At 43.4% G+C, this 227,278-nt stretch overlaps 5 protein-coding genes and 3 pseudogenes across 9 annotated transcripts; 3 read left to right on the top strand and 5 right to left on the bottom strand.

Moving 5' to 3' along the window:
* Positions 1–7,260: 7,260 nt before the first annotated feature.
* arid3c (AT rich interactive domain 3C (BRIGHT-like)) lies at positions 7,261–92,271 on the bottom strand. The gene is made up of 8 exons (XM_085293059.1): positions 92,142–92,271; positions 91,359–91,943; positions 42,117–42,189; positions 18,710–18,893; positions 17,874–18,118; positions 11,809–12,057; positions 9,964–10,053; positions 7,261–7,427 (listed from the first exon to the last, which is right to left on the bottom strand). Exons 1-8 carry the CDS (start codon positions 92,178–92,180, stop codon positions 7,261–7,263), a joined length of 1,632 nt encoding a protein of 543 aa, XP_085149185.1. The 5' UTR covers positions 92,181–92,271.
* On the bottom strand, positions 54,310–56,389 carry LOC146561845 (uncharacterized; annotated as a pseudogene).
* LOC146561846 (coiled-coil domain-containing protein 106-like) lies at positions 59,998–77,936 on the top strand (annotated as a pseudogene).
* Positions 92,272–94,628: 2,357 nt separating the features above from the next.
* LOC146561847 (uncharacterized) lies at positions 94,629–98,106 on the bottom strand (annotated as a pseudogene).
* Positions 98,107–104,109: 6,003 nt separating this feature from the next.
* ptar1 (protein prenyltransferase alpha subunit repeat containing 1) lies at positions 104,110–117,998 on the top strand. The gene is made up of 7 exons (XM_085293259.1): positions 104,110–104,229; positions 109,696–109,865; positions 110,079–110,145; positions 111,559–111,663; positions 112,072–112,315; positions 113,740–114,095; positions 114,409–117,998. Exons 1-7 carry the CDS (start codon positions 104,144–104,146, stop codon positions 114,785–114,787), a joined length of 1,407 nt encoding a protein of 468 aa, XP_085149385.1. The 5' UTR covers positions 104,110–104,143; the 3' UTR covers positions 114,788–117,998.
* A 4,911-nt stretch (positions 117,999–122,909) lies between these two features.
* apba1a (amyloid beta (A4) precursor protein-binding, family A, member 1a) lies at positions 122,910–185,092 on the top strand. Of its 4 annotated transcripts, XR_014894571.1 has the most exons (14): positions 122,910–122,993; positions 126,516–128,132; positions 136,337–136,435; positions 136,517–136,556; positions 140,215–140,360; positions 145,820–145,852; positions 158,564–158,650; positions 159,086–159,271; positions 159,345–159,524; positions 159,769–159,981; positions 166,150–166,269; positions 166,372–166,512; positions 176,005–176,149; positions 182,548–185,092. XR_014894571.1 is itself a non-coding variant. In XM_085293251.1 (13 exons), the coding sequence occupies exons 2-13, from the start codon at positions 126,594–126,596 to the stop codon at positions 176,074–176,076; spliced, it is 2,856 nt and encodes a 951-aa protein (XP_085149377.1). In that variant the 5' UTR covers positions 122,910–122,993; positions 126,516–126,593; the 3' UTR covers positions 176,077–182,442. The 4 variants fall into 4 exon arrangements, 3 of the variants coding, with proteins under 3 accessions (XP_085149377.1, XP_085149379.1, XP_085149378.1); XM_085293251.1 differs by lacking the exon at positions 182,548–185,092 and having other exon boundaries at positions 176,005–182,442; XM_085293252.1 differs by lacking the exons at positions 122,910–122,993; positions 182,548–185,092 and adding an exon at positions 123,216–123,354 and having other exon boundaries at positions 176,005–182,442.
* Positions 185,093–185,493: 401 nt separating this feature from the next.
* Positions 185,494–195,312, bottom strand: fxn (frataxin). Of its 2 annotated transcripts, XM_085293254.1 has the most exons (6): positions 195,148–195,312; positions 194,986–195,066; positions 193,500–193,591; positions 193,285–193,405; positions 191,467–191,564; positions 185,494–185,881 (listed from the first exon to the last, which is right to left on the bottom strand). In XM_085293254.1, exons 1-6 carry the CDS (start codon positions 195,238–195,240, stop codon positions 185,743–185,745), a joined length of 624 nt encoding a protein of 207 aa, XP_085149380.1. In that variant the 5' UTR covers positions 195,241–195,312; the 3' UTR covers positions 185,494–185,742. The 2 variants fall into 2 exon arrangements, with proteins under 2 accessions (XP_085149380.1, XP_085149381.1); XM_085293255.1 differs by lacking the exon at positions 194,986–195,066.
* Positions 195,313–201,141: 5,829 nt separating this feature from the next.
* hmgcra (3-hydroxy-3-methylglutaryl-CoA reductase a) lies at positions 201,142–213,440 on the bottom strand. Its single transcript, XM_085293257.1, has 20 exons — positions 213,300–213,440; positions 212,828–213,001; positions 212,638–212,749; positions 212,471–212,558; positions 212,303–212,387; positions 212,116–212,221; positions 211,484–211,590; positions 210,671–210,787; positions 210,431–210,591; positions 209,905–210,158; positions 209,670–209,830; positions 208,162–208,356; positions 207,099–207,257; positions 206,793–206,950; positions 205,944–206,049; positions 204,627–204,797; positions 203,384–203,524; positions 203,047–203,205; positions 201,972–202,126; positions 201,142–201,433 (listed from the first exon to the last, which is right to left on the bottom strand). Exons 2-20 carry the CDS (start codon positions 212,987–212,989, stop codon positions 201,382–201,384), a joined length of 2,649 nt encoding a protein of 882 aa, XP_085149383.1. The 5' UTR covers positions 212,990–213,001; positions 213,300–213,440; the 3' UTR covers positions 201,142–201,381.
* Between the last annotated feature and the right edge of the window lie 13,838 nt (positions 213,441–227,278).

Genomic DNA, 227,278 nt, shown 5'->3' on the forward strand with positions numbered 1-227,278 from the left:
TGATGGCATCAGCTGACCCCCACACAGCCTCATTCACGAATTTAATTCAATTCAATTTTATTTATACAGCACCAAATCACAACAAGTTGCCTCAAGGTGCTTTATATTGTAAGGTAGACCCTACAATAATACATGCAGAGAAAAACCCAACAATCATATGACCCCCTATGAGCAGCACTTTGGCGACAGTGGGAAGGAAAAACTCCCTTTTAACAGGAAGAAACCTCCAGCAGAACCAGGCTCAGGGAGGGGCGGGGCCATCTGCTGTCATTGGTTGGAGTGAGAGAAGGAAGACAGGATAAAGACATGCTGTGGAAGAGAGACAGAGATTAATAACAGGTAGGATTCAATGCAGAGAGGTCTGTTAATACATAGTGAGTGTCAGGGGTTGCAGTGTGGATGAGGGAAGGAGGACCCAAACGTTGGACTCACGGGTAGGTGAAGGTTGGTGTTTAATGCAGACGGAGTGAACAAAAAGAACAGAAGCAGGAAATGGCTGAACGACTGACTGACGGAACTGAACATAGGACAACCTAACAGCGACAATGACTCAACCCTGGACTGTTGTAACTGAGGGACACAGGCTTGAATGATGAATGATGAGCGATTAGAGACAGGTGAGTGAACAGCTGATCATAATGAACTAATGATAAATGGGAAGAGAACTAGAACATAATGCACACAGAGTAAGGCTAACACAATAAAACAGGAAGTGGAACATACAGAAGATAAACAGTGAACATGACCCAGTGAGTGAGAAAGGTGACTGGAAAGGAAAAACTCAATGCATCATGGGAATCCCCGGCAGCCTACGTCTATTGCAGCATAACTAAGGGAGGATTCAGGGTCACCTGGTCCAGCCCTAACTATATGCTTTAGCAAAAAGGAAAGTTTGAAGCCTAATCTTGAAAGTAGAGATAGTGTCTGTCTCCTGAATCCAAACTGGAAGCTGGTTCCACAGAAGAGGGGCCTGAAAACTGAAGGCTCTGCCTCCCATTCTACTTTTAAATACTCTAGGAACAACAAGTAGGCCTGCAGAGCGAGAGCGAAGTGCTCTAATAGGGTGATATGGTACTACAAGGTCATTAAGATAAGATGGGGCCTGATTATTTAAGACCTTGTATGTGAGCAGCAGGATTTTGAATTCTGGATTTAACAGGAAGCCAAAACAGGAGAAATCTGCTCTCTCTTTCTAGTCCCTGTCAGGACTCTTGCTGCAGCATTTTGGATCAGCTGAAGGCTTTTCAGGGAGTTTTTAGGACTTCCTGATAATAATGAATTACAGTCGTCCAGCCTGGAAGTAATAAATGCATAAACTAGTTTTTCAGCGTCACTCTGAGACAGGATATTTCTAACTTTAGAGATGTTGCACAAATGGAAGAAAGCAGTCTTACATATTTGTTTAATATGTGCATTGAAGGACATGTCCTGGTCAAAAATGACTCCAAGGTTCCTCACAGTGTTACTGGAGGCCAAGGTAATGCCATCCAGAGTAAGAATCTGGTTAGATACCATATTTCTAAGCTTTTCAGGGCTGAGTACAATAACCTCAGTTTGATCTGAATTAAGAAGCAGAAAGTTAGCGGCCATCCAGGTCTTTATGTCTTTAAGACATTCCTGCAGTTTAACTAATTGGTGTGTGTTATCTGGCTTCATGGACAGATAGAGCTGGGTGTCATCTGCATAGCAGTGTAAATGTATGCTATGTCTTCTAATGATGCTGCCTAAGGGAAGCATGTATAATGTAAACAGAATTGGTCCTAGCACTGAACCCTGTGGAACTCCATAATTAACCTCAGTGTGTGAAGAGGACTCTCCATTTACATGCACAAACTGGAGTCTATTAGATAGATATGATACAAACCACTGCAGTGCAGTACCTGTAATACCTACAGCATGTTCTAATCGCTCTAATAGGATATTATGGTCGACAGTATCGAATGCTGCACTGAGGTCTAGCAGGACAAGCACAGAGATGAGTCCACTGTCAGAGGCCATAAGAAGATCATTTGTAACCTTCACTAAAGCTGTTTCTGTGCTGTGATGAGCTCTGAAACCTGACTGAAACTCTTCAAATAAGCCTCTGCAGATGATCTGTTAGCTGTTTGACAACTACTCTTTCAAGGATGTTTGATATAAAGGAAGGTTGGAGATTGGCCAATAATTAGCTAAGACTGCTGGGTCTAGAGATGCTTTTTGAGTAAAGGTTTAACTACAGCCAGCTTGAAGGCCTGTGGTACATAGCTGATTATTAGAGATAGGTTGATCATAGTGCTTTACAACTTGAACATTACGGCTAACGGGTGGACTTTCCTGTTTCAGGGCAGCTAGCCAAACGATGAGCCAGTTACTACTAAAGAGAAAGAATGAAATCCTTGCTCTGTTTACTTATTGTTGCTGCCGGGGTAGAACAAAAGTGACCCCTAAACTGGTTTCTATTCCGCTGAGTTTTGGGTTCTTTTATTAATTAGCTTTCACTAGCTGGGCCCACATCATCTTAGGATTGACAGTGTTTTGGTAGGTAAAGGTTTTGGTAGGTAAAGGTGAATGGCTTTGACATGAAGTGAGCTGCGGTTTGGGGAAGGCCTCAAAGGGGGCTGGGGGCTCCCGGGCCTGGCAGATCCCCGTGTACTAAATAGAAAGGAAGAAGTTAAAGAATTGAAAACGAGGAGGGAGGGTGGGGCACCTAAACGAAAATGCCCAGCTTCCAGAACTGGGGGAACCTCTACAGATGACAACTGGAAGGAGCGTATTTGGAGACGTGGTCCCGCTCCTGAAATTGCGATACATAATCTCCAACACATAAACTGATGTTGACCACCAGTAATCAGCCAACCCAGTGGTGTAAGGTTCCTGACTGACTGAATATGGTGCTAAACATGTTCCAAAAGCACTGATTTCTAAAATCCAGCTCTTGAGAGCAGGGCTCCATGATGTAAATCGGCCTTAATACATGTAGTGGTTCATGCTAACTTTAAAGACCTTATAGTACCGTATGACCCCAATAGAGCTCTTAACTCTTAGACTGCGTCTATAGTTCAAAGTTTATAGTTAGGGCGTGATCAGGTGACCCTGAATCCTCCCTTAGTTACCCTACAACATGCTTGTCTCACCCCTTGACCATGTGCTTACACACCACTCTGTATTTACTCATTAGTTAAGCCGAGTTCTTGCTCGTAGGGAGTCATTTGATTGAGTCTGTATGACTGTAGGGTTTTTACCTTACAATATACTGTACTATAGAAACATGTAGAAATGGAGATGAAACTGCAAGCTCGAGCACTCATCACTACATTTGTTACTCCTGAAGATCAGAAGAGGATTTAATAGGTCTACCTTTGTGTTAGCATGTTGTCTTTACAGATGTTACAAAGAGTGCATGGCAGCAGTTTTTTGTGCACTTTATTCACATGCTCGTCCTTCAGTAGCAGAGGCGAGCTCTTTCCTGCTGTGTAACACTGTGCACAGGAGGAACGCCGAAAATACTGCCAGAATGGTTTTTCTGCTCATGGATCCATCCAGCACCTTCAGCTCAGAGTGATGCTTCACCTTATTTTATAGTGTTGTTATTGATTACCATTGTGTTTGTCAGTGGTGCATAAAATTAACACTGTGTTATAGGGGCATGGATTTCTGTCAGCCCTTGACAAGATAACCCTTTATTGGATGACTGCTCCTAATTTGTTTTTGTTTATTCAGAAGTATAAAGTAACATTCAGCAAGCCCCAATAATAAACCTATTACTGCAAATCCTAGCTGCACCATTGACAACCGCTAATCTTTGCTGCCCCTAATTACATCAGGATTCTCAGTCTTAATTAACCAATCTTTACAGCATTTTACCTGCTTAATGCTGCACTCGACAAACTGCATTTGCTGAAAAGGACTCTGCAGTTTTCTGTTTCTGAAACAAATGTTTTCACTGTTTTCTTGCAGTAGAACAAGAAATAATAAAAAAGTAATAATGAGAGTGTTTTCAGGATGCATCACAAGTCAAGTTTGTCAGAACCCAAGATACTGATTGTGGAGTATCGTGTGTATATAAATGCATTTGGTAACACAAACATTTGTACAGAACAATGGAAAGGTTGCGTTAAACGCATGTTTTTATTTCTAAATGCACCACAAGTCAAATGGTAAACCCAGAAAATCCATCACAACGGTTTTTGACACATTTTTACCCCTGAGCACCACACGCCAGTGTCCCAGAATGCACTGGATGTATTCAAACGAAGGGAAACATTTACAGCTTTGCACACAACTCATAACGCAGTCATTGTCTAAAAACTACAAGCAGAGCATATCATAGATCAAATACAATACATGTTATTTGGTTACATTTTTCCTGCATGCGGAGGTGTTGCTTTCTCTTTGGTTCTCTGCTCTCGATGAGCTCAAAATCAAGTGAGTGTAAAATGTTTCAGCCACGCAGTTATCTGAGCTGCTGAAGCACCTCGAGGCCATTGTTGTCGTGTTTGGATGCAAATAAAACAGAATTAAACGATGTAGTGGGCATCATCCTACAGGATGCTAAGAAAGAGACAGTCTCACTGGTCCTGGAGCGTCTCCACGCTAGTTTCACGTGTCCGTGGCTGTGATTTGTTTAGTTACAACAGTTAAAAAAAACCAAAAAACCCAGTTAAACGACAGCAGGTAGCAGTGAATGTTCTTAGAATTATTAAGGTTTAAAACAAATTATATTTGTGGTTCAGGACCCACAATTAAACATACAGAGATATTATATTTTTGATTTAATACAAAGCATTGATTGCAACACTCTATTAGCTCCCAGTGAGTCACATCTTTCTGTACTGCGTTTGTGTCTTTGCCATTTTTGCCATCATTAAATCTGAAATATAGACACAACTACATGCTTACATTCCACGAACTCTTCATATGTTGCTTTGAAATGAATGAGGAGGAATCTGAGGGTAACATTCCTAAATGTGATGGGACTGAAGTGAATATCTGGGAATGTTAGCTCAGTTTCACCAAACAGATGTGATGTGAAGTACTCAAAAAGAACGATGTTACTGCTGTGCTGGTTAATGATGACAGGCAAAAAGCAACAAACACAAAAATGTTCTTCCTCATTTTGCTCAGATGTTTCTGTCGTCTGTGGGACGTTACTGAAACCTGTAGCATCACCCAGCCTGGCCTGTACGTGGAAGTAAATGATGCAAATACTCCAAACTGTTGTTGTTCTCTGCTCGGAGCCACTGAAACGTCCTCTGATCATGTTTGAAGCAAATGCATCATAATGATAACTGAGTGAATCTGAGATAAACATCAAAAACATCTTTATGCGAGTGCTGGAGTTTAAGTAATTATAGCATTTCATGATGTCTTTAGTGTTTGTCAGCACTGCAGGAGACAATTTTAGGCTGATATCAGCTTGAATTACAACAATTTCCCTGCTATAAATATGGACGATAAATGTAAAGCTGCGTCATTCTGAGAAAGATGCAAGATCCCAAATTCATTTCTGCAGTTTCTTACAATCAGTCACAAAAAGTATCACATGAACACATATTTATATCTAAAACACCTTTTACACTTGTGCCACCATCATTTCTTCTTTCTGTTCATTTTCATCTGGATTCTTTTGGTATAACGTAAAAAAGCTCTGTAAACTTGCTGGTTCATAAATACATGGATATGAAAGTTGCCATGTAGACGTGATTGTTGGCACGTTGTATAATGAATGAGGTAGATGTGTGTCTCTTGTTTAATCATGTAAAATGTGAAAAAAACCCAGCGATCCACTGAACTAAAACAGTAATAACAAAGTAAATGTATATTTTGTATTAATCCTTTGTCTGTATGTAGGTGGTTTGGTGAAGTTTTGCCAACGAGCATCAGCGAGAGTGATGATACAGGATCAAACATACACTTGCTTTAACAGACGTACTAGAAACAACACTTCAGCGTGTGTCCACTGCCTTTCACGATGAACAAAGGTCTTTATGAAGACACCAGAGCATTATTTTAAAACAGAAACCCAAAATAAAACCACGTTTGACTCATGACTGCTCTGTTACCTGTATTTGCCTCCTGCTCACCTACTGCCTGCCAACTGAACTGCTGCTCGTTCTCGTCACAGTCGTTTCCTCTGAGGACTTTCAGTCAGCCCAACAGCATCACACCATCTGTGCATCTACAGTATATCTACATCAACCTCAGCACAGACTTTACACGTATGGTTTTGTCAGAAGAGCTTCCAAAATCTTACTCAGGGTAAAAATCACGCTCAACATAAAGTGCAATATTTGCCCTCAGAACAACACGTTCATTACTTTAATGTAAGCTGTGCCCAACATCCTGAAAGCAGAGAGGACACAAACACGCCTGCTTTCTAATTACGTTTACATATTTACTAAACAAACGATGAATCCCATGATGGAGACGTGTTCTGGTTATGGTGGAGACACAAACACACTGAACAGCAGCTCTTTGCACTTGAACAGCTACAGTGGGATTTCCCCAAATTTGAGGCTCTCTGTAGTGTCAAGATGCAGCTTTAATACGTATTGGAGTGGTTATTATACTTACATAGTACACACCTTAGGCAGCTATCATATTATTATACACTACAGCAAACTCAGGCTATTGCTAGTTTGGTACCAGCTGGTTTGGGGAAACCTAACAAACGAATTATTCAAATGAATTGTGTAGCTGATCTTTGTGTTGTGAACAACATGGCTTTGAGACACGCTGTGCTTATAGGACTGTTAGCGGGTGGACAGAGCCATGCAGTAGAGAGGAAAGTAAACACATCACTTTAACTCCAGCGTGTGAACGAACACCAGTCTTTGAGTATCTGTTTATCTAATGAACCAGATGGTTTTCACCTCTGATGTGCTTCTTGTTTTTGGATCAGTCCCTCATGTATCCACTGTAAACAGTCCGTTTCTGAGGTTTGTCACAATGTTACAAAAACCAAAACCACGGTTTCAGCTGCAACATCATTTCAGCGCGGGGGTACGAGTCTTTGGCTCACTGTGGTGGTATGTTGAGTTGATGAGTGAACTTTTCCACACTAACTAGATGTGTTTGAGGACATGAACAATGTTCTGTCACACAGGTTAAAAGTGGGGGGCAGGTAGATGTCTATATGCAACAGTTGCTTTTTAATCAGTGCTTTGCTCACCTGTGGATGTGGAGTAAACCACAACTGAAATAAACTGGAGTTAATCTGATGATTTAGTAACATGGTTCTTCTCACTGGGACTGGAGGGGGAGGTGAGAAGAAGTGGAGGGTCAGGGGGAGGTGTTTCGGTGTCCATGGAGAGAAGAAGAAGAGGACGAGGAGGATGAGGAGGGCTGGAACTTTGTAGGGCTGCTTCTTCCCTGAGTCTGACAGCCATGATGCTTCCCATGGTGTCCTGCCATCCCTGCTATGGGCGACTGCCGAGCAAACAGGACGCCTGTGGAGAAACATCGAGCCCAAGTTAGCCTTGAACTCTGCGCTGTCCTAACATCAGATTTCAGAGCGTGTTTGTTTCAGACGCTTTTATAAAGCATGAAAGGATTTATTTTGGTATCCCTCACAGGTAATATCAAAAAAGATGAAGTGGGTTTTGGATCTGACCAGAGAATGAAATTCACAGGCTGACAAAAACATAGTTTTGTTTGTTTTAACAAGCAAAAGGAATAATCTGACATAACTTACAGCAATAGTAGTTAGGACTGGGCGATATGACCCAAAATTCATATCTCGATATTCTCTAGCTGGATGGAGATATACGATATATATCTCGATATTTTTTAAAGCCATAAAGTAAGAACAAAAAGAGAGTTCTTGGTCAAAGCTGTGTCCCAGATCTCACACAGGCACCTTTATTAACATGCAGCGTAGATGTAGATGAAGAAATTACTCAGAGTTATCAACGTTTATTAAATAATAATGCTCCATAAATAAAATACACCAATGTTGTTTTTGTGCATAACACAGAGCAGAGCAGCTATCTGAACGCTGCTCCAACAGAGGTCGATCATCTTGTTAATAATTTCACCTCCTCACTGCGTACGACTCTGGATACTGTAGCTCCTGTGAAAACTAAGGCCTCTAATCAGAAGTACCTGACTCCGTGGTATAATTCTCAAACACGTAGCCTAAAGCAGATGACTCGTAAGCTGGAGAGGAAATGGCGTGTCACAAATTTAGAGGATCATCATTTAGCCTGGAGAAATAGTTTGCTGCTTTATAAGAAAGCCCTCTGCAAAGCCAGAACATCTTACTATTCATCACTGATTGAAGAAAATAAGAACAACCCCAGGTTTCAAAAAGTCAGAGCTCTGTTGAGCCAACCATCCCTTTATTCTGTCTCAGAGTGATGCTGAAAAATTGCTTCATGCATTTATTACTTCCAGGCTGGACGACTGGATTCATAATTATCAGGAAGTCCTAAAAACTCCCTGAAAAGCTTTCAGTTAATCCAAAATGCTGCAGCAGGAGTCCTATGTCTCTGCACTGAATCATATCTGTTATTAACCTCTGTCTCTCTTCCACAGCATGTCTTTATCCTGTCTTCCTTCTCTCACTCCAACCAATCACAGCAGATGCCCCCCCCCCTCCCTGAGCCTGGTTCTGCTGGAGGTTTCTTCCTGTTAAAAGGGAGTTTTTCCTTCCCACTGTCGCCAAAGTGCTGCTCATAGGGGGTCATATGATTGTTGGGTTTTTCTCTGCATGTATTATTGTAGGGTCTACCTTACAATATAAAGCACCTTGAGGCGACTTGTTGTGATTTGGTGCTGTGTAAATAAAATTGAATTGAATTAAATTCGTGAATGAGGCTGTGTGGGGGTCAGCTGATGCCATCAGGGCTATTTTGTGCAAGAAAATAATCGTTCTTTTCCCGAGCACATCCAAACAGATTACTACATGCACATCATAACACAACATGTTATGATGTGCATGGTGTGGTATATTTTCATAGGCCAATGTGCGCAATGGAAAAGAAGAAAAACCTGGAGACGCAGAGGAAGTGATGTCAAGGACACGTAAGCTTAACAACAGAACAGGGGACAAACATGGAAGCACATGGCAGAGTGGGGAGACAAAGGACGAAACACAAGGACAGGACGGACCCAGAGAACGAGGAATCGAGACATACACACAGAGACTGATCGAGGACACGTAGACCAATCACAGCAGATGGCCCCGCCCCTCCCTGAGCCTGGTTCTGCTGGAGGTTTCTTCCTGTTAAAAGGGAGTTTTTCCTTCCCACTGTCGCCAAAGTGCTTGCTCATAGGGGGTCATATGATTGTTGGGTTTGTCTCTGCATGTATTATTGTAGGGTCGACCTTACATATAAAGCACCTTGAGGCGACTGTTGTTGTGATTTGGTGCTGTATAAATAAAACTGAATTGAACAAGATTTAGCAGAGCGAGACTGCAGTGACACATTCAACCTGTTCAGTGCTGAAAAAATAGCAAATTTTTGCTTCTCACTTGATTGGCAGACACTGTGGACACTGAAATCTACCGGTAATTGCAAATGACCAGTTAGCAGGGACCCCTCACCAGCTACGATCCTTCAGATATGTTAGAGGCCAGTTTGAAGCATAAGTTGATCTTTGGTCTTTGTACAAGTTTGAGGTCCAGTGAAAGAGGATCCACAGAGTGATCTGAGAATAGCAGCTGGAAGCTCTGTGGAGAACTTCAGAGAGCTTAGAGACGATAGCACGATGATATGAATGGGCTATGTTAAAGGAGAGATGCAGTAATTACTACAAGGCACAAGCTCCCTGTATCCACACACAGACAGAAAATAAACCTTCAAATTCACAGGCCCAATTTTGAGATATTTAACTTTTTTAACACTATTGGACTGCCACTTCATTACGATGGATTTTATAGCAAAGACATCAAATTGTGTAGAGGACTAAGCACCAGGGTGCTCCTATAACTTATTGAATTTCCTGCCTGCAATTACATCAGCAAACGGCCCCTCTATTTACCTGTGTAGACAACTCCATTTATTTCTATTGACATGTTGATGCTGCTAATGCCGTTGGTAGACAGGTTCAATGCAGTCTCTTGTCTATCATCTGTCAAGAGAAGGGGCACAGAAGGAGAGAGAAAAAAACTCAATATGAGCATTTAGAAAAGGAACGGAAGAAGCAAGAAGAGTATTGGTGATAATTCAGAGAGTGACAGGATAAGGAGAGCTTTATTAAAGAGTTCTGGGGAGAAAGAACTGTCAAAAGATGGCACAGCTATTTCTGCATGTCAATTATGGATGAATCCTATCACAACACAGTCGGAAAACTTGGCCAGGTTCTTAAATGACAGAAATGTCGTTAACTTTTGCCATTTCAGAACGGAAACCAGCAGAAAGAAAGCGTAGCGTGTCAATAGTACTCTAAAACAAAACCTGAAAGCAAATAAAATAAACTTTTAACTGAACAAAATCGTCCTCAGAGAACGGACGAGCCGTGCACACGGTGATCTCAGCTGGTGGCTGCTGCACTAAAACATCTGTAAACACAAATTTATCCATTTGAGAGACAATAATAATAGTTTTCAGTGTAATCTTAAATAACAGGGTTTGTTTTTGACAGAGCTGGATGGCCGGTGTGGGAATTAACCTCATTCTTCCATCACCTATCAAATTCAAGGCAGCTATTATGACTAATATGTGCGAGGCACTGGTGCACACAGAAATGATATCACACTTGAGTAGCTGGGCCTCTCATTCTTCCTTTAACCGCTATCATTAAGTCATATGTGACTTATGGATTTTCATGAGCCGCGCTGGCTGCAGCCGAAGCCACGGCAGGAGGGCGTACTCACTCATGATCAGCACGAGAAAAACATCTCAAGTCTGATGAGTCTGTAATGACGTGTTACATGATGAATTCTGTGCATGTTAGTGGTTCAGGTATTTCACCGTTTGCTGTTTGTGACACATTTTTGAGTTGGGCTCAGATTTACACTCAAATCAGCCTCAAATATGTTTCTACAAACATAAAGTGAGCAGATCACACTGTATTAGTAACAATAGTTAAATTCCCATCTGAGTGAACATCTGTTATGTGAAATGTTCATTCATGCTAACCACCTCTTACCGTGTCTCCATGTTCAAGGTTCAGAAATGTCCTAAAACAGCTGGACTCATCATTCCTGACAAATGTTAATAAATGTGTTTGTTTGGGGCTACGTCACCTGGTAGTGCCACAAAACACCTTTAACAGCAACACCATGTGAGTACGACCCTGCTCCATGTTAAACGCTTTGTTACTAAAATACTTCAGATTGTATCAGGATTTTGTAAAATATCACATTTAAACATGATCATGAAGCACTGAACAGATGATGAAGTAGGAGCTTAAACAGCAAATTTAACTATGTTAAGGGAAACAGAATGAACAAGAAGAAAAACGGCCTACACAACTAAAACATCTAATTGTAGGATTTCTTTGCGACAATAAAAGGAACACAGGCTGCAACAGTGCTAAGCTATAGGAAATCTATTTCTTTGTCCATTTAGGTTCTTGCAGAGGCTTCAGTGGACAGCAGATTACGTTAGATAGTATTATATCCACGAGCATCTGAAGCATCTTAATTGACCCTTTTTAGTGTCCTTAGAAGTTTCATTGCCAAAGCCACGCAAAGAGACGGCTGTGACAGGACACAGAGGTCATGCCCTCAACACTGTTTTGGAAATTTAGAAGTTTACATTGTGAAATTAAAGACTTTACTTAAACTGGTTTTAACTGGAAAATGAAATGAAGAAATGACAAAGACGCACATACAACACCAACCAAAGAGCATGCACTCAAACCTTAAATGACTGTTCTTACCTCTGTTGTTAAGTTTGATGTTGAGGGGTAGCTGGGAGGCCATCGCCAGCAGGTTTTGCTGCAGGGCATGCTGCATGATCCTCTGCTGCTCCATCATCATCTTCTTCTGTGGCGGCTCGCCACTGTCCAGTTTCTCTCTCAGCTGTTCCAGAGCGGCTGTCTGGACGGCCATGGCTGCAGCAGGATGGTTGCTGGGAGTCATGGGCAGAGCCACCTGCCTGGACAGGCAGCTGGCAATCATGGGTTCCTCTGGAGGAAAAAACCAACAAAAAAGCCAATATATGATCTGTCCCTGCTCTTATACAATATTTACATTAATATACATACTGATGAAAACAGGCTCCTCTAATCACCTGTCCAAATTTCATTTTAACACATAAATGATTTGACACAATAGTTCTTATTAAAAATGTGATCTATAAATAGATCCTCTTTGGTTGCTCACATAAAGAACAAACATTTCATATTTGATACATTGTTTCCTTTTCTTTCTTCCGTGGATTTACATTATAGATGAATTCACAACAATCTGACACATTTGTATTTGTTTGTTTCTATTTACTGAAGTATATTTAAGTAAACGTTTTGGGCTTTGCATTATGTGGCAGAGTATCACAGGAAGGCCGTGCAGCACACAGCCCACCAGCAGCCTGCAGCTGGAAGAAGTGTAGTGAAAAAGTATCTTTAGTGTTGTATCAGTTATTACAGTATAAAACTGACAGGCAGAACAAAACGGGGAGAAATAAAATAAAAGGATTGAGACAAATAGAAAAACACGATGTATCACCGACTGCTGCACCTGTAAGAACAAAACAAAGAAAGAAAAAAAACACAGTACCTGGAAAAGAAAACGATGAAAATGCACAGATACACAAATCAACAATCTTCTTGTGGCGTGAGAGAGTGTTGGAAGCAACAATAACCCCCCACCCACGGAGCCAGAGGCACACAGACAAAGATCCAGGACATCTCGACCTCCAACAGCACCAATGTCTAAGATGCACATAGCAGTGAATGGCTGAATACTGCAGCAGCCCCACCCACCAACCCCTGGGTAATGAACCTGCCCCCCAAGGCTCCATGTGTATGGTGACATGTTGTGAACCGCAGTGACTATAGTTAAAAAGGCCCACTGCCCACTATAGTAATAATATTAATATATAATATTGTAAAGCTATTGTAAATATGGAGTTGCAGCCCAAAAGAGCAGGTTGGACTCAAGTGCATGACTCAGAAGGTGAAAATTCAGTGCGTTCATTTACAGTGCATATATTTACACAACAACACTATCCAAAAGGGGAATCGTGCTCCAGGGGTCCAGGGAGGAAGGGACATCCATTTGGCTCACGACACCAGGGAAGGGAATCCAGGAATCTGCGTAGGACAAGCACATGGAGGAGAAAGAGCCACAGCTTAACTGTGTACTTCAACATACAGCAAAGAACGGCAGCCAGCCACTACTTTAAGCAGTTGCTGCTAATAAGATCATTGGGATCAGGAGGGTGACTGCCCCAGGTGTGTCAGGTCTCACCCATGCACACAGAGAGAAAGCTGAGCCAGAGAGACAGATAGAAAACAAACCCAAAGAAATCAATCAGGGAGGACTGAGGGACCATGACAGTACACACCCTGCCGGCAGTGGCACTTCCTAATCATGTTTTTATCCAGAACTGGGGCCTGTGGAAGCCAGGACGGAGCTGAGCTGTATCCCTTCCATCCATGGATGCCTCTCCCGTGGTGTCTGAAATCCATAATCCATGTAACTCAGAAGGCAGGTTGCCCATCAATGACTCTGCTGGCGGTGGTGGTCTGAAGGATGGGCACAACGGACTGGAAAAAACACATTTTAATTGGGAATCATGAAAGACTTTGTGGATTTCTATGTTGTGGGGTCATTTGAGATGGGCAGACACATGGTTAACCATGGAATCTAACTCTAAAGGCCCAATAAATTTAGGGGGCAGTTGTTTGTATTTTGAAAAGACGGGTAAAACCATGAGTGGAGAGCCAAACCTTTGGACCAGGACAGTAGATGGCTGCTGGGATTCTGCTGCGATCGGCTAGGTGCTTATTTTGTTCCTGGTGGCACAGGTGGCTTTCAAGAGGCAGCGGCATCTGCGGAGATGCAGTTGGACTGAGTGCTCACCTTCACCAGATCAAAAGAGTGGAGGCTGGTATCCGAGAGATGACTTAAAGGGACATAGTCCGGTTGATGAAGAAGGCGTGGTATGGGCATATTCTATTCAGGCCAGCTGGGAGCTCTAAGTGGACTGATTAGAAGAAGCAATGCAGCACAGGACGGCCTCCAATACCTGATTTGCTGCTTAGCTGTTCGTCTGAGGATAAAGCCAGAGAACAGACTGACCTTGGCATTGAGTGCAGTGCAGAACTCTCATCAGACTTGTGAAGCGAATGCAGAAGTATTCTACAGTCAGACACTATGTCCAGAGGGAAGCCGGAAAACATGGTCGAGGAGGAGTTGCATGATCTTTAATGCAGAGGGAAACTTGGGCAGAGCAACAAAGTGGAGAAGTGATCAATAGTGGTAAGTACTGCTGTGTTATTTACCTAGAGGAGTTAACCAGTGACAAAGGTCAAGAGCTATATGGGACTATGGGTGAGCGGTGTAGGTAGAGGCTTTAAAGAGGGCATGAAACACTAAGCCATATCATGGAAGCCTGCTCACAAACCCAAACAGGTGCAACTTTTCTAGCTATTCTCTGTTAACCGGAGCTGGCCAGTCGATCACTACTTGCACCTTAGCTGGTTCAGGTTTGAGGTGTTCCATCTCAACAATGTGCCGGAAGAAAGAACCTGTGTGAAACTTAGCCAGTTTGTTTTTAAGGAGGCACTCAGGATATGGGAGTCGTGCTCTTGGAGGGACCAGGAGAAAATCAGGATTTTGTCTGCATAGACAAAACCTAAATGGTTAATGAAATTCTGGAGGACATTGTTCACCATGAAACACAGTGTTAGCATTACCAGATGCTCAAAGTGGCCCAGGTGGATGTTAAGGCTGTCTTCCATTCGTCCGCCTGCCTAATCCACACCAGATGATAGGCATTGCAAAGTTCTAGTTTGATGAAAATGGTGGCTCCCTGTAACAGCTTGGAAGCAAATGCCAGTAGAGGCAGTGTATATTTTTATAACAGTTATTTTGTTCAACCTGAGGAAGTCAATACAGGGCTGCAGGGCTTTGTCTTTCTTCTTGACAACTAAAAAACAAGAACCTAGGGTAGAGGAAGATGATGCCTGCAGCTAATGAGTATTTTTCATCGCCCACCCCCCATTCAGGTTTAGACAAGCTATACAGCTGTCTGGTGGAAAGTGAAGCACTGGGAAGGAGGAGTCATATATTCTATGAGGGGGAGAGATAGTGCCAAATCCTTTCAAAGTACTTCAGCCAGACTGTGTTAAATGGGAAGAACAGATGGGTCTGGAGATGAGGATGGAGGATCAGGAAACGGTAGGGGTGACCCAGAACCAGTGGAGTAAGTAGTTCTTCAAACAAATATAAGAGACGCAGAGAGAGGCGGATCTTATGAGTTACATCAGGAAGTCCATCGAGTGTTACTTGAAGAGCTTCAGAGCCAGAGCGTCGTTCTACCATGGAGTCAGTTAATGCTCGGAGTGTGTGGGAGCAAGTGTGTAATGAGAGTTTTGAACGTATCATGAGCCACGATAGGGAAAAGTCTTCCAATGAAAGAATCAATGAAATTGCCTTTCTGGCTACATTAACCTGCTTCTGTGCTCAGAGGGAGGCAAACGCCACCAAGCTGCATTGGTTGCTCCCCCTTTGTCATCAGATCCCTCTCTCTGCCTCCGGCCATTTCCACAGTATTTCTGCTGAAGGAGAGAGTGAGAGCGTTTCTGTTTCTTCTTTGGTCACAGATGTAGCCATCTTCTCTCATGCACATTGCAATAAAACAATCCAGCGAGGCGGCTAACTCCTTAGCAGCTAACTCATTCTTTAATTCGTCGTTTAAACTTTGTAGAAAAACTCTAAAGGACTCTTGTTCTCTAAAGAGATCAACTGGTCCCTCAGTGCATTTTGACGCTCTCTTCTTAACGAGGAGTGTTCGGGAGAGCCCGATTGTCCTGGAGGGACGTTCCCTACATACACGATGGATGGGTGGCAGAAGTGGGAGGCTGCAGACTGACACAGACACACACTCCCCCTCCCTGAATCCCAACGATGTGGTGATGTGGTGCACAGAAGGAGTCCTGGTGATGATACGAGCAGCAGAGTTCTGGACACGTTGAAGCTGATGGATAGATTTTTGACTAAGACCAGAAAGAAGTTGCAGTAATCGACCCGGGAAGTGACCAGGCTATGAAGAAGAATGGCAGCGGCATGCGAGGAGAGAAAAGGACGGAGACGAATAATGTTACGGAGTTGGAAATATGCAGACCGAGTGACGTTACTGATGTGTGAGTTAAGAGATAGAGTACTATCGAGGATGACACCCAGACTTTTCACACATGGAGAAATTCTTGGAGTTATTGATTGTAATAGGAAAGCTATTAGTTGTGGATCGTGTTTGTTTAGAGCCGACCAGGAGGAGCTCAGATTTGTTACTATTGAGTTTGAGAAAATTAGAAGAGAACCATGAATTTAGTTCAGCTACACAGGAGTGAGGGAGGACGGGGGAGAGCAGAATCAGGTTTAGTGGACAGATAAAGCTGGGTGTCATCAGCATAGCAGTGAAAATGGATACTGTATTTACCAAGCGGAAGAAGCTAGATAATGAAAAGAAGAGGCCCCAGGACAGATCCCTGCACGCCTGCGACCAGAGGAAAGGGCTGAGAAGTGAAGGATTTAAGTCGAATAAACTGAGTGATTTAAACCTGGCTAGTGGGATATGGGAGAGACCGATGGAGGCGAGCCTACTGAGGAGATTTGAGTGAGAGATAGAATGAAAAGCAGCACTTAGATCGAGAAGAATAAGAATGGAGAGTAAACCAGAGTCAGCTGCCACGAGAAGATCATTGGGTATTTGTATTAGCGCTGTTTCAGCGCTGTGAAAGGGGCGAAAACCAGACTGGAACTGTTCATATAAATTATTGTTAGTTAAGTATGAGTGGAGTTGTGTGGCAACTATCTTTTAGAGAATTTTTGATAGATATGGTAAATTATCAAAATGATTGGGATCTAAGCCTGTTTTTTTCAGCATTGGGGTGATGGCAGCAACTTTGAAGACGGCAGGAACAGTTCAGTGGTAAGTGAAGAGTAGATGGCAGCAGATATGAGGGGAAGCAGAGGAGTGGGGTCTCGCTGACAAGTAAAAGGATTTGACTTACAGATGAAATCTGAAATATCAGTGACAGAGGGAAGTTGGAAAGCAGAAAAACACTGTAAATAAACGCAAAGTTCAGTTTATTTACAGTGAATCACGCTGGTTCACCACACACCAGGGAATCCAGGAATCAGCGCAGGCGAAACACGAGACACGTTTCCATCAGAGGCAAACAGAAAGAGCTAGAGACGCACTGTGTGGAGGTTTCAGAGCATGTGTCGCGAAATCCAGTAAGAAGTTATGAAGTATGAAGGTTTGCTTTAAGGGCAAGTGACGTCACTGATGATTGCTGACGCTGTTTCAGAAGGTAGCCGAAGTGTTGGCGTGATTTATGACAAAACCCAGTGGACTCACAGTAACTGTCTGTGGTTGTGTTGGCATCAACTGGAGCAAAGCATGCAGCATGCTTTCTTGGAGCCGAATGAAAGGACAAGTGTTCTCCTTTATGGCAACACTTTGAGCTGATCCCTCTCAATAAACATATAATTTAATACTCACAGGGGGATTTTTATTTTGTGTTTTTGTGTGTGTGTGCTGGGTGGGGGTTGTGTCAAGCAACAACACCAGGTCTATGACTGTGATGCAGACAGATGCATATAAGAGAGATAAACATCCTAGCATAACAAATTAGGAAAAGAGCAAATGAAAAAACAGGGACATCAGGTCCTTGAGCTACAACTCGTGTTGAGTAAACAATGCAGCAGAAAGCAGGAAATAAAATGACGGTAAAATCTAGTCACCACCTTACACCTTGCTGTTGTCTCTTACCTTTCTTGATCACAGGAACCTGGGAGATCTGGCCACTGTTGTGAGTAGGAATGGGTAGGTGGGACATCTGTATCTTTGGTGAGGACAGAAGGCTTTGGCTTCCCATAAGAGAGCAGTTCAAGATGGCTGAGCCATAACTCTGCCTTCGGCCTTCGCGGCGGTTGCTGTCAATAGCTGCCTGAAGCTCGCCAGGGGAGCTCAGTCCCCGCTTTTCACACTCATACGGGTAGAGGTACTTCATATACCTGCGAAACAGATGCTAATGATTTCCTGATTTTTTGTGACTATTTTGATTATTTGTTTTTGTTTTAATGTCACATTTTTTTCAATTGCTGAGAAAGGTGGGACTAAATGAAGACCCCTCGGCTTACCTCTCATCACATCTGAGAGAAGCTCAAGGACCTGATGTCCTTTTATTTTTACAGTGATGCAGAGTGCTAAAATAGACACACACACAGCTGTGTGTGTGTGTGTGTGTGAGGAGTGGGACGTTAAGGATCCACTCATCTAAAATAATCTCTGAATTTAACATATTTGAAGAAAGACGTCATATTGACTAGATTTTGACTTCAAAGACAAAGTTTTATAGAGGAAAAGAGGTGATTAAGTAGATAAAAATAATTTTGAAATGAACATACAACAGTGTATATCACATTTATGACCAAATAGTCCTTTTATGGTTTTATGCTGTGACACCCAGCTCTTTCTTTGCAATTAAGGAAAATAAAAAATACATAATAAATCTAAATTTCACTCGTTAAAATAAGCAAAAATAAAAAATAATGAGTTGGTCATCCAGAGTTCCCAGATGACCGGTGAGCTGTTCTTGTACTCACTGTGTTCGGAGAGTGAAAGCTGCACTGGTAATAGAGGTAGGGAGGTTAAGGCCTTTGGTGATCTCCCGCCATATTTTCTTATTGATGACTTCCACTAATCCGCCTTTTTCTGTAACAAGCTTGTAGAGCATGTAGAGGTCCAACACCTGCTTGGCCATGATAGGAATCCGATTCACCGGAGTTCCTGCAGAAAGCAAACACTATTTTCACAATCAATTCCATTAACTGAGGTTCCTTCCATCAATACGTGTCTGTACCTTCTTATTTATCCCAACCCAGGAAAATGTCTGACAGGAACATGAAATATAACATAAAAGAACGTTTTTCTAAGCCTGATATGTGCACACTGTTTTAGTCATGCATACATGGGAACAGTATGAGTGTTTGATCCCCTGCTGAGTTCATCATTTTAACCACCTACAAAGAAATGAGCAGTCTCTTATTAGCAGATGGAGTTCTTAATCCTGAAAGACGTTCCTGACGGGACAAAGACAGGATAAAGACATGCTTTGGAAGACAGCCACAGGTCAACAATGATTAAATTCAAAGAGATGTATAAACACAAATAGTAAAAAGAGGCAAGCGGAGAAGAAACACTCATTATGGGAATCCCCCAGCAGACGAGGCCTATCAGGATAACCTGATCCAACCCTATTCCACTTTTATTGAAGTGGAAAATTTTAAGATTAAGCTTAAAAATAGAGAGGGCGTCTTCCTCCCGAACCCAAACTGGGAGCTGGTTCCACCAAAAGGGTCTGAAAGCTGAAGGCTCTGCCTCCCTCCTACTTTTAAATATCCTAGAATCAATAAGTAAGCCTGCAGTGTGGCAGCAAACTCTTTGTTGGTGTGATATGAAGTTTTTAAGATAAGATAATTATTTTATCTGAGCTGAGCACTAAATCAGATGAAAAATCAGACAGAAACTCTGTGTAAGGCCCAGGTGGACGATGATAACGAGTAAGACTGAGTTTTACAGCTGTGATGGACGAGGCGAAGCATCAGACTTTTTTTTTCAGAATTCTGACTTTAATCTCAAAATTCGGAGAATAGGATGTTCCCATTTTTTTCTCTTTCCAGTGGCTCTAATCCTCGTCCATAGAAACAAGACGGTATTTATAAAATTGAATACACAGGTAAGGTAACCAAAAACACCCCTGTGTGTTGTAACAGAAACAGGAAGTGATGCTGTACCACACACTCCCCACCATCAACCGGATGCGGTTGGCTCAGGACAATCTGCTGGGCAGCAGCTAAGCTACCTTTGCCCACACAGACTGTTAAGCTATTAGCTTAGGTGTTTCTTTCTGCAGCTGCACTGCTTACAGTAAAGCTATTAAATCCATAAAGACACAATGAGTAAATATGATAAATAGAATCTGCTTCTGTCATGTGTAGGCTGTGTGCAGGCAGGAGTGTGGTAAGGAGGATCCAAAGTGCAGACTCACACAGGCAAAATAACTTTATTGCTGAACATAAAACAACTAGACTGAAAATACTAATAAACTGAAGTAGCAGACAGACAGAACACACACCATCGATGACGGCAATCACACACAGACAAAGGAAAACACAGGGCTTAAATACACAGAGGGAGCAAAGAGGGAATAGGAAACAGGAGGGAAACAAGGCTGGGGCAAATCAGGGCTAACGAGACAAGGGAAGCAAAACCCGATACAATAACCTGAGACATGAACTTCAAAGTAAAACAGGAAACATAACACAGAGACTCGGACTTGACAAGGGGATACAGCAGACGGGAGACAGAACAACCGAAGAACAGACAGAAACCAGAAAACTAACAAAGAAGCCAAAAGACTAGAAATGATAAATAATATCAAAATCAAAGTTCAATAATAATGCAAAACAGAAAAATCTGGGTCAATGACCCAGGCACCCAAACAGCTTCAGCAGAAAGGTAAAGATAAAGCATGTTAAGATTACACTATGAAACAAGTGTAATCTTATTCAGCTATGTACCACAGGCCTTCAAGCTGGCTGTAGTTAAACCTTTACTCAAAAAGCATCTCTAGACCCAGCAGTCTTAGCTAATTATAGGCCAATCTCCAACCTTCCTTTATATCAAACATCCTTGAAAGAGTAGTTGTCAAACAGCTAACAGATCATCTGCAGAGGTTTATTTGAAGAGTTTCAGTCAGGTTTCAGAGCTCAGCACAGCACAGAAACAGCTTTAGTGAAGGTTACAAATGATCTTCTTATGGCCTCTGACAGTGGACTCATCTCTGTGCTTGTCCTGCTAGACCTCAGTGCAGCGTTCGATACTGTCGACCATAATATCCTATTAGAGCGATTAGAACATGCTGTAGGTATTACAGGTACTGCGCTGCAGTGGTTTGTATCATATCTATCTAATAGACTCCAGTTTGTGCATGTAAATGGAGAGTCCTCTTCACACACTGAGGTTAATTATGGAGTTCCACAGGGTTCAGTGCTAGGACCAATTCTGTTTACATTATACATGCTTCCCTTAGGCAGCATCATTAGAAGACATAGCATACATTTACACTGCTATGCAGATGACACCCAGCTCTATCTGTCCATGAAGCCAGATAACACACACCAATGAGTTAAACTGCAGGAATGTCTTAAAGACATAAAGACCTGGATGGCCGCTAACTTTCTGCTTCTTAATTCAGATCAAACTGAGGTTATTGTACTCGGCCCTGAAAAGCTTAGAAATATGGTATCTAACCAGATTCTTACTCTGGATGGCATTACCTTGGCCTCCAGTAACGCTGTGAGGAACCTTGGAGTCATTTTTGACCAGGACATGTCCTTCAACGCACATATTAAACAAATATGTAAGACTGCGTTCTTCCATTTGTGCAACATCTCTAAAGTTAGAAATATCCTGTCTCAGAGTGACGCTGAAAAACTAGTTCATGCATTTATTACTTCCAGGCTGGACGACTGTAATTCATTATTATCAGGATGTCCTAAAAACTCCCTGAAAAGCCTTCAGCTAATCCAAAATGCTGCAGCAAGAGTCCTGACAGGGACTAGAAAGAGAGAGCAGATTTCTCCTGTTTTGGCTTCCCTTCATTGGCTTCCATGAGACAGACACTATCTCTACTTCCAAGATTAGGCTTCAAACTTTCCTTTTTGCTAAAGCATATAGTTAGGGCTGGACCAGGTGACCCTGAATCCTCCCTTAGTTATGCTGCAATAGACGTAGGCTGCCGGGGATTCCCATGATGCATTGAGTTTTTCCTTTCCAGTCATCTTTCTCACTCACTATGTGTTCACAGACCTCTCTGCATTGAATCATATCTGTTATTAACCTCTGTCTCTCTTCCACAGCATGTCTTTATCCTGTCTTCCTTCTCTCACCCCAACCAATCACAGCAGATGGCCCCGCCCCTCCCTGAGCCTGGTTCTGCTGGAGGTTTCTTCCTGTTAAAAGGGAGTTTTTCCTTCCCACTGTCGCCAAAGTGCTGCTCATAGGGGGTCATATGATTGTTGGGTTTTCTCTGCATGTATTATTGTAGGGTCTACCTTACAATATAAAGCACCTTGAGGCAACTTGTTGTGATTTGGTGTTGTATAAATAAAATTGAATCGAATTGAATTGAAAATAAGTCGTTATTTAAAGGTTTGTCATTACATAAAGTACACAGATTAGCCTGCAGAAAAACACCATGCGTAACAACATCTAATCAGACAAAGCTTTAAATGGGTACCCCCTAAAGCAAGATTTTAAATCAGTATATTACACAGAATTTTCATCTGTAACAACTTAAAAATGAACAGTTACTAAGTGAGCATTCACAGTTAATTACACCTGAAGTTACCCTGAATTTGTGTAATCTTCAAACTAACCATCATGTAAAATCACCAAGACTGGAACTGGCTACAAGCATCTCAACAACATGGGGAGAAAATGACAGCTAGTGCCATTATTCACTGGAAGTAAAATAAATTTACTCTACACAAGAAAAAATGGTAATGAAGTCATAACTGCTGGGCCCACTGTCACCAAGAAAACCACTGTTAACACAATAAGCCATTACAGTTTCAAATCCCACAGTGCCAGTTAGGCCCTCCTGGTCAACAACACTAAAGACACATCGATTGGGAAATGTTAGTAATATTGTCATAATATACATATTTATTTATTTATATTTATTTGTGAGATGTTTGATCAGGAAAACAGGTTTTAGATTACTTGATGCTCCTTTTTCATTTTTGTCTGTTTTACACAATGTTACAACTTTTGGGGGGAAACAGTGTTGTGTGTAACAGGCATGAATTACAAGAAAAAACATTAACATGAGAGAAAAACAACAACAGAATAACAGATAAATGAAAACTTCACAAATATACTCCAGACAAAAAGCAACCTGCCCCCTTATTAGCAAGAGCCCACTCACACCTGGATGGGGGAAAAGGCACGGTCAGGATCCTGTTTCTTGACTTTTCCAGTGCCTTTAATACCATCCGGCCCTGTATGCTTCAAGAAAAATTGAACAGGATGGAGGTGGACCCCTGCCTGGTGGCTTGGATCTCCGACTACCTCACCGACAGACCACAGTACGTCAGGCTGAAGGACATCACGTCTGACACTGTGGTCAGCAGCACAGGAGCACCACAGGGAACTGTGCTGTCCCCTCTTCTCTTCACCCTGTACACCTCTGACTTCTGCTACAACTCTGAATTATGCCATATTCAGAAGTTTGCAGATGACACAGCCATCATGGGGTGTATCTGGGATGATCAGGAAGAGGAGTACAGAAGTCTGGTGAGGAACTTTGTCGCATGGAGTCACACAAACCACCTGCAACTCAACACCTCAAAGACTAAGGAACTGGTTGTGGACTTCGGGAGGTCCAGAGAAGGTCCACTGCTGGTTCAGATAGAGGGGGAGGAGGTGGTCAACAAGTACAAGTACCTCGGGCTGTGGGTGGACAATAAACTGGACTGGTCATGCAACACAGAGCACCTGTATAAAAAAGCCCAAAGCCGACTGTACTTCCTCAGGAGGCTGAGGTCTTTTAACATCTGCAGGAAGCTCCTGAGGATGTTTTACCAGTCGGTGGTTGCTGGAGTACTTTTCTATGCTGTGGTGTGCTGGGGGAGCAGCACAGCAAAGAGGGACTCATCCAGGCTGGAGAAACTGATCAGGAGGGCTAGCTCTGTGGTCGGCATGAAGCTGGACACTCTGGTGACAGTGGCAGAGAAAAGGACATTAAAGAAACTGATGGACATTATGGACAATGCTGGGCATCCTCTGCACACGGCCATTAACAACCAGAAGAGTCTGTTCAGTGACAGGTTGCTTCTCCCCAAGACAAGAACTAACAGACTTAAAAACTCCTTTGTCCCACACGCCATCAGACTGTTTAACTCCTCCCTGGAGGGGAGAGGGAGGGGAAACAGGAGGACAAAGGAGGGGGGAACAACTAAGCTGTAGTGCCTCTTCACCTCACTGTGCAATACCTTTTGTGCAATACTTTTGTAAATAGTCAACAGTGCAATAGACTCAATACTTGAAATGTGCAATTCACTTGTATTTTTATTTTTATTCCTATTTATTCTATTTATCCCCTTTGTATATTTTATTTATATTGTCTCTGTATTTATATATGTGTGTGTGTGTGTGTGTGTGTGTGTGTGTGTGTGTGTGTGTATAACTCTGTAACTTCTGTCGGTGCTGTGCTTTTTTGGAAATCGAATTTCCCAGAGGAACCCACCCGAGGGATTAATAAAGTTCTATCTTATCTTATCTTATCTTAAATAAAAGGGCTCTGATAATAATTTCTATTTGCATTTATTGTTAGGTGTAAAGAGAATAGCTAATTCTTTGTAAAGACTCCAAAGTGGTTGACCCTGAGATAATTAACCTGCATTTTGCTGACAGAGTTCCATTGTGGCCATTGGATTTACCATAATAGTGATCAATAGCTGCAGAAATATAGTGCAAACAACAGCAGTGGGCCCTATACAGTGAAAGGGAAGAAAGCTCTGAAGTATCATCTTAGGTGGTAAAGCCACATCAATTAAGGCCAGTAATTACGGCTTCATTTTGTGTTGATGGCATGTGAATGAATGAGACACTATTAAAGAAAAGATTGATGTTTCCACACAAGACAATAGTGGCAGTAATTCTGAAAGGTGCAGAGCCTGGAGATCACTCTGAGTTAACTAAAGTGCAGAAAAGGCTTTTCATGCAGACAAAAAGTGATTTCTGTATCAAAGATTAAGCTTAAAATCAGGACTCTTCATCCGGCTAAAAAAGCAGAATCAGTCGTCGTGTACGAGTAAATGTTGACTCAGCCAGGGTCATGTTTACTTTGAAACACAAAACGTCCTCCTGATTCACAGATGTTTCATTTCCTCAGACCATCATGGCTGTGTGCTCTGATGCAACGTTACATGAGGTGTTTCTCACTGGTTTATGTGCCAAACAGCAGGATGCTGACTCCATACAGACTTTAACTGAGTTAAGGAACTCAAAGCACGAATGGCTCCAAAGTTCCTGAATTTGAATTAAAACAAGAAAGAGGTGATTGTGGTGTCACTGGTGGGTGCTCTCCTGTACACAGTTTAAAGCCTGTCACCATTTAATGTCACTGGATTCCAGGAAGGACAGCGATGTGATAGATCCGTGCGATGGTAACACACAGCTTCTTTGAAGTGAGACAACAAACATGTTGTCAGATCATTCTAAAATAGTAATCCATGCCTTTATCATTACTCGGGTAGACTACTCTGTATTGGTGTTAGCCACACAGCTGTGACCTGCTACACAGAAAAGGAAGCATACTGGTCCAGTTTAATGCTCAGTGGATAACTTTAGAACAGCCTTGCCAACCTGATCCCTTTGAGCTGCGACACCTGAGCTCCAGATCAGCTGACCAGCGGCTCCTGAACGAGATCCAGGTTCGTCATGGTGCCGTTACACAGAGGCCTCCACACTGCTGATTTCTCTTAAGACCCTCCTCTTCTGTCTGGCTTTGGTGATTTTTGTTAGAACTTTGATTCAATTTATTTAGAATTTTTTTTATTTATTTCATTTTTATTGTATTCTACTGTATTTTTATTGCTGTGTTCAGCACTGTGGTCAGTGGTTGCTGTATACATAGCACTGGCTTGGCTTGGCTACACACTCCCCTACAGCTATATACACACGTGTTTCAGTATTGCAGTAATGCATGAATGCATATTTCAGAGGGGATTTATAACACAATACAGTTTACACAAAGAAGCCCACAGTATAACTCCACAGTGTGCATGTCTCCCTCTGCCACCTCTCTGAAGTGTTATATGAAACACTTTGAGGATTCAGGTAGAGAAGAAAAGCGATAAGAACCACTCCATTTACCTTTTACTGACACTTCCTGTAAGTTGAACACTGATTTATTAAAATGTGGGTTTGAACATAAAGTGGGTAGTAGTGGAGTTGACCATGAGGTTGATATATATATTGTTACGGCCCTAGCAGGGCCTCTCTCTCTCTCTCTCTCTCTCCCTCTCTCCTGAGGGTGCCTGTGTGGGCGTGTCCCACTACCTCCTGCCTGAGATGCCACCTTTCCCTCCTGTACAGCTGACTCCCATCAGAAATTAAGGGTATTTAAGCCCAGAGCAGGGTGAGCTCTGGGCCAGAGTGCCATTTGTGTGTGGGTACAGCTAGTGAGCTGAGTGTTTGCGGTGTTTCCAGCTAGTGAGCTGCGCTTTCCTTTTGACTTTTTGCTTTATTTGACCAACGCCTGAGTTTTGTTTGTGTTTCTTTTATGGTGATAACGGCTTGTCCGTCTCTTTTAGTTGAATAACTTCAATAAAACTGTTTTATTTAACTGTTTTGCCTCCCTGACTCCTTTTTCTGACCACAGACGTGTTTCTGACAGAGCCCCTTGGTGACAGCACACAGATATAATAATACTGAAAGCACAACCAGCGAAGAGTTAAAGTGCGTCTCCCCATCATTGTTGTCGCTGTTGTCGTTCTTCTGTTCTGAGTATTCAAAGGTTCAGCTATTCACATTGTGTTTGTTTGTGGTGTCTATTCTACATATTGAGTTGTGCACAGAGTTTGCAATAAAACTCTAAATCCATTTAAGATTCATGATTTTGCTGTGGCGCTGCAACTAGTACATGAATGTGTCTGTTAGCTAACTTGCACTATAATATTTAACCAGATAAATAAAAAACTTTGCAGTGCAGACTTGGTTTGTAAAGTCAGCAAACTGAAAAGTTTAGTCTGCTTTTACAGTGCAAAAAACCCAAACCATGACACATTGTACTGTTTTCATACAATACACGAGTTGTAGAGGGAATTGAATTGTATAGTTAGGAAAAGTGCAGCGACCAGCACTAGAGCCGAGCAGGCCTCCATGTTCCCTCTGCAGCTTTTCATCACTTTATCACTGATTAAAACATGTATCAGTGCCAATCTATAAAACTATTATTTTGCTGAAGACATAGCTAACCAAACAAAGATTGAGGTAATAAATAAAAGCCTCGGCCTTTGTCTGAGGCACAAGCCTCTTAAAACAAGACTTATGTGTTTTCAATACTGAAGGTGTTACATTTGTCTCTGTGATTCCCTGAAAGAGATATAAGGAATAAAGGAGTGTCAATGGAGGCCTTTTGTCAGCACAAATAATCTTTTCAGACTATGTGTCATTATAACACTGAGCAATGGCAGAGCGAGTGGAAGAAATCCAGTCTGCACACAGTCTGACAGTCATCGTCAGTTAATCTCTCAGCTGCTAAGAGAAGAAGAATTTGTAATTAGAACAATGTGGCCATACAGGGGCCTGTGGTAGTGCAGTAATCATCTTTATGCTTGGCTTCATTGCTTAAGCATTCACTATGCACCTCTGAGCCAATAATGGAGAGAGAATTTCTCCTGTCATTGACTTTGTGCTTTTAACCCTTGAAATGAATGATTGATGTCGGGACACAGGGGAAGCAAACTGTTTATCTACTTCTGCTCAGCTCCATAAACGAAGGCAGGGAGGAAAGCGTACAACACAATCGTCATCGTCAGCGTGTGAATGATTTCGTTTGCAGAGGAGGTTGTTGCACTCTTGAGTACTGGTATAATGATATTCTATGTTTTTGTTTGGTCTGAACATTTTTACTAAAGAGAGGACGGAAATATATTTCTGTTGCACTATTATTGCTGCGAAAGCATTCTCACACATTAGTATTTAAGGCTTCATCATTAGGATGTTGTTGAAGATGACAGCATAGGGCAGACACACAAAACATTTCCACACTCTGATGCTGCCCACACAGTAAAGTTCACTGAGTAAATTTCACTCAAACTGAATACAATTGTACTCTAAGAGTATTTGGTCCCAGTCTAAATGGAGTAAAATCGACTCTTATGGCAGAGTCATACTTTCACAGTTAAATATACTCTGTTTAGTGCAAATGTTTTACTCTGCATGATGATAATTTACTCAGTTTAGTATAAAATAAAAACTCCACCCTAATTTCATTCTAAATAGAACAGAATTTTACTCTGAATATAAATAGAAGAAAAATTAACTTTATTTCACTCACTATGTAACTGTATTACAATCATTCACTGCAAGGTTTTAAAGGTACAATAAACAAACCAGAAAATATATTTTTGTTTCGGCAGCCACCTTTATTGTTCAGAGGAAACAGTTTGGTACAGTATAAACTGTGGAATCACCATGACTGTGTGACACCTGTAAATCAAATGCTTTACAGCAGAAAAGCTCTTTGGCATGAATTACATGAGGTCCGTCTCTTTTACACACAACTTGAAAAGCATTGAAATGCTCATTGAGACTGTTTGCAGTGCAAAAGTAATCAGCAATAACCTCTCACCCTTCACAACAACAAGGTGGAAAAACTGGCATTTCACTATGGACCTTTATACAAACAACTAAATCTGCACAATAAATATCTCCATGGTGTTTTGCCCGTCTAACATTTAACAGCTTGGTGTTGATCGGTAGCTGAAGAGTCTCTGCCATCTCACAGCCCCAGTCCAATGCATTTCAAGAAAGCATGTTACCTGGTCCAGTGGTCAGTCTCTTGGGGTCAAATGTCAGCCAACTGAAAGCAAAAGCACTTTGATGTTTTGTTGCCAACGTTTTAGTTACATTTTTGAAAATTTTCAATTGTTTTTTCAAAGTGTTTTGCTTCATTGCACCAGCTATGCAACAGTGGTCCTGTTTGAAGCATACATGTTGTCACGGTTCTGGGTCAGTTTCGACCCAGTATTTTGAGTTTTGATTGATTAGTTTATTTTTGAATGTCTCCAGCGCCAGCAGCCTCACTGGAGAACTCACCAGAACAGTCTCAGCTCTCAGCACCCCCTGAGAGTTCAAGTGAGTTCACCCGCCCGCCTCTGTCCTCTGCTGAGTGTATTGGGGAACACTTCCAGCCCTCTGAGGACTGCATCCAACTGTTGCTGCCTGAGTCTAGCCACTGTGCTGCTCAGTCCCAGCCAGTGTCCACACTGGCAGAGGTCTCAGTACCTGCTGCTTCAGTGTCTGTTTACACTGGAGGGCCCGAGGAGCCGTCCAGTCTCAAGCCATGTTAGCTGGGGGTTCAGGTGAACCCAGCCAGCGTCCTGCCTCGTCGGCTGGAGGGCCTGAGGAGCCCAGCCAGCCTCAAGTGTCGTCAGCCGGGGGTTCGGGAGAACCCAGCTAGCCTCAAGTGTCGTCTGCTGGAGGGCCCGAGTCGCCCGTCCAGCTTAAAGCCAAGTCAGCTGGTGGGTCCGAGGAGCCCGTCCAGCACCACGCCTCGTCTGCTGGGGGTCCTGGAGGACCCAGCAAGCACATCCTCACGTCTGCTGACGGTCCGGGGAAGTCTGTTCAGCCGTCATCTGCTGAATCATCCCCCGCGACTTCTACATCACCGCCTGCAGCATCACCGCCGTCAGGTTCCGCAGCCATCCCGCTGCCGCCTGGTCCAGCCTCTGTGTCTTCATCCACGCCTGGTCCAGCCTCCGTGCCTTCATCTACGCCTGGTCCAGCCTCAGCTCCGTCTTCGTCTGGTCCAGCTTTGTCTGGTCCAGCTTTGTCTGGTCCAGCTCTGCCTTCGTCTTGGTCTGGTCCTGCCTCGCCTTCGTCTTCGTCTGGTCCTGCCTCGCCTTCGTCTGGTCCTGCCTCGCCTTCGTCTGGTCCTGCCTCGCCTTCGTCTTCGTCTGGTCCTGCCTCATCTGGTCCTGCGGTTGCCACACCGCCGTCATAGCCAGCTCGACCTGTTCCGCTTCGCCTCTGCTGGCCGTTTTCCAGGCCTCCAAGTTGGCATCATGGCCTTCGGGGACGGCCTCCGGACCTGCTCAGTGGCCGCCACTGCCTTCCAAGTGGTCGGCCTCCTGATTGGGTTTGCCTGCGTGGCCGCCGTTGCCGTGTGCACGGCCGGCCTCCAGAACTGTCCTCGTCCTTGTGTTGTCGACCCCCGGGTCGACCCCCTGAACTTTTCTTGGACTCTTGTTGAGCTCTAGTTTGGTTTTGTTTTTGATCTGTTTTCCTGTGTTTGTGGGCTGTTTTCTTGTGTTTTTGGACTGGCTTTGGACTCTTGTGCCCCTTGTTTTTGGTTTCGGTATCTTAGAGAAGCCACATGTTCGGGATGTTGAACTTCTTGGCAACTGTGAACATAATAAAATTGCATTATACATTTGAAATAAACACCAGAACAAGGCAAAGAAAGTGAAATTAACTTAATTGAACAAAATAAACCTAAACAGTTGGTATAGCAGCTATTATAACATCATCCCAAAGCTTGACTGATTCACACCATGAAACACGCAGGAAATGTTGAAGTTTTTTACTCACCGCATTCCAGAAATGATCTGTAGGTCAGCTGGCCCTCAAAACTGATGCACTTCTGTTGCTCTCTGTACTTCACACGCACAGCTCACATCCTTCATGATATGAAAAGGATATTTTTAAATAATTAGATTTACTACAAATACTTACAAAATTGAACAAAACACAGGCACACACAAAACACAAAGGGCTTAAGAAACATCTAAAACTGCACACTTGTGCAGACTGCAACCATGTATGCTTTTCAATTCGAGTAAAACACACGTGCTTGCTAAACTAACAGTATGGGCTCAAAATGTGGTCATAAATATTTTGTACTTGTAAATCAGTTTTGTATGTGTAAGAAGAATTTGTGTGTGGACTTAGCCAAAAAAAACCCTGCAAGTTACAAGTACGAATTTTGACCCTATTTTTCTTCCTTTCATCTGATTGGTCAATGTCATGTCAATCACAAATGTAACGATCTTTTTTACACACACACATTCTTTTTACACATACAAATCCTGATTTACAAGTACAAAATATTTATGACCACATTTTGAGCCCATATAACAGCAGTACACATACAAGACTCAGTCCATTAAACACACATGCTCCTAACCAACGATCAGGCGAAAACAGTCGTGTATGTGACTCAGTTCAGAGTAAACCACACGTGCTCTCTAACTGAACAGGTGAAACATCCACAAACGTCAATCCTCGATAAAACACACATATTACTAACAGAACATCAGGTAAAAAAGTCAATTTTCATGACTCAGTTTGGAGTAAAACACGTGCTCACCGACCTTTGGATAAAACATTGGTGCACTGGATTTGCTACAAACACACTACTCAGTCAGTTATCCTACCTAAAGCAGCTATTGAGCAATGCTAAACTTAGTTTAGTGATATATACCTTAATGCTGTCTGTGAGTCTAATGACATTAATTTAGCAGAAGCTAACGTAAGTGTCAACCTTGCCAATTATGCAGCATGTAAGAGCCACAAACTCTCAAGCTGTAATGTTACTCACAGACCTTTCAGATAAACACAAATCCCCCATTTCATCCTAAATTCAATCATTATTGAGCACTTTACTCACTTACCTGGCTCACCTCTGACAGTTGTCTCTGTTCCACTGAGGGATAGTGGGCGTGGTCACGCCATATTACTCCATGGGAATTTCCTCTGTTCTTTTGCTCCAACTCTGGCGGCCAATCGAAATGATTACAATCCAAAATGAGTGAAAATAAAATTAACTCTGGAAAAATTACTCTCCCCATTTTCCTGTGTAATTGTAAGATGGATGATAGCTGAAGTCAAGCGTTTGCTCATTAAGAGCTGTAATTGTAAAAACTTCTTAATTGTTAATAGAACAAAAAAGGAGCAAATAGATGCAAAAGCACAAATATAAAATACTAAACTGTGGAAGTGAAACCTTAAAACAACTTACTGAAATGATGCAATAAAACATGTGTGATGACTTTAACATGTGAAAACCAAGTGAAAACCAAAGGGAGTGGCAGGGTTAGCATTACGACACATCAAAAGCCAGAGACACAATCCTTTAGGTATTTCATTAAAAGACTTCTTCTGATACATCGAATGAATCTGTTTGGTGATGAAAGTTGGTAGAATCTCTAAATTGTGGATTGACAAAGCATCAGCTGCTAGATGGGTCAAGGTATTTAACTTCCTCTGACGAATCAAAGAAAACCTTTACTGTAATAGATGTTGTAATAGTGTAACAAAATAATATTCATCTACAATTCATCTACACAAACTCTGGCATTGAGTAAACTAAACTTTTTAAAATGTAAAAACACAAAAAACCTCTGAAATGTTTTTAGAATTTTGACAGTGTTTGACAAACTGTTTGAGACATACAGGCGAAAAGTCATGTAACGGCTGTAATACAGCACGACTTTACTAACAACCTGAGGCGTCATGTGAGGTTTGATCCAACATTGAGGTTATTTATATTAATCTATTTTGTTAGCCTTGTGACAGACTGGCAACCTGAGGTGTGCCCTGCCTCAGGTATTCACTTACCCATCCAAATCATTCAATTCTGGGGTTATAATCACTTTTGTCACCTCGGGTCCATAAAATCAAGCAACTAGGCCTTGTTGAAAAAACAGGTTACTGTCAGCAGTTCAGTAAATTCTTCCTTGATACCACCTGTTCATTGAGCCCAGTCATGAAATTTCCTCACTAAATATTCCACAGACAACTGTTAGTGGTATTATAAGAAAGTGGAAGTGACTGGGAGTGACAGCAACTCAGCCACACAGTGGTAGACTGCACAGAGTGGGGTCAACGGACGCTGAGGAGCACAGTGTGCAGAGCTCGCCAACTTTCTGCAGGACAACGCAAAAAATGTCCCCGTGGTGGGATCAATAAAGTCTTATCTTCTTCTTCTAAATGGCTGCAGACCTACAAAATTCACATAGCCTTCAGATTCTCTCTATAACTGTGGATAGAGAGCTTCAGGTTTCTCTGGCCAAGCAGCTGCATTACATCACCGAGCGTAATGCGAAGCATCAGAGCTCTAGAGCCGTGCAGACAAACAAACAAAAACAAAAAACCCAGCCTTTCTATTGGTGGAAAAATGTATATGATATGTGATATGGCAACATGACGTTTGGTTATTCAGGAAGAGGGGCAAGTTTTAGGAGTGACAGCGGCTGGAGAGTGAAAGAAAGAGAGTTTTGAGATGTGAGAGATTTGTGACGTTCAGTGTGTTTGGACTCTAAAGTTAGTGTGTTGTGTAGTCAATGGTTTTGTTGTGTGTGTCAGAACAATGTGGCGACCGCTGAATGTCACAGGTGCTGCTAAAAAGCCAGCAGCGGATAGTGAGGACAGCAGAGAGGGTCACTGGAGGCCCTCTGCACCCGTCTCCCAAATGTACGACAAACACATTATCCAACGTGCGAACAGCATAGTGAAGGACACTCTCCACCCCTCACATGCTGTTCTCCCTCCCTACATCTGCCAGACGGTTTCGCAGCATCAAAACTGTAACGACCAGACAGAGCAAGAGCTTCAACTCACTACCACCAAAGGACTGATATACACACACACCTCACACACACCTCACAATACTCATCAAAAGACTCAAAAACAACACAAACAACAATCCACTTCACATTGTCTCGGTCCTGTCTTTGTTTATCGTGCAGTTAGTATTGTATAGTTATCATTATAGTATTGTATAGTCAGTAATTAGTACTTTTTTACCTCTTAATTTTACAGAAATGTAGCACGTTATTTATTTATTATTATTTATATCTTTTGTACACTTACAAATGCACCATGCGGGGCTTGTGGTGAAACAGCATTTCGGTACGTGTATACTGTGTGTACTGTGTGTACTGTGTGTACTGTGTACTGACAATAAAGCTCTTGAATCTTGAATCTTGAAAGACAGATTACAGTGTAAACACTGTCTCTAGGGGGAAACAGGAGCAGTGACACACCTGCTGCTGTCAGCCCTGCAGGTATCAGGCTGTGTTGTTCTCCTTTATCGTGGACAGAAATTATTTTTTGGAGCAGCACAAATAATTTGTGTGACTCTTATCTGATGCAGAGCAGCTGATTGTTCTGTAAATAGTTTGAAATATTTATTTAAAAAACGCCTTGGCTGCATTTTTAGTAAATGTCATGGTCCTGGGTCGGTGACCCAGCGCTTTTAGTTTGTTATCATTTTCTAGATGATTGTTTAGGTTCTGTGTTATATTCGGTCTGCCTCTGAGTCTGCGTCTGTATCTGTCTGTCTATGGTGTCTCCCCATCTGTTTGTGAATCTGTCTGTTTAGTTCAATGTCTTGTCTGGTTCCATGTGTCTGAGTTTCCTGTTTTATTGTGAAGGTCCGTGTCGTATGTGAGTGTGCTCAGTTTACGTTTCCCCTGTCCCGTCAGCCCAGATTCCTCCCAGCTGTGTTGCCCTCCTGTCTCTCATCCCCTGATTACTGGTGTGTGTATTTAAGCCCTGTGTGTTCTCCTGCCTGTTGCCGGTTCGTCTGTGTTCCTCCGTGTCAGTCTGTTACCCTGTGTTCCACGGTGTCCTGTTCCTCGTCTGCGTCTCTCTGCTTCTCATCCCGTTGTCATATGCTCCCAGGTCTGTTATTTTTAGTTCTCCCAGTTTAGGTGTCTTTAGTTAATTGTTATGCCCCACTGTTTGTTTGCCACTACACCTCTGTAAATAAAACCACCGGTATCTCATCCACTGCCTGCATCTTGGGTCCTTCTTCCTACTCCACACGGCTCGCCTCGGCAGCCGTGACAGTACGAACCAGCCACTATGGACCCAGCAGCATTCAACCCGCCCAAGGAGCTCCGGGAGGACATTGTTTACTCCGTGGACAAATTAATTAACGCGTGGCTGGAGCACGAGGGGAGAGAATTTCGCCAAGCCGTGGCTAATCGGCTACAGCGCTTGGTTTCTGGTCTCCCCTGGCTGCTCAGCTCACTTCACCCGCTCGCACAGAATTTCATTCTGAACGGACTCCGTCTTCACCCCCCGGCTGCTACCACCCACCCTGCAACTCATGCTTCACTGCCCGGTCCGACAGAGGATGTTCTGCCCGGCCCGTCAACCCAGCCTTCAAGGGGGAAACGGCGCTCACGCTGCCGACGCTCCTCGCCACAGTCGGACCTGGGGATTTCCGAGCGGCCAGCTGTGGTGAGTGGACAGGACAGTATTGTTGGTCTGAACTGTGGGACCGTCTACTCAGGGGTGATGTTCTGTACGGCACAGGACAAAAACTGTTTATCGCCTGAAGCTCAGTTAGCCGCCCGGCCAGAAGCTCAGTTAGCCGCCCGGCCAGAAGCCCAGTCGCCACCTCCGCCACATTCAGCCTCACAATCCAGAGCTCCATTACAGTCACAGCCGGACTTATTACAAACCATGTTACAATCCATAGCCCAGTCAGTAGCTCAGTTGGCAGAAGAATCATCAGCTTTATCCTCCGTTCAGTCTCCAACTTCACCACCGTTGTCATCACAACCATTATGTCAGTCACCTTCAGTTCAGCCTCCTGTTCAGCAGCCACCAGCCCTGCATCCTGTGTCAGTTGCTTCACCTGTAAAACAATATAAGTCAATTCTACCCGAAAGACACTATTCCTCGCCCATCCATTCCAAGCAGAGAGACAAATCTAATAATAATGTCAACATTCCTCAAAGGCTGGCTAGTTCTGAGACTGAGATGCACTCCAGGGCCTCCCCAGAGGCTGGGTTTCAGCCCCCATCAGACTCTGGACCCCTGGAGTTTAAGAAGCCAGCTGAGGACTGCACCCGGCTGTCGCTGCCTGAGCAGGGTCAATGCTCTGCGCAGCTGCAGGCCGCTATGTGTTTGCCAGAGGCCCGCGTGCCTGCTGGTCCTGTTCTGTCCCTGCCAGAGGCCCGCGTGCCTGCTGGTCCTGTTGCGTTCCTGCCAGAGGCCCGTGTGCCTGCTGGTTCTGTTGCGTTCCTGCCAGAGGTCTCCGCACCTGCTGGTTCTGTTCTGTGTGTGCCAGGGGCTCCAGTGCCCACTGGTTCTGAGACTGTTTTTGCTGGGGGGCCCGAGGAGCCCGTCCAGTGTCCTGCCTCGTCAGCTGGGGGGCCCGAGGAGCCCGTCCAGCCTTCTGCCTCGTCAGCTGGGGGGCCCGAGGAGCCCGTCCAGCCATCAGCTGCAGTCTCATCACCCTCGCCTGCTGCAGTCTCATCACCCTCGCCTGCTGCAGTCTCATCACCCTCGCCTGCTGCAGCTTCATCATCCTCGCCTGCTGCGGCCTCAGAGTCTTCGGCCTCGCCTGGTCCGGTTTCAGCATCTGCTTCAGCATCGCCTGGTCCGGCTCCAGCATCCTCATCAGCTGCTTCGCCTGGTCCGGCTCCAGCTTCAGCATCCTCATCAGCTGCTTCGCCTGGTCCGGCTCCAGCTTCAGCATCCTCATCAGCTGCTTCGCCTGGTCCGGCCTCTGCTTCAGCATCCTCATCAGCTGCTTCGCCTGGTCCGGCCTCCGCTTCTGCATCCTCATCAGCTGCTTCGCCTGGTCCGGCCTCCGCTTCTGCTTCAGCCTCTTCGCCTGGTCCAGCCTCCGCTTCTGCTTCAGCCTCTTCGCCTGGTCCAGCCTCCGCATCCTCATCATCCTCGTCTGGTCCAGCCTCCGCATCCTCATCATCCTCGTCTGGTCCAGCCTCCGTGTCTTCATCCTCATCAGCGTCGCCTGGTCCAACTTCAGCATCAGCATCGCCTGGTCCAGCTTCTGCTTCAGCGTCCTCATCAGCTTCGTCTGGTCCAGCCTCCGCTTCCGCCTCGTCTGGTCCAGCCTCCGCTTCGCCTGGGGCTGCAGGGGCCACGCAGCCTTCAGGTCCCCTACTACCACCTCCACATCGTCGGTCATCTGCCAGGCCGCTTGTTGGGCATCTCCGCCACCGTGGACGCCCTCCTGAACGCCCTCCTGAACGCCGCCACTGCCTTCCGCGTGGCCGGCCTCCGGACTTGTTTCCACGCCGCTGTTGCCGTCCGCACGGTCGGCCCCCAGGACTGTTTCCACGCCGCTGTTGCCGTCTGCACGGTCGGCCCCCAGAACTGTTTCCACGCCGCTGTTGCCGTCTGCACGGTCGGCCCCCAGAACTGTTTCCGCACCACTGCCTACTGCGTGGCCGGCATCCGGACCTGCTCCGCTGCCATTCGGCCTCCTGAACTTGGCCATCTGGGCCTTTTTGGACTCTGTCCCTCCGTCCTGGGCCCCCTCCGCCCGCCCTGGTCGCGTCCTTTTCTGTTTTGTTTTGGTCTGTTTTTGTGTTTCTGCTGGGCTGTCTGGGGCCAGCCCTTGAGGGGGGGGGGGGGTACTGTCATGGTCCTGGGTCAGTGACCCAGCGCTTTTAGTTTGTTATCATTTTCTAGATGATTGTTTAGGTTCTGTGTTATATTCGGTCTGCCTCTGAGTCTGCGTCTGTATCTGTCTGTCTATGGTGTCTCCCCATCTGTTTGTGAATCTGTCTGTTTAGTTCAATGTCTTGTCTGGTTCCATGTGTCTGAGTTTCCTGTTTTATTGTGAAGGTCCGTGTCGTATGTGAGTGTGATCAGTTTACGTTTCCCCTGTCCCGTCAGCCCAGATTCCTCCCAGCTGTGTTGCCCTCCTGTCTCTCATCCCCTGATTACTGGTGTGTGTATTTAAGCCCTGTGTGTTTTCCTGCCTGTTGCCGGTTCGTCTGTGTAACTCCGTGTCAGTCTGTTACCCTGTGTTCCACGGTGTCCTGTTCCTCGTCTGCGTCTCTCTGCTTCTCATCCCGTTGTCATATGCTCCCAGGTCTGTTATTTTTAGTTCTCCCAGTTTAGGTGTCTTTAGTTAATTGTTATGCCCCACTGTTTGTTTGCCACTACACCTCTGTAAATAAAACCACCGGTATCTCATCCACTGCCTGCATCTTGGGTCCTTCTTCCAACTCCACACGGCTCGCCTCGGCAGCCGTGACAGTAAACAGCTGCAAAAAACTTTGTTGTTTGCAAAACTCGGTTACTTTTTGAAGAAGTAACTAGTAATTATAATTAATTACTTTTTCAATGTAACCTGCCCAACATTGGTGATTATATTCTGTATTTTGCAGACAGAGTTACAGGACTCTCTCTCAGACCACAGCAGGAGCTTCACACAGACTCATACGAGTCAGAGCTTCATGTGTGTTTTCAAAATTAGAGTTCAAGTTATTTTTTTTACTTCCAATAGTGTTAACATGCTACAGGTCATGAACAAGATTGTTTAAAATTTTCATTGTAAGTGGGCTAAAGCACTTAATTAAAAGTAGTCTAACAGAAATGTAAATGCTGTAACTGCACTCTTGGAGTAATTTTGCTCAGTCAGCCACTCCTGGGAAGGTTCACCACTGTTGTGTGTTTTCGCCATGATGGGTCTCACCGCCGTGGTTCACTGGAGTCCCACAGCTTTATAACAGCATTATAACATTTTCCAGACTGATCAAGCTCAGTTACTTCGTTTCTGGTTGTTCCTAAACGTCTTGGATCACAGAACAGGTGTGACAGTAATCAGGCCTGGGTGTGGCTAGAGAACTTGGACTCAGCTTTCCAAAGACGTGTGACTGTACACCACAGTTAATTTATGTTATAAAATCAATACATTAATATTTAAATTTGTTTGATTATCAGAAACATTTACGTGTGAAAAATATACTTAAAATAGGAAATCAGGAGGGGGGTAAACACTTTTTACACCACCGTGTCAAGAGTCAGTGGAACTGGTCCAAAATCACAACTAAAACATGCTATGACAGTATTGCATGTTTAATATGGGTGAGAATATTAAAGCAGCATGAAGCCATGTTTGACACTTTCCATTAATACGGTTAACGAGGCTGTCGGAGTGACATTTATTTGTCAGTACACAATGTTGTTTTCAAGAAATACTGACTGGGACATTTGAAGCAGTCCACTGTGATCAAAGTTGTCACAAACAAGCTGCTGCTGATCTGCTCTGCACTGACAATATCTCCCTACACTAAGTCGAAAATCAATTCTAATTGAACGCTCCACAACAATCCATACTATCACTAAGCCCAAGTGACCAGCCAGCTACATCATTACTCCATCTAAGGCTGCTCTGCAGCTGTCTCAGCATACAGCCGGACTCTGATCAAAGAGGACTTTTGCTTAAGGAAGACTATAATTATAGTTTTATACTTTTTATTCTGTAGTCATTTATTTACCATAATGATTACAGGAAAGCAAACAGCAGACTCTACTGTGGTCAAACTGAGAAATAATGAAGCTGATTTAATTCACAACACATAAAAATAGACCATGATGTCCTAGAATGGAATATGTATGAACTCAACAAAATATCTATTTTTCCGTTGTCGCATTGTTAGGTAAGCAGCACATAAGAGCACACAAATACCTACACATGCATTGTGTTTACAATAATAAACACAAGGTACGCTAACCCTGTGTTTCTAAAACTGACAGTCACTGTAACTGATTAAGCTTTTTATTCTCTGTTAGATGATGGACTTCCCTCCATGTGTCGTCAGCATGGAGGGGTTTATGTGGTCCCAGAGGCTCTGTCATTTGGGGCGTTTGCTCCTTGGTAGGGACTCTCAAGGCAAACTGGTTCTGGGTAAGGACAGCTTGTCCATAACAAAAACCATGTTCGTACATAAGGATGCCCGTGGTAGCAGGCCACCCTAGGTCACAAGTTGATCTACGGTCATATGTTCTGGACCCTGAAGTGAAGACAGCAGCTGAGGTGGATGCTGGACAAGCCTGGCACACATAAATGTATGGTGAGGGTGTTCTGGGAATGCCTGGCAGAGGCCCTCTGTCCACAAGATTTTGAAGTCCCACCACCAGCAGTACTTCACTTCGTTCCGAGGGAGGCTGAGGACACTGAATCCCAACGGACCATGTCCATTCATCAGGTGGCTGGTGCCTGTCATAATGATAGTCCCTATACTAGATTGTGGCAACCAGAGGTTAAGGTAACCATCAAGCTGAAGGAGGTGTTGTGGGGGACTGTAGGGTGTACTTCAGCTAAGGGGATCACCCTCCTCAGCCTCCAGAGGAAGGTCTATGCCAGGGTGCCAGTGAGTCCATTGGTTGATTCATTAGTCAACCACCGGATCCAAGAGGCACAATGTGGAGACTGACACATGGATTGGGACAGCATTTGCAGTAATGTGCAACACTGCATGGGTCCATCATGGTAAAGAGAAAGCTGTGCATAAACGCAAAGCTGTCAATTTACCAGTACATCGTCGTCCCCATACCCGCACCTATCCCCACGAGCTGTGGGCATCAACTGAAAGAATTACAAGTTAATTTTTTCCCAAAGGGTGACTGGCCTCTGTCTTAAGGACAGGGCGAAGAGTTCAGTTATTTGAGAGGGGCTCAGAGTAGAGCCTCTACTCGCCCTCATCACAAGGAGCTAATCGAGGTAGTTTGGGCATCTGACTAGGACACCTCCCGGGTGAGCTGTTGGGACATGTCCAACTGAAAACTAAAGAAATGTTTTATATTTTTGTGCTCATCATATTCTAGCAGATCGAAAGATCTTAACTACTGATTCTCTATGAAAGAAAAATAAGGATTTGAATTTTGTGGTACATCATTCTACACTTCTGTTATAGTGTTACTGTCTTTACTTGGCTACATAATGAGTTGTAACCCAAACCATGAGCAAAAAGACTGCAGCTAAAGGTTATGAACAGGAGCATTTTTGCATCTGGCCTTATGCATGGGTGATTCACTTTCAGGAGAAATTAAAAGGGTCAAATTCAATTCAATTAAAATCCTCAGGCACACAATTTAATGAAATGTTATGAAACCTAACACTGAAAAACATCTTTGTGACACGTAGTTGTAAAGTTTCCTCCTTCCATCGCTTTTGCCAGCAGAACTGTACTGAAATAAAAGTTCATGCTAAATACTGTGTTAAGATTTGAATTATATATTTTGAATGCGTATTTGCTGATTATATTGTTTTAATATAAGAAAGGCCTAACTCTGAGTACACTCTGTGCCAGAAAGTGCTGACAGGAAACTTTTGTAGAAGCGTGCTTTTGCAGCTAGAATGAAGTGAAAGTGAAAGCAACTAGGCTGTTTGATCATGTGGTGTGACGTGAGAGCAAGTATATAAATAACCAGGCTTCTGTTTGTGCTTCAGACCTTGGGTTGTGTGTTATGAGAAAGGTCTCCATATCCGGATATGTAAAATAAAGATCATTTTTAAAGTAAAAAGACCACTTTTGAGCCTTGTGTCTTTTTGGCCCTAAGAATCTAAAAGAACTGTTTTTAACACTTGGTGCCGTGACCCGGATTCTTGTGCGGCTGAGGCGACTAATTTGGACCTTAAGGTACGATCTGATATGAGGTGGACAACAGACCGGTCTAAAAGAGGATAGGAAAGCGCAAGCCTGTTGAAAATACAGCAAAACACACCACTAATGAAAACTGATTAGACAGAGCTTTAACCACACTTATATCCATTGATGTAGATCATAATCTTGAGCTTATATAGTGTTCTGCGTTCTTCATGCAGCACTTTCTCCTCCCTGTTCATGAAGGACAGTCCAGTGTATCCTATGCTAAGGGAAGCAACAAAGGAAGCATTGAAGCTCCTTTCCTTAGTATTTGGAGAACTGGAACAGCTCTTATTATGGCAGTCACACAGATACTTCTGGGTCACGTCTCTCAGTGATGAACCTTTCTAGGTTCTATCGGGGTTCTCTGTCACCAAGTGCTGAGCCACAGTCCTACAAAACCACTGCAGTCCTCTTTGTAATGTTGACAGGCACTGGTTTGAACTGGTGCTGTATAAATAAGTAACTGTATAAGTGAACTGAAATGAGTTTATACTGATATTTAATTTTTTCAAGGTAACTTATGCAGAGAAATAGTTTAAAAGGCCTGGTTTAACATGACAAACCAAACATGATCTTTCTGAGGGATTTCATTTCCTGTTTGGCTTTAAAAGTCACTTATCTGGAAAACAAAGTCCCAATCTGTAAGAATGACTTCTGCTATGAGTAAGTGGAACTATAACATTAGCACATTAAAGCTGTTTATAGACCCCCAAGTGTTAATGTGACTGTGAGGGCCACGTCTCCTGCTCCCAGGAAGCCACAACTGACATATGAATGTTCTACTTACCCCGTTTCTGCATGAAACTGAAAAGGTCATCGAGAAACTCTTTGCGTTTTTCATCATCATCCAGTTCGTATAACTGAAAAAAAGAAAGAACAAAATATCAAAATCATTTCTTCAACATTGATTAATCGTTGATGATGCCCCCTGAACAGTGAGGACGGCCCCATCAAGAAATTCTGATTCATCCTGAACACAGTGAGTGTATCTCATGGGTTTAACATGCACCGTCAATAAAAAATATGTTATTATTTATGGCCATAAACAGCTTCCAGCTCTACATGTCCCAGATCTACAGTAAACAATATGTCAGGTTTTTCTGTTCTGTTTAAGTATATCTAACTTATTACAAAATACGGGCAGTTAGCACAAGCATGCTAAGATAATGAGGCTGTAATTTTCCTGTGTGTTTCTATTATTTCTAATGTTTTGCCCTATTTATTTACTAAACTACTAAATTACTTTACTAAAAATATCATAAACATATTGTCCAGATTCCATCCATCCATTCGCTACCGCTTATCCTTTTCAGGGTCGCGGGGGGCGCTGGAGCCTATCCCAGCTGTCATAGGGCGAGAGGTGGGGTACACCCTGGACAGGTCGCCAGTCTGTCACAGGGCTAACACACAGGGACAGACAACCATTCACACTCACATTCACTCGCACATTCACACCTAGTGGCAATTTGAATTATCCAATTAACCTATCCCTACAAACTGCATGTCTTTGGACGGTGGGAGGAAGCCGGAGTACCCGGAGGGAACCCACGCAAACACGGGGAGAACATGCAAACTCCACACAGAAAGACCCCGGCCTGATATTGGAATTGAACTCAGGACCTTCTTGCTGTGCGGCAACAGTGCTAATCACCGTGCCACCGTGCTGCCTTATTGTCCAGATTGATTTTTTAATTAATTAATTAATTTTCATTAATTTTCCTTCTCTGTCACTGTTGCTCCTTTGTAGGCATAAACCATCATGTTTCCTAAACCAGCGGTTTTGTTGCCTAAACTGCTGCAGTGAAAAATGACATTTGAAACAGAAAAAAGATTCAAAATAGGAAAAAGAAATTCAGTGATTACACAGAATAAGGTGCTACATGAATCTGTACAATAGTTTACAGCATGTGTGGTCATGCTTCTTGCACTGCCAGGGATTCAAACAGAGATTCACAAGCTTAAAAAAAGGCAACTGACTTATTCAGGTTTGCAAAGATGTTTGACCTCTCATCTAAGAGACTGAGACATTTAACCCCTGGTGGGAGGTGTCCCCTGGAGTTGGTCTGTGGTGTAAAGGACTATGGACGTTTTAGGAAAGGCCGTCCAAATAACTGAGTTCAGGTGTTCCAATATTTCCACTGAACGAAGGACCAGAAGACTCATGCGCATCAAAATAAAGAACTTTGTGCTTCAATAATGAATAAAATATCATTAGTAAATTAATTTGGCAAAGTCTTTTAACATCTATCAAACATTAATCAGGTAATTCGTTATTTAAAAACTTAATTTGAAATAAAAGCATCAACAATGATTTATTATGTATAAAATGAATTATTAATCCATTAATAATTACTTCAAATCAAAAATGTATTTCACAAAACAGAATTTAAAAGATTTGAAAGTCTTTAATTTTCCACTCTTCATTGTCAAATCCATCTCTTTTTCCTGTTAGCTGAACATATGAGTGCAAATGTTCCCACATGTCTAATGATAAAGGGATGGTTACAGTGAAAGCTGTCAATCCTGTCAGTACAGACGACACTGATGATTTAAGTTCATTTGTTTTAATTACACACGAGCGCGCATTCACTCTCAGCTGGACACAGATAACTATCCAGGGTCATGCTCAGTTAATCCAGCCTCTAACGTTGGATTTTAGTTCAGTATATTGCAGTGAGGAGATTTCTCAGTTTATTACCTACAGTAACTATACTTAGTCAGATATGTGACAAACATACAGATAATGGATTTTAGTTATTAATAAAACATGAAAACCAAACCTGACACTGATTCTCTCTGAATGCTCTGTGCCCACAGAGGCCCTGAGTGATGTGATGTACACGTGTGAGTAATGTGGAAATCATTTTCATAAAGTTGGACTGTTAGGTTCACTGACGTTTGGATTTTTAGTTGATTGTTGTGTGTGTTGATGTGTTTGTTGATAACATCGGGGACTTCTTAGAGAGATGAGGATACATCCATATCTAGGGATGGGTACCGGTATCCGTTGCCATGATGGCACCGGTTCTGACATAAACGGTAGTAACCAGACCGAAAAGCAGCGCACATTTCGGTGCTTTTTTTCCCCTGAGCTGTGATACACTTTAGATTCTAGCCAATCATTTTACGTTTCCGAGGATAGTAGGCGGGGCTAGGTATGTCCGTTCTTTTAGAGCAGAGCTACAGATTAAAAATGTCCAAGGCGAAGCGGTCAAAGTCTGGCTGTAAAAGTCTGTGCAAACTCAGCAGCCTGCAACAAGTGCTTTAAGCTGATACTGTGATACTGTCAAAGGAGGTAACTCCTCAAATCTGATGAAACACCTGGCGACGCATAGCGGGGTTTTTTTAAAGCCGAGAAATGCGCCGTATTTGATAGCTTGCTGCGAGACCTCACACCGAGCACATCTACTGCGGGTGTGGTGCCTGTTATCGGACCCGGAGTTAGCAACATCCCCCAAAAACCCGAAGAGGAGAGTCCTGGCCCCTAGCCCTGCCAGTGTAGCAGTAATGATGAGGATGATGATGCAGTAGCAGCCGTTCTTCTCTGCGTGAGTAGCTTAATGTTGTTCGTGTGTAATTTACGTTGAGTAGGCTAACCACGTTATTACATTAATGCATGTAAGGTGAACTAGCAAACATCATCATAGCTACATGCGGCTGTCTTCTTGTTTGATGGCAGATACTCCCTTCACCCTGGCCAAAAAGGCTAAAATGACCAAAGAAAAAGTGGAAAACAGTTAAACATGAGAGGTTTTTAGACAAAGTTTGTGTTTTTTCCATTGTTTAAGCACTGCTTCCAGCCAAGAGTGATACCATATATGCCCTATAGCTGCAGAAAAGGCTAACATTGTTATCTTTTTACAAAAAAAACAGCTACACATGAGAGGTTTTTGGACCAATTTTGTGTTCTCCATTCTTTAAGCACCGGTTCGAGCACCGTTTAAGCACCGGCACCGTTTCAAAAGTACCGGTTTGGCACCGGTATCGGATAAAACCTAAACGATACCCATCCCTATCCATATCTGTTCCATAGCACAGTCACAGAGGACGTTACAGCTTTTTGGCATCAGGCTCCGACTCAGGAAAACCTTCAACCTCGACTTCATGCAGGAGAGACTGAATCCTGACTCTGCCTCTTCTTTACCTCCTGATCTCGTTCTTCTTTATCCCACCATTGAAATCATTCCAACAGAGTCATTAAGAAGGACACATTTAAACTTTTACCTGCTTCATGACTTTGATATTCTGAAGTTAAACTCAGTTTAAACAATTTTTCCATTCTGCATTATGTTCACTATTTTTACATACAGATAACGTGAATATGAATACTGAACTTGTTTAGTTACAAATTTAGCAGACTTCAAAGAATGTCCCCATCCAGCTAAACTGGTATCAGTTTCCCAGCTTTTGAATTCCAATCTAAGGGACTGTCTGAGCTTAGTTTTGGTGTTAAAGAAGAACGCCTGGCTCAGTGACAAATGTGTCTGACATGTCTGACTGGTCCAGGTCCTGGAAGTGTAAGGAGGTTGGAAATAAAATTGTCTGGACTTCTTGAAGTTTCTTTACCTCTCAGCCAAGAAACGTCTTCAGTTCTAAAACCAAATGGTGGAGTCTCAGGTATTTAAACTAGGGCTAAATATGTAACTTACCTTCTTACGTAGGAGCTTCCTAGTGTCTCAACTATTTAAAAAACCATTTGTTCCTGTTTGATTTTGGGTTTATCTGAGCAGATCTCTTGGCTTTTATTATGCAGTCACGGTCTTGTTTACTTGTTTTTGACTTCTCACAACTTTCACCATAACACACTGGATATAGGAGGATGATGATGTATTTATAACAAAAATAAACTTGTGTTTTAACCTCTTGGGAGATGAGATATGAGATGTGACAATATCGTTTATATCGATATAGTCTATGTTACTTTATAATTATACTTGTGGAGCCGCTAGTTTGCCTCTCTTTTGTCCACTTTTGTCTCTACGCTGTGTTACTCGGCCTCGCCTCTCCATCACTGAACACAGCTCCCCCTCCCCCATCACTTCACCTGCAGGCAACAACAAGATGGACGCGGCAGCTATCAAAGAGGAGCTGCTTGGTAATAATAAAACATTTGGAGATTATTATTCTAGTGCTGTCAGCATTACTCTTGTTAAAATGACGTTAACGCCATAGCTGCATTAACGCAGCAAATACTGTAGTAGGGCTGCCACAAACCATTATTTTGATAGTCGACTAGTCACCCCCTGTGAAAGCAGGGGCGGATGAAGACCCTTTCTGGATGGATTTAATGGCAACGAACCACGGACGGTACCAACGATGAATAGATCAACCAGCATTGCTAATAATGGACCATCAATGATGGTAGGAAAGAAGCTGCAGAACTGCATTTGTGGCTGGTCAAAACTAACAACTGACATGGGCCTTAAAATCCACAAAGGCAGGAAGAAGTAAAATGGTAAATGGTCTGTATTTGTATAGCGCTTTACTTGGTCCTAAGGACCCCAAAGCGCTATACACTTTACACAATCATCCACACATTCACACACAGAAGAAGTGCCTCAGCGAGCTGAGAAAGGGGCCTCGCATTGACACATACTTTTTAAAAAGTAAGTCAAATCAGTCGATTGAAGTCCAGAGGCAGGAGAATCCCCACAGTCCTCCGGGTATCAGCACCCTGATCGAAGTCCATTGTCGTACAAACAGTCTTAGAGAAGCCCATAAAGAGCCTGGGATGGTGGTACAATGCAGACCTCAATGATACGTGGCAACTAGAACAACTAAGGCAGAACTTGGCTGATGACCTCCAGCGGATTAACAACACTGCACTCCCAGGGAAACTGAAGCTCTGGTGCTTCCAGTTTGGGTTATTACCCAGACTACTGTGGCTGTTGACAATGTACGAGGTCTCACTCAATCATGCCAATCGACTAGAGAGGCTAGTGAGCTCCTACGTTAAGAAGTGGCTCGGACTTCCCAAATGCCTCAGCAGCCTTGGACTCTACAGCGACGGGATACTGGCATTGCCTATCCCCAGTCTGGTTGAGGAGTTTAAATGTGCAAAAGTGAGGCTTGAGATGTCACTCACGGACTCCCGGGACCCCATAGTGAGAGGCACTGCTCCCACCCTAACAACAGGGAGGAAGTGGACCCCGGCCACATCTGTGCTACAGGCCAAATCTGCTCTTCAGCATTGTGATGTGGTGGGTCACGTCCAACGAGGATTTGGTCTTGGCGCAGTAACACCTCGGTGGCAACAGGCGTCTGTAACCGAACGTTGGAAAATGGTAGTGGAGGAAGTGCGACGACAGGAGGAAACAGCCAGACATGCCAGAGCCGTGGCGCTGGCCAAACAGGGTCACTGGATGAATTGGGAGAGTGTGGAAAAGAGGAAACTCATGGAATGAAATCTGCGGCATGGAGGCTAATAGACTAAGTTTCATCATCCGAGCGACATACGATGTGCTGCCTTCCCCAATAAATCTGCAGCTGTGGTTTGGAAAGGACCCATCCTGCCCCCTGTGTACAGTCCCAGCAACACTCAGGAAGGAATACCTTAACTATACTAGATGAAACTCAAGATACTCAAAGTCCAAAGCGTAATTAATAACCAACCTATCATAACTCGAACCTCTAACACCTAAGTGGGGCTGGTAACAACGGTGCCTGTGATCTATTTTTAGACTCAATTTGCTTCTCTCAACATGCAAAACAACCCACCCACCACTCTGCATTTAACAGCATTCTCTGAAGACCGTGTTTCGTCTGATCATTTTTAATAAAATTCACCATAATGGATTACAGGGCAGTGGGGAACTAAGTTTAAAACTGTCATTTCTCCAGTGTTACCTTTTTCATTGCCACGTGCCAACACCGTGCACTGAGCTCTGCTTCCACAGAGGGGGAATATCTTTATAACAGCATTACATCTTCACTGTGTGACTATAGATACTGTGGCTTCTTGGAAAAAGAAAGCATCAGATCAGAAGTACTGGACTCCCTGGCATAAACAGATAAAAACAGATAAATAAATAAGCTGTAAATAAGCTGGAGAGCAAACGAAATCTTCATTTAACCTGGAAACGTTGTTTGCTGCTCTATAAAAAGCCCTCCATAAGGTAGAAAAAGAAGATGTGTTGTCCTGATACTGACGTATTGGCAGTTGCTATGAGAATTCAGTCATATTAGGACAATAACTGTACATTCCACCCAAGGAAACAGCCAAAATCCCGTGTCATCCACTCTTCATAATATAAGGAGACTGCAATCACATTTCCCTCTCTCCCACCTGAGTGGATTCACACAATTGGTTGTCTGCCGTGTCAGAGAAAATAAAACAGCTGACTCGTCAGTGTCAAAGATGCTTACAGAGCTACTGACATAGCACCACTGAGAAGGTCAGACCACAACTCGGTTTTTCTGCATTCGTGTTAAAACCCCTTCATCAGAGACAGCCTGCAAATAATTTTACAGTCCAAAAGTGGACACCTGATGCCTTTGAAAGCTCTAAGGCCCTGCTTTACATGCCCAGACTGGACTGTCTGGACAGTAAGAACAGTACAGACACGTTGTTTTAAACTTCTGTAGAGACACCATCATACCTACAAAGACTGTACGCCAAGTGACATAAAGAGCATCCTCAACCAGAGAAATGTAGCTTTTAGAGATGGAGACAGAACGGCTCAAACAGGTACAACATGAGCAGAAGATCAGATACAATAAAAGGAAAAGACAGCCGCTGTTGTCTGATGTGAAAAGAGCTGATGAGCTCAACTAGTTGTTTAAGACATTCTATGGTCACACCCACTCCCACTGCTGCTGCTCCGTCCTCCTCTCCTAATTTTCCTCCAATGTGAGAATCATGCAACTCCATCATCTCCTCCACAAGTGTGCTTCTGCACCACAGCTTCTTTTTTTCTAGTGTCATGACAGCAGCACCATCCCCATAATAACCATTAAAAGCTTTAATGGGAAAAAAACTGGAGTCCTTCTCTAAACCACCTGATCAACAAACGGGCGTGAAGAGAAGTAAACCTCGCAGCTGCTCCATCCACCACTCTTTGTTTTACACAGTAAGAAAGTAAAGCTACATAAGTAAGGCTAGTTTAAATGAGGCACTGTTAACTCCGCCTGACACAATATTTAGATTTGTGTACTAGACCATATTTATTTCAAGGCTTTCGTAACATTATTTTTCAGATTTAAAGTAAAAAAAATCAAACATTATATTAATGAAATGTTATCAGTATTTATGAATGAAATCTTTTTTCCCCCCACAGGAACTAAAATGTACAAACTGAGCCAGAAAAACTGAGCCAGTGAGGATGGGTCAGTGAATCATTATTAACGTTATCAACATCATCGTCGTCGCTGTTTACAGCACACACACACACACATACACACGCACACACACACACACATACACACGCACACACACGCACACATACACACGCACACATACACACGCACACATACGCACGCACACACACACACATACACACGCACACATACGCACGCACACACACACACACGCACACACATACGCACACATACGCACGCACGCACACGCACACATACATACGCACACACACGCACACACACACACGCACACATACGCACGCACACACACGCACACACACGCACACACGCACACATACGCACACATACGCACACATACGCACGCACACACACGCACACATACACACGCACACACACGCACACACACACACGCACACATACGCATGCACACACACGCACACATACGCACGCACACACACGCACACACACACACGCACACATACGCACACATACGCACGCACACATACGCACACATACACACGCACACATACGCACACATACGCACGCACACACACGCACACACACACACGCACACATACGCATGCACACACACGCACACATACGCACGCACACACACGCACACACACACACGCACACATACGCACACATACGCATGCACACACACGCACACATACGCACGCACACACACGCACACACACACACACGCACACATACGCACACACACACACGCACACATACGCACACATACACACGCACACATACGCACGCACACATACGCATGCACACACACGCACACACACACGCACACATACGCACGCACACACACGCACACACACACACGCACACATACGCACACACACACACGCACACATACGCACACACACACACGCACACATACGCATGCACACACACGCACACACACGCACACACACACACACGCACACATACGCACACATACGCATGCACACACACACACACACACACACGCACACATACGCACACACACACACGCACACATACGCACGCACGCACACACACGCACACACACACACGCACACATACGCATGCACACACACGCACACATACGCACGCACACACACGCACACACACGCACACACACGCACACACACACACACGCACACATACGCACGCACACACACGCACACACACACACACACACGCACACATACGCACGCACACACACACACACACACACACACACACACGCACACATACGCATGCACACACACGCACACACACGCACACACACACGCACACACACGTATTTCTGCTTCCTGCTAATGGAAGAAAGCCGTCCAAGAAGACAGAGAAAAGCCAATTTTGTTTTATTTTATCTGACTTTACTACACTTGACATTATTTATTTACTTTTGTATTTAAATGTTTTTATCTTTTCGTATGGCATTAGATACTAGATGCTGTTTTCTGACAGATGATGCAGCTAAATTATTCAAACATGATCCAATGAGCAGTTCATTTTCAAACACCTGTTTCCTCATTAATGAGGCAAAAGTATTTCTTATCCAATTACTCAATGAGTCGATGGAATAATAGAATACTTGATTACTAAAATAACCACAAACGAGACTATGCTTGGATAACAAAGTAAACTAGTTCCTGAATACAGACGAACTATACGGGGCAAAGTCGCCTCTTTCTGTTAAGGACACTAAGATCTCTTGACTTCAGAATCAGAATCAGAATCAGAATACTTTATTGATCCCTGGGGGAAATTATTTTTTGTTACAGTGCTCCATTTTAAACCAACATTAAGACAAGACAGACAATACGCTAACTAAGAATAGTACAATATATACATATATATACATACATACATACATAAGTCACTCATAAATAAATAGCTGGAAAAGAAACATGTGTAGCTGTAGCAGCAAACAGTGTGTTAAGTGGATGCGTTGTACAGGGAGCCACAGGCAGGAATGATTTCCTGTGTCGTTCAGTGGTGCTTTTCGGTAATCTCAGTCTCTCACTGAACGAGCTCCTGTGACTGACCAGCATGTCATGGAGTGGGTGCACTGTATTGCAGCAGATGGCCTCTCTGTTATCAGTGTGCTGCTCTGTGCTGCAGTCGACTGGGGAGGCAGCATCAGGGAACTGGGACTCACTGGGAGAGGTGGTGGAAAGATCCTGAATAACTCACTTTACATCTTTATGAAACAAAAAACTACTGGAAGACTACTCTGTCTTTGTTGTAAAACAGAGACACAACATCACTGCCACCCACAGCCATCAGGCTAGCTGATTCTCATACAAACAGCAGATGGGCCATGTCAGCTTTGGGATTAACAAAGTTAATCTTATTATTTCTAAATTCAGATAAATCTGATGTTATTGTACTTCACTCTAAAAACATTAGAGACCAGATGATTACTCTGGATGACATCAGTTGGTCCTTCGGTAACACTGTGAGGAATCTTGTAGCTGTTTTTGACCAGGACGTGTGCACATTAAACGTATTCCAAGGTGTGCTTTCTTTCTTCTGTGCAGTGTCTTTAACCCTTTAAGGTCTATCACAGAACCAAGTCTGCCAGAGCATATCTTTATATTTTTACAGGCTGTACTGCCATTTTTGGGAGCATTTCAAGCTGCTATACATCAATACAACCATTGTAGCCCAAATTTTAATAATATGTCTGCATTAAGTCCATAGTAACTGCCTAAATTACATAAAAGTGCAATATACTCCAAAAAAATTGAAAATAGCTTTTGTTTTTTTTACATATATTTTTATCCATCCATCCATCTTCATCCGCTTTGTCCGGGGCCGGGTCGCGGGGGCAGCGGCCTAAGCAAAGAGGCCCAGACCTCCCTCTCCCCAGCCACCTCCTCCAGCTTGTCCGGGGGAATACCAAGGCGTTCCCAGGCCAGCCGAGAGATATAATCTCTCCAGCGTGTCCTGGGTCTGCCCCGGGGCCTCCTCCCGGTGGGACATGCCTGGAACACCTCACCCAGGAGGCGCCCAGGGGGCATCCTTGTCAGATGCCCGAACCACCTCAGCTGGCTCCTTTCGATGTGGAGCAGCAGCTGCTCTACTCTGAGCCCCTCCCGGATGGCCGAACTTCTCACCCTCTCTCTAAGGGAGAGGCCAGCCACCCTTCGGAGGAAGCTCATTTCTGCCGCTTGTATCCGCGATCTCGTTCTTTCGGTCACTACCCACAGCTCGTGGCCATAGGTGAGGGTAGGGACGTAGATCGACCGGTAAATTGAGAGCTTCGCTTTTACACGAATTTCAGAGGTTTATAGCTCTGTTACCCTCCTCTGCAGCCCCTAATCTCTTCAATGTGTTCAGCTGATGCTAACTGGCCACACCTAGTCAGGTGTAGATAAAAGCATACCTGAGGCAGGCTTTTTACGAAGCTCACGCAACAAGCTCAAAACTGTAAATACAAAAAAGTTGCACAAAATAGTTTCCAACCATAGGAGATTTATTCTGAGTGTCTTCATAGTTTTATTTTTGACATGTACCAATTTTTATATACTGCAGGAAAAAGGAAAATAAATATTATCATGCAAATTTACAAAAAAGAGGATGTGCATCAAAGTAAACTACTTCCAGCAGTGCAATTTGAGTTCTAAGCATCCCAGAAACTATTCAGAAAAGCATAAAGTCAACATGACTTAAAAACAGCAGTATAGGTCTATAAGGCCCTGAAGGTAAAAAACTACATTTTCCGTGGAAACTTCCGGTTTCAGGCAGGTAATGGCGGACATGCGATAGTTTGCGCTGACGTCTATTCCAACATAGGAAGTGCTATGAACAGCTGATCGGATCGGCAAAGCGTGTTTCTGGAATATTATGTTTTTGTTCCTGGAGCGCTTTTTATGCAATTTTTGCAAAGCTATATGTGGAAGGGAACTGTGACTTAGGACAACCTAATGGCATAAGATGTAAGTACAACTCCTCCGGTTTCTTATTCCAAAAAAAATATTGCGCTAGCTTGCGTGGTTCCAGTTTTACCGGGATTTAAAAATAGTTACGCAAAACGGAGCGTGCTGGTTACAGTGAGGCCTCAACCTCGTGTTGTGCGCCTCAAACATTCTAAAACCGGCTTTACAATAAGACTCCCCTTATAGATGGCTAATAAATAGTTTATAGCTATATTATTAATTAATCTGTAAATGCTTTATAAACCATTATTAATGCTTTATTATGCATTAGTTAAGGGCAAGAACGAGAAAAAACTGACCGGTTTCTTGCCAAATAGTGAGCCAAATGTGTTCACCTATATATTTCATCGAGTTGCTATATTAAACATTTCAGACTAAGTTACTATCCTGTAAGCACAATCAGCATTTGTAAACATATTTTTTATCATATAAAATTGTACTTCATAAATACATTATAAATATCCACAACTATCAATCGGAGCCTTGTTGTAAAGTGTCAAGCATGACACCATTTATTAATGACTACTAAACATTTATAAATGACAAAAGAGAGTCTTAAATGTATAATGTCACCGTTTATAACACTTAGACCTTAATTACAATCAGTGCTTGAAATAACATTTAACTACTGTCAAAAATGGCAATGTATTGTAAGAGTAACACATGTAACATTAAATGTGTTTTTTAAAACACCAAACAGTCACCCACTCCAAAAAAAGTTCATGCCAGACTGGTTCAAACTGGAAATACTTTTTGTATGTCCTTAAATAAGCGTCCCAGTGGTCCATCAGGGTGTCGCGAACCAAGACAAGATGACCACTCAAGAACCATCAGGTGTTCCTCCAGCAACTTCTCAGTGCGATTTCCTCTTAGTCTACGGACATGTCCTTTGATGGTCATCCAAGCCCTTTCGATATGCTGTGTATGACTGCCAGATTGAGGATCTACAAACCACCTGCTGTGATTTACAGTGTAATGTCTGTACCCTATGTTTGTCAAAACATTCTTGTAGGCTCTCCACTCATCACTGATAAGGGCACTACCCAACTTAACATGCTGTCTGATCAGAGGAACAAGGTGGCGTCTTGATCGTTTTTCAACAAGTTTTAACACGAGCCTTCGCCTTTTGTCTTTAATTCACATCATTCCAAATACCCATTTCTTCCTTTTCCATGCATTTCCAAAGCGTCCACGTGCATACTGAAAACAAAAAGAATAAAATTAAACAAAGAAACATTCAAAAAGATGGTTGCTTCTTAAAACTTTAGTCATAATCCTGTTATTAAAGTAAATTGGAATTTAACTTCACTACCTAACAGGATGGCCAAGATGTTGGTTGAATACCTGTTTTCTGTACTTTAATTTCCTTTTGGGATTAAAAGTATTTTTTGTTGAAATATTTTAATTCTTACTCGAATGTTAAAATATTCAAGTAATTATTAGAGTAAATATATATTTATTAACCCTTTAGAACCGGTCGGAGCGGGCACACTCCATTTTGCGTAACTATTAACATAACAACCACGTAAGCTAGCGCAATAATTTTTTTTGCATATGAAACCGGAGGAGTTGTACTTGCATCTTATGCCATCAGCTTGTCCTCGGTCACGGTTTCCTTCCACATATAGCTTTGCAAAAACTGCATAAAAAGCGCTTGCAGGAACAAAAACATAATATTCCAGAAACACGCTTTGTGTGACCGATCAGCTGTTTGTAACACTTCCTACGTCCATCAGCGCAAACTATCACATGTCCGCCATGACCTGCCTGCCGTCATTTTGCGGAAATGTAGTTTTTTACCATCGTGGCTTCATGAGCTTATACTTGTGTTTTTAAAAGTTATGTTTGACTTTATGTCTTTCTGTGTCGTTTCTGGGATGCTTAGGACTCAGATTGCACTGCTGGAAATAGTTTATTTTGATGCATATGCTGTTATTTTGCAAATTTGCACTATAATATATTTTTTCGTTTTTCCTGCAGTATATGAAAATTGGTGTATCTCAAAAATAAAACTATGAAAACACTCAAAATAAATTTGCTTTGGTGGGAAACTAGTTTGTGCAACTTTTTTCTATTTACAGTTTTGAGGGATAAACCTCTTAAATTTCTCTAACTAGAAATATATGTTAAAAAACAAAAACGATTTTCAATTTTTTTGTAGTTTATTGCACTTTTTTGCAATTTATGTAATTCCTATGCACTTAATGCAGACATATTATTAAAATTTGGGCTATAATGGTTGTATTGATGTATAGCAACTTGAAATGCTCCAAAAAATGGCTCCACAGCATGTAAACATATACTATAAGCTCTGGCGGACTTGGTTCTATGGTCGGTCTTAAAGGGTTAACTGATTTTTTATTGTATTTGTTGCACTAATAATATAGTTACTACACTGAAAACTAATTTTTGTACTTATGGTAAAGGTTTCCATGTTTAGAGGACACATTCAGATCTGCATTGATTCTAACAAACCTGTCTGAGAGTTTACCAACCTTTCGTTGATGACGGAGACAGCTTTCATCTATAACCACATCTGTGTCTTTTAATTGCACGTATGCAAACATGTCAAATGTGTCTTGCCATGCTACTTAGTGTTCTGGAGCTGCCAGCCACTTCATCATTGATCATATCTATTTGTCTGAGCCTGAGCCCTTGTGAAAATCTGTGATAGAAATTGAGACAATTATTACTTACTGAGGCCCTAATTGTATTTCACAAGTCTTGTATTGGTGTTCAATTATGAAAGGTGCATTGCTATTGATGTCTACATCTACATATACCTGTAAATGAACTTCATCCAACTGAAAAGAGATGTTTTTGATTTCTCAAAGAGGGAGCCAGTTCTATTTGTTCTGGAAACTTTCCTATGACTTGCTCATTTGCAGCACCTGAGAACATACAGTGGGGCAAAAAAGTATTTAGTCAGCCACCGATTGTGCAAGTTCCCCCACCTAAAATGATGACAGAGGTCAGTAATTTGCACCAGAGGTACACTTCAACTGTGAGAGACAGAATGTGAAAAAAAAATCCATGAATCCACATGGTAGGATTTGTAAAGAATTTATTCGTAAATCAGGGTGGAAAATAAGTATTTGGTCAATAACAAAAATACAACTCAATACTTTGTAACATAACCTTTGTTGGCAATAACAGAGGTCAAACGTTTACTATAGGTCTTTACCAGGTTTGCACACACAGTAGCTGGTATTTTGGCCCATTCCTCCATGCAGATCTTCTCGAGAGCAGTGATGTTTTGGGGCTGTCGCCGAGCAACACGGACTTTCAACTCCCGCCACAGATTTTCTATGGGGTTGAGGTCTGGAGACTGGCTAGGCCACTCCAGGACTTTCAAATGCTTCTTACGGAGCCACTCCTTTGTTGCCCGGGCGGTGTGTTTTGGATCATTGTCATGTTGGAAGACCCAGCCTCGTTTCATCTTCAAAGTTCTCACTGATGGAAGGAGGTTTTGGCTCAAAATCTCACGATACATGGCCCCATTCATTCTGTCCTTAACACGGATCAGTCGTCCTGTCCCCTTGGCAGAAAAACAGCCCCATAGCATGATGTTTCCACCCCCATGCTTCACAGTAGGTATGGTGTTCTTGGGATGCAACTCAGTATTCTTCTTCCTCCAAACACGACGAGTTGAGTTTATACCAAAAAGTTCTACTTTGGTTTCATCTGACCACATGACATTCTCCCAATCCTCTGCTGTATCATCCATGTGCTCTCTGGCAAACTTCAGACGGGCCTGGACATGCACTGGCTTCAGCAGCGGAACACGTCTGGCACTGCGGGATTTGATTCCCTGCCGTTGTAGTGTGTTACTGATGGTGACCTTTGTTACTTTGGTCCCAGCTCTCTGCAGGTCATTCACCAGGTCCCCCCGTGTGGTTCTGGGATCTTTGCTCACCGTTCTCATGATCGTTTTGACCCCACGGGATGAGATCTTGCGTGGAGCCCCAGATCGAGGGAGATTATCAGTGGTCTTGTATGTCTTCCATTTTCTGATGATTGCTCCCACAGTTGATTTTTTCACACCAAGCTGCTTGCCTATTGTAGATTCACTCTTCCCAGTCTGGTGCAGGTCTACAATACTTTTCCTGGTGTCGAAAGCTCTTTGGTCTTGGCCATGGCGGAGTTTGGAGTCTGACTGTTTGAGGCTGTGGACAGGTGTCTTTTATACAGATGATGAGTTCAAACAGGTGCCATTCATACAGGTAACGAGTGGGGGACAGAAAAGCTTCTTACAGAAGACGTTACAGGTCTGTGAGAGCCAGAGATTTTCCTTGTTTGAGGTGACCAAATACTTATTTTCCACCCTGATTTACGAATAAATTCTTTACAAATCCTACCATGTGGATTCATGGATTTTTTGTTTCACATTCTGTCTCTCACAGTTGAAGTGTACCTCTGGTGCAAATTACTGACCTCTGTCATCATTTTAAGTGGGGGAACTTGCACAATCGGTGGCTGACTAAATACTTTTTTGCCCCACTGTATCAATGAGTAAAATAAAGAAATGGACCCTTAAACAAGAGCATTCATTGAAAAGATAATCACAAAATTAAGTATGAAGAAAATAATAATGAAAAGGGGTTACTGCTGCCTCTTGCATTGATAACAGAAATATTTTGTAATATTTAACATGCACTACATTATCATGCATTATACATACCACATATATTGGTCTTTCTTCACCACGAAAATCATTTTCATCTTATGGTGACAAACAGGGCATCTAAGCTTCTTTTTTAGCAGGTGTTTCTTCTGCAGCCATTTAATGAGCCTGAGTGCCTTACATTTAGTTTGTTTTCCTTCTATTCTGGCGCGCAATCTCATTCCCAAAGACATTCTGGTGGAAAACATGAGTAATTAATTTTATTATCACCTCGAAACACCGTAAAATACTCTATGGGAGTCTAGTGCAAATCGGTTCAGAGTTAAAGAACTTCACATGCTATATAAAACAAGCCCTATAATCAAAAATAGTTCCACGCAAAAAAGAGGATTGTTTCACCTGTTATAATGTATCTCCGACTTTGTTATGTAGATCTACCTGCTGGATTCATGCTAAAAAATATGTTCTGCCGCCAAAGGGAGGGAAAACAAACTTAAAAGACTGTGTGCACGTTAGCATATGCTACTTCCGGTGCGGAAACTCCTGTGGGGAGCTGTGTTTCCGGTGTCCTATTCGCGCCTAGTTTACGGTCCAAAACAAGTTAAGCGAATGAATGAATCAAGCGGCGATTTACATTTCTATAGATGTCTCGGGCATTTACCCAATATATCTGTAAATGATGTTCATCGACTTGTCGATATTTTTCCCCGCGCCTCAGAGCAAAAGAGAAAAGGATTTAAATGTTATATTTCTCAGCTGTCCCTCGTTTATCGCGGGTGTTATGTTCTAAAAATAACCAGCGAGAGGTGAAATCAAGCAGCCAATTTTATTTTCAGATGGTGCAAAACGTTTGGTGGACATCGTGGACATACAGCACTGCATTTCAGAGTCACACTGCTAGCATCGATGCAGCGATTCTGTACTGTACAGGAGAGACGTCACGGAGGAGATCGTCTGCAGCGATCAGGACGCAGGACACAATGTGACGTAAAAATAAGCATGCAAACTTGCACTAAAAAATCTGCGAAACAGCGAGGTGAAAGGTGAACCGCGTTATAGCGAGGGACCGCTGTAATTTTGAAGGTAAGTCAAAACATACCCTTCGTACATACTAATGTATAGAAACCCTTATCAGCAATCATTCATTTTTTGTGTGGCTTTTTTCACGGTTTGTTAACATGCTGTGTAGGTGTGTACTTGACTAGCTGATCTCGACATAACGGGAAACATCTGGTTTGACTGTTCTTCACCTGTAGTTTGAATGCTGAACATTTGCCTGTTTAAATCATAAGACCAGTCACTATACAGAGATGTGCTTCTGCATGTGGACGATGTGTCTTCTGCTGCAGTGATGCAATTCTGCTTGTGTTGAGTGATGTAAACAACTGATCGATCGAAACTCTTTAAACGTCAAAATTGATCATTAGATTTTTTATGACACAACAGCGGTGAGTGTTCCCACCTTCTGCTCTTTGTAACTCTTTCAGTTTTCGAGTTTTGGATTTTGGAGTATATCTTCGCAGTAGCAAAGCTACCGGAAATGTACAACCCCACATCCGGTCTCAAACCAGGAAGTTAGCATTTTCTCGTGCACAGGGTCTATTTAAACGCAGAGGAGCTTATACAAACATCCAATCACAGTTAACTTTATTAAGGAAATAAAGCCCCTCCTATCAGAGCGCGACAGCCAGTGGAGCGCTCTGGAAGGTCAAGCCACAGGGGCACGAACAGACACACTGAAGGCACTCGTTCAAGTTGCCGCGCCATGGATGGAGCAGAAGATAAAAATTTGTTAGTACATGTTCGAAGAGATACAAAAAGATCTAGATTGCACTAAGCCAACGACATCAGCAGTTAGACATGACGGTGAGTATATTGCTAGCTACCTAGCTACCGAGCCATTTGGCTGCTAGCTACAGTGGCTAACTAACATCACATAACATGTGAATAGCTCTATTGCTATTGGTTATTCCAAAAATTGATATCACTTAGTTGTATATTTTTAGTTTTGTTTATGTGCATCATTAAATTTATATTAACCACCCCAGTAAGGCAGTACACATAAGAATTATTTGCCTTGATTTAGAAACGTCTGAACCACCATAGGTGTATATAACATAACTTTTTTTACAAAGTGGCTTTTTATAAATTCAAGTTGTGAGCGTTTTAATCAATATTTTTCCCAAGTTTAGATTATAAATTATTTTAGTATTGTCATTTAATAATTGTTTGTACTTTAGATTCTTCTTCTAATCCTGCCCCTACTGCAACTGCCCTTCTTAACAAGGAGTGAGAGAAACTGACTTTTCTTAAGGAGAAACTGGAGTGGCAAAAGAAGAGAACTGAAGAACTGGAAGGAGAGAGACATTTTCTCCGAAGTCAGCTATCATCAACACCTACACCCTGCCTGTGATCAGGTACCCTGCTGGGGTAATAGGCTGGCCAAAGGAGGAGATAGATGATAGGTTTGTAGCTTGAACCTATTCGCTGGAACGTTGAAGACAATATAATTACACAGCAAGCAAGACACGAAGTAGGCAAAGTTCTTTTTCTTACTCATGCATGAGGGACACCTGCCTGGAGCCAAGTGTCGTTCCACCACTTGACCTCCGTCAGACTCTTAGCCAGGTTCCCCATAGCACTCCTTTTATTGTGGTTTCATGAATATGCATAGGGTCATTAACATATAACATCTTACATAGGTATACATGTGAACAAAGAATACTGTGTGTGTGTGTGTGTGTGTGTGTGTGTGTGTGTGTGTGTGCGTGTGTGTGTGTGTGTATGTGTGTGTATGTGTGTGTGTGTGTGTGTGTGTGTGTGGGGTCAGAGTGTGACCCCATAAATGACTTCCCTAAACCTGCTGGTCTGGAAGTCCAACAGTTCATCTAAACAAAAGGCACTTAGCCTAAAACAGATATAGCCACGTTTATCCTACCAAAAAACAATAAAACAAGGTACGACCTCTTCTCATGCTCCCAGGATGTAGGTGTGCATTCCAGTGTGGAATACACACCAAGCCTTTGCAGCCTGTTAAAGATCACACTGTGGTGGACCACTAGAGGGCTCCACTCACACCCAGTGTAGAGGAAGTGTGTTCCTGTGTTTTGTGGCGCGATATGCGCAGTTGATGTTGGAGACGAATAAAGAAGGAGTGAGAACTGAGAGCTGTGTCGTTGATGCTTACCTCCACATTGGTGACCCCTGACTCGAGCATGCAACGGGCCGTAGATAACGCACACTCCGCTATGGATGCATCAGCGGCCGCCGGACCTCCGCCTCCTGTTGCAGCTACGTTCGCTGTGGCGCTGAAACTGCCGGACTTTTGGCTCCATGACCCCCCGTCATGGTTCGTACACGTGGAGGCTCAGTTCGCCCTTCGCGGCATCTCGGCTGACGACACGAAGTATCACCATGTGGTGGCCTCGCTCGACCCGCTGGCCACCCGTCGCGCGATGGCGCTCCTCCGGGACCCACCCGCCCAAGGGAAATACGCCGCCCTCAAAGAGCTGCTTCTTCGGCGCTATGCCCTCTCCGACGCCGAACGAGCCGAAAAGCTCCTCAACCTGTCAGGCTTGGGTGGCGGTACCGCGCTTGAGCTCATGGAGAACATGCTATCGTTGCTCGGGCTGGATGACGGTGGTTTCCTCTTCGTGCACCTCTTCCTTCGCCAACTACCGGCCGCCGTGAGAGCTGTCCTCGCGAACTCTCCGCTTCTGCCTGCGAAGGATTATCGCTCCCTGGCTCAAGAAGCGGATCGCATTCTCCTGGCTAGCCGCACTTTCGACGTTCACGCCCTGGCTACGGACACGCCGGCGGCACCTTCCACGCCTCCACCTGCCTCCCCTGGAGCATCCGCCCCCTTGCTGACGGCAGGGATTGCTACACGCCGGCACCGCGGAAAGAGCATCTGTTTCTACCATCAGCGTTTTGGCGACAGAGCGCGTCGCTGCCTGCCGCCTTGCGCTTTCACGGCCCAGGGAAACGGACCCGCCAGCGCGCCGTAGCAGCCGCGACCGCTGGCAATACAGAAAGGCTGCTCTTCATAGAGGACTCGCGCTCCGGGAGACGTTTTCTCGTGGACTCCGGCTCCCAGAAGAGCCTCCTTCCCCCTACCGCTGCCGACGGACTAGCAGCGAACTGTGGGCCGCAGCTCATTGCAGCTAACGGCTCTCCCATCAAAACGTTTGGGGAAAGGTTGGTGACTGTTTGTTTTCATGGCCGGGATTTCCAGTGGAACTTTGTTGTTGCTGCTAGCTCTGTACCTATTTTGGGTGCTGATTTCCTGTGTGCTCATGGACTACTTGTCGATGTCGCTAACAGACGTTTAATCAATGCTCTCTCGTTTTCTTCGCTACCCTGTTTTACTCGGGCCGCCGAGCCCCTGATTCGGGCTAATGTAGTGACCTCCGGGGATGCTTTTCAGCGTTTGCTTTTAGAGTTTCCATCGCTGTCTGTCCCTAATTTCTCTAGCACGGTAACGAAGCATGGGGTTGAGCATTATATTCCCACGGTCGGGCCCCCGGTGTTCGCGCGCGCGCGCCGCCTCGACCCCGCGAAATTGTCCGTCGCTCGGGAAGAGTTTGCAGCCATGGAGCGCCTTGGCATTGTACAGCGTTCGAACAGTGCATGGGCCACTCCGCTTCACATGGTGCCCAAATCGGACGGTCGGTGGCGGCCATGCGGAGATTTCCGCCGTTTAAATAATGCCACGGAGAATGACCGTTACCCCATCCCCCACATTCAGGATTTTTCTGCCAATCTTGCCGGAACGTCGATTTTTTCTAAAATTGACTTGGTGCGGGGGTATCACCAGGTTCCCGTGCGCCCCGAAGACGTTCCTAAAACCGCTGTCATTACCCCCTTCGGCTTGTTCGAGTTTTTGCGCATGCCATTTGGCCTGAAAGGTGCCGCCCAGACCTTTCAGTGGCTGATGGACTCAGTTTTGCGTGGGCTGCCGTTCGTTTTTGTTTATCTGGACGATATATTGGTGGCCAGCTGCTCAGCGAGCCAGCACGAGTCCCATCTGCGCCAGGTTTTCCAGCGTTTGGAAGCGCACGGCCTGATCATCAACCCTTCCAAGTGCCAGTTTGGGTTGCCTGTTCTGGATTTCCTCGGGCACCGCATTTCCGCTGAAGGTGTGGTTCCGTTGCCCGACAGAGTCCAGGCCGTTTCGGCTTTCCCGCGTCCCACGTCGGTTAAAGCGTTGCAGGAGTTCTTGGGGATGATAAATTTTTACAACCGCTTTCTCCCCAGAGCTGCCCACCTGCTACAGCCACTCTATGCTGCCTTAAAAGGTAAAACAGCCAAAGATCCGGTTGACTGGCTGCCTGAACGCGTCCGTGCGTTTTCCGCAGCCAAGTCTGCGCTGGCTGACGCCGCCCTGCTGGCCCACCCGCTTCCGTCGGCGGAGATCGCATTGACCACCGACGCCTCGGACGTGGCAGTGGGCAGAGTGTTGGAACAGCGGGTTTCAGGTCTCTGGCAACCGCTCGCCTTTTTCAGTCGTACGCTCCGGGATGCTGAACGCAAGTACAGTGTTTTTGACAGGGAGTTGCTGGCCCTGCACCTCGCAACACGGCATTTTCGTTTTTTCCTCGAGGGTCGCAACTTTGCTGCGTACGTTGACCACAAACCTTTGACGTTTGCGATGTCCAAGGTCTCTGACCCATGGAGCGCACGCCAGCAGCGCCAGTTGGCGGCCATTTCTGAGTTTACCACAGACATTCAGCATGTGGCTGGTAAGTCCAATCACGTCGCTGACTGTCTCTCACGTGTGTTGGTTTCTCCGGTGTATGTCGGCATTGACTACGCTGCCATGGCCGCCGAGCAACGTGCTGACCCGGACGTCCTTGCCCTTCAGTCAACAAAAACGGGCCTCGTGCTGGAGGACACCCCGGTGTGGGACGGCGGTCCGCGGCTTCTTTGCGACGTTTCCACCGGCCGCCCCCGCCCGGTGGTTCCCCTTTCGTGGCGTCGTCGTGTTTTTGACTCGGTGCATGCCCTCTCTCATCCCGGCGTCCGGGCCTCGGTCAAGCTGGTCAGCGCCAGGTTTGTTTGGCCGGGCCTTCGCAAGACGGTGAAAGAATGGGCGGCGGTTTGTATCCCATGCCAACGCTCGAAAATCCACCGGCACACACAGGCACCCCTCGAGCCTTTCCGTGTCCCGGGTAGGCGTTTCGATCAGGTTCATGTGGACCTGGTTGGTCCCTTGCCGCAGTCACAGGGTTTCACGCACCTTTTGACTGTGGTGGACCGCACAACCAGGTGGCCGGAGGCGGTACCCCTGGCGTCCACGACAGCGGCGACGGTGGCCAGGGCATTTTTGTCAACGTGGGTTTCACGTTTCGGCCCCCCTGCTGACATTACCTCGGACAGGGGCCCCCAGTTTGTTTCCGAGCTTTGGTCTGCTATGGCTGACGGCCTGGGAGTCAAGGTCCACCGCACCACAGCATACCACCCGCAAGCTAATGGGATGTGCGAACGGTTTCACCGGTCACTTAAGGCCGCGCTCCGTGCTTCCTTGACAAGTGGCGACTGGGTCGAACGTCTTCCGTGGGTTTTGCTGGGTTTGCGTAGCGCGGTTAAAGAAGACCTCGGGGTTTCCCCGGCTGAACTGGTCCTCGGCCAGCCTCTCCGGGTCCCCGGGGAATTCTTACCTGAGAGCCCTCCCCCATGTTTCGATACCTCTTTGTTGCCTTTTCGCCCCCCAAGAAACTCATTTCCTGTTCCTGGTCCTGTGCACCACTGCCTGCCTGACACCTTTGTTCCGAGTTCATTGGACTCTGCTCGTTTCGTTTTCGTCAGGCACGATGCCCATAGGACTCCGCTGCGTCCACCATATGACGGGCCATTCAGGGTTCTTAAACCAGGCAACAAACATTTCGTTTTGGACTTTGGCGGTCGGCAGGAAGTTGTCTCTGTTGACAGACTTAAGCCTGCACATGTTATGCAAGAGGATCAGGTGGTCCCGGCCCAGGCCCCTCGCCGCGGCCGCCCACCTGCCACCGGGCTGATGGATTCTGTTTTTTCCCCCAGGAGCAACCCGAAATCAACGGAGTCCGAGTCGTCTTCAGCTTTTTCTGACCGCCAGTGCCAGCCTCGCTCCCAGGCTGGGTTGCCCTCTGTCAGTTCCCCACCCCCCCAGTTCAGCCGCTCCGGCCGTTTGCTTAAGCCCCGGGTCCTGGACTAGTTCTGCTGGGTGTTCGGGGGGGGGGGGGGGGGGGGGCATGTGTGGTGGACCACTAGAGGGCTCCACTCACACCCAGTGTAGAGGAAGTGTGTTCCTGTGTTTTGTGGCGCGATATGCGCAGTTGATGTTGGAGACGAATAAAGAAGGAGTGAGAACTGAGAGCTGTGTCGTTGATGCTTACCTCCACAACACATCCTATCACTACACAATCGATTATACACCTCTAAGCATATATGGTTAAATATTTCTAAGCATAAATGACAATCAACAATACAAAACCTAACAATAGAAGCCACTGACATAAAGACAAGAAAGCTCCTTACCATGCATGGAGGGTTTCACCCCAAGTCCAGCACCCTGAGGCTGTACGCTAAGCGGAAGGAAGGGGGCCGGGGACTGGTGAGTGTCAGCACCACAGTCCAGGATGAGACAACAAACATCCAAGAATACATTGGGAAGATGGCCCCAACTGACCGAGTGCTCAGTGAATACCTCAGGCAGCAGAAACCCAAGAAAGAGGAGGGAGACGAGGAACCATCATGGAAGGACAGGCCCCTGCACGGTATGTACCACCGGCAGATAGAGGAGGTGGCTGATATCCAGAAATCCTACCAGTGGCTGGACAAAGCTGGACTGAAAGACAGCACAGAGGCACTAATCATGGCAGCACAAGAACAAGCTCTGAGCACAAGATCCATAGAGGCTGGGGTCTATCACACCAGGCAAGACCCCAGGTGCAGGCTGTGTAAAGATGCCCCAGAGACAATCCAGCACATAACAGCAGGGTGCAAGATGCTAGCAGGCAAGGCATACATGGAACGCCATAACCAAGTGGCCGGCATAGTGTACAGGAACATCTGTGCCGAGTATAACCTGGAAGTCCCGAGGTCAAAATGGGAGATGCCCCCAAGGGTGGTGGAGAATGACCGAGCTAAGATCCTGTGGGACTTCCAGATACAGACGGACAAAATGGTGGTGGCTAACCAACCGGACATAGTGGTGGTAGACAAACAGAAGAAGACGGCCGTAGTGATCGATGTAGCGGTTCCGAATGACAGCAATATCAGGAAGAAGGAACACGAGAAGCTGGAGAAATACCAAGGGCTCAGAGAAGAGCTCGAGAGGATGTGGAGGGTGAAGGTAACGGTGGTCCCCGTGGTAATCGGAGCACTAGGTGCGGTGACTCCCAAGCTAGGCGAGTGGCTCCAGCGCAGTCCTGGGAACAGCTAAGATACTGCAGGACCCTCAAGCTCCCAGGCCTCTGGTAGAGGACCCGAGCTTGAAGGATAAACCGCCCGCAGGGGCGAGTGGGGAATTTTTTTTTAATACACTTTATTCACATGATGATTTTCTTTAACAAAATTGTCATTCTGTTTAAGCACATAAGCTTACTAAATCATCAATTGTGTAATTGAAAAGCAGGGGGCTTTGAAGTAGCAGCTACTCTGCACATCTTTGTCACTCAGTGTAATCTGAGTGGTGTCAAATATCTTGTTTCTAAAAGCAGCCATTTTGTTGTTTGCATCCTGCAGAGCCACCTAAAGACGAACCATTCAATGATCCATTTTCCTCGAAGGGTTCTGAAAACTCAGATTCATCTTCCGCATCTTCATCTGTATTGTCTGTGTGGTCATCCTCATCTTCATCCCCAAAGAAGCGAAAGCACAAATACAAGAAAAAGCATTCAAGAGTCAAGAAACCCAAGAAGGAGCAGAAGAAGCTCCGGCAGCGTGGTGAGCAAAAGATTTTGGAAGAGAAGATTTTACAGAAGAGGATACTATAAATGTGACATAAAAGATAGTTGTCACGGTCCCCGTGTCTCTCTGGTTGGCCCACGCTGGCTACAGGTTTTGTTGTTGTTAGTTTTAGTTTTTTGTCTCTCCTCCTCCTCTCTGCCTGGGTGGAGCTCATTACGGGCTCTCACTCTTGGCCCACGCACCCCTGTGGATGGTGTCCACCTGCGGCTGATCTGGCTGATTTCCCCAGCTGCTATTTAAGGCAGTGGCACAGAGCAGCTCACCGCTGGAACGTCGAACCACCTGAGTTCGTGCTCGCGGCATATTCAAAGAAGAATCGCTTACACGTGTTTTATGTTGTGGAACTAACCTTTGACCTTCTGTCTGTAGATTCTGGACCGAATCACCGGACCTGTCCAAGTGGGGCAGTGTGTGGAGTGTTGGAGCGAGTGCGGCTGAAGAGGAGTGCGTGTGTGCGGAGGAGCGGTGGCGGTGACTGAGTGGAAGAGGAAGCGTGTGTGTGGATTCCCCCCCCCCCCCTTCTCTCCCTGGAGCCCTGGACCCCCTCCCAACTCACTGTACATATTTTTTGCACTAAGGTGATCCCTATTGTAAATAAATCCCCTTTTGTTTCCTTGAAAGAACTGTCTGCGCGTGGGTCCGTTCAGTAGCCATGACAGAACGTTCCAGCCAGAATATGGACCCAGCAGACCTTGACCCAGTCCAGCGAGCCCTTGCGTCACAGGAGACGGTGCTGGTCCGCCACGAGGCGATGTTCTCACACCTGCTTGGCCAGATTGCGTCCCTCACCCAGGCAGTGGCTCGGCTTACACCGCTGGAAGGAACGCCCTCGGCGGCTCACCCCGCCCCGCAAGGCGCCGAAGCCCAAGCTGTGGAGCCGGCAGCAGCTGAAGTAACAGCCCCCTCTGCTCTGGAGCCAGGCACCGCAGGACTCCGTCTACCTGCCCCTGAGCCCTTCTCTGGTGAGCTGTCAAAATGTGCAGGATTTTTGACGCAGTGCTCTTTGGTTTTCCGCCAACAGAGACGTTTGTTTGAAGATGATGGAGCAAGAATCGCATTCTTTGTACAGCTGTTACGTGACCGCGCGCTGCTGTGGGCACAGGCAGCGCTTAAAGCCAATCCAGACATAACCTATGCTGTTTTTCTCTCGAAATTTAAAAATGTTTTTGAGAAGGGATCCGGCGCCGAAGCAGCAGCTCATCGGTTGCTGAACCTGAAGCAGGGGAAGCGGAGTATGGCAGACTACTCCATTGACTTCCAGATTCTGGCTGAGGAGACCGGCTGGGGTGAGGATGCATTATGTTGTACCCTGCTAAATAACCTTTGTGAGGAGTTAAAAGATGAATTAGCCATGCGGGAATTGCCCTCCTCGCTAGATGCTTTAATGAGTTTGTGTGTGAAAGTAGACGGCCGCCTGCGTGCACGACGGAGTTCCCGGCTCCACCCCTTTCATGAGCCTTCGGGCCAGCCCAAGACGGTGCCCGGAGGAGCCCAGGCAGAGCTCCGTGAGCGAAGGGAGGAGTTGGACCAGGAGGAACCCATGCAGTTGGGGCACTCCCGGGTTAGCGCCACTGAGCGCCATCGCCGTTTGGTTTCGGGTGAGTGCTTGTTTTGTGGCAAGACAGGCCATTTCGTGGCAACCTGCCCGTTGCGATCAAAAGGGGGCGCCCGCCAGTAAAGGCAGGAATACTGGTGGGCGGGCTCTCTCAAGATTCTCCTCCACGTCTTCTGCTGCCAGCCAAGATAACTAAGCAAACCATGACACACTCTCTCTCCGCTTTAATAGACTCTGGCGCCGAACAAAACTTCATTGACTCACACCTCGCCAAACGCTTAAACTTGGTCTCCGACCCGTTGCCACACCCCCTTCGTGTTTCTGCTTTGTCGGGGCAGCGCCTACCAGACATCACTCATGTTACGGAGCCGGTTACCCTCACGTTATCTGGCAATCATTCTGAGACAATCAGCCTTTTTGTGTTTCAGGCTCCGCACGCCCCCCTGGTTTTGGGCCACCCCTGGTTGCAGCAACACAATCCGCGCATAAATTGGAAGAGGGGGTGCGTGTCTGGGTGGGGGGAGGAGTGTCATATGAACTGTCTTAGATCAGCCCCTCCCCTCGCCTCTACTGTCGAACCGCCCCCGGCTTTGGAACCACCGGACCTCTCCTCTGTGCCGCCAGTTTATCACGACTTGGCCGAGGTGTTTTGCAAAGACAGGGCGAGGTTGTTACCCCCCCACCGGCCGTACGACTGCGCCATTGAATTGCTTCCTGGGGCTCCGTTACCTACGAGCCGCTTGTACAGCATCTCGCGGCCTGAGCGGGAAGCAATGGAGACTTACATCTCAGAATCCTTGGCTGCTGGCATAATACGCCCTTCCTCGTCCCCGGAAGGGGCTGGTTTTTTCTTTGTTGAGAAGAAGGACAAATCGCTACGTCCTTGCATTGATTACCGGGGGCTGAACAAAATTACAGTCAGGAATAAATATCCTCTCCCGCTTCTCTCATCTGCATTCGAACTCCTTCACGGGGCCACCATGTTCAGCAAACTGGACCTCCGAAATGCATATCACCTGGTCAGACTCCGAGACGGCGATGAGTGGAAAACCGCTTTTAACACACACCTCGGTCATTTCGAGTACCTGGTGATGCCTTTCGGGCTAACCAACGCCCCAGCCATCTTCCAAGCGTTGGTTAACGACGTGCTCTGTGATTTCCTAGATCGGTTCGTTTTCGTCTATCTGGACGACATCCTGATTTTCTCTAAGACTGAAACCGAACATGTAACCCATGTAAAACAGGTCCTGCAGCGGCTGCTGGAGAACAGACTCTTTGTAAAGGTGTCACGGTCCTGGGTCTCCTGACCCAGCGTTTTTAGTTCTTTGTGATTTTCGTATTATTGTACTTGTGTGTGATTTTATTTTATGGCTTCTAGTTTTGATCCCTTGCCCTTCATGTCTCCCTGTGTGCCCCTCTATGTATTTATGAGCCCTCGTCCCCTTTCGTGTTTATTCCGTGTCTCCCCTGCCTGTTACGTTGGTGTTCTACTCGTGCTCTCTCTCCTCCTGTCTGAACCTCTGTGCTCCCTGTTTCACCTCTCCCGCCAGTGTTCAGTTCACCCCGCCCTGTCTCGTTATGGCTATCAATGTCACCTGTGTTCCCCGTGTGTTCCCACTCCCCTCGTTAACCCTGTGTATTTCTGTCTGCGTCTCCCTCTGTTCAGCGTGACGTCGTCCCTCATGCCGTGTGTGGATCTCCCTGTGCCTCTCTGTGAATTCTTGGTTTGTGATTTCCCCCGTGTTTCCTGGTGAGCCTTATGTTAGTTTTTCCCAGTCTAGTTTTGTATCGCCTATCATCTTCTGTTACGCAATAAAGCTGCCTTTTGAGTTTATTCCCTCGTGCCTGTGAGTCCTGCATTTTGGGTCCTACTCCTGCCTGCCGCACGGCGATTCATGACAGTACGACGTCACCAGTAATGGATCCAGCGGACTCACCGTGGAAGCGCAGCTCCCGTTTTGACGGGACTCGGCTAGTGCTTGGAGGGCCTCCGTGCTGCCGCTCCTCACTAGCTGCTTACCCTTCGGTCCACTCACCTGCTTCCTCTCCGCGGACGCCCAGGTCTCGCAGAAAACGCTCCAGCCGGTCCCGGGAGGATTACTACGAGCCTGCAAGCAATCAGCTCACGCCTGCACAAGCCTTCTACAAGATGTTAGGGATTATTATCGTGCCGCCCGACTCACCCAGCGTTTCCACTTCACAGCAGGAGCCTGGGACTCTTCTCGACCAACCGCCTAGGGTGAGTGACAAAGTCCCCCTACGTTCGCCTTCTGTGTCGAGGGATAAACGTACCGTTTCCCCCAAGGCCGCTAACGTCGGCTTCATGAACTCTAGATCTTCTGTTCCTCCTGTTCCAGAAAATGACAGTATTTATTTTGAGAGCGATCGTTTCCACTGTGGTTCAAAAGACTGTGCTTCTGATGCTCCTTCGGACCCAGGAGTTAAGACTGTTTCATCTGGAACTGTTTATTCTGGAGCTATGTTTATTCAGTCAGCTGCCCGTCCGCTTTCAGCTCAGTCCCCTGCTCAGCAGCCGTCTGTAGCTCAGTCTCCAGTGTCACCTGCTCAGCAGCCACCTGTAGCTCAGTGTCCTGTGTTTCCTGCTCAGAAGCCGCCTGTAGCCCAGACACCAACTCCACCACCACCATTTTCGCCCCAAGCTCTGTTAGCCGCCCGGCCCGAAGCTCTGTTAGCCGCCCGGCCCGAAGCTCTGTTAGCCGCCCGGCCCGAAGCTCTGTTAGCCGCCCGGCCCGAAGCTCTGTTAGCCGCCCGGCCCGAAGCTCAGTCGCCACCTCCACCACATTCAGCCTCGCTTCCCATAGCACAGTCACATCCACAGCCTGACTTACTACAAACCTTATTTCAATCCTTAGCCCAGTCAATAGCTCAGTTGGTAGAGGAATCATCAGCCTTATCGACAGCTCAGTTAGCTCCCTCGCAGCCCTTCACAGCTCAGTTAGCTCCCTCGCAGCCCTTCACAGCTCAGTTAGCTCCCTCGCAGCCCTTCACAGCTCCGTTAGCTCCCTCGCAGTCCTTCACAGCTCCGTTAGCTCCCTCGCAGTCCTTCACAGCTCCGTTAGCTCCCTCGCAGTCCTTCACAGCTCCGTTAGCTCCCTCGCAGCCACCCTCAGTTCAGTCTCCTGTGTCCCCGTTAGCTCAGCCCTTAACTCCACCACAAGCTCCATTTTCACCTCTACCATCGCTTCAGTCATCAGTTCGGTCTGCCACTCAGTCGCCCTTAGCTCCATCATCCACACTGCCACCTGTTTCTCTTCCACCACAACCGTCACTACACCCAGCCACTCAGGCTGCTACTCAGCCAGTCATTCAACCCATAGCCCTGCCGTTGCCATACCCTGTAGCTGAGCCACTAGCCGTCCGACCCACAGCCACTTCAGCCACTCCTTCACCCGTTACACCTCCACTACAACCATCACTGCAGTCTCCAGTGTCCCCAGTGCAGTCTCCAGTGTCCCCAGTGCAGTCTCCAGTGTCCCCAGTGCAGTCTCCAGTGTCCCCAGTGCAGTCTCCTGCAGCCCTGCTGTCCCCAGTGCAGCCTCCTTTAGCACAGTCACCCACTCAACCACCAGCACCACAACCGTCACTACCTCTAGTTCATTCCCCTGTGAAGTCATTAACTCCACCACCTACTCCACTCTCACCACCACCGTTACTACAGACATCAGTTCAGTCCCCTGTGCAGTCATTTACTTCTCCACCGTTAGCAGCTCAGGTCCCCGTGTGTCCAGCAGCTCAGGTCCCCGTGTGTCCAGCAGCTCAGGTCCCCGTGTGTCCAGCAGCTCAGCTCGCACCTGAACCTTTGGCCCAGTTCCCCGTAGCAGTGCGGTTTTCTAGCCAGCTTAACATTGAGCCCGGGGTCCCAATCCTCTCTGGCTCTACTTCAGCTCCTGCTGGAAGCTCGGATGAGCTCATCCAGGACTCCGCGGCTCCCACGCCGCCATCTACCTCGTCCGCTGGGGGTTCCAGTGAGCCCGGCCAGCACCTCCCTGTCTCCGCTGGAGGGTCCGAGAGGCCCGTTCAGCCTCCTGTCTCCGCTGGAGGGTCCGAGAGGCCCGTTCAGCCTCCTGTCTCCGCTGGAGGGTCCGAGAGGCCCGTTCAGCCTCCTGTCTCCGCTGGAGGGTCCGAGGGGCCCGTTCAGCCTCCTGTCTCCGCTGGAGGGTCCGAGGGGCCCGTTCAGCCTCCTGTCTCCGCTGGAGGGTCCGAGGGGCCCGTTCAGCCTCCTGTCTCCGCTGGAGGGTCCGAGGGGCCCGTTCAGCCTCCTGTCTCCGCTGGAGGGTCCGAGGGGCCCGTTCAGCCTCACGCCGCATCAGCTGGAGGGCCCGAGGAGCCTGTCCAGCCGCCATCTGCGACCGCCTCGTCATCACCTGGCCCGGCCTCAGCCTCTGCAACCTCGCCTGGCCCGGCCTCAGCCTCTGCAACCTCGCCTGGCCCGGCCTCAGCCTCTGCAACCTCGCCTGGCCCGGCCTCAGCCTCTGCAACCTCGCCTGGCCCGGCCTCAGCCTCTGCAACCTCGCCTGGCCCGGCCTCCGAGCCTTCGTCTGCCGCAGCCTCCTCTTCAGAGCCTTCGTCTGCCGCAGCCTCCTCTTCAGGGCCTTCGTCTGCCGCAGCCTCCTCTTCAGAGCCTTCGTCTGCCGCAGCCTCCTCTTCAGCTGCCTCGTCTGGTCCAGCATCCTCATCAGCTGCCTCGTCTGGTCCAGCATCCTCATCAGCTGCCTCGTCTGGTCCAGCATCCTCATCAGCTGCCTCGTCTGGTCCAGCATCCTCATCAGCTGCCTCGTCTGGCCCTGCGCCCACCGGGCCATGGCCGGCACGTCTGGGACTGGAGGGCCGCCGCTGCCGTCCGCGCGGTCGGCCTCCTGAACTGCTCCGTCGTCTCCTTCGCCGCCGCCGCTGCCTTCCGCGCGGTCGGCCTCCTGAACTGCTCCGTCGTCTCCTTCGCCGCCGCCGCTGCCTTCCGCGCGGTCGGCCTCCTGAACTGCTCCGTCGTCTCCTTCGCCGCCGCCGTTGCCTTGCGCGCGGCCGGCCTCCTGAACTGTTTCCGCGTCGCCGCCGTTGCCTTGCGCACGGCCGGCCTCCTGAACTGTTTCCGCGTCGCCGCCGTTGCCTTGCGCACGGTCGGCCTCCTGAACTGTTTCCGCGTCTCCGCCGTTGCCTTCCGCACGGTCGGCCCCCTGAACTGCTCTGTGTTTTGGGTTGTTTTCTTGGGCTCCGGTGTTTTCTGTGCTCTTTTGTTTTCTGTTCCGAGCCCTCCGTCCTGGGCCCCCGCCGCCCGCCCTGGGTTGTTTTCTGTTTGGTTTTGTTTTTCTGTGTTTGGGCTGTCTGGAGCCAGCCCTTGAGGGGGGGGTACTGTCACGGTCCTGGGTCTCCTGACCCAGCGTTTTTAGTTCTTTGTGATTTTCGTATTATTGTACTTGTGTGTGATTTTATTTTATGGCTTCTAGTTTTGATCCCTTGCCCTTCATGTCTCCCTGTGTGCCCCTCTATGTATTTATGAGCCCTCGTCCCCTTTCGTGTTTATTCCGTGTCTCCCCTGCCTGTTACGTTGGTGTTCTACTCGTGCTCTCTCTCCTCCTGTCTGAACCTCTGTGCTCCCTGTTTCACCTCTCCCGCCAGTGTTCAGTTCACCCCGCCCTGTCTCGTTATGGCTATCAATGTCACCTGTGTTCCCCGTGTGTTCCCACTCCCCTCGTTAACCCTGTGTATTTCTGTCTGCGTCTCCCTCTGTTCAGCGTGACGTCGTCCCTCATGCCGTGTGTGGATCTCCCTGTGCCTCTCTGTGAATTCTTGGTTTGTGATTTCCCCCGTGTTTCCTGGTGAGCCTTATGTTAGTTTTTCCCAGTCTAGTTTTGTATCGCCTATCATCTTCTGTTACGCAATAAAGCTGCCTTTTGAGTTTATTCCCTCGTGCCTGTGAGTCCTGCATTTTGGGTCCTACTCCTGCCTGCCGCACGGCGATTCATGACAAAAGGGGGAGAAATGTGAATTCCACGTTCAAACAGTGGCGTTCCTGGGTTACATAATTGACCAGGGTAACCTCAAACCGGATCCGGCCAAGATCAAAGCTGTTGTGGAATGGCCGGAACCAACTGATCGCCGTCAGCTTCAGCAGTTCCTCGGCTTTGCCAACTTTTATCGCCAGTTCATTAGGGACTTCAGTAAAATCGCTCTGCCTTTGACCCGCTTAACCTCTCCTAAGTTCTCTTTTCAGTGGGATCAGGCGGCCCAAAAGGCCTTCACACAGCTCAAGGACCGATTCACCACCGCACCCATCCTGGCTCAGCCTGACTTGCGACTCCAATTCATTGTGGAGGTGGATGCCTCCGACTCGGGGGTCGGCGCGGTGCTCTCACAACAGCGAGAGGGTAAGCTACGGCCCTGTGCCTTCTTCTCTCGCCGCCTCTCCCCAGCCGAACGCAACTATGACGTGGGAGACCGGGAGCTCTTGGCTATAAAACTAGCCTTGGAGGAATGGAGGCACTGGTTGGAGGGCACGGCTCAGCCATTCATTGTATGGACGGACCACAAAAACCTGGCTTACCTGCAAACAGCAAAACGTCTCAACGCTCGACAGGCCAGGTGGGTTTTTTTTTTCACCCGTTTCAACTTTTCAATCTCTTACAGACCGGGCTCGCGGAATGTGAAGCCGGATGCCCTATCACGGCAGTTCTCGGTGCCTGAGGAGAGGCAGGACCCTGAGCCCATCCTGCCAGCGACTTGTGCCGTTGGTACAATAACATGGGAAATCGAGTCGGCCATTCGTGAGGCTCAGCGGGCTGAACCAGATCCAGGAGGAGGACCAGCGGGGCGGCTCTTTGTTCCATCGGCCACTCGGTCTCAGGTACTGCATTGGGCTCACACTGCCCGCTTCACATGTCACCCAGGAGTACACAGAATGATCACCTTCCTTCAGCGCTACTTCTGGTGGCCCACATTATCACGAGACGTTTGGGAGTACGTCTCTGCCTGTTCAACCTGCGCCTGCAACAAGCTGGGACATCAACCTCCGGCCGGCTTGCTGCTACCTTTACCCACACCGTCTCGGCCGTGGTCCCATATCGCGGTGGATTTTGTTACCGGCCTCCCACAGTCAGCAGGTAACACCACTATAATGACTATTGTTGACCGCTTTTCAAAGGCTGCGCATTTTGTTGCACTCCCCAAGCTCCCGACGGCTCTGGAGACGGCTCGGCATCTCACGCATCATGTGTTCCGCCTCCATGGCATCCCGGAGGACGTGGTCTCGGATCGTGGGCCGCAATTCACCTCTCGTGTGTGGAAGGAGTTCTGCTCGGCGCTAGGAGCCAAGGTCAGTCTCTCCTCTGGTTACCACCCACAGAGCAACGGACAAACTGAGCGCACTAACCAGGAGCTGGAGACCGCTCTGCGCTGCATAGTTGCTTCCAACCAAACCATCTGGAGCGACCAACTGCCCTGGGTGGAATATGCCCACAACAGCCTGACGTCTTCAGCTACAGGGCAATCTCCGTTTGAGGCCTGGGGTATCAGCCTCCTCTGTTCCCTGCTCTGGAAGGTGAGCACTTTGTCCCTTCGGTCCAGTTTCACCTTCGTAGGTGTCGCCGGGTTTGGAGGGCCACCCGTGCGGCCTTGCTGCGCACGAAAGAACGCTACAAACGTCTGGCTGACCGGCGCCGCACTCACGCTCCTGAGTACACCATCGGTCAAAAGGTTTGGTTGTCCACACGCTTTGTTCCTGTTCATGCCGAATCGAAGAAGCTCACCTCAACCTTCATCGGGCCTTTTGAAATTGCTGCTTTGATAAACCCTGTTTCTGTTCGCCTTAAGTTGCCGCGCAACATGAAGATACACAATGTCTTCCATGTGTCTCAGATTAAGCCGTGTCTCTCCAGTCCATTGTGCCCTCCTTCCAGGCCCCCTCCGCCCGCTCGGGTCATTGGTGGCCTCCCTGCCTACACGATCTCCCGCATCATGGACTCTCGCCATCGCGGGAGGGGTCTTCACTATCTGGTGGACTGGGAGGGTTATGGCCTTGAGGAACGTTGCTGGGTTCCCCGCTCCGCTGTGTTGGATCCCGGGATGGTTGCCGACTTTCATCGCCTTCATCCGGATAAGCCTGGTGGGTCGCCGGGAGGCTCCCGTTAAGGGGGGGGGTACTGTCACGGTCCCCGTGTCTCTCTGGTTGGCCCACGCTGGCTACAGGTTTTGTTGTTGTTAGTTTTAGTTTTTTGTCTCTCCTCCTCCTCTCTGCCTGGGTGGAGCTCATTACGGGCTCTCACTCTTGGCCCACGCACCCCGGTGGATGGTGTCCACCTGCGGCTGATCTGGCTGATTTCCCCAGCTGCTATTTAAGGCAGTGGCACAGAGCAGCTCACCGCTGGAACGTCGAACCACCTGAGTTCGTGCTCGCGGCATATTCAAAGAAGAATCGCTTACACGTGTTTTATGTTGTGGAACTAACCTTTGACCTTCTGTCTGTAGATTCTGGACCGAATCACCGGACCTGTCCAAGTGGGGCAGTGTGTGGAGTGTTGGAGCGAGTGCGGCTGAAGAGGAGTGCGTGTGTGCGGAGGAGCGGTGGCGGTGACTGAGTGGAAGAGGAAGCGTGTGTGTGGATTCCCCCCCCCCCCCTTCTCTCCCTGGAGCCCTGGACCCCCTCCCAACTCACTGTACATATTTTTTTGCACTAAGGTGATCCCTATTGTAAATAAATCCCCTTTTGTTTCCTTGAAAGAACTGTCTGCGCGTGGGTCCGTTCAGTAGCCATGACAATAGTATTATGATTTTAATTTGTTCTAAAAACTACTCTGTACATATCTGTCTATGTGTGTATATATATGTATAGATTAGTATGCTTTGTGCATTTGCTTTTCTAATTATTTGCTTTGTTTTCATTTTCAGTTCAAACGCTAAATGACATTGTGCAGCGATACAAATCCCTCCTCAAGACATTTCCAGAGACGAAGACCATGACCAAAGCTTTCCAGAAGCATGGGCTCGACAGGAACACTGTTGTGTCCACTTCATCAGTTGGGGAGCTTGCTATTGCGGTCCCCAATGTTTTCCAGGAGCTACTGTCCAACAGGCCTAGTGGAGAGACGGTACTAGCTTAAGCGATGTGAGGCTGCAATTCAAGGCAGTGATGAAGTAAAAAACAAAATAGAAGGTATGAAGGCGGCTGGTACTTTGCTTCCAATTCGAAGAGGGAAATCTGTCGGAAACCCTAATTTGTTCTAAGTGGTTTTGTTTGTTTTGAACATATTGAACTGAAGCAAAGATCTGCAAAACCAACCGTTTTTCAAAGATCTGTTCACATATGTGTTGAGTTTCCACACAACTAAGAGATTTACCTGTTAGTTTATTTTATTGGGTTTTTTTAATATTTTGATTTGTATAAATGTGTGTAGAGTAAATAATACAGCTGTGCAGTTTCAGTTAAGGTATAATCATTTATTATGTTATAATTATTATAATTTTCCTTTGTTTTATGCCAGTGGTGGATTTAGGGATGGGATTTGTTTCCTTAATATAGTTTTAGTTATCTTTAAAATGCTTGTATATAAGTTTAGCAATACTAAATAACTGTTGGTGCTTTATACTTTTTATAATAATGCCAAGTAATACTTAGAAATGTTTGTTGATCATAAATAAATGGTGTCATGCTTTACACTTTACAACAAGGCTCCGATTGATAGTTGTGGATATTTATAATGTATTTATGAAGTACAATTTTATATGATAAAAAATAGGTTTACAAATGCTGATTGTGCTTACAGGATAGTAACTTAGTCTGAAATGTTTAATATAGCAACTCTAGATGAAATATATAGGTGAACACATTTGGCTCACTATTTGGCAAGAAACCGGCCAGTTTTTTCTCTTTCTCACCCTTAACTAATGCATAATAAACCATTAATAATGGTTTATAAAGCATTAATAATGGTTTATAAAGCATTTACAGATTAATTAATAATATAGCTATAAACTATTTATTAGCCATCTATAAGGGGAGTCTTATTTTAAAGTGGTACTTTTTGCTTGGTGGCGCAGTGCATTATTCTTCTCTAATAGTCGAGTGCAGGGGTGGAACTAGAGAAATCTTCTTAGGGTGGCATGAAAATCAAACGAGGTGGCAAAATCAAAGCCTTTTTAAAACACATCTGCAGGTGCTACATATGGTTCAAATGCAGTAAATATACACGTTTCATATAAATATAGTCTATAACTTCATTATTTTTTGTAGCCCACAAAATTAAACATTTCAGTTACATTACACATGTGAATTTTGAGTCTATGTACTGTATAGCCTGTACAGTAAAAAAAAAAAAAAATCACACACTAACATAAAATCCTAGTCGTAGTTATATTTGTTTTACTGTAAAAACCACAAACATGCTTAGGGAATGATTTTCATAACTTGAGATGCAAATAGAAATTGTACATTTTAAAAGTCATGCACAAATTTTGAAAACAATAAAATTATATACAACTATTTATCTAAAAATACAGCCAATGCCTCTGGTGTTTGTTTTTTTGTTTTGTTATAACCATTTAAAAATACGACTGTAGCTTAAATGAGAGAACAATCAAAATTCTCCCCTGATAACAGCACTGTTGTCAGAACTCTTGGGTCTTGGGTCTCCAGTGGACCCACCTTTGTCCACTGAAGCCCATTTCCTGAGGGTTTTGAGATGGAACAGGTTGCAGACTGACCTGCTAGTGTCCTATCGAGCCACATTCAAGAGTGTGCTGGTGCACGCCATCCCCGTGTGGTACGCTTGTTGCACAACAACCGATAAGAAAACACTTCAGAGGGTCATCAGAACTGCACAGAAGGTGATCAGCTGTCCACTCTCCCATAAAGCTCTCCACCTGCTTGCATCCTCGTTTTTACTGCCATCGTCTGCAGGCTGCTTCTCACTGTGCTATCACTGCTCTGAGCTCAGTTACCATCTGGGGCAGGGATAGCTCAGTAGGTAAAGTGGTCGCCCCATGATCGGAAGGTCGGCGGTTCGAATCCACTTAACGGCTACCCTGAGGTACCCCTGAGCAAGGTACCGTCCCTACACACTGCTCCCCGGGCGCCTGCTTAGTGGGCTGCCCACTGCTTCACTGAGTGAATGGGTCAAATGCAGAGAAAAAACAAGTAATTTCCCCATGGGGATCAATAAAGTATCCATTATTATTATTATTATCTGCACTTTGTGTGGAAACAGCTAGCATTAGCAAGTAAACAGGCTTCAGTGATTTATCATCGTAACAGCCTTTCCTATTGGTAGCCACCTTGGCCACCATGTATGATGTAGAGAAGCGGGAAGAAGTTGTTAATACGTTAGCAAGAAGAGCTCAGATGATGATGAAGCAGGGATGCAAGCCATATCTGATCTAATAAAACAGGCAAGTCTACCTGGTGCAAGCATCACCAGTGCTTTCAGATTAGCATCTATGAGAAGGTCTGAATCTAATAAGTTTGACCAGGTGTTGATATTAAGAGTTAACCATGTCAAACGCTGCTCAAGCCTTTGTCTGATTCATCTGATATTTTGTTTTTGCTACTGTGTTAAGATACTTTTACAGAGTCAAGATGTAGTCCTGTGTTTCTCAGCTTATGGGTGGCTGTAGCCTGAATGGTAGAGCATCTACTGTAATAATGGGAAACTTGGTGGTTTGATCCCTGGCTATTGCTTCAGTCTGCATGCCAAAGGATCTTTGAGATCCTGACCCTGAAGTAGCTCTCCCAATCATACAAATACATCAGATTGTAGCTGTTAGATAGAGAATACTGAGGCCTAGATAAAGGCGGTGGCATGAATGGATGAATGTTCTATAAACACTAAGTTTTCATGTAGAGTAGAAACGCGTTTTATAAGAAGCATGATTTATAGAACTCGGACATTGTTGGACATTAAATCAAATAAAGTATTTAAAATGAGCTCAACCTTAAACATAAGCAGCAGTAATATTAATCCATTCAATGCTGATACGAACGCCAAGATACGAACGCAAAGATACGAACGCCAAGATACGAACACCAAGATACGAACGCCAAGATACGAACGCCAAGTCACTCTGCGATTCGTCCATCGGAGTGTGAATGTCAGAGACCAAGACTATTCGCCTGACCTACAGAAGAAGAGAGCTAGAGTATACGAGGTTATCAAACAACTTAAAAGAAAAAAACGTGCAAGAAAAATGTCTATACCCAGCGAAGCTGAGAATAAAACTGGACACTGGAGAGAAGACCTTTGCAACATTAACAGAGGCTGCGCAACAGTTGAAAGAGATTGGAGTCGAAATAGGTTGCGGAGAAAGACGGCACATCGAAGAAGAGCTGAAAGAAGGTTGGAGAAACAACAGGAGAAGGCAAAGGGAGGCGGCGTTCTCGATCTCGGACCTCAGGGTCCTCATGCAGGAAGGACATTAAATTAACTAAACGTCAGAGTGATTTGAAAGTGTGTGGAAAAGGGGGAGACAAAAATGTAAGAAGTACACCACATACACTACCTGTTCTTACCAAAATATAGACGGGAATTCATTTTGGGTAGTAAAATGTCACTTATCTTAGAAAGTTATATTTTAGTCTGGGCGGAGGTCATGCTTAGGATTAATATGAGTGGACTACACTTACTAAGACCTCTTATACACAATAGTGTAATATTGGTTATTTGTGCATTAAGCACTTTTCCCACAGAGAAAGAGGGTCACACTTCTCTGCCCCGTACCAAATGGGGGTTGCCCACAATGTGGACGACTGGAAGGATGGAAGTCTTGTTCTTTTTTAGCTTTAAGTTTTCTTTCTCTCTGACATATGTTATAGACCTGAGTTCACATTTTCTCTTACAGACTAAGTATATATATACTCGGTACATACAGGAAAGAAAGGGGAATATCCAATTATATAGAGAACGCGATATATGAACTTTGTTAGCTATAATGTAAAAGGAATCAATAACCCAATTAAGAGAAAAGAAATCTTAGGTCAACTAAAGAGATTGCAGTGCTCTGTAGCCCTGATTCAAGAAACTCACCTCTCTGAAATAGAATAACTAGCAATAACAAGACCCCAGTCCAAAATGTCTAGAAGTCTCTCAGGCATGATGGCAGAACTGGGACTCGTAGATGTTTGGAGGCATCAACATCCTACGGATAAAGATTTCACATTCATGTGCATGGAAGCTACACAAGAATAGATTTTTTCTGTATGTTAAAAAAAGAGCTATTCAGGGCAAAAGAGACAACAATTCAATCAATTACTATATCTGATGATAGCCCAGTTACTCTGAACATTGATATGGGAATGTTTGATTATTTTAAACACTGGAGACTGAACGTCTCATTGTTAAAAAACCCACAGGTCAAACAGGAAGTACAGTCTGCTCTATCTGAATACTTTGCTATAAATGATGATAGTAGTATCTCTCCCTCAATAGTATGGGATGCCAGTAAAGCCACGATAAGGGCCAAACTTATCTCTATTGGAGCCAGAATGAAGAAACAAAGGCTTGCAAAACAGGTAGAACTAGAAAATGAAAAAGAAGATTGGAGAAGGAACATAAACAACAAGGTAAAGATGACATATTTAAAAAGCTAAAATGCAAAACAACAATTAGATGAGATATAGATAGACTATTCACATATCTTTTGGGACTGTCCAATAATTCAAGGTTTCTGGTTAAGAATCAAAGAATAAATAGAGCAAATCCTACAAGTAAATACTGCACTAAACCCAACCATATTTGTCTTTGGAGTTATACTCAGGGAGAGGTACACCTTAGATGAAAAATATATTCTACGGATACTCTTACTGATAGCTAAGAAAATGATAACAGTGAATTGGAAACAAACAACCTCACCATCCACAGCATAATGGGAACAGACTGAAAAGAGTTCATACAATGGACCGAATGACAGCAAGCTTGCAACTGAAGGTGAAGATCTTCTACCAGGAACTGTGTGGCCAGATTTGGGTGAACGAACAAGAACTCTGGAACATTGTAATATTAAGCTATAAATCTCTACGACATGTTATTGTATTAATCTTGGTCTGGTTTTTTTCTTCTTTCCTGTCTTAAATGGTCTCATGTCAGAGAACGTTAACATGTTGTTTGTTTGTTTGTTTATTACCACAAAAATTACTAAATAAACAGTTCTAAAAAAAAAAAGTGCTGTATAAGAACCAGTCCATTTAATTCTAAAACTAATTATTATTTTTACTTTTGATGCACAGTTTTCCAATAATACAGTTTTATGTGTATTGTTGAGGAAAGGGGGATAGAAAGAGATGAGCACACCTGTCATCACGTCCCAGAGAGGGTTACAGGTCTTAACATCTTAATACAAAGTTCAAGAACAGAGTTTATCTATTTGTGCTTTTGCTAATAGTAAGTCATCTTTATTCTTAATCAAAGACATAAAGTATGAGGCTGATACCTAACCTCCTGACCTTTTACTGTGATTTGGCCTGTGTCATCTGTACTGGGTTGGTTGTACCAGCGAGGAATGCAAACAGGGCATACAGCCCAAATCTTGCCTGCTTTTAGTTCTTGGTCAGAATGATTAAGCAACGATTCAGAGAATGTCTGACAATCATTAAAAATAAATAACTGAGTATACTGTGATTGACACACAGAGATTTGAAGGAAACAAGTGAGAGAAAGTATTTCTATGTAACCAGATGTTATCTCAGAAGATGTGATGCTCCGAATGAAAGATTGAGAAGGGACAAAGGATGAGCAGCTATGAAAGTTGTGCAGATAAGAGATGCTGCCTTTGTCGTCTGTGAGATGAGTGGTTCAGAAGGTTCACAGTTGGAAACTGCTGCAGAAAAAGGGATCAACCGCTGCCCAAACTGTGCACTTACAAAGTGGTTTTGTCATTTATGGGTTTTTCTCTGCTCATGTTCGCCGTGTTAGATTAGAAATTTAAGAGGACTTGGATTCCCATTGTCTTCCTGTGGATTATAACTTTGACACTCTGTTCCTGGGGATTGAAATCTCCGAGGGGTACTGCTTTCCTGTTGGACTATCGCTATCAACATGAAACAGATAAGTGCATCTTCAGGTCTGGATGTGCTCATTCTCTTCTCCAACCCGTCTCCTCGCTCCATCAGGGGCCTCCCACTTCCCTCTGCTGGGGTGGATGCAAAGCTGTCACAGAGATGCGTGGCTTCAGGTTTCAGCACTCCTGTTTGTTAGTGTGTTTCATTGCAGATGCATCATTTGGAGACCCAGCATGTCTGATGGCTTCCTGCTAGACGTTTGTCCCTCCACCACCCCCTTCCTGTCACGCGTCACTCTTTACCGGTCTCTCGCCAACCTAGCCTTCACCACCTTGTCCACTCTGCCATTATACCCACTCTGATGATAACATGAAAAATAAAATAAATACACAAAACGTAAAGATTAACAAGAGGAGGATACAGACAGTTGATAACGCTGCTCTTGTGTGCGTGTTTGGCACAACAAAGCATTCAGACCATTGTTCTGCTCCCCGACAAGAAATGTTATTAATCCAAACAACCTTATGTGAAAGTAAAGGTAAAACTCTTAATCCACATTAATATAAACAGCTGTTAGGTCAAAGCTGGAGTTTTCCAAGCCAGGATTGCATCGCCTTTGAATCGTCATTTTTCATTAGTTTCTCTGCCCTTTTAGCTCCTCGTCAGGCTGCCTAGTAAATTTGGCTGTTGCCTGATATAAAAAAGAATATGCCTTTTTTCCAAAAAGGACAAAACCTAATTTAAACTCAGTTTCAGTGACCTTGTGGTAAAGAATTTTTAATGTATGTATATTTTAAATAGTTATATCCTAAAAAAAATAAATCTTGGAGACTTCCTGCGTACCACAGTTTGAGAATGACTGCCCTACAGAAACTGGCGAGCAGGGAGGCTGACCAGGAGATAAGCATGGAAGACCTGGTCCACTATGGCAGTGAAGTCGAGGTGAGTGACAGAGCAAACTCATGGCCCTGACTCCTTCAAAGCAACTGAAGACCAGGACAGAATGGAGACTGTGGAAAAGCGGAAGAGTTCTTGCTAAGAATATCCATAAGTGCCAGTCCAAGAGAAATCATCCTTATACCTGTGGTCCTGTGAATGCAGCTGGAGATCTTGAGCAGTCTCTTCAGTTCCTGCCTGTACTCCAACAGCTTTGAGTTTAAAGGCTCATGTTGTTCTGTCACTGTTTGGCTGTGTGGTGTCAGTGTGCCGAGGCAGACTGTATGAATTGTGCAGAGTGGACCCACAATGCAGACACAAAGGAACATGGAACAAAACTTGAATATCAACGAAATGTGAGCCGTTTTATAAGGCTGATAAAAAGGGTACAAAAACAAGAGGCAGTTGCACACTGGGGAAACTAACTAGAACTAAACTGGGAAAACTACACGCTAAACAAAAAAAGACAAAGAACAAAACCTTGAATGTGATTTTTTTTTAAAAAACCTGAACATGGAAAATCCAGGCAACATGCAGGCATGGAAACACGACGAGGAACAAGAGACGACCCAACACTGAACAGAGGAGGAAGATAATGAGAGGATGGGGAACAGCTGGGACAAGTCACCTGGCTCAACTAAACGGGGAGATCAGACAACCACAGAGAGCAAAGAGAGAGCAGAGCGATACAGGAGGCGTCACCAAAGGGAACCAACAAAACAAAGGCAAAGTACAAGACAGGACAACTAAAAGCACAAAGGAACAAATAATCAGACCACTATCAGAAGACTATGAAAATAGACATAAATCCCTTCTTCAAACCAAAATAACTCCTCAACTCACAAAAAGCTCAAAACCCTGACATATGTATTGTGTATACTAAAAATGTGCTAAATATGATGTTAAATACTAAAAGGCTGTTATTTGTTTTCATATAAGTGGAAAAACTGGAAAAATAAGGTGAGAAACAAAATACAGTAATTGTAAACAGAAAGGATATATTCAGTTGGTTCTTTTCAAAAATCATGTCGTCATTGTAAAGAAGGAATATTTGTTTTTTCACCTTTGCTGTTGTTATGAATTGTGACTTAAAGGTTTCACATTAACAAATGATCAGAAGATGGACAGTTTTATGGTTGATTTAAATGCCAGGAAGAGGGGATTGAAATGATACTACAGACGGAGCTCGTTCCACAACCACTATCCTGCAGCAGGGGCAGATCTAGAAGGGTGGCATGGGGTGGCAAGTGCCACCCTAAAATGATCCCTTGCCACCCCAGTTTTGCATATGACAGTGTTGTTTATTAAAATAAGACAGCATTAACAGTTTGAGCGTAGTTACAGTCAACAGTGAATATAAATGCTAAAACTGAATATATTGCATAGTGTCCCCCCCCCCCACCATCAACAAATGGTTCAGCCCATAGCAGGACGGCTTTTTTCTTGTTTTCAGTAGCAAGCGATGCTTATGATCGTGCCAGAGCACATTTTGAACAACACCATGGGAAATTAGGATTTTACACAGGTGGGTGGATGTTACACTCTGGAAAAGGAAGGAAGGTGAGTGTTATTAACCCTCTGTGGTCCACAGACACGCTGCACCTCCAGATCACATGACTGATCTAAGCTGGCATAAGCTGCAGCCACGCTGAGTCTCTGTTTCAGCCACATTGAAAGTTCGGACTTCAAAGTTTTTAAATTTTAATTACAGGCCAGTAAATCCAGAGTTATGATAAAATATATCAGCCACGCTTTTTTCTAAACACTGCCATCACGTTTGTGTGTGTGTGTTTTAAGCGTTTTCTAAGGACAGCACGAAAACAGTAAAGAAAGGAAAAAAGCCACATGTTTCCTATCGGTGGAAAAATGCACCGTGTCGACCAATTTGAAAAAACAAAGTCAACATGTGGGATTTGGTTGTTTAGGAAGAGGGAAAAGTTTTAGGAGTGACGGTAACGGCAGCGAGAGAGAGAGAGAGAGAGAGAGAGGGAGTGTGAGTTTAGATGTGGCAGATTTGTGACGTTTAGTGTGGAGTGTTTACTTAGTGTGTTGTGTTGTGTAGTCGTTTTGTTTAGTGTGTCAGTGAGGGCACTAATGAATGTCACAGAGGCACATTTGTAAACACTGTCACTAAGTAGAAAACCCGCGGAGTGATACAGCTGCTGTTATCAGGCCTGCAGGTTTGTCCCTGTGCTCTTCTATCTTTTGGTGGACAAACTTTTTTTTTACTGGCACACATCATTTGTGGGGCATCTTACTGCGACAACTGATTGTTCTCTTATTTTAGTTTTAGTAATATTTTTAAATGGTTGTACAAAATGAAAGAAACGGCAGGTGTATTGGCTGCATTTTTAGATAAATAGTTGTTTATATATATGGGGGGCGATCGTGGCTCAAGAGTTGGGAGTTCACCTTGTAATCGGAAGGTTGCCGGTTCGAGCCCCGGCTCGGACAGTCTCGGTCGTTGTGTCCTTGGGCAAGACACTTCACCCGTTGCCTACTGGTGGTGGTCAGAGGGCCCGGTGGCGCCAGTGTCCGGCAGCCTCTGTCAGTGCGCCCCAGGGTGGCTGTGGCTACAATGTAGCTGCCATCACCAGTGTGTGGATGTGTGTGTGAATGGGTGGATGACTGGATATGTAAAGCGCTTTGGGGTCCTTAGGGACTAGTAAAGCGCTATATAAATACAGGCCATTTACCATGTTTACAAAAATTTATATTTGCATTTCAAGTTATAAAAATTTACTCAACATGTCTGTGGGGTTTTTTTTTACCGTAAAAAAATACTACTAGGATTTTAAGTTCTTTGTGTGATTTCAGATCAGTAACACTAATGCAGTATGTCAGTGAAAAAAAACAACTAAATTCAGTTGAGCTGAAAAAAATGACACCAAACAAGGCAAGGGGAAAAATAAAATGAAACAATCTGAGGGTGAAACACAAACATAAACTCAAAAGGAGTCAAAAATGTCCGGTTGTATTTCAGACCTCAGGGTTCATCCAACAAATCATGAAAAATTAGGTTTAAATTTTTGTTCATGACGGTGCAGATTTCTGACATTTTGTGTAATTTAAGCTGCAACAATGTGACTGTTTTCTAACAAAAAACAGTGAAACTTAAGTTAGACTTGTGTTTGTAAATGAAGCGCCCCATGTTGTGTAGCTTTCTGGATTTTATACTTATTGGGCTACATGTTCATTTATTATACATGCTATACAGAAACTCACATGTTTCATGTAACTAAAGTGTGTAATTATGTGGGCTACAGACAATAATTAAGTTATAGACTATATTTATATGAAAAACGTGTATACTTACTGCATTTGAATTATTTTAACCATATGTAACCACCTGCATATGTGTGTGTGTGTGTGTGTGGGGGGGGGGGGGGGGGGGAGGCTTTGATTTTGCCACCCCATTTGATTTCTTTGCCACCCTCATGCCACCCCAAGAAAATTTCTCTAGATCCGCCCCTGCCCTGCAGCTGTTTAGTTATTTATTTTTAACCAAGAACCTGAGGAGGAGCTCTCCAAGCATAAACTAATACATAGTCATTATTCACTTGTTATTCTTAATTGAATTAATGCTTTTTGTACATGTAAAGATTTTGAGCAGTCGAGTATTAAAAGAAAGGAGAAAAGATTGTGTTGCATTTTATCGTTTCCTGTGAAAAAATCAATGATCAGTTTATTAAATCAGATATTAAAACAAGTCCCGAACAGTAAACAAATGACTTTTAAAAATCTGCGACAAACGCATTAGATATTATGATGAATACACAAATAAACACAAAGATTTTTAAAAATGCAGAGATTCCAGAGATGCACCGAGAAACTTCAACACAAGCTTTCTGTCCTCCGCTGGTGCACGTGGCACAAAACTCCAGATCCAAGTAAACTGGGAAATACGGTTCTTATCTCACGGTGCATCCTGCAGCATCCTGTGAAGTTTTGGTTTTCGAGTGCGCTGCGTACGTGTTTCTTCTTCAGGTCTTTAGGTTTTCGCGCCCCTCAGCACTAGATGGAGATTGAAAGAAACTACAGGAAGATGTGCTCTGCTGGTTCAGTCATCATCAGAAGTTCCTTTTTCAGAACAAAAGGAGTGTTTTTAACATCTCTGTGTGTGACATGCTGTGAAGCGTCTATTTGAAACCAAATAATTCAAATATTTTTAAAAAAAAATAAACAATTTTTGTATTACACATACAAAAAAGTAATTTATTGATGTTTCTGCATGTGTAATACAAAAAGTAATGATTACACTTTACTTGTTATTTTTATTGAAATAATGCAGCCTTTTGAGCCACAGTGGTTACGCCCACTCTTCACTGTGTGCCTTCTCCCACTGTCACACTGCACACGTTCCCGTCCACTGTCTCATAGAGTCAAATGTCTGGAAACATAATATGTCAGAATGGATGCAGTGAGTTGTATACGTGACAGAGATGGTTGTTAGAGTACTTTGATCTACTCTGTAAAGTGATGTGAAAATGCCCTGTGACATAATCACTGGTCAACATCAGGCTACAGCTGCACAGCAACACTTGACTGATGAGCGGCTCTTCCTCTCACAGTTTATGACACACGCAGAGTCCGACTGCTGTTACCTGCTCGGCTGCGATCAGCACGCACTCGGCTTTAACAGCATTCTCGCTTCTTGACTAGATGTGTGCGTCTGTGCTGATGCTTTTGCACGATAATCGTACACTCCTCCAGAGCTGTGCTCCATCACGTTCCACCTCCGAGCACGTGACCTGACATCACCTGGTTGTAGCCAAAGGAAGAAATGTTTTGTTCTGTTTGTGTCAGCGTGCAGAACTGTGACGGTTCATGACTGACTTCAGTGCAGTAACACAGCACGACTCTGCTGTGTTATTAAAAATGTGTTTATATTAGCACATATACAAATGTAGTTGTTGCAAACAACACAAGTTTTAGGTTTATGACAGGATCACCAGGCAAAAACATCATGTCTCACAATTTTTTCAACTGAGACTGATTCTGAGGCCGCACACTGTTTAAGACTGTGAGAGCATTTAGAAGAGAAAGCCCAGAGTGTGGTGGGATTTCTGTTGTGTAATAGTGTGGCAGTGACTCGACTTCCAGACGGGGAAATCCCAGAACTCTTGTGTGGGCGCCAGACGGGAAATCTCCACAGTGCAGCTTCTGGCACGTCTGAGTTTCTGCCTAAACTTTGTGCGACATCTCTCTCTTTCTGCCTCACATCTTTTTATTTCAGCACTGCTCAGCAACTTCTTGTATCTCAGGAATTTCTTTTATTTTTCTGACTCATCTCTATAGAATCTGCTTCATGTCGTCTGCTGTTGTGTAATTAAGAGTTAAAATAAGCTTGAACAGCTGCCCGTCAGCATCGTTTGTGCTAAACACTATTCAAAGTAAAACAGTACAAATATAAGTGACGTTGACCTTTCTCTCCTCAGCGAGCCGTTATATTCATCCCACATCTCGTTCCTATTTTCAAAGACTCATTTACCGCCTGTGGTTCTGATTTGCGGCTTTGAGCACACTGAATATGTCGGCTCCACTCTGCTCGGCAGACACAACCATCGGTTGATTGTCCCATAACTGAAAGATTGCACACGAATAACCTCCACAATAATGAAACAACATACACATGGAACACGCAGGCTGTGGCCACACGTGCATGAATTTACAGAAAACAAAGAATTACTTCATAACAAATGAATGTGTTTCTTAAATGACCTGATTGAAGATTTACTCTATATGTGATCTGAAACATCAATATTATTATTCTGTGATATTAAAATAAAATCTGTAGTCACATAAACAAATCCTAGAAAAGAAAAAACTGAATAATGAGTGTCAGGTCACCGTCCTCCGCACACAGCTGTCTTCATACAGACGCTCCGGTTTCTCGTCCTTTAATGTGAAGCATAATGCAGTCACTATGTACGCGTCATGTTTAGGCAAAGCTGTGGATGATCCATCGTAAGCAAAAGATGACCTGAAACATCCACAATCAATCGGTCCATGACTGGGAGAGTATAGATGTGACTGAAGCAACTGGGAAACATAACGACTCACCTGTAACTGCTAACGAAGCGTAAACACACTCTGATGTCTTACATCTAACAAGACCTGATTTGTTAGTTACTTACTAAAAAATTTTTTTCAAAAATTCTGCAGAATCAACTCATTTAACAAAATCTGAGGACTTAGAATCACTGTGGTTACAAACCCATCAGTTATGTTGTTCAGACATTATGCTGATGCAGCCTTTTCTCTGACAAGCTTAATGGTTGGATATTATTCATATTATATAATATTAATATTTTCAAAGTCACTAAATGTAAACGTAATAAATCCTGTGACCATCCAAAACTGTGGGTTACTTCCAGCCGTGGTTCAGAACAAACTGTGTGTAAAACACCTCAGCAGGTATGTGTGCTCTGTAGGAGCTTTTACAGCGTAAACTGTGAAGTTTGAAGCTCTGTCTGCAAAACAGCAGCAGCACACTACAGAGTGGAACATGTTCTGAGCCCAAACAACCACACACACACACACACACACACACACACACACACACACACACACACACACACACACACACATTAAAGTCTTCTATTTCCATACAAAACCAAACGTGTGTTCGTTTCAATAAATGAAAACGTGAAATGAAAGCTCCACAGAGGCAGAGCGAGCTCCGACAGGAGGGCGATGCGTTCAGTGGGTCAGTGCTGGCTTACCTGTTTGAACTGCTCCTCATAGGTCCACTCGTGGTTCTGCGACGCGGCGTGCAACGATGGAGAGTCTGCGTGACCGTGGGGAGCGAAGACTCTGAGATGCTGAGACACGCACGCTTCCTGCAGAGAGGACTGGTTTAACCCAACATCGTCCCCGACCTCGTCTTGGTCCATGAGATCCTGTTCTTCCGTGTCATCTCCCTCCCCGTCCCGGTCTTTAACGCAGATACCGGGGTTGGAGTTCCCGTCTTCGGCGCATATACGGACTTCCATGTGAGGAGGGGTCACTCCTGGGGGTGAGCTTTCAGCTCCGGCGGAGAGGGCGCCTGGCATCGCCAGCTGATAGTGGCGGAAAGCCAGAGCTTGTTGGTGGATCTGGGACTCCACCATACAGCGGAGCTCCTTCTCTTTCTCCGCCTGCCGGAGCTTCTCCTCCAGGGCGAGGCGCGCTGCCTGCTGGCGCTGCAGGTTTTCCATGACAGCCTCGAGTTTCATGCCACCGCTGCCGAGCTGGTGAGACTGTGCGCCGGGATACGGGCTGTGGGGTGTTTGGCGTGGAAGGCTGCTGCCAGAGGAGAAACAGCTTTGCTGCAAGGGAAAAGCGGTTGGTCGTAAATATTATCACATCAAATGCTTCCTTCAGTAAGCCACGTGGTCGGATATCAGATTGTCATAAAGAGCATAGCACGCGACACATGTTAGCCGCAGGTGAAAAGTTCTGTGAGCGCAGAAAACATGGACGGAACTGGATGTAAAGACAAAATAACATAAAGTCCGGACGCTTACCAACACAGACTTAGCAGTTACACGTGAGTTATCAACCATGTTGCCGAAACAGCCCAATCACGAGTCTTCTTTCAGGCGCAACACGAACATGCTCAGGAATAAATGCGTAAAGCGGCTCAGTCATAAATGCCGGAGCGCCCGCTTTCTTTAGGCAACAAGTGGCAAATGTAGTGAGAATGAAGCCTGGAGGTAGAGATCAGCGCGCCTGGTCCACCTGCAGCAGCAGCGCGTCAGCACTGAGAGCTGACCGCACGCTGTGATGCAACCACTGACACCTCTGCTCAAGTAACGCCAGTTTATTTATTTAAGCAGACATCCTGAAGTATGTTTACAAACTGGTTTGTGCAGTTTTGTTTTGTATTTTTTGTAAAGCTGAACTTCAACATGACAAAAAACGACTCAAGTCACGTGTACAGGCATTTAAAACCCAGACGTGTCAGTTTTACTGGGATCATAATACGCCTGTAATTTCCATATGATTAAGAGACAATAATATTGTTTTGATATTTTACAACAGATATTCATGTTTGAATATGTATTTCTGTGACGCGTTTTCCGCTCGCACCTGTGAAACCGAGCCTTAAATTTACTTCGTCACATGAATCCAATAAAAAGTCACGTGAAATAAAATCTCATGACTGTTTCCATAAACCTTTTTGTCCAGTTCTGAATTCAGAATTATTAATATTTATGTTGTACCAACGGGACATTTGTTTGTTTGTTTTTGCTTTACACAAACAAACAAACAAACGAACAAACAAAATAAAGTACAAAAAAAAGATGTTGAGTTTCTGGATATTTCTTTTTGTATTTAAAAATTAAGGTGATTGAAAAATAATGAAATTTAAAAAATTCTTTTTCAGTTATTTTTACAGTTACATTAAAGTTATGTTTTCATTAAGCCCTCTGTTTAATTGCATTTACCCAGATGGACTAAACCTTCAGCGCACCGCAGAGACAGACACTACAGACAACACAAGCTTCCTCTTAACATGTTACTGTGTATGAACGAGTGCTTTTACACACTCATACAGAAACACGGAGCTACAGCTTTAAAATAAAAATCCACCGTGTTGTGATTCACTGAGTCCTCCACTCAGTTTAAAGAGTTTGTCTGTAATTTATATTTTTACTGTTAGACGTTGACTGTTACACTCATTTTATGATTGCGATCATTAATCCTGTGGGATATTGCAAATATCCAATAAAGACAACCATCAACCTGAGAAAGGTGCCGTTAACGTCACAGTTACAGGATTTTCAGTTTTCTATTTAGAATCACTTATTTTTCTTAGTCATTTATTTAAATGTATCTTTTTCTCTTCACTTTGCTTTGAGCTCAGAAAGACTTTACAAGTCCATATAAGGTAAAGCTGTCACTGTATTAACTCTAAAATAATATATTGACACATTTCTCTAACAGAAAAAAGATGCAGACTTTTTCTCTTGATTTAATGCACATTTCTATCATAGTGATAAATTAACTCTATTTGAGTAAAATCCCACTGATTTTTAACACTGAATTGAGTTATTTGAAATTAACACTGGAGGTTCAAAAACTCTGATGGGAGTTGATGTTACTCTATATTGTGTTATTCATACACTCATCTCTAGTGAAAATTAGCTCTCATAGAGTAAAATTTGTAATTAATTTTACACAAAGTAGTGTTACTAAAACTCTTCCTGTAGTTTTACCTTTACGGTCAATTCACTGTTTTGCAGCATGAAAACCTGGTTTTTAATAATGCTTTTACATATAAAACAAGTGAGCAAAAACCATAAAGATAATACATTTAACAGCTTTATTTTTATGTCAGGCTCAAAATATAAAAACATCTCATGTAGTGTATAAAACACTTTAAAACAATGAATTTAGTTCGGCATGAAACGGCAATACAGAACGACATACAGGGAGGAATCTGAAATGCCATACTTGATTTGAAGAAGCAACACAGCTCATTTATGTTCAACACCTTCAGCACCATGTTGGGATTCAGTCTGACCCTAAATGCATGATAATGGTCATCAACAGGGTTTCCATCAGTTTTCTGCAGAGCAACACAATGTCATCTTTCACAACAATACTTTTGATCTTACAAAAAACGGAATCTCAGACACTACATCTGTACAGATGGTAAAGTCAGGGCGGTACTCTGTACCGTGTGTTATTATCCACTTAGCTGAAAACAAACTGGTAGACAACACAGCTCCAAGCAATTTCTGGACCTTCTTCCAGTGTCACCATCTTTCCTGGTCCTAAAGCTAATCTTTCCAGGCTAAAGGACTCTAAATGCTTTATTTTATTACTATTATATTTATTTTTACTTGTGGTGTCCTGTAAAGGTACGCTCTGTAAGGCTGCATCTTTAGCCTGAGTATGAATCTCAAAAAACACTTCCTCCATTGAGGAGACAAAACTATTCACAGTAGGCTTAATCCAGCTGCCCTGAGCTGTGCAACAGCAGAGGCACACATATCCAAAGACTCTTATTTGACCTTTTCAGATGTTGTGGGTGTTTCTTCTACATTAGTTGACATCACCTCCCCTGTAGTACAAACTTCTTTAACTGCCACATCATGCTGTAGATTAACATCAGTGTCAGCCTGTTGGTCAAAATAGTTAAGGTGTTTGGTATTTAAATGTTTTCTAAAACCTGTGGTTTGGATGAACGTGTACATGTTGTGAAGCATGGTGTTCTAAGATGTGCCAAACACAAAATGGGCTTTAAACAGTTCATCAAAAGCACCAAGTGAAGAGGTAGACTTTCATGGTATGGCATTCTTGTCAAGAATAATGAAGAACCGGTGGATGTCATTCTTCTTCACCCCAACAGCAGGTAGCGTTGAGTGCTGGTAGTGACGGCATCAAGGTGCTCTTGGATATTTGTTCCAGTCTGAAAAGACAAATACAGACGGGCAATAAGAATCAAATGTTTCTTAAACTGGTAATTCACACCATAAAAATAGAAAAGAAACAAAGCTTCTTGAAGAGCACAAGACGTCTTTCTGCTTGAGAAGCTGACACCTTTCCTGGTCTCTAGCGGCCCTGACCAGATGGTGGAATCAGATGTAAAAGCAATGCTGAGAGGTCAAAAATATTTGTTTTTAATAAAGTTGAATCATCATCAACAACACATTTCAATGCATTGACAAAATGTTTGAGTAGACCCAAAATACAAAAGGACAGCTGTTCTGTGACAAACATTATATATGCTGTGAATGTGCTAATCAAAGAAACAACAGCTCACCAATGTCAGCATTAACTTCAGTGGCATCCTCAGGAGAGTCAGCAACAGTTCTTCCAGGTCAGTGGTAGAAGGAAGCTTCCTGCCTTGTTGGATAATCTTTCTTTTGAATGTTGTTGGCCACCTCTCCAGCAACCTGCCTGATACATCCTCACCAAACATCAGTACAAAATCCTGTTCGATCTGTAACAGGGATAGAGAACAGAGAATCATATCTGCTTTCTGTAAAATATTCAAGTGTGTTTACATTGTCAAAGTAATGACAAATATTCACCAAGCCTTCGATATCTTTGAAACGTGGAGAAACAGACAGTATGTTGCTTGACAGCAGGAGGTCAAGGACCATGTTGTGACTGTGTCTTCATCAGCTGAATGTTCCATCAGAGCGATTGCTTCCTTACACTCATCCTCACTCAGCATCTTCTCTGTAACAAACTGCAACTCTCGTCTGACAGTCGGTCCACCACACTGGTTTTCACTCGATGCTCCATCTCCTGGTGCTACACAATATGAAACACAGCTTTATCAAAACTAATAACAACATTTAATAACCATTAATAATAAAGAACCACAGTTTGGAACTGTATTATGTATTTCCAGTGAATTATAAATGTTACCTCCAGATGATAATCGCCTCCCTTTAGCAGTGCATCTCTGTATGGCTTTAATCCTCCAGGCCAAGTACCCAGTGCCACCCTCGCCATCATAATAATGTTCCTTGGAGAGTGACATGTACAGACACTGATAAATGAATAAACAAAATAAGTTATGTAACAATGAACAGTTGATAAGGACATACATTTTAGCAGGATTTAAAATGTTTAAATGCGATTGTGGTTGTATCAGTTATTACTATGAGCTACTCACATAGCCATTTTTGGAGTACGGGCCACTGAGTTAAGGGGAAAAGGTTACAATTCCTCTGGCGTATATTTCTTTTACCTGCCGTGGTGGTGATGTCCTGCAAGATCAAAAGGAAAAGAACTAGTCAGCTTCCCTGGAATTCATAGAGATGAATTTAAATCATAGTGAAGTTAAATCATATGGAGGCAGGTAGATGCTTGTATTTTGTCAGCAGATGCTTTATCTGTGGTCGTGTGTTTTTCGCTAGAACAATGTTATTCTCCCAGTGTAATGGAACATGTCTTCATTGTGTATTTTGTATTCCTTTTCTTTGTACAGTTTTACAAAAAAGAGAGAGAGAGAATTTATTTTCATCATTAAATCCTGCCAAACACAACAAGCGGCCTGTTTCTTGGAGGATGAAGTGCTGGGAATAAAGATTGTTAAGCTAGCTGTATAGCTGAAATTACATTGCCTGCAACAAACTTTAGTGAGGACAGCATAACCCCACAGTGTAAGTTAGCTTTTGTAATGTAAACCAGAAGAGTGGCTTAGCAATATTTTAAGTAATTTGAACATATTTAATTTTTTGTGATAAACTTTGTGTTTTAATTTAATCATGCTGTACTTTACAGTTTACGACCTAGTTAGGGCTTTGTTTGAAATTTAATTTAAAGAATCCCAGAAACCCGTATTTGTTTTTTAAATGAACATAGAAATCACACTGGTCCTGTTGCAGGTTGTTGAGCTGTGTTGCTGCCATCAAATTCACAAAAACTAATGTTTTTCTTCAAATCATACATTTGTTTTTGTTGAAACAACAATATGTTTACTATGTTATACAGTAAATAAAATATGAGTTCATGGTGCAGTGGTTAGCACTGTTGCCTCACAGCAACAGAGTTCTGGGTTTGAATCCACCTTCAGGCCGGGGTCTTTCTGTGTGGAGCGTGCATGTTGTCTGCGTGGGTTCTCTCCGGGTACTCGGGTTTCCTCCCACAGTGAACAGGCAGTTAGTGGGGTTGGGTTAACTGGTGATTCTAAATGAGCCATAGTTGTGAATGTGAGTGTAAATGGTTGTGTGTCTCTTTGTGTGTTAGGCCTGCAACAGACTGACGACCTGTCCACTCTCCCAATGACAGCTGGGATAGGCTCCAGCCCCCCATCCTGAACTGGATGAATGAATGAGAACTATTTAACCTCCTAGGACCGGCCGTCCACATATGTGGACATCACATTTTGGGTTATTTAGACCAAAATACTCAATTTTGCTCTACAGGAGCCTGATATCCACTCACGAGGACGTTATGCTGCTACTGTTCTATCGACATTTTAAACGAATATCCTCATATGTGGATCTCATCTTTCTTAGAAACAAAAATAAGTTAAAAAAGAAAAAACATCTGGTAATTCTTTGTTTCTACATTCATCGGGTCCCAATCAGCCCAAATATCAAAGAGAAATGAAAAATGCTGCCGTGGAAGAGTTCAGGTCTTCGGAGGTTAAGGTTGTGGCTCTGAGCAGCTCATCGCTGGGACGTTAAACACCCTGAGTTCGTGCTCTCGGCTCACTTTCTAAGTTAATAAGTGGAAGAGAAGGAATGGAGGGAGATCTACATTAATTGCATATACCAGGTCAGTTATTGTCCAACAGTACAAAGTAGGAAAGAGTGCAAATATACAGCTACAAATGCATGACTTGCAATTCAAAAGAGAAATTTGTATTCAGGCAGCAGATATAAATCAAAGTCAGACACTTGTAAGATGGCGAACATTTCGTCACTTGAGCGAGTGACCAAACATTTCTTCCACTGAAAACGTCCAGATGAACAGAATCAACTTTTGGAGATTTACTGACCTGGATGATTGAACGTGCATCAAGACCATATACATCAGGGGTGTCAAACTCAAATACACAGTGGGCCAAAATTCAAAACTGGAACAAAGTCGCGGGCTAATGTTAATATTTATTGGAAAAAAATCTTCCTCCAGATTTAAGAATGAATCTCTTCTTATGGACTCAAACAAGTTTTTCTGAAAAACTGAATGTGGAACAAGCAAAGTTTAATACTAAACAATATATATATTAGCTGTATAATACCAGTAGGCCAGCTCTAATAATAATTTGGTATGGCTTCGCCATACCATGTAATTAGGCTGTACCATACCATGTAATGTAATTAGGCTGCGGGCCAAAGTTGGCCCGCGGGCCAGAGTTTGACACCTATGATATACATGGATCTCCCTTTGGTTAGAAAACCACAGTTTTCTGTAGCCAGCTACCGGCACAGAGATCCCTCTACCTTAGTGGTACCCATACTTAGAAAAGAGAATGTGCATCTATCTGATTGGTCAAAAACTGTTGAGAAGGGGGCGTGGTTTAGACTTAGCCACACACACACACACACACCTTGACCTGTTACCCACTTTCATGAGTCTGAGGCAGCATCTCTGTGAGAGCTATTGTTTCGTGACCTTGCTCCGGTTCACTACCACATTCCTGCACAAACACAAACAACCGTCGATCATGGGAATGTTTTTTATTCTGAGAGCGCAGTAGTGCAATTAACTATTAAAGTGATCTAAAATTAATTATAATATATATAATAATTATAATATAAATATATACATATATATTATATAGAGAGAGACAAACAGAAGAAGACGGCCGTAGTGATCGATGTAGCGGTTCCGAATGACAGCAATATCAGGAAGAAGGAACACGAGAAGCTGGAGAAATACCAAGGGCTCAGAGAAGAGCTCGAGAGGATGTGGAGGGTGAAGGTAACGGTGGTCCCCGTGGTAATCGGAGCACTAGGTGCGGTGACTCCCAAGATAGGCGAGTGGCTCCAGCAGATCCCGGGAACAACATCGGAGATCTCTGTCCAGAAGAGCGCAGTCCTGGGAACAGCTAAGATACTGCGCAGGACCCTCAAGCTCCCAGGCCTCTGGTAGAGGGCCCGAGCTTGGAGATTGACCGCCCGCAGGGGTGTGCTGGGAATTTTTAATTTTTTAAATATATACAAATATCTTAAGTTTAACTTACATATACACTGTATTTATTACTACTTGTATTCATTTGTTAATATAAATAATTACGTTTCTCCAAATGTAATTTTTATTAAAAAAAAAAAGCCCCAAAGCAAAACCTTAAAACAAAGCTGGAAGAAAAGTAATAAAACATTAATGTTCAGAAAAGACACATTCATTTTACAAAATAGTGAAACATAACATTGTGCAGTCTTGCAGTTTGGCACAAACCCTGTTTCGACTCCATAAAAATGAACAACATTTACAACATATCTGTAATATCCTGAACATTCAACACATCCACACGTGCATTTCAAGAAGCATCCTGACCTTCCAAGTCCCATTATTCATCCAACCCCAAACCAGTAACCAGGCAGACCTACACAACTGTGTCACTGGTAGCTGAAGACCAGTCAAATGTGGCTTGTGTGTGCATTTGTTCACAGAACATGACTTCTAAATATTCAAACTAAACCTTTGACATTAAATAGTAACACACATGTAACACGCGTCTGAAACGTGTCTTTTTAAAACAATTCCAAAGAGCACCTCTGACAAGCAGTGATGAATCCAAGAAGCACTCCTTTACAAACCCTGTGTTCAAGTTACACTTTCACAAAATGTTGAATCAAAGCTGATAGTCTAAAGTTTTTAGTCAGATGTTGTTTGTTTGATTGAAAGTCCAGTGTGGTGATACACTGAGGCAAATGGCAAAATAATGTTTAATGTTTAAAACACTTTTGAACTTGACTGTGCCCCGAGATCAGAGGCAGCAACCAGCCAATGATGCAAAAGCACAAATGTAAAATGAATACTACAGACCACTGTTATATAGTTATTTTAAAGGCTGATGTTGTGATATCAGCCTATCAGCCTGGCTTCATCGGGTGGGAGCCTCCAGCTCGCACTGGAGCGGTTCGCAGCCGAGTGTGAAGCAGCGGGAATGAGGATCAGCACCTCCAAATCTGAGGCCATGGTTCTCAGCCGGAAAAGGGTGGAGTGCCCACTCCGGGTCGGGGATGAGTTCCTGCCCCAAGTGGAGGAGTTCAAGTATCTCGGGGTCTTGTTCGCGAGTGATGGGAGAAGGGAGCCGGAGATCGACAGACGGATTGGGGCTGCAGCTGCAGTAATGCGGACGCTGCACCGGTCCGTCGTGGTGAAGAGGGAGCTGAGTGTAAAAGCGAAGCTCTCAATTTACCGGTCGATCTACGTCCCTACCCTCACCTATGGCCACGAGCTGTGGGTAGTGACCGAAAGAACGAGATCGCGGATACAAGCGGCAGAAATGAGCTTCCTCCGAAGGGTGGCTGGCCTCTCCCTTAGAGATAGGGTGAGAAGTTCGGCCATCCGGGAGGGGCTCAGAGTAGAGCAGCTGCTGCTCCACATCGAAAGGAGCCAGCTGAGGTGGTTCGGGCATCTGACAAGGATGCCCCCTGGGCGCCTCCTGGGTGAGGTGTTCCAGGCATGTCCCACCGGGAGGAGGCCCCGGGGCAGACCCAGGACACGCTGGAGAGATTATATCTCTCGGCTGGCCTGGGAACGCCTTGGTGTTCCCCCGGATAAGCTGGAGGAGGTGGCTGGGGAGAGGGAGGTCTGGGCCTCTTTGCTTAGGCTGCTGCCCCCGCGACCCGGCCCCGGACAAAGCGGATGAAGATGGATGGATGGATGGATGGATGGATGGATGGATGGATGGATGTTGTGATACTGTTAGACCTGAAGCCATAGGTCTGGGGCACTTGGGCAAAGAAATGAGATAAGCTGTCACCACATCACCACCTAGTGGTGAGGCGGGAATGATGAACAGATGTGGTGTGCAGCAGCTGTCACAGTCTGGTCTGTGGTGGTCTGTGAGATCTTCAATCCGTTCATAATGCTGAACTGCACATAAAGCTGTAATATGTCTGGTTTATTCCAGCCTTGCAAAGCGAGCGCTTGTGTTTCACCAATAGAAACATGTGACTTCCTTTTTTAGTTTTCATGAAAAGAAAGATCAACATTCTTATCTGAATGTTGTAGTTTTTACAAATGAACTGTATTCATTGTGGAGGAAGTGGAGTCTTCACAGTGTCCAGTGTGAACATATATGAGGAGACTGTTGGCACCCAAGGAAAGCATGCAGGAGGTGGAACTCATGACCCTCGTTTCTATCAGCAAGCTTGCAAATTAAACACAGTTTAGTGTCCACTCTGACTGATCTGAACATTTTAATTATCACATAAAACTCTGCAGGGCAATGCATGGACAGCAGTGTGTGTAACAAAAGTGTGTTTCCTTTAACCAGGTTAAGCCCGTGGTAATTCTGAAAATGAAAGACAACGAGCATAAACGCAATAAAGGGAAAATAGTACCTGCTTTATTTTAACAAATTCAAAATGAAACCTCTCTCTGTTCTAATTAGTCCTTCAGTGTTAACAAAATTGACAAAGCTCATTGTTTCTACTATAAGATCCAAGTCTGTGAAAGTCTGAAGTTCAACACACACGATCCATTCAGCAGCTGGGACAAAGAAGAGATGGAGGCAGATCTACATTAATTGCATTCTAGGATTAAATAAATTACCCCCACAAATAAAAAAATATCAAATTTAAAATAATATCTGAACATGAAAAATATAATATCTTTACAGTCTTTATGTTTATAGGAGTGTAATACTAAAAAAACTCCAAGTTTGCCAATATACTGCTGTGCAGTTCTGTTCATGTTTTTCGTTTCTTTTCTGCTGTCTGCACTAAAAACAGTCTGTAGTGTTTAATCAAAGACCTGAGACAAAACACACTTTTTAAAACCACAAACAACATTAAGAACGGTCTGTTACAGCATGTTAATGTCTACTGTAAACCTTTTCTGTATTTATAAAATAAGAACTTCACAGCTCACGTCGCACTTCGTATCTTATCATTGTTTTTCTTTTGGATGGCAGGGTCAACCAACAATGTGGAGCATTTGTTTTTTTCATTGTCCTTTATCCAGGTAAAATCCTCACTGAGATTAAAATCATCACAACATATACATCACATAATAATATTCAGTACAGACAGGTGAACACAAAAATGTGGATCATTTGCAACAACAGTCATTAAAAATAGTTACACTGATCAAAACAGTGGTTCTCTCACTCCTTTAAAATGGGCTTCAGCTCCCCATCACTGTAACCTGCAGTGGACACTGTTTGATTTAAGAGCAGGTCCTGATGACACAGTAAACCTAACCAGGCTCTATAAAGGACTGGGCTTTACTCACAGTCGCTTCATTATAGATGCGTCATGTTTGTGATGATTAAAGATCAGAATAAATCACAACAGTTAAAAGTATGAACTACAATCAGCGTGAATAATAAACAGATCATTTCTCTAACGCTGGTGCAGCAGTACTTTCATATGCTTTACTGTGCATTCATTCAGCAGGCCAGACAGAGACAGTATAACAGGGCCTGCAGTTTAATAACATCACATTATGATGATCACATAACAGAAGAGAAGCTCACAGATGAAGCCACCAAAACGTTTTTCAGTTGGACAGAGATTAAAGGTGTAGTAAGGGTGCGAGTGTAGAGTCTTCACCTTACGACACCTTGAGACAACTGTTGTTGGCGCTATAACAACAAAATTGAATTGAATTAAAAAAGGCAGAAGATGAAGGAAAGGTGCCAAAAGCAGTGGGAGGGAGAAAGAAAAGGAACAGAAAGAGGAGACGACGATATCACAGCTGTTTCAAATCGAAGGAAACACGTACGGGGAAATGTGACTGCGCTGCAGAAGACGGCACCATAGTGTACCTGCACTGTCACAAATATGAGACAGCTGATAAAAACCTTAATAATGTCAAAGTGAAACTGGGTCATATCCATTTTAAAAGAACACGAGAAATAAAACTATCAGGCCACATTTACATATTTGTTTTTTTAAAGACAGATAAATGTTTTGAGTAAAATCTGTAGTTTGATTTATTTGTTTTGTTTTTTGTTTATTTGTTTGTCTTTGTGAACGAGAGTTTATTCAATAGTCGAACCAGTGGGTGGCAGTAATGCACCTTTTTTGATATTTACCAACCAAGAAAAAGGAGTCGGTGCTGTGGGAGGGCAGTTTGGCATAAACTGGTTGGTGGCTGGATGGCCTCCTCATTCTGCTGATGCTGTGAGGGCAGTGCAAGCGCAGAGAGGGAGAGAGACGAGTGTTCAGCCAAATTCAACCTGACCCTGGGCGCAGAGTGGGAAAACAGAATCTACAGTTACAGTTGAGAAGATGTTGTTGTTAGTTGTCATTAACTGTGCAGCTCGAGTACATTTATCAAAATGATAAACAAAGGAACAGAGAAGATCTTTGGTGTAAACATATTAACAAAGGACTGGAGGGAGCCAGGACATCAGGAGCGAGGATCATAAGAAAGCTCGACGTTTAATCGCAAATGAACAAGAATTTAAAGGATTCATGAAACCAGAAATGATCTGTATTCAGGAAACTTGTCTCAAACCAACTGTTTGTAGTCGGAGGATATAGCAGTGTATGCAGAGGTGAGGTTCAGGGAGGAGGGGGTGTAACAGTTAGAATACAGATTAGTCCAAGTTTGGAATAGAAAGGACAACATCAACCCATGCAAAAGGCTTTCATCTGAACCAATGAACTTCATTTCTATTTGAATGGAAATGGAAACATCTCATCATGGTGTACGAATAATGATCACAATAGAACAGTAATTACAGCATTAATGGACAATAGAAATGATCGGAGGGGCACAAGAGTTAATACGAGAACAGGTTTGGAATCAGCGATTTGGTCAACACTCCACACCAGTTGGCGGCGGTAATGCACCAATTCGTTGTTTGCTAACCGCCAATAAAAACAACGAGGAAGAAGAAGAAGCAGCAGAAGAAGACGGTGCTCTAAAAATGGCGGAGTCGGAGGAGGAGGTAGACGTCTTGGTCCAGAGAGTTGTCAAAGACATCGCGAATGCATTCAAGAAGAACCCCAGCATGTGAGTACAGTCGGCTGCGAACAAGCTGCGCTGGGCCCGCAGGCCTGTTTCACACGCAGCGGCTCCAAGGCTCGGCCACGGCTGATTCAGGGTTCAAATTATGGGCGTGGACTATTACCTGGAATCGGAACTGTCTAGATGAAGTTCACATTTAGACACTTAGTTTTGTTTGTTCTGTTCAGTGCGTGAGACACGATGTCGTGGGGATTACTGTTTACTTACAGTTAAATAACTTAAAACATGCATCAGCGGGATATTTCACGACTTTAGCGAGCTGAGCCATGCAGCTTTGAAAATGCGACATCCCGATCATGTTGATTCATTAATGGTGTTATTGTTTATTTCGCCGGTGACTGAACTGGGATGCTTAACAGTTGTTTATGATGGTACCGAAGATTTGCATGCTATGAGAAGCACGTGATGTCAGGTCGATCCTGTGTATGTTAAGAACTTTAAGGCTGCAGCTATCAGTTATTTTGGCAATCAAATATTCTGATGATTATTCTGTCGATTAATCGAGTAATCTGATACTTTTGTCTTATTAATGAGCACTAATCAATATCCCCAACAGGAAAAAATTAGGGCTTTCAAAACTACTCACTGGTTTAGAATTTGCTATGTTTTAAAAGGACTCGCACTGATTCTTCCCAGTAAAGGTTTTAATGGTGACAACAGGAACAAGTGTGGCTTTTTGACATGCTGCGAAAACGTGTGTAAAATGACATGTGGCTTAAATAAGATATCAAAGTACAGAATTTGAGACAAGGATTTTTAAAATGTGCTCGATGAAGCATTGCAGCTTCTAGTTTAGTGTGATAACCACAGATTTTCAGCTGCTTTGGGGGAAGAAGAACCCCTCAGTTTGGATGTGTTTGGTTCACTTTTAAGTAGGGATGGGTATTGATACGATTTTCACGATTCCATTTTCGATTCTGTTTAACGATTCGATTCTTTATCGATTCTTTTTAAAAAGGAGAACACTAAGGTCGATTAGCTCAGAACTTTGTTTTATATCTTCTCTTTGAACAAGATAGAAATGTAGGAGTAACATGGCCTTACAAACCCAGCAGTGACATCTTAAGAGATCCACAGCCTACGGCTCTTCAATGGGTGTCACAGGGTCCCCAGGAAAAACATTGTAAATGTAAAATAATTAAATAAATATTCTTATGTAGCAATAACAAAGTATAACATAAATTATTCTGTAGCAATTACACAAGAATATCCAGTAATGTTCCTGCCTACAATTAAACACATTCACTTACTGAAAATCATCTGCTGTGGCAAACGGGTGCAAACCTTTGACCACAAACTGAGTCACTGCTCGGTGACGTTCGTCTATCCCGGCCTGAAAGGAGACGCTGCCGGCAGACTGCAGCGAGAGCTGCCAGCATCTGAGCCAGACTCTGTGTCTCTCATCATGGTCACTAAATGCACAGTAATGGCAGGTTTGTAATAAGGCAGATCGCGCTAACATAATATGCACTGTTGTTGATTATTTACCTGCCGCATTAACGGGAGAGGACGTGCAAACGTTACCGCTGCTTAGGGCTGCTCGATTATGGCAAAAATGATAATCACGATTATTTTCACTGAAATTGAGATCTCGATTATTTGACAATATTTATTTAACCCTTTAAGACCTACCATAGAACCAAGTCCGCCAGAGCTTATATTATTTTTTTACATGCTGTAGTGCCATTTTTTGGGAGCATTTCAAGTTGCTATACATCAATACAACTGTTATAGCCCATATTTTAATAATATGTATGCATTAAGTCCATAGTAATTACATTAATTGCAAAAAAAGTGCAATAAACTACAAAAAAATTGAAAATCGTTTTTGTTTTTTTAATACATATATTTCTACTTGGAGAAATTTAAGAGTTTTATCCCTCAAAACTTTAAATACAAAAAAGTTGCAAAAAATAGTTTACAACAACAGGAAATTTATTTTGTGTGTCTTCATAATTTTATTTTGGAGATACACCAATCTTTATATACTGCAGGAAAAACGAAAACAATCCTATGATGCAAATTTGTTTAATTTATTAAATAATAATGCTCCATAAATAAAATACACCAATGTTGTTTTTGTGCATAACACAGAGCAGCTATCTGAACGCTGCTCCAACAGAGGTCGATTATCTAGTTAATAATTTCACCTCCTCACTACGTACGACTCTGGATACTGTACTGTAGTATCCAGAGTCGTACGCAGTGAGCAGTAGGGCTGGGCCATATCATACTGTTCACGGTGATACCGGTATAATGTTGGGCATCGATAAGAAAATGAAATATGGCGATAGAATATGGGTAAAACGCGCAGTGCCTTTGTTTTCATACGCACATGGCGGCGACGCAGAATGAGGAGGGCAAAAGTGGATCGTTGAATGAAACAATGAACCAGAACTGGTTTGTTAAAATGCTGCAGCTTCACTGGTGTGGAACTGGTTTAGCTTTCGTCCGTCAGATACACAACAAAGCACTATTTTTGGTAGAGCATGCTAGCGGGCCGTCATTATTACCGTGTTGTTTGGAAAATACGGCGCACTTAAAATCAATCCTTTGATTTGTCTGAAAGTCGACAGAGCCCCTTATAATCCCGTGTGCCTTATGTATGAATCCTGGTTGTGTTTACTGACCTCGAAACGATTTTATGTGCACGGCGCTCGAAAATCTGTCAAATGTTTCAGTACGACTTTGCAAAGCTACGAAGCCGCACCGCTTGATGGATTGTGGGAGCCTTACGGCTATCGTAGGCGGAGCGATACGTACTGTGCTTCAACATAATATTACCGTATTGTGTGTGTATAACCTCTTCTTGGTAAATGGCCTGTATTTGTATAGCGCTTTCCTAGTCCCTAAGGACCCCAAAGCGCTTTACACATCCACACACTGGTGATGGCAGCTACATTGTAGCCACAACCACCCTGGGGCGCACTGACAGAGGCGAGGCTGCCGGACACTGGCGCCACCGGGCCCTCTGACCACCACCAGTAGGCAACGGGTGAAGCGTCTTGCCCAAGGACACAACGACCGAGACTGTCCAAGCCGGGGCTCGAACCGGCAACCTTCCGATTACAAGGCGAACTCCCAACTCTTGAGCCACGAAGTGTTGTGGATATTATACATGGTTATGCTGAGGAATCGAGGAGGGGCCTAAGGGTACATCTGTCACCATCTTACAATGCTGTGATTGCAGCCATTCCACACCTCTCTGTGAATGGGACTCATGGACATTGATCAATGAGCTTTGATCGGTGGTTGTTGATCAATGGTCATGTGAATAATAATGATGACGCAACTGCCCTCCCAGCCCATTGTTCCTTCAGGGCTGGTTTCAGTCATCGTGCAAACGTCCTGTTTATAAGATTGAAACCTGCAGTCAGCTGAGACTGAAGACGTCACCTGATGATGACGAAACGGTTCTCCCACAAAACACTACGTCCAGATGAACAGAATCAACCTTTGGAGATTGATTTACTTGGATGATTGCACGTGCATCAAGACATTACTGTTTTTACTTTTGTGTAACTTTTGTACTTATATATATTTTCCATCCAAATAAATGGAGAATATCTTCTTCACATGCTCTTCACACCTCCAGTATTTTGAAGCTTAACTAGTTCAGCATACTTTGACCTAGAGATGGAATTCAAACTTTAAACAGGTCCCAAGACCTTGATTTACTAAGGTATTACTAGGATTTTCTCTTTTTACGGGTTTAGACAGTTTTATGACATTTTCAGAGACTTTCTGAGATTACTGCAGAGAACCTATTCAGCTCTATAAATTAAAATTCTCTGAAAATTTTAAGGTCTTTCTTTGTTTTGTCCATCCATCCATCTTCTTGTGCTTTATCCGGGGCCGGGTCGCAGCAGCCTAAGCACAGAAGCCCAGACCACCCTCTCCCCAGCCACCTCCTCCAGCTTGTTCAGGGGAATACCAAGGCGTTCCCAGGCCAGCCGAGAGATATAATCTCTCCAGCGTGTCCTGGGCCTGCCCCGGGGCCTCCTCCCGGTGGGACATGCCCAGAACACCTCACCCAGGAGGCGCCCAGGGGGCATCCTTGTCAGACGCCCAAACCACCTCAGCTGGCTCCTTTCGATGTGGAGCAGCAGCTGCTCTACTCTGAGCCCCTCCCGGATGGCCGAACTTCTCACCCTATCTCTAAGGGAGAGGCCAGCCACCCTTCGGAGGAAGCTCATTTCTGCCGCTTGTATCCGCGATCTCGTTCTTTCGGTCACTACCCACAGCTCGTGGCCATAGGTGAGGGTAGGGACGTAGATCGACCGGTAAATTGAGAGCTTCTCTTTTACACTCAGCTCTCTCTTCACCACGACGGACCGGTGCAGCGTCCGCATCACTGCGGCCGCTGAAAACATCAAAACTACGAAACGACACACGTGGAACTAAATGGATTTTTGCATTACTGATTCTAAAAAGAAAAAAATCTTGAACAGTTAATGTCCCATCCAAAAGTCTTGGATATGATTGATGAACCACAGAAATTCAAATATGGGTGCTTCTGAAATCACACCCTTTATTTTCTGCCCAGCTTTGAAACCTGCGAGCCACTCTGGTTTCATGCTTCCAGAAATAAAAATAATTCTGGAAGGTGGAGCGAGGACTTAGTAATACTACATAACCGTGTTAAAATTCAGACTGCTGATGAACGTGAACTGTAGTTTGTGTCTGTGGAGACACTTCAGCTCAGCATGAACGTCGGTGTTCGTTTAATGATGCACAAACTTTGAGCAAAGGACACTGGAGAGGCATGGCCGGCAGTGTGGTGACATAGTATGTTTAACACCCCCCCAAAGTGTACAAGATCAGAAATAAGCAACTTGAAAGAAAACATGAGATCATTTCTTGGAAGTGACAAAGTGAACTATCCAGTGTGTTTTAAATGGACGACTCTAAACGGCTACAGATGTGTACAGGATCCATCGTTACATCATTAATCATCTAATAACTTACCTGAATTTGAGCTTGTGTCAGATATCTGTGATGTATTGATTGCTATGTTGTCCCAGCAGTATGTTATTGTTTGTTATAACAGAGATGGATCCCAAACAAGCCGCTGCACGGTGACAGCTCTGTAGATCTCACAGCACTAACCACATGTTACATGTAAGCTGGGAGATGTGATTGGGCTGTCGAAGCTTCAGCTGATGTACTGCAACATGACCTTGTGTGGCAGGTTGCCATGTTTCTGTCGTACTGCGTTTATTTCAGCACTGCTTCAGTTTGATGAGCTTCAGCTCCAACTTTTGTTTTTCTACATTTTTGAAAAGTCAAATTTCAGCAGATTAAGTTCATTAAAGGTTTTTTTGTTTGCTCATTACTTTGGGTACTGCTGCTTGGTCCACTGGTTGATATGGTGGTAATCTAATTTTCGACTGGTTGGTTACTGTAACGTTTTCCCTTGTTCACCCTCATTGTCACTCTCTGCTCCCTCAGTGATGAGATCGGTGTGATCCCGTGTCCAGAGGCTCGCTACAACCGCAGTCCCATAGTGCTGGTGGAGAACAAGCTTGGTGTGGAAAGCTGGTGTGTTAAATTCCTGCTGCCGTACGTCCACAACAAGCTGCTGCTGTACCGCCAACGCAAGCACTGGCTGGACAGAGAAGGTAGCTCGATAACAAAAGCGATCCCAGAGGTGGAGTAAAAGTAGTCTGTAACATTTGTTTTGTTTATTTAATGCATTTATTTTAAAGCTGATAAAGGTTTGAGCTTCCAGTCATGGTCAGTTAATGACCTCCGGCTTAGTTTTAAACGTGTTTTATGCTCCTGTTTTTTCCACATCAAAGTGAAGCAACATCCTGTGTTTCCTTCTGTCCCAGCTTTAGTGGACATCACCTGCACTCTGCTGCTGCTGAACCCAGACTTCACCACTGCGTGGAATGTCAGGTACAGGATGAATGTTCTGATAAACGTGGTTATAGTGAGAGCGATGCTTTCCTTTCATCTTTTCCCTGCCTGTCACACAGGAAGGTTTTCTTGATGTCAGGTAACATTAGCTAACAGCAGAGGTCTCAGGTGAAACCAGACCCCACTCACGTCGTCTGTCAGGTGAGCTCAGTGGGTCACAAATTGGGGTGAGGCAGTGATAATGACGCACACCTTCTTTCACACCGAGGCACATCATCAATAGTGTTCCAACGACCCTCAAAAGGAACAATCCCCACTAGGGATTAAATACTGGGACTCTCCACCGCCTGGTTTTAGAACTGAAGAAGCTTCTTTGTTTAGAGAGTCCAGTCACTTTCTTTCCTTAGACAATCCTGGCAGTTTGGCATCCTCCTGACTGCTGCGTTATCCCACTGTGTCCGTACCACTAATACTAATAATGAATAGTGTCAGGATGTAAGGATCTGTCAGCACACATAACAAAGCTAATGCTTTTAACAGTTCAACTGTGATACATTTGTGTCTGATTGGGGCGGCTGTGGTGTGTCGACGAATCAGAAGGTCAGCAGATTGGTTCCTGACTCGTCCAGTCAGCATCGAGGTAACCCTGGGCGAGATGCCCAACCCACCGACGCATCCATCGGAGTACATGGATGGAGCATATTTGGATATGTGTATGGATGGACTGTGGCTTTCATAAAGAAGTTAAGAATAGATGAGTGATGTGTGTGCGTCTTTGTGTAATGGGTCAGTGTGACTCGCAGTACAAAGTGCGCTGAGTGCTCATCTGAGTAGAAAGGCTCTAGAGTACCAGTCCAGTTACTATGTGACCATTATCAGTATACTGGTTAAACGGGGTGCAGGCCTAACCTGGTGCCTGGGTTTGAAACTGCTGCATGCCTTCACTCTCCTGTTTCCTGTCATCTCTTTATAGTTTTCCAGGATAGAAACAAACTCCAGAGTTTCATGTGTCAGACTTTCAGATCAACACCGACCGTGTGACCATCTGTTTGTAACAGAGACACATTTGTAGTTTGTTCAACTCATTTAAACCAAACGTGAACAAAAATCATTTTCCTGTTTGCAGCTCATCAAAGTCTGGTGCAACAGTTACCATTTTTATATTTATTCACAGGCATTAGATCATGTCCATTATGGGATGTCACGGATGGTCTTACTTAAGCACATCCTGCTTTTTAGAAGAGTCAGAATTAAAGCACGATCAGAGTCGTCCCCTCGAAATGACCTAAAAGATAAAACGAATGATGGAGACAAAATGTGGACGTTGCTCTGCAGAGTGTCAGAAACCATCTTTGATAAGAGATCACAGCATGCATGTGCTCTAACTGAATCTGTGGGTGATAGTCTTTATATTGATGGATTTACTGTCATCGTGCTTTCTTGTTATTGCAGGAAGGAGTTACTGCAGTGTGGAGTCCTTAACCCAGAGAAGGACCTCTACCTGGGCAAGCTGGCTTTGACCAAATTTCCCAAGAGCCCAGAGACCTGGATTCATCGGTAAAGCCGCTTACGCTTCTCCTGCTGTAAACACTCAGATGTTCCGAGCTGCTTTCTTTGTGTGGGGAGCTATTCAAACTCCTCTTAGACTACACTTTATTTTCAACAGTTTTCTAACAGTAGCACTGTTTGTGCTAAACACTGTAGGCTGAACAGGGAACATTTTGGCTCCGGGAGCTGAGGGCAGCTGCATTCAGACCATGTCGATGTAAATGACTGGTGATAGATTTCCTGAGATCATTGCTAGGTGGAGAAAGGTGTTTTAATCCCGCTGAAAAACAACAACGATGTTCTAAGGCTTACAACGAGCACCGAGGCTCATGTGGGATGCTGTTCTTCCTGTAAAAGCAGTAACGGTGTACAGAGTGAGTGAAGCTTTGTAACCCAGCGGCTGGTGTCTTCCTGCAGACGCTGGGTGCTGCAGCAGGTCCTGAATCAGGTCTCTACTTTGGACCACAATAAGAATCAGCAGCAGGCTGAAGCAGTGCAGGCTGACGCTGAGAGAAACGAGCAGCTCGGTGACCGCTTGGCCAGGACGCTCCGCCAAGAGATGAAGGTGTGCTCTGACGCAGCCGGCCGCTATCCCAGCAACTACAATGCCTGGTCACACCGCATCTGGGTGCTGCAGCACATGGCCAGGGGCAATGTCAAGGTAGCATTTCAGTTACTCATTTAGCTTTTCAGCAGTAATTAGAATATTTTCTACCCTCATCACACATGTTCTCTCTTTTTATTTAATGTAGTTATATTACTGATGCCTGGCTGTATAAAAGTGGAGCTGCTGTGCAAATAATGTGGTGTAACTAAATAAACACTCGCTAAGAAATTTAAATGAATCAAAATGATCCCAGCTGGATGTCATGTAGCACTCATGGTTGAAATCAGCTGGCACAGTCATCACAGAGGAACTCTGTGTAACTACATGAGTAAGGGAGGTTTCTGTCTTTAAACCAGTGGTTCTCAAAGTGTGGTGCGCAAGTTACCTGGGAGAAAAGTCACGCGGAACGAACATTTAACATAACATAAGTGTTTTTGCAGCAGTTACGTTAATAATATGCACGCCCACTGAAAAGCTGCAGCGGCGTGCGTACGTCGACAACCGCAATAAAGAAGTGGACTGAAAAGTGTGAACATGTGGGCGGGTCTAGAGCGATATGACCAAAATCTCATATCCCGATATAAGACATCTATCGTCCTGGTAACGATATAAATCGCAACAATGTAACATTTTCTGTGAATCTCGGGCAGCTCGACTTGCATGAAGTGTTTCCAGCTGGGCGTCGTGTAGCTGGAGTCGAGTGTTTTAACGATGTATGAAACGATACATTTTTAGACATAAGTTGTAACGGCGCCGTTTCTTTGTGAGTATTTATTACACGGCGTGCTGCGGGGAAAAGCCTGTTCTAACGTTTGAGTCTAAGCTTTATTTTTTTAGCACCTGGCGGCTCTTTTTTGCTTCTCATCCGTAAATAATCTGCATCTTTCACGTGATTCAGTTTATTTTGAAAAGTCTCAACAGGATCTTGAGCTTTATTGTGAAAAGTTTATTTGGAACATAAACATGCGGACAGGCGGTGGTGTTACCGTCGTGCATAAAAACAGGCGCTTGTCCGTCCGTAGTGTGGTTCTATTAAATATAAGAGAAAGAGAGAACTTTATTAATATAACCACTACAGTGACATCAGAACGATGAACAAATATTGCTGTAAACAGTTTATTTTGCGACACCACGAAACAAACGATAGTGTAAAATGAAACGACAGACGTTTTTATATCGACACCCGATATATATCCTTATATCGAGCAGCCCTAGTCGGGTCTGTCGCGCATCGTTGACAGCGGTGCCGCCACCCAGAATTGGGGAATGACAGACCCGACCACATGGCTTATAGAGACGTATTTCTTGAAATTTTCTTATTGTCTTGTTCTTTCTGCGAGCTGTTGAACAGCCATTCAAGGCCCCCCACGTTCAACTTTATTGATTAGCTAATAAATGAAGTGAGAATCTCTCAGTTGGTTTGTTGATGTTCAGCTTCTGCTCCTTCACACGTACCTTTGTCATCGTGATTCTGGCAGGTGTTCCACGACGAGCTGTCCTCTATGCGCCTCTGGGTGTCCATGCATGTCTCTGACCACAGTGGCTTCCACTACCGCCAGTTCCTCCTTAAGGAGCTAATAGCTGAAATCTGCAAGAGGCCAGCTCGCACCTCCACCAGCTGTTCACCCCAGCGTGGGTGCAGCACAGTCCCAGAGGGCAGCCGCCCACACAGCCGCTCTCACAGTAACGGAGAGCCTTCAGGACAAGAGGCGGGCGGCGAGGAAGACGGCCGCGCTGACTTCACTACAGTCCTTCAGCTCTTCCACCAGGAGATGGACCTTTGCTCAGATCTGATCCAGTCCTTCCCTGGACATGAAACACTCTGGAGTCACAGGTGAGAGACTGTTGGTTCACAGCGACTGCAGAATGGACACAGACGTCATATTTAAACGAGGAAGGCGGGTAAAACCAATGTGTTGTCTGTTCCTGCTGCACAGTCGGTGGCAGGTTGTCGCTGATTGCAAACATCGTTTGTGAGAAACAAGTAAAAAAATGAATTGTCCTGATAAATCATTTAAATATTTCTTTTGCATTAAAACATTTTCACATTCTGGGGCTGTTTATCCCTGAGCCTATACAAATACGTTGTGCACAGACATGTTCAGCGTTTGTAATAATGATATTGATATACCCCCCGTGTCTCTCAGGCGGCATGTCTTTTACTTGTGGGACCAGTGGGTGAGGGAGCATCAGCGTTCCTACAGCAGAGGATCCGACTGCAAGTTGAACCATGTGACGGATCCAGACCCAGGAGTGCCAGAGATCAGCTCTCAGAGCTGTGCAGGCCACGGTGTGAACGGACAGAAGCACGCTGGTGAACCTATGGAAGTAGATGGGCTGTTCCTGCCAGACCCCCACAATAGTAAGAGACTGAAGAGAGGCGTCCTGCTGCCTTGCCCCCCCACCCTGCCAACTGAACTCAGCTTTGTAAGCAGTGTTTTGGGCGGCTGCTGTAACACCGAGCAGAGACACTTTGCCCTGGCCTACAGGAAGTGGTTGGATACGGTCATTGGGCTGCAGTCCTGAGAGAGATGCTGACCTCCTCCTTTCCCCACACTGAAGCTGCCTACAGACAAAGAGTTAGGATCAGCTTGCCTACACATAGTGCAGACTTAAACAACCAGTACTTCAAAGCCAGTGATGAGTTTAGAAAAGCGGGCATTGAGCAGCGGACTTGGAATCTGTTTCCTAACAATTAATAGGAGAGGACTGGATGTTCCTTCTCAGAAACATCTGGATCCTCTGAGCCAGTATCCCTTCAGAATGGAAATCAGCCCTCATACCACCTGTTGGCTCACTGTTATCTTCAGGTGTTTCAATACCTCAGGTACCTCAGATTTCTAGTTGTTTGTATGTGTGTGAGGTTTCATGTGCATATCTTCTTTCCCTGCTTCTATATATATTTAACAAACAAACATAAATCTTTTCTGATTGGAATCAGTCACTTACACAGCGTAACCACTTTATACACGTGTAAGGTTCTGTGTAGGCACGAGTTTGTGGCATCATTGGACTAAAGTCCAAAAATACTTTCCGGCATATTGAAGTGTCCTGGCGCTGAACTGGACTCTGGCACCTCGCCTGGGCTTCGGCTTTCAGCCTGTATAAGCATGAAGTCTGGTGAAACTGTCTTTAATAGACACATAAACAGAGACGTATGTGAAGCAAACAGTAAGCAGTGACTTGAGCAGGTATGAAGCTGCCTTCAGGCTTGCTTTGGCCTGCTGCAGGTTAACGACTTGTAGAAACTCTTCTTGTATCAGATCATCACTGCATCACTTTTCCGTCTTAGCTCTACTTTATATTAGACCTCCCTCAGTCGTCGGGTAATACTGACCTGAGCGTCAGCTGTAACAGCAGGTTAAAGCACAGCTCCTGACTCTGGATTTCCATTCTGAAGGTGGTAACACGTGTTACACATGTTACTACTCGCGGTTGATTTTCTACCCTTTAACTTCACTGGTCAGCAGCTCTCTTTGTAGCTGATGCAAAGTTAGAGTAACAGGAAACCAAAAAGCCAGTCGCTTATAGAGAAGTTTGATTTGTGTTCAGAGGTCATCACAAACTCTCCTCCAACCTGAGCAGCAATGAACATTTATTGGTCCTGATGTTTGACTTTGGACGTTTGTCGATCTGTAGCAGAACATTCACCGGTGCTCCTGCTGCTGCCGCTGTTACAACACTTTGATTTGTTACAGCTAGAAACTGCAACAAGTGAAAATTAAACAGCACTTTTAAAATGATTGGTGTAGTTTTGTTTAGCGAGGGTAGTCGGTCTACACCAGGGGCTCAAACTCGCGGTCCGGGGCCGCAGCGGCCCGCATACTGAGAAGAAGCATGACGCAGTTTAAAATCAAAAGCACAACATGACTGACTATGAAGACGACACGAGCAGAGAGCACAAACCTGCTGAGGCTGTCGGTGACAGTCGCACACTGTGTGCACTTATTTATTCTGTTCTATACAAACACAACGTGCGCGCACACAGAGGACCAGTGTGTTTGGAAGGCTTCAGCTAAGTTTGCAGTTTTGTCTGATACAAGATCTGAAATTTAAAAAACAAACGAAACATTTTAGGAAATATTTGTTTGTTTGTTTGTTTGTTTGTTTGTTTGTTTGTTTTGTCCTAGCTGAACACTAACGTGTGAGACGACAGCGCCAGCAGCGGCTCTCCGCTCGTTTCAGTTTGACCCCCTGATCTAGACCAAAATATTGGTATTAACTATTTTTTCCCCGTTGTTATTTTCGCATCAGTGCCTCATTTGAAACAGTTTTAAAGCTCCGATGAACTTTAACTTGTCCTAAAGACTTTTTAAAGGCATTTCCTGAAAGTATTCTGACTGAAGGAAGTGGACAGGTACAGTCTCACACGTACTCACACCTGCAGGAGGCCAGGTTTCACAGAATTACACAGTGTATGTGATGGTTTTTGTTTGATAGCATTCGAACTTTTAACATGAATGAAATCAAAAAGCTAAATGCCCATGTAAACACACGACTGCTACAGATGTTCAGGTTTGTCATCGGTACCTTCCACTCCGTCGATGTCGTTTCTCCTCGGGCTGAACTTTATTTCTTTTATGTTATTTATGAAAATACAGGTTTGTGTGAAGCAGAAAGGATGAGAGTGACATTTACATCTGAAGCATTTACAGAAGCTGCCTGATTTGTAGTGTGAGTGTGAGCTTGACCAGCAGCTACGTTTGCTTTTTAACATCTACCTGGTGACAGCGAGTTAAAGGCTCGCCACTTTTCACTGACACGTTGACCAAGTATAACACATTCTTCTTCTTCTTTTGTCCATCAAAGTTTTTATGTCTTTTTAATGTATAACAAGAGTTACTGTTACTCTAACACGTAATCATTGTCAGAACCACAGCTCGCAAACGGACGCAAACTTTTGGCGTACACGCTCATGTTTGCAACGCTTTAGGAAACAGCTGCTTGCACTGACTGACAGAGCTCTGCTACATAGAAGGAAGTAACACAATGCACCTGTTTAAAGGAAGAGTCAGTAACACTACTTCAGCAGCTCCTGGAAGTGATGATTCATGCTACTATGCCTCGTCTTTTATTGTGAAGGGACTAATCCTCAACGTGTGTCTGTCAAACCTGGTTTCTGTTTTCCTTTTGTAAACGTTGCAGTTTGATCTTATTTTTCTTGTCTATCCAGTATTGTCATAGTTTATGGTCACCATAGCAACCATAAACCTTTGTGTCAACACACGGAGGCCAAATAGCTTCAATTTACACAGCTGATGTTTCATAACTCTGCCCTTGGACACATTGTTACTTTTTTAAAGGTCGTGCGTGTGTGTGTGTGTGTGTGTGTGTGTGTGTGTGTGTGTGTGTGTGTGTGTGTGTGTGTGTGTGTGTGTGTGTGTGTGTGTGTGTGTGTGTGTGTGTGATCACCTCTAAACACTGTACATAATCACAGCATTAATTATCTCAAAGCTTTTCCTCTGTCACGCACTCTGTCGTGTGCTAAGGAGGATGATAGGTGGTGATATCGTATCAGGCTGTGCGCTCAGCTGCTGACACGAGCTTTGATCCAAGACTATCTATGCAGAAATGTTTGTTTTAGAGGTTCAACCTGCTCCTTTTACTTTGTTGTGATACTCGCTAATGAATAATCCTTGTGGTCTTAATTACTATTTATTTCAGGAGTGAAAGTATATTATCTTCCAGTGCTTCTGTCATCTGCTAAACAAGATAATAAAGCTCATCTCTTCATGTCCACTGAACGCTCTGTTGTAATTACTGCACATATTTATCTGCATGTATCTCACATACGGTGTGGGGGAGGGGGTCCATTATTTTATGTTCATTATGTATAAAATGAAATATTTACATCCTTGATTTCATTTTGATTTCATTAGTATCCTGCCCAAGGATGTTTAGACTGGAGCAGTGAGTGTAGGAAACAACGCCGTCTCTGTCGCCTGCTGTCTGCAGGTCATGACCTCCTGCTCCACGTTAACAGATGTGGGTCAAACTAAAATAAGATCTCCTCTCAAATTTCTCCCAAAGTGCTTTCTGACATTATTAGTAGTTCTCATGAGGCTGATTTCAGGTTTGATTCTACTGACTGACTTGCTGTGAAACGGGCGCGCCGGGTCCTCATGAGCAGGATGCTGAGAGAAGGTCGAGCTTTACTTTCCAAAACCACAACAGTTTCAAAGTGACTGTGAGGAATTCACCAGTAAACTGGACCAAGTGAAGACGTACGTGTGTTTAGATGCTAATAAGTAATAAATACAAATGTACAGATCAGGTCATCCTGAGAAAAAAGTCCAAATGTTTAGATGTGTTCTTTTTTGAGAAGGAAGTTGAAATGCGATGATTACAGTTCGTTTCAAGACAAACTGCCGTGGTTGCTATAGAGGTTTTACACATGACGTCATGCGTGTGTCGTTCAAGAGCTGTCCGCCATATTGGACGCGATAACCACTTGGGGTCATCCAATAACAATGTTGCTGGTTGCAGCCACCCACCTCTTATTTTCTTAAAGCAATTAATTTACAGTCTGTCAGTAATAACGTCCTGAAAGATACAAGTGTTGGACTGAAAACGAGTGGAAAGTTTAAAAGAGCTTCAGAGAACTACGGCTCGGACGCTCTTTATAACTGACAACGTCTCAGTGCTTGGAACAGAACTGTAGCTGCGTGAGGAGACTGACACTGTAGGTTAAATCATTTGTTGTTGGTGGATCTAACGCATGGCGTGCAGCGCCTACTGAAAGGGATTACAGTTTGAAAATGTTCATCACATTGGTCAAACTGTTTTTCTCCTTGAACACATTGTTTTACTTCATCATGCATTCTCGTGTGTTCTCCTTTCACCTGACTGTGCGACTGTTTTCAAACACGTCACCCCAGAAGAGGCGGGCACAAAACAGCCTTCAATTCAAGCAGACCTGGAAGAAAAAGGAACGTAATGATGAGCAAGGAGCAGCTCACGCCGCTGCTGGCTTATCTGGACGGCCTGACAACACAGCGTTAGTTCAGGAGATTCAACAGGAAGAAGACCACCTCGCTGTGCCCTGTGTCTGATCCTCCTTCGAGATACTCTCAGAGTGTATCAACTCAATCCGATATGACTGTAAATGACATCAACCAATCAGAGAATGCCAAAATCTCAGGACGGAGAGGTTTGATTTACCATCTTGATACGAACAGCAGATGTTCCTGCTTCATACACGATGCAGATAAATGCTTTACTGGTTTACCCGAATACAACGTATTACTAACAGTATTCATGTTTATCAAGACACACCTGGAGGATATTCAATGTCAGCCTGTCAGCAGCTCACCTGCATACTACTCAGGCTCAAAGCAACCGTGCAGTTCCTTGGATTCGTGTTTGGGGTGCATGCTTTAAAAGTCTCACACATATTCATCACACTGGGATTGATTTAGCCTGAGCGGGAACACATACAGACTTCACTGCCTGTGTGAACTTTCCTAAATGTATTTCAGTCATTGACAGGACAGGACCACAGACTGTCACATCACAAACTCCTAGCTGGTGATGTGGTACCAACAGATTCAACTTTCAGGAAGCAGCTTGGATAGTGGAACCTGAGAACGCTCAAAACTGGCATCGCTGTGCTACAGGAGCCAGTCCCTGCAGCTAAACAATGGAGTTTACCACACCTGACAACATCGTACGCATCGCTTGTGCAGTGACTAAGTTTGTAACAACATAATATTTCAGATGCATTTTATCTCTCAGATAATTGTGAAATCTAAAAATCTCAATGTATGTTCCTCAGTTTGGTGTTTAGCCCTGAACACAAGAATGTATTTTGTAATTCTTGTTATTTCAATAAAAACTATATTTTTGCTTCTTGGAGCTCCATTTATTTCATTACAACTGTGCAAAGTGTAAATAATATCACAGTAATATCTCTAAATGTAAATGGGATCCTCACCTCAATTAGCAGAAGTAAGAAGTCTAAAGTGTCCAAATCTGGTCATAGATGAGGAGTAGCCATCCTGATTTTATATAAAGTCCCATTTGAACCATTTGCAGAAACTAAAGATGAGGATGGATGGTATGCTCTAGTTTCTGGGAAAACTGAGGGAGGGGAAATGAGCTTTTTGGCTGTATGTGCCTCAGCAGGTAATGATTTCCGTTTTTACAGAAATATTTTTGATTTACTGGTTGGTTCAAGAGGTATTGTCGTTTGTGGAGGAGACTGGAACATACGGCTTAATCCCAGATTAGACTCCTTCACAGCAGTCCCTTCTCCCTCCTACATTAGAAACTCATGTCAGAATAAGTGAGTGAACCTCAGGAGAGATTTAGGGACCAGACTACACTCACACATGTGCTGCATTCCAGGACGGACTTTTTAATTTAAGAGAGACTGTCCCAGAAGACCAAACTGCCAAATAGGATGTATTGACTTATGTGATCGTGCACCTCTACTGTTACCGCTGCAAATGAATAACAATCTAAGAAATGGATTATGGAGGCTGAATACTGATGTTTAAAACAACCAACAATTTACAGGAAAAATGAAAGAAGAAGAAATCAACAGAATTATGGTGGAAAATGACAGAGGAGAGCTGGTCTGACTCAGGTCATGATTTTGTGTGTTGTCGTTGCTCGTCACACCTGAGGGTGGCGCTGTTTGCTCTCTGTTACTGTCTTCATTGGTTCAAGGTTCTTTATTATTTGTCACATGCATAGTTAAACAAGTATAACACACAGTGAAATGTAGCCTGACACGCTCCTCGACATGTGCAAAAATGGGGGGGTGTAGAGGAAGAACATTATATATATATATATATAGTATATATGTAGTATATATGTAGTATATATGTAGTATATACATTGGGTGAATGTGCAGTAGTAGCAGCAAGCAGGTGAATTCTGTACATTAATATGAATAGATTGTCTATTGTGTTTATAATCACAGAATTTCATCAGGGATTATTAAAGTATCCTGATTCAGATAATTCCCTTTTTTAAATTTAAGACATTGCCTATTTGCGAATTTGTTTGGAAAATGGTCACAGAATGAGTGGACGTTAAACATGAGATTTATTTTAGTGTTTCATTTGTTCCTGAGCAAACTGATTTAGCTGACATTCATCTACAGCTCATAACTGGATAGTTTGATTTCACTTTGTGTTACTGAAGAGCTTCTTATGTGTGGAAATGAATCTTTCACTCATGTTTGTGCTCTAATGTAGAAATGAGCTATACTTGTTTATACAACTTATTTTGAATTAAAATTAACATTAAAATGTTTTAATACACAAAGAAAGTGTGAGTATTTTCACTGAGAGGAGCAACAAGCTGTTAGAAGCTCGTTAGACACTGAAACAAATCATACCTCTCTAACAATATCAACTAATAACAGTAATGAACAGGACTAAAGGCAGAGAGGTGATACAATAATAATAAATTCATATAGTTTATATGGCACATGCACACGTGTTAATAAAATGTTAAGATAAGATAAGATAAGATAGAACTTTATTAATCCCTCGGGTGGGTTCCTCTGGGAAATTCGACTTCCAAAAAGCACAGCAACGACCGAAGTTACAGTTACAGAATTGTTATATATATATATATATATATATATATATATACACACATATATAAATACAGAGACAAATATAAATAAAATATACAAAGGGGATAAATAGAATAAATAGGAATAAAAAATAAAAAATAAAAATACAAGTGAAGTTAGTCAGTTCAAATCATTATTTAATATTTATTTCATTTAAGTAGTTTGTTGTCTTTTTGGTTTTGAACTCATCGTGCAGGCGCAGACAGGCCTGCTCGCCTCTCCTTATAAACAGAAGCTGTCTCTACCTTCACCCACACCTCTGCTGTCTCACCTGGGCACACACAGCTTCACAAACAGCTCAAAGCTCATTTGCATCTATAGTCTGTTGGTAAAGGTTCACAAAAATGTCACAAAGTATATCAGCAAACATAAACACCCATCAGCACCTAAGAAGAAGCAAACATCAATGTTACGAAGTCTGTCGGTCTTACAGTTGTAGTGTTACAGCTGAGTCACAGAGAACACACAGAAGTGACAAAGAGGCGCAGCTTCTTTGATTAAATATATATATTAAATATTATATATTATAATATTATTATAATATGTGTATAATAATATATATTATAATAATATTATAATATATATATTATGTATATATATATATATATATATATACATACATAATATATATACATAATATATATACATAATATATATACATAATATATATATATATATATATATATATATATATATATATATATATATATATATATATATATATATATTATAATATATATATTTATATATATATATATATATATATATATTTCATACATATATATTATAATATATTATATTTATATTTATTATATTATAATATATATATTTATATTTATTATAATATTTATTATAATATATTATGTATATATTTATATATTTTTCATATATACATTTTATATTGACCGGTGTGACTATATGAAGCTTTTTCACCCAGACATTGTTCTCTTTTAAAAACGCATAAACTTCGTTATTTGTTGTGCTTTATAGTAACGTGACGGTGGCGGTGAGCGGAAGGAGGTGCTGAACGGCTGCGGAGCACGCGCGCGCACACACGCACGCACCGCTACAGGGAAGATGGAGGACGATGTGGCCGCAGCGCAGAGGACCTGCATCCTTTAGCAACATCACTCCTGTGAGCAGGTTCGTGTTCAGGACCGGGCTGTTCGCTGTAGGCCTGACCCACCGGGATGCGGACAAAGCAAACGTCTCCGGGCTGGGCTGTTGTTCTCATCATCATCATCATCATCATCATCATTATTGTTGTTGTTATTGTTGTTCTGTGGAGCTTCGCTACGCGGTCTGTTCACTGAGGAGTGGTTCGACGGAAAACTGCGCTCCGTAGATGAAACGTCAAACCAGGATTCAGAGTGAAGGAAAATGGCAGTGTCTTTGTGAGGCTGTGTCGGACCCACGCAGAGCGGACATGAATAAATCGGCACATAGAGGCCCTGTTGTCTCCAGGTGCAGAGCCACGGCGGGGCTAACCAGTCCATCCAGCTCGGTGCGACGGGTAGATGGTTCTCGAGGTTTCTTATTGCGTGCTTCATTCAAAGCAGGACTTCAGCTGAGCTTTTGTAAAAGCAGAAGCTGAAATCAAACAGATGTTTTGCTGATGTAGTTGTTGACAGGAAAGCTGCTGGTTGTGCAGAAAATTCAGAAAACCTGGATGAAATTGGAAGATGTGGGTAGTTTTGCTTCATTCCTGGTGAAGGTGACTTCTACCAAACATAGGAACGACTACTGTAGTGTTTTAGACAAAGATAAAGTGATGCTGGAAACATTAAAGTACAATAGTCCCACACATGGAGCCACGTGTGCGTGGCTGTCTGTGCGTGAGGAGGAAATCTGAGGCCAGCTCCGGGTGGCTCATGTTCCCAAACACAAATCTCATAACAAATAAGACACAGTGTCAAATCTTTATGTAAGAAAAAAGTGCCCACAGGACTGCACCGCTGAGATCAATGCTTCTAATCCTGTAACAGTGCGTACAGGCGCTTGTAGTTTGAAGTGTTTTCTGTGTCATTTTGTCAGTCGCTCACATTGCTGAGGAGGGATTTCAGCTTACTCTTTTTCACACTGTTGTTTCAGTTTGTTGAGCTTTGCATTCATTTGTTTATGCACACATGGCATTGATCTGAAATCTGGACGTAGGCCTGTTGCAACACTTGAATCTTTTTCTTTTCAGATATTCTGTTGCAGATTCTGCTGGTGTCTCAGCGTCTTTGGCCCAAACTTTAGCTGCTGAATAGACGATCTCCTATCTGATCATACTTTGGTATTCAGTGAGTGAATCATATTCAATCATCACCCCTCCTCCTCCGTGCTCGACAGCTGCTATGAGGTTTTTGTAGCTGTTTTTTGGTTTGTCCAGATACAACTTTGCACACCTAAACCTGCCATGTTCTTAGAGAGGAAAAGCTTTGCCATGGCAACCGTTCCAAATAAGACAGACAAGTTCAGTCTTTGTGATCGTACTGTGGTGAACTTTAGCATTTAACATGCTAACAGAGGTCTCTTTATACTTTATCTAAGTATCTTTGAAAACACATTTTTAAAATGTAGATCATCGTCCTTAAAGAACAGAGGAAAAGGCTCACAGAGGCCACTGTACATCTTTAAAATACAAACACTGCTGATTATTAGATCTGCCATAAATGTAATCAGAAAATAAACATACAGTATCTGTGTTTGTCCACCCGAGTTATACGTGTTCGTTTCAGCGTTCATGAAGACAAGAAATTAAAAACTAATATTTAACATAAGCAACGTAACAAGCAGACCAAATGTATAATGAAACCTCTACAGAGCTCATTAAGTCCTGTGTATATGTGTTTTTATAGCTGGGTTACCAGAAGGGTGAGCCAAGAGGGGGATGGAAAAGAAATGAATAAATAAATAGTAAATAAAATGGAAATTTTCCCATTACAGGAATCTGGAACTAACCATCCACGAGTATGGGGCTGGGGCAATGCTGGGATGCCAGCAGTGTTATCGTGAGAAACCATTTCCAGATCTTTTTTAATCCATTTCCAACAGTATAGTGGTTTCTTGGGGTTGTTCCAGACAGGAGTGCATATGAAAGCTACTGAAGGAGTGTTGGTGAAATTTCCACCCGGCTGTGGATCATCTTGTTAATGATTTCAAACAAGGATGCTGTTTGATGGCCTGAGCAGGAATGCTGAAACTGAAAAGTCTTTACAAACTCTAAGAATGTATTTTTGCTTCTGTATAGTTTTATTCATGCGTTCCTTTTTTAAAATATTGGGATTTTGACTACATGGACACTGGTAAGTGCGTACACTGTGGAAGTTACTCATTTATACTTTTAAGTAATGATGTTCAGTTCGGCCAGGCTTATGTCTCAGTGGGTAACGTGACAGGTAGTCACAGTATTACGATTTCAAACTTAGGAAAATACTCTTTAAAATAGTTTTCGTTACCATGGGGAAGATTTAGAGTGGCTTCTCTTATATTTAAAATAACCACACTGTGGAGGGACAAGCGTCTGTTTTTATGCGTACTTTCGTTACCAACAACGACGGTAAAACCATCGTGTGGCTCCACCCTCCGCTTGTTTATTTTCCTCGTAAACTTTCACAATAAAGCTCAAGATCCCATTGAGACTTTTCAAAATAAACGGAAATGATCGACATTATTCTGTAACATCAAATTTCTGAATATGCATCAAACAGATGACCTCCAATAAAAACACGAGGTAAATGGCACTCACAGACGACTCCCAGCTGAAAACACTTCACATAAGTCAAGTTGCCTGAGATTCACTGAATTTACAGAAAATAAACTATTTTGAGATTTATATCGTTATGGGGATTAGAAATGTCATATATGAGATTGTGGTCATATCGCACAGGCCTACCAGTGGCTACAGAACTTCTTGTGCTTTTCTGTTTGTGGTGTTGGATTCTTTTCAGCATACTTTGGGCTCCGTGACAAGATTACCAGAGGAAAAGAGGGGGGAGGGGCTTCCTCGTACCACGTCATTGTTGTAGAAAAGATGTTCACTCACTTTGGCTCTGATATTTCTGAAACAAAGGTTTAAAAGATACCGAGCTGTGGTAGGACATACAATGTGCTTTTACTCACGTCGCGCCTTTTTAGTTTAAGTGGCTTAATTATATTTATATTATGTAATTATTATAATTTTATATAATTAGAGATTGTTTTTATTCTATTGGATTTTAAGGCTCTTTGATGAAAGTGGTATTGATAGAACACATGCTTACTGTTACAGGAGAACATTTTGACAGCTAATATTTGCAGCATAGCTCCTTTTAGTTCCTTCAAACTGTTTCAGGTACTTGGGCAGAAACAGCCAAAGCAAAGAGTCCCAAACAGACTAAGGTATGGTTACCTGTTAGATGGGGCGCTATTCAATCCTTCTCTTTCAGAGATAAGCAGATACCCACACAGAGTATTGGTCTGTACAGATTCAAGAGAGAAAAGTGAAAACTGAAGTTTTAACACGTGTTGGCTTAATAAAAGTGTGAATCTTTAGCTTGTCAGTTACTGTTTTTGCCTGTTAACCATGCAAGTCCTCGCCGTATCACTTCCAGCGAGAACGTAGGCGCAGACACATATTTCGCTCATGTTGTTACATTTTAGTTTACTCACATTTTCTTTCTTTCTGTTTACCCATTGCAGTCGTTTCCAGCAGCCTTCGCTCTGTTGATGATGGATTCCTAAGCCGTTCTCTGACACCACTTTACCAACCCGACAGCCATGAACCCCCAAAAGACAGAGTTTGTTCAGGACGTTATGGAGGCGATGGATGGTCCTTCTCGCCATCAACACCACCCCAGCCTGTCCCATAACCACAGCAACCAGGACAAGCGCTACAGATGCTGTGAGACTTCAGCTGGTGTCACAACAGAAATGGCCAGTGGTGCAAATGCTGAAAGCCGAGTTGGGATGCTACAGCACCACAAGCCACAGGAGGAGCAAGACGCGGAGCTGCAACATGGAGATCAGTCTTCTAAGCCCCACGAGATCCAGCCCATTCCCCGACCTGCTGTGACACGTTACCGCAGACAGGGCGACAGTGAGGCCCGGCTCAGAACTCAACAACAGAGGAACAGGATGAAGCAGCAGAGGGAGGCGGAGAGAGCGCAACAGGAAAGGGAGCAGCACGCTAAGATGACCAAGGAAGCTGAAGGTGAGAGGGAGGATTCTATGCTGGCCCGCTCAGCAAGTACTGAGAGCGGCTTTCACAGCCATACTGACCGTGCAGAGGGAGACGATATCCCAGTGATGATGTCTCTGGAGCCTGAGGCCCAGCGAGAGTCCGAGGATGATGCAAACAGCTACAGCCTCCCGCTGCGGCCCGAGGCAGAAGAGTACACTGAAAGTGCAGAGGCTGAACAGCAGCATCTCCATTCACATCCTAACTATGCTCTTCAGTTCCTGATGCTGCCGCGTGAATCCTTACTTAATATCCAGAATTCCCAAAGAGAAGATAAAGCAGAGGAGACACTGAATGGTGGCTACTCTAACTGTGTCTACACCCAATCCTACAGCCAATCGGGGGCGAGAACCTGTGTCTCATCCAGTCAGGACTTGGAAAGTTTAGATGCTGGACTTGAAGCGTACTCTGAGCCATATGACACGTATTCGCTCTCTGAGCATGTGTATGAGGAAATATGTGACGCTCCAACCTCAGTGTCAACTTCTGCAAGTGTGGCAAACGATAGAGAGTCTCGACAGCAGGCGGCGACCGGCTTGCAGCTGTTGCAGAGCGGGGCGGGAAAAGGCGATTACCATCAGCAGGAGGCCGTGGGCTCCCGTCTGCGGCACTACGATGAACGTTCAGATGGTGAGTCGGACAGTCCAGAAAAGGAGGCAGAGTTTGCTCCGTATCCTCGTGTCGACAGCTGCGACCAAGAAGACGATACTGATAACAGTGTTAACGGGGCTAAAAAAGGCTCACAAAGCTTTGATCCTGCTGCAAAAGATTCCACAGACAAAGAAGAAAAACGCCAACCGGACAAATTCTCTCACAAAAGCAACAAGACTGCCAGTCGAGGGAAGTCGGCCAAGCAGCAGGCTGAGACTCCTGTGAAGGAGCCAGTGAGGAACAGTGTGGAGAAGAGGGATGCTATATCTTTAGCCATCAAAGACATTAAGGAGGCCATAGAGGAGGTGAAGAATAGAACAGTCAGATCTCCTTACACACCTGATGAGCCAAAGGAACCCGTTTGGGTAATGAGGCAGGACTTAAGCCCCACTGCTGAATGTGACCTGCCGACATCACTCGGGGCCGATGTAAGTACAAAAGCTCTGACTGTTATTCATCAAGTTATATATTGTCCAGTATTAACTGTTCTTTGGATGTGAATGAAACTCGAGCATCAGGAACAAACAGAGTTGATTTGCCTTTTACGTTCAACATGTCCAATCTCACTTTCTTTGACCAATCCTTGCTGATGAGATGACAATGTGCCGATCAGTGGTGCGTTTGGGTAGTCCGGGTCTCTCACTGAGCGTGCTCCTGTGACCGGCCAGCACGTCATGGAGTGGGTGGGAGGTGTTGTCCAGCATCGTCCTTATGTTGGACAACACGGGCCTCTGTGGCACCACCCTAAAGACCTCCACCTCCATCCCCATAACATTACTGGCTGTGGCCATTTGCGAGCCTCAACCTGCTGCCCCAGCATGTAACCGCATTGAGGAAACTAATGCACAAAACGATGATAAAATTTAATTCAGTTTTAAGCCCCACGAGCTCCAAAGATAGAAGCAATGATTTTGTGAGCTTTAAACAATTTGTAATCAAATGTTGGTGATGGTGGACGAGCGCTCCAGTACTGAGGGAATTGTTTCCCTGTCGGACATCCTTCAGGCACTGGTGCTCAGTCAGTCAGTAAGGAGGAGGTGGGTGTAGGGCTGAGTGGAGCCAGGCTGAAGGCCCCAGAAACCCCTGAAACACCAATAAAGAGCTAGACTGCTGAGTGGACTCCTGCACTGAAGAGTGAGGCTTGTTCCTGAATTTCTTCTTTGTTTATTAACACTGATCAGCTGCAACATTAACTCCACTCATTTGGGAAGTAAATAGTGAGTGCAGTGTGTTGTACTAGATTCTGTTAAAACGAGAAATCATCACAGATAAAGTGTTTGGACTTTTTTGCACGTTATCGCTGTGCAGGGTGTAATTCAGAGAAGCTTGAGAAACGTGTGGTCATCGTGCCGTGCATGCCTGTCCTTTAATCAGACCGTGCAGTGCAGGCTTGGGTAGTGTTGAGACTGGTTCACAGCTGCAGGAAAAAAGTGCCAAAGATGCTCAGTGAGTCGTGTTAAGATGACTGGTGGCTATAGCCATCTAACAACCACCCCACACTTAACTGCAGACCAGCCAAAGGTCCTCAGGAACAGTTCGGTAAACAGCTTCCAAACTTCCCAGATCCCAGTCTACTCAGTGACCCAGTCCACCAGGGCTCTGCCCTCATTGTATGATGCCAGATAGAACAGGACACCCAAGGGTGCTGTCTCCATTCTGCAGTGCACTGCAGCTGTTTTGGTTGTGCGACAGAGACCTGCTGACAGCATTGGGTCGGTGGTTCTTGTGTTGTGGTTGATTCCAGTTAACGCAGGTAAACCTTATTACGTCTCTCTCTGTGGAAAGTGTGGAAAGGTCCACAGAAAGAGACGGTAATAAGGTTTATCTGCGTTCTAGTTGGTTTGGCTTGAGTTTCAGGTCGTGCAGTTACAATCATGCTGCTGTCGTCACACGTTTGATGCCAGCGTTAAGGGATGCACTCTGTTTGGTAGCAAAACTAGACATCACCTGATGCCGTTAAAGAACGCGATGGCCAGTGCCGATGTAGACTCAGTGTCCGATGTTTACTGGGGCCTTTATTTTCATGTACTGTACCAGGTCAACGTGTACTGCAAATGTGCAGGCAAGAGAAACTACACTGTTTTTACTGTTTCTATTTGTCTGGCTGCAGAAAAATAAAGAGACACTGAAGCAGTTTTACATAGAAAAACAGGAAGTCCAAAGGAAGAAGGAGGTGAGGGCAGCAGTGAGGAGGGTGATGGCTCAGGGATTCCCATGATGCATTGTTTCTCCTTCTGTCCCCTTTTTCACTCACCACGTGTTCATACATCAATCTGCATTTAATTCTGAGTTATTATTAATCTCTGGCTCTCGTCCACAGCATGTCTTTAGTCCCGTCTCCCTCCCCTCAGCCTGGTTCTGCTGGAGGTTTCTTCCTGTTCAAAGGGAGTTTTTCATTCCCACTTTTGCCAAAGGGCTTGATCCTTATTACTGTAGGGTCTTTACCTTACAACATCAAAGGCTTAGAGGTGACTGTTGTCATTTGGTGCTACATAAAGAAAATCAAATTGAATTGAGTTAGTGAGGCGGTGGGCCCGAGTGTGAGTCCAGGACCAAGTGTGTCCAAATGAATTAAAGAACTCATTCATTCATTACAAATTGGAAATATCCCATTTATTTAATATTTATTAATTTATTAATTTATTAATAATTATTTAATATCATTTAATAATGACATGTATATTAAATAGAAATTAATTTGATTTGATTTGATCCTTTTAATAAATTGTGTATTTAGTTCCAATTTCCGTAATTATTTCATGGTTCCTGTGCTCGTGTCATCCTCACCCATCAAACACTGACGGAGTCAAAACCTTTTCTTTGTTTTGTTTTTTACCCAAACTGTAAGTCACGTCTTCAAATACCACGGTTTCTTTGAATACACTTTTTAAATATTCAGTTTGGTGTAATCTTCAAATATCTGGTTGATCTGGAGCCCGTTTGCCAAAGTGTGCCTGTGTTTTTGGAGATGTCCGTTCCCACTAGTGTAACAGCCGCCTTACTGCTGACCCTCACCACTTAAACCAGAGACATGTGACCTAGTGTGTTGTTGCTGTTCGTAGATATACAAAAGACTGATGTGTGTCCTGCCCAGATATAATGAAAAAGATCTATTTTTTAAAAATATATTTATTTATTCCTCTGTTTTCTAAACATGAGCTCTCTGTTATAAATTTCTAATAAGTCTATTAGAATAAAATCAGATTAACTTTTGATTTGTGTGTGTGTGTGTGTGTGTGTGTGTGTATACACGCATAATCTTGTTATTAACAGAGATGATGTTGGTGGTTTTAATCATGTAGTCGTCTCACTGTAAAGCTTAATTTTACAAGATGCTGTGTAAAATTAATTAATATGAATTAATATTAACTGACTTTGGTCCTGATAAAATATTATCAGATCTGGACAGGATCTGGTCAGCTGTGTACAAACACACTCTTGACTTCCGTGTGTGTGTTTTGCAGTATCCCAAACATTAGATACACACTGGTTCAGAGTGATGCTCGATAAACCAGTTCATGCGTCGGGTCTAAAATCTCCTGAAACCCTGCAGTTGATCTAAATGTGACAGCGCTGACACAGCGTCTGTAATAGTGCGAACAAAGACCACGTCCTCCTCAGCCACGCTTTTATGGCAGAACAAATCAAACATGGGTCACAAGACTTTGGACTTTCATTGACTGAACCCGTGTTTTGATATCGTTTGTTTTTTTCACACGAGCACTTGTAGTTTTATGAAGAATTCGAGCACAGAGAATTGATACTTGTATAACTACGCATGTGACGAATAAAGAACCTTGAACCTTGAAATGACTCCCACATCTCAGAGGTGCAGGAGTGCCCATGTAGGGGGGGGGTCAGATCTGTGTGTGTCCTGTGTTCAACTGGAGAGAGAGAGTGATTTTAAGTTTTTGGTCATTATTATTCTATAAATGCATTGATTGCCAATATTTACATATGGCGTACTGACAGTACTCTGATCTTTTACAGCACTTAAAACTCCTCATGTTTTGGTAGATAAGCATCTGAGGTTGGTTAAATATCAGGCAGGAGAAAAAGGAAGAGGGTGGTGTAACAGAGCAGCATGCTAGGAAACAAGTGAGATGGAGGAAGAGGATCTGGAAGAAGAAGAAGATGCAGCTGTATTGCTAATGGCGATGAATCCAAACAGGATTTTTATCCTACATAAAACTATCAGGTATAGTGATGGTGTTCTCTGCTTCTGCCATTCCTGTTGAAATGATTTATTTATCGTGGGTTAGAGTGAGAAAGGTAAGACTGGCTAAATAATTCAGTGTGGATCGAGTTGCAGCGTGACCACAGCTGTTTCCTATGTAGATAAAGTCAATGTTTGATCGCACTAATGTTTTAAATGTCACTTTTTCAAATATCCACAACAACAGTTATGTTGGAATACATTTTGGTGACTGGCACGAACACGATGTCCTTACTGATCCACGTAGATACACTCGCAGTGTTGATCCCATGGTGAATCCTGATATCCCGGTGAAACCCGAGCGCCTGTCGGGTCTGTCTGATAGAGCTGTGCATGTACCCACACGACGACACTCTACAGGCTCGTTCATCTGTGGAACTTCACCAGAATTAGTTCTTTTATTGAAAGTCATGGAAAATTTTTGGATGTATCAGGAAGAAAAGTTTGAGGAGGAACAAGCAAAGGAGAAACATCCAACTCTCCGACATGATCAGGATGAGGTATGTTTGGTGGAATAATCTAAGAGTATTTCTGATGGAAAGATTTGTGTTTTCTGCGAACACATGCAGGACGTGAGAGCATTAATGTTCGTTCTAACAGTGTTTTCCTCCAATACTTTCACAGGTATTGAGTGTTTAACAAAAATGTACTGATTCAAAATGTCAGTGAACACAGACCCAGCAAGCATCCTGCAAAAACTAAAAGAGGATTGAACACCAGATAAAGTTGTTTTAACAGTGTTCAGATTTAAAAGTCAAATCTTTGGAAGAAGAAAGACACAGATTTAAGATTTTTAGGCATCTGTAGGTGAATATTTCCTAAATGAAACTAATGTGCACTACTGTGAAAAGCATTTGTATCCTTCCTGATTTGTTACTTTTTTGCTTAATTGTATGATTTAAATGTTTCAAATCATCAAACAAATGTTAATATTAGTCAAAGTGGTGATTTATTCTGCTGATCAAACCTACCTGTGCCTGTGTGAAAAACAAATGTTCTAATACAAACCCAATGCCACCCCCTCCACAAATGCTTGTCTCACAAAAATACCTGAACATTTTGCCCAAAGAGATTTTGGTGATCCAGTTATTCTCAACAACCCTGCAGTGTGGCTGAATTTAAACTAATTTATGTTGCTAGGTTTAAGGGAATTCAACAGTTTTCCCTTAAAAAATAAAATCCTCATTTAAAAATTACATTTTGCATTTATTGTGTTATTTGTTTGATGATCTAAAGCTTGAAGTGTGACAAATATGCACAAAATCATGAATGAGGCAAATCACTGTAGGTGTGAATAAACAAGAAGACTAAACAAAAGAATCTGTTAAACTCAATAAGATATTGTGTGATTTTAAAACTAACTGAAATGTAAAAATATGCAGAAGTTACACAGAATAATCATTTTACATAATGTTGCGTTGCCACCGAGACGCCAGCATGACCAGCTCCACTGCCATGATAAATGCCGTAACTCCAATTCCCAGGTGCTGCCAGGCGGTGGTGCTGTTCTCAGCTGTCAGAGTTCTGTATAAATGCATATCATATCCAAGTATACTGGAGTTTTAAGTTTGCGTTTGGTCCTGAATAAAGAAGACGGTGGTGAGTGAGTATTCGTTGTAACAGTTTCACTGTCACTGCTCACAGCGACATCTACAGTTTGCACTTCACTCCAGATCAGACCAGAAGTAATCAGTAATTAGTAACTGATTACTTTTTTCAAGTAACTTGACCAACACTGGGAATGATCACTCCATTCAGCCAGACTGAGTGTACGGGATCCATAGACCTGAGCTAGCGGACCAGCAGAAGATGAGCAGCCTATGGAAGGCAGTCCTGCTGTGGACTATGAATGCTGCTCTGTCCCAGAACTTTCTGGCCTTGACGAGGCAGCAACTGAAAACATTTAGTTAAAAGAAAAAACAGAAGCATTAAGATAAAAGATGCAGGAACTCAAAATTCAGTCGGATTTGCTGGATCCGATGATAGCGTTAGAGTCGACTCAGTGTCAGCCAGTACACCCGAGCTAGCGAGAGACGTTACACAGTTTAACCCAGCTCACCTGTAATATTACTCTGTGATGTGTGACCATCACTTTATGTCAGGGGTGTCAAACTCAAATACACAGTGGGCCAAAATTCAAAACTGGAACAAAGTCGCGGGCTAACGTTAATATTTATTGGAAAAAAAATCTTCCTCCAGATTTAAGAATGAATCTTTTCTTATGGACTCAAACAAGTTTTACTGAAAAACTGAATATGGAACAAGCAAAGCTTAATACTAAACAATATATATATTAGCTGTATAATAGTAGGCCAGCTCTAATAGTAATGTGGTATGGCTTCGCGGGCCAAATATAACTAGGCTGCGGGCCAAATTTGGCCCGCGGGCCAGAGTTTGACACCTATGGTTTATGTGTTTCGGGGGCAGTTTGAGCAGTCTCTCCACCACCTCGTTCACACATCAAGAAAAACTGCTGAGAAGGAACAAACCGTATCTGCTGTCCATGCAACACACATGGTTTGCAGCTTTTCTTACTGCATAATTATTATTTGTGCAAAAGATATGAATTCTACATTCAACTTTTTACTGCAATTTTGAACTACACAAAATGTCATATCTGTCTATTTGTATTTTTTATTACTTACATTTAGTTCGTTTTTTATAAACTTCTTGTCCGAGTGTCTCTTTTATCCTGATCAGATCATTGCGCCTCCATGATGAGCTCTTGTATGTTTCTATGAATAAGAAACGAACAACTGAAGGGTTTTGAAGATGTACATGAAGTGTGCATTTAATTCTAATGGATTCTATTATTATTTTTATTTTTTTATTTAATGAATACTGTTAACCTGCTTCAATGTGAATTCTGAACCTGCATTGTTTTAATTTCCTGTGAATCACTTTAAGTTTTGGGTTTTCTTCTGCCGATACTCTTTGATGGTAATACCAACACAGATCCCCTGACAGTTAAAATGAAGGTTCGAGTACCTATCCCTGACTTTCAGCAACCAACACTAACTGCTGACATTTGAACGATCAGCCAGAGAAAAAGAAAATGTATTAACTGATTATCTTTAAAACCTAAGGAAGAAATAATCCACACATACTAACTGTGAGAATAAAAAAGGTGGTGAAGAAAAAATACTGAGATTTAATGATGATTTCATGAAGTGCTCAGAGACTCCATGACTGAAAATATTCCTGGACTATATGCTGTCTCTCGCTCTCTTCTCTGTCCCCTCACACCCAATCAGTAGTGTCAGATGATTGTTGAGCCTGGTTTCATCCTGTTTCTGCTGTAACAAAACTAATTTCCCACGTGTGGGTAGGGATGGGTATCGTTTAGGTTTGATCCGATACCGGTGCCAAATCGGTACTTTTGAAACTGTGCCGGTGCTTAAAGAATGGAGAACACAAAATTGGTCCTAAAACCTCTCATGTTTAGCTGTTTCTTTGTAAAAAGATAACAATGTTAGCCTTTTCTGCAGCTATGGGGCATATATGGTATCACTCTATCAAACAAGAGGACAGCCGCATGTAGCTATGATGGTGTTTGCTAGTTCACCTTACATGCATTAATGTAATAACGTGGTTAGCCTACTCAACGTAAATTACACACGAACAACATTAAGCTACTCACGCAGAGAAGAACGGCTGCTGCTGCATCATCATCCTCATCATTTCTGCTACACTGGCAGGGCTAGGGGCCAGGACTCTCCTCTTCGGGTTCTTGGGGGATGTTGCTAACTCCGGGTCCGATAACAGGCACCACACCCGCAGTAGATGTGCTCGGTGTGAGGTCTCGCAGCAAGCTATCAAATACGGCGCATTTAAAAAAACGCTATGCGTCGCCAGGTGTGTCATCAGATTCTTGGTGTTACCTCCTTTGACAGTATCACAGTATCAGCTTAAAGCACTTGTTGCTGCTGAGTTTGCATCTTTTGCTGTGAAGTACAGCCAGACTTTTGACCGCATTGCCTTGGGCATTTTTAATCTGTAGCTCTGCTCTAAAAGAACGTACGTACCTGGCCCCGCCTACTATCCTCGGAAACGTAAAATGATTGGCTAGAATCTAAAGTGTATCACAGCTCAGGAAAAAAAAGCACCGAAATGTGCGCTGCTTTTCGGTCTGGTTACTACCGTTTATGTCAGAACACCGGTACCCATCCCTACGTGTGGGACTAATAAAGGTTATCTTATCTTATCTTAAAAGGGAGTTTTTCTTTCCCACTTCCAAATTCTTGCTCATAGGGGTTGTGTGACTGGTCAGATTTCTTTATTAAACTGTAGGCTCTTTACCTTACAAAGTTAGCACTGTAAATAAGACTGAATTGAATGTTGTTCTACGTAGTAAGAAATCACAGATCTGCATTAAAATGTGTTTGTTATTGTGCTTGTTTTCATTCTCTTTTGCAGTCGCCTGGTTCAGCGTCACCTTCTCCACCAGGAGCAGAGTCCTCCAGTCAGCACCTGCTACAGCACGACAGCTTTGAAACCTCTCCCACCAGTAAAGAGGTGAGGTCAACACTGGATTACTCGTTCAGTAGTCAACTCACACAGTTAACAATTAACATACTTTTGTCTTTTCATTTACAGTCCAGGAGAAGCCTTGCGTCCTTTCCCACATATGTGGAAGGTGAGTTTCAAATTGCCCCACAACTCCATGATATGAGATCATTTCATATGTCAGTCATTAATGGCCCAGACTAAGCCTGATCTATGGGAATATGACCACAGATACAAAGAAACTGATCTTTCTCTGAGGGACTCTCCTTCAGTGTTAGGGTGAGGAGCTCAGTTGTAAGCTATTCCAGCTGGGCATGTCCTACTGGGAGGAGCCCCCAGCGTAGACCCAGGACATGCTGGACAGATGTGCTGGTAACAGCTCAGTGTTTGGAGTAAGAGGGAGGTCTTCTTAGGCTGTTGCCTCAGCGACCTGACTTCAGATAAGCAGAAGAAAATGTCTGCATTATTTATTGTGTTGTTGTTTAGCTTTTATTGAAGTGGTTGTCATGAATTTTCCACGACATAATGCACAGTGCACCACACTTTTCAGTTGTGATTTATTCGTTTTTTAAATTATTTAAATGATTTTGTTATTTTGTTGTACTTTAGTAATACGTGAACATCTTCTGTAGTAACATGCCATATTGAACGCCTGCACAGTTAAGCAGCATCATTCATCACTGAAGAATGCGATTCATGGTTTGAAATGCCTTCATTCGTTTTTGATATTGTCCATTAAATGGTTCTTACATTTAACTCAATATCTGAGTGTTTCTTAGTTTAGACTAGTTGGTTAGTTTTTAGTTCTTTCTGCCTCCCCTCCTCAGCACCAGCGTCACCCTGTGTGACACACGGTCCGATGTTGAGCCACTCTGTCGTTCCTGCTCTGATCTTCACACAGATCAACTGGAGCAAAATTCAGCCATTATACTCATTTCAACACAACAACACATTTTCCCGTATGTATGCTGCATATACATTTGCACGCTGTAGCTCAGTCACACATGAATATCATGCGTCTTCATAATTCCAGCCTGACGTCTCAGTTACACAGGAACAATCACAGTGCACTCTGTATTATTTCCTTTTTAAATCATACACGTTAAAGTCACAGAGTCTCACATCTGTCTTTTACTCCCACACACAGAGAGCCAAGAACACATCATAACTCAAACTGCATTGTATTATTCATCATATTGATCCGTTTATTCGTGACTATACTTTGATTAGAATCAAGCTTGATTAACTATTAAATAACATGCAGATAAACTCTGTTTTAACATGACATCAGTTTAACCAAAAACCTGGATGTTAAGTGCTTTGATTCCACTTTTGGGCAAAGATGAGTCAAACTCTTCGATACCACAGGGAAAAGACCAAAAGTTAAAATGCTTTGTTTTCCAGTTTTTAATAAAAATTACAACAATACTGTCACAAATAATTTGTATTAGGTGTGAAAGTGAGAGAACCCAAAGTGCAGGACAAGTCCAAAGATTTCAAAAGTCGGTAAAACAAAGGATAAAATACTCCAGGATGGTGCATCAGTGTGTGAAGAGGCATCTCTGGGAAGACTCTGGTGGCTGAAAACTTGTAGAAGATCCCTATTTTCAGATTCCTGTCCATTTCTAACACACACTTCAATAACAGTGTCATCCAAGTATTTCTGGATGTGGCAGGATTACAAATTGTACTTAAAGTCTTAAAGTGTATACAAGGCGAAAAGGAATTTTCAAGGACGTCCTTGAAAAATTAAAAACATAACTCTCATATATTCAATTAAATTTATTTATAAAGCACCAAATCACAGCAACAGTCGCCTCAAGGCTGTATTATTGTAATAATTGGGGGCGCGGTATGAAAAGAAAAAAGAACTCTTAGACACTGCTGGCATAACGGACATGTTTTTGACGGGGCTCTCACACAAACGCAAAGCAGGAGATGAAGCATCGCCAACTATGTTTCCAAACCAACTTCCTTCCACACCAAAGACTAGAAAATGTGGTGAAGCAAATCTTCCCTTTGGCTTCACCTGCACAAGTGCCGAGGTAGGTCTCCCTGCAGGGTTGGGTTTCCCTGTGAGCAGCGCTGGGCTGTTTAACTCACGGACAAACAGGATCCCACATTCTTGATCTTTAGTTCACAAACACTTGTTGTAATGACTAACTGCTCCTGACATGTTGGAGATGTTTGCTCTTTATACAGTAAAGTTACAGCGGGATACAAATAACATCAGGCTGATCCTGCCACGATTTGTTCAAATCACGGACAAACAGGATCCCACAGCTGTTTATGTTTTTGAACCCATTTTGCACAGAGAGGCATTTTTTGAAAAATGTATTGATAGCATTGTTGAACATTATTACACAGGAAAAAAACAACACGTAAAATAATGACACCGTGACGCCTCTGCCTTTGTAAATGGAGGGACAGTAACTGCGTGTAAAACCTGCAGACAGTCAGATTAACAGTATTTCGTCTCTATCTCCATTCTGCAGTTCATCTCATGTAAACAATAACGTGGCCACAGCGTGACGTGAATAAAGGCACATACCTTTGATGTTGCGTGATGAACTCTGTATTCCTCGTCCACACGTAAACGCAAAAAAGGGTTTTAAAAAAGCTCAGTTTTCGGTGATTCGAAACGCCGTCTACGTGGACGAAACAGCTGCGTGTTCAAAAATACCCGTGTAGGTGCGGACGCAGCGTAAGAGAGTTAGTAGTTTCTTTTCTTACCACCTGTAATTTATTGCAGTTTACTTGTATTTGCTTAATTGTTTACTAAATGTTTGAGGTGTGAAATAAACCACAATGGAGCAAAATATGTGTGTGTGTGGTTGGAGGATGTGTTTGCGTGGTGGTGGTGGTGGTGGTGGTGGTGGGGGGGGGGGGGGGGGGGGTGAACATTTTTCTTGTAAAACAAAGGGGGGCCCAGCAAAAACAGTGTGGAGCCACTGGTCTGCCACGTACCGACAGAGCAGAGCAGCTACATGAACTCTGCTCCCACAGAGGTCGATGATGTTGTTACATTTTGGAAACATGGATACTGTTGCAGTGATGAGGAAACAAATACACCCAATCAGTCTCTGTTCTCTACCACAACATTTAGCAGCAATGACTTTAAATATTTTTTCTGTATGACTTTACGACACGGTTACATCATTGTGGATCTTTAGTTCATTGTAGCTTGCTGGCATTTGCTTGTGAACAGTTCTTGAGTTGAGGTCAGGACTTTGCCCGGCCTATAGCAGCACCTTTTCTTTATCAGCCGTTCGCTGACCCCGCTTTGGCCAAGCATCAGCTATTGGACAGATCGTTTCCCGTCTGATTTCCGTATACAGAGGAGTTCATGGATGACTTAGTGACTGCAAGCTGCGTAGTTCCTATGGCTACAAATCCCAATCACCACTGTGGCTGGCAGTTAGTGACTTTATGCACTGATATGCTGTGTGTGGTTTTGCTAGATGTGACCAAACATTTCCACTTTGGTTTGTTCAGCTCTGACTGCTTCAGAGCCCCAAACTGTCAGAAGTTCTAATTTTAATGATGGGGTTACACTTGCTGTTGATCATTTAATCACGTGCGCGTCATTATCATCATCTTGCTGTACCCTGTTCATTCCTATGGAAGCAGTAAGGGTGCTTAATGTTTCCTCAGGACTTTAATCCTATAAAAAGTCAAACTCAGCCTGAGGAGAAGCTGTTCCTATCTGAAGGAAAATCACTTATGTATAGCCTTTATGCGTTTTTGTGTATGTGTGTATCATGTAGTGACTCTGTGTCATACTCCAGTTCCAGGTCCCTGTGACCCAGATGACCTAATTGATGGAATCATCTTTGCAGCCAACTATCTTGGCTCCACTCAGCTGCTGTCAGATAAGACACCATCGAAGAACATCCGAATGATGCAGGCACAGGAAGCTGTCAGTCGGATTAAGGTAAAACACACATAGTTCAGGCTCAGACACACTGTAGTGTGAAGTTGTCTGCACAGAGTCCCAGACTCAGTAATTCAGTGTCTGTGTATACAAACCAGCCAAAACATCAAAACCACGAGTAACATTGTATCGACCTCGCTCCAGAACAGCTCTGACGACTTGCAGCATTGTGTATTTATAGTTCAAAACTTCAGCATGAGAAAAAAAAATTTATTTCCTACGTGCAGAATTTACTGCGTCCACTTTCCAGGAGCACAAAGAAGGCACCGTGCACATGAAAGTGTTGCATCGCAAGCATTGCAGCAGCTCCAAACCCCTGCATGCAACTCTTTACTCTCAAAGTCCGGTTTGTGCAAATCAAATGACTTTTGACTGTTTGAAGGGCAGAGTTGTTTATTTACAAACATTCACAGTGTTCATAGAGAGACCAGCAACAATAACATCCAGCAGTGGGGAAAATATCATTCCCTGTTTTGATAAACAGTGAAATATTTTTATAATTTATCTGTATTTGAAAAAACAAAAAATCCCTATGAAAGCTGATCAGTAATTTATTGTTTGGGCTCCGTGATTTAAAACTATGTTCTAATAACACAAGACCCAACATGAATCTGGGCAGCACCGAGCATGATGATGCAGTGTTGACTGAAGCCTGTGTCTGGGTGCATGCTCAATGTTTCAGGTAAGTAGATCCCAAAACCTTGATTCTGTTCATCTGGACCTTTGGGTCCTGTTGATGGGTAACCAGGAGGACCCAAACTGCATTAAATCAGGCTTCTTAGACAGCCGATGGCTGGACCCACAACACGCACTATTTTGAAAAGTAAAATATATAATCTGCCTTCATAAGTTCCAGTATTAAGCATCGTAACTGCTTTATAATAATAAAGCTTTAACTTAAACACCTCCCTGACAGCCTTATGGGAATTAAAAAATAACTTATCCCATGTAAACTGATACCTGTTTGGATCAGAACATATAGAAAATACCACCTTTTCTGTCAGGGCATAGGAAGGGGATAACAAAAACCTAGAACATGTTCTTTAAGATGAAAACTTTACTTCAGTTCAAGAACTTATATCAAATTATGGAATCACAACAGGAAATGTCTTAAATATCAGAATCTGAAATCTGTCATACAGAAAAGATTTAAGCCCAAATAACTGAATCTGTGCAGATTCTGTGACCTCCGGGGGTCCAGAGCCAGCTGAGGTCAGCAACTCAAGTCAGGGGAAGCCCTGGGGAAAATCAGTCTCCCAGACTCGAAGCCAACATTAACTGTATGTATTATTATATCCCTGGGCTCTGAAGGAGCAGGAGAAACTCCTCTACAATCCATGGAGCCAGAAAATGTGGCCTCGGGAGAAATTGATGATTTCTAACTTTATCAATCCGGAGTTAGCAGACAGTTTATAGACTCAGGAATGACTGACACACGGTTATTAAGTCCCGGCTCAGAAGGAACACAGTCTTTTTGATTCACCACATCTGGAGATGACTGCCCATGGCATGGACATCGCTTCCACCGAGAAGGAGGGGCTGGAGAGGCAGGGGAAACTGATGGTGATGTGGAGAAGTTCTGATGTGGCTGCGCCCCAGTGCTTTATAAAAAGCCTGTGCTGGTGTGTAAACAGTCATTATCACTCACCACTTGAAATTGCTCAGCAAGCGAGGGGTGACGGCAGCGTGAAGGCTGTTTTCTCCGGAAAGAGGGAGGATCCTGCGAATCGCCTGATTCGTCCTCCTGCAGGCTGGGCAGGTGAGCGGTTGCAGTTGGGGGGTGGAGATGCAGTGTATTAAGAAGAAAGTCCTGTATAAGCAGGTGAAGAGAATTCAGTAGCCAGGGGAGACCAGAAACCAGTCGCTGTAGCCGGCTAGCTAGAGCGCGACGATACTCCTCCTCAGGAAAATCCAGCCACTGGTTGCATAGCTGATCCACGTCTGATCCAGCTCTTCAGACGGCGCGAGTGCTGCTGGGTCCATTGTGTGGTTGCGTCGTTCTGTCATGAAACGGCTGTGGCAGGCAGGATGTAGGACCCAAAATGCAGGACACACTGTCCACAGACAGAGGAATAAACTCAAGGAGGCTGCTTTATTGCAGTGGCAAAACATGCACAAAAAATACTTGCAAAACCAAAAACTAGGAACTGGGAACTAAATGCAAAACACTGCAAAACCAAGAAACTAGGGCCGGCGATCTCAGGGGGAACCACACACAGCATGAGGGGACGATGCGACACTGACTGAGAGAAACACACAGCTAAAACACACAGAGGGATGACGAGGGAACGGGACACAGGAGGAGAGCACAGCTGGGAGTAAACACACACAATAAGACCAGGGGAAGCCAAACTAGACACACTGACATGAGACACAGACTTACAAAGTAAAACAGGAAACACAAGACATAGACGCAGACAGCTGACAGGGGAGACAGAGCAACCATGGAACACAGTGGGAAAGAGGACTCGAATGCAGGCATTTACTGGAGTTGTGAGGGAGGTTTATTGCAAAAGGCAAACACAAGAAGTTCACAGACAGTTTCCAGGAGACAAACACAGATGGACCAGTAACGAGCACATGAAATACACACAGAGGGACACTGGGAAATCACACACAGCTGTGAGACACAGCTGGACCTGATTAACCTGACGACACAGAGGAAACACTAACACCAGGGACCAACAGGGGGAGCACCAGCCCAGAATCCCAGAACCAGAACACAAATCATCCCAAAGCTAGAACATGAGTCCACAAATGATAATAATAATGATAATAATAATAATAATAATACACCAAACCCCAAATCACTGCGTCCACAGACTCAGGGCGAGAATACAAAGAACACTAACACAGAAACCAAAAGACTAGAAATGATAAATACTGACAAAATCAAAGTTCAGTAATAATGCAAAACTCAAACTGACTGACCCAGGACTGTGACGGTATGAGTGTTAGAGCTAAAAACATTTATAGTTTTCAGTTGGGTTATGCTTTAAAGAAACTGATCAACTTTAAACCAATGGGGAATAAGCAAATGCTGAGTGCATGCAGTTAAAACCACTCTGCAGGTGAGAGAATGAATTTTATAACTGCTAGAAGTTGATTTGGTCAAACAGGCTTAAATAATATTACCACACATGACTGATTGAATGATTGGGCTGCTGAAATAAATGGGCTGATTAGTCTGAGAATGTGAGCTCGTTAACAGGGACTGTCAGTATGATCTGAAATATATGGAGTCTGGATTTAGTGCTAACAAAAGAAAATTTCAGCTAAAAGTAAGATGATTGCAAAACAGCAAGAGATAAGAGGTTCGTCATAGCCGAGTGCTCGGGGTAAAATGAAGGGACTGGAACAACTCGTCCCCATTCCCTTCATTTTACCCTTGACATCTTAAACTGGACTTTACCTTTCTGATTCTTCGACACTTGTGCGAATATTAAAGACACAAACGGGAGAAATTTGCGTGCTGTTGCTGAAGCAGGCTATCGCCTGCTCCCGGTGGCAAAACTGGCTGATGGGAGCATGTTAAGGTTTGCAGATGAGAGAATGGAAACAAGCTCCTGTGCAACTGCCCAGCGCTAAAGCCAGAGCTAGATTGCCCTTGCTGACAAGAGAACTGCTTTTGCTGTGGCTTTTATATGAGTGTTTCCAGGACGGTGATGATGGCAGGACTGTAGATTAGGCTGCAAGCATTTGAAGTGATTGATAAGCAACTAATAGCATGGATGTGACAAAGACATGGACATGACTGCACAAAGACATCTGCAAAGGAGAATGACAGACGTGCAGTAAGATTTAACCTCGGCTCCCCGCTCTATGTCAAGTGATGGGGGTACGTGGCGGGGTGTGGTTTATGGCTCGACTGCAGGGGAGGGGTTGAGCAGCGGGTTCGGGGTGTGGTGTCAGGGGAGGCTGATCTCCATCATCTCATCATGTCTCCACTGTTTGAGTTGGGTGCTGGGATCTTACAGGGAGAAGAGTGGACAGAGCAAGTGACGGAGTGTGAGCCCGCCAAAGTGGCTCAAGAGCTGCTCGACTACTGGTGCACACAAAAGGCACTATAAATAAAGCACTGTGGGCTGTGGAAGTTCACACTACATGAGGTGTATTATTTACTATCAGTGTTGGGAAGGTTACTTTTAAAATGTATTCCATTACAGAATACAGAATACATGCCCCAAAATGTATTCTGTAACATATTACGTTACGTTACTCAATGACAGTAACATATTCTGAATACTTTGGATTACTTAATATATTATCGTGCTTTTTACAACAACGTGAATGTCCTATTGCTGTGTGATTTATTACTATTACTGAAGGTCCGCGACTCCGAACTGTAGTAAAGGGACCTCTGACTAATACGGCAGGGTCCCTGTCGGCTCGTAGCCGAAAAATAGCTTTACTTTGTTGTGTGGGTCAACTTTTCTTGCGAGAGACAGAGAGAGGCGTTGAAAGGCTGCTCCAACGGAACTTATTGTTTCGGAGGAAAACAGGAACACGGTGTACAGTCGAGTCTTAACAGCTTACTTACAACTGGGCTCGTCAGGCTCTCTTCTTGGCTGCAGTGGTTGTTATTATATTTACATGCTTCCAGCTCCCGTTTCTGCTCGATGACAACTCGTACCTTTCCACTCCCCTTTTTCTCCCTCCTCGCGTTCACAGACCCATAACGTGTATGGCAGTCCATTCTCCCTGCAGCACGGACTACACTGCCCATGATGCTACATTCTTTAGAGCTATGCTTGTAGCCTTCTGCCTGTTAGCTTAGCACAACAACAACAACAACAACAACAACAACGAAAAGGCCTCTCTCACCCAGGAAACACACAGTCGCAGAGAGAGAGAGCGTCACCCTGTAACCATGGCAACCGTAACGCTGCCGCCTGGAACAACAGAACGTAGCTGTCAAACAAACCCAAACAGTCCTGACCCGCGACAAAATGAAACAGGAAAGTACCGCAGTGTAATCCATTTATTTCAACAAAGTAACTGTATTCTAAATACCACCTTTTTAAACGGTAACTGTAACGGAATACAGTTACTCATATTTTGTATTTTAAATACGTAACGGCGGTACATGTATTCCGTTACTCCCCAACACTGTTTACTATATACAGGGAATAAATATTATGCATCCAATTCATTATCCACAAATAAACAGTAAAATCTCCATATGGATATTTTCCATTGCACATGGTTAGCATGCATTGGGAAATCTAGGGAACCGACTGCATTAAATCAATTTTACTGTGCTGCTTACAAGCCTGGGTGACTTAGACAAGCCTTGTTTGTTAATCATTAATATTCTGTATATATATAGAGGTTGTTGAAAGGCTGGAGCATTAGCCTTTTGGCGCACCATTGACAGTTATTTAATACACAAATCCATGTTTTACTGTATATTGACCTAACCCGTGATTGTCCTGTGTGCTTTATTCCATGCTTGGCAGATGGCTCAGAAATTGGCCCAGAACAAGAAGAAGGTGCAGTACCTACATGTCTGTCTTATCCTTATCACTGCTGAGTGCAGCTTTTCATGTGTTTTATTCTCTGTCCTGTTCAGTGTCTATATGATTATCGTTGTCCTTTGATACTTTTAAAATGTCATTCTGATGAATTATCGTTTTGCTGAACCTAAATGCCAACGTTGCATGTCTTATGTTGGACATTGGACACGTTGGACTGTCTATGTAACCTGGAAAATCTCATTCTTGGTAAAATAGAAAAGTTTTTGTCATGTAAGAAATCCATGTGTTCGATGCAGGTAACAGTCTGAATCTTCTGACACGTTTGGGGTTTGTGGGGTTTGGCCTTGTAAGCCCTGTTATTAGTTAGTTATTATTTATCCAGAGAGAGACCTGGCATCAAATTCAAATTCAAATTTTTATTTGTCACGTACACAGTCATACACAGTACGATATGCAGTGAAATGCTTGGACAACTGCTCGTGACCTAAAGAAAACAAAAAAGGAAAAGGCTATGAATAAGATAGGAAATAAATGTGAAAAATTAAAAAGGGTAAATTTAACTAGGAAGGAATAAAATATAAATTAAGGTTAAAAATGAAATAACTGTACAACACAAATTAGAATGAAGGGTAAATTTAACTGGGAAGAATAAGATAAAATATATGAATTAAAGTTGAAAATAAAATAACTGTACAACAAAATACACAATATAGAACTATATAAGAATGTATGAAGAAATATAAATAAATATATACACAATAACAGCAGCATATACACAATAACAGCAGCGTGATTTAAGTAATGAAGTGAAACAATGTCCAGAAAGTCCAGTGTGTGTGTAAGAACCATATGTGTGGGTCAGTACTGTGTGGTGGTGTGATTGAGAGACCGTATCGCCTGCGGGAAGAAGCTCCTCCTCAGTCTCTCTGTGTTGGTCTTCAGGGAGCGGAATCGCTTTCCTGACCTCAGCAGAGAGAACAGTCTGTTGTTGGGATGGCTGAGGTCCTTCACCATCTTCCTGGCCTTGGTCCAGCACCGCCTGCTGTAGATTGAGTGCAGGTCAGGGAGCTCGGAGCGGATGGTGCGCTCAGCTGACCGCACAACCCTCTGTAGAGCTCGTCTGTCCTGCATGGTGCTGTTCCCGAACCAGGTTAAGATGTTTCCCGCCAGGATGCTCTCTATGGTGCACGAGTAAAAGTTCCTGAGCACCTTGGAGGGCAGTTGGAAGTCTCTCAAGCGTCTGAGGTGGTAGAGACGCTGACGGGCCTTTTTCACCACGGTGTTGATGTGACAGGACCATGACAGGTCCTGCGTGATGTGAACTCCGAGGTATTTGAAGCTGTCCACTCTCTCCACTGGGCACTCGTTGATGACGGGGGTCTGGTAGTTCCTCTCCTGCTTAGTGCTGAAGTCCACTATCAGCTCCTTTGTCTTGCTGACGTTTAGAAGGAGGTTGTTCCTCTGGCACCAGTTCTCCAGATTCCTAATCTCCTTCAGGTAGGCCGTCTCGTTGTTATCAGAGATCAGGCCCACCACGACGGTGTCGTCAGCAAACTTGATGATGGTGGTGGAGCTGGTAGTGGCCACACAGTCATATGTGTACAAAGAGTACAGCAGGGGGCTCAGAACACACCCCTGGGGGGCTCCAGTGCTGAGAGTGGTGGAGGCTGAGACATGTCCGCCCATCCTTACTGCCTGTGGTCTGCCAGTTAGGAAGTTGGAGATCCACTGACACATAGATGAGCTGAGTCCCAGATGCTCCAGCTTGGTGGTGAGTGTGGAGGGAATTATGGTGTTAAATGCAGAGCTGTAGTCTATGAAGAGCATTTTAACATAATTCCCCCTTCTAGTGTCCAAGTGAGTGAGTGATGTGTGGAGGAGATGAGAGATGGCATCGTCTGTGGAACGATTTGGACGGTAAGCGAACTGTAGTGGGTCCAGTGTGTCTGGTAGTGAAGAAATGATGAAGTCTCTGACCAGGCGTTCAAAGCACTTCATCACTACTGAGGTGAGGGCTACAGGGCGATAGTCATTGAGAGAAGCAGGGTGGGGTTTCTTCGGGACAGGAACAATGATGGACTCTTTGAAGCATGTGGGGATCACCGACTGAGATAAAGAGATGTTGAATATCTCAGTGAACACAGGAGCTAGCTGGTATGCGCAGTCTCTTAGGATACGACCTGGGATGCCGTCTGGTCCTGCTGCTTTCCTGGTGTTCACTCTCTTGAAGGCTCTCCTTACTTCATGCTCGGAGATGACGAGCACGTTTCCGGTGCTGGCAGTATCTTCCTGTCTGCAGCCGTTAGCGCCGCTAACACAAGCATTGTTGGAGACCTTAGCTGCAGCCTCGAAGCGAGCATAGAAAGTGTTCAGCTCATCTGCCAGAGTCACGGCCGCGTTCGTCATACCGGTTGTTGGTGCTTTATAGTCCGTTATTGTCCTTAGTCCCCGCCACAGGCTCCTAGAGTCACTCTGTTGGAGTTGTGACTCTAGTTTCCTCCCGTAGCGCTGCTTCGCCTCTTTCACCGCCCTCCGCACGTTATATGACGCAGCTTTGTACGGGTCCATGTCCCCCGTCATGAGTCCCGTGTTGTAGGCAGCGGTGCGGGATCTCAGAGCGTCGCGGATGGTTTTATCCACCCACGGCTTCTGGTTGGGAAACGTTGTGATAGTCTTTGTCTCCACGGTATCATCCGCTAGTTTCCCGCTAGTCATGGCAGCTAAAGAGCACGTGGCCACAACTATGATCTGTGGTATGTGCTCTGTGTCTCTTTTTAGGAATCAACAACCTGACTGCAGGTCGCACAATAGATGACCTGCATAATGTTGAATTAGAAACATTATAATTTAACATTTGGTCCCAGTCTTTGTCCTGAACGGAGCATATATTGAATGTACTTAACATTAGACAGCAACAGTATGCTGTCCTCGCCCTGAGTCTCTTAGTTTCACCAGCTAGACAGCGAGATAACGATGTTCCAATAACCAGACTTATTTTCCTTTTTGCGCTGATTTATTGAAGAATGGCCTCTGACCATTGCCTTCTCTTTGACCATCGTAAAACTGAAAGTACAAAATACTGTATTAGCTAACTAACATTGTAAACTAGCTTGTTACACTCTTACTGCAAGCTAACAAGATAAAACTTTCAAATGTACAAATTATCGTACCATTTTTACACAAAACAAAAGAATAATTATTTTATCGACACTCATACTTACAGACATATCTTGTCCAAGGCAACAACATTTTAAGGTCCGTATCAGCTTAGAACGATAACATTACGGTATCACTTTCCGCCATCTTTTATTTCTTCTTCACGTTCTCATTTTTTTCCTTTCCCAAAGTAACCGAACCCAAAGCAGCCACTAGAGGGAGCTCTAGGGCAGCTTACAACTATAATATCCGATTTAAGTTATAAAAGGCAGAACACTCCCCGCCTGGTACAATATAATTGTGCCACTAGAACAAACTTTTCTAATAAACATTTTGAACAGTTTAGGGCTATTTCAAACACTTATTTATCACTTGATAAAAGCAAAACCATATCAGTGATGGGTCTCAAAAACACATTTTCATTTCCATCTTTCACAGTCTTTACTTCTGCTTTTCGAACCTTATTGTCCTTGCTCTCAAATGTTCTTACAACTTTTCCCATGGACCAGTCATTTCTGTGTGCGAGAGCATCTTTCAATAACACAACATCACCAACTTTTATGTTTGTTTTATCATCAGTCCATTTTCTCCTTTGCTGTAGTGTTGAAAGATATTCACTTTTCCACTGTTTCCAAAAAGAGTCTGCCAAACACTGTACTTGCTTCCATTGCTTTGAGTAGAGGTCTGGCGGTCCAAAGCTTCCTGTTGGTGCAGATAATGCATTGACCTTTTGTGTAAGGAGCATTGCTGGAGTGAGAAGGTTTGGTTTGTCTGGATCTGTTGAGACTGGTACAAGTGGTCTTGCATTCATTATTGCCATTACTTCTGCCATGAATGTACTTAACACTTCATGCGTTAGTTGGACATGTACGGCTTTCAACAGAATACCATCTAGGATGCGCCTTGCTACTCCAATAAGTCTCTCCCACGAGCCACCCATGTGTGACGAGTGTGGGGGATTAAACAGCCATGTGCATCCTTTCTCTTGCAGGTATGAGTTTAGTTCTGTGTCCTTGTGATCAATTTGCAACTCATTGCATGCTCCAACAAAATTTGTACCTCTATCAGATCTGAGTATTTGAGCAGGTCCACGGATGTAGAAAAATCTCCTCAGCGCATTGATGAAGCTGGATGTTGACATTGTTTCAATGAGCTCAATGTGCACAGCTCTCGTGGACATGCAGGTGAAAAGCACAGCCCAGCGTTTACTGTCTGCACTCCCTCCTCTGGTGCGACGTGTGGTGACCGTCCAGGGTCCAAAGACATCCAGTCCTACACTAGTGAACGGTGGCGTTGGTGTCAGCCTGTCCACAGGTAAATCTGCCATCTTTTGGGTCTGAAGTCGTCCTCGAAGCTTTCGACAGAGAACACACTTGTAAATAACAGAAGAGACGAGCCGTTTACTGCCAATAATCCAAAATCCAGCACCTCTGAGCGTTCCTTCTGTTAGGTGACGCCCCTGATGCGCTACCTTCTCATGATAGTATCTAATAAGAAGGATGGCTATATGATGAGCATTTGGGATAATGAGTGGGTGTTTCTCATCTTTTGTTAGGTTAGCAGGTGCCAATCGACCTCCTAGTCTGAGGAGCCCATCTTCATCAATAACTGGATTTAACCTTTGAAGACAGCTTTGTTTTGGAAGTGGCAGATTTTCTTTTATGCATCTGTACTCTTCTTTGAACGATTCACTTTGTACTGTGTGAATGATGAACTTTGCTGCTTTAGACACTTCATCTGTGGTGTTAGTTTCACTGAAACACTTCCAGCCTTTACCTTCTGTGTTTGTTTTCTTGAATGATACTGCCACACGCTTTAGTGATGCAATAGTGCGACACAATCTCATCCAATGAGAGAATCTTTCAAAACGGCATGGCTCTAGCTGTGTTACTGAGGCTTTGGTAACAAAACTTGTTATATCAGGTCTGATCTCTGCATCTGTGTCAGGATCGATCAGTGTGAAACTATCACAGTGAGACTTCTCTATGTCGTGTTGTGTCAAAAAGGAAGGACCACTAAACCAGTTTGTAGAAGCCAATGCAGAAGCTGCAATTGGTCTAGTGGCTGTGTCTGCTGGATTGTCACTAGTGGCTATGTAAAACCACTGTGCTGGATGTGTAGTCTTTCTGATTCTAATCACTCGGTTAGCCACGTAAGTGTAGAACCTCTTTGTGTTGTTGTGTATGTAACCAAGAACAATTTTACTGTCTGTGAAAAATCTGACAGTGTCTGCTTCAATGTCAATCTCATCTCTAATGAGTTCGTACATCTCTACAGCTAACACTGCTGCACATAACTCCAATCTAGGAACAGTGTGGGCGGGTCTTGGGGCTACTTTGGACTTGCCCATGATGAAACCTGTGTGCCACTGACCTTCACCATCAATAGCTCTCAGATATGCCACTGCTCCTATGGCCATGGTGGAGGCATCTGAAAATATGCACAGTTCTTTTTTCACAGCAATGGCCTGGGAGAACGAGAGGTAGCACCTCGGTATCTGTAGCCGCTCAAGATCCTTCAATGAGCTTCTCCATCTGCTCCATTCATCTTCTTTTTCTGCAGGAAGTGATTCATCCCAGTCCTTTTGCTCTGAGGTCAATTCACGGAGAAGAGCTTTTCCCTGCATTGTGATGGGTGACACGAAACCCAGCGGGTCATACAGACTGTTAACAGTGGCCAAGACACCTCTCCTGGTGAACGGCTTTTGTTCAGTGGTGACGTGAAAGGTAAAACAGTCCTTTTTAAGATTCCACAGTACCCCCAAGCTCCTTTGCAGGGGTATGTCGTCCAACTCTAAATCCAAGTCTTTTAGATCCTTGGCTCTCTCGGCAGCAGGAAACGCTTCCACTACTTTGTGGTCATTAGAGGCTATTTTATGTAGCCTTAAGTTTGACTGTGCCAGCATCTTTTGAGCGCTTGTGAGTGTCTCAACAGCTTCTTCCACTGTTGCTGTGGATGCGAGACCATCATCAACGTAAAAATGTCTCATTACAAACTGCTTTGCATCATGTCCGTGCTTTTCTTCTCCCTCGACTGCAGCACGCCTCATACAATAAATAGCCACAGCTGGGGAAGGGCTATTCCCAAAAACATGAACCCTCATTCTATAGTCACAAATACCTTGGTCGGGATCATTATCTTTATACCAAAGGAATCTCAGATAATCCCTATGATCCTCTCTCACTTCAAAACAATAAAACATTTGTTGCACATCAGCTGAAAATGCTACAGGCTCTTTCCTAAAACGCATAAGGACACCCAGCAGTGTGTTATTTAGGTCGGGTCCACTTAATAAGACTTTGTTAAGGGACTGTCCTTCAAATTCTGCACTTGAGTCAAAGACTACTCTCAGCTGATTAGGTTTTTGTGGGTGGTACACACCGAAGGATGGCAAGTACCAGTGTTCTTTGTTTGAGTCCAAAGGTGGAGCGACTTCTGCATGGTCATTGTCCAGCATGTTTTGAATGAATTCGATATATTGTCTTTTCATTTCAGGGTTCCGGTCCAATGTCTTTCTGAGAGATTGGAGGCGCTTGAATGCTTGCTCTCTGTTACTCGGAAGCTCTGGTCTTGGAGAGCGGAATGGCAAAGGCGCCACCCAGCTGTTACATTCATTTTGATACACCTCCTTCTCCATGATGTCAATGAAGTCTTTGTCCTCTACTGACAGTGCTGGTTTGTCATCATCTTTTGTCCTGTCAAAAACAGTTTCTCCCAGTTGATTGGTGTTTGTGTTTCCCCTGTCCTTTTTGGGGTTAGGTGTAGTGTTTAACTGGTGTTTGATTTGAAACATGTTAGGACATGGGCAGAGGTAAGAAGCACGGCCATTCTGAAGAATATGTGTTTTGAGAACACTCACACTAGGGGGCTTATGCGTCTTCCCCATGCAGGCTTCTCCAACTATAACCCAGCCTAAATCCAAACGCTGTGCATAAGGTGTATTGTGTGGCCCATTGATTCTCTCTCTGACTTTGTGTACCTGTATAATGTCTCTTCCCAAAAGCAACAGAATAGGTACTTGTTCTTCTACAGGAGGTACTTTTTCAGCTATCTTCTGTAAGTGTGAGAACTTCATGGCCACTTGTGGAGAGGGAATCTCTCTCCTGTCGTCTGGAATCATGTCACATTCAATCAGGTTTGGGAGTGGGAGCTTTACTTTACCATCCATTGACTCAATCATGAAGTTTACTGCTGTTCTGCCGACATTATCTGACAGTCCTGAGCATGTTCTGAGCTTGTAAGTCTCTGAGCGTGTCTTAATATTAAAGAGCTCAAAAAACTGCGACTTAGCTAGTGACTTGTTACTTTGTTCATCAAGCACTGCATACATCTTTCTAGCCTGTTCTTTTTCGCCTTCTGGATAGACTAACACAGGACTTATTTTTGAGCATGAATGTGGGCTATCTTCATCACCACAGACTTCTGTGCATTTGGAAACAACTGAGGCATTTGCACTATCCTGTGTCTCCCCGCCATCATCTTTATCAGCTCCAGAGCTCTCAGCTGGAGCAGGGGGTGGACCTGGATGTAGCACTGCTAAATGCCTGTCGCTACCACAGTCCATGCATTTTATTTGAGCCCTGCAGTCCCTTGCTAAATGTTGAGTAGAGCCACAGCATTTAAAACAGATTCTGTTCTCTTTTAAAAATGACTTGCGCTCATCTATGGGCTTTGCTCTAAAACTCTTGCACCTTTTAAGAGGGTGAGGCTTCTTATGTATTGGGCATACCTTGTCAGGGCTTTCTATAGGCTTGCTGTAACTATTTTGAGGTGAACTAGTGTCTGTAGGAATGTCCGTTTTGTGTACACTAATCACTTGCCTGTTACTGCCTCTGAAGCTTTTCTCCTTCTTGAAGCTTGTGTCGGCAGGAGGTGTGATGACAAAGCTTGGGTCGTTTCTTATTTTGGCTTGTTGTCTTACAAACTTTGAAAAGACACTGAAAGGGGGGAAAACAACTTTATGTTCTTCTTTGTACTTTGCTCCTGTTGCAATCCATTTTTCCTGCAGTCCATATGGTAACTTTTCGATAATGGGGTTGACTCCGCGAGCTGTGTCCAAATATGAGAGGCCTGGTAGATATCCTCCATCTTTTGCACATTCTATTTCCTGCAGAACGTCACCCAGCTCTCTTAACTTTGTGTTGTCTCTGTTGTTTAGTTTGGGAAACTGTTCAATCTTTTTTAACAGTGCATTTTCTACCACTTCTGGAGATCCATAACATTCCTCGAGTCTTTGCCACACAAGGTTGAGAGCTGCAGCTGGATTAAAGACATGGACTGATCGGATTCTTTTGGCCTGGTGACCAGACTCCACTCCAAGCCATTTGACCATTAAATCTAGCTCCTCTTGAGCTGTAACGTGCAAGTCTTTAATAGCACTTTGAAATGATGCCTTCCACGCCCAGTAGTTTTCTGGGTGGTCATCAAACTGCAAAAGTCCAGTACTTAACATTTCCCTCCGTGTCAGGTATCTTGTAATATCCTGGACACCCTGTGTCTCTGTTGATGTTTGAAGAGTGTTGTACGGATAAGGTTTGGGGGAATCCAGTCTCTCTCTCTGTTGTGTTTGGAGTTCCACTTTAACATTAGCCTTTTGAGCACTGTGTGAGCAGTCATTGTCTATATCTGCATTCATAGCCATTTCGCATTGTTCACGTGCAGCTTTGTGACAGGCAAGTGGATCTACTTTTAATTTGAATCCTTCAAGGCAAATATCTGAGTGTTTTTGTACATACTCTGCTGTGCGTTGTTTTGGACTGGCGGGTGGTCCCACCAATGGATAGCGCAGTTCACTCTTTGAGAGTCCCTCCTCCTCTTCTTCATAAACTGCAACCTCTGCTTCTGCAACTGCAACAGCCTTTTGACAGCTCAAAACATGTAAATTTGCCTCAAGTTCAGTTTTTTGTTTCATTATAGCTGCTTCTCTTTCTGAATACGCCAGCTGTGCACGTGCAGCCTCTGCTTTTGCTCGTGCTTTAAGTGCTGCAGAACTTGTGGATGAACGCTTGGACGTACGCGAGCGTCTAGACTCCGCCTGTGTGTCTGCGTTGCTTGCATTATCCTTGTTCTCCATATCCTCTGCGTTGTGCACTTGTTTTGTTTCTCTTTGGTCTGGTGTTTCTTCCTCTTCTGGAAGATCCAGTTGATATTGCTTTCCTGACCGTAGACTCATAACTGATGTGCTGAAAATAGCTCCTCGTGGTTGTGCCCGCTGCGCTAATGTCTTTTTACTATGCTGTCCTCGCCCTGAGTCTCTTAGTTTCACCAGCTAGACAGCGAGATAACGATGTTCCAATAACCAGACTTATTTTCCTTTTTGCGCTGATTTATTGAAGAATGGCCTCTGACCATTGCCTTCTCTTTGACCATCGTAAAAATGAAAGTACAAAATACTGTATTAGCTAACTAACATTGTAAACTAGCTTGTTACCCTCTTACTGCAAGCTAACAAGATAAAACTTTCAAATGTACAAATTATCGTACCATTTTTACACAAAACAAAAGATAATAGTTATTTTATCGACACTCATACTTACAGACATATCTTGTCCAAGGCAACAACATTTTAAGGTCCGTATCAGCTTAGAACGATAACATTACGGTATCACTTTCCGCCATCTTTTATTTCTTCTTCACGTTCTCATTTTTTTCCTTTCCCAAAGTAACCGAACCCAAAGCAGCCACTAGAGGGAGCTCTAGGGCAGCTTACAACTATAATATCCGATTTAAGTTATAAAAGGCAGAACAAACAGTATTGCCTCATGCCTCATTCACACCCATTCATACAAGCACTTTCTTCTATACTTCAGTGCTGCTTGGCTAACATTCACACTCCGATGGATGCATAGTCGAGACCACGGTTTCCCAGAGGTGTAGGAATGCGACTTTGGCAGGAATGAACTGCACTGAGTAGGTTACAGGGAGAGAAACCTTTGACGAGCAGAAACCTCTCACCTGCAGTGCAGCTCAGCTCTGACTTGGGATGATCGTGTTTCTGGATGAAAGTGTGGAGAGCTTTAACTCCACTGGCTCTCGTTTTGTTCCCAGATGCCTCTCGCATGATGAATGTGGTAACGCTTTGGTCATCATGTAGTGCATACACGAGGATTTCATTCTCTGGGTCACTTGATGTAGATACCCATACTGGGACAACTGTAGAGGAGTACATGGTGTCCATGCACTGATCTGTTTGATGTAGCTTCATTTGTTCCTTCCGTTGACTCAGCGTTTTTTGAGTTTTTACACTCTCCCCATGCTCGTCACTGCACTCTCTCTCTTCCTTTTTGTGATCTTCCTGTAAAACTTTGGGTGTTTTCCTAAACATGTTTCACAAAGACTTCTTCTTTTGCAGCTTTTTGACTGATGTCCTGGTTAAAAACATCCAAAGCACTTTTTCTTTTTTTTGGACGTCTCGAACTGTTTTTTCCTTGAATTTCAACATGTCTGAAAACCACTGTATCTTCACAGAAGGTTCACCTCTTGATTTCCGTTTTCTCTTCAGAGTTCAGAACCTTCTGTGTCTTGCAAAGAAGTGTTTAGCTTTATTTCTGCAAGTCCACTTTCTATTTTTTACTGTCTGTTAATGGATTCATTGTTCTTTTAGAAGTGCTTTTATGATTCTTTTTATTGTTCATTAAAATAGCAAATAACAAATGAACTTAGACATTAAGTAGATGAGTAAAGGTAGCAAAGAAGGCGAGACTTGGTGGTGGAAGGAGGAAGTACTGGAAAGTATTTAGAGGACGAGGCTGACAAAGATGAATAGTCAGGAGTAGTTAGAGTCTAGAATAAAGACAAAGGAGGCAAAAGCACTAGAAAAGGCTTATCATGAATGTGAGACTAGACGGTGTGGAGGGCAACATGAAGTATCAACTTGCTTGAGAACATCAGTTTAATTTAAGTTGATGATGCTGATTAGATTCACTCACTCAAAAATGACTTGTGTCAGTTGGCTTGACAGAAAGATTTAGGTCCAAATGATGTGCAGCAGGAGGATTAAGGATAGGAATAAAAATGTAGTAACTCCAGCAAACAACAGTTCATCATCCACAAATAGAAAAAAACTCCATGAGCACATCAAGCAGGAGGGCACAAAAACCCAAAACAACATTCAACAGCATGAGACTGTGCGCCGTGATATTCATGGGAGAATTTCAAGAAGAAACCACTGCAAACTGCAGGCATTGTTGGTGTGAAAGCCTCTGGATTCTTTGCTGCTTTAGGACCCGGATGACTTGCAGTAATTGATGGAACCATGAATTCTGCCCTGTTAACAGAATGAAAATGTCCAGCCAAGAGTTTGTGAGCTCAGGTGGAGCAACGATCACAAGACAATGAACCAAAATACACCAAGAAGAAGAGATGCTTTGGTCTGACTTTAAACAGGCTTTTCATGCTCAGAAACCAAATAAAGATGCAAAGAAGGCTGGGCCAATCTTTGCGTGATACAAAAGACATGCTGTAAATGCTTGATTGCAGTTCTTGCTGCTGTGGGTGGAACAACAGTTATTAGATTTAAGGGAAAATGACTTTTCCACATAGGACCAGACCTGGATTACTTCATGATCTTAAAGGAAACATCATTTAAAAACTGCATTTTGCATTTATGTTGTTTATCACTGGTTAAAATTAACATTTTATCGATAAAACATAAATAAAACAAATAATATTCAAAAACCAAAAAATCATGAAGGGGCAAATATTTTTGGCAGCACAGTATATGCCCTCGTTTTTTCTTAGATGGGACAAAATAACTCATGTGATTTGTTGTAGTTTGTAGTTTGTGGAGTTTAATTATACTGCAGGATGAGCACAGGCTTATTTATTAATTTCATGTAATAAAATCAGTGAGATTTGGCAAGTGCAGGAACCTAATTTGTGTCGTGAAACTAAAACGATTAATAAATATTAATGATTGCTCAGTTTTGTCATGGTTCGGGGTCCTTTTGAAGCGTTTTGAGTCCCTTGTGTTTCTGTTGTGTTATGGTCCATTATTCTTAGTGGTATCCTGAGTTTATTCTGTGTTAACCTTTGTACATTTAGGCTCCCTCGCGTTCCCTCGCGTCTGCCTCTCCTGCATCATGTGTCCTTTTTTATTGTGAAGGTCCCGTGTTTTCATGTTCACTCTGTTCAGTCTGGCTTCCCCTGTCTTGTTATGATTATTCGTGTCAGCTGTGTTGCCCGTGTGCTCCCACGTCCCTCGTTACCTGTGTATTTATGTCAGCGTCTCCCTCAGTCACGTGTTGCTCCGTGTCCCTCGTGGCTCTCCGTGTTTCCTGGACCGTATTATTGTTAGAATTTCCCGGTTTAGTTTTGTATTGGTTTGCATTCAGCAATAAAGCTGTGTTACTTTGCGTTCACGTTTTCTTCTGTGAGTTAGTGTTTGGGTCCTATTCCTGCCTGCACACAGCCGGTTTGTGACCAGTTTAAACCCAGAACTTAAGGCAGTGCACTTCTCTGCTTTTACTGACCACTTTAGCTGTTTGGTCATGTTTGCCTAATCGCGTGTGCTGTACTGGTTTTGAGACATGTCACCGTGTCTAATGCTGCTTTCTGACTGTGTTTGTGCAGGAACCTGAGGGTGAGCCTCAGCCTCTCACAGAGGTGGATCTTTTCATCTCTACCCAGAGAATAAAAGTGCTCAACGCTGACTCTCAGGTACCCACTCACACTGCAGGCACACGTTTCCCTTTCATCTATATTACCGTTTAATTTTTTGCATATTCTGCAGTTTGTGTAGTGTTGTGGTAACATCTGTGTTAACATCAGATTAATGGTCCGTATGTTAGATCATTGGTAATAATGTTCTCTGAACAGATGAATCAAAGATGTGGTTGTTTTGCAACAGTTGACATGTTTGGCGCCTCATATTACTGTGATGCATAACAGTGGACAAAGCAAGAAGCTCATGTATATCGTTTATCTATCATTTTTATATGGTTTGCAAACGTTACCTCACTTTCCTACACCCACTGTTTATGGGGTTTAAATGCAATAACATATATTGTTAGATTCTAAAGTACTTACAACAAATGCAGAAAATCTGCGTCTTGTACACATGAGGAGGGCTGTAAATGTTTCTATGCCTTTAAGGAAACTATGATGGACCACCCTTTGCGGACTATCTCCTACATTGCTGACATTGGCAACATAGTGGTTCTGATGGCCCGGCGCAGGATGCCTCGCACTGATTCTGAGGAGAACGTGGAAACCTCAGAGCCAAGTCAAGACAGCAAGCGCCAGTATAAGATGATCTGCCATGTGTTTGAGTCTGAGGATGTGAGTCCAACAACATACTTCTGTCTTTGAAAACTTTTTTTCCAATATCTTCTAACTCTGCCATGTCCTCTAGGCCCAGTTAATTGCCCAGTCGATTGGACAGGCCTTTAGTGTGGCCTATCAAGAATTCTTACGGGCCAATGGCATTAACCCTGAGGACCTCAGCCAAAAGGAATACAGTGACCTGCTGAACACTCAGGACATGTACAATGATGACCTCGTGCACTTCTCCAAATCTGAGAACTGCAAAAATGTGAGAGGGCTGCATGTATTTTCAAACATTTCTGGTTTCATAACAGTATTTTTTATTCTGCTTTCCATCCACAGGTTGGCATAATCACGTCTGTACTGCTGAATATGTAGTAGAGATTAGAATGACAAATTAATATGGCATCCTTTTTTCATGATAGTTCAGACAAATGAATTCCAATGAAACGTAATTTAAAATGATTTGTTTTTGTTTCTCTCTGCCTGTCGACTGCCTGCTGTGACCACAGGTGTTTGTAGAGAAAGCTAAGGGGGAGATTCTGGGCGTGGTCATCGTGGAGAGTGGATGGGGCTCCATCCTACCTACAGTCATTATTGCCAACATGATGCATGCTGGGCCAGCTGAGAGGTCTGGCAGACTGAACATAGGAGACCAGATCATGTCAATCAATGGAACCAGTTTGGTGGGACTGCCACTGTCCACCTGCCAAAGCATTATAAAGGTATGTATGGTATGTGCACCCATTGGTGGAGGCTCATTTCCAGCTCTCCAATCTCATTTGGCTTCATGCTCAGCACTCTGTGCACCATTCAGTCTCTCCATCTCCACACTTCCTCCACTCATGTGTAATTCCATGAGATACAACAACCCATCCCCTACCTGAGCGTGTTCTCCACCCACTGCTTGCTAAGAATCTTTGCCTCAAAAACAGAGGTGTTAATTCCCATCTCCCTGCACTGAATTTGGCTGCAGATAAGCTGAAGGTCACCAAATGATAAGACCAGCAGGACCACATCATTTGCAAAGAAAAGTAAGATCCTGAAGCCACAGAAACAGAAATCTCCTCATTCTTGGCTGCTCTCTATTATATTCTCCATTAAAATTATGAACAGAATTGGCGACAAAATACAACCTTGGCATTCACAGGGAAAGAGTCTGACTCTAGCAAAGCAACCATGCTGATGTTACAGCTGTACAGGGACCAAATAGTCTGAAGCAACAGGATTTATAATCTATGCTCCCAAACTAACCACAGAACATTCCAGCAACATGATTATGAGTCTGCACCAAGACCACAGAGCACGTACAGACCAGTTGTGCAAGTGTCCCAGGACTAGACAGAAGTTGCTCCTTCTGAACTGAGTTTTGACAAAGGGACACATTCTCCCCTATGAAGGGCATAGGCCTTCATAGGAAGACTGAGTATGATCTGCTGAAGTTAGAGCAAGCATTTCATATCTAAGAGAGACCATCTCCACATCTGCCAGTCCAGAGGAACTACCCCCAATTTGGGGCAGAGGTGTATCCAGTACAACTTCACAGCATTCAGAGCTTTCCTGGAACTTAGGGGTCTAATACCTGGCGACACGTAAAAGCTGCAATGACGTCTGTTGAAGCAGCTTATCTTTACAAATGTTGGGATTTATCTTGTGCTTGAAGATGCTCTTTGGATTCAAAGTTCTCTCCCGGTTTCATTGGTCAGATGAACTTGTTTAGTTGTGTTTCTTACCTGCTAATTACATTCACAGTAGTGAGTCACTGTGATGCTAGAGACTCGCTAGCTTAGCTTGTAGCCGACTTACTTGCAGCATTAGCCTCTTCAGCGGTCCCTTGACATTGTGTCAGATGTTTAGTTACTCCTCAGCCTCATTTAGTAATAACTATATTTGTAATGAATGTAACCTGTTTACAGTTCTAGAGGCAAGGATCACAGAATTGGAGAGTCAGCTTCACACCTATGAAAAGGGCCCTGTAGTCGGTGCAGCTGAAGGTAGAGCATCAATACAACATTGGACTGAGCAGCTCTCGTTTCTATAAATCTGATCAAATTTATTAAAACGTGACTATCCACAGTTGGGACCAGGAGTTCCAGTCTTACACACCTCTTTGCAGCTTCTCTTGTTATGTCCATAAAACCCCATCCTCTGAGAGACCGTGTCAGCTCCCAGACCACCAAAAAACAAACCTAACATAAAAAAATCACACAGAAGGAACTATATAGTATCTACCACCAGAGATGGGCAGTAACGCGTTACTGTAATCTGATTACTTTTTTCAGGCAACGAGTAAAGTCAGGGATTACTGTTGCAAAAACGGTAATTAGATTACCGTTACTTTCCCGTAGGAACGCTGCGTTACTGCGTTACTAAAACCGTGATTTTTTTGCGAGAATGTCTCACCACAGTGACGTAAGCGAGTGCGCCGTTCGTGACAACAGCTGTGTGCAGATCAACAGTGGATCACATATCGAGTGCAGAGAGAGTATGAGCGTGCAGCGTTTAAAGCGTGGAAGTTCTGACCTTACTTTGAGTTTGATTCCATAAAAAGTGACAAAAACATTAGTGTCCGCTGTGCGTGGGAAGAAAACTTCTTTTTACAGCGAAAAAACCCTAAACTTCCAACAAGCACCGAGTAGCTACGACGTAATGGGAAACTCACAGAGAAACTCGCGGATTCTTCCACTGACCGCGGCACACCTGCACCAGGGTAAACCTCCGCCTACCCCACTCCTGCTTTACAGGTGAAAATAGAGCAACAGGACCGCTGAGTCTTTGACTTTATTTATTTTCTGCTGTGTTTTACTTGCATCTATTTGAAAGACTGAGTGTAAACACAAAAAAACATTATTTTATGTGCTGGAATGTGCAGAAAATAGGTTTAAATGTTAAACTAATTTCTTCCAGTCAGAGAATGTTGCAGATAATTAAATTTTTGCTTGATGCATAAAGTGAAAAGATTAAAAATAATAAAACAAGTTTTAAAAAGAGACTTTTCCATTTGATTACATTTTGTATGATGGATTATGCAGAAAAAGTAGAATTGGGCTGAAAGATCTATCGCTTTATCACCTACTCAGGGTGTAAATCGTGTCCTGAAGGCATGTAGTAATAGCCCATTAATAGGCAGATAGACAGGATGAGTTTGAGCTGTCTTACAAGCCTTATTGTGCACATCTAATAATGTACAATATACACTATCATCGAAAAGTTTGGGCACACCTTCTCATTTAGTGATTTGTCTTTATTTTCATGACTATTTCCATTGTAGATTCTCATTGAAGGCATCGACACTATGAATGAACACATGTGGAATTATGTAGTAAACAAAAAAGTGTGAAATATCTCAAAACATGTTTGATATTTTAGATTCTTCTAAATATCCACCCTTTGCTTTGATTCCTGCTTTGCTCACTCTTGGCTCTCTCTCTGAGCTTCATGAGGTCGTCACCTGAAATTGTTTCCAACAGTCTTAAAGGAGTTCACAGAGACGCTGAGCACTTGTTGGTCCTTTTGCCTTCACTCTGAGCTCCATCTCATCACAAACCATCTCCATTGGGTTTAGGTCAGGTGACTGTGGAGGCCAGATCATCTGGTCAGCACTCCATCACTCTCAAATAGGTCTTACACAGCCTGGAGGTGTGTTTGGACTCATTGTGCTGTTGAAAAATAAACTAAATGCAAACCTGATGGGATGACATGTTGCTGCAGCATGCTGTGGTAGGCATGCTGTTAACTTGTTATTTCTGAGGCTGACTTGAATGAATGTATCCTCCAGTGTCATGAAAAATACCGGTGGACTCAGAGAGCAGAACGCACAGAGGCACAGAGTTGAAACAATTTGTTTACAGTGAAGGGGATGAATTTTCAGGGACACTGTATATACAATAAAATGTGAATGTGGAGCCGGGATGTGCAGGTGAGGAGACGCACACCGGTAGCGCACTCGATCTGAGTGGAACAGGAGAATTAGGAGGGTCTTGCCCGAAACTGAGAAAAGCATAAAAGAGACTTTACCGAGAGTTGGAGAGCTTACTTGGTACTGTTTGCCAAAAACCTCCAGAAGGGAAACAAACCAAACGAGGCGACCGGGAGAAACAGACAGACGAAAATCCTGGTGAGGAAACAAAACTCGGTACAGTCACCAGCGAAAATAATCCACAGGCTCCAGTAGGCAGGCTGGCAGATTTACAGGCACTCCAGAAAAGTCGATACTCCGACACTAGTCGTCTGTCGGGCAGCTCCTAAAGAACGCTTCAGAAGAAAGTGTCTGAAGGGTAACAGGTGTGCCAGGTTCTTTGAGACATGTGAGACAGTTTTAACGTAGCGCTTGATGGTTTTTGTGACTGCACTCAGGGACACATTCAAGGTTTTATCAATTTCCCAGACTGACTGACCTTCAGTTCTTAAAGTAATGATGGGCTGTTGTTTCTCTTTACTTAGCTGATTGGTTCTCGCCATAATATGAATTCTAACAGTTGTCAAATAGGGCTGTCAGCTGTGCACCAACCTGACTTCTATACAACACAACTGATGGTCCCAACCCCATTAAGAAGGCAATAAATTCACAAATGAACCTTGACAAGGGGGCTACTTTCAGAAATCTAAAATATAAGACATATTTAGAATTATTATTAATTATCTCTTTGCTACATAATTCCATATATCTTGCTTCAAATACTTGATGCCTTCAGTTTGTATCTACAATGTAGAAAGTAGTAAAAATAAAGAGAAAACATTAAAAAAAATTTATATACATATATATTAGGGGTGCAACGATACACAAAATTCACGGTTCGGTTCGATACTTTGGTGTCACGGTTCGATATTTTTTCGATACAAAAAAAATGTTCATGCCTTTTTAATTTGTCATTTATTAAAATTATAAATATATATTTTAACTCAAAAGTACAGTTTTTAAATTTAACCCTAACCCTTGTGCGTGTTTTTTATTTTGACAGCGAATGCGCACCTGCGGACCACTTATGTGCAGCCCTGGTTATTTAGCTCGTCATATTGCAGCCACAGAAATTCTTTTGTCCATGAAACCATAAAGCTGCACTTTCTTTTTGCCTTATAGTCTGATTTGTCATAACTTCTCCGTTTTGTGGTAAGTTTTTCTTTGGCTGTCACTTCTTCACCCTGACCTGTCTTATTTGGCTCAGCAGAACTGAAATATATATCCTGCTGCTTTTACACACGGACTCACATAAGCTCAGCGATTCTCTGCGCGATCAACCTCTCACATGTTTAAGCTGCGGGAGATTTCACTTGTCATGTTTGCATAGTAAGCTAACGATTAATAAGACGATGTCAGAGGAATTGGTGCACAAATTATCATCACTCACAGATCAGTGCTGTCGCTCTCTATACACAGTTCGCACGATTGCAAAGTGAAAGCAAAAACCAAGCACAAATTCAAACGCGACTTCAATATGTCACATATTGACAGTGGCTCACCGATGCCAATGACATAATTACCCAGCTACATTTCTGAAAGAATGCAAAAGCATTGACATATATTTTTCCTTCCTACAATAGCCCGACGGGCAGGGAAGAGATAGATTTTGGTAGCCCGACTGAAAAAATCGCTAGCCCCGGGACGTCGGGCTAGCGATATTGCGAGCCCTGTATCTGATTGAGGAATCACTCATCTTTGGAAAAGAGAGTTTATTACAGAGAAATGTCTCTTTCCAAAATAAAAGCTATACTATCCGCTTCTTCTGGGCTATATTCTCAGCAGCATAAGGAGAATCACGTGCTAACAGCTGTCTAAATGACTCGGCTAAAGTTAGTAGCATGCTTATTGTTTTTGTCTTTGCACTAGGATGATGTCGGCGTAAATGTGCAGTCATATTCGTTGTGTTCCCACTAGTGCTGTCAGCGTTAATCTGAAATGACGTTAGCGCCACAACACGGCAAATCTCCGTTAACGAGCTACCGCCGATCGCCCCGTGCATGGGGCTAGACGGCCAACACGTTAACGAGCTAACTGCGCTAACACACTAGTTCCCACCCATGTAATTGAGCATTGCATGGCACATCCAACATACTGTTTTACTTTAGTCCATGACTCGCTTACCTTCAGGGTCATACGTCACATGAAAACCAAAATAGTTCCAAACGCCAGATCTGAATGAGGGTGGGGGAGGTCCATGTTGTAAGGGGAGCTTAACTTCTGTCTCGCTAGCTTGCCCTGCGCTCTTCCTTCTGACGATGCTGTCTGTGTTGAGCGCTCAGTGAATCTGCGTTCGACTACTCCGCCTAGGCTGCACTGTCGAGCCTAGGCGGAGTAGTCGAACGCAGATTCACTGAGCGCTCAACACAGACAGCATCGTCAGAAGGAAAGTTGATAAAATAAATTACAAATTTTGTATTGTTCGATACATATGCGTACCGAACCGAAAGCACTGTATCGAACGGTTCAATATTGATACGAGTATCGTTGCACCCCTAATATATATATATATATATATTAGTGTGTGTATATGTAAAACTACCAGTGCAGGACTCTGTGTTGTGTGATCGAACACAAGCGTTCAATTTGTGGCTTGGACCGCACCATTTACACACTGGGGCATAAACCACTCCGAGTCTGCTGCTGGGCCTTGCAAAGCAAACACAGTAAACACTGAGCCAAGATGGTGCCTGGACGAATGAGAAGCTTGAACTACGGTGTCCTGTATGGGACAAATGCTCGAAATCGCTGCCTTTTTCCCATTATTTAAGCTGCCCTGCAGTGACCACTGCATAGGAGAGAGCGCTTGCTACCACATATATGTGTGTGTGTGTGTGTGTGTGTGCATATTATGTATAATATGTATACATACATTATTTGCTGCTGAATTTAATTCATCCCAATACTTGCTCTTTCCTGCTTCTCTTTCCTGTAGGGTCTGAAGAACCAGTCTCATATCAAGCTGAATATTGTGAGATGTCCCCCAGTGACTACTGTACTCATCAGACGGCCAGACCTGCGCTACCAGCTGGGTTTCAGTGTCCAGAATGGCATTGTGAGTAGTGTCTGCTCTGTTACATGATAACTGCAATTTTGTTACATTTCTTGAGTGATTTTATTTGTTATTTTTAAAGAAAAAGTGACATCTCTTCAACAGATTTGCAGCCTAATGCGTGGGGGCATTGCCGAACGGGGCGGGGTCAGAGTTGGTCACCGCATCATCGAGATCAACAGCCAGAGTGTGGTGGCCACGCCCCATGAAAAAATTGTCCACATCCTGTCCAGTGCTGTGGGAGAGGTAAGACATTGCATCACATTATACATAACAAGGAAATCAGGATCTTTCGATGCACAACAGTTAAAAGTGAAACACTGCAGTCTATTGTGCCTAAGGCCTTTCTGGGTGGTGCATTTGTGGGTTTCCTCTGGGTTCTATGGTAAATGGACTGATTCTTATATAGCGCTTTTCTACTCTCCTGGAGTACTCAAAGCTCTCTATATAACATGCCTCATTCACCCAATCTACACTCAGTGCTTTCTAAGTACACTCATACTCCGATGGATGCATCGGAGAGCAAGTTGGGGTTAGTGTCTTGCCCAAGAATACTTGGCATGCAGACTGCCAGGGATCGAACCACCAACCTTCCGATCAGTTGGTGACCTGCTCTGCCTCCTACAGCCACCCTATAGGTACTCCGGCTTCCTTCCTGGTCCAACGACATGCATGTAAAGTTAACTGGTTATTCTAAATCGATCATAGGTATGAATCCAAGGTGCACACAGCACTTACATCTATAGGATAGAGTACTTTATCAGTATGTGGGAAAAAGCTTTATATACACTGATCAGGCATAACATTATGACAACCTGCCTAATATTATTTTAGTCCCCCTGTTGCTACCAAAACAGCTCTCACCCATTGAGCCATGGAGTATCTGGCACCAAGATGTTATACACCACTCTGCATTGAATAATAACTTATTATTAATCTCTGGCTCTCTGCCACAGCATGTCTTTAATCCTGACTTCCTTCGCTCACCACAACCGGTCATGGCAGACTCTTCCTGTTAAAAGGGAGTTTTTCCTTCCCACTGTCACCACAGTGCTTGCTCACAGGGGGTCATATGATTGTTGGGTTTTTCTCTGTTATTTTAGGGTCTACCTTACAACATAAAGCACCCCAACTGTTGTTGTAATTCAGCACTGTATAAATAAATAAAATTGAATAAAACTGAAGTGAATAGATTCTTTAAGTCCTTTAAGCTGCTAGGTGGGTACCTCCATGCATCAGACTGGATTGCCCAGCACCTCCCAAAGATGCTTGATTGGGGTCAAATGTGGGGAATTTGGAAGCCAGTGAACACCTCAGACTCACTGTTGTGCTCATTCCTGAACCAGTTTTGCTTTGTCTCAGGGCACATTGTCCTGTTGAAAGAGGGCACAGGCATGAGGGGATACCATTGAAGGGTATTCCCTTTCCATGATCTACAGTGGCTTGCAAAAGTATTCGGCCCCCTTGAACTTTTTTTTTTTTTGTCACATTACAGCCACAAACATGAATCAATGTTATTGGACTTCCACGTGAAAGACCAACACAAAGTGGTGCACACGTGAGAAGTGGAAGGAAAATCATACATGATTCCAAACATTTGTTACAAATCAATAACTGCAAAGTGGGGTGTGCGTAATTATTCAGCCCCTTTGGTCTGAGTGCAGTCAGTTGCCCATAGACGTTGCCTGATGAGTGCTAATGACTAAATAGAGTGCACCTGTGTGTAATCTAATGTCAGTACAAATACAGCTGCTCTGTGACGGCCTCAGAGGTTGTCTAAGAGAATATTGGGAGCAACAACACCATGAAGTCCAAAGAATTCAATTCAATTCAATTCAATTTTATTTATATAGCGCCAAATCACAACAAAAGTCGCCTCAAGGCGCTTCATAGATACAGAGAAAAACCCAACAATCATATGACCCCCTATGAGCAAGCACTTTGGCGACAGTGGGAAGGAAAAACTCCCTTTTAACAGGAAGAAACCTCCGGCAGAACCAGGCTCAGGGAGGGGCGGGGCCATCTGCTGCGACCGGTTGGGGTGAGAGAAGGAAGACAGGATAAAGACATGCTGTGAAAGAGAGACAGAGGTTAATAACAGATATGATTCAATGCAGAGAGGTCTGTTAACACATAGTGAGTGAGAAAGGAGACTGGAAAGGAAAAACTCAATGCATCATGGGAATCCCCCGGCAGCCTACATCTATTGCAGCATAACTAAGGGAGGATTCAGGGTCACCTGGTCCAGCCCTAACTATATGCTTTAGCAAAAAGGAAAGTTTGAAGCCTAATCTTGAAAGTAGAGATAGTGTCTGTCTCCTGAATCCAAACTGGAAGCTGGTTCCACAGAAGAGGGGCCTGAAAACTGAAGGCTCTGCCTGTCTAGAGATGCTTTTTGAGTAAAGGTTTAACTACAGCCAGCTTGAAGGCCTGTGGTACATAGCCGATTATTAGAGATAGGTTGATCATATTTAAGATCGAAGAATTAATTAATGGCAGGACTTCTTTGAGCAGTTTTGTAGGAATGGGGTCTAAAAGACACGTTGATGGTTTGGAGGAAGTAATTATTGAAGTTAACTCAGAAAGATCAATTTGAGAAAAAGAATCTAACTTAACATCAATGGTACTAAGAGTAGCTGTAGATAATATTACATCTGTGGGATGATTACTGGTAATTTTTTCTCTAATGATAAAAATTTTATTTGTGAAGAAGTTCATGAAGTCATTACTAGTTAACGTTAAAGGGATTGTTGGCTCAAAAGAGCTCTGACTCTTTGTCAGCCTAGCTACAGAGCTGAAGAGAAACCTGGGGTTGTTCTTATTTTCTTCAATCAGTGATGAATAGTAAGATGTTCTGGCTTTGCGGAGGGCTTTCTTATAAAGCAGCAAACTATTTCTCCAGGCTAAATGATGATCCTCTAAATTTGTGACACGCCATTTCCTCTCCAGATTACGAGTCATCTGCTTTAGGCTACGTGTTTGAGAATTATACCACGGAGTCAGGTACTTCTGATTAGAGACCTTAGTTTTCACAGGAGCTACAGTATCCAGAGTCGTACGTAGTGAGGAGGTGAAATTATTAACAAGATAATCGACCTCTGTTGGGGTAGCGTTCAGATAGCTGCTCTGCTCTGTGTTGGTACAGGGCATTGGAGATGATAACAGTGGGTGGATTATATTCTTAAACTTAGTTACAGCACTTTCAGAAAGACATCTACTTTGATAAAGTCTACTCTCCACCTCTGTGTAATCAATTATTGTAAATGTAATCAGGAAATGATCAGACAGCAGAGGGTTTTCAGGAAACACTGTTAAATGTTCAGTTTCTATGCCATATGTTAAAACAAGATCTAGAGTGTGATTAAAGTGGTGGGTGGGTTCTTTTACATTTTGAGAGAAACCAATTGAGTCTAATAACAGATTAAATGCCATGTTGAGGCTGTCATTTTTAGCATCTACATGGATGTTAAAATCACCCACAATAGTTATTTTATCTGAGCTCAGAACTAAATTAGATATAAAGTCTGAGAAATCAGACAGAAACTCTGTGTAAGGCCCAGGTGGACGATAGATGATAACAAGTAAGACTGGTTTCTGAGTTTTACAGCTGGGGTGGACAATGCTAAGCATCAGGCTTTCAAATGAATTAAAAGTCTGTCTTGGTCTTTCATTAATTAATAGGCTGGTGTGAAAAATTGCTGCCACACCGCCCCCTCGGCCTGTGCTTCGAGATTTCTGGTAGTTAGAATGACTCGGGGGTGTTGATTCATTTAAACTAACATAATCATCCTGCTGCAACCAGGTTTCTGTAAGGCAGAGTAAATCAATTTGTTGATCAATTATTAAGTCATGTACTAACAGAGACTTGGAGGAGAGAGACCTAATATTTAATAATCCACATTTCACTGTTTTACTCTTTGGTTCAGATGTGGATACTTTATTGTTCTTTCTTTGTAATTGTTTATGTTTAAGTTGTTTGTTGCTGGTTTTTAGTTTGTTTTTTGTCTTTTTGGAAGCTGACACAGTCTCTATGGAGATGGGTTTTTGGGGGGTAGCAGGAGGAGAGAAGCTGCAGAGAGGCGTGTAAGACTGCAACTCTGCTTCCTGGTCCCAACTCTGGATAGTCATATTTTGGGGGGGTTTAATAAATTTGTCCATATTTCTAGAAATGAGAGCTGCTCCATCCAAAGTGGGATGGATGCCGTCTCTCCTAACAAGACCAGGTTTCCTCCAGAAGGTTTGCCAATTATCTATGAAGCCCACATCGTTTCTGGGACACCACTCAGACAGCCAGCAATTTAAGGAGAACATGCGGCTAAACATGTCACTCCTGGTCTGATGGGGAGGGGGCCAGAGAAAACTACAGAGTCCGACATTGTTTTGGCAAAGTTGCACACCGATTCAATATTGATTTTAGTGACCTCCGATTGGCGTAACCGGGTGTCATTACTGCCGACGTGAATTATGATTTTACTGAATTTACGTTTACCCTTAGCCAGCAGTCTTAAATTTCCTTCAATGTCGCCTGCTCTGGCCCCTGGAAGACAATTGACTATGGTTGCCGGTGTCTCTAGCTTCACATGTCTGAGAACAGAATCGCCAATTACCAGAGTTTGACCCCCGGCGGGTGTGTCGCCGAGTGGGGAAAAACGGTTAGACACATGAACGGGTTGGTGGTGTACCTGGGGCTTCTGTTTAGGACTATGCTTCCTCCTCACCGTGACCCAGCCGCCCTCTTTCCCCAGCTGCTTGGGATCTGCCGGGGAACAGCTAGCGGGGCCTACGCTATCTTCGGCTGCACCAGCTACAGGGGCCTGGCTAGCTACGGGTGAATGAAGGGTGCGAAGCCGAGTCTCCAATTCAGTAATCCTGGCCTCCAGCGCTGCAAATATGCTACATTTGTTAGAGATATCATTACTGCTAAAGGAGGCCGAGGAGTAACTAAACATCTGACACAATGAGAAAGAAAGTGCAGGAGGGACAGGTGAAGTAGCCATGGTGCTAACGAGTCGGCTACGAGCTAAGCTAAGCTAGCGAAACAGTACAGAGACAGTGAGTGAATACTTTGGCTATAAATTAGGTAGTGAGTACTCAGAAAGTGTGCTTCGGATGAAGCACGTGAAGATTATACTATGAAAGAAGAATGTATTTAAAAGTTTTTAATTGAATTGCTAAGCAGATAAGCTACTCAGAAACACCACTGTGTTTGAGCAGGAACAGGAAGTGATACTCTACCACAGAGCGAGCGAACACCAAGTGACAGCGCCAACAACTCATTGCTTCACCTGAACACAGCAGACAGGTCAGGGATAAAGTTATTGAGACATTTAAAGCAGGCTTAGGCTACAAAAAGATTTCCCAAGCCTTGAACATCCCACGGAGCACTGTTCAAGCCATCATTCAGAAAGGGAAGGAGTATGGCACAACTGTAAACCTACCAAGACAAGGCCGTCCACCTAAACAGACCTGGCATCTTTCCTGTTTCTTTACACCTGTATCCACTGGATCCACTGCACACTTGACCTTTTCAATGACAGCTGCTGCTGCTGGAGATCGAGCTGGTCTGACTCGCCTCTGGGTCTTGGGAGTGACAAGACTTTTGCCCAGTTCTTCCAGGAAAAGCCGACGTCGGTACAATACGCTGGCATTCCAGTGTTGGTTGATTTCAGTCCACAGGACATAGGCATTGTAAGCTGACACATCCAAAATGTTGTAGAAAATTACCAAGGGCCAACGAGCTGTGTTGCACTGGCAGCTGTATGTTGCTGTGACTTTGTCAAGATTGTCTACTCCTCCTTTGGAGCGAGTTGTAGTCTTTGTCTTGAAAGATCCTCTGTCTCTGAAACACCTTCTTCTTCATCACTATCCCAGTTCAAAAGCAGTGATAAAGCTTCTTCAGTTGTCATCCTTCAGGAGCTCATTTTAGGTGTGTTGAAATGACACGAGAACAGTGACAAGAACAGGGGAGAGAAAGTTTCTCACATACACACCTGGGTCTGATGTATATTCAGAGGCAGTCAAAACAAAGTACATCAAAGACAAATGTTTATTTTGGATCTGAAGAGCTTTTTACTTGCATAAAAGTGTGCGGGTCAAAATGACCTGCAACATCATCTTTGTATACAAACACTGCAAAGACATCCCAGGACCAAAGTGTCCATATTTTACACACCAGTTCATGACCCCAGATAAGGAAAAGTCATAAACCTTCAGTACTTTGGTCAACACAAAAACTGGAATGGGTCAAATTGGGTCAAACCCTAACCTTATCCGTAACCTTAACAAGCACTTTAATGACTTCAAATAGTGTTTTCCAAAGTGATTGAAGTAAAATGAATGAACGTGTAGATTCCAAATGGTTCTCATGTTTCCTCATTTTTCTGATCTCGTCATTTAGGGATGTGTCGGGTGCCTGGAAGCGTAATATGTTGACGATTTGTCACCTAGCATAAAATATTACGCTTTTGGAGTGAGAACGTGTTGCAGGATTCAGGATTCCAACAATGGCGGCAGCTCCTTAGTTTTAATATTACTCTTATTAAACTTTTAACATATTTTGAGAATGTAGCTGTGTAAACTTCAAATATCTGCTCGGTTTATTAAGATATCACATATTTGCCAAAGTCCTGCAACGTTTTCGGAGACGTTGTTACCCACCAGCTCGATAGCTGACCAGGAGGTCAAGGGTCACTAGAGCTGGCAAAAGCAGCAAACTTCCAGCACATCGTTTTCTGATTAACTGATTAAACAGAAGTGTGAGATGGTCGAGAATTTACGCCAGTGTCCTGTTATTAAACTCCTCCGAGACAGCGGTGACGCAAATCTGAAGGCTAGACCGTCCAATTTCACAGCCTCGCACTTCCGGCCTTCGAAGGACGCGGCCCACATAGACCGCGAAGGCCGGGTCCTCCAAAGGATGCGGTTTTGGGACACAGCTGCTCTTTTTTTGCTTTGTATCTGTAACCAGACCTTAACGGGAAAAAACTAACTTGTGTAAATATTTTTTTACAAACACAAATTCTCATCAATCGATGCACAAACATCAAAAATTCAGATATTTTGGTTTTCAAGGTTACAAAACTTCACAACTAAGCATTTGATTTAAAAGTACAAAATATTTATGAGAGCAATTTGAGCCCACAACGCTGCTCCTAGATACGGTTCTATTGCAGGTCTGTTTTTAGTTACAGATGTAAGTGAACGCTACAGAGTGATGCATTAGATGCATTCGAATAGAATAGAATTCAACTTTATTGTCATTGCACATGTCACACTTGTGACATGTACTTACAAGGCAACAAAATGCAGTTTGCATCGATCCAGAAGTGCTTTAGCCATGATATAGATATATTACAATATATATTAGCAATAATATAGATATGTAAGTATATTACAGAAATGGGTCTATTACGGTATGTTATAATGTACACGGTATGAAGTATGTTATGAATATGCTATAACTATAAGTATGTACAGGCTATGAACAGGATATAAACATGAAAACTATACAGAAATATGAAATATGCAAGTTATAAACAGTTGTAGAATTATAATTATCGTGTTGTACAGTATGATTGTCTATACAGCATTTACAGTAGTGCAGTTAAGATCAGTGAGATATGTGGATAATTTCTACAGAGGTATATAAAGTGCTAGTGGTTGTGAGTGGTGGTTCAGTCCATGTTATTATTGTGTGTTTGAGGGTACAGTTGTCCATTGTGTGTGTGTGTATGTTCAGTCCATGTGTTAACGTGGGTCAGATGTCAGGAGGCAGAGTTCAGGAGTCTGACAGCTGTGGGGAAGAAGCTGTTCCGGTACCTGGTGGTCTTAGTCCGGAGGCTCCTGTAGCGCCTCCCAGAGGGCAGGAGGGTGAAGAGTCCATGTGATGGGTGACTGGGGTCTTTGATGATTTTCCCAGCCCTTTTCAGACACCGCTTCCTGTAGATGTCTTTTATGGCAGGAAGTGGTGCTCCGGCGATGCGCTGGGCAGTTTTCACGACCCTCTGCAACGCCTTCCGGTCCGAGGCAGAGCAGTTCCCGTACCAGACTGTTATACAGTTGGTCAGGATGCTCTCGATGGTGCAACGATAGAAGTTCACCAGGATGTCTGAGGACAGGTGGTTCTTCCTCAGAGTCCTCAAGAAGAAGAGGCGCTGGTGAGCCTTCTTGACCAGCTTGGAGCAGTTGGTCGTCCAGGTGAGATCCTCGGAGATGTGGACTCCCAGGAACTTGAAGCTGCTCACACGCTCCACAGCCGTCCCCTTAATGTGGATGGGTGGATGTGGGTCAGCATTCCTCCTGTAGTCCACGATGAGCTCCTTGGTCTTCTCGGTGTTAAGCAGCAGGTTGTTTCTGTCGCACCACTCAGCCAGACGATCCACCTCCTCCCTGTAGGCGGCCTCATCGTTGTCACTGATGAGGCCAATCACCGTGGTGTCATCTGCAAACTTAATGATGGTGTTGGAACCATCAGCAGGTCTGCAGTCGTGGGTGAAGAGGGAGTAGAGGAAAGGGCTCATCACACAGCCTTGTGGTACACCGGTGTTCATTGTGATGGTAGATGAGCAGCGGTTATCCAGCCGGACATGTTGGGGGCGGTTGGTCAGGAAGTCCAGTAACCATTTGCAGATGAGGGAACTGATGCCCAGGTCTGTCAGTTTCCTGATGAGTTGTGAGGGGTGGATTGTATTGAACGCTAAACTGAAGTCTATAAACAGCATTCTGGCGTAGGTGTTGTTGTTGACCAACTTATGGTGGTTTATGAGGTTGTTAATGAGGCCCATGTTGCTCTGATAGCAGCCTTCAGCTGGTCTGTATCGTTGGGTCAGGTGTTTCTCCTATTCCTTTTACTCCAAGACCCCATGTGGTCACGGTCAACAACAGTGCCATTTGACAGTAGCTTTAGGACACTGTGGGTGGGACTTTCATGTGCCTTTTTTACAACCTTGACTTCCAATTAAAATCCAAAATTTAATTTTATCTGAAAAGAGGACTTTGGACAATTGAACAACAGTCTTTGTGGGGTGGCTGTAGCTCAGGTGGTGGAGCAGGTCAGCTGCTAACTGGAAGGTTCGATCCCAGGCTCCACCAGCCAAATATCCTTGGGCAAGATATTAACCCTATGTTGCTCTCCGATGCATCCATCGGAATGTGAATGCGTATGAATGTTAGACAGTGAGCACTTAGAGGTCAGAGGGCCCGGTGGCGCCAGTGTCCGGCAGCCTCGCCTCTGTCAGTGCGCCCCAGGGTGGCTGTGGCTACAATGTAGCTTGCCATCACCAGTGTGTGAATGTGTGTGTGAATGGGTGGATGACTGGATATGTAAAGCGCTTTGGGGTCCTTAGGGACTAGTAAAGCGCTATATAAATACAGGCCATTTAACAGTGTAGAATAAGTGCCTGTGTGAATGGGAAGTAATTGGGTGAATGAATTAGTTGTATAAAGCGCTTTGCTCAGAGTAGAAATGTGCTATATAAGAACCAGTCCATTTACCACTCCGTAGTCTGATGTTGTTTGTGGTCCACGAGTGGCTTGATGTCAGGATGTAGCCCCTTTTATTACTTCTGCACGGTTCTTGACAATCGTTTCAGGGCTTCAGGCATCTCTGATTCTTGGGCACCCTTTCCTACCCGAATTTCTATTACATACCATTATACCATTAGATATGTAATGATATAAATAAGAACCTTTATATCAGAATTCCATGATGATTACTTTGTTCTGTTCTGTCTGCTTTAGATTCATATGAAGACCATGCCTGCTGCTATGTATCGCCTGCTGACCGCCCAGGAGCAGCCTGTTTACATTTAACCCACAAACTGACCTCACAGATCAACTCCCTCAGCCCAGCCCGGACCTCATCCTGTATAGCTGATGAATTGTAGTGAGTTGTTAAGATTGTTCTGTTGCTCAAACTCATCTAGCTGCAACACAAAAACCAATATTATCCATGTGTATGTAGGCTTTTATTATTACAATAAAAAGATGTTCACACCAGATACATTTTCAGTACCTAGTCGTGCCCCAGAGTCTGCAGAGTTTCTTCATGGTTTACTGTTGATATTTTGAAACACAATATATAGTAACGTGTATTGCCGCTTAGTTCATGAAACTAAATCAGTTTCCTCATTGTTAAATTAGAGGAATGATGTTTGTTTTGCACAGTAAAAATCTTATTTCCAATCTTACACATGAGTCACATCCAGACACAGTTGTGGGCAAAAGTTTACATACTTTCATGACATTGTGGGTCACTAGATGCTTTTGGTAGCCATCAACAAACCTCTGGTGAAATTCCAGCTGAATATTTGATCACTCTTCTTGCCACAATTAGTCAAGTTCATTTAAATTGGTTGCTTTCCTGGCATGGATCTATGCTAGGCCCAAACATGCTGAGGAAAGCTATTCCAGAAGTAGATGAAACATTACTTGATGTTGTCTGTCTTCATGCTCAATCATCCAGCTAAAGAAATCCCAAAAAGTCTGGCCGCAGAGTTTCCAGTGGGAGAAACGTTTCGTCATCATCAGGTGACGTCTTCAGTCTCAGCTGACTGCAGGTTTCCAACCTTAGAAACAGGACATTTGCACAGTGACTGACACCAGCAGCACTGAATGAACACTGGGCTGGGAGGTCAGCTTATGACCATTAGTATGCAAATTGCCATGACCGCTAATCAACAACCATTGATCAGTGGCCATGAGTACCATTCACAGAGTTGGGGAATGTCTGCCATCACAGCATTGTAAGATGGTGTGTAAATCTACAGTGAGTTCCTTTAAATTTGTGAGTATTGATCAATCAATCTGAATACTATTATTCTAATCTATAATCTATAATCAGCATAAGTTATTAAACATTATGTATAGAGAGTGAGAGAGCCTGCATGTACGTATACTTTTGACCCAGCATGGATGAGAGAAAATCCAAAACAAATTCAAACTTTTTCACCTCATTCTTATTTTTTTTAAACTTTAAAGGCCCAAAATAAATGTAACGTTCATGCACATGATGGCTGTATGTAAACCTCTGAACATACCTGTATCTGCTACTAGTACCCCGAGTTTCACCACAGGGCACTGCCGATGTCTAGTTACATTTTCTACACCAAACCCATGTATGAAAAAAACCCTCGTTTATGTAGAATTAAGTTACGTAGGTTTCACTTTGTGGGCTCAGTCGTGTTTCTACTCTCAGCTCAGAATCACAGTATTTTGAGCAGATTATTCTTGTTTATTACCAAAATTTAATGGTAAATTAACTCATTCCTATATAGCACTTTTCTACTTTATCCCAGCACTCACAGCGCTTTATACAACTTGCCTCATTCATCCATTTGTACAAGCACTTCTTTCTGGGGGTTGTGTTCGATCTAACAATCGCACACATTCATACTCGGTGGATTCCCCGGAGAGCAGCTCGGGGCTAGTATCTCGCCCAACGATATTCGGCAGACAGCCAGCGATTGAACCATGAACATTTCAATTAGTAGATGACCTTCACCACCTCCTGAGCTACAGCAACCCGAAATGATCCGTCATCACATTTTAAAATGAGGTAAATATAACCTCAGAGGAACAACAAACCATGACATGTTCCAACATCATTATTCACTTAATATAAATTCAGCCCAAACGCAGAAGCATGTGTGAAAAATTAACTACTGTTTCCTGTAGGAATTAAGTGGGTAAATACACCTATTTATCCTGCATGAGCATAATCAGTGATTATTGATTATCAGTAGATTTGATCACCTCTAGAAAAGGAAAAGTTTTAGCAGTTTGTGGATCTGGAGCACTCAGTTATCTAGTATCTTCACTGCCATGGAGAAAAGACATCAGCAGTTACCTAAAAAGCAATTATTGCCCACAAGGCTCATAAGAGCATTTCCAAACAGTTTCAAATCCATCATTCTACAGTGACAAAGACTTTTCACAAGTGGAAAACATTCATGGCAGTTTCCTGTCGTCTCGTCTCAGTGGATGTCTCAGCAAATTCATTCCAGCTCTTGCAATACTCAGAGCTACACTCAGACTCCACGTGCCTCAGTTAGCCACGTTAAATATAATACAGTAAGAAAAAACACGGAACAAGTATGGCATCTTTGCATTTGTTTCCGAGAAAAAGAGCCTAAAAAGAATATACCAGCATGGCTTAGCTTTGCAAAACTGCATCTGAACTAACTCGTTGGCTTCTTGTGCAGCAACAAGACCTGGGCACCTTGCAATCATTGAGTAAACTCCTCGGTATACCAAAGTATTCTAGAGTAAAATGTGACAAAGCAAATGTGAAGGTGTTGCAATGGCCCAGTCCCACCTCAAGCTGGGTGAAATGCTGTAGTGGACCTTAAGAGAGCTGTTCATAACCGACAAAGCATGGAAGCAGCTGTGTGAAGGACAACGAGGGGGGGGAGTTGCTGTCTATACAGACAACACTGATTTGTAAATGATTAACTAACAATCTTGTCAACACAACGTTACTGAAAAAGTGCTTGTGTTTAAAGAGCGTTGGCACTCTTCGGCAATATTGTAGACAATGTTAAACTTAATCATCACATCGGCTCCTCTGACGACCTGTTTGCTGCTGAAAGGCAGCGGGGGGAGGGGACACATTTATCGCAGCATATAATGTGTTTCTGGATACACTGCTGCTTTTTCAGCATTCAGGGGCTGATGGCTCCGTGTCAGAGCTGGCTATGAATTTCAGACGGATCAGGCCTTAACAAATAAGTTATCAATTGTTCTTTTCATCTTTCCTCATTACTGACAGCTACATCCGCTTCTGTCGGGCCTAGGCTGCTCACTGGGGCTGCGTATCGTCACTGATTTCTGTAATCCATTCGATTCGATTCAGTTTTGCCTCAAATAGTCAGAAATATTATAATTCTGATCATTTATCAGAACTGACACTGTGAGACTTCATCAGAGGTCTGAACATCACAGCAGATGCCTTTGTGTCAAAGTAACTGAGAATAAAACAGAAATCGAAGGAGATTTTCCTGACCTGGCTTTTTATAGCAGATAACCTTAAAAATATTCTGCAATTTTGCATAATTTTAAAAAGTATAAATTTCTTCAGTATTGAACAGCAGAAATGAGTCTTTCTTGTGCGAGGACATTTAATTAACAAAAAAGAAAAAGACAGCGCTGTAAACAACGGTAGACGGTGGGTAATAAGCCAATGAATGCAGAAAACAGAGATTTGAGACGGGAAACTGTTCCTGAAGTACAGAGAGAGAGCTGTGTGCTGGAAGCAAAACAGCAAAGGTCAGAGGGAATTAATGACGACATTTATCAAATGTGAAACATAGTTTGCTGCTTCTTTTGCTGCTGGTTCAGTGAATTTTGGTTGGAGAGAAATAAAACCTGCAGCATCAGAATCGAGCACAAAAAGACGTAAACACAGAGCAGACCCGACGCATCAGAGTCGGTGAGCTGCCGGCTTTCAGCCCCGACGGCCTGTCCGTGTTCGGGCCGTCAGGTGAGAAAGTCGAGAAAGAGAAAGCTGATTCTAATGCGTGGGGTCCACGCTGTGTTTACGTCTTTGTGTGGAGTCCGTTACCTGGGCCCTATTTCAGGAAGCCGGTTTAGTGCAAACTCTGAGTAAGTAAACCCTGAGTTAACGAAAACTCTGGGTTTTCGGTTTCACAAAGCGAGTTCAGATTAATTCTGAGTGAGTTACTATGACAACACACTCCGTGAAGCTAACCTGCCCCCTAGCAGGTTTACTTCAACTAACCCTGACTGTCTCCGCCTCTTTGTCAGAAACCTGACTGTAGGAAGTGTCAGACATGGCGTGCTCCTTCCTTGAAGAGCCAGTAGATGTTGAAGCCCAAATTCTCCGCAGAGCTCTCCGCCGGGAGAGAGTGATCAGAGCGCGTTTGGACATTTTATCATTTCCTGATGATTTCCTGTGTGAACGTTACCGTTTTCCAGCACAATCTATAATTTTTTTGAATAACATCCTCAGGCCTAATATTGCTCATGTGACACATCGCGGACATGCTCTCAGTTCATTGCATATTATTTGTATCGCACTTCGGTTTTTTGCAAACGGGAGCTTTCTGTATAATATTGGTGACGCTGAGCACATTTCCAAGGCTACCGTCTGTCGGGCAGTCAGGAATGTTACAGTTGCACTGAAACGTCTCCTGTACTCGTCTGTGGTGTTCCCCGGTCATAGACCCACAAGATTTATCAAAGAGGGATGCCACAAAATTGCAGGTATCAGGATGAACAGAACTTAATTCATGATGTGGTGATACTTGAACTACTACTTAAATTTTACATTTATTCTCAGGGTTCCCAGGCGTGATTGGCTGTACAGATGGCACTCACATTCCAATCATTGCTCCTTCAGTAAATGAAGGAGACTATGTGAACAGGAAGTCTTTCCACAGCATTAATGTGCAGGTACATAGTTCCCTGTAGCATTTCAAACTAACAAATTATTTCATTATAGTAATGGATGTTAATTTGTGTTCTCTGCACTGTGAAGATCATATGTGATGCTGCCAACATTATCACAAATGTGGAAGCCAACTGCTCAGCCTCTGTGAGTGGTGGTGGTGGAGGACCCCCACCTGTTTTTCGGGCCTCCGCTTTTTTTCTGTTGGCTATAACGGGTCACATTTGAGCATACAGAGTAAGCAAATATGTACTTGTAATGTGCTCAGATAATTTCAATAAGTGCTTACAGAGGGGAAATTAATGTAGCCTCTAACTGCAATCGATTTACATCGGACAAACAGACCAAGCACTATGGCTCATAATACAATTACACCTTACCTGTTTGGACTATATTTTTATATTTCATTTTTACTTGCTGCCAGGAACGTTTGGGGCCTGTTGGGTTGCACCTGCGCTCACATCACGTCACAAAATAAAATAAAATATAATAAAATAACGTGTTAAATGGGTGGAAATCCCTCGATCAATGTTTAAATTAACACTCACGCATTGACTCTGTCGGCTATGTTTTGCCATGCATGCTCACTTTCTTTTGCAGCTGAGCCTGTGTTACTTTTTTTCCGCAAAATTTGCATGTTATCGGCATATGCTGCCATCAGAATTTCGGCCTCAAGCGCTGTAAGATACATTGACCGCGCCTTCTTTCCCTCCGTCTCCATGGTGACTCGCTTAATCTGTGCTCCACTAATCAGGGCTTTATGTATCCTCGTGCGCGCGTTTAACTTGGGGTTAAAGCAACTCCGCGTTGACTGAACTAATTGTTATCAGCCTTTCTGAAACCAAATATTCCGAGTTGGACAGTTCGGGGTTACTCAACCCTGAGTATCGTTTTTCACTCTGAGTTTTCTAAACCGGCTTCCTGAAATAGAGCCCTGCTCTCATTTACTGTTTGGTGGTTGTTGAAATAGTTTTGAGAGCTTTAACCTGAGATTCTGGCGTTTCGACATTTATATTTAAAAGTCGATTCAGGATTTAATGAATCGATATCGCTTTATTCAAACTACTCACCTCTCTATCTGCCTGCACTTTCAAATACACACAAAAGGACCACGGCCAATCACAGAGGTCCCGCCCCTGACTATCTCTGATTGGGACACACGATAGGGGCACGATGTGTGTCAGCTGATGACCACACGGAGACTCAGAGTTGTGGACACACTCTAGAGCGCTGCTTAGGTCGTTCTACAAGCTCGAGTATACTTAACTTTTTACACATTGCTTCTGCATTTTGATTTTTATTAAATAAATCAATTTAAATTAATATGAGGTTATGTTTCTTTATAGTGATGACAGTCAATCTATGTCAAGCTTTTTCCCTAAGATGGATTTTATGCAAATACATTGTATAAATTGCATCTGTATTAATTATCATGAGATAATGAATGCAGGTAATATCTGTGGGCAGATATTACCTTATGTCTTACCCTGTTACCCTTGAATACAGAAAGAAAAAAACAGTACCAGTTTCTGTTTCATTTTGGCTTTTATATCAAACAGTCAGCAATGTACAAAGACGTCTGTATAACGTAACCCACAAATGTGACGACTGTGGCTGTGTGTGAATGTACAAGCAGCAGCAGGATGTACAACTGTCTGTTTTTGGTTTGAGGGGACTCTGCATTGCCTAAAGAATGTACACTATACCTTGCTTGTACAAAAACAATAAAGAAGCTCAAATATTCTACTATTCAAAATATAAATATGAATAAAGGATTCTAGCCTCTGCCGTTTTGTGATAAGTGAAATAAACAACACTTCTTGCAGCCTCTCTATACACCTGATTGATCACCATCCCAATCACAATGTTTCCATTAGATATCTCGGCTAAGGCTGACCAGTCTCCTGTTCCCAACGAGCTCCACCATGCTTCGGCTAAATCTGTCATGTGCAGACCCTTCAGCTGCTCACTAGGTTTGTCTTTAAAATGAACCAAATATATTTATGTATTTATTTATCATTTTGGAGCGCTGTCTTTTGCTACACTGCTCAGGGTCATCAACACAGCACATTGGCTGTGCTCTTCACTCCTTAGAGGAGCTCTACAGTAAAGCTGCAGGGACACATCACACCCATATATCACCTGTTCCTGCTGTTATCCTAAGAGAGGGGTTACGAGACAGTAAACAAACAAACAGCACATATACAAGGTTTGTTTTTATTATAGGCAATAAATGAAAACACCTCTCTGCCTTTAATTGTTAGTTATTATTAATCTCTGGCTCTCTTCCACAGCGTGTCTTTGTCCTGTCTTCCTCCCCTAACTCCAGCCAATCACAGCAGATGGCTCCGCCCCTCCTTTAGCCTGGGTCTGTTGGAGGTTTCTTCCTGTAAAAAGGGAGTTTTTCCTTCCCACTGTCGCCAAAGTGCTTGCTTATTGGGGGTCACTTGAGTGTTGGGTTTTTCTCTGCATGTATTATTCTAGGGTCGACCTTACAATATAAAGCTCTTTGAGGCGACTGTTGTTGTGATTTGGTGCTGTGTAAATAAATAAATTGAATTGAACAGGGAACAGTACGCCTGCCTTCACAGACCTGTGAGGCAAGCTGTGCAGTCTCTAACCTGTACAATCAGCACACACGCACAGATGTGTCTATATTGCCAAACATATTAACTTACCCATACAAATCACTGATTTCAGGCGTTCCAATCATTCCATGCCCGTATGTATGTGACTGGATGTTCATATGTAATGGAATTTTCTATGTCACGTGGAAAATAAGACAAATGTAATGAAGTGGTTTTTCATGAAGTAATTTGTGCCTTAGTTAAAAGTGGGTAAGGTGAGAGTATAGGGTGTGGCTAGATATCAGGTGATTCTGTATAAATGATGATGATTGGATGTCCAGATAGGAGGTGAGAGAGAGGGAGGCAGATGTGCAAAAGAGTATAAAAGAGAAATATTCAGAATATTCTGGTTGTTTTTTTCTGTAGTTCTTTCAATGAGCTGAAGACATCATCTTAAGACATCTTGAGGGTCCACAGTTAAAAACTACAGCATGCAATGCCAGAGGAGCCCCCACCACCACCCGAACACTCTGGACCCACAAACGGGTTTTGTGATTTTTGCCATATTGGTTTATAAATCCAAGAGGATTTGCATTTTGAACACAGAGATAAGTGTGTCGGTGGCCAAGGCATGCTGGATGGACAGGAACTGGCAACTCAGGGGTAAGACGCTTGTCACTGCGGTTTGCACATGGCAGATATAGCAAGAGCCTGACACCACTGTGCTAGAAGGGTTTGCTGCTGCTTGCAGTGATAGAAGCGGAGAAACTGGCAGTTCGGTAGTAGGGACGCTAGATGCTGCATGCAAATAGGGGATGAAGGAAAACCTGGCAACCCGGTGCCTTTTAATTCATTTGTCTATGCCAGGGGTCGTCAACCCTAGGCACGCATGCCACAGCTGGCACGCGAAGGGTGAACTGATGGCACAACCATAGCTGGACTGGCCATCGGGCGTACGGGGCATTTGCTCGGTGGGCCGATGGTGATTTTTAGTTTTTATGGGCTGATGAATTATTATTATTTATTTATTTTTTGTAACGGTATAAGCAATGAAAGGTGTTTATACACTCACATGAGTCCTCAGGTATCCGTCTGAATGCTGGACACTGGGAGACCTGTGTCTCTGAGTGGGAGACCAGAGATCACATTAACATGTGTCTCTGTATTAACAAACATGCCATATTGGCCCAGTTTATTTTTCTTATCATTGTTGTGAGGAGGCCATAAATAGCATTTGTATTTTCTGTTGTACAGTTCATTTGCTGTTATGGATAAAAAGTCTTTTTTTGTTTCAAAATAGCTGATAACTATTCGCTGACAGCTGCCAACATCTGCAAACACATAATCCTATAGGGTTGTTCTATATAGTGTGTAACTGTTCATGTAGAGCGTTATTACATTTATTGCTAATGCAATCATATGGCACACTGACTTCTGAGGAAATTTTAGATGCACTCGTCATCAGAAAGGTTGCCGACCCCTGATATAGATCATAATCAAACGTTAAAATATTACACAAAATGTCATCAAACATCATTCATGCTGCAGTTCTGCAGAAACCTCTGAAACAACAAGTGAAACATTCATGAACTTAGGCTACGTCCACACTGGCCCGGATAGATACGAAAACGGCATTTTCGTCTGAAAGCACTCCGCGTCCACACTAGTGTTTTCAGTTGTTTTCACAGAGTTGTGCGTCCACATTGAAACGGCCAGAAAACACTTATGTTCCAGTCTTACGCATGCATGAAACGCAAGAAGATTCGACCGGCCTCATTTCTGTCTGCCGCTTATTTACTTTCCTGAGTTTTTTAAATGGACTCACAATGAGGTGGAGTTGTTGCTGCGAGTAACACAAAAGTACAAAGTTGCAAAAGCGAGTGAGAGTTAAAGAATTAGAAGAAAAGCTCTCTGGAGCAGACTGATATTAATCTTTAATAGGGCTGTCAGACAAAACAACTGCTGTATAATGCCCTCCGCTATCTTTGTTTAATTGGTCACATGACTGCATCACATGACTAACATGCGTCTCCGAAAGTCTCAGTTTTCACTGTCCACACTGCAACACGAAAGCACCGTCTTCAAATGTATTCGTTTTCGAGAGCGTTTTCCAAATGCTGCGTTTTCGGGGAAAACACCGTCTCAGTGTGGACGGGAGGCCAAAACAGAGAGAAAACGATGCGTTTAGAAACTCCAGATGCTTTTCAGATGACCTGGATGACTGAGACTCTACAAAGACATGTTCACAGACAGAAGTGACAGGTAAAGCATTTAATTACTTTCATTGAAAAACTCACAGAATTGGATTCCAGTGGCCACACTGACCACAACTACTGAACTCTTACAAGACTTCAAGACGTCATTCAGCTGAAGAATGAAGAATGCAACAGAAACAGCATTTCATACAGAACTTCATTATTTACTTTAACAGATGGTGTGTATGCTGCACAGAAATTCAGATGTGAGTCACTGAGTCTGTGAATAGTCCAAGCATTTAACAGGGTTTTAGGAATAGGGCAAGCCACACAGGTCAATGTTCTTATTAAAGATAATGGAAAACTCCTTAGAAAGCAGCTGGTGAAGGCTGATGCCATCATGAGTATATACCCAGCGTTCACCTGTCCAGCCGTAGCGCTTGGGTCCGCTGTAAGCACAAGAGAAGAAAGGAAGAGGGAAGTAACATTACTCTATACTGACTTATAACAGATTCTTATTATACCAGTTTGTCAACAGAGAAATATATATAAATTTTGTCTGGCTGAGGGGGGAACGCTGGCTGACTCTGGAGTTCGAGTCTCCGGAGGGAAAATCCTGGCGGTTTGAGGCCCCAGGCTTGTGTTGGGTACGGTCCATCACAAGAACATTGGCTCGTGCGCGCTGTTGGGGAGACGCCGGCCCAGACCTGTGTTCGGTCCAAGTACGTCACAGGACAGCTATTCGGGTACACTGTCGGAGTCCATTTCTGCGTACTACAGTGCGCAGAGTGGCGGTGTTCGTTCCTTGGTCCGTAGAAGGCAAGGAACCTCACGGGGGACGCCTCGTGTAGTAATGGGAAACTGGATCCAGTAGAGCGGCAGGCCTTCACAGGCGGCCAGAGACAAAACTCAATACGTGACTGTATGGTAAGAACTGAGTAAATGTGTGGTGTGTAAGATGGCAGAGAATGGCTGTGTGAGTTGTGGAGAAAGGAAAAGAAATGTTGAACGAGTTAATAGGTTGATGTGTGCGTGTAAAAAGAGTGAAAAACAGGGTCAAATGTTGAAAATGGGGAACAAAAAACAAGGAAAACAAACAAACAAAAAAAGAGGAGTGTAGAAATGTGTGTGAAAGTTGTTTCCAACTAGCGGGAGAAGCTGGTACTGCAGGCCAACACACACACACACACACACACACGCACACACGCACACACAGTAGAATTGTTGATGAAAATAAGCAATAAAATTAGGGTTTTGTGTCTCAGTGCGTCACTTGCAGGTGAAGAGCAGACCCGGATCAATTTTCCACGTGCAGCAGTCGGAAGAACATTATAGGTTAACATCATTAGAAACACTCCAGCCAAGTTTTGGCTGAATTATTTTACAGCTTAACTTCCATGTGTTTGTCACCCTGAGAACACAAGCTCCAAAATCTCTCCCTGAAGACCAGAAATGCAGTTCCAGAACAACGAGATGGACCTCAAGAGCTCACAGCAGTGAAGAAAAGGTCCAGCAGCAGCAGCTGTGCCAGACAGCGGCAGCAAGGAGAAAAATGGCATCATCACGACTGGATGGATGGATGTGCATTTCCAACGAGCTGCACCTTCACTGTGTGTGAATGGACCTTTGAAAGACTGCCTGAGTTGGACATTTACCACTTTTGGAGCAAAATGGCAAAATGAGACAGTGGAAAACAGGACAAAGCTGAAAGACAACGGACTCTCACTGGACTGCTGCAAGGAGATGAGACCACAGTGGAAGGAGCAGGGAGGACATGGAGGAAGCTGTTTTAGTGTGGGAATGAAATTTGGGTTTATGAAACTGGGAAGAAAGAACGACTGCCTTACGTGGAGAATTGAAAAGTGTCTGGAGCACCGCAAAGAGGAGAGGTACACAAAAATTACACAAACAGAAAAAAGCATTAATCCTACTAACACAAACACACATGCAATGAAGCTCATGAAGATCAAACAGTATTTTAAGCGTTTCTGTTACCATCATCTTGTCCGGTTCACTTAGCAGGTTAAGAAGTGATGCACAGACTAGTGAACTAGTATTATATTGGGCAAAAATGACTGAACCATAGCAGGGGTGAACAGAGTGCTGCAGGGGGTCAGATGAGTGGAGACTAATAGATTATTGAGGTTCTTGTTCCTGATGTGTGGGGGAGGTCTTATCATGATGCACATCTGGGTACATGGAAAAAACTCATCATCTAATAGGATATTGCTGTTGTGTGAGGTGTGACTGGTGGATGAAAGTTTTGGGGATTTATTGATGCATTTTCTTTTGGTACCACTTTGAACCTGCCAGTTTTGATCTATCATTCTAAGAGAGTACGCTTAGACAACTTCTAAAACTAGGCCTTCATATTGTTTTTGATTTTAACAGTGCACTGAGATTTTTTGTTTGGCAATTTTCTCTTTTTCAAGTAGGCCTGCAAGATCGGGATCGAAAGCACTACACGACATGTTGATCAATCGCAAGTGAGCTTCTCCAAAATGAAAATGGGCTCAGGAGAAAGCCACTTATTTGGGACAATCAGAAAACAAGTCCCTGCCAAAAAGGACTCAGCGAGGTGATCCAGTCTAAATTATTTTTTCTTTTTTGAAATGGCGTCATTGCTGGCAGTAGAAACTTATTGCGTCACGAGAGGTTCTACTGTCAGCAAATAACAAATGGGGACTGACTGGAATGACAAAAGCTTGACTGAGTTGACACCAGTATGCAAGATTGCACCTCCACCTTGACCTGACCAAAGGGTGGATGTTTGTATGTTTCTTTTTACAGGAGCAGAAAGGTGACAGCAGCAGGTTGCATGGGCTTTTGGGCCGTGTTGACTTAACCTCTTAAATGCCACTTTCTGTGTCTGTGAATTTACCAGCAGTGTCTTATTCATGACCTTGTATTGTTTACAGTGCAGAGGTCACTGTGAGAAAGTGTGCATACAGATGCGCTGCGCTAACATCCACATCACTTTTTCCACAGCAGAGGGTTGATCGTGTGATTTACAGCAGGACACACTGCTGGCTAATGTCTTTTTTTCTTATGACAGGGTTACAGGCCTGGAGTGAAGCTACTCCAGGGGAGAGGCCCTGGAAGTTTTAAGAGACAATGCACAACTTCATTGTGCATGTGAGAGCTTAGATTGTGGGGATGATTAAAGATGAACAAAGGGTGGTGGGAGAACAGTGAAGTGAGGATACACAGTGTGAAACTCCTTTAAGTGAACAATAATGTTGATGTGATGAACAGAATGTCAGGAGAGAAATTCTGGTTTTAATGTGATTCTTGATTTAAGAATCAAAGGGTGGGATTGTATAGGAATTTCTTTTACTTCTGTATTAATCACATTATTTTGTTGTATGATGCCTTGGTGCCACTGGATTCACATGTCTCACACTCATACAGTAAGACAAATGGTGGGGGTGTAGTAAGGAAGTTGGGGGAAGCAGACAACTCCACAGGAAGAGTCTTTTGTCTCTTCGAGGACTCTGGGAGGCAGCAAGGGAGTGTGAACCTTATGGTGTGAAGCAGCTGTGCACTGCCTTTTGTTCCTGGAGAAGGTTTTTAACTGAGAGCCATGCTGGGCTCAGACTCTGCTGACCCTGCGGTCATGCAGGCTCTCCACCAAGCCTGGTTGTCTGTTCTTTGTGTGTTTGATTAAAGAATGTTAGCTGCAGCTCACCGCTCGTCTGCAGGCTTTATTTAATGGAAAACTTCCACAACAAAGGTGCTGCGCAGTATCTTAGCTGTTCCCAGGACTGCGCTCTTCTGGAAGGAGATCTTAGATGTTGTTCCTGGGATCTGCTGGAGCCACTGGCCCAGTATGGGGATCATGGCACCAACTGTTCCGATTACCACTGGGACCACCGTTACCTTCAGCCTCCACATCTTCTCCAGCTCTTCTCTGAGCCCTTGGTACTTCTCCAGCTTCTGTTCCTTCTTCCTGATGTTGCTGTCATTCGGTATCGCTACATCGATCACTACGGCCGTCTTCTTCTGCTTGTCTACAGATACTATGTCACCACCATGTTGTCCGTCTGGATCAACTTGAAAAACCATTTTAATGTCTTAATACAATGTGAGCAAAAATAGAAAATAGCTGAATCCATGTTCTCGGTTTTGATGTATGCAGAGACAGAACAATAGAATATCAAGTCATTGTTCTTTGACAATGACAATAAATAAATAAATACTTGACTTGATACTTGACTTGAAGTCGGGATGTATTTTGTTCTGATGTTGAAAAGAAGATTGCATCTCTAACAGTTACACTAATAATGCTTATCTTCTGACTTTTAAGGTCTCAACAATGTATTACAGTGATCACTTAAATGCATTTAGTATTGAGGATGGATTGGATGCCTTCACACTCACCTGTGTAGATGATCTGGTGTACTATAGACTTTACAATAGGCAATTTTCAAATGACACTGTTGGCTAAATGTACATTGTCCCATATTTTGTATAAGTTACACCAGTAAACAAACTGGATGATTTACTGTTTGAATACATCTTTGTAAATTAATCTCTTACATTTTTAATGGGTGTTTGTCATTGATGGCTGTGGTGGGTACAGTGGTTGTAAATACGTTTAATTGCAGTAGTAGAGATGTCAGAGATGAATGCGAGTTTATTGTTATCTGGCAGTGACGACGCTAGTGTTAGAAGATCAGTGCTGTTCAGTGTTAAATTAAACACCAGGTTTAGTGTAAAGTACTACCAACACTATTCAGTGCTAATCTTTTAACACTTAAAACTAGGGCTGTGCGATATGACCGAACTCTCATATCCCGATATAAGACATCTATCGTCCCGACAACGATATTTATCACAAAAATTTACATTTTCTGTCAATTCTGTGAATCTCGGGCAGCTGAACTTGCGTGAAGTGTTTCCAGCTGGGCGTCGTGTAGCTGCAGTCGAGTGCTACGTAAGTTGTAACCGTAAACACTCTGCATACTATTTCACGTGATTCAGTTTATTTTGAAAATCTCAACAGGCTCTTCAGCTTTATTGTGAAAGGTCCATGAGGAAAATAAACAAGCGGACAGCGTCGTTGTTGCTAACGACAACGCGTAAAAACAGTCCTTTGTCCGTCTGTAGTGTGGTTTTTTAAATATAAGAGAAAGGGAGAACTTTAAGAAACTCTACAGTGACCATCAAAATGCTGATAAAAAGTTTATTTTGCGACACCAAGAAACAAACGACAGACGTTTTTATATCGTCATCCGATATATATCGTTATATCGAACAGCCCTACACACAGTGTAGAATATTGTTGACACTGCTCAGTGTTAGTGTCATAAACACTAGGTCAGTGTTAAAAATATAACACGTTGAAAAGTGCTCATTTAAACTCAAGTGTGGACACATACAGACACGTTTCTAGTGTTAACTTTAACACTCAGTGTCAATTTCACAGTGGGGATTTTGCTGTGTAGAAGAAGAGAGGTCGGCACTATTGGCTGATGTGCAAGAGAGCTACAACTAACAGGTGGTGACGGAGAAAATGGAAAGGACTTTTGCTTATAGGTGGCGTGATTGTGCAAGAGGCAGGGGCGGGGTTATTTAAGGTCAAAGGTAATTCTGTTCAGCTGCTGCTGCTGAGAAGGGCCAAACGGTTTCTACTGTGCTTAATGTAGTCACCTGTTGTGTTTGTGTGAATGGAAATGTCAAGAAAACCAGACATTGCAAAGGAAATAATTGACACATGAATGTGGTGAACTGTGAGTGCACGTACTAACAATTAGCAACCAGAGCGTCAAAATACAGGATTTAATCACCACAATAATGAAATATTTGCATGTCTGCGTTAATCAATCAAGCGATTTATTACTTAAAGCTGACCAGATTGGTTATGTTGGTAACACATAAGTCACTTATTGGCATCTTAAGAATCATTTAGAATTATAAAAAACAAAACTCAGCTGAGTGGAAAATGTTGACAGAACTGTGTAAACTGAACAGAGACATTGTTGGGTTCCAGTTACTCATATTACCATGAAGTGCTACAAAGCTCGAGTCTCACCTGGTAGGAGAAGAAAGCCAGATTTGTTTGTTTGGCGCCTGTTTGTTGATCACATAGGTGCCGTGGTCTCCACCCAGCTTCACTGTCAGAACACCACTCTGTCAAACAAGAAACAGAAGAAAACGATTCTGCTTTCATCCGTTAACAAAGCAATTTTGACCAAACATCTACATGGAATATAACTAATCTTAATTTTATTTAACATGTATGTAAAGTTTATCGCAATAAACGTAAATTGTTTCACTCCCTTTCTGTTTGATTTTGGTGACTATGACTGAAAAGCTTAAAATGACTGTAGCAATTTACCCGATGTGCTATCAACACCTGGGTTTAGACAGAGATACAACGATGAATCGTCCGCATTACAGTAATAAGAAATTCTGTGTTTTCTGAGAAATGAAGCCTGATGGGAGCAAGTAAAGGGAGAATAAAACAGGAACTCCACAAGCGAGTGTAGCAGGGTAACACGTGTTACCCAGCATCTCAGAGTATGTTCTGCTCTCAAGAGGCAAACCATCTTACAGCTGGGCCTCGAATGCCGACGCACGTCTTCAAATGGTTTAATAGGATTGTGTGATCAACTGTGTCAAACGCTGCACTCGGGTCTAGAAGAATTAAAGCAGCCGAAAGCATTGAGCACCTTCAGTAGAGCAGACTGTGTTGCTCTGAAGCCAGACTGAATGTATCCAGAACAGTATCTGAAAATGACAGAACTGACGGGTCCAAACCAGCAGCTTGTTTAGAAGAGGAACAGTTCCATTTCAGACGCTGCTGCTAACAAAGGATGTTAGAAACGTGATGGCGACTGTCTTCTCTGAGAAATGGTGTAGGTAACACTTTCACAGGGCAAGTGTCATGTGCATTACTATATCAGTAAGATGGGATAATGAGACTGGTTTGAAGTAGGTGAGAAAGGAGGAACACGTAGGTGGTTCAGAAGGCTCTGGGGACGGGAGCAGAAGACGTTCTCTGATAGGATTCATTTTTCCAGTGAAGAACCTTTAAAATCCTCACAGGTGTGTGCGGCGGTCTCAGACGTGGTGGGATGCAGGACAGAGCTGATTGTGTTGGACAGGACTTTAGGATTCCCAGACTTCTTTGTAATAAAATTCATTTACTCGTTCTGCCTGATAGTTATTCAGACAATCTCTAAACACAACGCTGAGCTTTCTTCCATTTTCATTCTGCTTGACAGCACGAGGGACTTTATTTACCCAAGGCTGAGTTTCTAATTGATGCAGTCTGTGCATTGTTGGTACAAGCTGAACTAAAGCATGCAAGCAGCTCATCACGGTTACAGCGACAAGGAGAGGTTTCATTCAAAGGTGGTTAAAGGAGATTTCAGACGTCATAGGCTGCAGAAAAGAGGCGGTGTGGGTTTGTTTAGGAGATGAGTGAGGGATGGGGATATCAAACATTATGATTAGATGGACACATCAATCACCTCAACACTGATCACTGAAAGCCCAGATGACAAGATGGGGGTTCTTAACCTTTTTTACCTCGGGGCCCAACCTTTCCACTACAAAGTGGCCCCGGGGCCTCATTCAGATATTAACACTATACTGAATAAACTGGTGTTGCTTTTGGTTTGATTTATATTTAATAACTAAATCAAATCTACTTCATTTTAACAGCTAAAACCTTGTCAAATAAATATGGTACAATACAATAGTGTTTGTGGCAGCCTCAGTGTAATTGTATGTTCATCATTTAGTTTCTGTAAATAAGCATTTACATCATTCTGCCATCATTTATTACAGCTACCATTAAAGTTCACTTCACAGTTATCAACCTTTACAACATCCATAGACTTACAGAGAAGAGAACATCATAGTCGGCCCCAGTAAAAGCTTCATCTGTGAGGTCTTCAAAGTAATCAGCCAGAGCGTCCAATGTCTCATCGGCCAGCTTCTCATATGCTGCCGCAGACAGTTCACTTTTGGAGAATGACACAAAGTTATAAATGAGTTCAAGTAGTCAAAGCTTAAGCAATGCTTAAGGAGAAAAACAAAAACCAAAATATTGGTTACCTTACATGCACGAGGGTGACTTTTTTCTGGCTCTGTGAATTCAGGTAGATGGTTTTGCTCCACCTGCAGCCATTAATTCTGCTTCCGAACCACTGAAATAGAAAAACACCAACAAACTTGTTTAATTACTCTTCTCCTTCATGCTCAGCTGGTTTCTGACATGTATGCACCTTATAGAGTATTTATGGCCAACTTTGAAAGTTACAGTTTGTTTTCCCATTTGAAGACAGATGATGAAATCACTCGATGTGAAACATTTGTGACACGCACTTTATCCTTAATAAAGTGTTGAATTTGGAGGTGCAAGGCACTCCCTGATTTTGGACTGAGACATAAGCTAATTCTAACAGTAAACTTTGTTTACTTCTTCAAAGGTTCTGTGGGCCCTTCTATGAACTCTGAGCATCAGGTCTTTCCATAGGTTTTCCAGTTGGATTCGGGTCAGGTGATTGGCTGAGCCTGTGGCAGAGTTCAACTTTGGTGTCATCTTTCCAGAATATATTCTCCCAGTATTTCACAGGCTTGTTCCAAACAGATGCAACACACTCATGCAATAAAGAGGATGTTTATTGTGTTACAACATTACTCATTTAAGCTGAATTTTCCATTAATATGGTTTATAGCAGGGATGTCCAAACTCCGGCCCACGGTCCATTTTTAATTGGCCCGCAAGTAATTTCATAAATAGAATAGAATAAGGCCGCACTTCAACTTTTGCCTGAGTGTATTGCACTTCTTAGTTTTAACACCAGGGGGAGCTGCTGTTGATCAAGTCAGTTGCTCCACCAAAAACGACAATCACAGAAGAAATGTACCCCAAGTTACTAAACAGGTCAGAACCAAAGAAGCGAAAAGTAGAAGAGTGAGTGCAGAAAATTTGAGACACGGTGGGAGAGTGAATGTTTCTTCAAAGAACTCAAGGGGACGCGTGTCTGTTTGATCTGCACTGAGACTGTGGCAGTTATGAAAGAGGATAATGTACGACGTCATTATGAAACCAAACATCAGGCCTGTGCAGCCGACACTGGTGCTGAGCCAGAGCAGACATTAAAGCTCTGCTGCAGGCTCAGCAACAGTATTTATTTCGTGCTCAACAGGTCCAGGAAAAGGCTCCGATAGCCGCTACACCATCAAACAGTCAATATCTGTAATAATATTCAACTATAGAAGTAATAATATTTGAACAACTCCTCAGTCAGGACGGAGAGTTTAAACAGGCCTAAATTTGATACAGTTCATATTGATTTGTCACATAGTGTGCATGTGTGTGTGTGTGTGTGTGTCTGTGTGTGTGTGTGTGTCTGTGTGTGTGTGTGTGTGTGTGTGTCTGTGTGTGTGTGTGTGTGTGTGTGTGTCGTCTCTGTAAAAACCAGACCGAACATTTGTAGATAAACTGGAGATGGTCGAGAAGCTCGGTGACAACTACAACCCGTCATTAAGTATGTTCAGTTTAAACTAATCACCAGCGAGTAAAAGCTGAACTTACGCTGTGCGACGGCCGGCAGGGGGGATGCAGCGTGCGGTTAATGAACGGACGAAGCCCCGGGAGGTGAGATAATCTCCAGAACTACAGTGGACATAAAGGTCACTGTGAGTGTGGCTCGTATCTACCATTAGCATCATGTTCAGCCATGGACGCAGCTCGTACCTGGTTCCACAGATGCTTCTTCCTCTGCTGCGTCAGCAGGTTGAGCTGACACACGTGTGAGTAAATCCGCGGTGTCTTACAGAGCAGACGCATGGTGACGGTCCCGATAAACAGTCCCGGTGTGTTGACAGCCAACGCTGCTTCTTCCTCGTCTGCGGCTTTCTTTCTTTTTCGTCATTTGTTGGCGGTTGGCAAACAGCAAAATGGTGTATTACCGCCCCCTGCCGGTGTGGAGAATGAGTTCGTCTTAAACTAAATATGGCCTGATAATACTCGAGTCCATCCCCACTTCCATATCACCGAGCTTCTGGATCAGCTGCCTTCTTTCAGCATCATATTTCTGACAGTAAAACGTGTTTTCCTCCCATTACTTTTGACATCTTTCTTCCATTTTCTGCTGTGTTCTGCTCTTAATCTCTGTCCTGCTAACACTGATAACCAATCCACTGATACCCATGGTACCCATAAGGTGGTGACTCTGAGCTCCATGTCGTTGGCTCTGTACAGTGTTTGCTGAATCTCTATCAGAATGTCTGACCTGCTGTCTGAGTCACTGTCTTGTAAACTAGCCAATGATGAGTGTGAACACATCACTGATCTTACTGGTCTTGCGTCTTCAGTCCACTGGACAGCTGACAGAACTGAAACGATTTCTGTGCACTAATAAACTGTCACCGATCCCTTTCCTTACTTTGACATGAAACTCAGGAACAATAAATATATCCCGCTTTGCTCGCCTGTCTTCTTTGATGCATCTGTGTAGATTTTGACATAACTGTAACACCGCTCTATATATGCCTGCACTGTATGTGCGTTTAAAATAAAAGCCCTGTTCCTACAGCATCAGAGAGCACTCAGGACCTTCTTACTGTGAGGCAACAGTGCTGACCACACCACCGCGTTGCCATACTTGTATCATATTCATATGGCATCCCAGGTCGTATCCTCAGAGACTGTGCATACCAGCTAGCTCCTGTGTTCACTGAGATATTCAACATCTCTTTATCTCAGTCGGTGATCCCCACATGCTTCAAAGAGTCCATCATTGTTCCTGTCCCGAAGAAACCCCACCCTGCTTCTCTCAATGACTATCGCCCTGTAGCCCTCACCTCAGTAGTGATGAAGTGCTTTGAACGCCTGGTCAGAGACTTCATCATTTCTTCACTACCAGACACACTGGACCCACTACAGTTCGCTTACCGTCCAAATCGTTCCACAGACGATGCCATCTCTCATCTCCTCCACACATCACTCACTCACTTGGACACTAGAAGGGGGAATTATGTTAAAATGCTCTTCATAGACTACAGCTCTGCATTTAACACCATAATTCCCTCCACACTCACCACCAAGCTGGAGCATCTGGGACTCAGCTCATCTATGTGTCTGTGGATCTCCAACTTCCTAACTGGCAGACCACAGGCAGTAAGGATGGGCGGACATGTCTCAGCCTCCACCACTCTCAGCACTGGAGCCCCCCAGGGGTGTGTTCTGAGCCCCCTGCTGTACTCTTTGTACACATATGACTGTGTGGCCACTACCAGCTCCACCACCATCATCAAGTTTGCTGACGACACCGTCGTGGTGGGCCTGATCTCTGATAACAACGAGACGGCCTACCTGAAGGAGATTAGGAATCTGGAGAACTGGTGCCAGAGGAACAACCTCCTTCTAAACGTCAGTAAGACAAAGGAGCTGATAGTGGACTTCAGCACTAAGCAGGAGAGGAACTACCAGACCCCCGTCATCAACGAGTGCCCAGTGGAGAGAGTGGACAGCTTCAAATACCTCGGAGTTCACATCACGCAGGACCTGTCATGGTCCTGTCACATCAACACCGTGGTGAAAAAGGCCCGACAGCGTCTCTACCACCTCAGACGCTTGAGAGACTTCCAACTGCCCTCCAAGGTGCTCAGGAACTTTTACTCCTGCACCATAGAGAGCATCCTGGCGGGAAACATCTTAACCTGGTTCGGGAACAGCACCATGCAGGACAGACGAGCTCTACAGAGGGTTGTGCGGTCAGCTGAGCGCACCATCCGCTCCGAGCTCCCTGACCTGCACTCAATCTACAGCAGGCGGTGCTGGACCAAGGCCAGGAAGATGGTGAAGGACCTCAGCCATCCCAACAACAGACTGTTCTCTCTGCTGAGGTCAGGAAAGCGATTCCGCTCCCTGAAGACCAACACAGAGAGACTGAGGAGGAGCTTCTTCCCGCAGGCGATACGGTCTCTCAATCACACCACCACACAGTACTGACCCACACATACAGTTCTTACACACACACTGGACATTCTGGACATTGTTTCACTTCATTACTTAAATCACGCTGCTGTTATTGTGTATATCAGGGGCGGAGCGGGGGTGTGGCTTAATGGGCTTAAGCCCGGGTTGTTTTGTCAGAAGCCCGGGGTCTTTTGGAGTGTAATTTTTTCATAGTTAGATGCCTGGCTGACAACTGTATAAAACAAAAAGTACACACAATATTCGAAGCACATAGTGCACACTGTGGGAATTTACGACTGTGCGTGAATCCCCCCTGATATTGGTATGATCCGAGCTCAGACACTAAGCGGGGGGCGGGGCAGCTGCTGCCTGCGAGTGCGCTGTTGGAGAAACGCAGCCAGGCAGACAGAGGAGAACTGAAGTTCGACCAGGTACCAAAGCAAATCATTCATACTGTACAAATAATGTAAATATGACGGTGAATCACGAAAGATTGATATCAAACTGATCACTTGACCAATATTACCTTACTTGCTCTTCAAGTGAATCAACAAATGGCGAAATGAAAAGCCGAACAACAACAAAGCTGTTTCTTTAGAGAGTCTCAGCTTACATGTGTTTATTTCATATTTTCAGTTGTTTCCCTCCACGGCTAAATAAAGCGTTTCAGTAATGCACTGATATACAAGAATGGACATAAGGGGCTTCTTTCAAAGAAAAACTCAGGTAGATGTTATTTTATATATTATGCTTTGTATGTTGTTCAGCATAAAATAAATAAATATTGAAATATCTTTTGAATTAGTTAAATTTCAGAATAAAGAGAGACAGAGCTTCTATTTTTTATCACTTTCATCAAATGTAGGAGTACATGTACACTAAGTTTATTGTTAATTAATAAGAAACTGATTCCATCCTGAGCTGAAGAAGCTTCTGATTGGTTCGTAGAGTCCATGTGAGTAAACTGGTGGCACAGCTGTGGATGCATATAAGGCAAAACACAGAGCCTGTTTCTGTGACATGGGAACATCAAGAGATGTCAACAAAACACCAGGAAGAGAACTGTGGAGCTCCATAAGTGTGGCTCAGTTTGAATACAATTTGGTGCCATTTGCAATTAAGAAATACAGACAGTTTCTCTCTTTACTCTTAAAGTTAACAAATATGTTTTTATATTTATCAACCTAAAAAAAAATAAACATTTAGTCTAATTTGATGTTACAATTAAAAAAGTGTTTGTGTGTAAATATCTGGTTTCAACTGTATATTTGATGATTGTCAGCACAAAGAGGGAGAGAGGAACACACAGAGAGAGGTGAAACAAGAGCAGGTGAGACTCACATGTTAGTCACATGGTTGTTTACCAGAAGTATCAGTGTATCACAGGACCTCATGTATCTCGTACCTAGTGTTTCTTTTTAGGTTTGTTATTTTTCAAATTCTATATTTATTAAGTTCTGCAGGCTTGTTTGCACAACAAGACTAAATAATTATATAAACTTTTCTCAATCTAAATATTGGACTTTGGTAGAATTAAAAAATAAGTGTAGTGCAGGTCTATGATGATCTTTAGTGCTGCTATCATCTAGTTCTGATTCTGGTTCTGTCTTGGTTAAGTCCCAAGTAGTCCTGATTTTGAACTGTTGTAGTCCTGTTTTAATTCCGGATCAGTTCTGGGTCTGGTTGAATTGGGGTTTAGTCCCTGTGTCTTGATACAGCCCTGATTTTGTTCTGCCTTGCTGCTTAATTAAAAACCTAGCTTAAGGTGTCCTGTATATGTGATATATTTTTTTCCTATATGAAGTCATTCTTTTTTGAACAAAACTCAAAACAGAGCCAATTAATCTTTCAGTCATTTCTACCTATTCTACCTATTCTAAAAAAAAAAAAATCCCACATGCATACTACCCTTTAGGGCTAAGCCCCAGGTGTTTCAAATGTCTGGCTCCGCCTCTGGTGTATATATTTATTTATATTTCTTCATACATTCTTATATAGTTCTATATTGTGTATTTTGTTGTACAGTTATTTTATTTTCAACTTTAATTTATATATTTTATCTTATTCTTTCCCAGTTAAATTTACCCTTCATTCTAATTTGTGTTGTACAGTTATTTCATTTTTAACCTTAATTTATATTTTATTCCTTCCTAGTTAAATTTACCCTTTTTAATTTTTCATATTTATTTCCTATCTTATTCATAGCCTTTTCCTTTTTTGTTTTCTTTAGGTCACGAGCAGTTGTCCAAGCATTTCACTACATATCGTACTGTGTATGACTGTGTACGTGACAAATAAAATTTGAATTTGAATTTAAAAACTATGGCTGTCATAACCTTTAGTTACTTTCCCATCATAAATCAGGGTTCGACATAAGGTGCATCACATCCCTCCTCCCTGCATCAGTCCTGCAGGGTCCTGCAGTCCTGTGGGCCCCGGCTGTTGGGACCCTGCAGGATCTCGTCACACTTTAGTGTCTGATGTACATGATTTAAGAATCCTCTTTTGCACACTCTCAGTCTTACTTACTCATTGTTGCATTTAACTTTTATCACAGCTCAGTCAGATTGGATGTGGAGCGTCTGTGAACAGCAGTTTTCGAGTCTTGCCACAGATGTTCGGTGTGATTTAGACCCAGTACGTGGATATTCTTTGATATAAACCATTACATTGTCTGCTGGAAGGTCAATCTCCACCTCCTTTGCAGCCTCCAACAGGTTTTCTGCCACATGTTTAGCTCCATCCAACTTGATTATCTAATTAGGTGACTTCTAAAGGCCACTGATATCACTGGGTTTTGTTTAGGGGTATCAGAGCACAGGGGGCTGAATACACAACACAATTTTCAGATTTTCATCTGCTTAAATTACTTAAGGGATCCAGAAAATGGAGCTCTCAGAAATGAGGAAAAGAAACAGACCAATGAGGAGGCTCGTGGATGCAGTGATGAAGGGCATGCAGTGGGTGAGGAAGAGGGTGACGACCTTCTGTGGGCGACCCTACAGAGAGCAGCTGAAAGAAGAAGAAACAACAGGCCAACTGACTGACCTCCACCACCAGCACCATGAGCGATGTGTGATGGGGTTTGTCATGGTCCTGAGTCTTTGGGGCTGGGGAGGTGTTGCTGTTCTGGTTCTCTGTACGGGTTTGGTCCTGACTTCATCTGAGTCCACTGATTCCCAGCCTGGGTCTCTCTGCTGTTTCCCTGTTTTATTTTGAGTCTCCTCTCTAATTCTAATCTGTGATTTTGCTTCCTTTGATCTGGATTAGTGTCAGCTGTGGGCTGTTCCCTTTGTTGTCCGTTGTGAGCTCCCTCGTGGTGCGTGACCTTCTGTCAGCCTGTAACTCAGCTTCGTTCCAGTTTTGTTGCTTTGCCATTTCCAGCACATAAAGCTGTGGTTAAGCTTGTGTGTTATGATTTCTTCTGTGGGATCCACACATGTCTGCAGCAGCAATGCTAATGTTGCTGTCACGTGTGCGATTATGGTCAAAGGCAGTCAGCTACTGTTGCATTACCACATGTGCTTTTACTTTTGTGCAGTATTGTAGTGTTTGTGTCAGGATGTGGACACGTTTTTATAAAACCAGCCAAATGTAATCAGTAGTTCTCGAAGGCTGAAGTGCAGACTGAATGTTTAACAGCTGAAACGTGTCCTTGTTAGACAAGGAAATGAAATAATTATGAAGCATAAAGTGTGATAAACAGCATGTCTCACACATCAGTGACCCGTATGATGGTATTTGTATTCACAGCTCACAGACTGGACGTAGGAGGGGAGGCATTTTAATTTGACTCCAGTGGGCTGTAAAGCTTACATCATTCTGCTGAAATAAAAGAAGTCATGAACTGATTGTTCATGTAAACATACGGATTCATCCTTTAATGTCAAAATAGAAACTGCTGAGCAGAAAGTCTCTTTGATTTGAATCGTCTTTAAGGTCAGTGATGAATCACTCGCCCCTTTCCGATTGGCCACGTGAGTTTTCCCAGCAGACCCAGCTGTTGTTTCACGATGCTTCCCTGGTGCACGTTCCTGCCTCCTGCAGGTTTACCTTCGACCTGTGAACAGAAGAGTCAGAACAGGTGCCATCATGGCGTCGTTGCACCAAAACAAAGACAGAATAGATTCATTAGATCTCTGTGGTTGGTAGAATTAAATAATGATTATTGACATTCACATTTTAAGTATAACACAATCATTGAAATGAATTATTCATTATTACAATTCATTATAGGGAATTCTTCTGATTTGGACAACACTGTGACAGCCCTGCAATATCAGGAGCAGCTCAATAACACAAATCAGTCTGCTTGCTTCAGTGAAGTGCAGCGCTTCTGTTTGACTGGCTGTAGATAAAGAATCATTAGGTGAGAGTTTGTACAAACACAAATACAAATTAGTCTAAGAAGGTGGTTCCCAAACTGTTTCTGCAAGGCCCCCCTTTGTCCTACGAGAACCCCCCCATCGAGACACACACACACACACACACACACACACACACACACACACACACACACACACACACAGAGATTTTGTTTTTAAATCCCATTGCAGTTTATAATGACGTAACTCCAACACTGGATTACAGGCTCTTACCTGTTGTGGGTCATGTGACTCTTGACCAGATGCCCAGCAGCCAGAGCAGCCATCAGTGAGAGCTCTCCAGCGAGTACGGTGGCACACACGATCCTGGCCAGCTGTCGGGCGTTCTCACCTGGACAGTCCTGACTGGCTCCTTGCACACCCAGCATCTACACACACATGAACACACAAGTTATATGGCAACCAAATCCTTCCACGGATGCAGCTTTGAATGAAACAGTGCTGCTAATCCATTTATCCATGTAAGGATCTAAAAACCACACGACTGTGACATGTTTGTGTCACTGTGCACCAGCACGCCATATACCTCTGCTCACACTTGCACTTGGTCCTAAAATCAAATCGAGTTTTTAGTTGTGACTCACTGCAGACGCACAGGTACAACAACAGACTGTGCAAACTAAAAACAGTCGTCATGGAGACACGGTCCAAGCTGAAATCCAAAATGTTTTGTTTTTACGGACACTGCTGGACATTTAACATCTGCATAAAGTAAATGTGTGGCGTGTTCACTGTGTGTGTTTAATAAAAGGTGCTCGGGGACACGTGTCACTGATTTGTAATCGTCCAGACAGACACGAACTGGGAGGGAAGCAGAAATAAAAACTGTCTTTATTGAATCAAAGTCTTTTTGAAAAGAGCTTTGAAAGGATTGTTGAGGAAGCTACGCCTGCTTCAGTGGAACGTCATTGTTTTCACTTTTCCTGCTGCAGATGACCGACTGTAAACGGGTTTGCTTTGTTTCTCTCCCGTCATCTTAGCTAGCAGCCTGCTAAACTCTTTTCACGTGACTCACTGATCTACTGTCACAGCAGCGAGTTACACGACTGACAGTTTTTACGGCCTCTTACTTTGTGCTCACCCTGCAGGCTTCCCTCCTGCTCAGCTCTTCATGCACTCAGACCGTGCACCACGCATCCATCAGTCATTGTCATTACTGACACCTCTAACTGAACAATATTACATGATCCTAAACATCTAACAGTTGTGTAACCACTTCAAAATGAAAAGGACTGCCCAGTGTTAACTGTTGATCTTCGGTTGCTTGACATGCTTGATGTGCTCGTACCTGCAGACAGGCCTGTTGTGGAGGCAGGTTGGTCCCTCCTCCTACAGTGCCCAGCTCTATAGATGGCATAGTACAGCAGATGTGCAGGTCGTCTCCTGCTGGGCCTGACGGCTCCATGAGGGTGATGCAGTTACTGCTGCCCACTGACTGAGCTGGGTCCTGTGTGCACACACACACACACACACATTAACACAGGACACACACACACACACACACACACACACACACACACACACACATTAACACAGGACACACACACACACACACACACACACACATTAACACAGGACACATGGGAATAGCTGTGATGCACAGCATTTCCTCACAGGTCATTTACCTGTCCACATGCTATGTAGATGGCTGTGACCAGGTTGGCTGAATGTGCATTAAAACCTCCGATGCTTCCTGCCATGGCTGAACCCACCAGGTTCTTGTTGATGTTAACTTCCACCAGAGCCTCTGTGCTTGTTTTCAAAACCTGAAGGGAGCGAGACCGAGACAGCAGCATGAAACGCTGTCGTCCTTTTACAAACCATCAAAGCGATTCATGAAAAGTGCAGCCACGGTTTGCTTCCAATGAGCTACATCAGAGACCTGACAGGTGGAGCTGTTCTCAAACAGCGAGTCGTTGTTAAATGACAACAGGAAATACTTTAAATACTTTTTAAAATTCAAATCTTTTCAAATGAAAATAGAATTTTAGATGTGAGTGTAGTGTTTCGATTAAAGACGAGTCTCTGCCAGAAAGATGTTCTTCATGTAGGTTAAATCATAAACACCTTCATTTACAAACTGCATGCTGTCTTTGTCTAAAGTTTACATTCGTTTAATGATCGGAAACATTGGGGTGTGACAAACATAAATACACGAGGGCCAAACACTTCTCACCCCACTGTGCACACAGTAGTGATTCTTTGTGACACAGTACTGCGTGCACTCTCACAGTATTGTGTTATAAAGAATGTGATTCTGAAGTTCAGTGTTTTGTGCCGCAGAAAATAAAAAAGCACTGAATGATTGATCAGATCAACATGTTTGACTCAAACTGTGGAGGAAGATCCTGTCAGACTAAGAACAGCAGAGAGTTTAAATATCAGAGTCATTTTTCAAGTCCTCGAAACTCTTCTGGACATTCAAATAGTTTTTTTCCTGTGAACAAACTGTGGTTCAGCTCAGCAGGTCCCCCAGGAGGACACTGGAGTCTCCAGATGGGACACACCCAGTGACTCATAGGTAGCACAGGTAAAGAACTCTAACTGCACCTGGTGGGTAAAACCACACAGTTGTGCTCTGTGACGTCATCCTGTTAGAGAGACGATAAAGGTCCATCAGACTTCTGAGTGTTATGATCAATAATTTTGAACTTAGATCCTGTTTCTTCAGTTTTGTGTGACAAATTGAATCCTGTTTTCTGTCAGACTGTTTTTAACCCTTAAGGTTGTGCTTAGATTTAATACTTCTCTAAAAAGCAGAGTCAGTACGTGCATCTTCTAAAGTGAAAGTTTGCTTCACTGCAGGTTTCTGCTGAAACTCTATTGGCAGACAGTTAGTCCCAGTAAAGGTTACACAGTGCTTCCTACCTCTCTGACCACCTTGGCAGGGATGGTGGCTTCGCAGACAGCAGACTTTCCCCGGCCCTCGATCCAGTTGATGGCAGCTGGCTTCTTGTCTGTGCAGTAGTTCCCACTAACAGCCACCACCTGCAGCTCTGGGAAGTGCTGCTGCAGTAACCTCAGAGCCTCCTCTGTGCCCTGCGGGTAGATCAGATTCATCACGTATGGTTGCTACGTCATAAATGCATCTGACACAGCGACACAGGTTCATGTTGAGAAACGCTGATCCATCTAAAACAGTGTTTCCAGAAGTGCTGAATAAGAACCTTTGTTAATCCAGTATGAGTGAGCACTGGGTGATGGTGTAAGTAAACGGTAAATGGCCTGTATTTGTATAACGCTTCACTTAGTCCCTAAGGACCCCAAAGCACTTTACACCACATCCACCCATTCACACACACATTCACACACTGGTGATGGAGCTACATTGTAGCCACAGCCACCCTGGGGCGCACTGACAGAGGCGAGGCTGCCGGACACTGGCGCCACCGGGCCCTCTGACCACCACCAGTAGGCGACGGGTGATGTCGCAGAAATCCCTTTAACAAAACAACACGTGTGTTTCTCCACATTAAACGAAGCTGCAGACACTGTTAGGTATTTTAGTACCATGGTAGCATTTACTGGATATTGTTTTATAGTGACATTATACAGGAAAACTCTGTCATTCAATAAGGCCCCTTTGTTTTAGTTATTTTTCTCTTTGACCCAAGAATTGATGTGTGAGAATCACAGGCTGGTACAAGGTTGAAATACCACAGAGATCACTCCCTCAGCTACATTAGTTTCTTAATCTTTTAGACGCCTGTTGAAGGCCAAATGGTTTGTTTCAGATTTCACTAATGAAAGAACTCTTCGTTTTGTGCCTTGAAAATATGTCGCTGAGATAATCACAATTGTAGCTGAACTAATAAACTACACAAAGGATGCTTCTTCACCCAAGGGCAGGAAGACGCTGCCTTATCTTGGTCTGTACTGGTTTAAACTGATAAATCTGCTGTCTCATGAATTTTACCCTCTATATAAACTGTTGTACTTGTGAATAAAGTTGAGTCACTTTGGGAAGACAATCTAAAGCAGTCTCTGTTTTCTTGTTCTCCCAAGCTGCTCCCGAGCTGCTCGTACTAACACGCTGAATGGCATGCTTGAATATTACTTGAGAATATATTTGACTGTGTTACAGACTAAGGGACATTCTCTGCTGATAGACGTCCACGCCTCGGAGGAAGCCGATCCACGGAGTAGGCCCTGGAAACCGTTTCCTTCAGACACGACCACAGTTACCTTAGAGATCATGTTCATCCCCATCGCATCTCCAGTCTTTGAATGGAAGCGGATATAAAGATTTCTCCCTGCCAGACCCACCAGCAGCTTCTGAAGCCTCGCAAACCTGCAGACAGCAGTCCTCCGTCACACAGGAACAACACACACTGCAGACACACAAACAAAGACTGCAGACACACAAACAGACACACAAACACACACTGCAGACACACAAACAGAGACTGCAGACACACAAACAGACACACAAACAGACACTGCAGACACACAGACAGACACACAAACAGACACTGCAGACACACAGACAGACAGACAAACAGACACTGCAGACACACAGACAGACAGACAAACAGACACTGCAGACACACAGACAGAGACTGCAGACACACAAACAGAGACTGCAGACACACAAACAGAGACTGCAGACACACAAACAGACACACAAACAGACACTGCAGACACACAGACAGACACACAAACAGACACTGCAGACACACAGACAGAGACTGCAGACACACAAACAGAGACTGCAGACACACAAACAGACACACAAACAGACACTGCAGACACACAAACAGACACACAAACAGACACACAAACAGACACTGCAGACACACAGACAGACACACAAACAGACACTGCAGACACACAGACAGACACACAAAAAGACACTGCAGACACACAGACAGACACACAAACAGAGACTGCAGACACACAGACAGACACACAAAAAGACACTGCAGACACACAAACAGACACACAAACAGAGACTGCAGACACACAGACAGACACACAAACAGACACTGCAGACACACAGACAGACACACAAACACACACTGCAGACCAGTTTACCTGCTGGTGTTGTCAAAGGCGGCTTTGATGGCCTGAAAACCGTGGGTGCTCTCCAGCCAGGCTTTGACTTCAGCAGCACGGCAGGCAGAGGGCAGTCTGACTACAGGGCCCCGAGTCATGCTGTCAGCCAAGATACGACTACGGGCTCCCCCACCCAGCTACACACACACACACACACACACACACACACACATATATATGGTAAATATCGACACATGGTTCACAGTGTTTTCATATACTGCGTTCATGCTGTAACTCGTCCTGCAGCACATGCAGAGTAGCAGTAACAACACATGCAACACTCACTGCGATTGCTCGACAGCCGCGGTTGGTGCTGGCGACCAAGCAGCCTTCTGTAGTTGCCATGGGAACTTGGAACTGTTTCCCATCCAGAAGTAGTGGTCCAGCCACACCCACAGGTACGGGCACATAGCCAATCACGTTCTCACAGCAGGTGCCGACAACCTGGGAAACAAGGGCTGTGTTCAAAATAACTTAGTGACATTTTATTTTAAATCTAAGAATTGATGTTTGTACCAAAATAGTTTCTCAGAAAATTAATACTGTACTGGGAATCACCACCACATCCCAGTAAATAAGGTGAGAGAAAAGAACGTGAGAACTTTATTAATCTCAGAGGAAATCATTTGGTCACAGGTGCTTCAGGACAGTAAGAACAGCAACTAAAATAAGTAACACAGATACAGCAGAGCAGCTGTAATCATAAATGTCCCAACACATTACACACAGCTAACATATACAGTGGGTCACGCTGAGACGGCCCGCTCATTATACTGACTGTGTACTTTTCGGTGTGTACAGTTCTTGTAGTGTGTATGTGTGCTCCTCCTGTACGACGTGATGCTCCATCATGTTGTCACCTGTGCGACTGTAAATACACCTGAGCTTTCCTCCCACTGCTCTGTGGGTCAGGCTGCAATGCTCTGTGTTCATTAATGTTACAGTTATATTAATAATTATAAATGGTAATGATCAGTATAACTAGGCTCACATGTGTTTGTTTTAATAAAGCTTCTGTTGAGTTTTTTAACCTTAAATGACCTTTGACCTTTTGTTTGATCTGTTTGGTGCCTGTTTTCTTTGTTTTACCCAGCGCTTTGTCACTTCCTGTTTATCAAAACAAACTTTACTTTATAAACAAGACTTTGCTATGATGTGTGTGAACAGTCATTACAGTTGTGTGGTGATAGCTTATAACAAAGAATGTGTAACAGGTACAACACACTACTAAAGTCTTCCTCCTGTCCTTGCCCCGTGGTAAGGCCCTTTGCTTGAAATGTTGAGGTAAGTTTGGAGCAGTTCAGGCAGAAATTAGACGACAACAGAGGAGAACGTAGTTGTGTCTCACCTTCGAGTAGTCATAGTTTGTGTACGGTAAAGAGGAGAGCGCAGAGGAACAGGGAAGCTTGGTTGATAACATTTTTCTTCTAATGGCCACGCCTCGCTCTGCGGTCTCCATGATGGCTTCCAGTTTGTAGGCAGGGATGTGTTTAGAGCTGACCAGGAGCATCACCTCAGCATCACTCAGGAAACGAGGGCCCAGCTGCAACAACCGGACTCACGGTCAGTTATAGTCTGCGCAGACCAGACACTGGGGATTTACTTTAAATACATGATAATAAAATAATATACAGTAAGATAATAAAATAATATACAGTAAGATAAAATAACTAAAAGACTGAAATAATTCTGAAACGTCTTCATAAACATGTCATTTTCCCCCCACAACAAATAAACATTATGGAAAACAGGTCATAGCCAGTTCATTAAATGATGATGACTGTTGGCATTGACACCATACATGCTGCTTATATAAATATCTACACAGTCCTAACTCAGCAGTAAATGCTGTGGACTACATGCACGCTGTGGTCAAACATTCACTAATTCATTGAATTTCATGGTAATTTGGTTTAATGTTACTTTGTAAGCTGCACGTCGGCCACATGATTCCTGCATCATTGGCAGAGTTTATTTAGAGTAGCTGCTGTGTGTATGAGTACTTTTGACCCCGTGTTTGTACTTTTACCACACAAATGACAGAAAATTCAAACTTGTGAACCAAATTCTTGTTTTTGAAAATCTTTCCAGTTGGAAAAAGAACAGTTCAAAGACATCAATGCATCTGAGGTTACCGTGGCGTCCGTGACGAGTGTGTGTAAACTGCAGCTCTACAATCACTGCAGATCACACCTTTGTGCAGGTATTTTCTCTTTAAGTAGAGGTGATCTGTTTAACTTATCAAACTGCAACTGAACGAGGTGGAGGTAGGCGGGGTCAGGTCTGCTTTAAAGTGAAGGCAGTCCCATCTTGTAGCTGCAGTTAGCTGCTCTTACTAAATCAAAAGTTGAAACTTTTTGTGGGCTTGTCAGTCTTCCTGTGATAAAGCTGAACCGTTTCAACTGAAAGGGAAACGACATGAGTCAGAAAAGATGAGGAAGGACAAACATGTCAATGGCCTCCACCTGGAAACACTTCCTGTTTGGGGGCCATTGTTTTCCCCTCTTCTCCACATTCACACCAAAGCCGCTGAGGCCGACACCCTCGACTACCTACCTGATGAGGTCAGTAACTTGATTCTATACTCTGATTGAAACGAGCTCCTTTCATTACCAACAACATAACATGTTATGTCAGCATAAGTGCGTTCAAAGCAACATAACGACCCTGAAGTCCAGCACATATACAACTGATGCCTGAGCAGATATGTGTGGGAAATTATTAGCATTCTTTAAAAGATCACAACTGATGGCAACAGTTTTAATATCGCATGATTCGAAACAAAGAAAATGACTAAACGTTTGTGGAACGAGTTTTTCAAAGACGGGCTTCAGCGATTTGCGTCTAATGGCTGACCTTAGGGTCGTTGAGGATGGTCACACAGTGGTTCAGGTCTCTGGGCTTTTGGGGGAGCATGTTCTCCGTGCTCTCAGACTTGGATTCTTCTTCCCTCGTTACAAAGAAGCTCCTTGGATGATGATCGTTGTCGGCAGCAGACAGGGGCCGGATAACCTCGTCTAGGATAACAAGGTTGAATTTGATAACAAAGCGCTAACAAGTCCGTCTGTTTTACCACTATCAGTAGACACACCTCTCTCCTCCTTATGGGCGGGTCCTGGAACAGCCATGGTGTGAGCGGGGGCGTGGCATCGTGACGTAACTAGATCCTCCCTGCAGCAGGGCTCGGATGGGGATGGAGGATTTAGGGTGTGTGTGGAAAGGGAGATGGGGTTCTTCAGTGACAGCGTGGATTCCATCTCAGCCTGTTCAAAGAAGATGTACTTGATAGCCAGCAGCAGGGCCAAGAGCAGACAGATCATTTGCTCTATGTCCATAGTTATCATCCTGTAAGGTAAGATGAAGAGGAACATGTTTCACTTCACAAAAGCACGACAACAGGAATGTCCAGGAAAACTCTGCAATTCCATTATGAACACAAACACAAAGCACAGGTGACCCTGACCACCCATCTCTTCACAGAACAGAGTTTTTGCCCTTTATGTCTCACACAGAAAGTCTCATACGTTCAGCAGCTCAACAGCATGTGCAATGCTCCATGGGGCAGTTATCACAACTGTGCGAACGTTAAATTAAAACAACCTAAACTACTGCATCACCTCGTGAGGTAGAACTGCCAAAGAGGTTTATCCGGCTCAATTCTCCTGGGTGAGAAGTGGTCCAGCTCCATGCCGACCCCGAGCATGTCCACTGCAGAGTTTATGGACAATGGTTCAGCAATCCAGCGGCTGTGAGCATGAACCATGACCAGGCCGAGAGACTGAACGTGGAGCAGAGACAAACATTACACAATTCTTCAAATAAAGACAAAGACACTAAGTAACCCGTTAGAAGCTTACCATGATCATTTTGACCCTCTGTGTTACAGGATTGGGTTTGTTGTCCTCCTCCTCCATTGCTCTGGACAAATCGTTGAGCTGCCAGATAGGATGGCCCCCCTGACTCTCGCGGGACAGCTGAACGAACAAATAACAGGAACAATCTGTCACAGGCTGGGTCTCCGACCCAGCACTCTGAGTTTTCTTTGTATTTTTTGATATGTTATTAGTTTGTGTTATTTCCTATTTGCCTTTAGTTTAGGCAGTTATTGTTCCTGGGTTTTCTATGTTTTGGGGTTTTCTATTTATTTCATCACGTATTAGGTCTGTTAAGTTGTGTTGTCATTTCCTGTTTTATTCTGACAATGTCATGTGTTCTTTGTTCATTGTATTTAGCTTTCCTCTCCTGGTCCTGTCATTAGGTTTATGTCTGTCAGCTGTTTTCCCCCATGTGTCGCCACTTCCCCTGATCACCTCATGTCTGTATTTAAGCCTTTTGTTTTCTTCATGCCATTGTCAGTTCGTCTGTTTATCTCACCAGAGTTACAGTCATAGCCTGTTTATTTTCCTCCTCAATCATAGTTATAGTTTTTGGTCTTAGTACCTTTAGTGTTTTGTTTCTTAGTGTTTTGCCTGTTTGCTTTGGTCTCTTGGTTCATTTCCTGCCGTCATCGCAATAAAGGTTCACTTTTCTGTTAATCATTACTATTCCTCGTCATCATCTGCTTTTGGGTCCTGTTTCCGCACACATCGGCGCACCCCGCCGTGACACAATCAAAGAAACCCGCACAAACATCAACATGTCAGACACATGCAGGAAAGCTGTGCCCTTACCTCCAGCAACAGGGAAACACATGCTGGGAAGAAAGTCATGAACACAAAGTAGTTGGCCAAGACAGACATGCATCCAAAGCAGCACATGATTTCCAACTGCCTTACACCTGCAAGACACCACACAGATATCCGCTCGACAACAAGTCACACCTCTATAGCATCATAATTACAGAAAGGCGTTATTCACTTTCTACAGCAACACTCAGTTTCTAAAGTCTGTCCACTATTACAACAGCAATGATAAATTCAGCGTAGTGTCCAGCTTGGTGACCTGTGGGGGAAGAAACCACACCTGGCACTAATGTGCAGTCAGACAACCTTTGATCTGATTACTAATGCAGTTATGTCCAAATGATTTCACATATAGAAGAAAACTTGTGATTAATAGTCAAACATGTGGGAAACTCAACTGGTGCTAAAGTGACCAGACATAAATACACGACAGCTTCCAGCAAGCTGTGAAAACAGATGATTCAAACAGTGCTTACTTCACAGCAACGTAAAAGTGGCTTCAGGTTACATGTAAAACAGTATGTTTGTGTCTGACATCGGTTCATGGAAACTGTGGAAAACAAGCTCAGGAACCCACAAGCTAGTCTCTCCTAATGCGAACACCCAACAGGAGCACATACCTGACATGGTTCCCACTCCGATCACTAAGCATTCCACCAGAGCATCCAAAGTAAAGGCAGGTCCAAGTACCGCCATCCCATGAGCAATGTTATCCCTCACTTCATCCTGAAAACATATGAGTGACATATCAGTTTCTCCGCTGCTGTTAGGATGTGGCAATAAAAACCAAAATATAATAGTGCATACCTGAGAACTGGAGCTCAAGGCAAACTTGGCGAGAGCGCATGCTTTGGAGAGGTCGATGAGAAGCAGAAAGAAGGGCAAAGCCTCACTGAAAGACAGGATCAAACTCTTTATCGCACGTTTCTGAAAGAGCTCCTGAAAAAAGGACCTTTTTATCGAGTGTGTCCTTACTTGAGGCCAGTGAGCTCCTTATCAAGAAAGTGAATGACAACTGTGCTGAATACAAAGCTGGAGAAGATGGTGAAAAGGCCAGCGATGCCTACAGGAAACGCAGACGGAGTCAGGTCAAAAGGGAGAAACATCACCGGCATGTCCTACAAACACACGAGCACTGATACCTAAAATATATTTGGACCCCAGCTGTCTCAGGTTCTGGAACTGGAAGTAAATATAGACGATGGCGATACAACGCGTAATGGTGAGGATGATGACGTCACTGCTCAGAATCTCCTGCAATAATAAAAAACAATAGAATTAATAGAATAAAATCGCACCACTTGTTATTATTGACACTGATCCTTTGCTCACCTCTGTTTTGGGGCAGTCGAAGTTCCAGCCACATATCTGGTCATTCCCAGTGAACATGTTCATGGACATCATGCAGACAGTGAGGGTGACTGTCCCCACAATCACCTCCCAGGGGTGAGAGGCCACCACGAGCCCGTGGGCACGGAACACGCGGGTCAGCATGCTGCAGCGGGGCTACAACATAACACATGTAAACCGAAGAGCTTCCCGAGGATGCCCGATGATAATCTGACAGTTTGAAACGGGATCGATTGGTTTGATTTCTACAGCGTCTGGTCAAAAGCGCTTAATACGTTAAGATAACAGCCCGTAGAAATGGTTACTGACAGGGTTCGGTTTTACACCACAGCTATTTTAAAGTGCTAAATAAGAAACTTTATTTATACGATTTCAATAAGTCAATTACTCATATAAACCTGCAGGTTATTGTTATTTTACTAGTAAAATGTCGTTGTGTGAGTGACTGACTTACCTGGTAAGAAGATGATTATGGAGGTCCGATTAACAGCGCGACGTGCAGGAGATGTGAAGCTGCAGATTACACTGCGCTTCACCTCCCAGTGTCACCACACCGATGGAACCATGGCACGCTATGGTGTCATGCAGCACTTCCACCTATCAGCTCCGTCTGACGCTTCGCTAGCGTCGTTGCCCCGCCCCGTTTCCTAGGCGACAGTAGTACTAGGGCATGGCCAAAGCTAAAACGACTAATCTCGCCACACACACCAGGCTGTATGTAAAGATCACGGCATGTTAGTTAGCTGTCAGGCTTTAGAGTCCCCCTTTTATTTCTTTTAAATAAATTAAAACAAAACCTATCAAAATTTTAAACGAATATCCTCATTTTTGGCTCTTATTTTTCTTAAAAACAAAAATAAGGTTAAAAAAATCTGGTAATTCTTTGTTTTTACATTCATCGGGCCCCAATATGACCAAATATCAAAGAGAAATTAAAAATGCTGCTGTGGAAGAGTTCGGGTCTTAGGAGGTTAAATAACACATTCTAACCGCGATGTAGTACCAATATAGCGGCACCATTTGAATCCAACGGACCGGGGTTATGGAGCGACCCTAAATACAGGAGGGAGACATGAATGAACTTAGTCCGCTCATACCTGAAGTCTGAAGTCTTTGTTTTTTATTTTAAGCAAAAAAAGTTGACGAAGCTCTAAAGCTTTTGACGTTCATATATATATATATATATATATATATATGAACGTCTATTTAGCTATATATATATATATATATATATATATATATGAACGTCTATTTAGCTATATATATATATATATATATATATATGAATATATATATATATGAATATATATATATATATATATATATATATATATATATATATATATATATATATATATATATATATATGTGTGTGTGTGTGTGTGTGTGTGTGTGTGTGTCAGATTACAAAAGAGCAAATTCACTCTTTCTTGCCACAAGAGCTAAATAGTAAAGTCAATATGAACTGGCAGCTACAGCGTTGTGTTAATCCGACTGGATTCAGTTTCCACTTCATGACATCAGTCTTCACAGTCACTTCCACTTCAGCTGATTTAGGTTTGGTATTTCATTTTGCAGTATTTCATTAATCACTGTCCTGTTTACAGTTTTTGTCACTGCACTGTAGTGCTCTAAATGTAATGTATTTCATATATATAATCTTGTGTGTATGTTTGAATAGCACAACAGAACATAAAATGTGGGGTCCCTATTTTATCTGAAATTACAGTATAACTATATTTACCTACTAATACTAAGGTATTTACATTAAAAGAAGGGAATAGAGTTATTTTACCTTATCTAACATCCAGGTGTTTAACAGGAAAGGAGACACAAATTGTAAGGAGTTACTGAGTAAGTACTGCTTAGGTTTGTGCATATTCTCCTTTGTCCCACAGGCCATCAGACTGTTTAACTCCTCTCTGGAGGGGAGAGGAAGGGGAGACAGGAGGACAAAGGAGGGGGGAACAACTAAGCTGTAGTGCCTCTTCACCTCACTGTGCAATACTTTTGTTAACAGTCAACGGTGCAATAGACCTCAATACTTGAAATGTGCAATTCACTTGTATTTTTATTTTTATTCCTATTTATTCTATTTATCCCCTTTGTATATTTTATTTATATATGTCTCTGTATTTATATATGTGTGTATATATATATAATATTCTGTAACTCTGTAACTTCTGTCGGTGCTGTGCTTTTTGGAAACCGAATTTCCCAGAGGAACCCACCCGAGGGATTAATAAAGTTTTATCTTATCTTATCTTATTCAATTGTCTTTTTATATGAAATATAAAAATGATACATTGATAGTTCTCATTATTATATCTGAGCCTGTTTTTATTCACCTTTAATGAAAAACAAAGAACATGAAACACTTCTTAACCGGAAAACGAGCTTTAACTACACAGTGCCAAACAAAACAATCCTTTTTCTAGAGTAACTGTAAATGCAGTAATCTTAATTACTGTGTAAGTCATTTTAAGTACTGGGAAGGACACACAGATTATACTGTAAGTAATTTTGTTGATTTATTTTAATTGTCAGTGAGCCCTTCATTTCCGGGCTCAAAGGTAATTGGACAAATTAAATAAATGAAGATAAAATGTTCATTTCCAATCCTTGGTTGAAAAGCCTTTGCTGGTAGTGACAGCGTGAAGTGTTGAGCTCATGGACATCGCCAGATGCTGGTTTCCTCCTTTTTAATGCTCTGCTGGGCCTTTACTGCAGCGGCCTTCAGCTGCTGTTTGTTTGTGGGCCTTTCTTCCAAAGGTCAGTCTCAATGCTCAGCTGAGTTAAGATCAGGTGACTGAGCTGCCCACACAAGAATTTTCCACTTCTCTGCTTTAATAAAGTCCTGGGTTTCTTTGGCTGTGTGTTTTCAGTCATTGTCCATCTGCATTATGAAACTCTGCAGTCTGACTGCATTTAGCTGGATGTGAGCAGACAGTCTGTCTCTGAGCACTCGGCTGCTTCTGTCCTGTGTCACATCATCAATAAACACTAGTTTCACGATGACACCAATGTTCCCTCTAATGTTTCATGTGTCTGAGCGAACACACAAACTCATTGAGTGGCCCCTTGGACTGTGGTCACGCCAGCATCGAATCCATCCAAGTCACATGGTTTATTAAAATAATCAAATTACAGCATTTACATGTATGTTAGACTGTGGCGGACCACCAGGTGGCTCCACTCACACCCAAGTTGAAGGGAAGTGCTGGGGTGGAGATTTTGGCGCTTACTGTATGTGAAGTTCTACAGAGCAGTGGCGGAGCGGGGGGGTGGCTTACGGGGCTTAAGCCCGGGTTGTTTTGTCAGAAGCCCGGGGTCTTTTGGAGTGTAATTTTTTCATAGTTAGATGCCTGGCTGACAACTGTATAAAGCAAAAACTACACACAATATTCGAAGCACATAGTGCACACTGTGGGAATTTACGACTGTGCGTGAATCCCCCCTGATATTGGTATGATCCGAGCTCAGACACTAAGCGGGGGGCGGGGCAGCTGCTGCCTGCGAGTGCGCTGTTGGAGAAAGGGAACCAGCCATACTAAGGAGAGCTTAAGTTTGACCAGGTACCAAAGCAAATCATTTGTACTGTACAAATAATGTAAATATGACGGTGAATCACGAAAGATTGATATCAAACTGATCACTTGACCAATATTACGTTACTCGCTCTTCAAGTGAATCAACAAATGGCGAAATGAAAAGCCGAACAACAACAAAGCTGTTTCTTTAGAGAGTCTCAGCTTACATGTGTTTATTTCATATTTTCAGTTGTTTCCCTCCATGGCTAAATAAATCGGTTTCAGTAATGCACTGATATACAAGAATGGACATAAGGAGCTTCTTTCAAAGAAAAACTCAGGTAGATGTTATTTTATATATTATGTTTTGTGTGTTGTTCAGTATAAAATAAATAAATATTGAAATATCTTTTGAATTAGTTAAATGTCAGAATAAAGAGAGACAGAGCTTCTATTTTTTATCACTTTCATCAAATTTAGGAGTACATATACACTAAGTTTATTGTTAATTAATAAGAAAACTGCAGACGATTCCATCCTGAGCTGAAGAAGCTTCTGATAGGTTCGTAGAGTCCATGTGAGTAAACTGGTGGCACAGCTGTGGATGCATATAAAGCAAAACACAGAGCCTGTTTCTGTGACATGGGAACATCAAGAGATGTCAACCAAAACACCAGGAAGAGAACTGTGGAGCTCCATAAGTGTGGCTCAGTTTGAATACAATTTGGTGCCATTTGCAATTAAGAAATACAGACAGTTTCTCTCTTTACTCTTAAAGTTAACAAATATGTTTTTATATTTATCAACCTAAAAAAAATAAACATTTAGTCTAATTTGATGTTACAATTAAAAAAGTGTTTGTGTGTAAATATCTGGTTTCAACTGTATATTTGATGATTGTCAGCACAAAGAGGGAGAGAGGAACACACAGAGAGAGGTGAAACAAGAGCAGGTGAGACTCACATGTTAGTCACATGGTTGTTTACCAGAAGTATCACCGTATCACAGGTCCTCATGTATCTCGTACCTAGTGTTTCTTTTTAGGTTTGTTACTTTTCAAATTCTATATTTATTAAGTTCTGCAGCTTGTTTGCACAACAAGGATAAATAATTATATAAACTTTTCTCAATCTAAATATTGGACTTTGGTAGAATTAAAAAATAAGTGTAGTGCAGGTCTATGATGATTTTTAGTGCTGCTATCATCTAGTTCTGATTCTGGTTCTGTCTTGGTTAAGTCCCAAGTAGTCCTGATTTTGAACTGTTGTAGTCCTGTTTTAATTCCGGATCAGTTCTGGGTCTGGTTGAATTGGGGTTTAGTCCCTGTGTCTTGATACAGCCCTGATTTTGTTCTGCCTTGCTGCTTAATTAAAAACCTAGCTTAAGGTGTCCTGTATATGTGATATATTTTTTTCCTATATGAAGTCTTTCTGTTTTGAACAAAACTCAAAACAGAGCCAATTAATCTTTCAGTCATTTCTACCTATTCTACCTATTCTAAAAAAAAAAAAAATCCCACATGCATACTACCCTTTAGGGCTAAGCCCCAGGTGTTTCAAATGTCTGGCTCCGCCTCTGCTACAGAGTCAGTTAATAAAGTTGGAGTGAGACATTGAGACCTCTCCTGTCGTTATTACATACCTCCACATTGGTGACCCCCACATTGGTGGCCTGGAAGCATCGGCTGCTGCCGGACTTCCACCTCCGCCGATGGCTGCATTTGCTGTAGCGCTTAAATTGCCGGATTTTTGGCTTCACGACCCTCCTTTATGGTTCGTGCACGTAGAAGCTCAGTTTGCTCTTCGTGGAGTTTCAGCCGACGATACTAAATACCAGAGGTGGGACCAAGTCATTGTTTTGCAAGTCTCAAGTAATGTCAGGCAAGTCAGAGTCAAGTCTCAAGTCACTGGTGTAACAGTCCGAGTAAAGTCACAAGTCTGAAACTTTGAATTTCAAGTCCTTTCAAGTCTTTAAAAAAAAAAAAAAAAGCATGTTGCAGTTATATGCTAAATGTAAATGTTAGACCAGCGGTCCCCAACCCCCGGGCCTCGGACCGGTACCGGTCCGTGAGTCGTTTGGTGCCGGGCCGCGAGAGTTGAGGCTCAGGTGTGAAATGTATGGTTTTCAGGGTTTTTATCGGTTTTCAGCGTTATTTTGTTATCGTTTTTATCGTTTACTCTGGTTTCCTGGGTCTTTCACGTGTGTTATGAATAAATCTTCTTTTTTTCGGTACCGGTACTAGTTTTATTTTGTTGTATTTATCCGCGACACCTTAAAGGCCGGTCCGTGAAAATATTGTCGGGCATAAACCGGTCCGTGGCGCAAAAAAGGTTGGAGACCGCTGTGTTAGACCATGTAATTTTTAAATCTGTGTTTTTCTCAACACATAACGAAATAGTGAACTTAGAAAATATACACAAATTGTGAAATTGCACCTCTTTAAAATGCAGCTCAATTAAACCTAGCTCCAAGAATAATTTTCACCGAAAGTTCTGAGATAAGCTGCATGTTATTCTTGGATGCGGTTGTAGGACCGGCTTTAAAATCGCATGACAAAAATATCATACACATTAAAAAAAAAACTGTATCTCCAATGGAGCCTGGACAACATTTGCTAGTTAGATGAAGTCAGCTATCTCATCGTAGCAAAAGAGAAGCCCCGCCTACTGTTCTTTATGCAACTTCAACTGTCGGACAAAGTTGGAAGTTGTTCCATATCTTTCTGTGATTCTCTTCTTACATGTTTTGCATGTTGCATTTCGGTTTTTTGTTGACTACTTAATAATTTATGTACCTGAAAAAAATAACTCTTTGCAGCATTTTTGAGCGTTTTTTTTTCTTTTAATAAAAACATCTGGTTAATTTGATTGGCTGTGCTACAGCTCACGCACACATATGTACGGAGTGTGGTTTGAATAAATGAATGAATGAATTGAATTAATGGTGCACAATTTCTATATAATATGCGTGTTAACTTTTATATTTGGGTGAAATATCAAGTCTCTTCAAGTAAACCGGTTCAAGTCCAATTCAAGTCCCAGGTCATTGGTGTAAAAGTCCAAGTCAAGTCACAAGTCTTAGAACATCTAAAGTCATAAAATTAATGACTCGAGTCTGACTCGAGTCCAAGTCATGTGACTTGAATCTACACCTCTGCTAAATACCACCATGTGGTGGCCTCACTTGACCCGCTGTCAACCCGCTGCGTGATGACTCTCCTCCGGGACCCCCCAGCCCAGGCAAGTACACCGCCCTCAAGGCGCTGCTGCGGCGTTACTCCCTCTCTGATGCTGAGCGGGCCGAGAAACTCCTTTCCCTCGCGGGCCTGGGCGACGGCACCGCTCTCGAGCTCATGGAGAGCATGCTGTCCTTACTGGCCACGGATGACGGAGGATTCCTCTTCCAGAGCGTTCTCACTCCCGAGGCGTAACATGTCGACGTTTTGTCACGTCCCGCGGCGTTCCTGAGGAACGCGAAAGGAGACCTTCGGCGTTCTTATGGTACGCGGCGGGTTATTGCTGGAATCCAGTGCAATGACGCTCCCGCGGTAATAGACGTTCCAGCCCTGTATTCCAGCCCTAAACCTAACCTTATCCCTAGCCCTAACCATAACCTTATTCCAGACCGTAACCAGGACTTTAATGATGTTAAATAGCGTGTTTCTAAGCGATTTGAAGAAAAAGAGCGAACATGTGTAGGTTCAGTCCAGACGGTTCTCATATTTCCTCTTTTTCCGAGGTCGTCATTTAGGAACGTGGTGGGTAGCCGAAAACGTAATATGGTGACGATTTGTCACCTAGCGTAAAATGTTACGCTTTGGGAGTGAGAACGGGTTGCCTCTTCACCTACCTCTTTCTCCGACAGCTGCCGGCTCCAGTGCGCGCTGGCCTTACCAACTCCCCGCTATTGGCCACGAAGGATTACCGCTCCCTTGCGGAAGAGGCGGATCACATCCTCCTGGCTACCAGGAGTTTCGGCGTCCAGGCGATTGTCCCGGACTTATTGGTGGGTAACTGGTGCGTAGAGAACAGTCCAACCCTGCCAGGAAATATGTGCTGGGGAAGGAATGGTATTAAGACACTTTTTATACTTTTTATAGGTAACGAACAATTTCAGAAAAAGAACTGAGGGGCGTACAGGAAAAAGTTGAGTCCAAGTTGTGTAAATGGACATGGTTGCTACCCCAGCTGTCATATAGGGGTAGGGCTCTGATTGCCAATAATCTGGTTGCCTCGTCCCTGTGGCACAAGCTTGTGGGGTTGGTTCCACCTGCTGGGCTGTTCAGCGTCTCATTGTGGATTTTTTCTGGTCCAGGCAGCATTGGCTTAAGGCATCTGTACTGTTTCTTGCCGTGTCAGAGGGAGGTCAAGGACTTGTGGATATCATGGCCAAGACCACTGCGTTCAGATTACAAACTGCTCAGAAGCTGCTTTATGGAAGTAGTTACTGTTGGCTGCCCTTGGCTCGGCTGCTTCCCCAGAAAGCTGGATATCCTGGACTGGATAAGCATCTGTTTTTGCTTAAAACAGCAGAGCTTGATATGATGGGTTTAACACCTTTTTATCATTCAGTGTTGGATGCTTGGAAAACGCTGAAGATTTTCCGTGATCCTGACCCTAGACCTGGCTGGGGATTTTTGAAGAACCATTGTTTCACAATGACTTTTTGTTTGCTGTCATCACCTACAATAAGGACCAAGTTCATTCAAGCTGGGATTGTGAAACTGGGTCACCTCGCAAAACTATCGATAGAAAGGATGTGCAACCTTACTAACATCAAGTCCACCAGAATCTTAAAGAGGATCCTGGAAGACGTCTGGGAGTCCTTACCTGTGTCACTGAAACTATTTGCTGAAAATTGCAATCTAGCTGACCAGTGGCATAATGGGTACGAGTACGTATTTCCAGTACTTTCAGCTGCGCCAGCTTTTGATGGATGGCATGAGGAGAATGGACTGGTGTCGGGTGTTCTCAGTTCATGTGGGAAGAAGCACCTGTATCAGAGTTGTGCCAAGGTGCTGAACTTGTGCTCGGGGGGTCAGGGAGTCGAGGTGGACACAGGTTTTTGGTTCAGACCTTGCCCCGAAGGGCAGATGGAGGGTCCTGTATAAGCCACCTGTTGAGAAACAGGTTGGTGACCTCCAGTGGAGGATTATACATGGATTTATAGCTACGAACAGACACACAGCTAGACCTGACTACTAGGGGTGGATGTCTATTTTGTGAACAACAGGAGTCGCGGTCACTTGTTTTTGTCCTGTGTGAGGTTAAAAAGCCTGTTTGGTTTATTGCAGGAATGGGTGGAAGCCCTGGGTGAGCGTTTTTCTATGGCAGTTTTTGTTTTTAGTCTTAAGTACAGAGCTTTGAAAAAGAAGACTCATGTCTTAATCAATTTCCTTCTTGGTATGGCAAAGTTCGCAATTTGGAAAACGAGGAAACATGAAATGCTTGGACAGGGTTGGACTGATGCAGCACTTAGTTTTAAGGGCTTAGTTGCATCGAGATTGAAAGTGGATGCTTTTTATCGTGTTGTAATCTACAGATGTTTACAGATTTGTGGTGTATTAGAGATGTTTTATGTTCATTGAGGGAGGATGGTGCACTTGTTTTGCATTTTTAGAGTGATATTATTATTCAGTGTATTTGTTTTGATAACTACACGTGGATCTAAGTGTGTGTGGTTTTTGGGTGGTGTTTTTGTGATGCTTCCTTTGACTTTGTGAGCGTTTTGTTTGTATTATTGAATTGTGATATGAATAAATGTGTTTGTTAAAGGTCAAACGTCTTTCTTTCTTTCTCAGGATGTACCAACCTGTAGAGTTCGCTACTCTAATATTTGTGGAGCAGGGAAATTATTTTACTGCTATTGTTAAATAATCATCATTATTACCATTGCATTAATAATATAATCTGGAGTTTATATTGCATTCAGGGGTTGAACAGTGTGTGTCTTTCAGAAAGGCTAAAAGTCACAGGCTGACAGGAAACAGGCTTGCAGAGAGTTTGCAGAAGCAGGAAGTTATTTTGAGCAGCAGGCTAAGACGAGGCTTTAACAATGTAACAGATAGCTTTAAGAAGGCCTTAAGATGTTATGCATACAGTTATTATGTTGACCTTGTATTTCAGGTGCAGTTATGACTATTTTATACACAATGCATATCTGTGCTTATTAAAGAGTTGGAGCTCGGTCAATTAATTGGGGGTTGGAAGCTTTGTTCGGCGCGATGTCCGGACAATCTATTGTGCAAGTGACTTGGAGCCATAGAAGGAATTGCAATACATGCTTACAAAACACTTATATCAGGTCATTTTATATTAAGGTTTTAGTAGAAGTTCTTGGTTAAAACATTTATTTAGTAGAAGACATACATATAGTCTCAGTGAGCCTCTGGTCTGGTGAAAGGTCAGAAGTGCAACAGGTGAATTGAGAAAGAGCATTTGAGGGCGAGACACACACACACATGAGTTAGATTTATTTAGAGGAGAGATTTGTTGTCTCGGCAAGAAAGAGGAACAATTCACTTTAAGACAAGAACGGAAAGTACCAGCCATGAAAATAGAAGATGATCTTCTGGGTTAAAAGTCATTGTGGTGTTGATCTGATCTATGTATAAAATGTATCTGTGACGCATGAAGGGGCGTCAGTAAATCAAACCCTGATGCTATAAAATATCTGTTCATGCTTTGATTAAGTTGAAGACTACTTGCTGTCGGCGTACAGAGTTGTCTTCCCACACGTGTGTATTCATTAAAAATCATTGTTTGACCAAGAGCTTCTGGACCAAGGGTGGTTTGTACTCTCCCTCCTCAATTTTGAACCTTAACATTTGGGGGCTCGTCCGGTGGTTGAGGAGGGAGAATTGGAGGTGTAGATGGAGAAATTTGGTCTTAGGTGGTCTGACGGGCAGACATGAATTCCAGTGGTCGAAGTGAGTGGGCATAAGCCGGCTTATCCAAAAGGTAAGGCACTACCTGTTGAATTATTTCCAAAGTGTGCCAAATTGGATATGATAAAATTTAAGTCTACTCACTGAAGTTACTGGTGGATGTCTGTTTTGATTTTGATGAAAAATCTCATGAGTTGAAGCAGTTAGAGTTCTGCTAAGAAGAAATGAAAGCAGTTAAAGTCTGCGAGAGCAGTTAGAGTCTGCCAGGAAAAGTTTAAATACTGGGTTGAAGTCCCAAAGAAATTGAGTTAGAGTCTCAAGTAGTTAAATACTGGGTTGAAGTCCCAAAGAAATTGAGTTAGAGTCTCAAGTAGTTTGGTAGGAAATTTGGTCATTTTGTGGGTTAAAGTCCCGGTTGGTCATTAGGTCAGACCTTGGTTGGTCATTTTGTGGGTTAGAGTCCCCATTGTCCATCAGGGTAGATCTGCCTCAGTCATACACTTGTGTTGGGTGTTGATTGTTGTTTCAAAGCATTATAAATTATTCTAGAACGGCAGTTCGAGTCTGCTAGGAAGCGCAGTGCTCAGAGGTAACGCTTGCCAATGCCAAGGACGCTTAGGCATTGTCCTCGAAGAGGGATAGTCAGTTGGTCACTGTGGAGCTTGGGGCACTCCAGAATAACTAGGAGTTAGAGTCTCCTTACCGTTTGGAACGGTAGTCTGCGCTTTTTTGGACAGGAGAAGTTGGACTTCGGGCGTGTAACTTTAACTTAAAACTTCGGGGTAAGCCTTGGCTGTGAAACGCCAAAAATAGAGCTTCAGGCAAAGTTTGGGTTGGTTGACGCTTTTAAATTGAGTTAGGGATTTTAGAGATGAGGCCAGAAACAGTAGAGTCTGATACTGGTTAATTGGTCGCAAAAAACTCAGGGAGTTTATCCGCTGGGCGGTTATTTTAAATTTGTCTAAATTGTGTAGGCGCTAAAGCTGACAGATCTGACAGTGGTTGTAAATATAAGATGTCTTTGTAATATAAAATAAGAGATCTCTGTGTGAAAGGAGTCTGAGGCAATGCTGGAGCTATTTTTAGACGGTGTGTGTGTGAGTGAAAATGCAAATGAGTAAGCAGTGAACTGTTTAAACCACAGTTGGTTTTACAAATACTGCTGCAAACATTGTAGAGTGTGTGTTTAAGATGCCATTTATGTTTATTAGAGGGTTATAAATAAAGTTTTGAGTTGCCGTAGTGGATGTATAGTAATTGACTGAGTTTGGATGTAGATATATAAATATATTGAGTGCACTGTATATACTTAAGACTAACACATCACTTTCAGTAGTAACTTTTCTCCAGCATTAGTTGCTGGTGTGGTTTATTTTTTCAATTTCTTGTGTGTGCGGTGAGAATTAATGGAGGTTTCAATTTTTCGTTTGTTTGTTTTTGACTTGCTCTTTCTGATTATGACAAGCATGTCTAAAATACTCTTAGGAAAGTGTGTTTTGAGTTATATTCCTCAACTCTGGTCACAGTTTAAGTGTGAATGCGGTGACTAGAAGGTTTTGAATGATGAATAAAGGTGAGAGGTATTTCTTTGGTGATGTCAAGTAGGATGTTTTAAAGTTTGAAAGTGTTTTTAATTTGAGAGAGGCATGAGTGATGTTATAAGAGTTTGAGTTTCTTTTTCTTTCAGTTCAAGAACGCATAAGTACATACACTTGGTACACCCGTTTACTCTTTTACTTTATTAAAACAGACGGTGTATTTGAGTTTGAATTTCAGTAATTGTATGTTGATATGGTAATTTAGTTTTATGTTAGGGGAAGGAGATGTCCATCTCTGCGTCTTGCAGGATTGAAAGTGAAAGTTGAAGGTTGTGATGTGAATGCTGTGAGTACTCGATTTGAATGATTCTATGTGAGGTGTACAAAATATTAAATAATAATAACACTATGAAAGTTGATAGTAGAGTGAGTGCAAGGCGGTGTGTGAACAGAGGAAGTCTGAGAGAGAAGTGTGTGCGTAGGCAAAATGCAGAGTGTGTGCGTGAAATAAGGGAGTATTGTTTTTACATCAAGGTTTAGTAGAACTAAAGTAGAACGTCACAAACAAACAAAAGAAGGTAAAATGAAGAGAGAAAATAACTGACAATTACATTAATGAATAGAAAACACACATACACAAAGTGCCATATGTGAAATTATTCTAGGAAGGAATCAGAAGTGAGATAGTTTAATATAAGATGCAATGAAGGAAGCAGCTTATACTCCTTTAATTTCCAGAGCCAGTGTGTTCCCTCCCCTGCCCACTTGGGCCCCGTATCAGGCGAGTATGGAAGGCTGGATAGCCCATGACGGGTAAGATCCCACCTCGAAACCCTGGGACAACCTAAGGCAGGCACAGTCACGATTACTCGGCCTCACTCAGTCCCTGTGAGCTCAGACTCACTGGTGAGATGAAGTGAAGAAGACGGGACCTTAAGGGTAAAGCCGCTGGGCTGAGGCAGAGGGGGTAAGTGGCAAGTGGAGCCCTAATTTCTGGCTGAGGAGCAGGAATGCTGTTAATAAGGTGGGGAACACAGGTGACACTGATAAACATAACGAGACAGGGCAGGAGTGAACACAACATTACGCATACTGACGAGAGACTGTCAAAGTAAAACAGGAAATACACAAGAGACGCAGGGAGACCGAGGGGAAACAACACAGACGAACCAGCAACTACCATAACAGAAGACACAACTTAAATACACCCAGAGAACACAGGGAGATTACACACAGAGTCCATAAACACACATGACAGTATTGATTCCAGGCAAAAGGCCTCAAATTCATTTAGCTTTTAACTGAACTTAAAGAAGGACCAAAGAGGAAGGAAAGCATATATTTTGGTTAAGTCTGATAAACTAGAATTAGAAGGTATTGTTAAATTAAAAGGAGCCAAATGAAACAAAAAGGCTATACCAAAAACAGGTTATAACATAGGAAATGTGAGGTTTTAAAATGAAGTTAGTGTTAACACACAGGAGTTGTTTCAAGGCAGCATTTAGCTATGATGAAATGTATACAGGAGTAATTGCTTATATGCTTAAACTTAATTGATTAAAGTGGTTGTTTTTCTTTTGGAGCTTTTAGTAGAATAGGCGGTTCTAATGATTTTTTGTTAAAAAGGTGACTTAAGATTAGAGTAGAGGAACTTGCGTACAGAGTTGTCTTCCCACACGTGTGTATTCATTAAAAATCATTGTTTGACCAAGAGCTTCTGGACCAAGGGTGGTTTGTACTCTCCCTCCTCAATTTTGAACCTTAACATATTGCAGCAGTTTCTTGGATGCATTTCCTCTGTTTTGGCAGTTTACGGATGGCTTGTTCCACCTGCTCCCTTGACTGCGTGTTGTCTGTTCACAGTAAAATCTTCCACATGCAAGCACCACACCTCATGATGTGCTGTGCAGGAGACAGGAATAGGACGCAAACGCAGGACTCACAACACAAAGGGGTGAACTAAAGGAGGCAGTAAAACATCTGGACGTTAGATAAGGTTAAACGACTCGATTCCCTTATTTGAAGGTAAATACCTTAGTATTAGTAGGTAAATATAGTTATGCTGGAATTACAAATAATTAAAGCGTACTTAGGGCCTTAGTCTCATGCCAAAATAGGAACCCCACATTTTGTTGTGTTTTGTTGTGCTATTTAAACATATTATAAGGTGTCATGTTTAAAGTATTAGTTCTTTTCAAGTTACTAATCAGGATACCACTTTTGTTGCTTTTCATTAAAAAAAGCAAAGACCTAAAAACGGAGAGCAGTGAATAATGCAATAACTGAATGCTGCCATTCATTTATTGCATTATTCACTCCTGGACGGTGTGAAAGCTGCGCCACAGCTGAATGCTGACACTGTAAAGGACAGAGTGAGGGAGACAGACACCAACAGATTACCCACGTGGTAGCCTCCGTCTCAGTCCGTGTAATCGCCTAATTAATTCTCACTATTAAAACAATAATAGCAAATTTACAT

The sequence above is a fragment of the Mchenga conophoros genome, linkage group LG12 (genome assembly GCF_057382185.1).
Source record: "Mchenga conophoros isolate Kocher_MC1m ecotype Shallow Benthic linkage group LG12, M_conophoros_male_GT1.1, whole genome shotgun sequence".
Lineage (NCBI taxonomy): Eukaryota > Metazoa > Chordata > Actinopteri > Cichliformes > Cichlidae > Mchenga > Mchenga conophoros.

What these genes read in the sequence shown, in the direction of transcription:
- arid3c (XM_085293059.1), bottom strand. Translation starts at nt 92,180, where the DNA reads ATGGTTGATAACTCACGTGTAACTGCTAAGTCTGTGTTG. An exon ending in CAGTTTCATGCAGAAACGGG is followed by an intron (nt 18,894 to 42,116) that starts GTAAGTAGAACA and finishes TGCTTTCTGCAG; the next exon opens with GAACTCCGGTGAATCGGATT. An exon ending in AAATGGAGTTGTCTACACAG is followed by an intron (nt 7,428 to 9,963) that starts GTAAATAGAGGG and finishes GTTTCTCCACAG; the next exon opens with GCGTCCTGTTTGCTCGGCAG.
- ptar1 (XM_085293259.1), top strand. Translation starts at nt 104,144, where the DNA reads ATGGCGGAGTCGGAGGAGGAGGTAGACGTCTTGGTCCAGAGAGTTGTC. An exon ending in ACCACTGCGTGGAATGTCAG is followed by an intron (nt 110,146 to 111,558) that starts GTACAGGATGAA and finishes TTGTTATTGCAG; the next exon opens with GAAGGAGTTACTGCAGTGTG. An exon ending in GAAACACTCTGGAGTCACAG is followed by an intron (nt 114,096 to 114,408) that starts GTGAGAGACTGT and finishes CGTGTCTCTCAG; the next exon opens with GCGGCATGTCTTTTACTTGT.
- apba1a (XM_085293251.1), top strand. Translation starts at nt 126,594, where the DNA reads ATGAACCCCCAAAAGACAGAGTTTGTTCAGGACGTTATGGAGGCGATG. An exon ending in ATGTGTTTGAGTCTGAGGAT is followed by an intron (nt 159,272 to 159,344) that starts GTGAGTCCAACA and finishes CATGTCCTCTAG; the next exon opens with GCCCAGTTAATTGCCCAGTC. An exon ending in CCTGCCAAAGCATTATAAAG is followed by an intron (nt 159,982 to 166,149) that starts GTATGTATGGTA and finishes TCTTTCCTGTAG; the next exon opens with GGTCTGAAGAACCAGTCTCA.
- fxn (XM_085293254.1), bottom strand. Translation starts at nt 195,240, where the DNA reads ATGCGTCTGCTCTGTAAGACACCGCGGATTTACTCACACGTGTGTCAG. An exon ending in GTCACCCTCGTGCATGTAAG is followed by an intron (nt 193,406 to 193,499) that starts GTAACCAATATT and finishes ATTCTCCAAAAG; the next exon opens with TGAACTGTCTGCGGCAGCAT. An exon ending in TGGCTTTCTTCTCCTACCAG is followed by an intron (nt 185,882 to 191,466) that starts GTGAGACTCGAG and finishes TTGTGCTTACAG; the next exon opens with CGGACCCAAGCGCTACGGCT.
- hmgcra (XM_085293257.1), bottom strand. Translation starts at nt 212,989, where the DNA reads ATGCTGACCCGCGTGTTCCGTGCCCACGGGCTCGTGGTGGCCTCTCAC. An exon ending in CCATCCTCAACGACCCTAAG is followed by an intron (nt 208,357 to 209,669) that starts GTCAGCCATTAG and finishes CGGTTGTTGCAG; the next exon opens with CTGGGCCCTCGTTTCCTGAG. An exon ending in TCTACATAGCATGTGGACAG is followed by an intron (nt 203,206 to 203,383) that starts GTAAATGACCTG and finishes GTGTGCACACAG; the next exon opens with GACCCAGCTCAGTCAGTGGG.